The following is a 288,358-nucleotide window of genomic DNA, read 5'->3' on the forward strand; positions in this document are numbered from 1 at the left end:
CAAAGTTGTTATTAGTACAAATAATAAACATGACACCATCAGAGCTAAAATATTAATAATAATGGTAATACTAATAACCATGATAATAATAGTAATATTAATCATAATATTAATACTAATAGTAATAATAATAATATAAATAAGTAACACTAATAATAATGATAATACTAGTGATACTAAAATATACATCTTTAAATCTCAGTGTTTGTTTGTTTGTCTGTCATTTGTGTGACACGTTATAACGAGAAGGTCAAGGTCAAGCATGGTGGCGGACTTAAATTTATAGCTCCGATATAGATTCTGATAAAATAATTACGTTTTTCTATGAATGCCAGCTGCGGGCATCAAAATGATTGATGGACAATCTAGAGGTGAATGACACTAAAAAAGCTAAAGAAAAATCTACGAGTACTAAGTTCTGTGCAGAGGCCAATGGTCGCAAGCCTGATATATATGACAACTAGATGAATGTACAGCGTTGTCCGAGTAATAAGTCTTCGCACAGAAAATTAATTTTATTTAACAAATAACAGCTGTTACCATTCCAACTTTCAAACTTCATACCATTAGAAAAGTGTTCTGTGCAGCTTAAATAAATCAAGAGAAAAAATAAAACATCTATAAATGTTTTCTAACTTTGTCAAACAACTGTAACTTGCAAATTTCATATTATGAAAAAAATATTTTGTGCAGGTCAAATAAATTAAGAAACAAATAAAACGATTATAAAAGGGTTTAGATGTAAATGTGAAATAATTAGCAAGTAATAGCTAAATTAAGTCTGTTTTGCTACGATTACAATAAAGGATGATTTGGTAATGATACAATTAATACGAACTAGGAAAACAAAATCCTGAATATGTTGAATTAATAATAACATTTCATGCATAGAAATGTGTGTGTATAAAAACGGTTACTGTTCCATCAGAAGCTATTCATCAAAACAATATTGGTACCTCTCAATACTGGTACAAATGTAAAAATGAGATATCGGACTGTCTTTGTCTGACCAAACGAAGAGAGAATTCAGAGGCTATTCCTACTCAAGATCATACAATTGTCTGCGTAAAAATCCTTGACCAGGATTTAGCCATTGAACCTTACGAAAAACCGGAAATAAAAGTTCACGAAAACATGAAAATGCATCGCATTTTATAGATTTAATAGAGTTTTAATGGATACTTCATTTAGCGCGTGAAATCGGGAAAAGCGTGTATACAGTATATAGTTAGAGCTATTAATTGTGAGAGCCTTCATAGGCTCGTGGTAAAACCTGCGGTCGCAATCTTCTTGAGGTAAAATACAGCAGGATGAGAGATTGTAATTCAAAGATTTTAATAGCTATAGCCGGACATACCGAAGGACATACACACACACACAAACTTTAAGATTAATATATAGATAGACTAGCGGAATGGCTGGTGTTGCACGGGTATTAAACATCAGCTTATAAACAATGAAAAGTAATGTAGTTGCCTGCCATTTGCCATTAGCCTGGCACAATGCAAATGGCTAATTTGAGTGAGCCTACTAATAAGAGCTAACTACTTGCTCTCATGGTTGAGCATGCATAAAATTATGCTACCCCACTCTGTCGCGAAGTTGCGCCCTAATGGAGAGAGGTAGCCTATTTGCGCCCACATGGTGATATATATCGCCTAGCGTACCTATCAGGCTTGTGTGGCTTAATTGGTAAGGAATTGGCCAGGCGAATGGGAGCGTCTAAGATCAATTATTTTGTGACACGGACTTTTCATTTTGATAGCTATAGCTGGACAAACCGAACTACAGACATACCCATTATAGCGGTTTACGCTAGGTTCATAGCTTGCAAGTGTATTAAGCTGGAATTGATTCTCTGATGTGAAGATGACTCGTTGCTGTTATATTCAGTCAACACCGAAACTGTCAAATCTACTATTGAACATATTTACAAGTTCTTTCACAATGATACAAAAAATAACAATGTTATCAAAAATAGAAAATCATCGACACAAACTTTTGGTCGTCTTTTAAAAACACTTACAGAGCTAAATCAAGTGGTCCAACGAAACCAATTAACACTAAATGCCAAAAGGTTCTGAACAGGAAAATTGTCTATTAAATCATCAGTTGCGTGTTACTCTTTGAAATTCTAAAATCATAATGCCAAGCTTGGATGGAGGATAATTACGGCAGTGAAAGCGTGTCGAGACACAGGGCTGGCCACCGAAGACAATCCGACTCTACTGCCAAACCAACAGCACAGTTGACCAAACACACAACACGACAAAAACAACTCTTGTGGCTCCATAGACTCGAACACAACAATATTTTAATTAACAATTAATAAAATTGGTGAATTAGTAATAGACAGGAAATGCTACTAGGGTTTTCTTACACCCATTTTGAGATTTATTTGTATAGATTGAAACTTAGCTTGGACAATAGAAAATACTCGTACTCTAGAGTCTAGACAATAGACTTCAATTGAACAATAGAAATACTCATACCAATAGAAAACCTATAATAAAATCTACAACTGCCTATCCTACTACTACACCTCACCTCCAGCCAACAGAAGCAATTCTACTCAACTCAAATCAAGTAAAAAATCTACTACAGTATATAAATCTGAAAATTGTATAGTCAGAGGTAGCAGTGATGAAAACGTCGACAAAAATTTATTTAAACACACTGCGGACATGGTGTACGCTGGGTGTTAACAATGGTCCTCTCATAATAGGCATGGTTAAACACACTACGGATACGGTGTCCGTTATGAGTTAACAATGATCCTTTCATAATAGGCATAGTTAAACACACTACGGATACGGCGTCCGTTGTGTGTTAACAATGGCCCTCTCATAACAGGCACGGTTAAACACACTACGGATACGGTGTTCGTTAAGTGTTAATAATGGTCCTCTCATAATAGGTATGGTTAAACACACTACGGATACGGCGTCTGTTATGTGTTAACAATAGTCCTCTCATAATAGGTATGGTTAAACACACTACGGATACGGTGTCCGTTATGAATTAACAATGATCCTCTCATAATAGGCATGGTTAAACACACTACGGATACGGCGTCCATTATGAGTTAACAATGGTCCTCTCATAATAGGCATGGCTAAACACACTACGGATACGGTGTCCGTTATGAGTTAACAATGATCCTTTCATAATAGGCATGGTTAAACACTACGGATATGGTCTCCATTATGTGTTAACAATGGTCCTCTTATAATAAGTATGGTTAAACACACTACGGATACGGCGTCCGTTATGTGTTAACAATGGTCCTCTCATAACAGGCATGGTTAAACACACTACGGATACGGTGTTTGTTAAGTGTTAACAATGGTCCTCTCATAATAGGTATGGTTAAACGCACTACGGATACAGCGTCTGTTATTTGTTAACAATGGTCTTCTCATAATAGGCAGGGTTAAACACACTTCAGATACGGTGTTTGTTAAGTGTTAACAATGGTCCTCTCATAATAGGTATGGTTAAACACACTATGGATACGGCGTCTGTTATGTGTTAACAATGGTCCTCTCATAATAGGTATGGTTAAACACACTATGGATACGGCGTCTGTTATGTGTTAACAATGGTCCTCTCATAATAGGTATGGTTAAACACACTACGGATACGGTGTCCATTATGCGTTAACAATGGTCTTCTCATAATAGGTACGGTTAAACACACTATGGACACGGCATCCGTTATGTGTTAACAATGGTCCTCTCATAATAGTCAACAGACAACAGATACCAATTTCGCTCAACAAATCCGAGAACAGCTCGAATCTGCGGAGACAGAAGCTAGGATCGCTAGAGACTGGAAAGTCGATAGTTTTGGTGGCCCTACTATTAGGATGACAATCAACCTCAAAGACTCATTGGAACATATTGGTATGGTAAAATGAGTTCCTAGAGATATACCTGACTCAAGGATATTTGATGCCATATGAGGGAAATATTCTGATGCCTCCTTTAGTAAGCTTGTCAAAGACCAACAACCACTGAAAAACTAACAACACTGAAAATAACATTCAAAGATGAATTCCAGCTAAAACAAACAGGGAAAAATAGCCTATTACTTTTAGAGTAGACTATGATCTTCAGAGTAGAACATCTCTATGCCAACACAAATCTTAATAGACATAACATTGTTGATTAAATTATTAAATTAGTCGGATTACCCATTGCTCACGTAAACATACCCATTGCTCACGTAAACATACCCATTGCTCACGTAAACATACCCATTGCTCACGTAAACATACCCATTGCTCACGTAAACATACCCATTGCTCACGTAAACATACCCATTGCTCACGTAAACATACCCATTGCTCACGTAAACATACCCATTGCTCACGTAAACATACCCATTGCTCACATAAACATACCCATTGCTCACGTAAACATACCCATTGCTCACGTAAACATACCCATTGCTCACGTAAACATACCCATTGCTCACGTAAACATACGAGACCTTTTAATAAAATAGATGATGTAAAATATCTTATCAATAAACACAATTTTCAAATTTTTCATATTTTTAAAACACTGTTAAATAGTTCAATAGATAGTAATTTGTTATATGTTCTTAATTATGTAATACAGCATAATGATAGAATAGGTAGGCAAGATGGTTGTATTTAAACATATGTTCACTCTTCTATTGACTTCATCTCGCTACCTGATCTTGATAACATTCCACCTGAATCCATTACTATAAAAATCTACCCAAATCTGTTATTATGAAAATCTCGAAACCATTTCACACCTCAGTTGTTTAACGGCCTCCCGGATCTCCTGTTATGTTATGTGGTCAAACACATTTGAAAATTATATTACAAATTGCAATAACATCTGTCATGATCTTATTATCTTAGGTGACTTTAACATAAATCTAAATGCTCCCATAAATAGACCAATAGTCTAAAACAACCGGATCTGGTTCAGTTAGTCAAACAAAACACGCGAGACCAGAAAAAATCTTAATCACTTATTGACTGCGTATATACAACAAAATAACATAACATTCATCAATCAGGTGTACTAAAACTGGTATGAGTGATTATTATCTAATATTTGCATCTTTTTAAGTTAGGCACCTCGACTATAAGACCTAAAATATATCAAAAACTAACATATTTTGACTGGAAAAGCTTTTCAATTCAAGTTTTTCAAGAAGAATTAAAAGGAGCTGACTGGCTAACTCTTTACCAATCACCTTCCGTTGAGACTACGCTTAACTCATTTACTTCTAAACTAAACTCGATTATCTTGCATCACTTAAAAACCTAGACCAGATTTGTCAAGTCCTCAACTCTTCTTCACTGGTTGGACAGCAAAATTCTGAAAAGTATGAGAAAGAAAGATAAACTTAAAAGTCAGCAATTATGGAATGAATAAAAATGCGGAGAAATTACATGACAAATCTGGTACGTAAAAAGAAAAAACTTCATATTTCTAACTTAATTTCAGAGTCAAAAGCAAACCAAGAAGCTGTGGCAAGTTATGCGCAACACAAACAAAAACAACAGTAATCCAGATATGTCATCAGAAACTGATACCCCAAACCGATCATCGGGTAATGCGCTTAACAAACATTTTGTCAACATTTCTGGAAGTTGAAATCTCGAACTCGAACGTGGCTTGTCTCCTATTCCACAAATTTATTCACACGCTTCAGATACTATCTCACCTATACATACAACCGATGTAGTAAACATACTGCATCGCATTCGTTCGGAAAGGTTCCGGTATTGACAATATCTCAATTCGAATTCTTCGCGTATCACTGCCATTCATAATCATTCCGCTCACAGATATTTCATTAACGAGCAACTTTCCCTCAGCAATGGAAAACTGCTATATTTATCCTACTCAACACTACACCAGGGTGTTGATGAAATAATTTAACTAGTTATAGACTCATATCTGTACTTCATACGCTTTTTAAATGTACAAAAGACATATACTTACTACACTTGAAATGCACTTAGATAGCAACAAAACTATAAGCTGCTTACAGTCAGGATTTAAAAAAACCACTCTTGCATCACCACCATTCATCATCTCTACTCCACTTGGTTAAACTTGGTCAAAAATAGAAATACTTAGTCAATATCTTTCTTGACTTTCAAAAAGCTTTTAACATGTTATTCACAATATTTTTATTTTAAAACTTGCAAGCATAGAAGTAACTGGTAAATTTCTTGACACCATCAGGTCATACCTGAATAGACGGCACCAACGCGTAAAAATAAAAAATATATGCTTAGATGCTCTTCCTATAGATACTGGCATTCCACAAGGTTCAATTCTTGCACCCACACCGTTTCAAATTTTTATAAATGATTTACTAAAATTATCACTCCACAGCATACCTCATGCTTATGCTGACGATACCTCATACTCTATATTCAAAACTGACCCTTCAGGCCTCCAATCTTAAATAAATTCAGACCTAACCCTTATCCAACAATGGTGCGTGACAAATCAAATGTCTCTTAACATCTTAAAATCTCACTATACCTTAGTAAATCCACCATTGGATTTCCCTCTGACAATTTCTATATTCGACACCCTAACAAGACAATCTACTTTTGAACTACTTGGCTTTATCATCAATGACTCTTTATCATGGCTAGACCACATCTCATTCATTTCAAATAAAATATCATCTAACCTAAGTTTATTTTATAACATTCGTCATCTTATGAACTTTGATACTGCCAGACTATATTATTATAATTTTATCCATTCCTATCTTATATATGGTCTACATGTGTTCTACCCTACAACACCTGTAAAATATACCAACACACTATTTATGTTACAAAAAAAGTTTTACGACTTATTTGCAAAGACCTAAACATACCCCATAAAAACCATCGCTTACCACCTACCAACTCAATAACAACACTACTGGTATTCTTCCCTTACCTAAGCTATTACAGTAATTTACCTGCCTCACTGCTCATTCAATACTCCACGATAACTGCCCTAAATATCTCAGCTACAGCTTTCAAACCATAAACCATGATCAAAAAACCAGGACCAGACTTAAATTACCTAGTTCCATAAACCACAACAGACTCAACAGTAACCAGCTGAACTCATTGAATAGCCTCTGCACTCATTTAAGAACTCTTCCTCTGCAATCTTTTAAAACAAAATTCAAACTACACCTACTATCCTTTGCCTAACACTATTCATCATATAGCGTTACCTATTTTAACATTTCTGCATTATACATTGTTTTCATAACTAGAAATCTGTTGTGATAGATATGCATAACTACAATGTATTTTCACAGAGCTTATACTTGTCCCATTTTAAATAGTATATAATTATGAGTTTTATACTCATATAAATCCTCAAACTTGATTTTTGCATTTTTATGCTTTTAGTTTCTACATTATAATATTAGTTAAACAACTCCACTTATTACTTTTTTAAAATGGGTATACTGCTTTTTAGTTAGTTTACTTGCTGTGGTACCTTGTAGAAAACATATTGTAAAATATGCCTATTGATTACCACAATAAAGATTGCTCATAGTAAAAATAGGAACAAAAATTCATCTTGCAGCGGAGTTAAACTCAAAAACTGCTACTCCGCAGGCTGATGTTCTATCCTCTAAGCCACACAGCCTACTTACAGTACCATGGATTAATTGTGCACATAGTCATTACAGCTGGCAAACTTTAATGGCGATTGGTTACAATATCTATGCTTCACGCTTGTACTAGTTTACTAAAAGAAAACATTCTTAAAAGAAAACCTCATGGCCAGACATCCCAAAATATTATAAATACATATACCATACATATTATTAAAAATACGTATACTAGTCGAAGAGCCAGACATTGCCGAGTAATAAAATAATTAAGCTGGTAAGCTAGTAAAGATAAGGTTACCTTTACTACAACAATTGCTGTGTGTTGCAGACAGATTAATAATAGTTTCGTTACGTGTAACTGCTTAAGGTGCTAGTTATTGACCTTAAGCACATTAAGCGTGAGTATTTTCTCAATTTAATGAAGGTCGTAACAATTATTCATTGCTTGGGTAATGTAGTGGTGAGTGGCTATGCTCGCAGCCTCTAGATCAGGAGATTCTGAGATTAAATCCAGAGCTATTTTAATCGCTATAGTTGGACATACACACAGACTTGGAAATTTACATATATACATATAGAACAAACAAATAAAACTTACAGCACACACCCAGAAATAAACAAGTACCTTAATTTAAAAGTTGGATTGTAAATAAGCGTTGATTATCCGTGCGAAGCTTTTTCTATTACCCAATCAACGCTGGGCATTCAGCTAATAAAGATATACGCAATAGTTAGCCTTTTTAGTATCTTGCCTCTAAGGCTTGGTGAATTTCAATTAATGAATATATATGTAGATAATTGCTTAAATTAAACATGCCAAATATTAACAATTGTAGAGTAGTAAATTTTTAATAGTTTTGCAGAATACATGTAACAACTGGCAAGTTGTAGAGGGTGCTTGTGACAACTGGCAGGTTGTAGAGGATGCTTGTGACAACTAGCAGGTTGTAGAGGGTGCTTGTGACTACTGGCAGGTTGTAGAGGATGCTTGTGACAACTAGCAGGTTGTAGAGGGTGCTTGTGACTACTGGCAGGTTGTAGAAGGTGCTTGTGACAACTGGCAAGTTGTAGAGGGTGCTTGTGACAACTGGCAGGTTGTAGAGGGTGCTTATGACAACTGGCTCGTTGTAGAGAGTGCTTGTAACGTCTAAAAGGCTGTAGAAAGTGCTTGTGAAAGCAAAGAATCTGAGATAAACGGCCATAGATGGACACAAAAACCAAATAAAAGGTAAAAAGGCTTATAATACAAAGCCACATTGAGATAATGAAACCCTTGAAATTGAAATTTGTCACAATTGGCATTAGACCTCCAATGGAAGATTAACCATTCACAAGTCTCTAAAGCTGACAACAGGTGCAGGTGCTCAAAGGTTGATGGATTGGTACTTAAATTGAAATGTTCTGCGGTTTATTTATAATTTCAGTGAAATATTTTCATGTGAAATGATGTTTTTTGCTTTTCTAGAATTTAAAAACAAATTTATATTTCACAATATTGTCATGATACATCCATTTGTGCAAATACTAATGAAGTGTATCCTGATCAGTCATTGGTTGTCAGTGTCAACATTGACCTTTGATGAGCACGCATTTTAATGCTGCAAAGAGGCTTACCTATAGATTACCTGCACTCAAATGCGATCATAGTTTCAACATCGAGTCATTATTATTATTATTGTTGTGACTTCTGGAAGGTCACAGAGTTCTATGTCAGGATTAAGGTAGAAGGAGAGTCAATTAGAGGTCAACCTTGTTTTGAAGATTTGAACAAAAGTTTTAAAAAGTCAGCTCTTGCTGTGTGCGTTGTGATGAGAGCTTACTAAACCCACAATGTGGTCTTCAACCCACATCTACTTTAGTTCTTTTTGAAATTTAAAACAAGGCTAGCTGTGAGGAAAAACACAGGCTAGCTGTGAGGAAAGGACATAGGTTAGCTGTGAGGAAAGGACATAGGCTAGCTGTGAGGAAAGGACATAGGCTAGCTGTGAGGAAAGGACATAGGCTAGCTGTGAGGAAAGGACATAGGCTAGCTGTGAGGAAAGGACATAGGCTAGCTGTGAGGAAAGAACATAAGCTAGCTGTGAGGAAAGAATATAGGCTAGCTGTGAGGAAAGAAGAATAGAATTCTTAGAAATAGAAACCATTGCTTTTTATATTGTTTATACTTCGGTGTTAACACTGATCAAGTGAAAACACCATTCAATCAGAAAAGGTGATTATGTAGACCTAACTGTATAAATTAACACTTTAAGTTTTAATCAAGGCCCATCAGGCTCTTCAATTCATTCGCATTACTATTATTATTATTATTAGTATTACTATTATCATTATTATTGTTGTAAAAGTTTTTCTTCACAGTCATGTGTTGGTAGGTGACTGGTTTTAGTCAGTGTTGAGTCCGGGTCTTAACATAAGGCCAAAGGATCCAACATCTTCCTCAGTTCCACTAAGAGAGGACCTTCCTCAATATGTGAGCTGTTCCTAAGATGGCTGTCTTCTGTATAGTCTCAAAAGACATGTTCACTCCCACCTCGGCCAGGTATGATATATGCCTCATTGATATTGTTCCGAGTGCACCAATTACTATTGGTATCACTTCGGTCTTCACCTTCCACAGTCTGTTTATCTCGAACCCAAGCTCTTTGTATTTATTATTATTATTACTATTTAAAGATATTTTATCTTAATTTGATTCCTTTTCTGAAGAGTTAATCATAATTTATCATAATTGAAGACTTGTTAGATCAAAGTTCAGTTATCAAGAGACAAAAGAAAACATGACGACTTTGCTCTCTAATCAATCTTATCTAGAACCAGAAGAGTTAGAGAAGGTTTGTCTATATTTCTTGTTGATACATATCTATCTCTAGTTGATACATATCTATTTCTAGTTTATACATATCTATTTCTAGTTGATACATATCTATCTCTAGTTGATACATATCTATCTCTAGTTTATACATATATATTTCTAGTTTATACATATCTATTTCTAGTTTATACATATATATTTCTATTTGATACATATCTATTTCTAGTTTATACATATATATTTCTATTTGATACATATCTATTTCTAGTTTATACATATCTATTTCTAGTTGATACATATCTATTTCTAGTTTATACATATCTATTTCTAGTTTATACATATCTATTTCTAGTTGATACATATCTATTTCTAGTTTATACATATCTATTTCTAGTTTATACATATCTATTTCTAGTTGATACATATCTATTTCTAGTTGACACATATCTATTTCTAGTTTATACATATCTATTTCTAGTTGATACATATCTATTTCTAGTTTATACATATCTATTTCTAGTTGATACATATCTATTTCTAGTTGATACATATCTATTTATAGTTGATGCATATCTATTTCTAGTTTATACATATCTATTTATAGTTGATGCATATCTATTTCTAGTTTATACATATCTATTTATAGTTTATACATATCTATTTCTAGTTGACACATACCTATTTCTAGTTTATACATATATATTTCTAGTTTATACATATCTATTTCTAGTTTATACATATCTATTTCTAGTTGACACATATCTATTTCTAGTTTATACATATCTATTTCTATTTGATACATATCTGTTTTTAGTTGATACATATCTATTTCTATTTGATACATATCTGTTTTTAGTTGATATATATCTATGTCTAGTTGATATATATCTATTTCTAGTTGATATATATATATATTTCTAGTTGGAAACCTGGCCTCATGTGGCTCAAGAAACTGAATTAATTGACTTCCAAACAGCTGGCCTATCTCAAACACTCTCACCTCCCAAAAACCATGAGTTAGACTTTTTAAAAATCTAACACCAAATCCGTTTTTGTTCAGTTATGTGTTCTATTTTCTTTGTCTTTTTTATATAATTTTCATTGTTATTTCTAATATACTTTTTCCTTGACTTCTTTTGCCATTTATCCATATCCATTTGAAAGTGTTTCCACGAATGAGTAGAAATGAAAATAAATGCATATATAATACGAATCATAAATATTATTGATGATTTATTTACTACTCTGATCCTATTTAACCTGACATTATGTTGCGTAGTTCATATCATAAAATAACCGCACACTTTACCATAATCCAGTTTGACCTGGCGCCTGCCAAAAGCTCCATTCACATGTTCTCACATCAACCACAATGGCTATGACACTCCATGATTCATCATTTCCTATATCCGACAGACTTGAATAATAATCATTATAGTGAGGTTAATTCTGATTTGTGCCTCAATCAGTCAAAAAAATCTCTGACTAAAATCTATAAGTTCATTTCAAATATATTGAAGGTTTAGTTCCTGATGTTGGCGTTTTATATATAGCCAAACAGCTACATGCAAAAGCATTTTGTTCTGAGCATTACTTCAATTGTTGGAGAAAATTGTTTTGCAAAAATATCTTAAACGTTTATTTTCTGATAGTTATACTTGTTACTTGCTAACAACTTCTATATACGTACAAGTGTAATTCATTTCGAGTTGTATTCCAAATGTTGGAGCAAATAGTCCTAGCAGAATAAAACATAATTCCGTTAATTCACTTCATAGTCTATTTGTATATTGAGGTGATCACAGGTAGAGGTTGATGAGGGATAGATGAGTGGTACTAATGACTGGTACTAATGACTCGTACTAATGACTGGTCCTAATGACTGGTCCTAATGACTGGTGCTAATGACTGGTACTAATGACTGGTACTAATGACTGGTACTAATGACTGGTACTAATGACTGGTTCTAATGACCGGTCCTAATGTCTGGTACTAATGACTGGTCCTAATGACTGGTCCTAATGACTGGGGCTAATGAGTAGTTATAGTAGGTGGTACTAATGTCTGGTGCTAATGAGTAGTACTAATAGGCGGTACTAATGACTGGTACTAATGAAACGTATGTACAAACATATATTTACCTTTTTATATGTTTTGGTGGCAGGGAAGGCTAAAATGATTGGTGGAGAACTTGTTCAAACAACTATTGTTTCTATTTAGATAACCTTTCTACAAATGTAAAGACAATCTTTAGAACCTGGTTCACACTTTCACTTTCCTGTCTGCGGCACCTGAGAGGTATGCTCCCATATACTCACACTGCAGCACACGACAGCACATGGTTCTACCACTGCTACGCAATAAGCCAGATTCAACATTAACTTTGTGGAAACCAAGATGATCATAACGACTCAACTTTTCAGAATTAAACATTTCTACCCACAGCGAGAAGTTTAATCTGGATTGCAGAGATTAAGGTGGTCAAAATAAAGTGGGCAAAGTTGACAGCTTACAGAAATGTTTCACATCTGGTTTGTATATTTGGTTGCATTTTGATATAGCATAAAATATACAAAGTTTCAGACTGCTAAAATACCATTAGCTCAGTATATGTTCACCATTCACATCGGTTAGCACATAAGATGCAGCCTGGCAACCGGCACTTTCGTGGATGACGTTAATGTTAGCCTGGATGATGGTAAAGTTTGGCCAAGCCAATAACTCCAGTATAGTAAAATTAACTTTCTAGCAGTTTGATCCAACCTACATGAATTTACCCGCTAAAACTTAATCAGAGTGAAGCAAAAATGCAAAAAAACCAAGTAGCTAGATATGAACTTTATTATCAAAAGCTGTTCAAAACAAATTAAACCATGAGGGTATAGAATAGTGAAGTAAAGTTATGAGTACACTTTACTTTTGAATTACTAGTACACTTTGCAGTCTGGTGAGAGATCGTAACGAGTAATAAATATGTACATAATTAATTCATGAGTTAGTAAGGTGGTTGAGTAGTGTAGTGGTTAGTGTGCAGGTTTGTGAATCAGAATGTTTGGGTTCAATCCTGTGTGAGGCAATGCTTTTACCAACTCTCCCAGCATGGCTTGGAGCAAGCAGACGAATAGATCCCGCTCTTATTATAGTGAAGATTGGAAGAAAAGTCCTTTTTGTATAACTCTTTTCTTTAATGTAGATTGGCAGTGTTGGTGTCTCGTATAAAATGTAGGGAATATTATGTTAAATCCACAGTAAGAATGTAATAGATTGTTGGGCAGATTGGAAAAGCGATCTGAGTGGTTTAAATAGCAAATACTTTATAATGCACTTACACTGTAGCTCATCAGTGTTTATTTCATACAAATACTGTACTCTGTTGCTCGATGGTCTAGTATCTCAGTGGCCATAGTTGACAACCTGATGTTGAGAATATTTATGTGTTCGTAATTGAGAGACAAGCAGAGAACAAGAGGAGGACAAGCGGAGGACAAGAGGAGGACAAGAGGAGGACAAGAAGAGGACACAAGAGGAGGACAAGAGGAGGACGAGAAGAGGACAAGAAGAGGACGAGAAGAGGACAAGAAGAGGACAAGAGGAGGACAAGAGGAGGACAAGAGGAGGACAAGAGGAAGACAAGAAGAGGACAAGAGGAAGACAAGAAGAGGACAAGAAGAGGACAAGCGGAGGACAAGCAGCTTTGATTTATGTGTCTAATCAACTTTACGGTCAATAATTTATTTAAATAAATTAAGCAAACAAACTATTTTCTGTCTCAGTTAAATTAAATATTAGTAATAAAGTTTTCGGTAGTTTGTGCCATCAATTGATTGTTAGTTATTATCCTATGCCCGTTAACTTTTCTGAGATTAACGGAACGGATAAATATTTCACACTCGCACATATTACTGGACAATCTAATGATAATGTTGGAAGACTCTGGGCAAAATAATTTATGGTCATGACTGGAAATGGAAGAATATTATTTCTTTGTGTAAGAATCGGGCTGATATGGCTATCAAATGGCAGACTTGGTCGAGTAGGTATTTTGACTGTGGAAGTTTAACTGTTAGAGTCTAAGTTAAAGCAAGTAGGAGAAATATCTGAATGGAGAGTCAGCGAGGCAGATACTAACTCTGAACCTGGTCATTTCAGTGTGTGAGAGGCTTGATATGTAGGTCATATGCTTTCTCATAATTGATTGGCAAACTTTTAGCGAGTCTGCTTTAAAATGGAATTGGAAATAAAGCGAATGAAGTTGAATATATAATAAAAAACCAAACGCTTCAAAATAGTATAAAAAAGTAAAAATTAAATAACGCTTTGAAAATTATTAACAAATATAAATTTAAATATATTTAGTTGCTGTTAAAGTAATTAGAGGTAAACTTGTTCACTAACAAAGTTTTGAACAATGGATTCACCAATAACCATAGCCTTTGTACCAGTAGTCGTAGCCTTTGTACCAGTAGTCGTAGCCTTTGTACCAGTAGTCGTAGCCTTTGTACCAGTAGTCGTAGCCTTTGTACCAGTAGTCGTAGCCTTTGTACCAGTAGTCGTAGCCTTTGTACCAGTAGTCGTAGCCTTTGTACCAGTAGTCGTAGCCTTTGTACCAGTAGTCGTAGCCTTTGTACCAGTAGTCGTAGCCTTTGTACCAATAACCTTAGCTTTTGTACCAATAACCATAGCTTTTGTACCATTAACCATAGCCATTGCAGCAATAACCATAGCCCTTGTACCTTGCTAAAGTTGTAATGCGTCTCTAGTTCAGCCCTAAAGATAGAGTCACTTTAGGCTTTGTCAAGAGACAAGCTGTTCCAATGTAGAAGATTAAATATGTGTATGTATGTGAATGTAAATAATACAAAAATAGAACTCAACTAAAGAACTTTCTCTACTGTAAATGTAACTTACCTCTTTAATTAGCTAATCTTTTTTACTAAAACAGTTGTCGTGTTTCGAGTCAGGGGGATATGTGTCCCGTCCCTTAAAATAATGAACAACCGTGCTAATTAATAACCCCAAGTGCTTCAAGCATGAGCATTTTCACTTTTATTCTAGTCTAATGGTTAGGTTTGCTGCCTTGAGACCTGGAGGTTTTGAGATCAAATCCAATGCAATATAGATTTTTCATTACCAAATTTTAATTGCTAAGTGACTACAAAAAATACCATCATTTGTTGATGTGTGCTTTACATGATACTCGAGGCATCAGTCAGCTGGGCATATAACGTTATTTATCACTCAGCAAGCAAAGGACCTGTGTTAAGAAACTCAGGGTTAGAAGAAGAAATTTTTATTGCATCAAATATACTTTGAAAAGATAGGCAAGTATTAACTTTATTATCAGCGGTCAATCTTGTTTAGAGTAAATTATAATTAGTAAATTAGACCGTGAGACAAAAAACAACAACAAAAAATAGTGAAGTGTATTGAAAGAAAAAACTCATTTTGCATAACAATGTTCTATAAGGTAAATTGACAAGGTGTTGGTGTTTGATATGACACCAAGAGTATGAGCAATGATATAAAACCCCTATGTGGGGGGGGGTTTGATATCATCGGTATGAGAGACTGTTGCTGTTACAATACTGAGGCTAATTAACTCAGACAGGTCAAATACAAGGAGGTACTTGCTATAAGCTGTCAACTATCATCAATTAGCTGGCGGTAAACATTGCTGTTGCTTGGCAACATCTTAACAAGATGTATGTTTAACCGTAACATTGACCGAAGGTCTCAGATGTTTGCGGGTGAGTGTTATCAGCATTTTATTTATTTTATTAATAGCAAAATAGCAGATGTCAGTAGTTTTATGATTGACGCCAGATTCGATGGCTATTCAGAAAATAATTGTCAAAAACTGAACTTATGGCACCTATTTAGAGCTGCACCTCATTGCTGCTAAACTCTTCAGATATTTCCTGCGTTCTTTCTAGCACGACAGAATTTAAAGCGGATCATAGATTGGGATTAGAGCTCAGTGTAACTTGTAACTCTTTGTAATCAAAGGACAAAATCTATTTATTTAATTGATGAGAAAAATACGCCGAGATGAAATATGAAATGAAAAGATCTTTCAACCAACAATGACCACAGGATGAGGAAGGAGGATGGGGCTGCCATAATTTTGCGTATTTAGATACTTTTAGATTTTTAGATACTATTTACATTTAGATATTAACAATTATTGACTGCTTTAGCAGGTTTTTTGTTTTGGATTTTGCAGAGCTCTTAAAATAAAACTTCTAGAATGATTTTGTTTGCACATTTTCAACGGTGTCAGTAAAAAATAATCTTTCCCCTAATTTTGCTTTTTTGACAGCTGGATACAATTTTATGTAAAACTTGGTCGAGCTTGTCAGTTTTACATGAATGCATATGATTATGTTAATGTAAATTGCTCTGTTTACAACTATTACAAAATTAACATTCCATATTTAGCCACAACCAAGTCTGCCTTGACCTCGGGGTCATTATACTGAGGTTATTCATAGTGCCAGATATTTACGGCCTTCAGTCATGGCTGCTCCAGTCGGTTCATGTTAATAGCCTGATACTATGAGTGATTTTTGAAGACTCGTCTGCTCTTGCAACAGCTGGTTAATGTTTTAGAAAAAACTGATTATTTTGATGGTTTCTTTTGTTATTATTATTATTATCGCTTTAATTCAGACACAAAACTTGATGACAAGATGAATTTTTGCTTTACTTTATTTTAGACATATCCAACGTTTTCTTTGCAGCACAGACTTTGCTGTCTAAAAAAAGGTGAAAGAATTGATTTAAATTGACATTGAAGGTGTGCGCTCTGTGAACTTAAAGTAAAAGTATCACAATCATTCGATGTAACATAATAAGAACAAAGAGAGAAGTTGTTAATAACAACTAATAATACTACAGTTACTGTACAGTTGTTAAATTAAAAAGTAAAGTTTAGTTTTTCATTTTTGATAGTCCAAAGGGGTGCATTTCAGAAAATCTTGAAAGAGATTAGACAATTTACGTGTATTTTACTGTTTGTATAATGTAAAATCTTTTATAACGTAAACATTCTTGGAAATGGGAGCAACTAGGAGGTAGGAGCAACTACAAGGTACAACTACCTACAAAGTATATATACTAGCATGGTACATACATTTACAAGGTACATACACTGACAAGGTACATACACCTATAAATTGTATACATCAGTGTGTGTACATACACCAACAACGTACATACACCAACAAGATACATACACCAACAAGGTGCATACACCAACAAGGTACATACACCAACAAGGTACAAACACCAACAAGGTACATACAACAACGAGGTACATACACCAACGAGGTACATACAACAACGAGGTACAAACACCGACGAGGTACATACACCGACGAAGTACATACACCGATGAGGTACATACACCAACGAGGTACATACACCAATGAGGTAAATACACCAACGAGGTACATACGCCAACGAGGTACATACGCCAACGAGGTACATACACCAACCAAGTACATACAACAACGAGGTACATACACCAACGAGGTACATACGCCAACGAGGTACATACGCCAACGAGGTACATACGCCAACGAGGTACATACGCCAACGAGGTACATACGCCAACGAGGTACATACGCCAACGAGGTACATACGCCAACGAGGTACATACGCCAACGAGGTACATACGCCAACGAGGTACATACGCCAACGAGGTACATACGCCAACGAGGTACATACGCCAACGAGGTACATACGCCAACGAGGTACATACGCCAACGAGGTACATACGCCAACGAGGTACATACGCCAACGAGGTTCATACGCCAACGAGGTACATACGCCAACGAGGTACATACGCCAACGAGGTACATACACCAATGAGGTACATGCACCAACGAGGTACATACAACAACGAGGTACATACACCAACGAGGTACATACAACAACGAGGTACATACACCAATGAGGTACATACAACAAAAAGGTACATACACCAACGAGGTACATACATCGACGAGGTACATACACCGATGAGGTACATACACCAACGAGGTACATACGCCAACGAGGTACATACGCCAACGAGGTACATACGCCAACGAGGTACATACGCCAACGAGGTACATACGCCAACGAGGTACATACGCCAACGAGGTACATACGCCAATGAGGTTCATACGCCAACGAGGTACATACGCCAACGAGGTACATACGCCAACGAGGTACATACACCAACGAGGTACATGCACCAACGAGGTACATACAACAACGAGGTACATACACCAACGAGGTACATACAACAACGAGGTACATACACCAATGAGGTACATACAACAAAAAGGTACATACACCAACGAGGTACATACATCGACGAGGTACATACACCGATGAGGTACATACACCAACGAGGTACATACGCCAACGAGGTACATACGCCAACGAGGTACATACGCCAACGAGATACATACGCCAACGAGGTACATACGCCAACGAGGTACATACGCCAACGAGGTACATACGCCAACGAGGTACATACGCCAACGACATACATACGCCAACGAGGTACATACGCCAACGAGGTACATACGCCAACGAGGTTCATACGCCAACGAGGTACATACGCCAACGAGGTACATACGCCAACGAGGTACATACACCAACGAGGTACATGCACCAACGAAGTACATACAACAACGAGGTACATACACCAACGAGGTACATACAACAACGAGGTACATACACCAATGAGGTACATACAACAAAAAGGTACATACACCAACGAGGTACATACATCGACGAGGTACATACACCGATGAGGTACATACACCAACGAGGTACATACGCCAACGAGGTACATACGCCAACAAGGTACATACGCCAACGAGGTACATACGCCAACGAGGTACATACGCCAACGAGGTACATACGCCAACGAGGTACATACGCCAACGAGGTTCATACGCCAACGAGGTACATACGCCAACGAGGTACATACGCCAACGAGGTACATACACCAACGAGGTACATGCACCAACGAGGTACATACAACAACGAGGTACATACACCAACGAGGTACATACAACAACGAGGTACATACACCAATGAGGTACATACAACAAAAAGGTACATACACCAACGAGGTACATACATCGACGAGGTACATACACCGATGAGGTACATACACCAATGAGGTACATACGCCAACGAGGTACATACGCCAACGAGGTACATACGCCAACGAGATACATACGCCAACGAGGTACATACGCCAACGAGGTACATACGCCAACGAGGTACATACGCCAACGAGGTACATACGCCAACGACATACATACGCCAACGAGGTACATACGCCAACGAGGTACATACGCCAACGAGGTTCATACGCCAACGAGGTACATACGCCAACGAGGTACATACGCCAACGAGGTACATACGCCAACGAGGTACATACGCCAACGAGGTACATACGCCAACGAGGTACATACGCCAACGAGGTACATACGCCAATGAGGTACATACGCCAACGAGGTACATACACCAATGAGGTACATACATCAACAAGGTACATACACCAACAAGGTACATACAATGTATGATCAAATCTGTACAGGTTGTTATCTTGAACCATTAAAATGAAATGTTCAGAATTTAGCCAACATAATCACTCACTAACATAATTTTGCAGCTGTTTGGTTACATGTTTGAAATCAGGACAAGATGAAGATTAATTTAATATACAACTAGTACTCTGGCAGTCCCAGGTAAGATCATGATTGTGTGAAATGGTTATGCGCACAATTACTCCGTGATGCTGCAAGATGGTGCAGTTGGTAGTGTACTTGTTTGAAATACATGGTTTGTTGAAGTTCAATTCTGGTGCAATGCATATTTTTTCGTAGTCTTTGGATGGGCGGACAAACAAAGCACTGATTATAGCAAATACTAGCAGAATCTCTGGCATTGTATGTTTAATTAAATAATCTGATGAACTTGAGCAAGTTACGCCTTAGGATAGTAGTCTAAATCTTTACTAAAACAATAGCCATGTTTGGAGTCAGCTTAATAATTGTTACGTTATGCGTAACGATCAAACCTGCTAGTAATAAACTAAAGTGCTGTAAGTGTGAGGGTTTGAATGATACAATTGTTCAAATTCTTCATCGTTACAGTCAGTTAGACATCATATTGTAACGATATAGATCACTGGTCTTCAGAACTGGAGATTTAGAGTTTGAGCCCTCCACCATACAGATTTGTCATTACTAAAACTTTATCGCTTTAACTAAACACACGGATGACAGACCAACAAACATTGAGACTTATATATGAATCTAATGAATGTCCGGCACAAGAAATAAAAACGGTTTTCGCGCAGAAATCACTGGTACACAAGCATGACTCTGCTCAATCTATAGATATCTACTTTTGCTAAGAAGAGATCTTTGCAACTGCTGATATAAAGGTTTTGACTTCTATAAAAGTTTTAAGCACAAAGACACTTGACTTTTAGGAGACGCAATAAATCATTGTGAATTGTTTTTTTGATCAAATAGAAAAGAAAGAGAAGTGATTAAAAGCTCGAGCAAGAGATGGCGATTACTACAACTATGGCTGTAAAAGCCATAGTTGTAGTAATCGCGAGTTAAACATCGAGAGAGGCAACAGAAAATACTGCTCTTAGATAAGTCTAACTATAATATAAAAAGATTACAAGCATTTTGAACAATAGTGTCGTTACTGCTACAGTGACAAAAAGAATATTCTAGAAAGATTGTATAAGTTAATGAAGTGCCGTAACTAAATCATTTGGTACGGCCAGTTCCTGAACATTTGACTGAGCAGCTGGTACAGCCAGTTCCTGAACCTTTGACTGAGCAGCTGGTACGGCCAGTTCCTGAACATTTGACTGAGCAGCTGGTACGGCCAGTTCCTGAACATTTGACAGCGTAGCTGGTATAGAGATCTTGACAAAGGCAGTTGGTTGGTTCATTTGATCCAGAACAGGCTTGTAGTACTGCGCTCGTTTCTCTTTCTTCACCTTAGTGTAAAATCCAGAGCATGTTTACAAGATGCAAGGGAAATAATTTCTAATACAACATTTGGCTGTAGAAACATTGTTTATAGGACTGGTGAATTACAAACTACAAGAAAATGTTCTAAATCACTTGTGTGAAACTACGTATATACTTACAATAAACTACGTATATACTTACAATAAACAAAAATATTAGTATGGTTAGATTTATCACAGAGATATTGAAAAGAATGCTCTGTACACATGACTTGTTATTATTGGTACTGCAACATGAGGTTGGATTATTTGCATGACATCTGTTATCTACTTTCATTATAAAGACTTAATTACGAACCTAAAATAGAGGTAGTCACTCCACGGATAACTTTCTCAAAATTACACTAAGAGCAAAGTAGATGTTATTTTTCTGGGGATAATACGTTTTGTTAGAATTAAAGATGCTCACTAACACTAGGTGTTAATATTTATGTATATTAATGCTGTTCATAAGTATACTAAACACCTATATTTTATATATTTTATATATTTACTAATTTTTAATATGTACAGTACAATATAAAATTTTGATAGTTTTAACACACGATTTGCATTAGACAAGTACTATAGGTTCCTATACCCTTCCATATGACAATTTTGCCTTACGATCCCAACAACAAAACGAATTAATGTTGTCAGGCGGGCATCCACTGTACTCTGCAGCTTCATACAGTACAAAAGGGTAAAAAGTGAAATTGATGAAACACATCTACAGGCCCAATGATAAGTTTGACAACTACTTTCATATATTAAAACTTAATCAATTTTAGCCTCTACATAATCTAAAAAAATTGTTTAAAATAATTCACATCATTAACAATGAAATACATTTTTGCAATTTTTACAGTGCATAAAAACTGTTAAATTTAGTTTGAAGCTGTCCTAGTTTTGTAGCACCTGTATATAATATCAAAAAGGAATGTTAACAGGCTGAATCAGTGTTTGTAATACTAGCTGACATGCTGAATCAGTGTCTGTAATACTAGTTGGCAGGCTGAATCAGTGTTTGTAATACTAGCTGACATGCTGAATCAGTGTCTGTAATACTAGTTGACAGGCTGAATCAGTGTTTGTAATACTGGTTGACAAGCTGAATCAGTGTTTGTAATACTAGTTGACATGCTGAATCAGTGTCAGTAATACTAATTGACAAGCTGAATCAGTGTTTGTAATACTAGTTGACAAGCTGAATCAGTGTCTGTAATACTAGTTGACAGGCTGAATCAGTGTCTGTAATACTAGTTGACAAGCTGAATCAGTGTCTGTAATACATCAATCTCACCTTTTGTCGATGTTCAGAAGCGATAGCAATAAGTTTGTTGGTATTCAAGGCAGTCAGGAGCAGGTTCTTACAGGTAAAGAAAAAAATGGTGTAGCTGAACACCTGAAATACAACACAAAAAAGTGATAGTCCCCAAATATGTATGATGATTTAACGTTTGAACCTCCTGGAGTTGCTATATTTTTATCAATCAATGCAATAATTGTACATAAACATGAGTTGCTGTGGCCAAGTTTTGCTAAAAACCTGGTAGTTGATAAGGATACATATATATTTTAAAATGATATTAAAAAGAAAGTGTGAGCACGCATATTTGAAATGAAAGATATATACAAACAAGTTGGTAATGGAGTTAACGATAAGGCGTGTATCAGAATGAACGTTTTGACAATATTCTGTCAGATACGTGTAATTTAGCAGGGCAACATTAGTTCAATTTCTACACGTAAATTCTAGCCATCTATCAACTATTGCTAACAACTATGTCACAAAAGTTTTTGCTAAAAAACTTTTGTGACATAATTGTTACGAAAGTGGAGAAAGATGTATATTTTTGTTAGAATATAGTTAGGATAAATATTATATTTTAATGATGAAAAAGCTTTAAAGGTTGACTGGCAACAAAATTCACATTACAGTTATTTGGTATCAAAAGGTTCACCATGTGTGACTCTGTTGTGTTGTAAGTGCAAAATATGTGGAAATGTGATTACAAGCTCTTAAAAGCTCAAAAACAAACAGTTAATCACAGCCATCACGAAAACGACGTAGTTGGGAATCTTTTTATTTCGATGACGTACTCAAACATTGTGGTTATTGTTTTGACACGGGATGCTATCACCTAAAATAAAAGGCCAATAGAAAGCTCAATATAAAACTTATCGTAGCACTAGTTTATGACAAACACTTAGGGTACTACCGAACACCCCGTATCAAATATAGATGCTCACTACTTTACAGTTTTGTTTCAGCTTGATCAAATCATCTAGTCGTAATCTGATCATGTGACCCCTACTTCTTGCCAAATGGCGCGAACAATTTCTGCAGCAATTTTTGACCATCACAGGTGACCAACAGGCTTGACATGTTTATCTGAGGATGATATTCACTCCTTCGAGCTAAGGTTAAAAAATTGAACAAATTTTTACAGTAGGTTTTGAGATATCAGTGCTCAAAGTGACAGCATTACAATGATGATGAAATAGATGTGTAAAGACAATAGACATGGTTTTATTGAATGCGTGAAGTTTATTTGTGAAAATATTTCGACGAATGAGATTGCATGAAAGTGTAAACAGAAGCCATCATGTTCTGCGACGTCCCATTTGAGCCATTTTGGAAAAGGATTCCATAATACGACATTTTTGCGATGGCTGCGATTAACTGTGCGTGTTTGAGCTTTTAAGAGCTTTTAATCACATTTCCACATACTTTGCACCTAAAACACAGCAGAGTAAGACATGGTGAATATTTTGATACCAAATAACCGTAATGTAAATTTTGCTGCAACTCAACCTTCAAGTATATTGGTTAAATTTTTCTCAATATCAAAAAATTCAAGCCAGAAGATGTTCTAACGGACTTGAGTTTAAAAAATAAATGTTTTAGGATCAAGTGCATACTTAATTTCTATTCTGGCCTCATTATTGAAAAGGATAGTTAAGGAAGATAATAGATGAGAAAGGACCTAACTGCTAACCTCATGCTAGATCAAGAGGACATAATTGCTAAAGCTATACTAAATAAAGAGGACATACATGTAGTTACTAACTTTATAGTAAATAAAAAGGACCTAACTGCTAACCTCATGCTAGAACAAGAGGACATAACTACTAGAATTATAGTAGATAAAGAAGACATAACTACTACCATTGTAGTAGATAAAGAGAACATAACTAATAAGTCTATAGTGGATAAAGGGATCACGACTCCTAATATTGTGGTAGCTAAAGAGGATATAATTACCAACATTATAGTGGATAAAGAGGACATAACTACTAACCTCATAGTGGATAATGAGTACAAATCGGAAAACAAGAAAAGGAATATCATCAAGCAGTAAAACTGCTAAAATCGCCCAGACTCCGTTCTCTAGACAAGAGCCACAAATTGTGGATCCTGTAAACCGAATAAAGAGGTTTTCCTCAAGCTTTAACCTGCCTACATAAGGCACCTAATCAATGTTCAGGTAAAAGCTAAACACTCCTACAGAGTATAACTACATTTGTAGTATGTAATGTATACACAGTGTCAACTAGTATGTAATGTATACACAGTGTCAACTAGTATGTAATGTTTACACAGTGTCAACTAGTATGTAATGTATACACAGTGTCAACTAGTATGTATTGTTTACACAGTGTCAACTAGTATGTAATGTATACACAGTGCCAACTAGTATGTAATGTATACACAGTGTCAACTAGTATGTAATGTATTCACAGTGTCAACTAGTATGTAATGTATACACAGCGTCAACTAGTATGTAATGTATACACAGTGTCAACTAGTATTTAATGTTTACACAGTGTCAACTAGTATGTAATGTATACACAGTGTCAACTAGTATGTAATGTATACACAGTGTCAACTAGTATGTAATGTATACACAGTGTCAACTAGTATGTTATGTATACACAGTGTCAACTAGTATGTTATGTATTCACAGTGTCAACTAGTGCTTGTATAATGTCTGACAATTATCGTAGATTTTTAGCCTTTAAAAAAAGGAAAAATACATGTTTGCAATCTGAGAGAGCCTCAACAGACAATCCTGACAGTCAAATTCCTCAGCTATAAATCTATTATCAAAGCCAAAGAACACACAAACTATTGAGAAGGTTAAATAAACTTTCAATGCTCTAGAAGTAGACTAACCCTTTTTTCTCTCCGTCACCACAATGCCAATTTGGATGATTCCACTCGTCCATAGACATAGAGTAACAGTGACAAGCATAGCATTTGTGCCTACCTATAACATACAACCTTTCATAACTGATATAACTACAAAATTTTTATCATATTGTTGTAAAGTTATAAACAAGAAACAATGAATTCATTTTAATAGTACGATATTAATTCTTATCATAATACTGCATATTTAAGACCTGCACCCACAACCATGGCACCTCTCGCATGCTTAAATGTTAGCAATAACAGGAATAGCATGGTTGGCTATATCGATAGATATAGCACACGATGCTATATCACGTGTGCTATATCAAATCAACCATAAATGAATTAGTATGATCGTAACCAATACTTTATCATTCATAGATAATATTGATTGTGTTAGATATTACTTCAAATGAAATACAGAAAAACATACTTGAAGACAGCTGTATTTGAGCATTCTTCAAACACCTAAAAGTCTTGTCACATCTGCTATTATAATATTAGCAGCATAGTTGCCTCTTGCTGCCGTAGCAAAGTAGCTTTTACTCAGATAATTAGTACCAAATGTTTAGGCTGGAGTTGAATTCTCTCTCAGAAAGTGAAGCTAACCGTGAGCATTTTTAGAGTTGGTCATTCCTGCATTCAGTTAATCTTTGATACGCAATTTTCTTTACTATAACAAGAGAGATGTTTGTTTGTCCGTCTGTCCGTCTGTCGAAAGCAGCGGTTGGTAAAAAGACGGCATTGTAAAAAATCTGAACTCACAAAATTCAGCAGACAAACACTTTAACACCTGCACCAATCGATTGCTTTGCAGCATTTCAGAATAATTGTGCAGCTAGTTATTATCTTTGCTTCATCAGTACACCAGACTGCCAGAGTACTAGTCTTTTATCAGCACACCAGACTACCAGAGTACTAGTCTTTCATCAGCACACCAGACTACCAGAGTACTAGTCTTTTATCAGTACACCAGACTACCAGAGTACTAGTCTTTTATCAGTACACCAGACTACCAGAGTACTAGTCTTTCATCAGTACACCAGACTACCAGAGTACTAGTCTTTCATTAGCACATCAGACTGCCAGAATACTAGTCTTTCATCAGCACACCAGACTACCAGAGTACTAGTCTTTCATTAGCACACCAGACTACCAGAGTACTAGTCTTTCATTAGCACATCAGACTGCCAGAATACTAGTCTTTCATCAGCACACCAGACTACCAGAGTACTAGTCTTTCATTAGCACACCAGACTACCAGAGTACTAGTCTTTCATTAGCACACCAGACTGCCAGAGTACTAGTCTTTCATCAGCACACCAGACTACCAGAGTACTAGTCTTTTATCAGCACACCAGACTGCCAGAGTACTAGTCTTTCATCAGCACACCAGACTGCCAGAGTACTAGTCTTTCATCAGCACACCAGACTACCAGAGTACTAGTCTTTCATCAGCACACCAGACTGCCAGAGTACTAGTCTTTCATCAGCACACCAGACTACCAGAGTACTAGTCTTTCATCAGCACACCAGACTGCCAGAGTACTAGTCTTTCATCAGCACACCAGACTACCAGAGTACTAGTCTTTTATCAGTACACCAGACTACCAGAGTACTAGTCTTTCATTAGCACACCAGACTACCAGAGTACTTGTCTTTCATTAGCACACCAGACTGCCAGAGTACTCATGCTATGTTACACAGTTGTCTACAGAGTATGCAGATATTTAATTAAAGATACATAAGTCTGTCCTAGTTTTATCATTCAACTAATGCTGGTGAAGGATTACTTAAACCAGATTGCAAAAATTCCGACTACAAAACATAGAGAATGCATAAAGAATACAACATCAGCAAGGAAAGTTTAGAGATTTTAGTAGTGCCAAAGATTAGTGCGGTTGTATACACTCTCAGTTATATAATCATGAGAAATTTATGGTATAGAGGTCTATGGCAATGAACGAGAACGCAAAGAAGAGCTGAGAGCTACGTTATATTGTGATTATCTCCCTACATCTCTAAAGGCTGCAACAACAATCCAAGGCTTGCCTAGTAATCAGCTGTAACAACCAGCCAGCCAATGAACTTGCAGCAGCTAGTTGTTTTCATTCAAGGTAAGAGGGGTTGTCCTCAGAGCTCACTTGCCAGCAGCTGGTAAAATCACCCTTTTGAGTCAATATAATGAGGTATGGTAGAAGCCTTTGTCAAAATGTGCAATTTTTGTGCATTTAAAAGTGCCCTAGCTTTATAAACTAAAATTGGTGATCTAGGAATTGTCTACTCAATTAAGTAAACTTAGTGAGCTAGGAATTGTCTGCTCTATAAACTAAAACTGGGAAACTCGAACTGTCTAATTTAATTTCATAGAGGAGCAAAAGACCATACCTTGTCTTCATTCAAAAGTCTGAATAAATCCAAAATGTCTGATGTAACAGCAAAGTTATGAAACAACATGACAGCCTTCTGTGCCATAGTTACAGTACCAGATCGCGGACAGAGCCATCTACCTAAAAGGGAAAGTTAATAGTTACTCTTGAAATAAACTGTCAGGCTGATAACAAAGTAATGTTCTTTACAAGTCAGCTGACACAATGCTACAAGCATGCATAAAGACAAACTTGGGCTCCAGTTGTGTCATATATTGTGTTAATCATTGAATTTTTAATTATGATAAAATAAATTATGTATTATCTATGACTGAAGCATATTTAAAAGACAACTTCTTGATGGTTAATTCAAAAGCTATGCTTTTACAATGAGAAATATGCACGACATGACTGTGAACTCCAGTGACAGTTGTAGGAGTAAAACATAAAAAACATTGATAATCTATATATGTATATAAAGTGCTTGTTAGTAAGTTTTTGTTTGTTGGTCTGCCACCCATATGTCCAGTTGTAGCAATAAAAATAGGAACAGTAAAATCCATTCACACTTGAATTGGACACCGAGGGACCAGTTTTGCAGACAGGCACACTAACCACTAGACCACGCAGCTACTTTGCCACACTATGGAATGGTTATTTATTCTAGCACGCTTGAAGATCATGATTGCATGAGAGATCATGACGAGTAACGATTATAAGTACAATTATTCCTCGTTGTGGCAAGCTGGCTGCATGGCTTAGTGGAAGTGATCTTGACTTTGCATCCATGCATCTCAGAGTGTATGGGTTTGACTTCTGTACAGCGCAATGTATTTTCTTAATGTCCAGATGAAAGGATATACATGAATCTTATCATAGTAAAGATTTGGACTAGCTCAAGTTACTTAAATTTATACAATTCATATTAATAAATTCATACAAATTCATAAGTTACTCAAAAACCTTTTATTATCCTTTATCCGAAAGCCCACAAACAGATGAGCTTAATGCTGTGGACCATGAACTACAGACTATAGTCTACAAATATGAATTATAGAATATAGGCTATAGACTATAGCATATTGACTATAGACAAAAGGTAATAGGCTATAAGCTACGTATAAAAATTGATAGAGCAGTTGCATGGTGTTGAGTTAATCAAGAAAAGTGTGATATTAGTTTTTTGTACGAGATTTCTTCATCAATGTTTCAAACAGAAATATCACAAGAATAAAGATAATATAAACGAGATTATACTAATACAAGCAACCAGATGTGGCTCAAGCCACTATTTATTGATATATATGTAGAAAAGGCAGAAATTTAAAACTTTTTAATTTAAAAAACAAAATATTAGAGTGTCTGCACTCTAGTAGTTTCCTCCTGCTACAAGATAGCGAGCACAAAGTAGCAGTAGATTCACAATAAATAACAGTGAGGTAGGTTATGGAAATAGAAAGGAGTTATATTGTGTGTCTCCTCCTCTTCCAATAATTCTGTCGCGTGTGAAATAAACTGGATCCTTTTGTTGGAAACTAACATTCTCATTTACTACATTGTTACTCATTGTAAATTTAATTAATAGTCATTAATTATATATTAAATTAATCCTCAATTTTTCCTGATTTTAAATATATAAACCAAACAGCTGTAAAATTAAGTTTTTGAATGATTAGGTAGACTGAATTCTGAACATTTCATTTTTTAATGGTTGAAGATAATAATCTATACAGATAGAATCACACCATACATTCTTATTTGCTTATTATTCTTATTTCATATTTAAATTCATACTTATTCCAGTTTTATATTTAAAATCAGAACAAAATGAGAATTAATCTACTACATAATTTATGGCTATTAAATAAATTCACAATTATTAACAATATTGTAAATAGGAATTTTGGTTTTCCAATGAAAGGAGTCTAGTTTATTTCGCACACCACTATACGTTCAGTAATTTACTTACACCTTTGGCAAATAATGAAAAGACACATAGTGGTAAAAACACAGTGAGTTGTCTGAACTTTTCCTAATAAACGTTCGACCAATAGAAAAGAAGGTACTTAATTTTTTGCTCTATAATTAATGATGTACAGTTGCTGTGATATATTCGCGACTGATACACAGAACCTTCAGCATCATGTCAGGGTATTTGAATAGTACTAACTACCAACTTGCTAAAATGTAGATTTACTTGGTTATGAGTGAAGAACTAGTAGTATACTAACCTATAACTAGCAGCAGGAGAAGGAGCTGGACCATGATCTGTATGCAGTTCCCACAAGCACAGAATTCATCCACCATATACTCTGACTGAATAAAATTATCTATTTATAGTTTATATTAATATCCTCTCACGAGAATAAACAAATTATTTTTAACCATCCCATTATTTTATCAAAAAACTTAGATTTTCCTCCATTTTCTAATGGCATCAAGATTATCTCCTCGTTAATAAACCTGTTAAACTATTAAAATGTTATGTGTTAGTGTAAAGAAAACCGCTGGTTCCTTCTGCTGGTTCCCTCTGCTGGTTCCCTCTGCTGGTACACAAGAATCAAAGCCACTGAGTGCAAGGCAGTAAAACAGATATATGTTTTATAAATATATGTGAATACATGTGATTCAGTGTGCGCGCTTACAACAAAACAACATGCAAGAGACTGCCAGAAATCTCTGATCTCGTCGTTCTTCTAGCCTCCTTATATATGCATTTCTCTAACTGGCTCTGTTCCATTGGCCCTTCCAGTCCTCCGACAGTCTCAGTTGTTTTCTTTTTGCCAACCGAATCTTGTTTGTCAGGCTGATCTCCTGCTGGGTTGAGACTCAGTCTGGTTGTGGCGGCAGCCTTGGGATCAACTAGGCAGCCGACCCTGGTATCGGCGTTCTGCCTTCACACTCTCTTCTTAGTAGTGGCCGTGAGGGCTGTCCACTCAGCATCAGGAGGCAAGAACAGTTAAGACCACAGCTGGTGCTGTCATGCTCAAAACTCCAGGCGCTGAACCTCCATTTTTTCAAATGCCTGGTTTTCCCCAGAGAGCCTCCAGGCCCATATTAGAGTAGCAGTGCGGAGAGCCTCCAGGCCCATATTAAAGTAGCAGTAAGGAGAGCCTCCAGGCCCATATTAGAGTAGCAGTGTGGAGAGCCTCCAGGCCCATATTAGAGCAGCAGTATGGAGAGCCTCCAGGCCCATATTAGAGTAGCAGTGCGGAAAGCCTCCAGGCCCATATTAGAGTAACAGTATGGAGAGCCTCCAGGCCCATATTAGAGTAACAGTATGGAGAGCCTCCAGGCCCATATTAGAGTAGCAGTGCGGAGAGCCTCCAGGCCTATATTAGAGTAGCAGTATAGAGAGCCTCCAGGCCCATATTAATATAGCAGTATAGAGAGCCTCCAGGCCCATATTAAAGTAGCAGTATGGAGAGCCTCCAGGCCCATATTAGAGTAGCAGTGCAGAGAGCCTCCAGGCCCATATTAGAGTAGCAGTATAGAGAGCCTCAAGGCCCATATTAGAGTAGCAGTATGGAGAGCCTCCAGGCCCATATTAGAGTAGCAGTATGGAAAGCCTCCAAGCCCATATTAGAGTAGCAGTATAGAGAGCCTCCAGGCCCATATTAAAGTAGCAGTATGGAGAGCCTCCAGGCCCATATTAGAGTAGCAGTGCAGAGAGCCTCCAGGCCCATATTAGAGTAGCAGTATGGAGAGCCTCCAGGCTCATATTAGAGTAGCAGTGCGGAGAGCCTCCGGGTCGATATTAGAGTAGCAGTGCGGAGAGCCTCCAGGCCCATATTAGAGTAGCAGTATGGAGAGCCTCCAGGCCCATATTAGAGTAGCAGTGCGGAGAGCCTCCAGGCCCATATTAGAGTAGCAGTATACAGAGCCTCAAGGCCCATATTAGAGTAGCAGTATGGAGAGCCTCCAGGCCCATATTAGAGTAGCAGTATGGAGAGCCTCCAGGCCCATATTAGAGTAACAGTATGGAGAGCCTTCGGGCCCATATTAGAGTAACAGTGCAGAGAGCCTCCAGGCCCATATTAGAGTAGCAGTATGGAGAGACTCCAGGCCCATATTAAAGTAGCAGTATGGAGAGCCTCCAGGCCCATATTAGAGTAGCAGTGCAGAGAGCCTCCAGGCCCATATTAGAGTAGCAGTATGGAGAGCCTCCAAGCCCATATTAGAGTAGCAGTATAGAGAGCCTCCAGGCCCATATTAAAGTAGCAGTATGGAGAGCCTCCAGGCCCATATTAGAGTAACAGTATGGAGAGCCTCCAGGCCCATATTAGAGTAGCAGTGCGGAGAGCCTCCGGGTCGATATTAGAGTAGCAGTGCGGAGAGCCTCCAGGCCCATATTAGAGTAGCAGTATGGAGAGCCTCCAGGCCCATATTAGAGTAGCAGTGCGGAGAGCCTCCAGGCCCATATTAGAGTAGCAGTATAGAGAGCCTCAAGGCCCATATTAGAGTAGCAGTATGGAGAGCCTCCAGGCCCATATTAGAGTAGCAGTATGGAGAGCCTCCAGGCCCATATTAGAGTAACAGTATGGAGAGCCTTCGGGCCCATATTAGAGTAACAGTGCAGAGAGCCTCCAGGCCCATATTAGAGTAGCAGTATGGAGAGACTCCAGGCCCATATTAAAGTAGCAGTATGGAGAGCCTCCAGGCCCATATTAGAGTAGCAGTATAGAGAGCCTTCGGGCCCATATTAGAGTAACAGTGCAGAGAGCCTCCAGGCCCATATTAGAGTAGCAGTATGGAGAGCCTCCAGGCCCATATTAGAGTAGCAGTATGGAGAGCCTCCAGGCCCATATTAGAGTAACAGTATGGAGAGCCTTCGGGCCCATATTAGAGTAACAGTGCAGAGAGCCTCCAGGCCCATATTAGAGTAGCAGTATGGAGAGACTCCAGGCCCATATTAAAGTAGCAGTATGGAGAGCCTCCAGGCCCATATTAGAGTAGCAGTGCAGAGAGCCTCCAGGCCCATATTAGAGTAGCAGTATAGAGAGCCTCAAGGCCCATATTAGAGTAGCAGTATGGAGAGCCTCCAGGCCCATATTAGAGTAGCAGTATGGAAAGCCTCCAAGCCCATATTAGAGTAGCAGTATAGAGAGCCTCCAGGCCCATATTAAAGTAGCAGTATGGAGAGCCTCCAGGCCCATATTAGAGTAGCAGTGCAGAGAGCCTCCAGGCCCATATTAGAGTAGCAGTATGGAGAGCCTCCAGGCTCATATTAAAGTAGCAGTGCGGAGAGCCTCCGGGTCGATATTAGAGTAGCAGTGCGGAGAGCCTCCAGGCCCATATTAGAGTAGCAGTATAGAGAGCCTTCGGGCCCATATTAGAGTAACAGTGCAGAGAGCCTCCAGGCCCATATTAGAGTAGCAGTATGGAGAGCCTCCACGGCCATATTAGAATAGCAGTATGGAGAGCTTCCAGGCCCATATTAGAGTAGCAGTATGGAGAGCCTCCAGGCCCATATTAGAGTCGCAGTATGGAGAGCCTCCAGGGCCATATTAGAGTAGCAGTATGGAGATCCTCCAGGCCCATATTAGAGTAGCAGTGCGGAGAGCCTCCAGGCCCATATTAGAGTAGCAGTATGGAAAGCCTCCAGGCCCATATTAGAATAGCAGTATGGAGAGCTTCCAGGCCCATATTAGAGTAGCAGTATGGAGAGCTAGCTTCTGCCAGCAGCAACTGTCTTCAAGCAGTTGGCAGACTCACTCCTCCTGCCGGCGATAGAGACTTGTCGGCTGTTGGTCCTCCCAGCAAGCGAGTCAATCTCTCAGTGCGGGACTCAGTCTGTGTACTAGCCTCTTCTTCTTGGTCCCTAGATTGAGTAGGTAGATTAGTGAGCTGTTTTTGTATTGTCCTCTTCTTTGGAGGTGAGCTAGCAGCATATGGCTCTGGCTACCCAGATTGGATCAGCCGTGTAGAGGCAACCTGGTGATCACCAAATTAGCTTGGGCTCCAGTGACTTGGCTTTTTTTTTTTGTTGGCCTTTCATAAGCATGTTTCTGTTCACACTGGCGGACTTGACCGCCCTTTAGGGGTTCTTCAGCCACTGTCAGTGGTGGGGTACCCAGCTTTATTGGAAAGTCGTTCAGCCATCCTTTGGCCTGCAGAAAAAAACTACTTGGTTTCATCCATTAACTAAACAGCGCTCCCACATTCGGCATCTTTGCATGCCCTCCAATGTGACATCTCTTGGTCACGTGATACATGCTGTCAGTGGCTGAGGCACATGCACATGTGAATGGCAAAGTGTTGGAGGACGTGTTGTCTATTCTGACTCAACGCAAGCCACAAGTACCGGACTCACGCCCCGCCTCAGTCACTCTAGTCCATGTTTCACCACTGATGTATTGCTACATCAAAACTACTTCTTTTCTTGACTCAACAGGTACCTTTGCTAGCTATGCTCGTAGCCTCTGAGTTGGTGTCTTGGTTAATGCTGGTGTCCTAACAAGTTTGGCCCCTAACAAACAAGAGATCCAGGCCGGCTCAGACAACTCAGCTCTCCCCACCTTTTCTACCCAATAAAGGCGCTTGTGTATCTTCCTAGAGAGGAAGTAACTGGTAGTTTAGAGCCAGTCTAGAGCTTGAGCCCTAATCAATTTCATACCACCTTGCCTTGTGAGGCAAGTTTCTTGGGCAAGGACACTTCTGAATCTACCAGAGCAGCTTTCTGGAAGGTTTTCTGAGTTTGACAAGGAGACGTACAATGAGTCAGCTCGGCCGCCTTTAAAGCAAGCTTCTGACTATGTGCAGGTTGGTTTCCTTTAGACTTGGATATGAGGATAATTTCCAGTGTCGCACACTCCTGGAGCAGGTTTCTGGGGTGTCAGATAAAACTGGAAGGGGGGCGTAAGGCATGTAGGGCCAGATAGCAAAGCGGTTTTCCGACAATGCGCAGGCTAGAGTCTTGCAAGCTGATCCACAAGCCTACTTCTGGCAACACAGCCTGGTTTGGCTTGATTTGGTTTGGAGCATGTCACCATGTCCAGACTTGTCTCCAGGCACTTGCGTTCCAAGTCCTTCAGAGCCTTATAGTGATTCTAAAAAACTACAGCCGTAGTCTCCTTCACCACCATCTCGGCCAGTGTGGTAGAGTTTGGGCAGAAAGGCTGAAAATCATGGGTTTACGGCCAGCGCAGAGTACACATTTATAAAGCACTTCAACTCAAGTGCAGTTGTTTGAAGAATAGAAGATCAGAGTTTAACAATATATAACATATATGTAAAGTCAATTTAGTAAAAAATGTAGCAGCAGTTTGCACTCAAAAAAGATTCTTCTTACGGTTGCCAGATAAAGAATATGATATTTACAAATACATCGACAATTGAAGGCAGCATATTTATGCAATTACCCATTCAGAAACGCTGCTGTAGACAGTATTTTTTCCCAAAATAACGGGGTCAATGGCAGTGCATGCATATGTTACATTGTTGAGCTTGGATTCCAGCTTCTTTTCCACCTCTGTCAGCACTAGCACCCATATGGCAGGTGCTGCCGCCGTAATGTGGAACAAGATACATGGTGTCACCCTGAAAGTGCAGAAGAGAGAGTAGAGGTAGTGTGTAGAGGCAATGTAGTGTGTAGAGGTAATGTAGTGTGTGGAGGTAATGTATTGTGTAGAGGTAATGTACTGTGTAGAGGTGATGTGGTATGTAGAGGTAATATAGTGTGTGGAGGTAATGTAGTATGTAGAGGTAATGTAGTGTGTAGAGGTAATGTAGTCTGTAGAGGTAATGTATTGTGTAAAGGTAATGTACTGTGTAGAGGTGATGTGGTGTGTAGAGGTAATATAGTGTGTGGAGGTAATGTAGTATGTAGAGGTAATGTACTGTGTAGATGTAATGTAGTGTGTGGAGGTAATGCAGTGTGTAGAGGTAATGTAGTGTGTAGAGGTAATATAGTGTGTGGAGGTCATGTAGTATGTAGAGGTAATGTACTGTGTAGAGGTAATGTAGTGTGTAGAGGCAATGTATTATGTAGAGGTAATGTAGTGTGTGGAGGTAATGTAGTGTGTAGAGGTAATGTAGTGTGTAGAGGTTATGTACTGTGTAGAAGTAATGCACTGTGTAGAGGTAATGCAGTGTGTAAAGGTAATATAGTGTGTAGAGGTAATGTAGTGTGTAGAGGTAATGCAGTGAATAGAGGTAATGTAGTGTGTAGAGGTGATGTAGTGTGTAGAGGTAATATAGTGTGTGGAAATCATGTAGTATGTAGAAGTAATGTACTGTGTAGAGGTAATGTAGTGTGTAGAGGTAATATAGTGTGTGGAGGTCATGTAGTATGTAGAGGTAATGTACTGTGTAGAGGTAATGTAGTGTGTAGAGGCAATGTAGTATGTAGAGGTAATGTAGTGTGTGGAGGTAATGTAGTGTGTAGAGGTAATGTAGTGTGTAGAGGTTATGTACTGTGTAGAAGTAATGCACTGTGTAGAGGTAATGTAGTGTGTAGAGGTAATGTAGTGTGTAGAGGTAATGTAGTGTGTAGAGGTAATGTAGTGTGTAGAGGTAATATAGTGTGTAGAGGTAATATAGTGTGTAGAGGTAATATAGTGTGTAAAGGTAATGTAGTGTGTAGAGGTAATGTGGTGTGGCGAAAATCTTAAGTCGTTAGAATTATCATCTAAAAATATTGGTTCATGTTCTCCTTACTAAACCTCTGCGCTATACTGACCATTTCCATTCTCTGCCTCTTCGAAGAACAAGAGTAATGAATGCTTCAATAATTTGTGGTGGTATGGTGACCACCATGAAATATTTATATACACCCGCTAGTCCTCCCATCCCTAAAATAAGGAGTTGTCTTTAACAGGTAACACAACTCATATATTATAGTTGATTCAAATATCCCAGAATATTGCCATTGAACAGACAGACTGGAACCAGCCAATATAATTACATCAACATAGGAAATGGCTGCAATAGTAAGAATTTAAGTAACACAGGCTAGAATGACTGCAACTGTAGGATCAGTTGTGCAAATATAAAATTTGCTTTCCCAGGCGAATAATATTCATAATATGAAATCAACAGAGAACATTACACAAAGATAGTCTGAAAGAAGTATAGTGGGAAAGTCCCTGATAACTGGAAATAAAGTTAGTTTCAGTGGTTCGATAACAACAGTTAACAGTGCAACTTAATTAACAGACTTGTAACAGTTAACAGTGCAACTTAACTGACTTACAATAGTTAACAGTGCAACTTAATTAACAGACTTATAATAGTTAACAGTGCAACTTAACTGACTTACAATAGTTAACAGTGCAACCTAACTGACTTATAATAGTTAACAGTGCAACCTAACTGACTTATAATAGTTAACAGTGCAACCTAACTGACTTATAATAGTTAACAGTGCAACCTAACTGACTTATAATAGTTAACAGTGCAACCTAACTGACTTATAATAGTTAACAGTGCAACCTAACTGACTTATAATAGTTAACAGTGCAACCTAACTGACTTATAATAGTTAACAGTGCAACTTAACTCACTTATAACATTACAGCAGTGGTTACACTCACCAACGACGAGCCAGGTTCCCATACAAGAATGACAGAGGAACAGAAACCTTGCCAGAGCCCCCTGAATTATATCTGACACTCTTTGAGCCGTAGACTGAACCTTCTTTGTTGACGATGCCTTCTGCACAATAGACGACGATTTTTCTAGTTTCTTCACCAGAGAGCTACGTCGCTAGGGAAACCAAAGTGGTGAAGGGTCTACTAGCTATGTTTTTCTTCCATTAGATAAAAAGATTTATCAGTGTTGCTTGTAAAGCAAATAGGCATTATTTTTGTTAAGTACCTGCACTAACATACAAATATTTCATAATTTTGTAGCACTATATAAAATTTGTATAACTCCTTACGCTATCATGTTTTCTTTGCAGAAAATTTGAGTTTTTGTAAAAATGCTAAACGATATCACTTTAAAAAACTACTTACAAAAATCGTTGTATTTTTCTAACAAGTAAAAACTATATAAATAAAGTTTTTTTGTGATGCTTCCAACTTGTGGATGTTCTATGTAAGGATATTTCTCTTACAGAAATCCATACTAAGATTTATACTAATTATGGATTCTAGCTTACCACACTTCCACCAATCACATCACAAAATCTTTGAATATATTGCCTCATCACAAACTTGTTCATTTCTGCATTTGTGTTACAGGTTTTAAAATATTGCGTAAATTATGCCCAGAATATTTGTATTTATCCTTTTATGCGTATGACGAACATCAGTTTCTATTCTGTGACACCAACATACGACATCCATCATTGCATATTTCAGCTCATGAACTTTCTGTTACTACAAACTTCAACTCACTATTCCGATTCCTCTGAAATACTATGAGATACCAACTTTTAACACACTTTCGTTCGACTCACTCAATAATTCTTGATGTCTGTCTTCTGATTTTTGTTTTGGTAACAAAAGAGATCCTTCTCTTGATAACTACCAATGCAATAAGAATTTATGCTTTCAACAGGTGAGCAAGCCAATCAGGAACAAGCAGTTCATAAGTTGAAATAGAAATATCGTATGTAGACTGAGTATGCCTTTGAATATAGCGTGAAGCATACATGTCCCTGAGCAGCTAACAGGGGTGCAACCAACTGTTTACAGAGAATCTCATGATTTCATGCTGCGTGGTAACATATTATAGAGAAGAGTTAATTGCAACAGAGAATGGCCCAAGACGCTGAGAACAGTTGCTTGATGGAATAGATAGTGACAACTTATATCATGTGTGCTTTTATACTATATCTTGCAAATACATGTAATACTCTATGCTATAAAAGCGGTACAACAGCTTTTCCAGTTTAGCTAACGCTAGTCGACAAACTGGTCAGCTTCTTGTGGGGTTGAGTTGGAGATTGGAATATAGTTTACCCAAAGTTCAATCGCTTATTTATAGAGAGTGCAAGTTGTGTGTTGACAGCTGCCTTCCTATGCCGCAGCACATAATAAATATCTAGTAAAAACTGGAAAATGGTTGTTTTTTCTAGTTATAAAACCGAAACTCAGATTTCAAATAGTTGCTTGCGTATAAATTAATTAAACATTCACAATTGCGCAAAGGAAACAGTAGATGGTGATTTTGAAAAGGTTATAGTATAGCCTGGCTTACAGCCCTATCAACAAGAACAACAGACACCAATATGAAAGAATTGATCCGGAATATATCTATGATTTTATGCATCAGTTAGTCTGCAATAGCAACAAATAAATTCAATGTTTAATATGTTTACCATTTCGGAAGAAGCTGGAAAGGAAGATTGGCAAAAGGCATTTCTGCGACAATTTGACAGAAGAGGATTTCTCCTAGATACATGAAGAGGAGGTGGGTTAGATTTGCAAGCAGTATTACTGACAGCTGATTTGCTTTGCTTTGGAGGCACCCTCATGTACTGGTTCTACAAATAGGGATTAGTGTAGGAACTCGATGTGCCAGTGCTCTGCAACCCATCACCTAGGAGTTGGAGTTTTCACGCCGTAAATGTGGATGAGTATGAGTGTGGAAATATATGTTACTGAACATGATTTTCAAGTTTTACCTTTCAACTGGCATGTTATATCTTCTAACTGGCATATTATACTTTTTAACTGGTATGTTTTACCTTCTACCCGGCATGTTATACCTTCTAACTTTGTACCTTTTATGATCTGAGTTGCAGTTTTACCTTTTACCTTTGGAGCTGCATGTTTCATTTTCTGATTAGTATGCTGTATCTTCCGTTGTGTACTTTTCAACTTCTAAATGTCACATATTACATATTGGGTCGCGTGCTGTACCTTTTGACTTGTATGCTATACTTAATAAGTTGCATGATATACTTAATGGGTCTTGTAATTTATCAGGTGGACAAACTTGAAAACCTGGGAAACTCTATTTTGAAATCCAAAAACTAAATACTTTGTCTATTTTTACAACTTGCTCTTAGCATAGAGTTATAACAACACATAGAGTTATAACAACACATAGAGTTATAACAACACATAGAGTTACAACAACACATAAAGTTATAACAACACATAGAGTTATAACAACACATAGAGTTATAACAACACATAGAGTTATAACAACACATAGAGTTATAACAACACATAGAGTTATAACAACACATAGAGTTATAACAACACATAGAGTTATAACAACACATAAAGTTATAACAACACATAGAGTTAAAACAACACATAGAGTTATAACAACACATAAAGTTATAACAACACATAAAGTTATAACAACACATAGAGTTATAACAACACATAGAGTTATAACAACACATAGAGTTATAACAACACATAGAGTTATAACAACACATAGAGTTATAACAACACATAGAGTTATAACAACACATAGAGTTATAACAATGCATAGAGTTAGAACAAAGCATAGAGTTATAACAATGCATAGAGTTATAACAACGCATAAAGTTATAACAACACATCAGCGAGTCCCAACTTGCTACAGCTAGTCTATATAGAATCAATGAGAGATTTGTATTATTATTTTGGGTCATGTAAAGGAACAAATTGTGTAATCATTTTAAAGATGGTTGATTTTTACAATGAGAAACATCCTACTACTGCCGAAGGTTGTAGAAGTTAGACTCAAGATGGCAGCATTCTTTATCCATAGCACTCTAATCATGATATATTGACATTATTCTTGTTTCAAGGCATCTCCTTGATGTAACCACATGTGCTGGTGTTACCATAGCTGGAGTTACCATAGCTAGTGTTATCATAGCTAGAGTTACTATAGCTAGAGTTACCAAAGCTAGAGTTACCGTAGCTAGTGTTACCGTAGCTAGAGTTACAGTAGCTGGTGTTACCGTAGCTAGAGTTGCCGTAGCTAGTGTTACCCAAGCTAGAGTTACCGTAGCTAGAGTTACCGTAGCTAGAGTTGCCGTAGCTAGTGTTACCCAAGCTAGAGTTACCGTAGCTAGAGTTACCGTAGCTAGAGTTACCGTAGCTAGAGTTACCGTAGCTAGAGTTACCGTAGCTAAAGTTTTATAACTCACCTTCATGCTAGAAGACTTCAAATAGGGTCGAAGTGCTACAGCGAAACTCATTGTTATGCTTTTATTTGGTCAGTCGACAGATACGCAGTGCGACCTTGCAAGCTGACAGTATCCAATTGAAACACGCCTCTATTGTAAGAAATGAGCGAGCTGGTCTACCGCTGATGTATTGACCTAAACTGGTATTAAAAAACGCATGCGCCTGGTTTCTTCTAATAACTGCTGTCTGTACCACTATCAACCTTCTACATGTATAAGATTTTTTGCTTCTTTGTTGAGCTCCCAAAGCAATAATTTAATCATATATATATATTGTAGTCTTCTAAACATAACTAAAGCCTCCGGCCAACTCCTGTTGAGCTCACTAGATGTTTCTTGGAACACAGGCTTGCTAGCAGAAATGATTGACCTTTTAAAGAAGCTTATATGCAATTAGAAGTGACTGAACATAATAAATATCAACCTCAATTGACTGAACATATAATTAATATATGATATAATTGGTACTGACTGAGACAACTTAATAAAAAATCAATTCTCAATTGAAGTAATGATGGAGTTACTATACGCAAAAATGCTGTCTAAAATTGTGTAGCAAAATCAACATACCCAAGCCAAAAATAATATGAAACAAACATATAGAAAGACATGAGTGGGTGCAAATGAACTACATCAATGAGATATTGCCAAAATGGACTATACGAGAGTAGAAATGATAAAGGGGAAAACTGGCAAGAAGAGACGTATGCTCCCGGTGAATGTCACTGACTAAGAGAAAAGCACCTAATAAAAAAGGTTATCTCTACAAAAGTCTTCAAAATGCACACCTTGCAAATAAAGTATATTAATAACAATTGCAAGCAGCAACTGAGTTGTCATTCCTTGATAGCGGATAAGTCCAATTATCATCATTTCATGATTGAAGAATTCATTAGTAAATTATCAGCTGCGGGTTTGTTTTGGAATATACAAATGCAATGACCTTACATTTTAGTAATAGTAATAGTTCAAGGGCGGCTAAGACCATTCTCAGAAAGTCATAAAGAGAAATCAGGCTAAATATAGCAAAGATAGGAACACGCTAAATGGCTACAAATGCTAAAAGATTACTCAATGTCTATGAGCAGGTCCCCGGCTGACAACTTCTGGCTGAGGTTGACATGCAGCCCCTTGATAAGACCAGAGGTTGGTGCTGATACAACCATTTCCATTTTCATGGCGGAGAGGATAATGAGGGGATCACCTTTCTCTACACGGTCACCTTCTTTCACATTTATTGCTATCACATGACCTAAGCGGTGAAAATATAATCATAGAGGAGGAGGTAAAACAGGAAGGGTAAAACGAAACAAAAGCGAGAGAAAAACCAGCAGGTAAAACAACCTGCTTAATTGAAGAAGACAAACTAGATGAACTTTTAATATCAAATCACATAATAAAATTTTTGCTTTTGTAAAAACCTTTATATAACCCATAGCTATATTATCCCTAATTATCCCATTGTCATATGAACCAATAAGTTCAATATTACATGTAGACATAGCATACACCTCTATTGGATGTATAAGGTATTGTCCATATAACAACTAGTTCTGCTATAAGTGTGTGTAGTAGGTATTGTCCATATGACAACTAGTCCTGCTATAAGTGTGTGTAGTAGGTATTGTCTATATAACAACTAGTCTTGCTATAAGTGTGTGTAGTAGGTATTGTCCATATGACAACTAGTCCTGCTATAAGTGTGTGTAGTAGGTATTGTCCAGATGACAACTAGTCCTGCTATAAGTGTGTGTAGTAGGTATTGTCCATATGACAACTAGTCCTGCTATAAGTGTGTGTAGTAGGTATTGTCCTGTATGTGATGACAGGTGAGGAGACAAACAGAGAGCCTTATAGTGACTGCAACCAGTTAATAAGAGTAGCATTAGTAAAACTGCCATAAAATTAGCACACACACATGCACGCACACACACATATATATCAGTGGAGTGTCCACACAGCGTTACGTCTCTGTGTGGGTATTTTATTATAACACACACTAGTTTACTATAACCAGAGAGACTGACTGTACTTGTTGCTCACTTGAAACTACAAACACAGCTGTTTATGCAGAGATAAACACATCACAATATGAGTCTGTTTTTCAAAAGCAACATGATGTCAAAGGCAATTTGGTGTCAAAGGGATGAATAAAAAGATTAGACGTGAAAACGAATACCCACCAGGCATGGGAGCGCCAACAGAGCCTTTGACTCCTCTTAGAGCCTTAGGATGGAAAGATAGTGTCTGCAAGAGATAGCAGCAATGCGTGGTAAACTCAAGAGATATCACTGGGAGGTGAAGTAATAACACATCACTGTATATAATATATTTGTATATATTAGTGTATAATATAATATACACATGTATATAATAAATAATATTATTGTAAACACAAGTACTGGTTTCACAGAATTTGCAGCTTTATCGCCATCTCACAAAAATACATGATCCAAATTTGAGTTGTCTGCTCTTGCGCAGTGTTCACGCGCTACAACCAACTGTACGTAATGAATAAATAATTTTGTTTTAAACAGAGTTATTGCATTTTGTGTCAAATAAATAAAAATAAAGTGTATAGATACAGTCTAACACTGACTTACATCAACATATGACATCAAATTCTGACACTGTTTGAACCGAAACTCAAGGTAATTACAATTACACCTGAGCATTCTAGTGGCTCCACATACGAGTGCCTCCACATACGAGTGCCTCAACAAACGAGTGCATCAACAAACAAGTGCTTCAACGTACGAGTGCCTCAACATTACAGTCACCCTCAACATACGAGTGCCTCAACATACGAGTGCCTTAACATAAGAGAAAATCGAGATACGAGCAAAATTTCGAGCGAGTTCCAACTACTTACCGAGTTGACGCTTTCTGCCTCGCCTTCACTGTACCTTTTAGCCAACCTTATTAAAACTTTTGTGGCCATTAAATGGCCAAGTATGCGAGAGGCCATTTTTGAGACAAGCGTCGATCAGTCTTTTTCGTCTAGTCAGTTTGAAAAAGTTTTAATAAAGTCGGCTAAAAGTTATAGTGAAGGCAAAAGGCCTCAAGCAGGAAATACAATAAACTAAGATGAGGACAAAATTAAAGTCAAGTTTAGCAAAAAATTAAACTCAGCTTAAAGCGTGTACTAAAGCTAAGTTGCAGTGAGCTAAATTCATTTAAATTAAATTTAAAGTTTAAATTATATTACATAACAAAAAGTCTGTACTGAACATGTTGCTGTAAAGTCTCATTCAGAATGCCATTAGTCGCTACGGCTATCATGAAGGTAAGAACTCCATACAGTACTCTACATAGTAATGTTACATTTGCAGATGATAACCACTAAATAAGTGATTGTTACCCTTGGTGAGGGTAGGTGCTGGATTACAACAATTAAAAACCAGTTTTTTGCATCATAACATCCTGCTTGTAGGTGGTATTTTCATAGTACAGAAACGGATTAATTTGTATTTCATTACTGTATATACATGTAGGATATATTGCATTGACATACGAGCATATTCACATGCGAAATCAGTCTCAGAATGCATCAAGTTTGTACGTCGAAGCATGACTATATTAATATTAGGGGTCAAAGGTTTCTCTTAACAGATGAAAATGAACAGGTAAAGTTACAATAAAATCTTTTTTGATTTCAAACGAGTCCCTTGATAGTCTCAAGGGCCGTAAGAGATCGTCAGAAGTACTGATAAAACACCAAGAACATCTATGCTCCCAGCTAGCGCAGCAGAGGTGTTAAAGTAACCGTGTAGCAGGCTGAATGCCACGTGTTTGAACCCACTGCAACACAATATTTTTTCTCAACCTTTCGCAGTGCCTTCGGACAGGAGAATGGACGAACACGGCACTTATTATAGTAAAGGTTACTTCATTAATTGTGATTTGTGGACAATTTAGTTACATCCGACAATAGTTAAGTTATTGTCGGATATAATACAGTACAGAGTTAAAAGGTACATATTTTAGGCTTTTGAGTTGTGGAACGAATTAAACGAATTACAGTGTATTCTTATGAAAATGTTTGCTCCAACATTCGAAGTGCATCTCAGAATGAGCTAACATCCTAAGCAGAAGGTTTGATTGAATGAACACCTTTGGCCAAAGGAAAGCTTTGCCATTCAACCATGAGTAGCGTCTCTCTATACAAACCCCTTACAAGCTCAGAAAAGAATTGGCTAGATTGTAGCGATTTAGCGATGACAAACTTATTGCAAGTAAATATTGACATTCAACTCAGACACTCCCCTCACCCAACGAGATCGTAGAAGACTCTTCGTTATTACAAAACAGATTCTACTCAAAAGTACCCAAAGCTAGTTGAAAGTAAGTAGACATAACAGGCCAAACAGTTTCAGAACTTGACCATACCCTAAAGAACTTTCTAAAAAAAATTAGTGTTTAACATCGCATCATGGTTAAATTCGTCCACAAACACAAGCGGAATTCATTCATGAAAGCTTTAAAAAAACCCTCAATCAACTTCATTCCTCAGTTTCAAACATCCACACATTCAACAGATTTATATCAAGGATTACCTGACCCTTGCCCAAGCCAAGTTATTCTACAGAACCAGGAAATTCAAGAAAGAACATAACTACAAGTTTGCCTGGACTGCCAACCTGAATATATATACTTAAGAAAGACTAGTGATTCTCCCCTGATTCACATCAAATGTGAAGCCGATCTAAAGCATATAGAGTATACCATGCCCTGTAAGTAATTGATTAGATAATTTTCTGGATATTATGAATCCGAGTATCACATGTGCAAACTACATGATTGATCAATTGGACCCTATTATGTTGGACTTAATTTGCATCCTTAATGCTAATGTACAAAGTCTATGGAAGAAATTTCAGAAATTAGACACTACGAATTCTTTTCGAGCTGGAGGAGTTGGAGCCTACATACGCAGTATCGTAGCTGACAACATCGAAAGCCGCAAAATAAAATTTACAGTCTCGGAAGCCTTACTTTAAATGGTGGTATGTTCGAGCAACTTGAAACTGGCCTCACTTTCTTAATCATCTATCGACAACCATCCTCAAACAAATTCTCAGATGAGCTGGATAAATTTCTTGAAAATGAAAGTGGAATAAAACAGATCGTACTAGGAGATACCAATATTGACATTTTAAAATCTTGGAAGAATTTTCGCTACAGACAATTGTCCTGTCTTGACTAGATTATCATAAACTGAAGAATTATCCATACAGAGTGGTACCATTCATACTGACATAAGCGACCATTTGCCAACTTTTATTGCTCTGCACCCACCAACTTCAGACCACAATTCTCAGACAATCATTTGAATCATCGCTCTTTCAAAACCTTTGACAAGCTTTTACTCCTGATCTTTTTAACACCAACTGGCACTCAATATATGAAACAAACTCTACTGAAACAAAGTATAACACTTTCTTAGACATCTCCGGAACAATTTGCAACAAGCATGCTCCTTTCATTAATACCCCTTCATCACCCAATCACACAACTAACAGAAAACCTTCGATTTCAGCTGGTATATACAAGCTTATTTTAAAGCGAGACTACCTCTACTCTCAAACACTCAACTCATCACTCAACTCAATGTTAACAATTCGATATAAAAAGTTAAGGAATCGAATAACCATGAAACTCCGCAATGCCAAATCAAACTATTTTGAATCCCTAATAAAAGGTGCTTCTGGGCCTCTGGCAAGTTTTAATTATTGGGATTGGCAAAACTAAATCACTATCATCAGCCCCAAAATCTATAATACATGATGAAAAAGAACTAACTACAGAGATTGATATAGCCAACACCTTTAAAGAATAGAGAAAGCATAATATTATTATGCTTTATTAGTTATCTTGAGGTGTTGACTGATGTTCTAAAAAAAGAATCAAGGAGATTGACCCACTAGAAGCTGAGATATAGCCAGCCAAACACAGGTCTACCTAATAAAGAATCAGAGGAAAACCCTTCAAAAATCCCGAAAACTGTGACGTATGAAATCGACTTAATGTTCATGTGCCGGAGTTGCCGCACCCTTACCGCCATTACGTATAATGATTGTTTTGGCTACGAGATGTGAAACGCTTCTCGCGATAGTAAATAATTTACAGACTAGCTCTGGTTTCTCAGGAAAATCAAGCAAACATTGTGTGGTAAAGGCATTTGCCCACAACCCCTCGCCGTGATTTTTCAAACCAGAAGAGCAGATTTTGACTATTGTGCTTCAAATTTTAACTCGATCTCCACGGATATGCTCCAGAGATCATCTGTTCAACGAACGGCGCGTGTATAGTCTATATGCGACATCCGCGATTGCAGTTCGTTTAGAATAAGAAATGGGAATGTGAATTTGTGTTCAATCATCATTTTTCTACTGTGTATCTACTGCAGCATTCAGTTGATTTTCATGATTATCGTCACTATTAACAGACTGTAAGTTCACTACAGCCATAATCTTAAAAAGAATAACTTGACCGTGCTGCTCTTGCTGTAAGAAAAGTAAACGATAACTTTTTATTTGATTTTTCTATTGATCTGTTATCTTATCTATGATTATTTTTTATGATTAATATAATAATCATAATGCATATTATACAAAATAATAATATAACTGCGTATAGAATAAATGATGTAACTAATATAATTTGTAGAAAGTGATAGCAGAATGTTGCGAAATAATAGATGCGTGTAATTATTTTATTCTAAAACTAATCTACACGTCAGAGGGACTGGTTCGGAATTCAGAGCAATGATTGTTAGGCCCAATTTGATTGTTCTATACTTCCAGGGATTAAACCAATTAAAACGCCGTGATTGTTATAAGAGAGCGCATTAGTTGGCTTAATTGACCAATGGCACACAAGTCGATTTCATACGTCATATATTGATGAATACCAAAACACTTATGTTTTTTGGTAGACCTGTGTTTGGCTGGCTATATCTCAGCTTCTGGTTGGTCAATCTCCTTGATTCCTTTTTAGAACATCAGTCAACACCTCAAGATGAATAATAAAGCATAATAATATTATGCTTTCTCTATTCTTTAACAACTATTTTACTTCCATTGGTTCATTCCTGGCACAAAATTCTGACAAGTCTAATCATAACCCAGAAGAGCTAATCATAACCCAGTAGAGCTAATCATAACCCAGAAGAGCTAATCATAACCCAGTAGAGCTAATCATAACCCAGAAGAGCTAATCATAACCCAGAAGAGCTAATCATAACCCAGTAGAGCTAATCATAACCCAGAAGAGCTAATCATAACCCAGTAGAGCTAATCATAACCCAGAAGAGCTAATCATAACCCAGTAGAGCTAATCATGACCCAGAAGAGCTAATCATAACCCAGAAGAGCTAATCATAACCCAGAAGAGCTAATCATAACCCAGAAGAGCTAATCATAACCCAGAAGAGCTAATCATAACCCAGTAGAGCTAATCATAACCCAGTAGAGCTAATCATGACCCAGAAGAGCTAATCATAACCCAGAAGAGCTAATCATAACCCAGAAGAGCTAATCATAACCCAGAAGAGCTAATCATAACCCAGAAGAGCTAATCATAACCCAGAAGAGCTAATCATAACCCAGTAGAGCTAATCATAACCCAGAAGAGCTAATCATAACCCAGTAGAGCTAATCATAACCCAGAAGAGCTAATCATAACCCAGTAGAGCTAATCATAACCCAGAAGAGCTAATCATAACCCAGTAGAGCTAATCATAACCCAGAAGAGCTAATCATAACCCAGTAGAGCTAATCATAACCCAGAAGAGCTAATCATGACCCAGAAGAGCTAATCATAACCCAGAAGAGCTAATCATAACCCAGAAGAGCTAATCATGACCCAGAAGAGCTAATCATAACCCAGTAGAGCTAATCATAACCCAGAAGAGCTAATCATAACCCAGAAGAGCTAATCATAACCCAGTAGAGCTAATCATAACCCAGAAGAGCTAATCATAACCCAGTAGAGCTAATCATAACCCAGAAGAGCTAATCATAACCCAGTAGAGCTAATCATGACCCAGAAGAGCTAATCATAACCCAGAAGAGCTAATCATAACCCAGAAGAGCTAATCATAACCCAGAAGAGCTAATCATAACCCAGTAGAGCTAATCATAACCCAGAAGAGCTAATCATAACCCAGTAGAGCTAATCATGACCCAGAAGAGCTAATCATAACCCAGAAGAGCTAATCATAACCCAGAAGAGCTAATCATAACCCAGAAGAGCTAATCATAACCCAGAAGAGCTAATCATAACCCAGAAGAGCTAATCATAACCCAGAAGAGCTAATCATAACCCAGTAGAGCTAATCATAACCCAGAAAAGCTAATCATAACCCAGTAGAGCTAATCATAACCCAGAAGAGCTAATCATAACCCAGTAGAGCTAATCATAACCCAGAAGAGCTAATCATAACCCAGTAGAGCTAATCATAACCCAGAAGAGCTAATCATAACCCAGTAGAGCTAATCATAACCCAGAAGAGCTAATCATGACCCAGAAGAGCTAATCATAACCCAGAAGAGCTAATCATAACCCAGAAGAGCTAATCATGACCCAGAAGAGCTAATCATAACCCAGAAGAGCTAATCATAACCCAGAAGAGCTAATCATAACCCAGAAGAGCTAATCATAACCCAGTAGAGCTAATCATGACCCAGAAGAGCTAATCATAACCCAGAAGAGCTAATCATAACCCAGAAGAGCTAATCATAACCCAGAAGAGCTAATCATAACCCAGAAGAGCTAATCATAACCCAGAAGAGCTAATCATAACCCAGTAGAGCTAATCATGACCCAGAAGAGCTAATCATAACCCAGAAGAGCTAATCATAACCCAGAAGAGCTAATCATAACCCAGTAGAGCTAATCATAACCCAGAAGAGCTAATCATAACCCAGAAGAGCTAATCATGACCCAGAAGAGCTAATCATAACCCAGAAGAGCTAATCATAACCCAGAAGAGCTAATTATAACCCAGTAGAGCTAATCATGACCCAGAAGAGCTAATCATAACCCAGTAGAGCTAATCATAACCCAGAAGAGCTAATCATAACCCAGAAGAGCTAATCATAACCCAGAAGAGCTAATCATGACCCAGAAGAGCTAATCATAACCCAGAAGAGCTAATCATAACCCAGAAGAGCTAATTATAACCCAGTAGAGCTAATCATGACCCAGAAGAGCTAATCATAACCCAGTAGAGCTAATCATAACCCAGTAGAGCTAATCATAACCCAGAAGAGCTAATCATAACCCAGAAGAGCTAATCATGACCCAGAAGAGCTAATCATAACCCAGAAGAGCTAATCATAACCCAGAAGAGCTAATTATAACCCAGTAGAGCTAATCATAACCCAGAAGAGCTAATCATAACCCAGAAGAGCTAATCATGACCCAGAAGAGCTAATCATAACCCAGAAGAGCTAATCATAACCCAGAAGAGCTAATCATAACCCAGTAGAGCTAATCATGACCCAGAAGAGCTAATCATAACCCAGAAGAGCTAATCATAACCCAGAAGAGCTAATCATAACCCAGAAGAGCTAATCATAACCCAGTAGAGCTAATCATGACCCAGAAGAGCTAATCATAACCCAGAAGAGCTAATCATAACCCAGAAGAGCTAATCATAACCCAGAAGAGCTAATCATAACCCAGAAGAGCTAATCATAACCCAGAAGAGCTAATCATAACCCAGAAGAGCTAATTATAACCCAGTAGAGCTAATCATGACCCAGAAGAGCTAATCATAACCCAGTAGAGCTAATCATAACCCAGAAGAGCTAATCATAACCCAGAAGAGCTAATCATAACCCAGAAGAGCTAATCATAACCCAGAAGAGCTAATCATAACCCAGAAGAGCTAATCATAACCCAGTAGAGCTAATTATAACCCAGAAGAGCTAATCATAACCCAGAAGAGCTAATCATGACCCAGAAGAGCTAATCATAACCCAGAAGAGCTAATCATAACCCAGAAGAGCTAATCATAACCCAGAAGAGCTAATCATGACCCAGAAGAGCTAATCATAACCCAGAAGAGCTAATCATAACCCAGAAGAGCTAATCATAACCCAGAAGAGCTAATCATAACCCAGTAGAGCTAATCATAACCCAGAAGAGCTAATCATAACCCAGAAGAGCTAATCATAACCCAGAAGAGCTAATCATAACCCAGAAGAGCTAATCATAACCCAGAAGAGCTAATCATAACCCAGAAGAGCTAATCATAACCCAGAAGAGCTAATCATGACCCAGAAGAGCTAATCATAACCCAGAAGAGCTAATCATAACCCAGAAGAGCTAATCATAACCCAGAAGAGCTAATCATAACCCAGAAGAGCTAATCATAACCCAGTAGAGCTAATCATGACCCAGTAGAGCTAATCATAACCCAGAAGAGCTAATCATAACCCAGAAGAGCTAATCATAACCCAGAAGAGCTAATCATAACCCAGAAGAGCTAATCATAACCCAGAAGAGCTAATCATGACCCAGAAGAGCTAATCATAACCCAGAAGAGCTAATCATAACCCAGTAGAGCTAATCATAACCCAGAAGAGCTAATCATAACCCAGTAGAGCTAATCATAACCCAGTAGAGCTAATCATAACCCAGAAGAGCTAATCATAACCCAGAAGAGCTAATCATAACCCAGAAGAGCTAATCATAACCCAGAAGAGCTAATCATGACCCAGAAGAGCTAATCATAACCCAGAAGAGCTAATCATAACCCAGAAGAGCTAATCATAACCCAGAAGAGCTAATCATAACCCAGAAGAGCTAATCATAACCCAGAAAAGCTAATCATAACCCAGAAGAGCTAATCATAACCCAGAAGAGCTAATCATGACCCAGAAGAGCTAATCATAACCCAGAAGAGCTAATCATAACCCAGAAGAGCTAATCATAACCCAGAAGAGCTAATCATGACCCAGAAGAGCTAATCATAACCCAGAAGAGCTAATCATAACCCAGAAGAGCTAATCATAACCCAGAAGAGCTAATCATGACCCAGAAGAGCTAATCATAACCCAGAAGAGCTAATCATAACCCAGAAGAGCTAATCATAACCCAGAAGAGCTAATCATAACCCAGAAGAGCTAATCATAACCCAGAAAAGCTAATCATAACCCAGAAGAGCTAATCATAACCCAGAAGAGCTAATCATGACCCAGAAGAGCTAATCATAACCCAGAAGAGCTAATCATAACCCAGAAGAGCTAATCATAACCCAGAAAAGCTAATCATAACCCAGAAGAGCTAATCATAACCCAGAAGAGCTAATCATGACCCAGAAGAGCTAATCATAACCCAGAAGAGCTAATCATAACCCAGAAGAGCTAATCATGACCCAGAAGAGCTAATCATAACCCAGAAGAGCTAATCATAACCCAGTAGAGCTAATCATAACCCAGTAGAGCTAATCATAACCCAGAAGAGCTAATCATGACCCAGAAGAGCTAATCATAACCCAGAAGAGCTAATCATAACCCAGAAGAGCTAATCATAACCCAGAAGAGCTAATCATAACCCAGAAGAGCTAATCATAACCCAGAAGAGCTAATCATAACCCAGAAGAGCTAATCATAACCCAGAAGAGCTAATCATGACCCAGAAGAGCTAATCATGACCCAGAAGAGCTAATCATAACCCAGAAGAGCTAATCATAACCCAGTAGAGCTAATCATAACCCAGAAGAGCTAATCATGACCCAGAAGAGCTAATCATAACCCAGAAGAGCTAATCATAACCCAGAAGAGCTAATCATGACCCAGAAGAGCTAATCATGACCCAGAAGAGCTAATCATAACCCAGAAGAGCTAATCATAACCCAGTAGAGCTAATCATAACCCAGAAGAGCTAATCATGACCCAGAAGAGCTAATCATAACCCAGAAGAGCTAATCATAACCCAGAAGAGCTAATCATAACCCAGAAAAGCTAATCATAACCCAGAAGAGCTAATCATAACCCAGAAGAGCTAATCATGACCCAGAAGAGCTAATCATAACCCAGAAGAGCTAATCATAACCCAGAAGAGCTAATCATGACCCAGAAGAGCTAATCATAACCCAGAAGAGCTAATCATAACCCAGTAGAGCTAATCATAACCCAGTAGAGCTAATCATAACCCAGAAGAGCTAATCATGACCCAGAAGAGCTAATCATAACCCAGAAGAGCTAATCATAACCCAGAAGAGCTAATCATAACCCAGAAGAGCTAATCATAACCCAGAAGAGCTAATCATAACCCAGAAGAGCTAATCATAACCCAGAAGAGCTAATCATAACCCAGAAGAGCTAATCATGACCCAGAAGAGCTAATCATGACCCAGAAGAGCTAATCATAACCCAGAAGAGCTAATCATAACCCAGTAGAGCTAATCATAACCCAGAAGAGCTAATCATGACCCAGAAGAGCTAATCATGACCCAGAAGAGCTAATCATAACCCAGAAGAGCTAATCATAACCCAGAAGAGCTAATCATAACCCAGAAGAGCTAATCATAACCCAGAAGAGCTAATCATGACCCAGAAGAGCTAATCATGACCCAGAAGAGCTAATCATAGAGCTAACAAACACAAAGGATATCAACTGAAAGTTTAACTTTTAAATTATCACAAGTCGGCGACAATGATGTAATCAAGTTTCTGAAAAAGGTTAATCCAGCCAACGCAACTGGATTTGACAACATTCCATCAAAATTAGTTAATGATGCCCCATAAACTATTGCTCCTGTAATAACTGACATTTTAAACTCCAGCTTAACAACTTCTAAAGTACTAAGTAAAATGAAAATAGCTAAAGTAAAACCCTTGTTTAAAAAAGGCTAAAATAAAATTTGCTCTAATTATAGACCCAGTAGTTTGCTACCAGTGCTAAGTGAGATAATTGAAAAAGCTGTAAATATACAGATTATGGAATACCGTGACAGTAATTTACTGCTTAACAATGGGCAATATGGTTTTACGAGAAAGCGCAGCGCCAAGGATGCACTAATTAAATTGATTAACAATGTTTTAAATTCCTTAAACGATGGCAAATGTGTTCTTGGCATCTTTCTAGATTTTAATAAAGCCTTTGACACAATTGATTATAATATATTGTACACAAAACTCCACAATCTTAATTTTGACATTACCGCAGTTAACTGGATCAAAAGCTATCTAACCGAACGTAAACAACACACTATTATTGGTAACACTTTATCTTCCATACTAGATCTAACATGTGGTATACCCAAGGTTCCATCTTTGGTCCAACTCTTTTTTAATTTACATAAATGATTTAACGCATGCCACCAACCTTTTCACACCTTTGCTCTATGAAGATGACACTAATTTCCTTTTCGAATCCTCTAACATCAACGAGCACATAGATTGTTCAAATAACAAACTTCTCGCTATTCAAAACTGGTGCATTTCTAAGAAACTCACCTTAAATGTTGATAAGACTAATTTCATGTTACTAAAAAACCTTCAAAATAAATATCACCTAAATAAAACTCATCCCTTTTTCATTTTTAACAAACCAACTTGTCAGACAGGTCACACAAAATTCTTAGGAATTTTCATTGATTCTAATCTCACTTGGAAAAAACACATGAATATTTACTAAAACAACTGAGACCCTAATCAGGCTTACTCTACCGCACATCTGAACATTTACCCCACAAACTTCTGCTTTTATTATACGATTCTATGGTTAATTCCAAACTTTCATATTGCATTGAGGCATGGGGCAACGCATCTCCCACCCATCTTACAAATTTAACAACACTTCAAACCTGCATGATAAGGACTATTTACAAAAAACCCCGCCTCACCCACACCAAACCTCTTTTCAAATCATCATCCATACTACCTACCAGTTCACTATATATTCATACCGCATTATACTTTTAGCCCATCATGAATTTTATTGTAATTAATTCCCTCGCACAATATATCAAACTTGATTCTCAAATTTTTGTCTAAATCTCCCACAATCTTTTTCCAGTGCAGGCCATCGCAGGGTGGAGTACCAACGAGCCAATTTTTTGATCCAACTCACTAATATTATAAAAAACATAGCGAAAGTGGCCAGTTAAAAAAAAATTTAAACTGCATCTTTTAACATGTGAATAAAACCTAATTACTCATAAATATTGATATTGATTACGTGACGACGACAAGCCTGACGCCACGACTAGCTATGTTAATGTGTATTATGGGCTTCATCACTTTTCCAACTTTTTTCTTTGTGTAATTACTATTGTTGATGAAAATAAAGCAAAAATCAAATCAAAACCAAACATGCCATGCCAAGCATTACAAATTACAAACAGAAGATAAACGTATTTTGACAGGTATGAACAGGTATGAACAGGTATGAACAGGTATTGACAGGTATGAACAGGTATTATGACAGGTATTATGACATATTATGAACACAACTTGCAGAGGAAGTGTCAATCCCTTATAGCCAAGATAATTTGCTATAACCAGGATATCTATCTATCATATAGTCAAGATATCTATCTAGCATATAGCCATGATAACTTGCCAGTTTTACATTGTTCTGTTCTTCTATAAACAATCCCAGCTTGACACGTGACAACTAAAACTTACCGCTGTTTGCGCCTTGTCCTCTACGTAAATAGTCCTCATAAAGCCATTGACCTCAAAGAAGACCTCTCTTTTTCCTGTGGCATCATCCAAGTCTCCCACGGCTAGAGTCTTAATACTGATAGTTTTACCCTTTTCTAGTTCTACCTAAAATCAAAAGTGAGACAACAACTCCAAGGAACTAAGGTTTAAACCGGTTGCCTGATAATCCAAGCTAATATCGAAAAGGGCCACCGCAAATACTGTCATATAGTACATTTACCTCTTTGATATTTCCTCTGTTCACTACTGAGTGAACTTTTGAAACAAGAATAAATTCACCAATAAAAGATAATTAAGCCAGAAAGGTGATGACTGTGTGAGGAAATAACTATTATAGTAGGAATATAAGTAGGTCAACAGAAATATAACTAGGTCAATGGAGAGACTATTAATACTTATACTTCCACCTGTAACATTCACTATGTGATAATAAACTGCCATTACAGAAGGAGCAAACACCTGCTCACCTCTGTCTCCTCAGCAATATGTGGTCCAACAAAAAAAAGTCGGGTACCGAGTTTTTCAACCGGGCCATACGTCTGTTCAAAAACTACAAAGTCGTCAAAAACTTTAGGATAAAGTGCCGCACTCATCACGTCCTCATCGGTCATCTGCGTGTTGTGTTTCTCCTCCAGAGATGTCTTCAGTGCATCAAAATCGAGCGGTGGGAGAGATTCTCCTGGCCGGCCTTCTATAGTCTCCGCCCCCTTAAGTATCTATCAACAAATAAGATGATATGGGAATATAACCATATGACAAGCAAATGACGGTTGCTACATAGTTTAATTGAGTTTAACAAAAACATATGGTCACATGACCAATATCATGTCACCATATGGTGACATTACCAATATCATGCCACCATATGATGATGTTACCAATATCATGCCACCATATGGTGACATTACCAACATCATGTCACCATCTGGTCACATGACCAATATCGTGTCACCATATGGTCACATGAAAAATATCATGCCATCGTATGGTCACATGACCAATATCATGTCACCATATAGACTCTGTTTGAACAGTATTAATTTTAAGAAGTGTTGTTCAAGACTGCATCGGGGTCATGACCTCATCCTTATAAGCATACCATTGATTATTAGATGAAGCCCAACAGCATGCAGTTCAAGTCACTGGACGTACAATATACCTCATAACACAACTAAATTAATTCTACTCAAGTGAGTAGATTGTCTTATTAATGGTTCTAAGTGTATGATGAAATTGAGGCTTTTGGATGGAGACAGAAAATCCATGTCATACAGAGTATGATTAGACACAACCCACTACATGACAACATCTGATGTAGTATTTCCTGTTGCTAGTTAGCCAAGCACTTCAACTGTCAGATAAGTTCTTTAGCGGGTGAACATTAATTCAGCACCATCATATAAATGATGCCAATGATGGACATTTTCGGGAATTGTGTGCACATATGCATTTATCATAAAGCTCCCAAACACTCGCTTCGCTCGTGTTTGGTCGTGGAAAAATGATGCCAATCTGCATACTCGACCAGCTCAAGTAGAAACATGTAATGATACTTGAACCATAAGCTAAGGTCAACCTTGTAAACATACTTTTCTATGTAATGAACAGTTATAGCGACAGTAAGCATGCCTAACAATACTAGGAACACTAGCTGAGGCCAGTTTGCTGAAATAAACATTCAATCCATTATGTCGCTCAGAGGCTGAGATCAGATTGGTGCTAAACACAGTAAATCAAACATACCTGGTCACGCAGGGGTTGAGGGAAACCTCCGTGTGGCACGCCGATATACCCTTGCATGAATTCAACGACGGAGCTTGGAAAGGACAACTCCGAAGCCTGGTCCATCACTTGCTTCTTGTTAAGTTTATTCTGCACCATGAACTGGGCGAGATCTCCCACGACTTTAGAGGAGGGAGTCACCTTGAGTAATCATTAACACATTCTGTTTAATACTGCTCACACATCTGATGCTTGCTGTCTCACATGAACAATGAACTCTACAATGGCTGTATAGACTGTTCACGCATCTGATGTTTGCTGTCTCACACTAACAATGACCTCCACAATGGCTATATAAACTGCTCACACATCAGATGCTTGCTGTCTCACACTAACAATGACCTCTATAATGACTCGCAACTTAATCTACGGCTATAAACTAATATCCCACAAATGAAGATGTTACCCATAAATAGCTCAAAACAATGCCGCCATTCTCATCACCACACGGCTATGAGTACCTTCCGTTGGTTGAAAGAAAATGCTCGGCATGAAAATCCACAGCCAAAGACATAAACAACTAAAAGCTAGTTTTTTTCAGTCCAAACATCAGACAGACAAACATCAGACAGACAAATTATTGTAAATAGACGATGATGAATGGAGAAGAGTGACAGAAGAGTGACTGCTGCTCTATCAAATTTCTGCCCTCATCTGAGCTACATGAACCGAGCGAAATTAAATTAAGAGCCAGATTAAATCAATTGAATAAAATTCATAGTAAATCCAACTACAGCCGAATGGCTGACCAATAGTTAACTTGCTTTTTAAATTAGCTTAATTAACAACATTTATTATAAAAACTTAAGGCTAAATTTTATGATAAAAATAGATTTAAATGAGTCCAAGACGTCTGTTAAAGCTAAAAAACCAAACCTAGATGCGAAGACAATTATTTTATTATTTTCGTCGTTCCATTCCCTTTGCCAGATGCTAAGGCTGCCGACACTTCACCAGATGCAACGGCTGCAGACACTTCGCCAGATGCAACGGCTGCCGACACTTCACCAGATGCAACGGCTGCCGACACTTCACCAGATGCAACGGCAGCCGACACTTCGCTAGATGCAACGGCTGCCGACACTTCACCAGATGCAACGGCTGCAGACACTTCGCCAGATGCAACGGCTGCCAACACTTCACCAGATGCAACGGCTGCCGACACTTCGCCAGATGCAACGGCTGCCGACACTTTAAATAGTTTTTAAATACAAAGAAATAAAGCGATTAAAGATGAGCAACTACAAATTTTTAAATTTTATCAGAAAGTATCGCTATTTCTCTATCATCTGTGATTGTTTCTGATGTTTGAGGTGATCTGACTGCAAGGATGTTTTAAGATTAAAACCGACAGAACTTGATCACAATTGAAACACACACAAAAAATATGTGACAATGGTGTGACTAGATGTGAGGCTACGTGACAATGGCATGACTAGATGTGAGGCTATGTGACCATGGCATGACCAGTTGTGAGGCTATGTGACAATGGTGTGACTAGATGTGAGGCTATGTGACAATGGTGTGACTAGATGTGAGGTTATGTGACAATGGTGTGACTCGCTGTGAGGCTATGTGACAATGGTGTGACTAGATGTGAGGCTACATGACAATGGCATGACTAGATGTGAGGCTATGTGACCATGGCATGACCAGTTGTGAGGCTATGTGACAATGGTGTGACCAGTTGTGAGGCTATGTGACAATGGCGTGACTAGATGTGAGGCTACGTGACAATGGCATGACTAGATGTGAGGCTATGTGACCATGGCATGACCAGTTGTGAGGCTATGTGACAATGGTGTGACTAGTTGTGAGGCTATGTGACAATGGTGTGACTAGATGTGAGGCTATGTGACAATGGTATGACTTGATGTGAGGCTATGTGACAATGGTGTGACTAGTTGTGAGGCTATGTGACCATGGCATGACTAGTTGTGAGGCTATGTGACCATGGCATGACCAGTTGTGAGGCTATGTAACAATGGTGTGACTAGATGTGAGGCTATGTGACAATGGTGTGACTCACTGTGAGGCTATGTGACAATGGTGTGACTAGTTGTGAGGCTATGTGACAATGGTGTGACTAGTTGTGAGGTTATGTGATAATGGAATGACCAGTTGTGAGGCTATGTGACAATGGTGCGACTAGTTGTGAGGCTGCCTGTCTCTGTCTGTCAATTTGAACGCAACAGCCGATAGGCTGTTGCATTCAAATTGCATCAATTCTCGTTTCTACTTTGTTGGTCTTCTTGCAGAACTGACATCATAATCACACTTTCGCTTAAATCTAAGCGCTTTAGCCAAGATCAAGTTTTTGTCAATTTTAATCTTGAAACATACTGGCAGTTGGATCACCTCAAATATTAAAAACAATCTCAAATGATAAAACATTGATAATTTCTGATAAAATTTACTAAAATTTTATGAAAATTCATCTTCAAGTACTGCAAGAGTGCTAAAAGCATAGCAGGAGTTATCAGCCCCTAAAGAGAAAAAAACTGAAAATCTGTTAGGTTTAGGTTCTTATTGTTGAGTTTGAAAGCAAAATAAAATTGAAAGCAAAAGAAATGTCTTAGTAAAAATATTTTTTATCAAGTCCAAGAGCTATCCGGTTAGTCATTTTTTCCCATCAACAATTGTAATGATTTCAATCTTCCCTCAGTGACCAGCTCACGAGTAATGTCTTTGTGATTTGTATCAACATTTTGTTAGGAAGTTTATGCTTGACAACAACATAATCTTGACAGGCTTTAAGTTTTCAGCCCAACTATATAACTAGAAGTCAGATACAGACACAGTAGGCACACTTACAACGTTAATAATCCATTTCAGGAATGTTTACATTACAGGGATTTTATGTTATACAAACAGTAAAATACATATAAATTGCCGAATCTGTTTCTTAGATCTTTTGAATCCATTCCAAGATTTTTCCAAACTCACCCCTTTGGCCATACAAAAAGGAAAAACTAGACTTCATTATTTAATTTGTGGTCTGTACTGTAGCCGCAGTATTATTAACTTGCATTGATAACTCTTCTGATTTTTCCGATTAAATTTACTGGTCTTATAGACTATGATTGCAGTAATTTTACAATAAGTTTAAGGGAAATGCAAATCTTCGACATCAATATACAACGAGTTATTTATTTTCTCTAGAAAGCAAAATCTATTCTGCAAAATAAAACTAAAAACAAATATTTTATATGTCTACGATGAAACTAAAAAATTTTTTTTACTATAATAAGAGCCATGTCTATCTATCCATCTATCTATCTGTATCCAGAAGTCAGGGTTAGGATAAAAGATGACTTTCAACACTCCTACTCATTACATTCAGATTGGAAGACCTGCGCCAATCGATCACCTTTAAAGGTTGACTTGCAACAAAATTCACATTACAGTTATTTGGTATTAAAAGATTCACCATGTCTTACTCTGCTGTGTTGCAGGTGCAAAAGATGTGGAAATTTGATTATACGCTCTTAAAAACTCAACAATAAACAGTAAAAAAACGGCCATATGTTAAAATGCCTTTATTTTGATGATGTTATCAATTGAGAGGCCAATAAAAGGCTCAATATAAAATGTCTTGTAGCACTAGTTTATGACAAACACTTCGCGTTTTACCGAAGACCCCGTATCAAATATAGATGCTTGCTACTTTACAGTTTTGTTTCAGCTTGGTATAATCGTCTAGTCGTAATCTGATCATGTGACCCATACTTCCTGCGAAATGCCACAAACAATTTTTGCAACATTTTTGACCATCACAGGTGACCAACAGGCTCCTCAAAGTTATCAGAGGACCCCTTGCGCTAAGGTTAAAAAATTACACTGATTTTTAGGCTAGGTTTTGAGATGTCATTGCTCAAAGTGACAGCATTACAATGATAATGAAATAAATGTGTAAGGACAATAGACATGGTTTCATTGAATGTGTGATGTATATTTGTGAAAATATTTCGATGAATGAGATTGCATGAAAGTGTAAACAGAACTACATTGTGTTCAACTACGCCACATTTGAGCCGTTTTGTGAGGAATTCCAACCTACGGCGTTTTCGTGATGGCTGCAATTAACTGCTCGTTTTTGAGCTTGTAATCTCATTTCCACCTATTTTAAACCTACAACACAGCAGAGTAAGACAGGGTGAACCTTTTGATACCAAATAACTGTAATGTGAATTTTGTTACAAGTCAACCATAAAGTATCTATGAGCAATTGCGCAGCTGCCTTATTCTCTGTTTTGTCGACACATCTGACGATCTATCACGACAAGCTAAAACGTCATGGAAATTGCATATATAATAGATATAACGCTCGTATATACATACGTCGGTTTTTCCCTCAAAAGTGTGATGAGATGTGTGACTATTTAAATCAAATTTGAGAACTTGTTCCGACTTGACACTTTCTGTTATATGGAATTTTTTACGTAGTATGAAGCAAAAACATGTCATAAATTGTGTACGTCACCTGGAATTTACATTATAAGAGGTATACGTTATAGGAGCGCCTACAGTAACATGTTATATTTTAATAAATTATAATATAATAAAATAGAACATAATTTATGTATATAAATATCAGTGTTTTTTTTGTCTCTCATCTGTTCAAACATGGCGGTTAAGTTTTAGCAATGAAAAAATAAAAAATCACCATCGTACTGGATTTTAATTCGCGGCATCGAAACCTGAAGTCTACTAACAAGCGGCTTAACCACAAGGCTATTCTTATTATTTCCATCGCCCTTTCCGTATACTATACATCCTTTTACTATATCCCTAGAGGTATATTAAATTACTGTCCATTAGACTATTATACACAGACAAAGGTGTCCTATTACTGTCCACTAGACTATTATACACAGACAAAGGTGTCCTGTTACCTTAACAATGTCTCCCAGAAGCTGATTGGCCTCGGCATACACAGCCTTGACTTCTTCAAACTGGTCTCCGAGCCCGAGGCTGTATGACTGGAACTGTAGGTTAGTGTATTGTCCACCTGCATGACAAGCTTGACATGAAACTAAATTTCTGACTAATATTTTTTCACAAAACTGAAAACAAAAACATTAAATTTAGAATAGAAAATTAACGTTTCAGTCGGCGCTCACGGCTTTATAAAGACCTCAACCACATATAAATGGATGACCAGAGACGACCTTGACATAAGATGTATGCACACAAAAAAGCTCATTGATATATTTGAATTTTTACTACAAAGTTATAGGGATTGTCTGCTCTTGGAAAATAATGTTTTTGACATGACACATAATAAACCTGCAAGGCACTTCTTCAACTCATTGACAACATTTCAAAAAAGAGCACATCGATAGACGTAATCCTTGAGGTTAGCGAATAGACTTTTTAATTTTGATCTATTGTCAAAGTTCACTTCCATCACCTACTCCAGTACACTTGAATGCTTTCATGGTTTCCCGTACGATAAAATATTCATCCACTGCCTCAACCACATCCATAACTAGCTTTCAATTCTAGAAAACTTCGAGAACACCATTCTAAAAGCTTCTAGAATTCAAGAATATCATTCTAAAAACTTCTAAAATATTGAACTTGGTGAGTTGGCGTAATAATATCCGCGACAATTTTGACATTCCATAAAATTCTGTCAGCAGTTTTACCCCGGCAGATTTTAACCAGAAACTGCAAAGTTGAACTCTGAACACATCGCAACACCTTTTAAAATAATTATTTCTGTATGAATCTTCATAAGAATTTCTGCAGATTTGTCTATTCAATATGTAATCGGACGAACATACTACAGGCTTGTCTAGAGTGTAAGGAAAATAGAATGGACCGAACAGTTGCACAAGATATCTTAATATTTTTCTACCTATAACAATTACATACCCATTTATTTCTATTTATATATATAAATCTCAGTGTTTTTGCCCGTGTGTCCATCTGTGTGTCCAGTTATAGCAATTAAAACCTAGGAAAGAAAACCAGTCTCGCACTAGAAATAAACTGGGAAACACCCGTTATGCAGCCAGGCGTACTATCCAAAACCCTTGCAATTTCTGCCGTCGCCCCAACCCTGCTAATGGGTGGTGACCAAATATGGCAAGATTTCAGTTTGAACAACCTACCATGACAGACAGCTCGAAGGAATAAGAGCCCTATTAGCAGTCGGTTAAAGAACCGATAAGAATTTTTTTGTAAACATTAACAATTCACTTTCCTTTTTACTTTTGAAAATATATTTTCCTATAAACTGGTCAGATGGAACAAAATTTGGTTCTAAAATAGCTGTTAACATAATAGTTGTTAAATGTTAAATAATTGTTAACATTTGTTAAAACCATAACAAATAAACAGTTGAAACGCAAAAAACCAGCTTATCTAATGTACTGAGATGGACATATTTACTCGGCCATTTTTAGCTCCCTGTCATCTCCAATGTTGAAATGCTCAGTAGCCATTTTTTCACTCAATTTTTTACTCAGTACGCTTAGTAACTCCTCGATCATGACTGTGTGTTGTTTATCTTTGTGCAGTGTAAAACAGGTCTTAATCTAATCTTACTGTTATTACACAACCAGTAGATGTTTGAACAATCTTGCATTGTGATGTATGGTTGAATTTTGAACTTTCAATTAAATATAAATGTTATACAGAAGAATAAACAAACTATAATATTCTGAACAAATAATATCAACTTATCCATCATAATCCTGTTCATGTTTCAATCGAACATAAATTCCTACTAAAATATTCATGAACATTAATCACCATAAAGAGTAATTTACGGTATAGACAGCCTTTCAACTATGTATTTATATAGATAAGTAAGTATATAGGTGTATAATAAATGTGTATATACGGCATAACTACGCATACTAAAGGCTATTACTAGTTGCAACATGTGTTTCAAGGACAAGGGAACATAACTACGCATACTAAAGGCTATTACTAGTTGCAAAATATGCGTTTCAAGGACAAGGGAACATAACTACGCATACTAAAGGCTATTACTAGTTGCAAAATATGCGTTTCAAGGACAAGGGAACATAACTACGCATACTAAAGGCTATTACTAGTTGCAACATATGTGTTTCAAGGACAAGGGAACATAACTACGCATACTAAAGGCTATTACTACATGTAGTTGCAACATATGCATTTCAAGGACAAGGGAACATAACTACGCATACTAAAGGCTATTACTAGTTGCAACATATGCGTTTCAAGGACAGGATTCAAACATACAGAAGAGAAACTATGATAAAACAGACATAGCAAGTCTATGAAAAGAATGTGAAGCTTTTGAATACCCAGTCGGTTCTGGAAGAATCTTGATAGCAACATATTTTGTTATGCTCAAATCATGATAACTTCTACAATGGAATTCATAGCCATTTACCCTCAAATAATTTTTTGTAGTCTTACGATAAACTACTAAAGCATGCAACTCTCGGTGAGCTTCATGTGAGCTCTATGCCAGCTCCATGTGAGCTCCATGCCAGCTGAGCCACAAACATATAGAGAATCATATAAAACACTTTTTGAAGAGTAGTTTCACCAGTAAAAGACCTGCTCGTGATGTCTTTGCTATCGTACCTGGTATTTCATTTATATAGACATCAGCATTCCCACTTCTCATAGTGGTTGTTGTCTCGAATGGTCCGTAGAGATTCCTTGCCTGTTCCCAGTATGCAGAATACTTTGACACGTCCTTCATCTTCAGCCCTGAGGTAAGGAAAGAAAGAATTATCTACACCACACTAGTTCAGTTGGTAGTAGCATGTATATGACTTAAACCATAACTGTCACGAACAACTTTTATCATATTTGCTAGGTAAATCAGACACGCTGATTCCGATTTTGTACTCAAAATAAAGATTAGTCCACTTACTTTCAGAGTGATGAAGGCTTTTTTATAGCGTTTTAATTTCGGTCTTGAAAACAACACGATCGGCATAACAAGCTCGCCCATAAATACGTGACGTAACCTAGCTTTTTAGGAACAGAAGTTACGTAGGGATGTTTAGACCGATTTAGAATAATAGAGATGGTTGTTTTAAAATCCATTAATATCTAAATTCAGCCTTAAAAATAATATCAGTCTTTTCTGAAAGGTAGATAAGCTATTTAGCATTGCATATTTAAAAAAGCGCGATAACAACGCTAGCTTGCGATAAAACCGCGCTTTTTAAGCTCATTTTCTCGGCGTTCAGCCTATTTAAACGTCATGTAACAAGCTACGAGCAAATTTAAATCGTTTATATACCTTTCATAAAAAACTGAAATTATTTTACAGGCTGGATTTAGATAACAATGGGTTTTAAGACACCAACCTCTATTATTCTAAATCGGACTAAACATTCCTAACTTCCGTTCCTGAAAAAGCTAGGTTTCATAACATTTATGGGCGAAGCTTGTGATGCCGATTGTGTTGTTTTCGAAACGGATATTGAAACGCTTTAAAAAAGCCTAAATGACTTTGAAGGTTAGTGGACTAATCTTTATTTTGAGTACAAAATCGGAATCAGCGTGTCTGATTTACCTAATAAATACGATAAAAGTTGTTCGTGACAGTTATGGTTTAAAATAAGCAAGTAAAAATGTATGTGGTGTGAACATCCCTGTACAGATTGTATCTTCAACCATTACAAAAATAAAATGTTTAAAATTGAGCCAACATAATCATTCAAAAAGATGAATGATTTGCACAGCTGTTTGGTTTGCACATTTAAAATCAGGGAAAAATGAGGATTATCTGAATATATATTTTTTTGGCTATTGATTCAATTCACAATGAGTAAGAATGCTGATGAGTAAGAATGCTGATGAGTAAGAATGCTGATGAGTAAGAATGCTGATGAGTAAGAATGCTGATGAGTAAGAATGCTGTTAATGAAAATCTTATTTTTCCAACAAAGGGATCCAGTTTATTTCGTACACCATGGAAAATTGTGTGCAGAGGTTTGTTTGTAACAACTAGTTTTCATGCAGCAGACGATGCCATGCGAACGAGAGAAGGTTCTAGAAAAGGCACAGGTCATTGAGTTAACTCATCTTTTTGCAATAGATGAGAAAGTGCAACTCAAACAATAGTTACAAGTAACAAAAAAACTGCAGACATATGAAAGGTAGCAGGGGTTCATTAACCTAATGTCGAGGCAATCTATTTGAGCCTTCCTTGACAATCATAACAACTATAATAATAACAGCTATAACAATAACAACTATAATAATAACAACTATAAGCTGTACCCAGATGGTAAGTAGCTATGCATCGACACCATGCAGCTGTACGCAGATGGTAAGTGGCTATACATTGACACCATGCAGCTGCATGCAGATGGTAAGTGGCTATGCATCGACACCATGCAGCTGTACGCAGATGGTAAGTGGGTATATATTGACACCATGCAGCTGTACGCAGATTGTAAGTGGCTAAGCATTGACACCATGCAGCTGTACGCAGATGGTAAGTGGGTATATATTGACACCATGCAGCTGTACGCAGATAGTAAAAGGTCAGCTTTGCGGTGCTCTGCTCTTTCTACGCTTTTAAACCACACAATCACGCAACGCTATTCTCTTTAGAAATGATAAATATTAATGAGAAATGTATAGAAATAACAAGAGCCTTCAAAATAAATACGTTTCATTGCAGCTTTGTTTATAATTAGTTCAGGAAACTGAGAAACTAAACAGGATGCTTAGGAACAAATAAGAACACCTCACTGATCGTGCCGCTATAAGATAACTATTTGTTAGAGCGAACACAGTGAATGTGCAGCGTGACAGTAAAGGTGTGTTTACACTCAAAAGCGTATTGCAAATTGTAAATGGGTGAGAAACCATTTCAACTCTCTCGTCGGAAACACAACTCCAACAAATTATCCTAGTGTATACGCACCTTAATCTTCCTGAGCTTATATAAGTATAGAAAGAACAGGCATAGAGCGACTGCAGGCATAGAGCGACTGCAGGCATAGAGCGACTGCAGGCATAGAGCGACTGCAGGCATAGAGCGACTGCAGGCATAGAGCGACTGCAGGCATAGAGCGACTGCAGGCATAGAGCGACTGCAGGCATAGAGCGACTGCAGGCATAGAGCGACTGCAGGCATAGAGCGACTGCAGGCATAGAGCGACTGCAGGCATAGAGCGACTGCAGGCATAGAGCGACTGCAGGCATAGAGCGACTGCAGGCATAGAGCGACTGCAGGCATAGAGCGACTGCAGGCATAGAGCGACTGCAGGCATAGAGCGATTGCAGGCATAGAGCGACTGCAGGCATAGAGCGACTGCAGGCATAGAGCGAGTGGCACATTTGTACAAGCAAAGTTGTAGAAAGTGTCGGTCTTCAAGTTTTTAGGTGGCTTTCCTGATTTTATGTCATTATCTAGGCAGTTTTAGGCTAGCCATACACATCATCTGTTCTCTTAGCCACACACATCACCTGTTCTCTTAGCCATACACATCACCTGTTCTCTTAGCTACACACATCACCTGTTCTCTTAGCCATACACATCACCTGTTCTCTTAGCCACACACATCACTTGCTCTCTTACAACCTGAATAAAAGCACCAATTTCTTCCCTGCTGCCATTATTTTCATAAACATCCTAAAGAAATGCCCTAGCTAATGAATGATAATGTTGATAACATTACAGTAGAAAATACCAACCGGTATCATGTGGTGTATTCTGGGTAGAGGCGACGAGGGCTCCCATACTCGGCTGAGAAGTGAGCCCAGACATGGAATCAACAGCGCAGTCCACAATGTCAGCACCTGCGGCGGCAGCGGCAAGCATAGCAGCTACTCCAGCACCTGCTGTGTCATGAGTATGAATATGCACTGGCATGTCAGGGAATTTTGTCTTCAGTGCATCGACTAGAATCCTTGCAGCTTCGGGTTTGAGAAGGCCAGCCATATCCTGCCGTTAAAGAATGTGTAATAGACCCGAGGCCGCTGAATGTACCAATAGCATGAGGCTGTACAACCAACAAAGACATTTCAAAGTGGAACGAAATTTATTATGATTTCTCAAATTACTATCGCTGACCAATTTACCAGCTGCTGCCAATGCTGTCACAGAAGCATTCATGTGATGCTATCCACATACAACACCAAGTTAAGTATCAGCCAATTGAAAACTGGATGACAAACATGGATGGGGTTGAAGCAGGATTTTACAAGATTTTATCAGAAAGTATATACATTTTTCTATCATTTGAAATTCTGTTTGTTGTTTTAGGTAATCTGACCCCCAGAATGTTTCAAGATTAAAATCGGTAAAACTCGATCTGTTAAAATGCTCAGAAAAAAAGACTTTTCCAAAAATGATGTCAGTAGTCGCACTTCCTGTTGGTCCCTTTTCGTTAAAATGTCTTTTTCTTCTGAGCGTTTTAACTACGACCAAGTTTTACCGATTTTAATCTTGATATGCCCTAGCATTCAGATCACCTAAAACAACAAATAAAATTTCAAATGATTAAAAAATATCTGTACTTTTTGGTAATATGTTTTCAGATTTGATGAGTGACAAAGTAAACCTTTTGCAATCAATAAACCTTGGTTTAAACGAGATGTTCAAACTATGCTGCCGCCTATGGTTATTTACAGCTATATACAGACATGCATGCAGGTCTCAGCATTAATATATACTTTTCCTGCAGCAGCATGTTTAATGTAGGAACTGCGTTGAACAAGTTCATCCCAGCGGCTCGTTTTTTGAATAAAAGAGTTTGATATGAAACCAAACTTACATTTACACTATGTTAAAATATACAGCTTGTTGTGGTTATTACAGACAATAAGCAATTTTGTCCTGCGACTGATTTAAAACGGTCGTTATGATAGTAAAAATGTTTTTCAACCAAATAGTTTGCTTTCCATAAAAGCAGATTAGTAGACATACATATTGACTAGTAGACATACACGATGACTAGTAGACTAGTAGACATACACGTTGACTAGTAGACATACACGTTGACTAGTAGACTAGTAGACATACATGTTGACTAGTAGACATACATGTTGACTAGTAGACATACATATTGACTAGTAGACATACATATTGACTAGTAGACATACATGTTGACTAGTAAATTACTAGTCATACATGTTGCAACATGATGTTGAATCTTTAGCACATGTAATATTCAAAATATTCAAGTGCCGCCAATACTTGGTAAATTTTATGCAGAGTGCTCAGCAGTAAGGTGATGCCTCCGCCAATCTGGTCTGAAGCAATGGTAGCTCGACCCTCCAATCTAGTCATCTACCATATGAAAATGATGATGGATCTGTGATTGGGCTCTGCCGATGCCAATTAAATAGGCATCAGCAGAGCCAGCCAGCTAGCCCGGCAACAGGAGGTAAAGTGCTGCCAGACCAACATTACCTTAATGCAGAGGATATGGGTGCCAGCTCGAACCAATTCCGATGCTAAGTCAACATAGTACTTCAAGTCGTACTTGGATTTGCTAGGGTCAGCGACGTCTCCTGTGTAGGACATGGCTGCCTCGACCACGCCTCCTACACAACAAAGACATGGAATACTTTACAAAGATTGACAACACGATGTCAAAACTATTCCTTAACAACGGCAAGCTAATCTTTTACGACTTACACTTGATTGGCCCAAATTTTCCAAAACTTACAGACTAATAAGCCAAAACTAAAAATATGACAAGATGTGATAACTTCGGAGATGATAGAATTACTGCTGTGAACTTGCTTTAAAATTTACCCAAACTACACGTAGTTCTCAAACAAATATGCTAATCATGTTTAGGTAAAAGAATCTGTTAACACAATGTTGTTAAGCACCAAGTCTGTTAGCACAATGTTGTTAAGCATCAAGTCTGTTAACACAATGCTGTTAAGCACCAAGTCTGTTAGCACAATGTTGTTAAGCATGAAGTCTGTTAACACAATGTTGTTAAGCATCAAGTCTGTTAACACAATGTTGTTAAGCATCAAGTCTGTTAACACAATGTTGGTAAGCATCAAGTCTGTTAAAACAATGTTGTTAAGCACCAAATCTGTTAACACAATGTTGTCAAGCACCAAGTCTGTTAATACAATGTTGTTAAGCACCAAATCTGTTAACACAATGTTGTTAAGCATCAAGTCTGTTAACACAATGTTGTTAAGCATCAAGTCTGTTAACGCAATGTTGTTACGCACCAAGTCTGTTAGCACAATGTTGTTAAGTATCAAGTCTGTTAACACAATGTTGTTAAGCATCAAGTCTGTTAACACAATGTTGTCAAGCACCAAGTCTGTTAGCACAATGTTGTTAAGCATCAAGTCTGTTAGCACAATGTTGTTAAGCATCAAGTCTGTTAACACAATGTTGCTAAGCATCAAGTCTGTTAACACAATGTTGTCAAGCACCAAGTCTGTTAGCACAATGTTGTCAAGCACCTAGTCTGTTAGCACAGTGTTGTTAAGCATCAAGTCTGTTAACACAATGTTGTCAAGCACCAAGTCTGTTAGCACAATGTTGTTAAGCATCAAGTCTGTTTACACAATGTTGTCAAGCACCAAGTCTGTTAGCACAATGTTGTCAAGCACCTAGTCTGTTAGCACAATGTTGTTAAGCATCAAGTCTGTTAACACAATGTTGTCAAGCACCAAGTCTGTTAACACAATGTTGTCAAGCACCAAGTCTGTTAACACAATGTTGTCAAGCACCAAGTATTAGGAAAATTGAAACATTGATTTTATTGTAACTGGCTAAAATGTACATGGATATTTGCCTATGGCTCTAAAGACAGCTACACTCTTCACTGCCATTCAATGCTGCCTGAAGAGCAATATTATAATTGTTCATTATCATTATTGTTGTTAAGCTGACCAACGAACTTATTAACAGCATTTAAACCTTACATATAGACCGACCACAAAATTTTTCAGTTATTCCATCGACTAAAGCTAGCGTATAGCTAGAGTGAATCTAAAGTAAAACTAGCGTATAGCTAGCATGAATCTAAAGTAAAGCTAGTGTATACCTAGAGTAAAGCTAGCGCATAGCCCGACAGATAAAGGACTACATTCACTTGCATATAGCTAATGTATAGCTAGAGTGAATCTAAAGTAAAGCTAGCGTATACCTAGAGTAAAGCTAGCGCATAGCCCGACAGATAAAGAACTACATTCACTTGCATCTTCTCTAATCATTTCAGTTAATCATAATCAGCAGTTATCATCTAAATTTACCTTGTGGTTGCTTCAATCTTAATTAGCCTCGGATTAATAACTCAAGACTATTTACAGGGCTAGACAGAAACCAGCCTTGCTAACAACCACTGTAGCCTCAAGTTCCAGTGGATGACTAGCTGAACACAAGCATAATCAGCTGCTGACCTGCTTGACCGACAGCTTCGATGCCGAGCAGCAAATTAGGGAGGTAATTCAGGCAATCAAAGATCCTAAAGATGTCCATACCATTCTTCACCGCCAGATCACAGAACCTAAAAATAAAACTGCAGCATTAGGGGACTGATAACTCCAAATTATTCTACTAGTACCCAGACAGCCTCATGCGCTGTAAAATACCATCGGGTGTAATAACTATATTTACAATTATTCTTCAATTCAGAGAAGTGGTCAAATGGTGCAGTTGGTAGTGCGTCTGGCTGGTAAACCAAATGTTTAGGTTTGATTCCTGTCTTGACATAATCTAGCAGTGCTGATATCCATAGATATATAAACCTTATATATCTATGCTGATATCTAACATTGCTGATATCTAACATTGCTGATATCTAACATTGTGGAGATCTAACACTGCTGATATCTAACATTGCTGATATCTAGCATTGTGAATATCTAACGTTGCTGATATCTAACATTGCTGATATCTAATGTTGCTGATATCTAGCATTGCTGATATCTAACATCGTGGATATCTAAACTTGCTGACATACTGACCATTCATGGGAACTGTTAGAATTTTAAGGCAGGCAGCAATGTGCAGCATTAACCAGGTTCACATCGAGTTGGCAGCTAACCAATAATGGAATTGATATGAACTGCCACCTCTGATAGACCAAGTGTATTACTGCATAGCCTCTATATTTAGAGGTTTCTATGTTTCATTTGATGAGTCTGCATCGCAACAGGTCATCACTTGCAATTACCATAAAACCTTAAATTGAATGCCATGGTGCTCTCACGGAGTCGGCGTTCAAATAGAGGCTGGCGGTGTATTTTTCAAATGGCTTATCAGAATTTTGGGAAGATAAATTTAGCCCTATTACGGCGATGCAAATGTTGTCTATATTTTGCTCTCTTTTTTCTGGTGAAGCGACATTCAAACTTTTGCATGCAATAAATCTGCTAATTTACCTCCAATTGTTAAAGATCTATTAATAAATGTACATTGAGAAACCGAGAAATATCTCTACTAGTTGATATCTATTGCTTGCAATTGACCTGCAATAATATTATAATCTGTGTCTTTCTTTACAATTTGACATTTTCAATTTTCATTTCATTCTAAATTTGAAGACATATTTTTATTTTATATCTATATTTAAAAATGTTGCATAAAAGCTCATTGCACTCATTGATATGGTTGCTACAGTTTGCAGCCAAAACTAGCTTTTTATGGGCAATAGAAGCGGAGTTATGAGCATCGATCCATTGTAAGCCATGTTAAGATAGCCATTCTATTAAATAACATGCTATAAATCTGCATATTTATGAGTTAGATAATGATAATCTATTAAATGATACAAATATATATTCATGAACAAGTGACATAAATGATTCATACTTGTATTACATGCAAAAACAAAAATTAATGTATTTAAAACAAAAATATTCCCATCATTTGCTCGGATAGCTGCATTCTGATTGTTGCTTTCGATGGAACAAACAAATTCTAGTTGTCCAATACCTTCCACAATATCTTCTGGCCTCAAACTTTCTGCATTGCTGAACTAGTCGATCTTAGCGTCCAAACAGTTTTTGGATAAAGCAGAACTTTTACGCGCTGCATTTAACACAAATGCAATGTGGAAAGATTTGTTCGCTAAACGTAACCTTTGGCCCAAAACTTGCAAATCGTTTTAATATACACGTCCAAAGTATCAAGACCGCGTTAAACAAGGAACTTCTATTAGCCTGAGACAGTTGGTAATTATTTCTATGGCGTTGCTTCGAATGTTCGTCGACCATCGTAAATTTGAACCGTTTTTTATATATAGGTAGATGTACTTCGAAATATCAAGACCGTGTTAAACAAGGAACTACTATTAGCCTGACGCTGTTATTGATTATTTCTATAGAGTTGCTTTCAAAATTTGAATGAAAAAGAAAAAAGCTTTGGAGTTGGACAACGAGAGAATTGATTGTTTATTAATGTAAACAATTCATTATTAATATCACTTATTAATATCAATTAAAGGTTTTACGGTAAACTAACTACTTTTATCTACTAAAATGGCTGCAAGAAGAACTTCTAGTGAATAATTTATGCATACTGAATGGGCATATAGAGTATGAAAGCGGGTATGAGATATGTATATGTATACGATATATATGTGTATACGAGAAATGGTATGATTGAAAGTCCTATGAATTGTGAACGAACAGAAGTAGAACAACTGCAATATCTATGTATTATTACCTATGTATGACATTGTCAGGGTAAGACGTGTATCCGACAGCATTAGCCCCTCTCAACAACATCTGGAATGGTATGTTTGGTATCTCTGCCCTCAGAGCACGCAGTCTTTCCCACGGACACTCATAGAGGAAACGCAGAGCCACATCATACGTGGCTCCTGCATAGTAGATGATAAGAATAGGAACATTACAGATGGTGGGGCCTCTAGCTTAACTCGAGGGTAGCGCAAGATATGATGTACGAAGAAATATATGTCATCCAAAAAAGATTTTGCAAAAATCGGCTGTAATGCCCACCATGCAACACAATTACACACACACAAAAAGTTATTGCTAGTTTCAACACATATGTTTCAGAGTTTCACAGAAACTATGATATAACAGACATGAAAATTAAGGTGAAGTTATAGAATACCGAGTTGATTAAAAAAAAACCTTGACAGCCAAACATTATTGTTATGCTCAAACTATGCGATCTTTTACTATACATTTCATAACCATTTGCTGTCAAATATTTTTTATAGCCTGAACTTAAAATATAAAATTAAATACAATACTCAAAAATAAAAAGTTACTTTTCTGCATATATATATATAGTACATATGTGTGTATATATACATATATATGGCTATATATACATATATATACATATATATATATATACACACACTTATAAATACGTATATCACTGCTATACTACCACATATGTACGTAATCACTGATAGTTGGCCGACACATTCGATGACATGGACACTGCATCAACCCTTAGATTCTGTTCTCAAACATTTCAAACTGTTTTGGCATACCTCGTTTAGAAATTTACTGCAATAAGAGTGTCACTCCCTTAAAGTAAATTTATAATCACCAAATAAAAACAAAAAATAAACCCTTAACATCCTCGGCATAACTAAAAGCAGACAATTGCAGACTTCACCCACCTCCCCAGAGCTCTAGCGAAAAAAGGTCTGTGAAATTATTGGCTACATAAGGAGAGATCCGTTTAAGGTCGTAGGTTCTAACTCGGGTAGCGAGGAGGGACTGGTGAGCATCTCGCATTGTTGTGTCAGTGAGGAAGAGCCCTTCATGGGCATTGATGACCTTTACAAGACCTTTGGGGCCTTCTCGCTGTAGCAGGTCTCTGAGACCAGGCGGTGGTGGTCCTAGAAGGTGTAGTAATTAAACTTTCAACACGTGAGGTCAACAAACTAATACAGTCAAACCTTGACTACAGTCAAATCTTGATCACAGTCAAACCTTGACTACAGTCAAACCTTGATCACAGTCAAACCTTGACCTACGATCACTTCCATACAGTGCACCCTCAGAATACAACTACTTTGATATACAATTTTTTCACCTTTCTAAGTAGAACAAGATACATAACATAAATACATACTAAAACTTCCTTCAAGTAGGTGTTTAGTAAGCTAAGTTCATTCAAGTTAGATTCAGCGTTTATGTTACATGACTGTTTCGAAGGTAAGAACTCTGCACCTAGTACATTGCCGCATAACCACAAAACACACTAAAGTTATTGTAGGTAACTATAGTTACTAAGATTAACATATTATTTAGTTAATATGTTTAATGATGATGATTTTTACCAGGATTTTTACCATGATTTTCACATCTATACGATATTTTCGCCTTATCATGCCAACACTGAAACAAACTAAAATCATATAATTGTATACCAAATAAATTTTCATTGTAATCATAGCAAAACAGACTATATTTAGCCATCACTTGCTAATAATTGTACATTTACATTTGAACACCTTTACAGCTGTATCTTTTTTCTCCTAATTTATTTCAACAAAAAACTTCTTTCATGATATAAAATCTAAGTTACAGTTGTTTGAAAAAGTTTTAAAACCTTTACAGTTGTTTTATTTTTTCTCTTAATTCATTTGAACTGCACAAAAAACACTTTTCTCATGATACGAAGTTTAAAATTAAGAATGGTAAAGGTTGTACACGCTGAATAAAAATAAAATTTTTGTCGAAAGACTTTTTTATTACACGGCCAACGCCAGGCATTCACCATACATGAACAGAAAATAGGAAACAAATAGTGTAATAACATTAGGGTTGAGAAATGGTTCTACCATAGTGAGATATCAAAAATATCACAAACACAAAAATCCTTCAAACCTTCCAATTCCTTCTAATCCTTTTCATAGCAATGAAAGCTGGTTAAGTAACCCTGCGGATACAGTTTAGACTGGAGCAAATATACAGCTTATTGAGAACGGCTAACATATAATCTATAATCTATACAAAACATGCAACACTTTAATTGACTTGATATGATGAAAATACTCATAGCCATTCTAATATATATATATGAAAGCGAGATATAGTTTTCCTATTTCTAAAGACAGCCTAAACTAACACTGGAAACTGTAAACAAAATGATAAAGGTATTCAGTGTTCAAAAACTCCTTTGATTACAGTTTTGGCCAACTTGAAGGCAGTCAAGAACTTCCTAAAATGAATGACAACGAGTTTTTTTTATCAATAATCAAACTTTCATCAAATAAAATTGGAATAGTGCTCTAGAGGATTACAGTGTATCTGCCTGATTTGCTACCATTTACTACCATTCACGATTCTAGTCACACATACTATCTAATTATTTTATAAGACAAATTGGGGAAAGAACAAATCTTTTCTTATGTGTAAGACGGTTGTTTAAGCAGCAAAAGCACTAAAAACAACACAAGAATTGTCATACATCAACACATACAATACATCAGTACTGATGGTTTAGGAACGAGTAAAGGGTGTAAACAAGGAAGTCTATTGGCCTACCAAGAGGAGTCAAAGGAACGCTCGGTGTAATGTCGGCTGGCTTCAGTACAGTTGCTAGAGGGGTTACTGGTCCATTCACCATCACATGACCTGTAGACATTACATGTACCAATAGACATCACATGACCTATAGACATCACATGACCCATAGACATCCCATGACCCATAGACATCCCATGACCTATAGACATCACATGACCTATAGACATCACATGACCTATAGACAGATTTTATTGACACGATCGCAAGCATGTAGCAAACATTACATACAAGAAGAATTTTGCTACAGAAATATGGTTAGGCCACTGTTTACAATTTTTCTTTTCATCATTCTAAACCGAAAATAAACAAACTTGGAAACTGCGATACTATGATCAACATTCTCTGATTTACATACTAAGTGAATACTACGGGTACCTTCTCTAACTTCCATACTAAGTGAATACTACGGGTACCTTCTCTGACTTACATACTAAGTGAATACTACGGGTACCTTCTCTGACTTACATACTAAGTGTATTTTACGGGTACCTTCTCTGACTTACATACTAAGTGAATACTATGGGTACCTTCTCTAACTTCCATACTAAGTTAATACTACGGGTACCTTCTCTGACTTACATACTAAGTTAATACTACGGGTACCTTCTCTAACTTACATACTAAGTGAATACTACGGGTACCTTCTCTAACTTCCATACTAAGTGAATATTATGGGTACCTCCTCTGACTTACATACTAAGTGAATACTACGGGTACCTTCTCTGACTTACATACTAAGTGAATATTATGGGTACCTCCTCTGACTTACATACTAAGTGAATACTACGGGTACCTTCTCCAACTTACATACTAAGCCTGACACTAGAAGTCACAAGTTGGCAGATGCAAGTAGAGTTTTCAAGAGAAATAAAAAGAACAGTACCGAGGTAGTGAATAAGCTTCTGGGCTCGATTTCTGGATGGTTTGAACTGGGTGAGAGATGGGTTGTTGTCGATGAATGAGGTATCCACATAGCCTTTAGAGAATGCCTCATTGTGCATGACATTCAAAAGAAATGGAATGTTAGTCTACAATCATCAAAATCAGAGAGAAATCAATAGAAATAATCGAACTTCTCACAAAATTTTAGGGTATTCATAAGATATACAGTAAATGTACCTATAACGTAAACTTTCTATAATGTAAATTATATAACGTAAAAGATTTATGTACAGTTTTTGCTTTGTATAATGTAAGAAATTCCATATAACGTAAAACAACCAGTGGGTGCAAGTTCTCAAATTCGATTTAAAAATGAGTGTCCCATAGTTAGCCTTACAAATACAGTTTTCTCTCTTGCTGCACTTAGGGGAGAGAGAATGACGTGTAGGAGTATCTCTATTGTATATACCAATAGAGATACCAGTACCCTCAATACTAGTGTATATAATAGAGATACTCAATCAAATACCTAGTACCATAAATATAGTCATCAGGTGAATCTGTCAAAGAATCACATATGCATTCTACCTGATAAGGTGCAAGATGAGAATCAGATTATAAGGACACAGCGACTAGCGGAGGAGACAAACACTGACAACAATACCTACAAATGTACTTTGCGTCAACTGATAGCCACTTCCAATCAGTCCTGTAAGAAATCAGAGATTCTCTGGAGGGCTTACTATACTCTGGGTACATCGTGTAAACAAAGTAATTATAGTGACTCACCTATAGGTTTAATTCTGGTGTCAGCATTTAAAAAGCTCTCGTTACAGCTGACAAAGTAAACAGTTTGATCCCAAGTTTTACTATAATAGCGAATGTGACTATATACTATTATAGCTAATGTGTTGACTTAATATTTCACCAAAATACAAAATTGTAGATAGCATATTTTTGACTTGGAATTCACATTGTCAATTTGTCATTTCTGGTTAAGGTAGATGAAAAGAAAAAAATCTGTGCTGTGATATGAACGTACAATGTATTTTTACAATACAAGGAGTGAAAGTCGTTCTGATAACAAAATTTTTTGATTCTGAATCTACCAAAAACTCTTCAGACGCAGAATATTTGATTAGTTTGAAACAAGCACTAGCAAAGTCTTATTCTGATTTCCAAACTTTAATTTAAAGCTTTCGATAACAAAACTAAGCATATTTTCGTGAAAATTTTTTATGGCAAAAATCAATTTGGGCAGAATAAGCAAAAAAATTCATAGTAAAAGAGAATGGAAGGTCTCAGCTAGTCAACAGATAGTTGAGGCTACATGTCAAGTAACACCTGATCAAGCTTGCTAGATAGTCCCAGAGATTGTTTATTATATATTTAATCTACAAAATACTGGTTGAAAATAGCAAACATGTTTTGTTACCTGCAATATTTGACACAAGCAATTTACGCTTTGTTATTGCAACGCCTTTTCATGATTGCAAAATTATTACTAGCAGAGATCGTACATATTTTTTAATATACAGTTATATTATATATATTATATTGCACATTTAAATTTTTAATCCCAGTAGTGGTTTTAAAAACTAGGTAGATTAGTCACTACGACTATAAAAGTTAGTCACTAAGGCTAGATAGCAAAGAGACTATGTCTATATTTGTAGTAGAAGGCACGAACCTTGACACCTCTAATTCTAAATTCCGTAAGAGCCCGAGCCATCTTATTCACAGCAGACGTATGCGAGTCAGCGTGGGAAATAACTTTAGCCAATAGTGAGTCGTAGTAGGGAGAGATCTGAGCACCTGCGTGTGCGTTGGCAGCGTCTATTCTAATGCCCATTCCTTCCCCACTCCTAAACACCTGCATGTATGACAACAATAGATCATGCCTAATTCTAATGACAATTCCTTCCCCACTCCTAAACACCTGCACGTATGACAACAATAGGTCATGCCTAGTTCTAATGCCCACTCTTTAACACCTGCACGCATGACAACAATAGATCATGCCTAATTCTAAGGCTCATTCCTTCCCCACTCCTAAACACCTGCACGTACGACAATGATAGATCATGCCTAATTCTAATGCCCATTTCTTCCACACTCCTAAACACCTGCACACATGACAACGATAGATCATGCCTAGAATACCAGAGGCACTGGCAACATCTATTCATGCACAAAACATACACTCTTACGACCAAAGCACTGCACTTTACGGAGATGTCAATAGTGCTGGTGATAAAGCGAACACAGCATGAGAAAACAACTCTCCTTACACATAGCTCTCATACAACCTTAGGCTCTGCTGCAACCAGATACTGCGGGGGCAAGCCTGGAGTAACCAGGGCAACTCATCAATGATATTCAGCTGGAGCCACAGCCTCTACATGCTCAGACTGCCCTGAGTGCTAAAGCGATCTACAGTACTATCCTATCCTTCTTGTAAGTAACGAGGAAGCATTTGCCAGTAGCTGTCGGCTCACCTCAATCCTGCCCGTATCAGGTTGGAATCCTCTTGCCGGATCTTCAGTGGTAACTCGACATTGAATGGCAGCACCGTGACAGCCTAGTTTCTCCTGAGTTAGCCCTAGATCATCCAGAGTCTTACCCTCAGCTATTCGTATCTGACTCTGTACTAGATCTACCCTACAGGAAAACCAACAGATGTAAAGATGGCTGCAATACAACAATTGCGAAAGACTTGGTCTTATAACCTAATGAACACTTATAGAATGGACACCAGTGGTACGCCATACTGATGTGGGCCAGCTGACTAGTGGCATACAGTACTGATGTAGGTCAGATGACTAGTGGTACTCCAGACTGATGTGGGCCAGATGACTAGTGGCATACAGTACTGATGTAGGTCAGATGACTAGTGGTACTCCAGACTGATGTGGGCCAGATGACTAGTGGTACTCTAGACTGATGTGGGCCAGATGACCAGTGGTACTTCATACTGATGTAGGTCAGATGACTGGTGGTACTCCATACTGATGTGGGCCAGATGACTAGTGGTACTCAGTAGTGATGTGGGTCAGATGACTAGTGGTACTCCATACTGATGTAGGCCAGATGACCAGTGGTATTCCATACCGATTTGGGTCAGATGACTAGTGATAATCTATACTGATTTGGGCCAGATGACTAGTGGTACTCAGTAGTGATGTGGACCAGATGATCAGTGGGCCGGATGCCAGGAGCATTAAATAAATTAATTCTCCTTACATGGCACAGTCAGGTAACTAAATAATATAACAACATTTCAGCCTTTGAGAATATTTAAAAGTGATGAATTTATGCTACCAGATTTACCTCAGTGTCAGCGTGTCAGCTCCAGATATTCTTTCACTTGTGATTATATATCATCAGAACAGGTTATTATACTGTACAAGTATAGCAGTTTATATTGAAACAATAACCTTTATATGCTTTGCTATCTGGACAGAAATGGACCCTTCAGTACTGAATATGTTATTTTAAATGAAAAGTTCATCTTAAATCCTGCCAAAATCAATAGCCAAACCTTTAGTTGTCACTCACCTTGGCATACAAATGTTCAACTCTACACTAGAAGTGATTACTAGAATACGGCGGTAAAACTTCTCATAGCATTGTAGCTTCTTAAGCATAAGTGAATTAGCTTGTTTAAGTTGAAAATAAAGAAGCAAAAGACAGGAATGTCTTTGCAAAATGGTAGTAAAAGGCAGCGTGTCATTGGCAAATGGCAGCAAGTGACAAATGGCAACCAGAAACAAAGCATAATAGGTAAATGGCAGCCAAAGGCATCATGTCATTAGCAAATGTATGCAAGTACGTTTAACAAAGAAATTCTTACATAGGAATCGTAGACTAAAGTACTTGTGACAGTGGCCTAGCCTCTTTGTTTCTTGAAGATGGTCATGGGCAGACAACTTTACTCAAACTTACTTTTAGCAAACAAATACCGTACAGGATGAAAATATTCGTTGGTTATAAAAATTCGCGATTTCGCGAACAGGCAACTTCGGGAATTATAAAATTCCATGAATAATTAGTTCTATTTTTAATCACAAGGGAGAATAACTACTGCATCAAATTAAAAACTAGCCGCTAGGCTGGTCTTTAATATAAATACTAAACATAGTTGAATTTCAAAACATTTTTAAAATCATTGCCTGGGCTTTGAGCTAACACCATTGCCAATGCATCACATTTCTTTACAAAATTATTCAAGGTTGTCACAAGATATGCAGAATGGCGTCATCGCAAAAATAGCTGCTAGGCAGAAGTACTAAACGTAGCCGAGTTCCAAAACTTCTTTAAAATCATCGCCGGGCTTCGAGTTTTATTGCCATTGCATCAAACTTTACAAAATTATTCAAGGTTTTCACAAGTTATTGGCTTCGTCATCGCAAAAAATCTCTCCTAGTCTTTTTACATTGAAATCAACTCCATCAATCTCTAATACCGAAGTTGAGGACAACCATGATTCTGATCTGGACATTATGGTATGTATTTGATTTGCAGTGAAGATACGTTTTTCCATATTTAACTGCATTAGTTAATTCTTTTGTTTAAAAGCTGATCACTTTCATCAAATACTTCAGCTATTGTTTTTGTACTTCCTTAACACTTATTAATATTTTTTCTTTTTTGTGTTTACTGCAGATTGAGAATGAAACAACCTACTCCGATTACGAAAACTAGAGACAAGTAGTAATATTCATCAAGGCAGGAATATTGGCAGAGAAGCAACCAGTCAACCTAGACACCTTTATTGACAACAACTCCTTGATATCGCTGCAGCAAACATGGCCAAATTATATATTTTATCTCATGTATAAATATATTGTAATTTATTACAAACTTGAGTGTGCAAATAAAATATTTCAAATACAAATAAAATTTTACAAACAATGAATGGAGTAAATATAAACAGTTTAGTCCATATGACGGTTGTCTAGCAATAAAATTAAACTGGTACTCTTGATAAGAGAATACTAGCGTGTAATGGTGCGCTCTGATTAGTTATTTTGGTAATAGCAGCTCTGTCACTGTCTTGGGTAGATGTTAAAGGCGATTCTCTCACTAATACATGACTGGTAAGGAAGTTATCATCAGAACTCTCCTCGTGGCTTACTATTGCAAAGTTCTGCCGGTTGGCCAAAGATTTGTGCTCGTAAAGGCGTTTTTGTTCCTTTTTTAAAACATATATATTCTCCTCGTAAGTAGCTGCGGTCACTTCTACCTCATTTTCAAGATCTCCCTGAATGATTGGTGATCTTCTAAGAATGACATCTACCATCCTTGCAGTCATTTTGGTTCCGTGTATGATGAAAGATCTCTCTCTCTCACTAAAACAAATAATGAAGCGGTAGGGATGGAAAAAATAAATATTGCGTTTTACCGAAGAACCAAAGTAAAATTCAACTAATTTAGTAAATGGTTTTGAAAAACTCATTACTTACCACAAATTGTTGGTTCATCAAAGGCCTCAAAATCGATGAGTATTCGTGAAAACTTCTGAACGCAGCAAAAAAATTATAGCTTAGCACGATCGACCCGTAGTTGTAAGCTAAATAGAAACCGAAACACGCAATGTGCGCATGCGTATGGTTAACTCTATTGCTATCCGCAATAGAGTTAACTTTTCCTAGATAGTGACCGTTTTTAGCCGCGAATAAATTAATCCGCGAATATGCATGAAATTTCAATTTTCGCGAAATATAACTCCGCGAATAAATTCATCCTGTACGGTATTTAGTTTGCTAAAAATGTTCAATTCTCAAGCAACGAATTATTACCATGTGATTAGCTGTTGTTAGAGGTTTCTGATGAGCGCTGTTTAACTTGTCCTAGCATTTGTAGCAAAAACAACTTTGAACACTAATATCAAAAAGGACAAATTGCCATGAAACGTAATTCTTGAGGTATGTAATACTAAGGAATTACGTACAACTGTCTGTCAATCTGAGAAACATATCGCTATATAACAAATATCGCTATATAACAAATATTGCTAGATAGCGAATATCGCTACATAGCAAAGTTTAATTTAAGTTGAATCTTTCTTTTGTTTCTATTATACATACTGAAATAATAAAAGAACAGCACATGCAAAAAACTCATATTTCTAGCTGCACAAAAGAATAAGGAAAAATGCAATTTTTCACGTTTTGCTACATAGCTTGTATGGAGTAGTGAGTACTCAGAAAAGGGCAGACCCAGAGAGGCAGATCTACAACGGGTTTATAAAGCCAGATACAGATAAGTTATTACTGTATAAGCATGCTAATAAGACTTCCTTTAATATGATGGATAAGCTCGCATGACCTTATCTTCAAATGTCACTACTGACTATAACTTACCCGGTGATCTCTTCAGTGACGGTGTGTTCGACCTGCAGCCTAGCATTGACCTCTATAAACCACGGGTGGTTCTGGGAATCCACAAGGAACTCTACGGTACCAGCATTCTACAGTTGGTAAACACAGCGACATATTGAAATATTGCATGTGAGTGGAATGGGTAAGTACAATTGACTATCATACAACTACCATGCGACTACCATACGACTACCATACGACTACCATACGACTACCATACGACTACCATACGACTATCATACGACTACCACACGACTACCATACGACTACCGCACGACTACCATACAACTACCACATGGCTACCATACAACTACCATACAACTACCATACGATTAGCGTACAACTACCATACATGTGTATAAAAGTCTTATCTGAAATAACAATCATCACATCTGGCCGACTAAATTCAGCAGTTGGCAGAATGATTTTAGTAGTTGACATAACATTGTCAACCTCTCCCATATGACAACCTATAATACTATAATAGATGTCAGTCTCTCAGGCACCCTAGTGAAGGACAACCACAATATGCACCTGAACTCCTTTGGCTGTTGCATAGGTAGCATTAAGTCAGAACCACATTGGAACATATCAAACAAATGGAAGAGTAAGCGTTAAAGTAAGTGCCATACAAAGGTAAGTGTAAAGGTAAGTGCTGTCAAAACGTAAGTGTAAAAGTAAGCCCTGTAAAAAGGATTCCCTTATTATTTTTCCATTCAGTGTGCTTCGTGGAGAAGTCAATGCAAGCCGGAAGGTCATTCGAGCAACTAACAATACACATCAGCATTAGGACAACATGAAACCAAAAAGGACATAATTTATTAAGCAGTTTGCACAGCCACTGCAGCTATTTAAGACTGACAACTATTAACTATGTGACTACAGAAATGCCAAATCTGAAGTACTTCTTGTCAGACATGATTACTTCATTAGTTTGGAATATCATAGAGAGGATTGCCTTCGGTATTCGATATTCGTGCAGAGTTTAATCAGCACACTGGGAACTGGTTTGTGTATTCATGCAAATCACTACTTGTGTCAACAGTACTTGACCTGCAGCCACATTTTTACCTTTTATTTAACATATAGACAATGTAACATATAGACAATGTAACATATAGACAATGTAATATATAGACAATGTAACATATAAACAATGTAACATATAGACAATGTAATATATAGACAATGTAACATATAGACAATGTAACATATAGACAATGTAACATATAGACAATGTAACATATAGACAATGTAACATATAGACAATGTAACATATAGACAATGTAACATATATACAATGTAACATATAGACAATGTAACATATAGACAATGTAACATATAGACAATGTAACATATAGACAATGTAACATATAGACAATGTAACATATAGACAATGTAACATATAGACAATGTAACATATAGACAATGTAACATATAGACAATGTAATATATAGACAATGTAACATATAGACAATGTAACATATAGACAATGTAATATATAGACAATGTAACATATAGACAATGTAACATATAGACAATGTAACATATAGACAATGTAACATATAGACAATGTAACATATAGACAATGTAACATATAGACAATGTAACATATAGACAATGTAACATATAGACAATGTAACATATAGACAATGTAACATATAGACAATGTAATATATAGACAATGTAATATATAGACAATGTAATACAATGTAATCTTTACTATAATAAAAGCCGTGTCACTCTATCGATGTGCTCAGAACATTAGAAAAACAACACATCACACAGGAATTGAACTCAGACATTCATCTAGCTGGTCCACCACACTAACCGCTGCACCACTCAACCACCTTGCAGCATCACGAATAACTGTGCACATTATGTGATTACACATGATGATCCCATACGGCGCACTGGACTGTCAGTGTACTAGCCTAATATAATGTATGTTATAATATGATAGAAAATACAATAACATGTCATATTATGCTACATTATAATATAAAACAATACATACAATATAATTCTAGAATTTATCGAAACTTGAGAAATAACGTTCAAAGACAAATTTTGGTTGAAGCAATCGAACACATGTGGACAATACACAGCATGTTTTAGGAGAACATAACTTTTTGAATGTACACGTTGTACTAATTGCGACCAGTAGCTAGATGGTAGTCACAATTTCTACTCAATACAAACCTAAACCTCAAACCTTTTTTTAAATATTATTCTTTATAACATTATATCAAGAGATTAGGAGCAGAATTTTATTTATTGTCATTGCTGAAGTTATAGTCAAAGAATCACCTGATAGCCGACAGACTTTGTAAGCTTAACGGCATCACTGAGAATGCGTTCCCGAACGGAAGGATCCAAGTGAGCAGCTGGGGCTATTTCCACCACTTTCTGATACCTCCTCTGCACTGAGCAGTCTCTCTCAAACAGATGTGACACCTCCCCGGTGTGGTCCCCTATGAAACAAGCATGCGATTTTTTCAATCTAATGCTACAATCACATTGGCAGGTTGAAAGGTCGCATCTCAAGAAGGATGAAGTTTGATAACAAGATAACCTTTTGCTAACCGCTTGTCCCAACCAAATGACAGTCTCTTAAATTGATTTCAGAACTTATAGTGAAAGACGTTAACTTTAAGTGATGTTTGTTCCAATCAGCCCGTAATTTACTGACCAAAAATAATTTTCAACCAACTTTCTCTCCAACTACATTGCCAAGTATTGTAAATGAAATTTCAGTGTAAATGAAGACAGATAATTATGACAGCTTATCATCGCACTAGTAGTAGTTATATTACTATTGATGAATCAGTACAACCTAGTACTAGTAGTAGTTATATTACTATTGATAAATCAGTACAACCTAGTACTAGTAGTAGTTATATTACTATTGATGAATCAGTACAACCTAGTACTAGTAGTAGTTATATTACTATTGATGAATCAGTACAACCTAGTACTAGCAGTAGTTATATTACTATTGATGAATCAGTACAACCTAGTACTAGTAGTAGTTATATTACTATCGATGAATCAGTACATCCTAGTATTAGTAGTAGTTATATTACTATTGATGAATCAGTACATTATAGTACTAGTAGTAGTTATATTACTATTGATGAATCAGTACAACCTAGTACTAGTAGTAGTTATATTACTATTGATGAATCAGTACAACCTAGTACTAGTAGTAGTTATATTACAATTGATGAATCAGTACAACCTAGTACTAGTAGTAGTTATATAGCTATAGATGAATTTGAGGTACTCCAATGGTAAGTTCTAGAGTTATCTGCTCTTGATGACGCCTTGTGCGTTGCAAAGGGCTTAAAACTCGTTCAAGGAGAACTCAAGTCTTCTGTATAATTATAGCAGTACTCATTCAAAAATTAGGCTTCAGCTACAAAGACAATCACTAAAATTTCTGATAACGTTTTTTCTGGTACGTTTAACTCAGATCTTGTAGAAAACTCTAAGCGGCAAGAAAAGAGTCTGTATGATTTAGTTATCTCCAACAAATATTGCAGCTATGTGAGACTGGAAAATAATGGCAGAGATGCCGTATGACCTAGATAAAAAAAGTATATATGAGAGAGCCACTCACCAAGAATTTGTACTTCAATATGTCGTGGATTCTTTATGTATTTTTCTATAAAAAGAGCTCCATTACCGAATGCTGACAAAGCTTCTGAATGGGCTCGTTCGAACTGGTCTCTTAGTTCCTACCAACAAACACAGAAATGTAAATAATAAGCACTGCAAAAGGTCTTATAGCATAAACATATGAGTTTGTAATGGCGAGTGGCATAAAATTATGAAATTATTATTCATATCTAACCACCCGCATTAAAGCCAGGCATTTGCAGCTACCTCCTTATTGTTGACTATCCTCATTCCTCTGCCACCACCACCATAGGCCGCTTTCATTATAGCTGGGTATCCGTATGTCTCACAGAAAAGCTGAGCTTCTTCCCATTCCGTGATGGGGCCATCACTACCTGGTACCACTTCAACTCCTACAGTAAAACACTGATTTCTTGTAGGCCCACAAATGAAGTCACAAAATATAGTGCAAGGAAATAGCCTTAAGTGTTAGAATATTAGTAATAGTTCCTCTGATCCTCTAGCTCATCCTATACTTACAACAGACTTATATAACAATAATTTATTTTTTACATATTTATTGTTCCACACAGCCTGATTGTTTTTACCATCATTGGCTGGTAACATAAAATTAAGATGAAACCATAAAAACATTAAGAGTGCACACAACATATTTTGTAACATTTGTACTAGTAGTAGTAACAACTAAAAGTAGGATTAATAATAGTAGCAGTAACAACTAGAAGTAGGAGTAGTAATAGTAGCAGTAAAACTAGAAGTAGAAGTAGTAATAGTAGCGGTAATAACTAGAAGTAGGAGTAGTAATAGTAGCAGTAATAACTAGAAGTAGGAGTAGGAGTAGTAATAGTAGTAGATTTATCACCATGAGCTTCATCTATACATTTGCAATGTATAGATATAGGTAGTATAGTATAGATGTATAGATGAAGCTCATGGTGATAAAAATGTGAGAATATTACCACATGGCAAATTCTACATATTACCAAAACATAACTTACCTATACACTAACATCATAACTTACCATCATACTAACCCCACAACTTACCATCACACTAGCCCCATAACTTACGATTACACTAACATCATAACTTACCTTTACATACTTACAAAGGACATGAATGCCTCTCATATGGCAAAACTAAATAGCCAACTAACAACAATTATTCACTCCACAAGGTTTTAGTAAATATTATCTGAATACATAAAATGAAGTATTGCTAAGAAAGTGAAGTTGCTGACAACCAGTCACAGGCACATGACAGTTGCTGACAACCAGCCACAAGTCCATAACGTTTGTTGACAATCAGTTTCAGGTACATGACAGATGCTGACAGCCAGTCTCCGGTATATGATAGTTGCTCACAATCAGTTCACAGTTCTGAACATTCATCAATAGAATGGGACCAGAGGGTGTGAGACAGATGGCAAAAATGTATGAGCAGCAACGACCAACTCCCTAATTGATTAAGCCCTAATATCCATCTTCATCATAACAAGTAATGAGTATTTCTACGTAGCTTATTAGCATCTTAGAGAGTTAATCAATATGATATACAAAAACTGATGCACTGTTAATTGACGTCTCATGGAGCTTTCCGAAAAGTACTAGTTAGATGTAAGAACTATTACTGGAATTAAACAAATAACCCGTGCAGGCGATTTTCAAGCGAGTCACCAATGTCAAGGTTACCCTACTAGAGATTAGATTTCTGTTCTACAAGAATAGTGAGATACGAGCTTCTTCAACTATAGACTAAGAAGGTTTTCACATTTCCTAGGCAGGCATCAGAAGACAACAGAAGAAACATGGCCTAGCATTGGGCCTGCAACTATATTTCAAATTAAGAGCTAGACGGAGGTCACAGACAAAGCATGCTGGACTAGCTTTTTGTTTCTTAAAGGCTGGATGGGTGAAGGTCATTCACAAAAGCTATTTTGGCTGTTCCCTTACAGATAAAAGAATAAACAAGTCAGTTTAGGCTGTTGCTTTCAGGTAAAGTACGATGATTCTAATGATAAGTTATATTTGAAATAAGTTCCCTACTTATGTAGGGAACTATATGCTATTATAGTTGATCTAATGCATGTAAATGTATGGGTTGACACTACTTTGGAGTTGTCTACTTTGTGCGGTCAATGTTGGTGCACGGTATCATCGACAAGTGAGAAAACACTATGTTACTATTGACTGCTTTACAATGAATTCTGCTGGCTAATGCCATATATAAACCAAATCCACCTAACTGGGCAGTGTTAGAAATAGGTAAGTCGGACACCAACTTGCTCTGAAGTTTTCTCAGTAGATGTAAATATCTAAGTTGTGTGTTGCCATCATCTAGCAATTGCTCTTTCATGAAGTCACCATATACTATACTATAAGTTACTATACTATAGTATACTATACTATAAGTTCTATATACCAAATCAACTCCCACTATACAAAATGTGTCACCACTTTTAGCCAAGGAAATACAATATCGATAGCCATTCAATTTGACCGCTTATCAGCATAAACACAAAAGAGAGTCACTCCATTGCTACCTACCATGTACATGTGTGTTTAATAATTATAGTAAATAGTAATTACTATAATTAGTCATTAGTATTGATTTTAAATCATCTTAGCGCAAATGCGCCTAATGCTATTAATGCTATTTTAACAGATTCTTTGAGAGAAGAGAATATACATGTACATTCATTGTACTACATATATAAAGAATATATATGTACCTTCATTGTACTATATATATATACAGAATATATATGTACCTTCATTGTACTATATATATACAGAATATACATGTACATTCATTGTGCTACATATATACAGAATATATATGTACATTCATTGTACTATATATATACACAAAATCTACATGTACCTTCATTGTACTATATATATACACAAAATATACATGTACATTCATTGTACTATATATATACAGAATATATATGTACCTTCATTGTACTATATATGTATATACACAGAATATACATGTACACTCATTGTACTATATACATATATACACAGAATATACATGTACATTCATTGTACTATATATATATATATACAGAATATACATGTACCTTCATTGTACTACATATATACACAAAATATACATGTACATTCATTATATTTCCGGTGCAATTATGAGATATGATTGATCAAATCCTGTATTCCATCAATGAAGCTGTCAAAATCGATAAACTTAGTATGCAAAATTTCACCAATCTGGAGTCGGAGACTGAGATAGAGCCGTTTTACAACTATTTTTCGTTTTACACTAATCTGACTTTATCGGAGTGGAAGAAACTCTGATAAATCGTACTGGTGTAGACGCATCTTCACAAATAACTCCACCGATATATTGCTGACCATAAATTTAGCGACGAATAGATTTTAATTTTTCTAAAACTAATTCTCTCAACATTAGCCTTGACTGGCAGGAGGTACAAACAGCCCCAAATGGCGAATATGATGGTAGAGACTTCTCTAGCGTATATGGCAGCAGAACCATATATCACACTATCCAAACTGATTAATGCATATTCTACACACATAAACACATCTCACTATCGAATCCAAGTGTCAGACATTGTACATAGACAATACCAACTTATACAGACCAGATTAACTTAGGAAAGTACACTGAGAGAACACACTCTAAAACAACACTATTTAAAATATCAATGTGGAATCACAAACAAAAAACTCCATATCTTGATTTGCCATGGCGCATTTTCAAAATAGAAGTCGGGTGTTGGGCCCAAGTCATTTCCCTCCACTTGCAATGCTTAAAAAAGACAGTTATCATGCTCAGGTAGTTGAGGAGTTGTTTGCTTGCAGCACTGGCTAATGAATCCAACATGGAGCTCCCATGTGGTCAAGAATTAACACTGGCTGTTTCCACTATACCGTTGATAATAAATAAGCTGAACTAATCACAAACTGTCATGGTGACAACTGAGGAATGTGTGATGAGTGATAAACCAACATGATGCATTATTTATCGCTGACACATGAAGAGGTCATTGAATGAAGGAATATTCATGATGTTTCCATGATGTGGTTACTAAGTTTGCATCGGTTGGTCACAAGCTTGAAACGAGTTAGTCAACCGTTCTGTGTGACTAACTCGCAGGACAAACGAGTTCTGTTACTAGCAAAATTTAATTGAATGTTGCATGCTTTCATACTCTACTCAGATTGAAACTGTACTTAGGAGTGATGTGCAAAATATATTCCGCAAGCTATTCCATTTTAAACATTTTCCACATTCCAGTCATTCCTATTTCGAAAGCACGCTGCTAAATGAGACAGGAGTGCACCACTATAACCTCTAGAATAGAGTTCCATATACGCTTAACGAAACGTCCACATTATTCTGCAAAATGCGAATGTCCGTTGAAACACTTAGCACGCGGTCAATCAACGGGCGCACAACTCCAAATGCACATCATCCGCACAATAGAGACAGCAATTGGCTGGGCCATTAAAACTGTTGTCACACAGCAGTTGCTAAGAGACAGACTCAATGGGCAAGAGCCACTGAACATCTTATGTGAAAGATATCTTTTCTGGAGCGTTCCTGTAGTGAACTCCCATCTGGCTCATCCCTGAACATTGATAGTGGGCCTGTTAACGTCTGGATACACAAAACGATGAAATGAAACCCCTTGCCTACTCAACACATTGGCGATACGTTGAACAACATGTTGCTCTAAATCGGTAGATATGAAACCAACGCATTTGTAATTGGCTAAAATGTTTATGTTATCGGGTATAATCTCGATTCTATCATACTGACTTCTAACAGAAACTAGTTTCGTCTAACATTAACTTTCAAATGACAATGACAACGGCTTCACACATACAACTGCTTATACATGAACATAAATATTCGCACTTGTAAAGGCTATTAGTACAAATTGGAACTTCTATGAGACTTCAAAAAATGACTAAATTCATTAAAAACAGTTGTTTAGTTTGATTTGCATTGTGAACACAAACTATTTTTGTAACTTGTTAATTTTAAGTATAATGTTCGGTTTATCATTGAGCGAAAATACCACAGTGCGGAAGGATTCATGAAAAATACCTCTATGAATAATACCTCTATGAATAACACCTCTATAAATAATACCTCTATGAATAATACCTCTATGAATAACACCTCTATGAATAACACCTCTATAAATAATACCGCTATTACGAATTGTCGATGATCATGAATGTTAAACAATAAATATCGTGATGATACTTAAAAAACGGCAATCGAAAATCAAACAAGGTCATTACACAACTTAGGTCAATTAGAAGTTACCCTGTACATATGAAAAACTAGATTTAAAGTCATATATATGGTTAAACATTCATGGAGGTGTTTATGCCACCACCCTTCCTCCGCATACTAGTCGGGATGATTACAAGGCTAAAATGAATAAACACGCCGTAGCAAAAGAAACACACCTGCAGCGATAGCCGTTTCCCTAGCAATGACCTTATCACCCATTTTTCGCACCGTCTCTGGCTTGGGACCAATGAAACGGATACCGGCATCAATGACTGCTTGAGAGAAGTCAGCATTCTCTGACATGAAGCCATAGCCTGGGTGAATAGCATCCACATCATGTTCCTGGCAACCAAAGACATGATATTCAGTAGAGTAAAATATATGATAGTGGGTGGAGTATAAGATATGATAGTGAGTAGAGTATAAGATATGATAGTGAGTAGAGTATAAGCTATGATAGTGAGTAGAGTATAAGATATGATAGTGAGTAGAGTATAAGATATGATAGTGAGTAGAGTTTAAGATATGATAGTGAGTAGAGTATAAGATATGATAGTGAGTAGAGTATAAGATATGATAGTGAGTAGAGTATAAGATATGATAGTGAGTAGAGTATAAGATATGATAGTGAGTAGAGTATAAGATATGATAGTGAGTAGAGTATAAGATATGATAGTGAGTAGAGTATAAGATACGATAGTGAGTAGAGTATAAGATATGATAGTGAGTAGAGTATAAGATATGATAGTGAGTAGAGTATAAGATATGATAGTGAGTAGAGTATAAGATATGATAGTGAGTAGAGTATAAGATATGATAGTGAGTAGAGTATAAGATATGATAGTGAGTAGAGTATAAGATATGATAGTGAGTAGAGTATAAGATATGATAGTGAGTGGAGTATAAGATATGATAGTGAGTAGAGTATAAGATATGATAGTGAGTAGAGTATAAGATATGATAGTGAGTAGAGTATAAGATATGATAGTGAGTAGAGTATAAGATATGATAGTGAGTGGAGTATAAGATATGATAGTGAGTAGAGTATAAGATATGATAGTGAGTAGAGTATAAGATATGATAGTGAGTGGAGTATAAGATATGATAGTGAGTGGAGTATAAGATAAAAGATATGATAGTGAGTTAAAAGTCAACTGACACTACAAATAAACTGAAACATGAAGACTGTATGTAAAAGACTGCTGCTCAATGCGCTGTATAACAGGTCACCTCCTATCACTGTAGTTCTACAATATATCCTTGGAGAGGCTATGCAAGTCAATATTATAATTATATTACAATTATTATATTATAAAATATTATAATATTATAATTATTATTAATATCATAATTATTATATTAATATTATAATATTATTATGAGGTAACAATGCTTCAGTGTCTACCAATATATGCATTGCCACGACACGCCAGCAAGCTTTCATCAACTAAGGAAGTTGAGCATTAAGGTGATAACAAACTGAAAGCACTAGAAAAATTAAACTATCCATTTTTGCACCTTCTCATCAAAACTACCCAAGTTCAATCCATTCAGGTTTGCACCAATAAAACAGTTCTTGATGACGGATCTATACATTTAGGGTGCTTCTGGATTCCCTCCTCATCCCTTCGAGGTGTGAGGGTAATATATTGAAAAACAAGAATGTAATGGACGCGTGGTCAGGTTGTGCCTAGTTTTACACATTTCAGCGTGGAATATGTTTTTACCCTTTTCAGTGACTGACATGTAATTGCCTAGTCGATGACCTGTGAAAACGTTAGTTATGAGATGAGCAATCGCTTATCATAAAATATAAAAACTATAAAACATTACCTATAAATTTTATATAAAATTACCTAAATACATTTACGTTATCAATAAAACATTCAACTATGAAGTTCTCAGTCTATAGCTTTTACTCTTGTATTGACAAGCCCTTATTCATTGAATACGTTTTCATTGTGCAAATTTAAAATTGTACAGCCTTTGAGTTACTGTATGATATGTGTTTCAGAAAACATTCCTATCTTGCAGACTAATACGGGCAGAGGTCAGAGGGCAGAGAGGTCAGAGGGCAGAGAGGTCAGAGGGCAGAGAGGTCAGAGTGGCAGAGAAGTCAGAGTGGCAGAGGGGCAGAGGTCAGAGTGGCGTATTCGGAACTGCTCAAATCAAAACAAGAACAAATGGAGTGTGAAAATGTTTGAAGTCCTGTTTCAATTTTTTGCAAACATGAAACATTCAATAAAAATTTGCGAGTAACGAAACTCACTTGAGGTTTTTGTCATTTCTATCTTGAGGATGCAAACTTGCAGAGGAACTGCGTCATGTGAGCATAAGTCATGTGAGCATAAGTCATGTGAGCATAAGTCATATGACCATACCCTACAGGATGAAAACATTCGTTGGTTGAAAAAATTCGCGATTTCGCGAACAGTCATTTCCGCGAATTATTAAATTCCGTGAATAATTAGTTCTATTTTTAATCACAAGGAAGAATAACTACTGCATCAAATTAAAAACTAGTCGCTAGGCTGGTTTTTAATATAAATACTAAACGTAGTTGAGTTCCAAAACATTTTAAAATCATTGCCTGGGCTTTGAGCTAACATCATTGCCAATGCATCACATTTATTTACAAAATTATTCAAGGTTGTCACAGGATATGCAGAATGGCGTCATCGCAAAAATAGCCGCTAGGCAGAAGTACTAAATGTAGCCGAGTTCCAAAACTTCTTTAAAATCATCGCCGGGCTTCGAGTTTTATTGCCATTGCGTCAAACTTTACAAAATTATTCAAGATTTTTACAAGTTATTCGGCATGGCTTCGTCATCGCAAAAAATCTCTCCTAGTCTTTTTACATTGAAATCAACTCCATCAATCTCTAATACCGAAGTTGAGGACGATCATGATTCTGATCTGGACATTATGGTACTGTATGTATTTGATTTGCAGTGCAGATGCATTTTTCAATAATTAACTGCATTAGTTGATTCTTTTGTTTAAAAACTGATTGCTTTCATCAAATACTTCAGCTATTGTTTTTGTACTTCCTTAACACTTATTAATATTTTTTTCTTTTTTTGTGTTTACTGCAGATTGAGAATGAAACAACCTACTCCGATTACGAAAACTAGAGACGAGTAGTAATATTCATCAAGGCAGGAATATTGGCAGAGAAGCAACCAGTCAACCTAGACCCCCTTCATCGACAACAACTCCTTGATATCGCTGCAGCAAACATGATTAAATTATATATTTTATTTCATGTATATATTATAATTTATTACAAACTTGAGTGTACAATTAAAATATTTCTAATACAAATAAAATTTTACAAACAATGAATGGAGTAAATATAAACAGTTTAGTCCATATGGCGGTTGTCTAGCAATAAAATTAAACTGGCACTCTTGATAAGTGAATACTAGCGTGTAATGGTGCTCTCTGACTAGTTATTTTGGTAATAGCAGCTCTGTCGCTGTCACTGTCTTGGGTAGATGTAAAAAGCGATTCTTTCACTACTACATGACTGGTAAGGAATTTATCATCAGAACTCTCCTCGTGGCTTACTATTGCAAAGTTCTGCAGGTTGGCCAAAGATTTGTGCTCGTAAAGGCGTTTTTTTTTCTCTTTTAAAACAGATATATATTCTCCTCATTAGCAGCTGCGGTCATTTCTACTGCAATTTCAAGACCTCCCCGAATGATTGGTGATCTTCTTTGAATGATATCTACCACCCTTGCAATCATAGTGCTTCTGTGTATGATGAAAAATCTCTCTCGCACACTAAAACAAATAATGAAGCGGTAGGGATGGAAAAAATAAATATTGCGTTTTACCAAAGAAAAATTCAACTAATTTAGTAAATATGAAAAACTCATTACTTACCACAAATTGTTGGTTCATCAAAGGCCTCCAAATCTAAGAATATTCGCGAAAACCTCTGAACGCAGCAAAAAATTTATAGCTTAGCACGATCGACCCATACGTGTAGTTGTAAGCTAAATAGAAAACGAAACACGCAATGTGCGCATGCGTAGGGTTAACTCTATTGCTAGACGTAATAGAGTTAACTCTTCATAGAGAGTGACAGTTTTCAGCCGCGAATAAATTAGTCCGCGAATATGCATGAAATGGCAATTTCCGCGAAATATAACTCCGCGAATAAATTCATCCTGTAGGGTAAGTCATGTGAGCATAAGTCATGTGAGCATAAGTCATGTGAGCATAAGTCATGTGAGCATAAGTCATGTGAGCATAAGTCATTTGACACAGTGACTATCAACAGGCCCCAGTTCCGTTATCACATAGCTTGTATACCCAGAAAAGGTAAAAACCCCCGAAGTTCTCCTAAATTGGGGAGGGGTCGAATTCTAAACACCCCAATGATACCCAAACCATACTACTCTTGAGAAATCCAAGTACACCTTTAAATTTGCACAACAAGAAATTAATGCTTGTTATGAAAATTCTCACGCAGGAATATACTAGCGTGCAAAACACGCTAGTATAAACGTGTCAAAAAGCAAAGCCATCACGCACGCACGCATCCCAGGGATGGTCTCCTAGGCCATACCAAAACAAGGTGAATGCACATAACACGGACAGTGCCATTGGTAAGACACGCGTATGAATGTTGTTTACGAGGTTGACAAGCCTAACCAAACACAAACAAATCAATCAATGTTGAGCTAAGCTATCCCTCGCCAATGAATGCACTAAGAGAAAATATGTGAACCAAGAAGCTTCATGTTCATTATTCAGCAGAACATAAGCAAGGACTAAGGCTTCTTAGGTTTGAGTATGAAGGTCCGTATTACACGCCTAGAGGTTCCCCGTTGTAAGAGAGGCCCGAGCGTATCAACAGTAGATTTGAGGTCTGATAGTTTATACTTGGTTGTGCTTATGAATAGAGCAGAAGGATCCCAGACACGTGTCTGTACAGATTATTCTGCTAGTATTACCAAACCAGAGGTTTTATAGCTCTTCCATCACATTCACTTAAAGTTAAGGAATGGAATAACTAGGATTAGCATGAGGATGGAGGCTATCAGAGTTCTACAACCTGGTACAATAGGTACAGCAACCTGGTACAATAGGTACAGCAACCTGGTACAATAGGTACAGCAACCTGGTACAATAGGTACAGCAACCTGGTACAATAAGTATAGCAACTTGGTACAATTAGTACAGCAACCTGGTACAATAGGTACAGCAACTTGGTACAATTGGTACAGCAACCTGGTACAATAGGTATAGCAACTTTTGCAGTCTTTTTGCAGTTTGCATCACTAAACTAAATAAAATATCGAAAATGGTTTTGTTTGTCAAATGCATTAATTCTTGAGAACTATCTACCGATTCCAAAAACTTATGATGGAAACGAGCTTTTACAGCAAAAATACAGAGTGTATGTCAACAAAGATTTTTTGGCATGAATTAATTCCGACTGACGAGCATCAAATTCCGTAGTGAAGAGCAAGTCTTATGCTAAGGAGTCTTTTTGATATAGGCCTAAGTATGTTAGCCTGTTTGAGTTTGTTACCCCTAACTCGTAGCTCGACTCGACAGAACAATGTCATGTGATGCCATGATAAAAATGTAATGTGATGCCATGAGAAAAATGTAATGTGATGCCATGTTAACAATGTCATGTGATGCCATGTTAACAATGTCATGTGATGCCATGTTAACAATGTCATGTGATGCCATGTTAACAATGTCATGTGATGCCATGTTAACAATGTCATGTGATGCCATGTTAACAATGTCATGTGATGCCATGTTAACAATGTCATGTGATGCCATGTTAACAATGTCATGTGATGCCATGTTAACAATGTCATGTCGCCAATTCTCATATATTGATGATAAATTACATTTTACCTTCTCATCTTAGGGTTCAGCAGCATAAAGATTTTACCTATATCGTTGTAATGATAGAGATTCCTTGATAACAATGTTAAACTGCATGTTTTCAAAAGATGGAGGGGTGCTTCATGTTTCAGATAATTGCGTATTTAGCGGATTTTGATAATTTTTGTGTCAAAAGTAAAACTAAACAAAAAGATATCAGGATTGTCAAACTCCTGATGCTATAGAAGAAAAATCTACTTCAAAGAGAAAAGTATGTCGCATTGTTGTGAAAACTCACCTTAGCAACTCGAACTATTTCTGGAATGTTGAGGTAGGCAGCGACAGGTGGGAGTCCATGCCCTATCAAATATGATTCATCAGCCTTTAGCCTGTGAGTTGCCAGTTTGTCCTCCTTTGAGTAGACGGCTACAGTGCGTATGCCCATCTCAGAAGCACCTCTGAAGACCCTAATGGCTATTTCTCCTGGTGAGAAAAACAGAGAGAAAATCATGAGCTTAACAGCTATTGTTCAAGACGAAATTACTTGTTTCTGAGGTTCAAAAATAGTACTATCAAATTTGATTCTACTGACTGACCATGCATGGAATTCTTGCAAACATATTTCAAGAAATTCTAACCACTTTAACTTGCTTGGAGTGAAAGCAATCGTGTTGTAGATTGATGAACACTCAACAGCTAGAAGAAAATAGCTAAAATGTTAATAATTGAATGGTTGTGTTTTACTTTGCACAAGCATTTATTTAGGCCAATAAGTATCCATACACTTGGAGTCTATATGCTGCTTTCAACAATATGACACAGACGAGGTAATTGCTCTATCAGTTAAATGATGCTCACGAGCAAATCTAATAAAAGTATTTTCGCATACACCAAAAGCATTTTGATACAGGAATTCAGTAATAATAGTCGCAATCACTTTATAAAGTTACAATTTATAGATTTATAGATCAATTTATAAAGATACCATACTAAATTTTTTAAATACATGTACATCAGCATAAATGGGTTTATCCAGTATCAACTAACCGGATACCACTCGACTCTTTGAAAATCTAATGCATTTTTGACAATGGTGCGGGAGATACAACAGTGATCAGAACACCATACATGCACCCAATATGTACAGAAAAACAGAAAGCACCCCTAGTCTATTAAAACTAAGATAGACCACAGACTTATAGCAGATGCTTGAACCACAAGAAGTCTCCATGAAGCCATTTACAACAAGTGATATCCCTATACAAGATTAGCTTCCATGACATTCTGACACGTCTGATATGGGATTAGCTTTGAAGGAAAAACCCTGGTGGTTGGTTGAGGTTAAACAGCGCTATTCCTTGAATAATATAAAAAGATATCTCTGCCATTTACCCCACCAACTGTTTGTAACTGCTAAGCATTGTAATCTATCTTCACCTCTATTGGCAACCATCAGCTTCTTTATAGGCTTCTCTACTGTCTGTTTAGGCTGGAGCTCTTGATAGTAGCGGCGGGTCGTTGTGTAGGGACGTCTGTAAAGAGTCCCTACACAACTCACCAACCTTTCACCGGCTAGTCTCATGTTTCTTGTCTATGGCGAACCGGCTCTGGTTTTATTAGCCAATAAGAGCCACACTAAAATTAAAAACCTTTACATAATATAGGAATGACCTTGAAACAAGTTCAGTAATTATTAAAAACCTCAACACAATATTCGGAGTCTAACCAAAGAGTCTCAAATAATCTCTAAGTTTTACTAATGTCTCTTTTAGTAACGAGGCCCAGAACTGGAAAAGTACATTTCAAGGCATTTAGTTTCAACTTAAAAATGGATTAACCTAAAATACATACTGCACTTGTTGACACTAATTTCTTGCGTTGTGGTAAACTCGGTGGGACATTACTTGCAGCATGAAAAGTTGACATGATGTATTTGTAACAAAAAAACAGAACAACTCTTTAGTAATTTAGTTGCAAGTAATTTTGTTGCTGCAAAAGACATTCATTCTTTAAAAAACCTTCTACAACAACATTAAAATTTTTTTATAACTTTCAGCTGTTTCAACCTTGACCTGATGACAGTTTGAAGAGCAGGAGCCGTGACAATGTAGAATATAAGGACACCAGTGCTCCACACTATTAGTAAAAGCATGCTACAAATGAAGGGTGACCAAGGACTTTTCTTATGTAGTTGGCCATAGACCATTAGAGAAATGGTCAACAAAAAACCATTGATTATAAAGAAATTAAATTTTCACGACATATTCATACTAAACATGAAAGGCTACTATTCTGCTTGTTTGTCAAATTCAACTTGTGTGACATTGTCTAGCGACAGATGTTAACAGACCATGTCAAGTGATTAACCAGCTTTGAGAATTGAAAGTTAGGTTATTGCAAAAACATGGAATTCTGGAATAAAGCTAAGACATATCAGAAACGTGTCCATAAGACTATTACGTCTGCTATAAAAATCAGGGAAGAGAAAACATGCAAAACTAAATAATATCTGATAACATGTCAGGGAATCACTAAGCTAAATATATAGCCATAATAATACGCAAACTGATCAATTCGATTAGTGAAATTCTGTAGCATACATAGACAGAGTGGGACATGGGAGAAAAATACAACTCAGCCAATAAAATATGGTAATTACATTTGGTTTAAAAATAGTTATATCAAAGTAAAAGCACTAGGTGCAAGCCAATTTCTTCCCCTATGCTCCCACAAATAGTTTATTTATTGCGATGAACATTGCAGCTAATGAGCTGTACCTACACCCTTGCTACATATTGCTACCCTTGCTATGACTACCTTGATTCTTGGGCATACCATTGACTTTATGATCAGAATCATCTAGATCAGGGATTCCCAAACATTTTTGGCCTAGGTACCCCTTGGGAGTCATATTGCAAAAAATGTACCCCTTTGGAAAACACAGTTCAATCAAGGGTATTATTGGTCTAACTTCATTAATATGACATGTGTGCATTATTGAAATGTGTCACTTAAACAGGTAAAGAAATGTGGTATGGTATGAAATTGCTATTTATTAAAATAATGATAACTATGCAGTACAATTTTTATACATCGCAGTGTTTTGTTACATTCCCACTTTATTTTGGGAAGGCTGTGCCTGGTTTACATCAGTGATCTGTTTGATGTTCAGTTCAATAACAGATAATGAAACTCTGAGGTCATCATCAACATTTAGTCGTGAGCGATATTTGCTTTTCATGTACAAAAGTGAGAAAAACTCTTGCCCACACTTATAACTACTAGGAAATATGAGCAACACTTTTAAAGCTCTGAAAGCTTTGGGTAGGATGTTATCAATGAGCACCAGAACTTGCTAAGAACACAATCTTCAGATCTATCATGTGCACCAGAGTCATTGAGGTCAATCAACTCTTCTTGCATGTCACTATCAATATCAGCTACATTTAACTTAAATGGGTTTCTAGCCAACTTCAAATCTGTGTCATTTAAGTCTGGAAAATATTGTTGAAACTAGCAAGCCAGCTGAGAGAGGTGGTCTGCAACCAGATCTTTTATGAATGAAATTGAATCATGTGAAGACAATATTTCTGACAAGCTATCAAACATATCAAATGATCCAGCATTGACTTTCTCCACATCTCTAGTTTGATGATAAATGCTCTAAGCTCGTCTGTAAAATCAATTGTAGTGGTAGAGTTCCCTTGAAGGGATGTGTTGACAGTGTTTAATCTTAAGAAGATATGAAGATATGCAGATCTCTCAGATATACAGCTTTCCATTTCCATTCTGAAGTCTTTATCTGAATCTTGCAGCTTACTCAGAAGTCTGTGTAGCAAAGAAAGCTGCAAACTCATCAATCAGTCACACAAATCCATTCAGGACATTACCTTTAGAAAGCCATCTCACTTCTGTGTAGTAAAGAAGGTTTTCATGGTCTGCATCGCAATCTTGACATAATTGACCAAACAACCTTGTGTTTAGGCCTGATGCTTCCCTAAGTTTTTCTGAATGGCAAAACTAATTGGCTTTAAAATGATACCAATAATAGCTCTATAGCAGTGGTTTCAGCAAAGTTATTAATAATTGGAGTTTTATACCAAAAATTTATTAAGCTTATAACTTGTATTGTACCCCCTAGATTTCTAAAATGTACCCCTAGGGGTACTTGTACCCCAGGTTGGGAACCCCTGTGTTATATACAGGTACAAAGTTGTTATAAGTTGTTACAAAGTTGTTATATACAAGTACAAAGTCTTAGATGCACTTATTGGTGACTTGATATTCTCTCAATAATCTAATCTTGTTGGGTCTGTGACAATTTTACTGCAACCTTATAACTGTTCTAAAAGCAATCACAGTGGCAAGCTGTTTGAACACTTTGCTTATTGCATTAAATGCATGAGATATAAACAAAAATGTGATCACTCACCAGTAAATCTAACATCAGTAATTCAGTAAATACAAAACAAGCTGTGACTAACTTTTACACCAAAATTAGTTTTTATTTACGAAGTGCTTTTTGCTAATAAAGTAATTTTGATTAAAATTAATCCCACGACCAAACAGAGCGAAGCGATTGGTTGGGAGATTTATGATAAATGCACATGTGCAAACAACTCCCGAAAATTATTCATCAACAATGAGACGAAACCTTGTATCAAAATTTCATCAACAAATTTAACCATCGTTTTGTAGAGTCGTTAAAGTATAATAACGATACAAAACACATACAAACCTATTTAAATATGTTACCAAGTCTTTGTAAACCTTCGTTATTATCTTAAAACTTACCCATCTGATCAGATTATACAAAAATAGACAGATTTATTTGGACGAAAATCGTTATCAAACTTGCTAAGCCTCACTTTTATAAAAGTTAAGACTGGAAATTGAAACGCCGAGCGACAAAGAATAGAACGATTAAGTCGTGCGCATTTCACGAAAAAATAACGTGCACTTTTCACCCGTCTATAGCATTGTCGAATTGCCGAAGGTTTCGGTAATTAACGTAGGAGTACTGAAATCATTTCATTTTTGCCAATTTCAAATTAACTGACATTTCAGACACATTTGAGTACTTTGGTATTCTAACTGATGTCCAACGCAGTGTAAGTAAAGAAAATTACAATGATATTTTTTTCTAACGATTTTTATGAGATTACGATATTTAATTATAAGTTTAGATATTCTTCTTGATACTTCTCAATATTGTTAGCTATGACGTTTTGAAATGTAAACAAAATTGTTCATTGGTTTTCTATTATCACTGCATTACTATATTAATAATATTGGTTATTCTAATAATATCAGTGCATTTTACTTCTAATATTGCATTTCTCCTATTGCAACGGGAGAGATATAAACATATAATCTTTTCCTTTCATTATTGCTGTTTGTCATGACCAAACACTTTTTTAAATAGATTTTCTAAAAATCTATATAAATATCACTTCTTGATATTGTTAGCTATGACATTTTGAAATGTAAACAAAATTTTGCATTGGTTTTATATTATTACAATATTAATAATATTGGTTATTTTAATAATATCAGTGCATTTTACTTTTAATATTGGCCAATATTGCATTTCTCCTATTGCAGGGGGAGAGATATAAACATACCTTTTTTTTTATTATTTCTGTTTGTTGTATATAATAACACCCACACCCAGTACATTACAGCTACCATTGCAGTTATTCTATTGCACTGTAGTGCCATTTGACTGCTAATATTGCATTTCTCAACCATCAGAACCCTTTCTTTTTTCCAATATCACTTAGGTCGTGGGCTGTATAACAGTGGAATTTCAATTGAAGAATCTTAAATTAAATTGTTAGCCATGACCTGGCTATGTGAGCAATCGTCCTAAAGATCGCGTGTATGACGCCCTGTTACCTCATAGATTTCTTTGTGTTGAACCATAACTGTCACATACAACTTTTAATGTATTTTCTGGGTAAATCAGACACGCTGATTCCGATTTTGTACCCATAATATATATGGGTCCACTAACCTTCAAAGTCATGAAGGCTTTTTAAAGCGTTTCAATATCCGTCTCGTAAACAACACAATCGGCACAACAAGCTCCACCCATAAATGTGTGACGTAGCCTAGCTTTTTAGGAGCGGAAGTTAGGGATGTTTAGTCCAATTTAAAATGATAGAGATAGGTGTCTTAAAACCCATTATTATCTAAATTCAGCCTATAAAATAATCTCATTCTTTTCATGAATGGTAGATTCATAAACTATTTTAAATTGCTACTTTTATGCTAAAATCTTAGACCTCTAAGGCGCCCAGTGAAGCGCACTCTTGATCATGCCTAGCAACCTCTTTACTGATGCAATTTATACTGTATATGCTTATTAAATTGTATATTATTATTGTATTGTTTATATGCTATTATCTTGTAGCGTCACTCCTAGGTACCAACTTTCTACCATTTCCTCCGGTTCTTTGACATTCACCTTGTATACTGGCATAAAACTATGGTGAGGCTGTTGAACACTAAGATTTTGCTTTTGCTGCTCTTGTATACCTCATTGTGATTGGCCATGCAGAAAGATGTGAATCCACTCTAATAAGTAATCATATTTTTTTCCAATCTTCAGAAGCTTCTCCGTCAGTAGATTCATGTGGCACTTTGTCTGTTTAGCTGATCTGTGGTCTTGGCATATCTGAGCCCGATTGCGAAGAAACCTCAATGACCGGAGACATATTCATTTGCATGGAGCAATTTAAGGTCGAATGGAAGAGCCCAGTGACAGAAATGTCACTCTTGTCGCCGTCAGTGACAGGAATGCTTTTTTCGGAAGTTGAACTCCAACCTGCTGTTTGCAGGTCAAGCGCTCTATACCACTAAGCCACGGCTGCTCTGGCTAACACCATAATAGAATTTAGATTTAATAGAAGCACCATTAAATATCTCCCCAGATCTCACTAGAGTCTTGTAAGCAACAAGCTTAGTGTTAGTATCTGCTACTTTTACTGTTACTACAGTCTGCAACAATTAACACTTAGTAACTGTGACATTTCTATGGCCCCTTACAGTGCCCCGAGTTAGCAACCTGAGTTGATAAACCGAGTTATAATTACTAACTCAAGTTTGTAAAAAATAAGGTGCAATATACTGGTAGTACGGTAGCATAACCGTAGATCTGGTTTCAACAATGGTACACCGACAGGCACCCGTTAGCTAATAGAAATTAAACTATGTATGTACTGTAAAACTAAAACTTAGTGCTTTTGCCAGGAACTCAAGTTTACAACGCACTAGTTATAAACCAATTTTGGAGAACTCGGCTTCTGCAAACAGGGAAGATCTGCTCGAAAGCAAGTTGAAAGTCCCGAGTTAGTGTTTCCGAGTTGGCAATGATCCATCTCGAGTTTTTAAATGTAACTCGGTTTATCAACTCGGGTTGCAAACCCAAGACACTCTAATTCGCCATAAATTCTAGTTTTACAGTAAACACATAAATAGTTTAATTTCTATTAGCTAACGGGTGCCTGTCGGTGTACCATTGTTAATATAACCAGATCCACGGTTATGCTACCGTAATACCAGTATATTGCACCTTATTTTTACAAACTCGAGTTTGTAAATATAACTCGAGTTGTGAACACAACTCAAGTTCATCAAAAAACCAGTTTGAGTTCTTTGATCAGCAACCCGAGTTCAACAACTCGGTTTGAGAACATGGAACGCGAGGCACTGTAAGCCTCCATAACTGTAAGACTCCATACATTTCTACATAAGTCTTTAAATTAGCATAAAAACAACATCACATATCAGAACCGGTTAACAAGCAATTCAGTATAGGCCTATATATCCTTGCGATCAGCTTAGCTTTACTGAACGCAAAAAACATGAGATATTTTATAACGTCAACGAAGCAAAAATGAATTTGCAAATAAACGAAAATGTGACATACACTTGTATTCAACCTTACCAATTTGTCTACAATGTTGAAAAATGCGATGAGAAGCGTTACTTGCGATCACACCATTAGTAGGCGCATCTAATGTGCAAGCAAAACAACAATGTTTTAATACATTGTTTGCGTAAGCTAATATCCAAAAGTTCTTAGGTTGCGAGCGACACTACCACCCATTCACTCGTACCGATACTCGTAGAACCTTAGCGTGACCTTTACTCATAATGCGAACGCATGTCTGTTCACGTAGCGAAGCATTGTTTTTGACCGGTGAAGACTAGACAAACAAGCTAAAGCACTGTCATACTGACAGATATGCCATATTTGACAAAATAATTAGAAGTTAACTTATCATTCTATTAGTGTGACATACGCTACTAAAATATCATGCACATATTTAGGCCTAAAAATATTCGATAAAACGAAACAGGCATAACAAACATTTAGCTTAGAAGTTATCTTCCTTTGTTTTTAAATTTGTGAAAGTAGTACGCAACTCCTGCCAAGTTACTTATACGCTACTCCCAGAAAGATTGTGCACCAAACAGATACGGTGGTGCGTAAAAGTCTTGCCTTTTATGGACTAAGCATTGTTGCAGCAAGCAATTCGTGTGAACTGTAGTTCACACAAAATGTAAACAAAAAAAGGTTGTAATAAAGAAGCAGCTGTTACCAAGGTCACATGCGAACAAGTATTTCCAAAGATAGTGAAGTCAAAACATATAATCCTAACAAAGGTATAATAACAACCCTCATAAGTTTTGGTAAAGTTAATTCTGGCCAAACCAGGAGCCAGCTAAATTAGACCAAAGACTGGCCCGTCGGTGTAGAACCAAAAACTTGCCCAGCTGAATTAAACTGAAAGCTTGAAAGCTGGCCTGGTAGAGTTGGGCCAAAAACTGGCGTGGCTGAATTCTCCCTGTGTTGTCCTGTTACTTTAGCACGCAGCTGGCTTGCTGATACAGTATGTAGGGTAATTTAAACCAGATATCCTATTCCTCTGAATTGTTTAGGTGTCATCTATTTGAATTTTTTTAACAGTTGGCAATAGCTGGTACTTCACTACAGAACACTAGTCCGGCTAGGTTAGTACGCTAAAGTGGATTCAACTATGGTTTGCAGTCTTATACTTGAATGTATTTTACTCAGCGTCATGGACTCATCATGCCACTAGTTGTCTCCTGAAACCGCGGGTGACTGCAGCTCTGAGGCGCTGACCTATGCCATGGTTTATACAAAGAGAATAGGGTAGATTCAAGTAGTGCTCTACTAGCAAGTTTACTAAATATACAAATATTGAAACTTTGTTGTAAAGAAATTCTGAAGTTGATTAGCAATACAGCAAGTTCACAACAAAAGCAGACTCCGGCATAAGAGCAATTCAGCCATACAGACTCATTCAACAAAACAACAAATGATTGATTAAAAGTAACTTAGGTTGAGCCTATTGGCCATGATTGGCCCACGCACAAAACGATTCACCAATCACATATTGGGGAGTTACACTAGTCGCAGTTTTATTGACTTTTACGATCACTCAATAAGGGATGTATTTAATACAACTGCTTATCCCCTATAAATATAAAGCATTTTGCCAGAACTTTTTAATGGCTATCGCCAGTTTATTTCAATAGTATTTCTAAACAAAGAAGGTAGAAAGTCTGTAGGTTTATGAAGTTGATCTTATAACAACAATGACCTGATGGCGAGCAATTTTATGTCTCAGAATCCACTGAAGCAATAATGTAGCAGATCTACAGATAAGTAATAAAACTATGTAAGGAGAATGACTAAGAAGGTAGGACTGCTTCTGCGTGTCAAAAGTTTTTCATTTTGGAATATTTATGTATATATACTAATACTATAATATATAAGTACTAAAATATATATACCATAGAAGTATAAAATAAAATATGAAGAGCGCTTATAAGTATACACATAAGTATATTTATTTATATAATTTATATAGTGTAATAAAGTAATATAAAATATAAGAAGCACTTGGATGTTAGTCAATAACTACAAATTTGTTTCAAGCAGATATATGTTTGCTCTCATCATGTAATAACTTCATACATACACTAACTGCATGCTCTGCATTGCACGGCTAATAAAAAAGTTTTTGCACAAAAAATTTATTTTCAATCAACAAATACAACATTTACCATTCCAACTTTTAAATGGAATGTTTATTTATTTTTGTGTGTCTGGCCAATGCATAATATTTGAAAAAAATACTGCATAAATATTTAAAACCTCAAAGCATAGCTAAAACAGAACGTTGACAAACATTTCTTACTTCTTATGCTACACATTCATTCAAGATTTAAAACAACTTATAAACAGTGGCAGGTATTGTAGTTGCCATTGGCTAAGTTTCTTTATCCAATAAGTCTGAGTGGCTTAAGCTAGTAACTTAAGCTAGTAACTTAAGCTAGTAACTTAAGCTGGTAACTTAAGCTAGTAACTTAAGCTAGTAACTTAAGCTAGTAACTTAAGCTAGTAACTTAAGCTAGTAACTTAAGCTAGTAACTTAAGCTAGTAACTTAAGCTAGTAACTCCAGCTAGTAATTCAAGCTAGTAACTTAAGCTAGTAACTTAAGCTAGTAACTTAAGCTAGTAACTCCAGCTAGTAACTCAAGCTAGTAACTTAAGCTAGTAACTTAAGCTAGTAACTTAAGCTAGTAACTCCAGCTAGTAACGCAAGCTGGTAACTTAAGCTAGTAACTTAAGCTAGTAACTTAAGCTGGTAACTTAAGCTGGTAACTTAAGCTAGTAACTTAAGCTAGTAACTCCAGCTAGTAACGCAAGCTACTATTTTAATCTTTACTATAATAAAAGCCGTATCTGTCCAAAACCAGCTAAGAGCGACATAAAAAAAATTGCACCTGACAGGAATCAAACCTGTCCATTCGAATGCACAGATGTTAAGGCAAGCACACTACCACCTTGCCACACCTTGGAATAATTGTGCGTATAATCATTACACATTATGATCTCTCACTGCACACTGGACAGCAGAAGCTTGTAAGTGTGCGTATTTCAATAAATTGCTATTAACTGGACATACGACGACAGACAAACTGTTGAATATGTACTAGTTGTTGACATTGACCACAGTCATTATCTTGTATTTGTAACTTTGTATCTTGTAACTTTCAAATGACAGTACATGTATTTTATATTTCTGTGTGTGTCCAACCAATGCATAATATTGAAAGCTCAAGGAATCGCTAAAATAGGTAATTGGCAAACATTTCTTACATATGCTAAACACTCGTTGAAGATTTAAAAGTTTATAAACAGTGGCAGGTGTAGTTGCTGTTGGCTTAAGTTTCTTTACCCAAAGAATTTGAGTAACTTAGGCTAGTTTAAACAAGAGCAGCCATAATAACTTAAGCTAATATTAGGAAAATAGACTGCGTCACGATCTCTCACGTAATCATTATCTTCAAGCCTGCTAGATGAAGTGTGAATCCATTAAAGATCCGCAGGAAGATTGCACAATTGTAGGTGTACAATTACTCATTACTATGGTCAGTTATACGCGTAGTGTTATGGTGAGAATGCCTTGATGCAAAACAGCAATGATAAGTTAAATTCCTGTGCTAGGCAGATTTTCATTTCTATAAATTTATCGCTATCACGGGACATACTGATGACAGACCAACAAACTCTGAGATTAATATATATAGACACTGCAACATATAAAAATGTATACTGTAATATATATATCTATAATTTTTTTCATTGACAAGTGCTAACGATTACAATCTGTAGCTGTATACTTGATAGCGAAGTTGCTTGCAGTCACTAAATCACTTATATATGTACTTGACTTGTCAGAGGTAGTGTTAGCAAATAACCTTAAAGATAGTAATTAACATTTGGGACAGGATTAAAAAAAGTCAGAGATCACTGTATTTATTACATATACAAAAATTGAGTAGTAGCAGTAGTAATATTGACTAGTGACAGATGAGAAGAGTTGAGGCCAACAATCTATAGTTATCAACTACAGCTGATAGCTGTAAATATTCTATATATACAATATATTTTTAAGGATCATTTTCTATCATTTTACGTATAATTCTGATTAATCAATTCGGTCGATCAACAGATACATGAATTCTCCTTTTGAGATGTTCAAACTTGTTGGAAAAAATAATTTACATGATAATGCAGAAATACAGAAAAGTAAATTAAAGCGGGGCAATGAGAAATGCGATATGTTAAAACAGCATCAGCAGACAGACTCTAAACAGGCTGTCTGCAGACCAGCGAGACTAGGTGAACTTTAAATTCACACTCCGGAAGCTATTTGCTTGTTAACACGATCGAGGACCTTCTGGTCTAGCGCACTTCTACGAAAATGCACAAATAGGTAGGAGAATATGCCAACGACCAGCCACACTCCTTCGTGCACCAAGAAGCTTCTTCGACGAACATAAGATGGCTCCTCACAGCTACAAGAATATAAAAAGCGAATATGATCATGTAAAGCATAGCATATCACTCAAATAGCTGTAATTTATCAGATCTGTTTTTAAACTACTTGTGGTGAAAAGTAAAACACAGGAAAGGTGTTTTGGGTAAAAACAGAGATATCGTGCTGTTTTAAACAGCATTCTAAAACAGAAAGCAAAAAGAAGCAACGCTACTCTATGGTTCTACCTCTATGGGCAGAACCATCCAATACAAATTTACTCTTCAAGGTAAGACTGACAACTCTATTAATTGCCTTCATAAGTAGAGCAAGACTCGTAAAGGGAATTGATAGAGTTGTCAGTGTGATATATATGTACTTGTATTGGCAACTTGTATTGAAAACTGTACTTGTTGCTCTCGAGGTTAAAGCTGGCAACCTTGTTCTTTTCAAGCCAGAAGAGAGTAGACAATTCCACTCACTCTGTATACACGTAAAGCAGGACTAAAATATTTACTCTTTTTCAGAAAAAGTAGAAACAACAACCTTTTTCTTCAAACATTAGAGTTTGGCAACTCTACACTTTATCTTCGAAGACAATATGGATACATGGATGTAAGCTAGAAAAGCTGGCCAAGAAGACTTGATCCTTCCTTCACATACATGAGAGCATCTTATGCCAATTGTGGCTAGTCTTACCCCCATGGGAGCTAGCATGACATATAAACAAGCACTAAATAGCAGACGGTCAAAAAAATTAGTAATCAATTACATGGGGCACCCCATGTAATTGACAGAAGTTTAAGTCATTTAGTCATCTACAACGAGCAATGAGAGGAGTTGTCCATACAACTAGCAATGAATGAGAGGAGTTGTCCATACAACTAGCAATGAATGAGAGGAGTTGTCCATACAACTAGCAATGAATGACAGGAGTTGTCCATACAACTAGCAATGAATGACAGGAGTTGTTCATACAACTAGCAATGAATGAGAGGAGTTGTCCATACAACTAGCAATGAATGACAGGAGTTGTGCATACAACTAGCAATGAATGACAGGAGTTGTCCATACAACTAGCAATGAATGGCAGGAGTTGTCCATACAACTATCAATAAGAGGAGTTGTCCGTCCAACTAGCAATAATGCAGTATGATGTGGGCTAGTATACTTTAGACTAATTTCCATATGCAAATAAAGTATAGGTAAGAATTCCTATCCTTAGCATTTGTGTGACACACGCACACACGCGCACACAAACACACAGACAAGGGTGTCTCTAACAAAAGGAATGTTCATGTATCTTCTGATTGGTCAGTTTTACATCCATTTCATTGGCTGTCTGTTTGTTTAAAAACAAGTGCCGTGTCAATATTTATCCCAATGCATAGCTTTGTACATTACCAGTTACCACATGACTACATGATTATAGCGTAGATACTATTATTATACAGCGCACCCTCGGGTGATGACGTCCCTGTTTTATGGGTTTTTCGCATTACGATACGCGATGTTCTTTTGTCCCTCCATACAAAAATTTTTTCGCCAAACGATATCAACAAAAATGTCTCTCAAAAATCAAATTTGGCAGTCGGTGTGCTGCACACTTCTTGATAATAATAATAATAATAGTAATGATGTTAATACGCTATCTGTCGAAATCCCTCCCACAACTCTGAAGGAGATACGATGGTTGCGCTATCTCAGTTCAACATTATTCATTATAAAGTATAGCGAAAATGAAACCTGAAACAGGTAATAAAGATTAGGATGATGAAAACATTAAAATGTAGTTCACTAAAATACATACTAGAACCTGTGTGTTCAGTACGCTAAATTCGTTCAAGTTAAATTCAAAGTTTATGCTATATGTCTGTCTCGAAGGGAAGAGCTCCATATGATACGTACTGTACATAGTAATATTACATTACTAAATACACAAAACTTACTTTAGGTAACTATAGTTACTAAAGTTAATATACTATTTTTTAATTAATTTTTAATATGTACAGTACGTATATGTAAATAAAACTTTGATGTTTTTTTCCAGGCGATGCTCGCATTAAGTAATTACTATGGGTTTCTATACCCCTCTATACAACATTTTTGCCTTATGATGTCTACACTGGAACGAATTAATGCCGTATGGCAGAGGTGCACTGCTGGAAAGCTTTTGCAAAAGAATCAGTTCACTAAATTCAAAAATTAAGTCCAGAAGTTTCATCATAATTTCATCAATACAATACATCCGTATGTTACACTTTGGTGACAACATATTCCGTATGTTACACGTCGGTGACATGTTCCGTATGTTACACTTTGGTGACAACATGTTCCGTATGTTAGACTTTGGTGACAACATGTTCCGTATGTTACACTTTGGTGATAACATGTTCCGTATGTTACACTTTGGTGATAACATGTTTCGTATGTTACACTTTGGTGATAACATGTTTCGTGGTATCAGGTCACTTACCCCCTGGTCACATACCACCCTAGGCTATATACCCCCCAGGTCAATTACCCCCAGGCCAATTGCCCAATTCCCATGATATCTTTGAAGAGTTTCCACTAAGCACTAATTATAAGTGCAATACCATTGATCATAAATTAGGTATTTTGAAATTGAACTTGTAAGATATTTAGACAATTAATTGTTTTTTTGATTCCATAAGTAGAGATGTCAACCAATGGGTTGCATAATAGAGCTGCTCAAAGTACATATCAAAGGTGCTCAATACCCTTGATCCTGGGTTGGATAGATTCTTTGAAGCAGAACTTGTAAAGAACTAAGACAGTTAATGCATGCATATATAAGTTGAAAAATGTGTTGTACCAGTATCATAAAATTTATCATGGAGTTCATTACTAGTACTAAAGGTGGTTCGAAGTTAGTGTATGAAAGATTCGTACATATATGTAAATATTCGTTTGTAATTTAATAATTACAATTAATTAATTTAATTAATAATTCGTTTGTAAATAAATGCATTTATTTTTAAGTGTCTTTTTAATTATTAATTATTAACTACTAATTAAACCTTGACAAATTAGCAAGTCGTTCATGTGATTTAAACCCAAACTTAACTGATTTAAGTTAAACTGTATTGTGTGTTATGGGGGGGGTAATTGACCTGGGAGGTATATAGCCTAAGGAGGTAAGTGACCAGGGGGTAAGTGACCTAAAATCATGTTTCGTATGTTACACTTTGGTGACAACATGTTCCGTATGTTAACCTTTGGTGACAACATGTTCCGTATGTTAACCTTTGGTGACAACATGTTCCGTATGCTAACCTTTGGTGACAACATGTTCCGTATGCTAACCTTTGGTGACAACATGTTCCGTATGTTACACTTTGGTGACAACATGTCCCGTATGTTACACTTTGGTGATAACATGTTCCTTATGTTAACCTTTAGTGACAACATGTTCCTTATGTTACACTTAGCATACTTAAAACCCTCACTTAAAAATCAGTTTTAATTTTATGTTACACTAGAGTTAATTCTGATTTCGCTTTCATTTTTTACTCTTCTTTTTCCGGCTTGGCCCTTTTTGCCTCGCTTTGACCTTCCCTTTTAGCCAGCCCTATTAAAACTTGTTCACATTGATTCGACTGAGAAAGACCGAGCGATGCTGTTCCCATAAACATCCTCTCGCCTACTCGGCCACTTGGCAGTAGCGACGAGATCCATTTCTTACCTCAAACTACTTGTATCTTAGATTACTCAAATCTTAGATTACTCGCATCTTAGATTGATTGAACAATTCGCATCTCGAACAATTTGCATCTCGAAATAATTTGCATCTCGAAATAATTCGCATCTCGAAATAATTCGCATCTGGAATAATTCGTATCTCGAATAATTTGTCTCGAATAATTCGTATCTCGAATAATTCGTAACTCGAATAATCCGTAACTCGAATAATTCATAACTCGAATAATTCATAACTCGAATAATTCGTATCTCGAATAATTCGTATTTTAAATAATTCGTATCTTAAATAATTCGAATCTCAAATAGTTTGTATCTCAAACAATTCGTATCTCACGTTATTCGTAGCTCAAATTACTTTATCTCAAATTACTCGTATCTCAAATTGCTCGTATTTCAAATTACTCGCATTTTAAATTACTCGTATCTCAAATTACTCATGTCTCAAATCGCTCGTATCTCGAGTCACTAATATCTCGAATTACTCGTATCTCAAATCACTCGTATCTCAAATCACTCGCATTCCAAGGTATTACTGTATATCTATCAAACCCACCCTCTGCATACCATCATACCATATCAATGATCAGTACCATTGTTATAACATTCATATTACTCATTATTATACTTATTCATGTTACTCTTTATTATACTGCTATCAATGACTCACCTCATATATTTAACTTTATTGTCCAGACATTTCACTTCCTTCAGGTAACCTGTCTCACAGCCTTCTTCATCCTAAAACATCATCACTAGAGTATAACAGCTATTTTATCCTTCAACCTATCAAATGATATCAAGAAACGAACTGTGACCTAAAATGTGAATTCCAAAATGACTCACTAGATAGAAAAAAACAGTTTCTGTACAACTGAAAATTTGTACATCCATAACAAATAAAAGCAAAAATGTTCACTACAATCAAGGTTGCAGTGATTGGTGGCCACAACCATTTATGATGTTCTAATTGGTCAGTATTATGCCCTGAGAGTTATTATTAGTGATGTCATTAGTTGTTGGTAGCGATGTCATTAGTTATTGTTAGTGATGTCATTAATTATTATTAGTGATGTCATTGGCTCTCTAGCATATAAAAATTGTTCTAAATCAGCTTGAAGTATTTTGAAGGGCCTCAAACAACGCCAGAGGAGCTCAAAGAAAGGAGAACAAAGCTACGTATAGTGGCAGTCTTCAACACCGCCATACGTTCAGACTTCCTCTCCCAGACTAGTCAGAATATTCATTCTATCACTCATGCAAACAATACTTCAAAAGCTATGGCATGTTCAGAAGCATTCGAGGCGCCAATGACAACAGCGCTTGTTAGTTCCCCGACTTCTCCGTATCAATATACTCATCATCTCTTTGTTTTGAGTATGCTTTTAGCCTAAGTTCTGGTTCCTTCGAAGCAATAATAGCAGGTAATTATCCATGCGGTCAGAGAATATGTAACCAAACATTAAATATTTAGCTGAATGTTGCCCCTAAAGTAGGCTCTCAAACTAACAAACTGCGAAGTATATGTTACATGGTTGTTAGCCTACTACAGTTATTTACCGCTGTCCATGTATGACAACAAACTCATTTTTGAGGTTATTTATGTCAAAAATTTCGTAGCAATCAGTTTTAACGGCTTTGATTCCAAAATTAGGTCAAATAAATGTTTTTATCGTAACCAACAAATCGATTACCACAGTAAAAATTACAGCATGGCATACAAAGCAGATATCACAAAGGGCAATTGAAATCTTTAAACGTTACAGTTTCGATTAGTTGAAGGATAATCTTTAAAAGGAGTCTTAACACGATAGAATAAGCCTCCTTCAACTCGTAAAACCTTTTTAGTTTAGCACTGTCGACGCATCGAACCACCAATCGTTGACACATGACAAAGAAGTGATTCGTCCAGATGACCAACATTTAGAAGTAAGCAAAATCGTTTTATAGATTGCCACTTTTTAGTTGTAGCACTTGCCATGGCACGGTGCCAACTTGCGCACGGTTTGCAAACAGTTGTTACCATCTCATCAGGGCAGTCAAAGCTTTCATTTTCAGCAACTTCTTCCGTTAGGACTACAATTAACAAGAATTAACCAGAATTGCTAGCATAAGATTACTCTGTGATTTAAAAACATTCTCAGAGTGAATCGTAAGTATTCACTGTAACTTATGGCAAAACTTGCAGCGAGTGGCAATAGAGCTATATAGATCAAACACTTATAGCACGTGGCAATAGAGCTATATAGATCAAACAATTATAGCACGTGGCAATAGAGCTATGTAGATCAAACAATTATAGCACGTGGCAATAGAGCTATATAGATCAAACACTTATAGCACGTGGCAATAGAGCTATATAGATCAAACAATTATAGCACGTGGCAATAGAGCTATATAGATCAAACACTTATAGCACGTGGCAATAGAGCTATATAGATCAAACAATTATAGCACGTGGCAATAGAGCTATATAGATCAAACAATTATAGCACGTGGCAATAGAGCTATATATATGAAATACATAGCAAGTGACGGTAGAGCTATATAGAGCGAACATTTATAGCAAGTGACAATATAGCTATATAGACGTATATTATAACATATATGCAACTGATTAAGAATGTCATAGTGCAATCAGATAATACATCTATAGCCTATATATATATATATATATATATATATATATATATATATATATATATACTTCTCAGTGTTGGTATGTGTGTCGTTCCGGCTATAGCGCACGCTGATTATTTTACCAATGCGGCCACGCATTACGATGCCTCTGTTAAAGGTTGACTTGCAACAAAATTCACATTACAGTTATTTGATATGACAAGATTCACCATGTCTTACTCTGCTGTGTTGTAGGTGCAAAATATGTGGGAATGTGATTACAAGCTCTTAAAAGCTCAAAAACGAACAGTTAATCGCAGCCACACGAGACCGCCGTAGTTTGGATTCTCTTTTCAAAACGGCTCAAATGTGATGCAGTTGTGGGAGATGGTTTCTGTTTACACTTTCATGCAACCTTATTCGTCGAAATATTTCACAAATATACTTCACGCATTCAATAAAACCATGTCTATTGTTCTTACGCGTCTGTTTTATCGTCATTTTAATGCTGTCACTTTTAGCAGTGATATCTTATAACTTACCGTAAAAATTCATTTAATTTTTTAACCTTAGCTTGAAGGAGTACATATCATTGTCTGATAATCATGACAATCATGGTAATTTGCGATAATCAAAAGGTGCTGCAGAAATTATTTGCGAAGTATTGGGTGACATGATCAGATTACGACTCACCGATTAGACCAAACCGAAACCAAACTGTAAAGTAGCGAGCTTCTATATTTGATACGGGGTCTTCGGTAAAAGCCAAAGTGTTTGTCATAAACTAGTGCTACGATAAGTTTAATATTGAGCTTTTTATTGCCCTTTCAATTCGCGGGAGAACATCACGTGACAAGATGATAACCAAATTTCATGACTATGTCAGAGAAATAAAGAGATTCCAATCTACGGCGGCTTTTCGTTTTTGAGCTTTTAAGAGCTGGTAATCACATTTCTACAAATGTGGCACCTAGGTTGCGTCAAAAAATTAGATTTAATAAAATTAAGACCAATGAAAGGCTAAAACATCAGCTACAATTTGATGTCATTTTTGTCTTTGTAGACCAATCCTGTCCAGAGATATATGCGTTTGAATGAGGCCATCTTTTAAAAAGCTCACATTCCAAGGGGGTGCTTCGTTCATGACGTAACTAGTGATACATCTGAAAAGTCCTCGAGCAATAAATATAAGGTCGCTTCATTAGCCAATCAGCACGAAATTTTTACATAGGTCGTAATAAATGTTATCACTCGTAAAACGCGTTGTCTATGATCTCAAATTTAGGGATTTTGCTCTATTACTAAATCACATGGACATCGATATTCACTAAATTAATTAACATCGTTACTTTAATGAATTACTCGATCGACACGTTTTATTGGTGTAAAAATTGCTGTGAAGTTACTGCGAAGGTGACTTCGAGTTTTCTGGGGTATCAGGTGGTTAAAGTGCTACGGAGGAAGATAGGAGAATGGAGGTAAATTTATCTTTTACTCTGACTCTCCTATAGATATACTGTTGAGTTTACATTCAGATTATATTTCCCTGTTTGAGGCTAAAATGTAATTTCCTGCGCGTGTGAGATACGTTTGTACAGTGAGTTCTTGACGGCTTCTTTTTAATCCATAGCATCTAGCAATACAATGGCTTAGATTGATGAATATACTAAAGGTAATATTTTAGTACTCAATAATACATGTACTAATTAATAAAATTATAACTTTTTGCTATCACTAACCATCGTTTTATAATTTTTTATCGGTTCACCTAGCTACTTTTGCTTCAAATTTTCTGTGGCAGTTTTATCTAGTAAATTAGATTTATGATTTGATTTTAGATGTTCACTTCTCACTTGTAGAAAGTGAAGAAAATCGATTGATCAATGCAAACCTTTAACTTCCAGAACCAAAGCTTCGAATCGTTGGCTTGACGTACTTATGCCTTTGTTAAACATTTATTCGTTTTTAAAATTACACTCGCAATCTATCTAACTTCCAATTTGAAAGCTTTCAGTAGATCGCGTTAGAATGACATATCTATGAATGACATATATTTATTGCATTTGTTTTGCTGATTACAGAATGTTTATGTGGTCCCGCCAGCCGAAGCAGCTTTGTCAGTGTGGAAACTGCCATAAATGGGAAAGAGAGACTTGAATGTGTGCTGCATAAACCATGTTTTGTTTGAGTTTGCTGCAGTAGATGAATTTGTTTTATTGTATCAGCTAAAACTATGTCAGGGGCCACGACTTGATGAATATTTTTAATAAAAGCTTTATGCCGAGATGATCTTTTATTTCTTTTGCTTGTAAAAATTATATAATAAAATAATATTGCTGAAGATAATGCAAAACATGATTTGCAGAATATTGTAGTGAATTGGATACGTTATATGGAGGTCCGAAGAACTGGAGAATGTGAGTTCAAATCCAGTTTGCAGCAGATTTCTCATCCTTAAAACTCTATCCCTATGTATATTCTTTTCAAAGATGCAGCTTGCTTTTTTTACTTATGGTAGTAAGAAACTAGTTTTCGGCGTGGGCAATGATATACATCCCCACCCCCAGGATAGGCAACGGGCATAATGTGGGCGGGGCTTTTGGGAGGCTGTATATCGTTAGTGTGGGTAGCGACGGAACTGTGCCGATACAAAGACCTTATTCTACATAGTTTGCTTGACAGAATTACCGTAGACCAGTAGAATTGGTAGTCGGTACTAAGATGTTTACACAGCATTTAGATGAAGCTAATATGACAAGTTTTTAATTTTCCTTGTTTGAAGCATTTGAGACATTGGTAATGATGTATCTGTAGCTGGATTTAAAATTTTATTTTAGCCAACATGAGCAAATACAAAATAAAATATATGCCAATAGAGTCGTGTAGGACTGGACTTTCATCACAAATAGCCGATGTGAATATGAGATATATTGACAGATATATCACGCGTGACATCATTTTGGGCAATTCTGGGCATGTTTTTTTGGCCTGAGCGTTTTTACCGCGATCAGATTGTTTCGATTTTAATCTTCAAATACCTTGGCAATGAGATCGCCTAACACGACAAACAACATATCAACTGATAGAGAAAAAAAATCCTTTATTTTAAGATCAACTCCAATTTGACGCAACCACATCTTTAAGGAATATTTTTCATAAAGTTCAATTACTATATCTGGGGTCAAGGCCAATTCTTTTCACGAGGACAACTATATTGTCTCCGTGGGAAAAGCCTCGACATTATCTCTCCGTTCGGTCAGACAAAGACAGTACGATATCTCATTTTTACATTTGTACCATTATTGAGAGGTACCGGTATCGTTGTATTCAAAGTTTTGGTAGATAGCTTCTGTTGGAACAGTAACCTTTTTTATACACACACACACTTCTATGCAAGAATTGTTATTATTAATTCTACATATTCAGGATTTCTATTTTGTTTTCTCAGTTCGTATTAATTGTATCATTACCGAATCATCTTTCATTGTAATCGCAGCAAAACCGCCTTAATTTAGCTATTACTTGCTAATTATCTCACATCTAAACATTTTTATAGTCGTTTTATTTTTATTTTAATTTATTTGACCTGCATAAAACATTTTCCTCACGATATGAAGTTTGAAAATTACAGTTGTTTGACAAAATTTAAAAACCGTTATAGTTGTTTTATTTTCTTTTAAGTTATTTCAACTACACAAAACACCTTTCTCATGATATCTAGTTAGAAAAGTTAGAATGGCAAATGTCATTATACGTTAAATACAACTGAACTTTCCGAGCATAGACTTTTTATTACCCGGGCAACGCCGGGTAGCACAGCTAGTAACATCATATAACGCAGATCCCAACAATGTTACTAGTCCACCACATATTACATCAATAGATTATTTTTTTTACAACTTCAAGCTTAAAATACAATATATATTTTCTACAAAAACAGACTAAATATGGAGTATTCACTGCGCTTCCATGCTTCGAATGGGTTTGGAGTTGCTTTCACCTCGAATCATAGAAACGATAAAAACCGAACACACTCGAACACTGTTTTGCTTCGCTAAACTTGTGCCAACACAGTCGATGTAAGAATATTTTGACATCATAGAAACAGTCGCTGCTGATGGATCCAAATCGATACTCGGCTAAGTTCTCTCAAGTGAAGGAAAAAAGATTTGAGCGCACAACCGGGCGGGTCTCTGTTACGATATGCTCTATTGCCACACACAACCAAGCGAGTCTCTGTTACGATATGCTCTATTGCCACACACAACCAAGCGAGTCTCTGTTACGATATGCTCTATTGCCACACACAACCAGGCGGGTCTCTGTTACGATATGCTCTATTGCCACTCACAACCAGGCGGGTCTCTGTTACGATGTGCTCTATTGCCACACACAACCAGGCGGGTCTCTGTTACGATATGCTCTATTTCCACTCACTACGGTTTCTGCTTGACTTTTCACCTTACATTAACCTGCCAGAGACGAGTTGCTCGCATGAAAAAGATGAAATAATACCTTCGTTAGTCAAACTAGTTGACTACGCACGAGTTAAAAAGTGACTGTGATCCGAAAGCGAGTCTACTTTAACAAGTTCTGTTTTGAGGGATTCATCACGAATGTTGGATAGATCTATAGTGAAACTCCGAATCGTTGAATTGGTAAGGTACAAATTCATCGGCAGCGGGCAACTCTGAACCTATTCAAATCATGGAAACACGTAAATAGATAAAGGTTAGCCTTAGAGTCAATTGGCAAGTAGCGTCACTTACCCTTCTGCGAGGTTTGAGTCCGAGAGTTGGTGATGCTCTTATTATTTGGTTCATACTTGGTCTCTATCATAACACTGATGATGGTAACACTAAAAACAGAGAGGAAATAAGTCTATCAACACTAAAAACAGAGAGGAGATAAGTCTATCAACACTAAAAACAGAGAGGAGATAAGGCTATCAACCACCAAACATAATGTACTGGTAAGAAGGGAGGAAGGATATCTGTCGGAATAAATTTAAAATGGTATTATGGTGTTGTTTGCTCGGTATAATTACAGTTAACTGACAAGTGTTGAAGGCTCATACATGTACTGACATCATGTGACATTGCGTGACAGGGATGTATGACATGACACTTCATTTTGCACTGAAATGGAGTCTCATGATGCAAAACATTGTGCTATGGCATGATGCAACATATTGAGCTTCCTTACCAATGTATGATAACATATGATACAGTGTAATATGATTACAATATAGTAAGATGCAACACAAAAATTATGACACGATTATCCAAGGATATGCCGGTGGTGTTTAGATACTATCAACAGAATGCGGTGTAACGTGACAAAATCTTGTATAAAATAGCAATACATGTTATAAAATGGTAAGATTTCAATACAAGATGGTGAAAGGCAACATATACTGGTAAGATCACGATAAATTCTGGTAAGATCATGAAGAATGTAGTAAAATATGTTGCACAGTGGTGAGATTTAATACACTTCAAAATTATTGCGTGATGCAATCAAGGAAGATGAAGCGATACGTAAAAAGGCAGAAATCAAGAAAGAATGAGATGATGAAGAAATATACTGCACTGAAATTGATGTCCGTTGTATCATTGTTCGCACAAAATAAAACCTGACATCGTGATCTGATTTTTATATACAACAAAAGGATACAGTATTCCCCTCACCTCCCAGTTTCTCTGTATCACAGGTTTTTCAATGACCTTAATTTGTAAATGTATGTGTAAAGTGTGATACACTTTCAGTCCCGATTCTAAAAATGTCTGGTTCTTATATATGCCGCAAGCACCAGCGACAGCACCGCAGGCTATCAGCGATGAAATGTGAACCTACACGTCGAGTACCGCGGGTAGTTGCCGGCGGTCAAGGCAAAAGTTCAGGGTTGTTCAACTTTTGCAAAAAAACACAGGCAAAGCCTTCTCAAAATGCACTGTACAGGTGAAGGTCAGCACTTTTGAGACGGCATCGCTAGCGGCCATATTTACACGATCACCAGCGACACAGCCTCATGTGAACATTAGCCGCCGAGCCTTGCGCCGCAAGTGTTTTATTTCGCGCGATTACTGCCGGGGTCTCACATTCGATACGGGAAACAGGCTTAAGGGAGAGCAGAGTTCATGGACAGGAAACTGAGGAAAGTCCGCTTAGCAAAGAGCTGGTTGATGTCAGCAACTTTGGTCTCTCCTCCTTCATTTACGAAGAATCGCCACTATGCGCCACTGGCTAGACTACTAGAGTATGCAGCACTGACTTTGCCTCTTAGATGCTCGCCCAGTCATGCTTTGCAGTAACAATTCTCATTAATTTACTACTATATCTACTAATCTATACTACTATCACTATACAGTACTGATAGTAGTATAACACTATGCATATAACAGTATGTATATTATTAGTAGTTATTATTATTACTATCATATCATTACTATAGCAGTACACTACAATAGTACTATAGTACTATCACAGCATGCTATACAAGGAATCACACATAGACATACATGTACTCACATGTCAAGTAATTGTGAGAGTTTAGAAAGCGGATTGAGTGTTATCAAAGGTTAAAATTACTTACAAACAATAAAATAAAATCGCACAAACCCACATTTGAAAAAAAATTTCCATTATGCGGAACCTTTCATTACACAGTTGGATATGGAATGTAACCCCTGTGAGAAGGATCTGGAATGTAACTCCTGTGAGAAGGATCTGGAATGTAACCCCTGTGAGAAGGATCTGGAATGTAACCCCTGTGAGAAGGATCTGGAATGTAACCCCTGTGAGAAGGATCTGGAATGTAACCCCTGTGAGAAGGATCTGGAATGTAACCCCTGTGAGAAGGATCTGGAATGTAACCCCTGTGAGAAGGATCTGGAATATAACCTCTGTGAGAAGGATCTGGAATGTAACCCCTGTGAGAAGGATCTGGAATGTAACCCCTGTGAGAAGGATCTGGAATGTAACCCCTGTGAGAAGGATCTGGATTATAACCCCTGTGAGAAGGATCTGGAATGTAACCCCTGTGAGAAGGATCTGGAATGTAACCCCTGTGAGAAGGATCTGGAATGTAACCCCTGTGAAGTAGGAAGGATTACCGTAATATGTCAAAGCGAAGAAATGAAGCATAGTTCTTACATTCCGAGAAACAAGATGGTGACCACCATTCTTCTAACAGTACACAACTCAATCATGGTGGCTCAAGACTCCAGTAAAACTCTCCCACCAGGAATAAATAGTTCTGAAATCAGAAAGCATCAGAACATGCAGATGCATTACAGGCACAAAAATTACTAATCATAGTACATTTTGTGATCAAAGCTGATTTATAATAGTCATGAAATGCCAGAGATAACTTTTCAAGTTAATAAAAAATTTTCTATTAGCTTTCAATATTTGATGTCCAATATTGTAATCGATTAAGATCAAACCCTTAATATGGTAGGGCACTAGTTTTGCATTCCTTAATGAAGATCCTTTCAGATAACTGTAATGTGAATTTTGTTTCAAGTCAACCTTTAATGAAGACCTTTTCAGACAATTTGGGAGTGCCAACTAATAAAGTAATATTTGGCTCCTTGCTGAGCTAATCAATTAGCAGTCCTGTTTCAGATATAATCACTTGTTTAAAAAGCATTGAACGATATAAAGTAAGTTAAGTAAGTCTCTATCTATCGATCTATCCATTGATCTATCTATCTGCCTATCTATTTATATACGTGTATATATATATATACCATAAAACCTGAATTTGAACGCCACCTTTATTAGAAGACCACCTGTACTTGAAAGCCACTATAGAATGGTTAAAAATATAATGCCACCCTTTATTTGAAGGCCACCTCCATTTGAAGGCCTCATATATTTGAGCAGCTCTGACATTCGACTAAATAGTGATCAAAGGTGCCCAACTAGGCACATTGTACTAAGAGGCCAGTGCGAATTTCGCATCACAGTAGGCTCCTACAACGTTCCAGGCGCTCCTAATTTGTTCCAGGAACGTTTACGTTATAGGGAATTTACGTTATACAAACATTATAATACATGTAAATTGCCTAATCTGTTCCAAGAGCTTTCCAAACTCACCCCTTTAGCCATGCAAAAAGGAAAAAAACTTGACTTAACTCTTTTAATTTGTGGGCTGTACCATAACTGCAGTATTACTGGTTTGCATGGACAACTTTTCTCCTTTTTATGATCAATCTCACTGGTTTTATAGACCATGATTGTGGTAATTTTGCAACAAGTTGATGGGGACTGCACATTTTTGACGTTCATTTACAATGATTTGCTTATTTTTCTAAACAGCAGTCTATTCTGCAAAATAGAACTATTAACAAATATTTTGTATGTCTACAATAAGGCAAAGCAACAAAATCTTTTCACTATAAAAAGCGGATCTACCTGGTCATCTATCCTGTACCTAGGGATCAAGGTTAGGATAAATGATAACTTCCACGATACTCCAACTCGTGACATTTAGATTGGTAGATCGACGGTGTAACATCTGCACCAATCGATTGCCTTTGTTTTATGAACAATTGTGCAGCTATCGTATTCTCCTTTTTGACGATACATTTAATGATCTATTACGACGAACTGGAATATCGCAAAAGTTATATATAAGTTATACATAACACGAGACAGAAGGCGCTTTTCTTTGCAAGTGCGGTAAGATAAACTACCAATCAAACCGAATTTGAAAATTTGCCCGACTTCACACTTTACGTTATAAAGAAATTTTTATGTTGTACGAAGCAAAAACTTGACAGAAAGTTTTTACGTTATCTGGAATTTACGTTATAGGAGCGTCTACTGTATCGGTCACGCATCAATCGCGTAAATAAACACACCTGGCTGATGCGTATTACTAGTTTGAGCCTACTACATTTAGGCATTGGCATTCAATTAAAGTGCTCCTACTGCATAGTTGTGTGCAAAACCTGCTCAGAACTCTATGAGAGCATACCTACAAACTTTAGCAGACAAGTCAAGCACGCACGAACCCGTAGACGCTAATCGTAAAGTCGTTTAAGGGGTGTAGGCGGACCAACGCTCTAGACTGCTCTGCAAATAACAAGATTCCCTCTTTTCAGGTCAGACGGCCCAATTAAGACTGGACCAGAATGTCTCTAGCAAGCGCCGACCAATGCTGGCTTAACAAATGAAAATGACATTCGACGCTGATGAGCAAGTTCTAGAGAGTGACGAGGACTGTTGCAAAGGTGATGTATCATTTGATTTTCAACATTAAATATTTTATTACTTACCAGTTATCACCATGTTATTTGTTTCATATATCTTGTATCATATTTCTTGTATAATAACTGTATGTTGGTTGTTATTTTAACTTCGTTATTGATTAAACTATTTTGTGTTGAAGAATTTTATGATGGATGTTTTTATGATGGATGTTTTGTTATCTTTCGTTGTTCCTTAAATGAAATTTAACTTTCAACAAAATCCTGAGAAGCTTGTTGAAAAATTGAACACAACCGTTTTATTGAAGGCCATTTCAAATTAAACGCCATCATAAAAGAAAGGTTGAAAATAAGGTTTTCCGGTATCTATCTATTGTAGTGAAGGGCACTCAAATAACAATTCAACCTTCAGGTTAATTTCTCTTAAGGCTGAATGAATAACTGGAAAAATTATGCCTGAATCAAGCAGTGCTTGGTCAATCTGCAGTTTTTGCAGTAGTACTGCAACTCACACAGTTAAATCTGTTGGAGAGGTGTAAGCAACTTAATGGTTTAGCCATTCATTTTCTTTAAGTTTACTGCTACAGATTGAAGTTATTTTTAATTAGTATCACAAGTTTAGTTTGAGCTAATCATTTGAAAACGTTCCATTTCAATATCAAACGTTACACATGGAATTAATTGAGCATTACCAAATACATTTGAGTGCCATGATAATGTTAGAATATCTTTTACAGACGGCAGCTGCTACAATAATTCCACATGACGTTGGTTTCGATGTGAAGTAATTTCATGCATAACCCACTTGACTTGCTAGCCCTCTTCACTGTTGCCACCTGTTGTTCCCTATCATCCCTGACCGGTACAAAAGTAGCTTGACACGACCTTCTTTAAAGTTTCGTTGACGCACGGATGAGTCAGTTAACGGACTGGTTAAATAAAACCCTTACGTTGCACAGTACCACCAATACTGCTGGCAACGTAACGCCCAAAACTACACATATACTCAACTGAAGTATTTTGCAAAGTCCTGCTCATCTACTGCATGTCAAATTTTGACCTATTGCCGTAACAGACAGGAGCAACCAGCTGTTCGTTGACTACAGCAAGTTGATCCTTTGGTATGCAACTGGTAAGCATCTGCAGAATGAGTCTATTTTTATCGTTGTTTGAAACCTTCTCAGTGGCTCACTCACTCCAGTTTCAATTTTGTACTCAAACCATGTCTTCATGTAAAAGTGCAGTGACCTTGTACATAATTGTTATGTATCATAGTAGTCATGTCAAGGAGACATGAACTGTCTATATTACTAATTATTTGTCCGCATAAACTGTGTACTAATGTGATTAACAGCTATTACAGTAACTGGCAGCTCTTTCTGTGTAACATAGTTGACAGTTTTATCGACTAGAATATATTTGAGTAATACGCAATTAGTTATTTTAACACATTATTTTTTGGCGTGAGACAAGACTATACCAGCACCTACTAGGATACAGGAATAATCTAGTAGAGTCAGAATTGTAAATAGGGTTGGGCACTTTTGAAGAATGTAGAAAGCATGTTAGCACGCTACCATGCAACGCCAAGTTTGTGTAGTTTAAAAACTGTTGGCTCAAAAGTTTAGAAAAACTACTGTTGCCCTACATCGCAAAACACTTGCACACACTTATCTGCGCACTAGCTTCCACCTTCTCACTTTGGTCAGTTACTGTAATTACATGTCCTAAATATTTTACTTGCTACATTTCATTTTTAATCTTGACCTTGCTATTAAAAACTTCTGCTAGACACTTCAAATAGGTTTTGAATGCCTCAAAAAAATGGTGCAACATAGGCAAAAAAGAACTTTGCAATGTAGATCTTTTAGAACAATCTCGATGAGACACCCAAAAACGAAAAATGCCAAGATCAAAAAGAGACATAAAGCGCGTAAAGTGGGAGAAGGATAAGCCACGGCAAAACCTTTTATAGGAAGCTGTTGTTTTCATGATGCTCAACTTGCTAGGAGTTAATAACTACATTCAAAAGGACAAGCTGCCTGCTTTTTTGTAGAGCATCTTCATTGTCATTAACGCATGCCAAGAGGGTAATCATTTAGCTGTTGTATTACCAAACAACAGCTTCATGACCGATTTTATTTAATCATCTGTGATGTGCAATATTAATAATTTTGTAATTAACAAACTTGAAAACTAATCAGCAAATAAAAATGTGTATGTAAATCTTAGAAAATGGTGGAAAAGGAATGATATGACACAAATGAGCTATGCAAAGATTACAGGCTAAGCAGATGAACTTTATGTCCTCTATGTAACAAGCAGGCAACATACAGTAAGGCCAAATACAAAAGAGCGTCACTGCTAATTTTTGCAAACAACTTACTGATATGCTCACTGAGAGACTCCATAGTCTAATAATGAGAACGCCCAGTTAAATAAATGCACACACCCCAAACTAGAGTTGCCTCTACTCCAAACTAGAGTTGCCTCTACCCCAAACTAGAGTTGCCTCTACCCCAAACTAGAGTTGCCTCTACCCCAAACTAGAGTTGCCTCTACCCCAAACTAGAGTTGCCTCTACCCCAAACTACTATTTAAAGCTACTACTTAAAACAAGATTATCTAATATTCCCCACTCACTTGATCTACTAAAACTCAACAACAAGCAATCATTACATATAGATGACAGAGCTCAACATGTGTGGCTCTCATGAGCTCATTTAAATATTGATAATATGTTAGCATTTGTTCAGCTTCTAGATGACCAATATGGTTGTGTAATGATAATCAGTGTTAGTTGGTTGGTTAATTAGAATCTCTGGGACTGTCACTCAGTGTTATTAACAACTGCGTTTTAGTATAACTTCGACTACCAAGCGTAACACATCTGACATACAAGAACAATCAAGGAACTTTACATTGTACAAATACTACAAGATGACACTATTTCATAATCTCTGTACGCCCTACATGTGGAACTTGAGATGTATTGGTGCATGCTTTTACGAAAATCATGTTATCAACTCTTTTGCACCCGGAAAAATAAGTGATAAACGTGCTTTATCATTTTATTCTATGTTTAGTTTGGGTGCTCAGTAGAGCCTCTTTGCTTTTACTGCCGGCCAAAACTCTCTATCTATGAACTGTCACGACTTTCATTTGACTGTCGAGACTCACAGCTATATGGGACTGAGCAAATGAACATGGAGGACCTCTGGAGTAAGGGTGTAACATTCATTGGCTATTTTAACCTTTGGTCATTAATATTATAGTTTTATAATTTTGTTAGCTGTGCAGTTTAGTTGTTGGATTTATAGAATAAAGAATACCTATAAAATGAAGCAGTAACTTTTACTGGTAAATATTAGTATTGCTTATAATAGCTTACCGCCTTCATTAGTACCTGAACCAGTAATAATCAAATTAGTTCCCATAAGCTAAGCAAAACTGCACAAACTAAACATAGTCAAAATAAAATAAGATGAGCAAGCAAATTCAGCGCTGATGTTGAATGTGAGTTCAAACTAGTTATGCATACATAATTTCTCCCATAACCACTCATAACAGCATTTATAAAACTTAACGTATAACATAGGTCATACAACAGTGACAAAATACAAGGTAATATTCCTTTACATAACTATGAACTCTTACTAAAGCAACATTCAATTACATTCGTAGTAGTTTTTTCATAACAAGTATTACGCAAGTTTGATGTAAAAGCAACAATAATGAAACAGCTTATAAAAGGCTGAAAGCTGTTGATAATGGATTTACCGTTGGATTTTTTACGTGACTGCTAAATCACATCAGCTTACATTAGTAATACTTCATTTGTTTTAGACACGTTTTGTAAGCGTACAATGATACCGCGTTAAACTGATAGGTCTAAAAACTACTTCACATCATCAAAAATGAGTCACGACAAGATTAATCATGGCTTGTAATTTGTCCTTGACGCAGTTATTGCCTAAGTTCTACGTTCAATGAACTCGCAGCTTCCTTGCAACAGACAAACAAGAAACGAAATTATAGTATTCCTTGCACAATGCGATTTATAACCCTAGTATAGTACTTACGTTACTAATGACGTTCTACCTGGTCAAGGTTAAGTCAACAGTAATTTTAGTAAGTTGAGCTAAGGCTTTCGACCTTGACATGCATTGAATATAACGCGCGTGCGTAGTGCTTGCTTGTTGCCACAGTGATTAGCTGATGTGTAGTTCGTTTTCCTCCGAGTAGCCTTCTTTGCGCGTTATTGTGCTTAACTTGGGACCAGATGTTGTATTAAATTTGAAGAACTTTAGCAGAATTGTTTTTACGTTGCAGAATTTATCCAAATTTACTAAGAATTATGCCTAGAAAAGCTCAAAAGTTATATGTCGAATTAACGGTCAGCAGGGTAAGTACACATCGCCAAACGTTATCGTTAGTTTAACATATCTCTTAAATTTTGTATTTAAAGACGTATTGCTGGATTTTTAGTTTCAAGTAAATCAAATTTAAGCTAGTATTTTACGTGATTGTCTTTTATTATAGCTTTTTCGTTTTAACTGATCCTAGTGCAGGGCACTAACATCATCTGGTAACAATTAATTAGGTCACCTGTGCTCCGCTACGACCAATGAAGGAATCGCCAAGATGCATTGTGAGATCTTTGATAAACGTCGTTGCTTTTTTATTTATTGTTTTAATATGGCCACTAATAATGATACACATATCTGATAGGAAAATGATGTAATAGGAAATCCGCAGTTTGAGTGTTTTTCTTCACCCTTTCCATATGAACCCTGCCCAGTGTGTTTTGAATGTCTGTAGGTGTCCTGCCCTGGAGTTTGGCTCAGAAATACCAACGAGCTTTATCTAAGCATTTGCTTGTTTGGAAAGTACCAGCGTACATCGCTTGTGGAGCCTGTTTTTCCTGCTATTATTATGGAGAAGTTCAAGTTCGATAAAGTTTTCTACACAGCAGTTGATCCTGCAGAAGTATCTGACTTATTGGAAGGTAATCAACAAAATAATATTAAAACAGGTTGTTGAGCCACCATGAAAAAATTGTGGCATTGCTAAAAAAATTCAGCTAACCGCTAAAATAGTTAATAACTATGTGAAGCATAACTCTATTGCTAGCTATTAGCATGTTTTTGAAACTGTATGATATAAGTATTTGTGTTCTACATATGTAGAACACAAATGTACCATGTAGAGGTTTTAAGTAAGTTTTGCATGTAATCAATTTTCAGCGGTGCATGAGTTCACGCTCCAAAATGATTAAACAGTATAATTTATACTACTTGCACATTACTTAAGAGTTGCCCACCCCTGTAGGAGAAACTACAGGGGTTACAGAAACTGCAGGAAACTGTTACAGAAACTACAGAAACCACATATTGCTTCTTGATTCTTCTTCTTCTTAATTTGCTTACAATTATGTCAGGCTGAGTTAGTTGGGTTGCAACTTTTTTCTTTCCTGATGCAAAACTTTAGCAAGGCCTGTTTTAAACAAAGGTTCCTTTTAAGGTTCCCTCAAATGTTTCCTTTAAGCCAGTCATGCCTTTCAGCCTGCCTTAACATTGAATCGTTTATTGAGGAGGCTCGGTGTAGTGTTTCTGTACAAGTTTTCCTGGTAATATAATATTGAGAAAAACTAGTGCACTCCTTTAACATGTGTGGGACACGGCCCCTAGCCTCCATAAATTTTTATCTAACTCAGTTTAGCCATTTTGTAAGGATTTTAATAGCTCATTTGATCATCAGCCGTTCGTAACTGAAAAAACCAACAAATTAGAAAATTTACATTTTGAATGTTTGGCTGCAGTTGGATCTTTACCATTGGTAATGCTATTATAAAGTAATAATAATGCTCAATATTAATAGTAAGTCGTTATAATGCTTGGTATTTGGTTATTAGATCTTATAAGTTAACTAGTTGAAGGCCCGGCGTTGCTCGGGTAATAAAAATCTTTGCACAGAAGATTTATTTTTATTTAACGACAGTTACCATTCTAACTTTCCAACTTCATATTATGAGCAAAGTGTTTTGTGCAGCTTAATTAAATTTTTAAAAAATAATTCAAATATAAAAAGGTTTAGATGTAAATGTGAAATAATTAGCAAGTAATAGTTAATTTAAGTCTGTTTTGCTACGATTACAATACAAGATGATTTGGTAATGATACAATTAATATGAACTGCGAAAACGAAATAAAAATCCTGAATACGTAGAATTAATAATAACAATTCGTGCATAGAAGCGTGTGTATAAAAAAGGTAATTGTTTCAGCAGAAGCTATTCATCAAAACTTTGAAAACGACGATACTGGTACCTCTCGACGCTGGTACAAATGTAAAAATGAGATAGTGGACTGTCTTTGTCTGACCAAATGAAGAAAGAATGTAGAGGTTATTCCTACCCGAGATAATACCATTGTCCACATGAAAAGTATTGACCTTGACCGCGATGTAACAATTGACCCTTTTGAAAAACCGAAAATAGAAGTTCATGAAAACTCGAAAAAGCATTGCATTTCATAGAATTAACAGGATTTCAATTAATACATCATTTAGCGCGTGCAATCAAGAAAAGAGTGTATAGGGTATATAGTAAAAACTATGAATCGTAAGAGCTCTTGTAATCTCGTGGATAGAAAATTAGATTGCAAACCTGCGGTTCGGTTGCAATCTTCGTGAGTTCGAATCTAGCAGAATGCGAAATTTCAATATCTAACTTTTTAATAGCTATAGCCGGTCAGACAAACAGATATCCAAACAGATGAGGACAGACAGACGACAAACCTTGAGAAATATATATATATATATAGATAATCAAATCTTCGTTACTTATGCTGCTTTGTAATTGTCATCTCATGTACAGTTGTAATTAGCATTTCATTTACAGTTGTAATTGTCATCTCATGAACAGCTGTAATTGTCCTCTCATGAGCAGTTGTAATTGTAATCTCATGTACAGATTTTTAAGATGATCAAGGGATTTGCGTAGTCAGTTTAGATGAGCAGATAAATCTTACGGCAGGATTTTAGCAAGACAAGCTGTTCATTCCATCTGTTAAACTGGCGTCGAAGTCGAGTTGATTTTGGATGTCTCTCTCTACAGGGTGAATAAGATGTATCATTCTACCTTCACATATTACGAGACTGAAAGTTAAACTCTTGGAGTCTTAAGTAGCGAGAATTTTAATTTTTAAATTTGATAGCCATCTGACAATTTATACCAGTTTACCTGCTGGTTGATGTCAAGCTCAGAGACTTTTGAGGGTGACTCGGTGACATATTTGCAAGTCTTTCCAAGGCCTGTTTATAACTATAGGTAGGAGTAGTCTTTCCAAGGCCTGTTTATAACTATAGATAGGAGTAGTCTTTCCAAGGCCTGTTTAGAACTATAGATAGGAGTAGTCTTTCCAAGGCCTGTTTATAATTATAGATAGGAGTAGTCTTTCCAAGGCCTGTTTATAACTATAGATAGGAGTAGTCTTTCCAATGCCTGTTTATAACTATAGATAGGAGTAGTCTTTCCATCATTTGTCACTGACAAAGGAGCTTGGTCAGAGCATTGCTCTATAGCAGAAAGTCAATTACACAAATGGCATAAGCTGTCGGAGTAGTCTGCCCACTCGGTGACATCACTTTACTTGCTCAGAGATATATTCAGAGCAGCCCTGGCCTAGAGCTATAGAATGTCTTACTCGCAAACAACAGCTTGGAGGTTAAATTCTTGAAAAAAGTGTATTTCTTAAACATACGGTTTTGATTTTCAGATGAGGATGTGATATTCGAACTGGTACAGCTGTCACCTGACTCACCGGAAGGAGCAGTTCTTTTGGCATCCTTCCAGCGAAACGTTAGGGATTTCTTGTATCCGTACCCCCAGCTGTTGCCTTCATACGGATCTGCTGATCGAGAGGTTCTCATGGAGAAAAGCTGGGATTTTCCAGTAAGTGCTAAGTGTGTGAGCTGCAAACTTTGAAAGAAATAAGAGTAAGAACTATATACAAGCAGCATTTTTGTTGATTTTTTGTTGTTTGTGAACATGTTTATCATTGTTGACAATATGGAAATTACTAGCAAGGATGACAACCACTTGCTCGCCCATGTCATCGGATACTTGACACTGAAAAGCATGGTGTTATGCATTCAGGTTCAATCTGTGTAGTGTCATCATGAACATATATGACAACCACTTTCTCTTCGGTGTTATAGGAAAATGAGCACTTGACACTGAACAGCATGACTTATTCCATGCAACTTTTTTGTGACGTTTTTAATAGCATACACGGTGACCAACTGATTTCCCATGCCATAGATTATACAGCATTTTGTAATATTTCAAGAGTGTAACATATAAAATTGCTCCGGTTTTAAATTTTGACTTTGAAATATGTTTTGTTGTCGGCTCCAAAACAAGACTGCTATTATAGTTGGCGCATATCTTGTTTTAACTCAGCGGTAAAAACACTTGTATCTGTTTAGGGCATTGCACCGAGGTTAGAATTTGGATCTCATGCTAAGATCAAGGAAGTGAAAATACCCAAGTATATGCAATCCTCGCTGAACACTGACTTTTTGGTAAGAACAGATGTCCCAATGCTTATATAATTTATTTATATTATTTTGTGTGTCTATAGATATAAATATCAGTCTTCGTCCAGTTATAGCGATAAAGTTTTCACAATGGAAAATCTGCTTCGCATTGGATTTGAACTTAGAGCTTCCAGTTCTTCAGATGGGCGATCTAACCCAATATATTGTGCTATTCCTGCCATACTATGAATTAATTAGGCACATATTTATGCATCGCTTGCGAAAACACTAGCACGCTTTAAGTTCATGGTTGCGTTATAGATCATTACGCGTAACGTGACAAGCTGGCTTCAGATGTAGGACCATAGGCTCTGATCATAGTAAGTTACTCTAGCCTAAGCTACTCAAGCTCATAGAGTAACTATTTCATGACTCTATGAGTAACTATCTCATGACTCTATGAGTAACTATTTTATTACCTGTACGATCACCTAGTCTACCTATATGATTTTATATAAAAATGTTGCGGAAAAAGGTTTTAAGTAAATAAACTTGGATTGGCTTCACCTGAATATGTTTCTAGCCAAAGCTGTGCATATTAAACATTGCCATTCAGAAGACATGACTATACTGCTATAAACCGGAATTCACCACAGGGGATACAAGTATCGATAACTCCAAAAATATTTGTTTACGTTGTGGCGGAGTAGTATAGCCTGTTTTAGTTATGCGCAATTTTTTTCTGCATATGAAACGAAACTCATCAATGGTGGTGGTCTTCTCTTACCCTTGGTAAGTTAACCGTTCAACTAATATTTCAAATACATGTACATGTTAATAGCCAAATTACTGAGTACTATTGTCAGTCCTTGTTTTTGGTTTGCATCGAACCACTAAAGAAAACTTTGTTAAATCTTAATCTTGGATGGAATAATTGGAATATGATTGGTCAACATAATATCTGAAGTTGTCTTTTCTTGGTCAACATAATATCTTGAGTTGCTTTTTCGTGAAGCAAGTTGTTTGATCAACATTTTAAAGGCAAGTTTTCTTTGTATGATAGTTATTACAAAGTTTAATGCTGGTATCCGAGTATCTAATTTGTGATAGAAACAGTTATGGGTTGTGACGTGAGGAGACAATCCTCTGTCTGCTATATATCAGCTCCGCATAATAGAGTTTCACTGATGTAATGCTGTTTTCCATTACATGCAAAAAACAATGAAAAGATAAATCCAGAATTATTAAGTACATTAAGTTGAATAGATTTGTTTTAAAAGTTGGTAATCTATTATTATTGCTGAGGAATCGGGATAATAAATTGAAGGTTGTGGTGACAGAAAGTTCATAAAGTGAAATATATAATGGTGGGTGTAGTATGTTGGCGTGTGTATGATTACTATATGTATAGTATGATTATATGTACTATACGGTAATTGCTGCCTCAAAGTATGTACATGTTTCATTGAGGTAAGTGTTTGTTACCGTTATTCCCATAGCCAGTTGGACGTTCAGTCAGGGCTAGAGCGAGGAGCCCCTCTCCAAGAACATATATGTATCCAGACTCAGAGGAAGAAGGAAAAGGCTACCAAGATCCAACTGTGGCTTCTATAACGAGGTCACAATCTCTCTCCCCCAGTAGGAAAACTCGTTACAAATCTCTGGCTAATAGACCTCCATTTCTAATACAGCGGGTATGCATGTCTGTTTATCAATTGTGTGTTTTTCTAGAGATAGCCGAGCTAGCCACTAGTCGCTAGCCGTACTAGTCGCTAGCCGTACTAGTCACTAGCCGTACAAGTCGCTAGCCGTACAAGTCGCTAGCCGTACAAGTCGCTAGCCGTACTAGTCACTAGCCTTACTAGTCGCTAACCGTACTAGTCACTAGCCGTACTAGTCACTAGTCGCTAGCCGTACTAGTCACTAGCCGTACTAGTCGCTAGCCGTACTAGTCACTAGCCGTACTAGTCACTAGCCGTACTAGTCACTAGCTGTACTAGTCACTAGCCGTACTAGTCACTAGCCGCTAGCCGTACTAGTCGCTAGCCGTACTAGTCACTAGCCGTACAAGTCGCTAGCCGTACAATTCGCTAGCCGTACTAGTCGCTAGCTGTACTAGTCGCTAGCCGTACTAGGCGCTAGCCGTACTAGTCACTAGCCGTACTAGTCACTAGCTGTACTAGTCACTAGCCGTACTAGTCACTAGCCGCTAGCCGTACTAGTCGCTAGCCGTACTAGTCACTAGCCGTACAAGTCGCTAGCCGTACAATTCGCTAGCCGTACTAGTCGCTAGCCGTACTATTCGCTAGCCGTACTAGTCGCTAGCCGTACTAGTCGCTAGCCGAACTAGTCGCTAGCCGAACTAGTCGCTAGCCGAACTAGTCACTAGCCGTACTAGTCGCTAGCCGTACTAGTCGCTAGCCGTACTAGTCGCTAGCCGTACTAGTCGCTAGCTGTACTAGTCGCTAGCCGTACTAGTCACTAGCCTTACTAGTCACTAGCTGTACTAGTCGCTAGCCGTACTAGTCACTAGCTGTACTAGTCGCTAGCCGTACTATTCACTAGATGTATTAGTCTGAACCCAAGGGCATGCTCAGTGAATGAACAGGTAATGAAACTTGCATTCACTACATTTACATTAAAAAAATAAATCGTCCAATCAAACTCACTAAAATGTGTCGCCATCTCAACAGTGTAATGTCATTCCTGAAACTTCTGTTCAATCTTTGTGTGATGCCAATGTAGAGAATGAAATGGTTGGAAAGACTAAAGTGATAGCATTAAACCGTCCAATCCTATGCGAGCTTTGGATAGGCATGAACATCTTTGTGGCTGCCAAGTTTTTGGCTTCGATTGTTTCATCGACTTTCTTCTATCGTGGTTTCTGATGTCAAAAGTAAAATGAGAATTGCTAATACTCCTAGTGCCAGTGTCAGCCTTTCTATGAGTCTTTTGCAGAGCACTCTGCATGTTGAAATTGCAAGCAAAATATTTTGTCTAACATCTACCCTGTAATCTTTTTTATATATGTTTTTGTATAAATTTTACATAATTTTATTTTAAAGCCTCAAGACTGTTACAGCGTTTGGGCTAAGGCTCATGTCAAATTTAGGTTAATTTACAAAAACTTACAAAGGGGTGTAAAAGACCACCTACGAAACACCCGCAGTAAAAGCATGAAATTTTAGCTATTTAGTCGGATGTCCTTAAATTATCTGCAGCCTAACCTTGACTACCATCCCGACAACAAGGGTTTTAAGAAACTTAGGCTGGTGTTTATATAGCAAATAGGCTAATTTCTAGCAGGGTAGGACAGGGCAACCAGGGGCAATTGGTGACGCCGTCGATCCTTAGGTTCTCTCACCAATCGACCCTCTTCCTTATGCTACAATTTGAAGGTCTATGTCGTTTCTAGAGGCCCTAGATCTATGATAGATCATACGCTTACTTCAACAAGACTTATTTTTTCAACTGTCTGCAGTTAGACGATTCGGTAATCCACAGAAAACCAGGCTCACCGAGTCCTCGGAGCAAGAAAGGAATGCGTACTCAATCGGCACAGACAAGTCTTCGCAGACCATGTAGCAGGGTAAGTAGAAGAGATCATTTATATGTAGGTCGTGTGAGTAGGTATATAGGTCATGGGAGTTTATATGTAGGTCATGCGACTACATTTGTAAATTATCTGGTGAGGTACATGACATCTGACTAGATGAACCGTTTTTAAGATTGAATGCATACATTGTATGACTTAGTGCATAGATGATATGACAAGGTACACAGAACATATGACGAGATGCACAGATCATATGACAGGATATCGTGAGCCAAAGTATATAGAGGATGAACTAACATGCTTTAGCAGGGGTGTATCTACAAGCATGCTTTCGGGTGCATGCTTGTAGATGCACCCTATCAAACAATACATGTAAATTAGACATGCTCATGTTGAGGCTAGTTTCTCTCTGCTGCCTCATTGCAATCTTTGGCAGCATGAAGCAATCATGAGCATTTATTTTAGATGCCATCTTAAAATTAATAAAACCTATCACCTAAAACTCCACCCCTACCTTTTACTAGAACAGTTTTATCCCAACTGAAGTTATAGCGAATCGTCATACAAGATGGACAAAATTGTTTCGATAAAGATTTTAGTAGAACTTTTATTTATTGAGGCTGTCTGTTCGCTTAGAACTCTATTACAACAGGATGTGAGCTGGTAGTGAGTTGGTAAGTTAGCAAGCTTTTAAAATAATACTACCATGGTTCTATTTATAGGTGCAAGACTCCGCTGCAGCACCTCCGTACTACTCTGATGAAGGTCAGGTATAGGTCATGCATTTTGTCCTGACTTGTCAGTAGAGTAGTATTAGGCCTTATTAATACTGATTAGTACTGGTGCAGTTGATGGTTTGCTCCATGAGCAATTATGGAGATCATGGAGACCTTAGTCACTTGGTTTGGACAAACATTCTCAAAAGTATTACAACTCTATATATATATATACATATACTAGCTGTGCTACTTGGCGTTGCTCGGGCAATAGAAAAGTCTTTTGACAGAAAAATGATTTGTGTTTAACATATAACATTTGCCATTCTAACTATTAAACTACATATCATGAGAAAGGCGTCTTGTCTTATAAACAATGAGAAGTAGTGGGAGTTGCTCGCTATTAGCCAGTTTAATAACGTGAGCGAACAGCTTGTCGTGACGTTACGCTATGACCCGCGTCATATACAAAGCAGTTAGGTATTTGCTCTCATATAATGACTTATATTCTGTAGTCTAGTGGGTAAGGCGTCAGACTGGTGGATGGCAGGGTCCGAGATCGAATCTTCTTCAGTACGGAATATTTATTCCAAGATTTTAAGATCTATCAATTGATCAATCAATCCTACAAACAACAAACTTTGAAAAATATATATATCAATTGAAGTGTTCGTCATATGTCTAGTTAATAGTGATTATTTGAAATACTCGCAGTCAAGTGCGCTGTGAGAGATCATCATGTGTAATGATTATATGTACAATTATTCCGAACTGGTGCATTCGGAATAATTATTCCGAATTGGTGGTTTAGTGGTAGTTCGCTTGGCTTCACATATGTGCATCCGAATGTACAGGTTCGATTCTTGTGAGGTGCAATGTTTTTTCTAATTCTCGTTGCCAGCTTGAAACAACAGACATAGCTCTTATTATAGTAAAAGTTAACATATTAGCGTAAGTTACTAGCTTAAGTTACTAGCTTAAGTTACTAGTTTAAGTTAATAGCTTAAGTTACTAGCTTAAGTTACTAGCTTAAGTTACTAGTTTAGGTTACTAGTTTAAGTTACTAGCTTAAGTTACTAGCTTGAGTTACTAGCGTAAGTTACTAGCTTAAGTTACTAGTTTAGGCTACTAGCTCAAGTTACTAGCTTAAGTTACTAGCTTAAGTTACTAGCTTAAGTTAATAGTTTAGGTTACTAGCTTAAGTTAATAGCTTAAGTTACTAGCTTAAGTTACTAATTTAGGTTACTAGCTTAAGTTACTAGTTTAAGTTACTAGCTCAAGTTACTAGCTTAAGTTACTAGCTTAAGTTACTAGTTTAAGTTACTAGCTTAAGTTACTAGTTTAGGTTACTAAAAAATTCTTTGGGTAAAGAAACTTAAGCCAACAGCAACTACACCTGCCACTGTTTATAAACTATTTTAAATCTTCAACGAGTGTTTAGCATATGTAAGAAATGTTTGCCAATTACCTATTTTAGCGATTCCTTGAGCTTTCAATATTATGCATTGGTTGGACACACACAGAAATATAAAATACATGTACTGTCATTTGAAAGTTACAACGGTATATGTTGTATGTGTTGATTAAAAATAAATTTTCTATGCAAAACCTTTTTTAGTGTCCGTACAACGCCGCCCATTCATCTAGTTACAATAAAATATGGCATTAGTAGTTTTCTGGCCTGTTTCTAATGATAGGTAAAAGAGATTCCTTCAATTTTATTCTTTGCCACTGGAAAAGAGGAGTTTTAAGTTACATACTTGTAAGGACCATCCAATAATAATATACTTGTTTTGCATGTCATTTGACTCTAAACGATGAATGGCCAGCCGCCAAATTATTTGAATGTTAAATTGCAGATCTTACAAAGTATCTCCTATGCTCATCGGTCTTCTTTGCAAAGGGTTTATTAAGTTTGTAATCTTTACAGAGTCCGATGTGGAATATACCGGAAGCTATCGTAGACGTCAGACCCGATCAGTACCTGAAATAACTCTTCCTCCTAGAAGAAGTGTCAGTCCTGTTACATATCGTCGTTCATTACGAGAGAGGTATGGCTCATTTCTCAGCAAATCGATCGTTGACAATTACTTTCTAGAAGGTGCTCAGAAATTATTGTAACCACCTATTAGCTAAAGACTATTGTTGTCAGCAGTAGCACTGGGCCATAAGCTAAGGCAGTTTATCTTGCATTTCCGTTGGCACCTCTTTTCAGTGGCAATTTTTTGCACTTAGTAAATAGATTTGATGGTGTAGAATTTATATGCAATGAGTTGCCATGCTTACCATTCCCACTAGTGGGAGAATTTTCCCATTTTAGGTTTGATAGATTTTAAGGAGCTGTCTCTTTTCACACTGAGTTGTAATTGACTCTTTACGGAGTGAGTCACAGTTTATCCATTTATTACAAAGGTCAAGGTCAAAGCAACGCCCACTGTAATTTGTTTTCTTGTCGTGCATTCATTGTTTGAGCTTTGCTATGGCTTGTGTAGCCCACATAGATGGCTCTCATAAAATTAATTTGATAATATCGCCTGAGCCCGCGTGTCAAACACTTAGTCATTGTCTAAAAAGCTGAAAAAATACTTTTTAAAAAGCCTGAAAGGTCTGTTTCAAATGGTGCATGTCTTCAACTTGTCTGGAAGGCTCTCAAATTCACAGAGCATGCTATCAGAGGCTGACTAACAACAGCAAGATTGAGCTTGCTAGGAAAAAACACAGTGAGGTGAGTGCGTATTTTTTTTAGATTTGTGATACTTTTAAAAAAGTGATACTTTTTGAGTGATACCACCCAAAAATTTAAGGTGAGATAATGCGACTTTAAATTATTCTATAAAATAATGATTGTGGTGGCCAACCAAGATGCTTGTATTCATTTTGAAAAATAAGTAAATTTTAATCCAGCCAGACGTTAACTATTAGCCTTGCCCTTGTTTATCAAATAGACAAATCATGCATGTATTCACTCTGGTCTATTGGTCTAAGCTGACTAAATGATAATGATTTCCCCAGTCAATATTGTCCTGGCATTCATTTAGCCACATAAAAAGAGTTGGAAACCCGCTACTTATGATACAACTTATCAAGATGAAGATGAGCCACCAAAGAAAATAACAAGATCTAAGTCTGCTGTCTACTTCTACGCATCAAGGCCAACACTTGAATGTGAATATGTGATTTGTGAAAAGAAAATGCGGTACTACTCACACAAATCAACTACTCGCAAAGTTGTCCTTCAAGTAGCCAAAACTGTGTGTGCTGGTGTGTCCATATATCCTATAAATTAACGTGAGGCATGATTGCTTCAGTTGTTTCGACTATGATAAGTAATTTATATATTGTTTTGTATTGTTTTGCAGTCCAGCTTGTACTGGTATGGTACCAATGATTGGCATCACATCACGTTGCAAGCAGCTATGACCTCCACAGCTGATTTAAACTTATATCGACATGTTCAAGCATGGTTGTGCGTAAAAATCTTGTTAATTTTGCGAGCGGTGCACCTGCCTACATATTCAGGTGGATTGAATAATGCTGCTACCATCAAACAGGAAGAACATATACTTTCTAGAACTTTCATCAAGATACGGTTGCTTTAGAAATGGCCCTCATAGCAAGTGTTATGATGAGTATATCTGCGTCATACTCGATACACAACTGCATAAGTGGCGAAAATATTGATCAATCTTGAATCGACAGAATCAATTAAGAAGATTGTTCAACACTTACCTATGGTACCTTGGAACTTTTTATGTAAAGGGATAGCAGAGAGCTGTGTCTTTAACTGTAGTTTGTGGATATTTTGGCTCACGTTCCCTGAAGTAAACTGAGTTAGAAACCTTATCAGAAGACTAGTTCATATCTATAGCAGATATGATCAAATTACTATAAATGCAGTGACTCCAAGCTATTGAGGATGTGGGGCCATTTCTTGTAGATGCCATGGTGCCTATCCAAGCTCTGCCTACTATATTGCTATTCTTTCCACATTCCATCAACTTGCTGATACCATTCTTGATGTGCTTGTTGCTCATGCTAAGAAGTACAAGGTTGCTTGTGTGGATTTTGTGATTGAAAACTATTACAAGAAGAGAGTCAAGAGGAGTAATGCAAAAGGGGATAAGAAACTACAAAGCAATTTTCATGTTAGTAATTAAGCTGTGAAGATATCAAACTGAAAAGCTTCTGTAAAGTCTGATATGAAAGCTGATGTTGGCATTCATTGTTTCACGCTGGAAGACTGCAGTCAAGCAGGATCCCCTGATACTCTACACAACAACAACAAGATCATGCTACTGGCTTAATATCAACCATTATGCTCAAACCACCACTATAGGAGGCGACTACTTTGGCTTGCGATTACAAGGAGGCAGACACGCGTCTCGTGCCGCATGCATGTCACATTGCTGATGACTATTCACAGGCGGTGATTGAATCTTTTAACATAGACGTCACCATCATGGCACTTGTCTATGGTAGGAATATTAATTGCTTACTCTGTTTTTCTTATTGGACAGAGGGATGAGAAGTGGCTATTAGATGTCAGTGCAATGGCTACTAATAATTTACCAATGTGAAAGTCTCATAGGTTTGCATGGTTTCTCTGGCTGTGGTTCAGTTTCGTCCTTTGCATGCGAAGGAAAAAATAATCATAGGAAACTCATCAAAACAGACGTATACTGTCAGCAGGCAATAGAAGGACTTAGAGAATCATTTAAGTTTCGAGGCAACTTTATTCTCTCTGTGAGACTTACCCACACAGACTCTATGGCCAAGAAAATAGCACCTAAGAATGACACAGACTTCAACTGACTAAAGTACAGGCTATTTGTGTCCAGATCTGGAAAAAGTCAGTCCCACCCTCCCAGCCATCAATCGCTGAAAGAACACGCGCATTTTGCCAATTATGTAGCAGCTACCTACATGTATATAAAAAGAGGCAAGAACACAACTTGCCAATGCCCATTTTCTTCTTTACATGGGTGGATACTGGATATGAGTACGCAGTGAAGTGTCATACCAGAATCATCACCCCACCTGATATTCTACAAGCAGTTCTATGGAAGTGTCAAACATGCAGGTGCCGAGGGAACTGATGTGCCAGTATCATGGCAAAGCTGATTTTCGTGCACTTGTGTGCAATAAAAAAAAACTGAAGCAGCAGTAGCAGAGAATGCTGATAGTGAGGACAATGACTAAGAACTCAACATATTGAACAAATAGATAGGATATGCGATATTATGAAGTGACCCAGCTCATGTTGTAAGACTGTTGATATTAGTATTACTACTACCGTATTAATCACCATGTTCACAGTGCTTGCAGCATTCTGGTTATTTTCTATGATTCATCAGTGACAGGTTATAAACATAATTATAGTGTTTTTAATTTCGTTGTAAAATAAAGCTATTGAACCATATACAGTATATATATACATGTATATATATGTGTGTATATAGTTTACATTTACGTGTAACAATTGTAGGATATGGAATGTTAGACAATAGATAGAAGATGAATTTTGACTTCATCACTGACATCCTCAATTACTGCAAAATAATTATATAATAATCTGCAAATCTTATGCTTCTATGGAAGGAATTCTATTGACAGTCTTAAAAAATAATTTTTATCAAGCTTCTCACAGAAGCGAAAATAACAACTACGGCAACTTTTCAGTTTTCAATTCTCCATACCCAAATTAGTCTAAATCACTGCAGAAATTGTCACTGAAAGGGGTTGCCAAAGAGACTTCATTTCTAGAGCTGTTTCGTCTGTTCGGCCCTCAGCTTACAGATAACTTTTATGATCACTTCAAGGTTATTGCTAACCACTATCAATACAAAGATCCTTAGTTGGGAGTATTCAGGCTTTGATTTTGGTCATTAAGTTGTGAACTGGTAAGACATGAAACTAAACTTTTTAAAACCAGCCTATTGAGTCACCAATCTTTCTGTTACTGCAACCTACAATTCTCTATACTGACTCCTCCGCAATTCTGTTAGGTTACTAACTTTTAAATCACATTTGTTCAACTTAATCAATAATTCCTGATTTCCGTCTTATTATTATTGTTGTTGCTGTAATGAAAAATGTCATTTTCGTTGAAGATTTGTCAATAAAAAGTTTTACAAACCAAAACTGCTTACACCAAACTGTTTAGCTATTCATAACAACTAAACGCGCGCCAACTTTAGTTTTCTTCCATTTATGAAGATCACTCGTGTTGCAGATACCTCGACAATGAGACTGTAGATGAAGAGTGGAGAAGACGTCGCGTTGAGAGAGCCGAGAGAGCCTTAGCGGAGTCTCTCGCCAGCTCGTATCGTGCTGTACGTTAAGTACAGTCCAGCCAGATATAGAATTGACAGGCTTTTTGTAGATTCTAGATTTAACTGAATGGTGAATGCTTATTGAATCATGTGTACCATAGTATGCTAATCACTGACTTGGTATTCATAGAAAAAAACTGTATTGGTGATGTTGGCATGTCTGCTATTTGTAGAGGTCATTGGTTAGCTATGACGACTCGTTGGAAGACTTGGCCGATGACTTCGACCGATCCCGTCTCTTTGGCTATTAGTAGACAGGAAAGGAGATCATCTCTATTTCACGAGTTCCACTAGTTCTAATTGGCTAGTTGTAACGCTAGAGAATTTTGTCTGCAAAGTAGGGATTTATTTATTGTCTTCACTTTATTTATTCCTAAACCCGCACACTATGCATACTTTCTCACAAGGCACGTAGATTTCTAGATTTTTGGTTGATATGAACCATTTGTGTTCATCACAGCTTTTGTGTATAAGCCTCCTGCTCTCCATTACTTCATATTGCCGAGTGTTTTTACTGTTTTTGAGTCTCCGCTTTCATTCCTCTATTTTCGCACAACGATGTCTTTATGGCTTTTCCTCTTGAGCATTAAAATTGAAACCAGTTGTTATTCTACGCAAATAGGTTCTGGCGTGTATATCTGTTTGTCATAATTATATTCAGAAGAGTAAATTAAGTGTGAATTGCTCCTATTATTATAGGAAGACAGAGAGGGCTCTTATTTTAATGGAAGTTGAATTATGATCAAGAAATAACTTTTTAAACCAAATAAACTCAATTTTTTAAACAAAATTGAAAAAGAAAGTATTTTTGAACGGCTTTAGTAAAGAACTAGTGAAATGGAAGAAGTACGAAGGCAATGAGATGATGACCTGAGAACTTGGGAAGGTTTCATCACAAAGGTGAGACTAATGGGTAAAAATAGTAAACAATACCAAAGTAAAACTAGTAAATAGAAATCTAGAGAAAATTTTATGTTTTTTAGATATTTTCAGTCATTTTATTGCTTTGTCATGGAGCATATGCATTCTGTTTGTATTCATGATCTTGATGTACAGAAATATTCTCTCAATGAGTTTGCATATTGTATATATTAGGCATCGACACAATTGGTCATGTTTGTCACTTACATTTTTATTAGTTTTATGCAATCCTCCTGATTAAGTGAGTAATGGTTTACAGGGAGCAGACAAGCAACACATCTGTTGTAACAAGTGAGTCATGGTTTACAGGGAGCAGACAACCAACACATCTGTTGTAACAAGTGAGTAATGGTTTACAGGGAGCAGACAACCAACACATCTGTTGTAACAAGTGAGTCATGGTTTACAGGGAGCAGACAACCAACACATCTGTTGGAACAAGTGAGTCATGGTGTACAGGGAGCAGACAACCAACACATCTGTTGTAACAATTGAGTAATGGTTTACAGAGAACAGACAACCAACACACCTGTTGTAACAAGTGAGTCATGGTTTACAGAGAGCAGACAACCAACACACCTGTTGCAACAGGTGACTAATGGTTTACAGGGAATAGACAACTAACACACGTTTTTTAACCTATTGTAACAAGTCAAACAATGTTTAAGATATATTTAAACCAACAACATCCTCAGTTGATGGCTGATGGTCAAGTTGGTAACATTCTAGGTCAATGAGGCATATCTGTCCTTATGTTTTACAAAATTCTTCAACCTAATTTGTCATAAACAATGACAATCATAAAGTAACATAAATTACATCAAAAGCTCAAGTCACAAATAAAACTTATGAAAATAGCTTAAAAAACTAAAATTCTATAGCCAGATGACTTCTTTCCATAAAAATAACAACTCTTCGAATTCTGTAGATATTATTATGGTTTCAAATGATCTTTTGCGACTCCAATATTTTAATCAAGGAGAGTTTTTTGGAAAGTGAGGAACTGATGTGTGGCTGTTGTTTGCTCAGAGATGGTTTCTGAATTGTCTCTATCATTGTATCTAAGACATTTTCTATTCTTGCCTTCTCATCTTCTGTCAAGCTCTCAATTTGTAGTTTCTTGATGCGCGTGAAAGCTTGCACATTGTGCCATAGGTACATCAGCATGGGCCATGGATGAGCTAGGCTTGTTTGGATAACAACATGTTTATTACTTTTTGGAAGATTAAGGCGATCAAGAGCGTGTGTTAAGCTATTAATCAGCCGATGTTTTAGAAGCTCTGGGTTTTTTTTATAATCGCGCTCGAGGCATTCAGATGAATTTCTAATTATCCTACCAATACCTGTTTTGTCATTGATAATGACCCCACATAATAACAAATAATTAGCGACTAAAGAGGTGGTTCTTTGGCAGACATTCATAATCCAGCCTCCCATCAACTCTTCTTGTAGGCGAGTCATTTCTTTAATAACTTGCGCATCAACACCTGCTTGTTGTTGTAGCTTGGTTACAAGTTCCCGATGACTTCTAGAGTTCCTTACCAGCTCGGTAATTGATTTACAAAAGCTTTGTATGAGTATCGACCCTTTACACCATAATGAAGCTGTACTTGTTTTGTTTTTACACAATTTTTTAACAGCATATGATACGTATCCTTCCACTGATGCCCAAAAGATAAACACATCATGTCTGTTCGGTAAAAACAATTCAGTCGAAGATGTAGCGGGCTGCAAAGAATGACCTTGTCCTTCAACCCCTTTAAGGTTACCTCGACAACATTGAAAAACAAATATTTTTGGAATTTCAGCCTCCGGAAAGCTTCCACATATCTTATCAACAATATCCGTGACGATGTTGCGAGCAAAGCATTTTTTTGTTAGCCGATGTCGGGAATGTTTTGCACAGCATCCTTTTTTAGAAACATATTCTGTTTTCTTTTTCCGACTAAGTACCTTGTTTCCATGTTCAGCCAAAAGAAAGTCACCATTCTCAAAACCATGGGTCATAAGAAAGAACATGATGAATGCAGGTTTATTCTCCGCGTCTTTGCCATAGCCGCATACATCTTCATGCATGAACTTGTCAAAAGAATCATTGCCCTTGGTGTTAGTCAAGTTTTCTTTGCGGAGTAAATTTCTGGGTTTGCCAAGTAAATTAAATGTTTCTCGGATCGTGGTCTCGTCTGACCCATAATCTAGAGTGTGTCGTTTGCTCCAGTCAGTCTTTTGGTTTCTACACAAACTGGGATCAAAATGCAGCCTATGTATCGTCTGTCTTACTATGACAAACAGTCCTTGTTGTTTCTTTTCCCACTCATACTGCATCTTCAGCTCTGCAACAGATATCTTCGTGCATGTAGGAATGTACTTCTTGTTATGGTGTATTGGCTATAAGTATGTCCAAAATAGCTTTACTAGTCACAAGAGTTCAGAATTAACCTTGTAGTAGTTATCAGTGTTTTAAAATATCCATAACTTTGTAAGGATAGAACATTTTAGAACTCCAAGCTTATCTGAAAATATTAAATTTACTCGCTAAGGTTTACTAATTAGAAACTCCTGATGTCTCTATTGGTTTAATAAACTGTATTCTAACAGTTAATTTACACGCTTGGACTATGGTACCATTTCAAGTAACTTCAATCTCTAACCAATTATCTCTAGTAGTTTTTGTTATACTATATGTGTACTGCTGAATGCGCGGCGTTGCACAGGTATTAAAACAGCTTATAAACAGTTGCAGGTAATGTAGTTGCCTGCCACTTAGAATTAGCCTGGCACATTACCAATGGCTAATTTGAGTGAGCTAGTAACCTATTGCTAAAGTTACTAATAAGAGCCGTGAGAGCAAGCTTTAGTCACACTGCGTGACACAGAATGCTATGCCTATTTTAACCGACATGATGGTTCATGTCACTTCAAAATTCAATGCATCTCGTGTAGCTTAATTGGTAAGATATTGCCTGGCAAACCTGAGTTTCCGAGATGAAATCCAGCATCAAGCGGAAATTCCATTCTTAAATTTTAATAACTACAGCTGGACAAACCGACACACACACACAACCTTTGAAATCTATATACATGTACACAAATTCTCGGTGTCCTCAGTACATTTGACCCATTCGATTTAATTCATATGAATCAATGCCAGTTTCCTACAGAATCTAAGTTGGTAAATGATTTTAATAGTCAGTACTGCTCCTTTGTGGTCTGGTTAGGCAATGCCTATGTAAAACAATCTGTCAAGACTCTGTTAAGGTGGGTCTTTTATGTGGAATGACCAAATATCGGATCATTTAAAGCCTTAGTTTTTCGTAACTGGCTAAAATGTTCCACATATTTGGTTATGGCTCCAAAAGCACCTATGGTGTTCAACCTTGACTTGACGTCATACAAAATAACTATTAATAGATATTGCTATGGGAAAGAAACAAAGCTATGTTAAAAATTTGGTTCTGCCACAACAAGTATAAATCAAGTGATGGAAATTGGTTAAAAACATTCAGACTAACTGTTATTTTAAGCTTCAAAGCTCTCTATGGCTGACTAACCAAAGGGATTCGCTCATCTGCTATTACAGAACAAGTCACATGACCGCACAGAAACTTCAATCAATTACCTGCTACTACTTGTCACCCTGACTAATCAAAGGGATTCGCTCACCTGCTATTAGAAACTAGGTCGCATAACCACATCGAAACTTCAAACAATTACCTACTACTTGTCACCCTGACATTCCAGAGAGATTCTTTCACCTTCTATAGCCAGAGTGAACAGTCTGAGTAACTTTATACAAAACTTACCGTCCAGTATCTATAGTAAAATTACTGCTTTATGCACGCAGAGACGGCTTACAGCTGCTTTGCTAGTACTGTCTCTATTGTTTGCATATATAATTATTGATTTACGCAACTGAGCCATGCAAAGTGACGCAGTCAAGCTTAACCTCCTGCTCATTTCATTATGGTAGAACCAGTTTGTGAACAGTCGCATTAGCCTGTGAGTCTATTAGCTATTCAAACAATCCTTGTGCAAACAAATCATATCTCTGATGATTCTAGGTCAAGCTAAATCATAGACTAGGAACTTTAAAAACAGTTACAGCATCTGTGGGAGGGCAGCAATAACGGCCCTATCTGCTGGCACCTGTGTTCGCATTATGCCATAGCCTTGTTTTTTTCTATAACATACTTCCTAGTTCAAGGTTCTGTTCCTTGTGGGAGGAGACTAGTTAGCCCGTTTTGTCTATCTGTTGCACTAATTGACCAGTCTACTGAGTGATTGATTATTAGTTATCTATCTGTCATACACAATTCTTTATGTCTAGTCTAGTGATACTATTTAGTTATAGTTCAGTTAAGTCAGCTGACCTGTTATGCTTCACTCTCTACAAGAGAGCTCACTCTGTGAAACATACGGTTTACATCTGGTGGATTAGCAGAAATGTCAGCTTATTCTGTCCTTTATTTGATATCAGAGACTTAACAATGAAGCTTGAAACCTATACAAAGCTATATATGGTCGTGAGCACTAGCCTACCTTAGATAGTTAATCTCTACTAAACATTTGATTTAATCTTAATTTTATTCATCCCAATCCCAGTAAAGCAAATCAGGTTGTATGAAAAAAATAACATGAAAAATCGGTAGTATTTAAAATAGAAATTATTGTGATATAAAGAGGTCCTATATGTAGATATGTATTCAGGCAAGATGTTTATATGTGGCGAGTTCAAAGGTTTATATTCGCTGAATGTAGCTATGAAACGGTTGGTGGGATATATTCATGTAGGATAGTCTATTGGAGTAACATAGACAGCAGAGATTCAGATATACTAGAATTTCCTAAAGCCAAGGGCTTCCGGTCATTGGTCATAATTATTTACACAAGCTGTTGCAGTTTTTCTAAAACCTTTAAATCGCTACCTGACAAATATGCAAATCAGCTAAGAGCCGTTATATTACCAATACTACCAATATGGCAGGCATATCGGTACTCATAGTGGTCTAGTTGGAGAGTAGCATTTATGTTTATCATTCTGATTTTGTGATCAAACATGATCAGAGATCTGTGTTATAAACTCTACTATAGATGTGCTATGTTCAGCCTTCGCTAAGTGAAAGATGCCTGCATAGATTGTTGTTAAACATAAGTATGAAATGCTCTAACTAGACAATATTTCTCTGTCTCACTTCTTTACTGAAGCTTCGTTTTTAAAACAATCATGATGAAGTTCTACCAGAAGACAATTTTTTGTATCTCCACTAAAGATATTGGCAGACACAATGCTGAGCGAGATGTGCCATTTTTATGGCACTTGTAGAAACATGTCAAACATGTCAGTCATGTCAGCTGATCTATCTCCTTAGTCACAACTGTGTTGACATGCTGCCTGTATCTTATGGATGACCTTATTAATATACATTGAATATCTATGTGCCTTTCAACCTATGTTAAGCATCTATGAGATGTTTTGTCTGCGTGAAAAAACATTCAAGGGTTACCGAGAGTGTGTGAGCTAACTCTATTGCTCATTATTGCGTCTGATAGAGCCAATGTGAATAGAAAAGGCTGGCTCTGCAGAGGCATCGCTGCCTCTGCAGAGCCAGCGATGCCTCTGCCTTTTCTGCAGAGGCATCGCTGCCTCTGCAGAGGCTGGCAGAGCATCTAGTTTAGAGTCTGATTTGAGTCAAGCAAATCTCACACTGGTGTTTATACTCCAGAATAAGAGACAAACATATGCATGTATCTCACATATTCAGAAACACTTTGTCTTGATACAAACATATGTATGTATCTCACATATTCAGAAACACTTTGTCTTGATACAAACATATGTATGTATCTCACATATTCACAAACACTTAGTCTTGGTACAAACATATGTATGTATCTCACATTTTCAGAAACCATTCAAGGTGCCTTACTTTTACCCTTACCCATACTCTTCAAGGTGCCTCAGTACTGGGGATCTAGGAATGTAGATTACCTTATCAGCCGGTTCCAAAAAGTAGCCGAGGCCAATGCTTGGACAGAAGGTGCCGTGTTGCTCACCTCCGAAAGGACTTGAAAGTGACAAAAAACTGCAAGCAAGCCAACTGCAAAGAGGCTGTCTTTGAGGCACTATGAGTGCAGTTCGGTCTCTCCTCTAAGCAGGTAAGCTAAGCACCCTTAAAGCCGGGCTCCCATATCGATCGCGAGACTGTGGCGGTAACTTGCGCAGCAAAACGTTTGCGACGCTTGACTCAGCCGCATGTGTTCACATATAAGCTGCATCGCTAAACATAATCGCGTAATCAAATAAAATGTTAGTTCGCCATGTCGTTTCTATAATGGTGACCTTCATCTGTATAGTGCATTTCAGGAAGGTTTAGCCTGCGGTCTTTTGCGAAATTTGATCAGCGCTAAACTATTGCGTTGCCGCCGGCAACTACCGGCGGTACTCAGCACGTAGGTTCCCATTTCACTGCTAATTGCCTGTGGTGCTGTCGCCGGAACTTTGCGACGTATATGGGAACCAGGCTTAAGCGAGCCACAGCCACAACCCTCCAGGGGCACGCTTGTTAAGTGGAACAATTGTTCTGGTTAGCCTACAGTGACTTGCCAGTCCATACAAAGCCGACTTGTCAAGGGAGCTATTCTGTGGCTCCGTAAACATCACCAGCTTGCAGCAGCACTTCTTGGCCATGCTCATGACTAAGCTGATAAAGGCTGTTTAGGCAAGAACCGAGTTCCTCAAGGTCAAGCCGGAGGGCAACGGAGTAGCAGACATTCGAGCGGTAAAAGGGGCTTCTGAGGAATGGATCACTGTGATCCAAGAACACATCACCGGCTAGTTGGCCTTAGTCGTGCAGCGATTGACACAACAACAGGTTGAAACACTTGGTCGACACTCAACTACCATCGGCCAGACAATGCCTGCTTACAAAGTGCCGTTTAAAACTATGCCAAGCAGACTGGCAGCCGAGACGGCATTAGAGATTCATGAGCATCTTAACTGGGTAGAGAAAGTAAAGAAGGCTGAGTTGGTCAAGCCGGCTCAGGTCTTCTCTTGCGTGTCAGAAATCGAGTCTATTTGGTCGCTAGCCTTTGCACAGCCATCTCTGAGGAAACTACGGATAAAATTGGCCAAGCTTACTAGCTGAGCCGAGGAAGGAAATTGTCCTCACGGATTGATATATTATTGGTTCAACCTGAGAACAGATATGTGAGACCTTAAAGCAGTGGTTCCCAACCTGGGGGGAATTCCCCCCTAGGGGGGAATTTGGCATTTTAAAGGGGGGAATTTTAGTTTTTATAATTTTACATTTTACGAACGGCTTTTAAGCCTTAACAAAATCCTAGATGTGTTTTCTGTTCTCATTCCTCTTCTATTACATGTATATTCTGGCTGGGGTAGTAGACCAAGTACCTTTTACTGTACATTCATTGTAATACAGTCTGCATGTAGCTACTGTAAATGTAATAATCTTTGCCAACAATTTGGAAAAATTCCAATAAGCCAGCTTGACCTTAATTAATGACCTTAGTAACTAAGGTCAAACTAAGGCTTGGTTTGACATTGTGCTGCTCACAGTGCACATGTATTTGACACAAGGACACACTCACTTGTCAGCTAATGCATCAAATGTAAAAGAAAAAATCTGTAAGATTCTTTGTACAAGTATAATTACATATATGCTCACATTATTGTTTCTTATTATCACTTATGTTGTCTTACTTGCTTTTCTGCAAATAAGTCACATAATCATGTATCTATTATAGTAGTAGATTAAATAAAAAAGTTTAATACAGTCCAGATGATTATTATTGTACAAACAGATACTAGATCGTTTATAATAATTTTTAGCGACCGCTTTATTTTTGCAACTACTAATTAGTGCAAGATGTCAAAACAAAGGCAAAGAAACAAACCTACACTGAGAGTTACTTAGATTATGGGTTTTCGTATCTGATGAAAAACGGTCGTCGGCCTCCGCAATGTGTGATATGCCTGAAAACTTTCTCAAATGACTCCATGAAACCCTTTCAGTTGAGGCAACACTCGCAAAAAATTTACCCCACACTAGCTGAGAACGACCGGAATTACTTTTAGTCCAAAAAGCTGCAAGTAAAGAGAAGTCGACTTGATGCAAGTGGAGATCTCTATGCTCATAGTAATGCATTTCTACAGCTTCATACTTTGAAAACTAGCTGGGCAAAAATTTCAAGACATTCCACCATCCAACAACACTGTGAAGCGATGCATTGATGATTGCAGCAAGTATTGAAGAGAAATTAGTTGCTAAGATTAAAGCAGCCCTATTTTGAGCCAAACAACTTGATGAGTCAACTGATGTTGCCAGTCTTTCCCAGCTACTGGTGGATGGTAGATATTTGCATGACACATCCATTGAAGAGGAGTTTCTGTTTTGTCAGCCCTTGCTTCGAACAACTTCACCAAGAGATGTGTTAAAAATAGTTGAAAATTTCCTTTAAAAGGCCAAGTTAGGTTGGGAGAACTTAATAAGTGTATGCACTGATGGATCACCTGCTATATTAGGATGTAGATCAGGCTTTGTAAAACAAATCAAGCAGAAGAACCCTGATATAGAAGGAGTGCATTGCTTCATTCACCGTGAAGCATTGGCATCAAAAACTCTTCCACAAGCATTGAAATCAAACTTGGATGTGAACATAACAGTTGTGAATTACATCAAAGCATCAGCACTAAATACCAGATTGTTCTCAGCACTATGTTCTGAAAGTGATGTCATGTTTACAACTTTGTTATTTCATACTGAAGTGAGGTGGTTGTCCAAGGGAAACATGTTAGGCAGGCTCTTTGAGCTGCATACGGTATGTCCGAGGTTATGAAATTTCTTGAAAATAAAAGCCAGCATGAACTTTTAGCAGCCATGAAAGCTGATAACTATGTATTTGAGACTGCATACCTGGTTGATACATTTGCCTAGCTAAACAAGTTGAACTTGAAGTTACAAGGGAGCAATCATCATTTCTTTGCCTTTCATGACAGCATTGATGCTTTCAAAGCAAAGCTGGTACTGTGGCATAAACGAACCTGCACTGGGAACACGGTATCCTATCCCACACTCACTGAACTATTGGAACACAAAACCTGCTCCGGGTAGTCTAGTGGCAACCATTACTAGAGGTGGAACGAGACACGAGACGTCTCGAGTATCGACCTGTCTCGTATCGATCTCGACTTAACTATTGCCAAACTCGAGACAGGAAATAGAACTAAAGCGCCTGCGCACGGTTGTTAAAACATGGCTTCTCGCGGTAGCAACAACTCTATATATTGTAATAGATTGCGGACAACTGCCTTATACCCGGTCCGTTACTATTTGTTGCTATTGATTATGTTGGCCACCGGGTCTAATCATGTAGTCCGGACAACGGCCCTGTTAATATATTGTAGTTCGGTTCTGTGTCCTTAAAACAGATATCGGGTCGTATCTAATCACCCTTCGGATAATCCAATTTAATAAATAAGACTTGCGGGTAAAATGTCTGTATTTTATCATATCGTGTCTAAACACTAATCTGTGTATCGTGTCTAAACAACTGCCCTTGATAAAATTCGGGCCTTTTTTATATACTAGCAATCGCGGGTAAAAGTTGCCCGGACACTGAGAAACGAACGAAAGGCCGTGTCGACCATAGTCCGTGTTCGGCTAACAATGACGTTTTGTTAGTTCAATATAAGAATATACGTGTACATGTATACAATAATTAATATAATTTCCTGAGTACAATTTAAATAAAATTCACACACTACAGTTAATACACAAACAAAACTTAACATTAATGAAACGATAAGAATGAAAGTGTTATCGTGTGTTCTTTTAGTTGCGGTATTTCTTTGTAGAGCGACGGCTATCGGTTTCATTACACATTACATTAAAAAGTAAGACCTATTCAATAGATGGTAAAAATATACATGTACAAAGCAATATGTTTATAATAATTATTATTAATCAAGCTCAAAATTCTTAGAAATATATAACTTCGGTATTTTAGAGCTGTTTGTGTCACTTTTGTTTACAAAAACTACATGCATATCACTATTAAAATGTTGTATTTAAATCGTTTACACCAGGTGAAAATTCAATTTAAAAAGAAGTTGTCAATTTTATATATACCAAGTAGCTAGCACTTGTGTAGTGAAATCACCACCAAATGCTCATTATTTTACTGTCTCGTGTCCCGAGTCTCGAATTTTTACAAGACAGTGTCTCGAGTCTCGTCTCGAACTTAAAAAACCTGTCTCGTTCCACCTCTAACCATTACTGAACATCTGTTCGATCTCATAACAGAATTTAGATGCTACTTCCCTGAGCTACCTTCGGAAAAAAAGAAGATGCTCAACATCACACGAAATCCATTTCAACGCACTGTTGAAGAAATTCTAGTGGAGCTACAATAGGAGTTTGTTGAGTTGGTTAACATTTCTGCACTGAAAGATGATCTCAGATCAATGTCTATTGACCAGTTTTGGCTCTCAGCGAGAAAAAATTCTCTACTCATTGCTAAAAAGGCAATAATGATTCTGATGCCATTTAGCTGCACGTAAAAATCCTTCAGCATTGATGAAAATCCTACACGTAGTAGGATTTTCATCAATGCTGCACCTTAAAAATGAGAAAAGAAATCGACTTGACCTTGAGAGCGACTTGAGATGTGCATTATAAAAACAAAGCCTGATTTGTGAAAACTTGCACAGAGGCATCAGCAGGAGCGGTCTTGTTAAAACTCATAATCTCACCCCAAACCCGTTGAGTGTACCGGAATAACAATAATGTTGACGTGATTTATTACTATATGTGCTACTCTCAGTTATTTAACAAATAAATATATGTATATATGCTGCTGACCTACATATATGTACCTGTGTAGCCCTTTCAGTGAATACAATATATAGTAGGCCTATAAGTTCACACTTCACTTTTTCCAGGGGGGAATTTGTATTTGAAAATTTTGCAAAGGGGTAAAAGCAAAAAAAAGGTTGGGAACCACTGCCTTAAAGGAACCTGGCAAATGCGGCCTGTGATGTGTGGCTACCAGTGTTCGTAGGAACCAGCAGCCTGTGTTGCAGCATTTTGCTATTTATGTCTGCCTCTGCAGGTACTAGCACAGCTTGCGGGGCTAGCTTATGGCACATAGGAAGACATGCCGAGACGCCGATGTGGCGATGTAGTGTACTTGATCAACAGGGCCCGCTGAAAGTACCTCTTGTGCGCCAGAGGATAGCCAGCCGACCATGAGGTGCGATCTGACCCTCCAACACTGACTATGGCATACTACTCTAAAGAGAGCCAGCGGCCTAGCCAGCTGCTGTGAGTAAGACAGTCCAGAAGAAGAAACAACCAGCTAAGAAGGTGCCGGAACATAAGTTGACTCAGAGACCCAAGCTGCTGTGACACAACTGAGACTGTCTGGACCTCCCGAGCCTAAAGCCACCAGCCCGCCACCCAAGGAGAGGCCTGCTCCTGCTCATCAAAGGTCACCCTCACCGCAGCCGAGGATGAACCATAAAAATGGTACATCTCGTTCAGCATTGCAAGTGTCAATATTATTAGAGCAGCTCTAAATTATTGCTTGCTGGTAGAACCTCAACATGGTTGTTTTAGAAACAAAGCTTCAGTGAAGAAGTGAGAGAGAGAAATATTGTCTACCCTAGGACACTTATTTCGCTAGTATTTAGTTTCGTGAGTAGCACACAGAGTAAAATTTCGCTGCAACTTAATTTAGCGGCTTTGATGAGTGCGAAAATATAGTGATGTGAAAATAAATGCAATGGAACAAACAGATTAGATTCCTCGGGTCCAGTTTGCTAGTAAGAAAATTTTTGTAATTTGCGACTAGTTTGTATTTGTAAACCGCAGGTAGAAATGTGTGTGAGAGATCAATAATTCAATTTGATCGCTTGATGCCATTTGTTTCTTGGACTATCAATGACTTCTAAATCCCTCTATATGACGATTTTATTGTGGATATCAATGAACAAAGCTATTTAATTTCATGTTTTCGCTCATTTGTTATGATAGTTTAGTTTCGCTCATGAAATTTTCGCGAGAGGATGACTCCGCGAAAACGCGAAAGTTAGATGACGCAAATGCATAAGTGTCCTTGGGTAGTTAGAGCATTTCATACTTATGTTTAACAACAATCTGTGCAGGCATCTTTCACTTAGCGAAGGCTGATCATAGCACATCTATAGTAGAGTTTATAACACAGATCTCTGATCATGTTTGATCACAAAATCAGAATGATAAACATAAATGCTCCTCTCCAACTGGATCACTATAAGTACCGATATGGCTGCCATATTGGTAGTATTGGTAATATAACGACTCTTAGCTGATTTGCATATTTGTCAGGTAGTGATTTAGTGGCGCTAGAAAATCTACAACAGCTTGTGCAAATAATGACTAATGACCCCTTGGCTTTAGAAAATTCTAGTTTATCTGAATCCCTGCTGTCTAAATTACTCTAATAGACTATCCTATATGTCCCACCAACCGTCTCATAGCTACATTCAACGAATATAAACCTCAGAACTCGCCACATTCACACATCTTGCCTGAATATATACATGTATCTAGAACATCTTTATATCACCGTAATGTCTATTTTAAATGCTATCCATTTTCAGCGTTATTATTTTTTCACTGCATTATTGGGATTAATAAAACTACAATCAAATCTGACTCAAATGTTGATTAGTGCCTAGTCTCTGATATCAAATAAAGGACAGAATAAGCTGACATTTCTGCTAATCCACCAGATGTAAACCGTATGTTTTACGGAGTAAGCTACCTTTTGAAGAGTAAGGCGTAACAGGCCAGCTGACCTTGACATAACTGAACTATAACTAAATAGTATCACTAGCCTAGACATAAAGAATTGTGTATGACAGATAGATAACTAATAATCAATCACTCAGTAGACTGGTCAATTAGTGCAACAGATAAACAAAAAGGGGTAACTAGTCCCCTCCCACAAGGAACAGAACCTTGAACTAGGAAACATGTTATAGAAAAAAACAAGGCTATGGCATAATCCGAACACAGGTGCCAGCAGATAGGGCCGTTATTGCTGCCCTCTCACAGATGCTGTAACTGTTTTTAAAGTTCCCAGTCTATGATTTAGTTTGACCTAGAATCATCATAGATATGATTTGTTTGCACACGGATTGTTTGAGTAGCTAATAGACTCACAGGCTAATGCGACTGTTCACAAACTGGTTCTACCATAATGAAATGAACAGGAGGTTACGCTTGACTGCGTCACTTTGCATGGCTCATCTGCGTAAATCCAAAATGATATATGCAAACAATAGAGACTGTACTAGCAAAGCAGCTGTAAGGCGGCAGTCTCTGCTTGCATAAAACAGTAATTTTACTATAGATTCTGGACTGTAAGTCTTGTATAAAGTTACGCAGACTGTTCACTCTGGTTATAGCAGGTGAAAGAATCTCTCTGGAATCTCAGGGTGACAAGTAGTAGCAGGTAGTTGTTTGAAGTTTCGATGTGGTTATGCGACTTAGTTTGTAATAGCAGGTGAGTGAATCCCTTCGGTTAGTCAGGGTGACAAGTAGTAGCAGGTAATTGTTTGAAGTGTCATGTAATTATTTGATTTAGTTTGTAATAGATTGATAAATTCTGGAATGCTACCTGATTTGTAGGCAATTTAGAAACTGCACATAATTAAAGATTTGTGGCCTCTACACTGGAAGCTCAATCTTATAAAACATGGCAGGTATGTTTGTTTCTGTTACTACTGGTATCTAAGCATATAAATTCAACTCTCTAGAACTTTCTTCAATACTGTATTTTGTACGGAAGAGATAATTCTCTTGACCAAGAGTAAATGCCTTTCAGATGAGTTAGTAAAAATCTACTGAAGAAAAACTATTAACTTGTTTAGAATTCTTTTTCAAGCTCATATATGTTGTTATCATCAACCATTTGTTATTTAAGATTTATAGCGATTGCTGCTGAACCAAATCAAAATGCATATTTTGCCCTAATTTGGCAAAACCTATTATCAGATCAATTTTTCTCTGTTTTTACAGCCTATTAACATTAATTATAATTTTGTCGCCTATTGATAAAGATTCTAGCTTGCTGACAATTACCCGGACAAAGTTTGACTGGCTTAATCTCATTGTCCTGCCTGCAAATCCATTGTGAGTTGTTATGCCTGCTAATATTTCCACACCATTGTTAGATAATACTCTGGCAAAAGGCATTATCAGCTAGTAATATGTTTTACCTGCACATTTTGAAGACAATTAGCAGTGCTTTGTACAAGGTAATGTAGCGGAAGCTACTGCGATTTGTCTGGCTAATAACAGAGTAAGACATGGTGAATCTTTTCATATCAAATAGCGGTAATGTGAATTTTGTAGCAAGTCAACCTTTAAACTTCGCTGTTTATCAATGATAGATGATATGAAATTTCTGTTTCTGGAAAGAGAGAGATATATATTTAATTTTAACAAGTTTTAATATCCTTCCACCGATTAAGATTAGAATAAAAGAAGAAAAATAGAGTAATTTTGACACAAGGACATCATATAAAAGAATACTACAGTTCTACATCATGCTCAGGCAAAATTAATCAATTAAATCCGAGGCATTGCTCGTGGGGATGGTCTTCCAGAAAGTTTGGCGAGAACTTGGCATATATTTACAGAGATTAGTTACGATGTCATTCTTTTTAGAGTGAGATATCTCTAGGAATCAGGTTGCTATCCACGGTGGCTGATATATTGTACTTTGACTTCAGGTAGTCAAATTTAGACCATTCGTTGTCTGTATGCAGCTTCTTGTAGTACAAAATTTTGCTACCCCGGCGAATCTGTAGTTGTCGAATCTCAGCTACCATGGGGCGGTTTTGCTGCCGGAGTTCGACGATGCTTTGATGTCCCTGGTGCTTTTTGAAATCAGTAGCTGCCATTCCAATTACTTTGCACCCAGCGGCTTCCACGCATTTCACAAAAGCATCCATATAGCAAAGATTAACCATTTTTTTCATTTAGCGTTCTACTCGAGCGTGGCAACTGTCAGCAGAGATAAATGTATGGCCAGCTCCTAGATATTTTAGAGTTATTGTCTGTGCAGAAACATCCTGACTGTTCACCAGCTTGATCAATGACGTGAACAGCGTGTAGTTTTTATTTTGGACGCAGCAATTGTCCATAAAGTAGATCAATTCTTGCTGATCACGGTTTTGGTGCACAGTAGATATTACAGCGAATGCGATATCCTCGCACTTCCGTCCGGATATAGCCTCGTGCCACAGAGATGCCCCTCGTGCCACAGAGATGGGCTTCATAGTCTTGGTGTATTTGCCCATCGGTGCGAAAGTATGATGGAAGGTGACCAGACGTCTAGTGAGGCATACTGACTTGAATCCCGTCAGCCGAGGAAACATTATAACTGTCTGCAAGTCAATTGATCGAACAACTTTTGTAGATTCTACTGCGCTGCCATCATTTTCGTATTCTTGTTTCGCTTCCTGAGCAGGAGCAAGATGATCCTCCTTCTTGCGGCACGTGGTACAAGAGTCAACACAAAGATCATTTTATTTCTCTTGTGGCGTATTGTCTAGTTCAGCACACTGCTCGCACTGCTCCTCTCCCAGTTTGCTGAAGCTGATGATAAGAGCTTGCATTTGCCACTAATATGTCGAATAATAAATAGATGGGCCGGTCTTGGTGCTTTGAGTGATAATCTGAGTGTATATCTCTAATAGAAATTTTGTGTGGAAGATAGAGCTGATGTGGGGCATGTTTCCTCCTGTAGTGAGATATGCAAGGGTTGTAGCGTTTGATGTGATTGTCGATCACTTGATGTAGTTCTTCGTCAGCTCCATGTCGCTCTCCTCAAGAATCTGGGAGAGGTGAAACGCTGGATGTTGCTCCGGCTTTAGCATGCAACACTACACTAGAAGTATTGCTGTATCTAGTCGTTGCAAGATAGAACTCTTTACAGTCAATTTGCTGACATCCCCTTTCATCAGCGAGACGGTAGATGTAATATTCCTGACAACAAAACAAACCGTCAAAAGAAAAACTATCACCAAAAGACAGCATATCATGTCACAGTTGAACAATCGTTAGTTAAGTAAAACACTAGGATTCACAGCAAGATGTTGAAGACTGTTACATGTTTCCTTTTCACAATTTTTCACTGCTTTCACACTGAACACAAGCCTGTGCAGTTTGCGTTGCATAATATAGAATATTAACACTACTAATACTATCTTTTGAAAAGTGAAAAGTTTCTGAACTCGCCGATCGGTTCCTTGATGATAATGTCTTAGTATTAGCCTCCAGTCTTTCTACACTATAATGTAGGAAGTTTTTTCTCTCTAAGTAGCCGAGCTTCCAAAAACCTGTATAGATTTTCACTTTTGATCTAGAATCTACTCTTTCGATACAGCGTTGAGGGCAACATCATAGAAATCTCATTTTGTGCTTCTCCACTTCATGCTTTAGTTTGTCCTTTAGAGAGCGCCTACGTTTGGACTTAGGGGGTAGCGCAAGGTGAAGACATGACGCTTCGACCTCAGATCAAGATGTCATGACAAACTGAGTGTAAATAGCTTAACTTATATCTGCAGCTGGCACAAGCTAAAAAATTCAATCGATAATTTCATTGGAAAGATTGTAACAATTGAAGATATTGTCCGGCACAAAGAAATGCTCATTGTCTTCAAAATGTGCAGGCAGAACCTATTAGCAGCCGATAATGCCTTTTGCCAGAGTATTATATAACAATGGTGTGGGAATATTAGCAGGCATAACAACTCACAATGGATCAGAAAACAGGACAATGGGATTAACTCAGTGAAACTTGGTCTGGGTAATTGTCAACAAGGTAGCAACAGATACCTTAGCAGTAGGTGGTAAAATTATAATAACTCTCAGTAGGCAATAAAAACAAAGATATTTTAGTGAGATAATAGGTTTTGCCAAAATAGAGTAGTATTGGATTGGGCATTTTGCCAAAGTTGCAGTAATTTTGGAAATGGCAGATTCACTATGGACATGATTTTCTGTTTGCGATAAATAGGTAGATAGTCATTCAAAGCTTTACATGATAAGAAAAATAGAAAAAGGCTTGTTTTGGCACCAATGCTCTTTCTCTATATATATATATACCTTTCAGTATTGTTACAGGCAGCATTTAGGCATTCCTGTTTGTATCTAGGTTACACATAATACAAATCTGTTTGATGGAACTCACTATAAAAATAGAGAAAAAATATCAATATTTTAATAATTAAAAATGCTGTTTTTGGCTTATAGTACATAGTACATAGTATGTATGTACTACATACATTAACAAGAGATTATCTCAAAGCTATTTGACAGACCCTGAACCAGAGAGTATCTCAAGGCTTGTTGACAGACCCTGAACCAGAGAATATCTCAAGGCTTGTTGACAGACTATGAAATAGAAAATATCTCAAGGCTTATTGACAGACTATGAAATATAGAATATCATTTTATATTGTAACAAAACACTTATATAATCTAAGAACTTTGTAGATCTCAAGAGTATCTCTCTGGCAAAGCTGCACTAGATAGTGAACTCAGTTTTTATATGAAAAAGTACAGTGCGGCAAGTTGACAGAAAAATAGATAAATAGAGAAGACAAAATCACAATAAGAACAACTATAGAAGATCAGCTCTGTCACCTATGGCGGAAACACTCCGTGAGAGAAACAAAAAAGAATACATAAGCTCATAAAATTTTTAAGGACAATTTTTTTAAACTTTTATTCCAGTTTTTGAAGAATTGGATCTCTCAAGCTTCGGTTATAAATGCACTAGAGAAAACATAAGCAGCAAAGCATCAGACCAGAAACTTGGCAAACAGTAGCTCCGAGTTACAAACAGTAGCTTCGAGTTACAAACAGTAGCTTCGAGTTACAAACAGTAGCTCCGAGTTACAAACAGTAGCTCCGAGTTACAAACAGTAGCTCCGAGTTACAAACAGTGACTCCGAGTTACAAACAGTGACTCCGAGTTACAAACAGTAGCTCCGAGTTACAAACAGTAGCTCCGAGTTACAAACAGCGGCTCCGAGTTACAAACAGCGGCTCCGAGTTACAAGCAGTAGCTCCGAGTTACAAACAGTGACTCCGAGTTACAAACAGTAGCTCCGAGTTACAAACAGTAGCTCCGAGTTACAAACAGTAGCTCCGAGTTACAAACAGTAGCTCCGAGTTACAAACAGTAGCTCCGAGTTACAAACAGTAGCTCCGAGTTACAAACAGTAGCTCCGAGTTACAAACAGTGACTCCGAGTTACAAACAGTAGCTCCGAGTTACAAACAGTAGCTCCGAGTTACAAACAGTAGCTCCGAGTTACAAACAGTAGCTCCGAGTTACAAATAGTAGCTCCGAGTTACAAACAGTGACTCCGAGTTACAAACAGTAGCTCCGAGTTACAAACAGTAGCTCCGAGTTACAAACAGTAGCTCCGAGTTACAAACAGTAGCTCCGAGTTACAAACAGTGACTCCGAGTTACAAACAGTAGCTCCGAGTTATAAACTGTGGCTCCGAGTTACAAACAGTAGCTCCGAGTTACAAACAGTGACTCCGAGTTACAAACAGTAGCTCCGAGTTACAAACAGTAGCTCCGAGTTACAAACAGTAGCTCCGAGTTACAAACAGTAGCTCCGAGTTACAAACAGTAGCTCCGAGTTACAAACAGTAGCTCCGAGTTACAAACAGTAGCTCCGAGTTACAAACAGTAGCTCCGAGTTACAAACAGTAGCTCCGAGTTACAAACAGTAGCTCCGAGTTACAAACAGTAGCTCCGAATTACAAATAGTGGCTCCGGAGTTAGCAAGTCTGGAGAGCTTAGTTCTGAAGACCATGATCCAATGGAACTGTCTTCACCAACCCAATGAACTGCATATGATGATGATATTAATTATTGTAACATTCTTTCATGCGCAACATGAGTATAAAATGCCTTTTAAAGGTTTCAGCTGCTGTGAGCAAGATCTTGTGCGTATTTGAGATAGCTTGTTGCAATTTCCCCTTCGCCCATTCATATAAATTTCCTAAAACATTATATTATACTATAGCATTTACAATCTTCAATTCAGCAAGGTGGTCAAATGACTGGCTGCAAAATGCAATATGTAAGTTCGATTCCCATTCAAAGCAATCGCTTTGCCTAAATCTTTTAACGTGGCTACGCACAGACAGACAAACGAACACAAATCTTACTATAGCAAAGATTTTTATCTTCAAACTCTTTTCTAATTAGGTCACCGCACGGATAGAAAAATTGACAAAGAGTGTTTTTTATACTATGATTATATACTATGGTATCGCTATGATCTAGAGCTGACGTTTGTTGTTCATCTCTATTAAACCAAAAGCTTTTTAGAAAACGCGATAGAATGCTAAAGCATTTTCACACTTTACTGTAATATCTTATACTTTAATACTTTAATATCATATAATACTTTGTTATAATGCAATGTACTATGTTTATATACATTTATTAGATTATGATCTTCCCTTCCGCAGTCGGTTATTTCGACAATGAGTGTCTTTTGGTTTAGGCTCTATCAGTGACTTCCATGCAGCTCTGCTTTCCACCTTCTCTTGTCATCTGTTTGTTTTATAATACCATATAATGCATTAATTATAATAGATAATAACATATTCTGTTATATCATACTATGTCATGTTATTATATTGTAATGTGCTATATAACAATTTATAATATGCCATGTTATATTGCATTATATTTATATATTATGTTTCTTATATCATATTATTTATATGTCATCAGAGTAAACAAAATAAACTAAAGCAATGTTAGTTCAGCATGTTAAGGAAGCGTTGGGCTTTGGGAGAGTATGTCAGAAATGTGAAAACACTAGCGCCTAGACTGGAAGGCAAAGGGTCTACTTTATGGTCCCAGTTTGTGGACTGTAGGAAAAAATAAAGAGTCATGCGATCATGCGGCAGGTCTGATTAGACAATTTTAATGCTCCTGGGTGGAATAAGACCTTTAAAAAAATAAAAGGTAGAACATTGGTGAGGAGAGCTCTCCCTTTTAACACAATGTCTTAGAGATTATGGCCATTATAAGCTACCCGCAATACCAGAGGAATGCCTGGCGTTGCACGGGTATTAAAAATCAGTTTATAAACTATGAGAGGTGATGTAGTGGCCTGCCACTTGCTACTAGCCTGGTACATTGCTAATAGGTAATTTGAGTAAGCTTACTAATAAGAGCTACAGTAACTACTTGCACTAATGATTGATCATGCATAAAACTATTCAGCCGCTCTCCATGGTGTTGCGCATCACGTTGCACCATAACAGAGAGCGGTAGCGTATTTGCACCTATATAACAACATACATCGCCTAGTGAATCCATCAAGCTTGTTTGGCTTAATTAGTAAGCGATTGGACTGGTGAATGGGAGGGTCCGAGGTCAAATCTTCTGTGACACGGATTCTTTATTCCAAGATTTTAATTGCTATAGCTAGACAAACACAAACGCCAATGCCCAAAAAAGCACAGACAAACTTTGAGAAATATATATACATCTATGAGATACATATACAATATACATCTATGAGATACATATACGATATACATCTATTAGATCCATATACGATATACATCTATGAGATACATATACGATATGCATCTATGATATGCATCTATGATATGCATCTATGATATGCATCTATGATATGCATCTATGATATGCATCTATGATATACGTACATCTATGATAACGTAGATTAGACACTCACTACATTTAAAGGACTCTTATTCAATAACCAGATAAAACATCCTGTTTATCAGTATCGACATTTAATTGTTTTCACGAGATTTAAATGAGAGATGTTTATTTGCGTGCTTTTTGGCGCTCAATATTTCATTTTTTTTTTACTATTTTGGCTCTACAGTTTCTATATTTCTATATCGATTGTAAACTTTTGTTTTATATTGCTAAAGAATGGTATTATTATTGTTCAATAGAGCTTGGCAGATATTCATACTCTCCGTTATTACGAGCTCTCTGCTTCATTTACATGTACTGTATATTGCTTACTCCAAGTTGCCTCTTATTATATAAAGTAACACAGCTTCCTTTTATTATATTATAGTATGCTATCTTATGGTATATTATATCAAATGATACATATATACTTTATATACATTATATATATTGTATATAATATACATAGTATTTATTATATGTCTTAAATAATATAAAATATGTAATAAATTTCATATAATATAAAATATGGAAGTACCCTGGTATTCCGGTGTGCCTTGAGAGATCATCAGATGTAATAACTATGTGTACAATTATTCCAGAATGCTGCAAAATAGTCAATTACACAAAGGGTTAGCATGTCGGTCTACCAAAAGAGTCAATTACACAAAGGGTTAGCATGTCGGTCTACCAAAAGAGTCAATTACACAAAGGGTTAGCATGTCGGTCTACCAAAATGAATGTTGCAGATTTGAATCGTTTATGATGCAGTCTTTTTTTCAATTTGCAGCCCAGCACTTATTATAGTAAATGTCGTGGCATATAATTTTGATTTTAGTCTAAATTAATTTGTCTTCCCTTTGTTTATTTATAGTGGCTTCTGCCAAAGGATCTGAAGACAGAATGAAATACCCCATAACCGAACCAGGTCTATTTGTAATTATTCATGAGAAGGAGCACAACATTATTTATGAAGGAGAAGATTTTCAAGGAAGAGAGCTCAACTATGGCAGCGATGAGAGACGCATTCTCAAGCTGATTCACCCGAAAGCTGAAAAAAAGGGAATAAGGAAGCTTATCGATTACCTGAAACATGAAGAAAAACCGCACAATATCAAGGTTGGAGTGAATTTGACTAAAGGTGATGGTAAAGATAGCTTTAACTATTTTATGACAAAAGAGGTTCTAGAATACGCAAAGAAACACTCACCATCATTCGTCATGTTCTTTCTTTTGACCCACGGGTTTGAAAATGGCCGGTTCTTGTTGGCAACGAAGAACACCAAGGGAGCTTCAAGCTCTGAAGGGAATTGCTGCAATGCCATGGCTCCTGGCGATCCGCATCAAAAGAACTCCAACTGTCATGCTAGACATATCGTTCATGACATAATAGCGAAAGTAGCGACGGAATACCCAAACATTCCAAAAATCTTTGTGATTCAAAGCTGTAGAGGAAGCATGTCTGGTATTGAGGAAAAACACAAAACTAAACCAGAGTCAGAACAAGATACTGCAAGTTTGTCAGATGGTTTGATTGAGCTTTTCATACCAGACATAGAAGATACCCTCGTGCTGCGGGCGTGTGTAGAGAGGTGTGGAGCTTGGGTTTTTTATAGAGAAGATCTACCAGAAGATTTTCCTGAAGGAGGCTCCCTTCTCATTCAAACCTTTTGTGATGCCGCTGAAGAGCTCATAAAAACTGAAAAAAACTACGAAAAGCTTCTAGATGGCTTGAGTAAAAAGGCATCAAATGAAAAAAGCGACATTGTTGAACAGCTAGAAAAGTGTCGAGAAGATGTTACTGGAGGATGGATTATGAACATCTGCCAGCACACCAGTAATAGAGCTACCAACTACATGCCTGGTGAAATTATTTCATTACCTGGTACTCTCGGACGCATGCTTCAGCAAAGTAAGGAAAAGTTATTTAGTAACTCTAATAGCATTAACCAGAGCAAGTTGTTAAAAGGACTGAAAGGTTGGAAAACCCACGCTGAAGATCCAAAAGAAATTCAAGAACTGATAGACTTATGTGAACACCAGAAAAAAGGAAAAAAACGTGCACTCATAATGCTTGAATATTTATGGAAAAATGTGATAGAGGCCAACCCAGTAAATCCTCTTCAGATGTCAGCGAAACAAGCAAGAAATGCAGATACTCAAGCAGCCCTCAATAGAATAATTGCAAATATGAGAGCACATGCTAAAAAAAGAATTGACAAGCAACAACCTCACATTAGCAGCTCCCTTTCTCGAAAACTATCCTTTTTAGAAATATTGGATTCACAAAGACGCTTAGGCAACTCTATTAACTGAAAGGATAAGGCAACTCTATTAACTGAAAGGATAAGGCAACTCTATTAACTGAAAGGGTAAGGCAACTCTATTAACTGAAAGGGTAAGCCAACTTCAGATAACTGCAACATAGTCGAGCGAGTCATGCTGAAATACATTACTAATATATGTATAACTTCTTTCAACAACTATGTGTTTTCCGTTGAGTATCGTAACGCTAGCAGGAGCTGTAGAGATGACACCAGTTACAAAACTGTCTGTTATTTTTAAATAACTAGCTGGGCTACCCGGCATTGCCTGGGTAGTAAACAAGTCTTTGGAGAAAAATTGATTTGTATTTAACATATAACAACATTTGCCATTCGAACTTTCAAACTACATATCATAGAGAGAAGTGTAGTTGAAATAAATTAAGAAAAAAAATAAAAACCACTGTAGAAGGTTGTCCAACTTTGTCAAACAACTAACTTTCAAACTCCATATCATGAGAAAAAGTTTTGTGCTAGGCAACTAAATTATAAATAAATAAAACAACTGTAAAGGTTTTTAAATAACTGTAAGTTTAAAATTTTATAACTTGAAAGAAGTGTTTCGTTGAAATAAATTAGAAATAAAAATGTAAAAACATTTAATTGTAAAATCATTAGCAAATAATGGCTAAATAGTCTATTTCGCTACAATTACAATGAAAAATTATTTGGTATACAATTATGATTTCAGTTCGTTTCAGTGTTGGCATGCGAAAATATCATAGGCTATAGACTTGCATAGAGTGGTAGAAAAACCCATAGTCTTTATCTATGGGTTTTTAAATGCAATCACCTCCTGGGAAAAATCATCATCATTAAAAATAGTACCAAAATACTATGGTAACCTTAGTAACTATAGTTACCTACAATGACTTTAGTGCATTTTGTGGTTATGATTCGCAAGATAGTGTAACATTACAATGCACTATGTGAAGAGTTCTTACCTTCTGACCTGTGTAGCCAGCAAAACTTTAAAAATACTGCTGTTCAGTAGGACCTTGATCAATGCCCTTGATCATATGTGTACACATATCCATCAAGGTCAAGATTAATAGTGTAGGTAGTAGTGTTATTATTCCAAAATACTGTGCCCTGTAATATTGAATGATGTTAGTATTAGACTTTGTACAAAGATATATCTGTATAACACTAACAGGGAAAAATTATCAAAAATACAATATCACAGAAGTAAGCAGATTAGCATCAAGTTCCACATACAAAAGCAATGTTGCGTATTAAGTCAAATAAAACCACATAATATAGTACACACTTACAATTATTAACCTGTATCAGTAAAAGAATGCTCTACATTATTGATTGCACATGTGTGGGAATCAGGGCTCTACAAATGTATCCATACATCATTTAATTAGAAGAAAATTACTCTCAACAAGAAAACTTACAGAACATAAATAAGAACAGTTTTACAGACTCATTTAATAAAAAATAGTAGTATTCCGCAAGTGGCATATCAAATTTAAGTTTTGCATAAAGTCCATACAAAATTGTCAACACATAAACTTTACTTTACATTAATAAACTTTTAGAACTTAGCATCTGAAACGACTTACATTAGCAGTAGTCTATAGTAGTCACGTATAGCAGATATGAAGCTAGACCACTTCATCAACCATCTTCCAACAACAAGATGTGGTATAATCCATACACAAAGCTTTATAATATCTCAGCTATTTGAACCGAACAGCTGAGATATTATCAAAAAGCATAAGCCTTAGCTTGTTTCCAAATACAATAATTATCAAGAGAACATTTTGCCAATGTAATCCTATTCATACTTTAACAGGTAACAGTTACGATATAAGCTTGTCTTTTATTTGTAATACTATAGTACCTATGCTATAGTACCTATGCTATAGTACCTATACTATAGTACCTATGCTATAGTACCTATGCTATAGTACCTATACTATAGCACCTATACTATAGTACCTATGCTATAGTACCTATACTAATAATAGTACCTATGCTATAGTACCTATGCTATAGTACCTATACTATATAGTACCTATGCTATGGTACCTACGCTATGGTACCTACGCTATAGTACCTACGCTATAGTACCTACGCTATAGTACCTACGCTATAGTACCTACGCTATAGTACCTACGCTATAGTACCTACGCTATAGTACCTACGCTATAGTACCTATACTATAATACCTATGCTATAGTACCTATGCTATAATACCTATGCTATAGTACCTATGCTATAATACCTATGCTATAGTACCTATGCTATAGTACCTATGCTATAGTACCTACGCTATAGTACCTACGCTATAGTACATACTCTATAGTACCTATACTATAATACCTATGCTATAGTACCTATGCTATAATACCTATGCTATAGTACCTATACTATAATACCTATGCTATAGTACCTATGCTATAATACCTATGCTATAGTACCTATGCTATAGTACCTATGCTATAGTACCTACGCTATAGTACCTACGCTATAGTACATACTCTATAGTACCTATACTATAATACCTATGCTATAGTACCTATGCTATAATACCTATGCTATAGTACCTATACTATAGTACCTATGCTATAGTACCTATGCTATAGTACCTATGCTATAGGAACTATTACTACTAAGAGATGCACACCAAATGGATAAATTATGTTTTGAGTTGCCCAGGTTAACTGAAATGTCCTACAGCAAGGTGTTCAGCACTAAGCAATCCAGCAACAATTCATGGTTTAAAGTGGTCTTTTGAACGTCAGCAGACCTAGGATGGCAGCGAATGTACTCCAGTAATCGTGCTGGTATGTTAGAGGGAATCTGTACTCCAGTAATAGTTCTGGTATGTTAGAGGGAATGTGTACTCCAGTAATCGTGCTGGTATGTTAGAGGGAATGTGTACTCCAGTAATCGTGCTGGTATGTTAGAGGGAATGTGTACTCCAGTAATAGTGCTGGTATGTTAGAGGGAATGTGTACTCCAGTAATCGTGCTGGTATGTTAGAGGGAATGTGTGTACTCCAGTAATAGTGCTGGTATGTTAGAGGGAATGTGTACTCCAGTAATAGTGCTGGTATGTTAGAGGGAATGTGTACTCCAGTAATCGTGCTGGTATGTTAGAGGGAATGTGTACTCCAGTAATCGTGCTGGTATGTTAGAGGGAATGTGTACTCCAGTAATCGTGCTGGTATGTTAGAGGGAATGTGTACTCCAGTAATAGTGCTGGTATGTTAGAGGGAATGTGTACTCCAGTAATAGTGCTGGTATGTTAGAGGGAATGTGTACTCCAGTAATAGTGCTGGTATGTTAAAGGGAATGTGTACTCCAGTCATAGTGCTGGTTTGTTAGAGGGAATGTGTACTCCAGTAATAGTGCTGGTATGTTAGAGGAAATGTGTACTCCGGTAATAGTGCTGGTATGTTAGAGGGAATGTGTACTCCGGTAATAGTGCTGGTATGTTAGAGGGAATGTGTACTCCGGTAATAGTGCTGGTATGTTAGAGGGAATGTGTACTCCGGTAATAGTGCTGGTATGTTAGAGGGAATTTGTACCCCAGTAATAGTAGCCTACTAGTATGCTGCAATGTGTGCCATAATAATAGAACTATACCTTGAGTGTTAGGAGTGTTAGTGTCCTTTCATTCATTGTTGTAGGTAGAGCACCAGAGGTGTTGGTATGATGTACAAAGTTGTGTACTAAAGCATTAGCGTTGGTATGATGTACAGAGTTGTGTACCAAAGCATTGCCTCTGGTATTTATGGTGAATTGTGTGCCATAGAATGGCATATGCTACAGTGGAGTGTGTTGCTACAGGCATGCCGGGATGTAATGTGATGACTAGTGCTGCACGATAAAACGATATAATTCGATGTGACGATATATTTCAGCGGTCGATTTTATACTTGGTCAGTTTTTAAATCAATATGAAAATCGAAGCCTCAAAATATCGAATATTAAAATATAGGCTTATTTTATTTTGCAAAACTGGAGTTGTCCATTCTTCTAATTGTAAAGAGGGCACAACTCCTTATTTCAACCGATGTTAACCAAAATCCTCTCATATCGTTCGTGTTAAAGCCTATCACTATATATCGAAAGAAGACAACTCCAATGTTTGATATTTTTCAATATATTTCTAGAGACCAAATAATCAAATGTACATGCAAAGATATTGTGCAGCACTAGTGATGACCGTGTACTGGAAACATAAGATTGGGGTAATCATACATAACATCCCACAATCTTGTAAACATTCACATACTTTCATTTTAAAAAGTTACAAAGGTACGTTAGTGGTAAACAAAAGCTTTCACTAAGCAACGTAGAGAACAGTTTCTATCCACAATAAGCAATGTAGAGAAGAGCAGTTATCCACAATAAAGTGAGATCAAATCTAAGATGCTGCCCCTTACTGGTTATGGCTGCTACACATGCTTTTGCTCCTGTCTGGCTCACTTCAAAGATGGCACAAGACAATCCAGCTCTGCAAGATTAGATGTAGTTTGACATACCAACATTTCTACTCTCAAACATATTTATCAAAGTTCAAGTAGTTTATTTTAAAATAGACAAAATTGGTAAATATATGAATGATCACATCATGCTTCATATTATGACAAGCTCAAGCAGGTTGTTGATTTGTCAGGTATGTAAAGCTTTAATCGCTACTGCGTGATCTATCAGCAATTGATTGCCATGAATAGGAAATTGACAGAGGCTGCTTGTACCATTGGGTCAATGTACAAATCTCATGTATGCTTGAATCTTGGAGTTATTCTTTGCACCACTTTTTGCCATAGCATTCAATATGGTAACTCCTCTTTCGATTAGAGAATAAACCATAAACAACATAATAACAGGTTTTTAGCCGTCGAAGGTCTGCTTAGCCCACCACAAGCAGAGGCCATGAACATTTTAATGAGCATTGTGGGAGCAATGTGTCTGGAGCACGGCATTGTGGGAGCGATGTGTCTGGGGCACGGCATTGTGGGAGCGATGTGTCTGGGGCACGGCATTGTGAGAGCGATGTGTCTGTGGCACGGCATTGTGGGAGCGATGTGTCTGGGGTGCGGCATTGTGGGAGCGATGTGTTTGGGGCACGGCATTGTGGGAGCGATGTGTCTGGGGCACGGCATTCTGGTAGCGATGTGTTTGGGACACGGCATTGTGGGAGCGATGTGTCTGGGGCGTGGCATTGTGGGAGCAATGTGTCTGGGGCACGGCATTGTGGGAGCGATGTGTCTGGGGCACGGCATTGTGGGAGCGATGTGTCTGGGACATGGCATTGTGGGAGCGATGTGTCTGGGGCACGGCATTGTGGGAGCAATGTGTCGGGGGCACGGCATTGTGGGAGCGATGTGTCGGGGGCACGGCATTGTGGGAGCGATGTGTCGGGGGCACAGCGTTGTGGGAGCAATGGCTTCATTTTTATGACACATAATCCACAAGCTTGCGTCATTCAAAAAATCCACCTGAACTCTGACTTTCTGTTCAAAGGTCAAGAGCTATAGACCACTGAGCCCTGGCTGCAGTTTAAATTATTCCTTTTTATTAATCAACCAAAGACGATCATAAATAAATTAAAGATGCAGAAACTGTTATCGACACGCCATGTTTAGGTTTTTGGGTTTTTACTGTCTTTGTCAATGAGCATTAGTCTTATTCCTTAGACATGCTACAGATGATGAAATGTCGGGCCAGATAACTTTAAATAAGCTTCATAGGGTACGATGGAGGAGGTAATGTTTTCCTGAAACTAACTGCAATCTGCATCTTTTTGAGTGAGTGAATTATTATTTTTTTAATACATTATTTATTGTGATACTCGACATTCATAACAAAAAAGCATGTTTTTCAAGACGTACCACACACTAATCTAGATATGAAGCTAAAATATAATATGAAGGATAGAACATAAGCAATTGAATGTGAAAAATATATTGTGCTGATTCCGTGACTAGTAACAAAAAACGAACATAAAACAAATACGACATTTGATGAGCATTTACAGGCGGTTACAGTATTAGCAGGTATAGTAGTAATATCATATGATTTGTCCAAAAGAGCATGGTATTGGTGTTGTTGTTGGATGGCATACAGAGAGTTAGGGTTATGCAAATTGGCAAAAAAGATAAAGTTTAAGGTTAGTTTTAAAAGAGTTAAGGGCCATGGCTCATAATTTTTTGGGAAGAGAGTTGAAGTTTCTCAAAATGTTTAGGTTTAATTGGTTATGATGTGAGAAGCTATTGAGTAGGGTGTGGAGTGGGCCATTATGTCTAGTTTATAAGAACATGAATGTATTACACTCAACTTCTCATAAATGCATCCGGTAAACAATACGGTGGAAGTCAGCCGGCCCTGTGTCCAAACAAGCCACAGGGAGTTGTCTGAACAATGTGAGGGCAACTCCCTAATCATTACTCTATCTGTTAGTACCAGTCTGAGCAAACAGTCATTCATCATTCATCAACCAGTTTCAACTATCAAAGTCGGTTCATAAAACCAACTTGTCACAAGTTGCGATCAGATACCACATGATTGAGCCTACTGTGTGATTCAAGCATTGAAGGTTAAATACCTAGCGATACAAGGTACCTACTATTGATACTGAAAATGACATGGAGAATGGAGCTCTTTTTGTAAATAAACCATTGCATGGAGTATGGGGAAAAGTTCTCCTAATAAACAAGCATTTAAACAAAGAATAGCCACATCCATACACTAAACCACGATTATGTAATTGTGCAATCAGCATGCATTGAGTAAATAAACACAAACATTGTCTGGCATAAACGAACAGATTGAAATATCACAATGAATAAAATAATGAAATGCTACTAGCTGAAAGTAATAGAATGAAACTGAATAAAATACAATAATATGTCATATAAAAGATTTATGTTCAACTATCACTGCACCTTCTCCCACTACAGTATTTATTCCATATGTAAATACATATATAATATTCTTGACTACTGTACAGTTGATAGATTAGTGTGGTGATCCATAAAAGAGTCTTTCAGGCTTCCCTTACAACAGGAGACTTGCTGAAACGTGCTAGAACCTGCTGAAGATAAACTATTCTGAGCTTACTCCTACTTTTCAAAGCTTCCTGCTACAGTGACTTAAACCTCAGTGTATAATGCAGGTTGATTGTCTCAATACTCAACAATTTACCTGCAGTCATCGTCGCAGGACTCCACATCTTTCTTACAGTAATATGATTGGAGGTACTCCGAGAGCTTTTTGTCATCTCTGATAGACTCGGCCACCTACCATTACAAAATACTACAGGTTTGAAGGGCAGCAGTGGTCTAGTGGTCTAACACTCCTGACCTACAAACAACGGGCCGGGGTTCAATCCCCAACACGGCTACTGGTAGTGATAGAAATCACATCTAACCTTAAATTGCTCTTGGTGGGTGGGTATGTCTCCAGTCACCCGTTCTTTTGTGGCTGAACATGTTTGTTTGTACAACAAAGCTCTTAAAAACGCGTGAACGTGAATCATTTGCTAAGCAGATATTCTGGGGGATCTTTGAGGGAGTCACACATACTATGTGTTGTGACAACAAACACAAGCAAATACAAAACTAGAGCAGACGGTAGCAGCCATTCAACGAACTCTTGTCAACTACAGCAGTTTCCTTTAGTCTCTTGTTGCAATTGACATCGCAAATGATTCGCTCTCAAAAACCTTGTGCACTAGAGATAGTGATTCTCTCTTTTGTCGTGCGCTTTTACTCAAATAGAATGTTACTGAGTTGAAAAAAGAAGTGAACTTGTTTGAAACTGCCAGACATTAGTTACATCTCAACAGCTACTTCAGAGATGCAAAATTCAACAAGGTCAATATTTGTCACAAAACTAGCCATATTTTATTGGTGAGACAGATTAGTCAAAGGTTATAGGTCAAAGGTTATAGGTCACAGTTTATAGATCATAGGTTAATTTTGGGAAAAAGATTTTGGCAAAAATTTATGTAAATAATATTTATCAAATGTTAATGCTGAATGCTTTACAACTTTAGAAAGGCACCTATATGCCTTTTAAGTGTTTTTAAAATTTTTAAAATGTAAGTTACAAATGTTTAATATTCAAAATTTTTAGATCAAAGAAGTTAGTTCCATAGCCATCATGTATTTAAAAGCAAGTTGAGTTTTTATTTTGAAGAAGTATTTCGCCAGTTTAGTTAATCTCTAGCAGTCATTATTTTTAAACAAAGTGCGTCTATTTTAAACACTGAATACCTGAGTATGACAATAAAAACTTTGACAATGAGAGTGGTGAGAATCAGAAAGAGTGTGGTGGTTGATTGCTGAGGCCAGGGCTGAGAGCGAGAGGCACATCGATGCCAAGTCCGGGCGAAGCCTAGCCAAGCCAGAAAGCCACATAAGATGCCGCAAAAGCGATAGAAAGCAGAGCACCTGAAAGTCTCACACTATGCAGTTATTTATGTTTATTGTATATTTGACTTATATAGAGATCGTCAGGAGTGCCGTTAGAGATCGTCAGGAGTGCCGTTAGAGATTGTCAGGAGTGCCATTAGAGATCGTCAGGAGTGCCGTTAAAGATCGTCAGGAGTGCCGATACAGATCGTCAGGAGTGCCGTTAGAGATCATCAGGAGTGCCAATAGAGATCGTCAGGAGTGCCGTTAGAGATCATCAGGAGTGCTGCTAAAGATCGTCAGGAGTGCCATAAGAGATCGTCAAGAGTGCTGATAGAGATCATCAGGAGTGCCAATAGAGATCGTCAGAAGCGCTGTTAGAGATCGTCAAGAGTGCCGCTAGAGATCGTCAAGAGTGCTGATAGAGATCATCAGGAGTGCCGCTAGAGATCGTCAGAAGTACCTTTAGAGATCGTCAAGAGCGTCATTAGAGATCGTCAGGAGTGCCGATAGAGATGGTCAGGAGTGCCGTTAGAGATCATCAGGAGTGCCGATAGAGATCGTCAGGAGTGCCGATAGAGATCGTCAAGATTGCCGTTAGAGATCATCAGGAGTGCCGATAGAGATCGTCAGGAGTGTCGTTAAAGATCATCAGGAGTGCCAATAGAGATCATCAAGAGTGCCTTTAGAGATCGTCAAGAGTGCCGTTAGAGATCATCAGGAGTGCCGATAGAGATCGTCAGGAGTGCCGTTAGAGATCATCAGGAGTGCCGCTAGAGATCGTCAGGAGTGCCGTTAGAGATCGTTAAGGGTGCCGTTAGAGATCGTCAAGAGTGCCGTTAGAGAGCGGCTCTCAGAGTGTCAAACTAGCAAGGTGAATGTTGTGATTTCGAAGCCTGGTTAGAGTCTTTTATTTCACTCAACCTCTAACCATCAATTTGGATAAAAGGATGGATACATCTCTTATTAAAGCAAAGATTTCACAAAAAGATAATAGCCATAGAGTTATGCTTAACACTAACAATATTGCAACTTATGATGTTAACTTTGCAGCTAGCTCAACATAATTAAAAAGAATACTGGTAACTCTATATGAGATGTTAGTAAAAACATAGATGGTTGAATAATGCCATTACAAATGCTTTGTATATAAATACCTTTTGCATTGACGGAGGACTGGCATCACGGACTCCGAAAGCTTCAGTTAGCCTGAGCAGATAACTCCAGGTTACATTCTTTTTCCCTGCAACAACAGAATGTAAGCCATTATAGTCATGATTTTCAATATTTAAAACTCATTGTATCACATCTCTGTTTGATTCAACAGAAAAAAAGGTGCACTACAGAGAAAGAAGTTGGTTTATTTGCGGCAATTAATAAAAGAAATTTAACATTTTAAATTTTACTTTACAGATTTTGTTGTGGAATATTTTGTGAATATTCAAGGCTTTCCTATGATTAGCCAGTAATAAAAAAGCTAGTTTTCACTAAAATCTAGGAGACTGTTAGCAAAACCCGCTATATATAAGCAGCAAATCAACCTAGAGGGGAGCCTCAATGAGGAAAGCAAATTGTGTGAACTGAGTTAGTGAGTTGCCACGCCTTTCTTTTTTGTCTGACAGGAAACTGTCAGCGTGTGGTGTAGACAGATAGCGGCGGAGGCTGGTGAGTTGGTATTAGCTTGTGCGCAAGTGTCCGCAGTACAAACTACCGTGAGGTTAGTTATAGCCATTGTGCTACGGGTGTGTAACGCCATGGTGGCAAAGGCTGGTGGTGAAGAAGAGGCTGGTCTGCCATCGTTGCTGGGGGGCCGCGTAACAACTTTTTGTTGTTTTGCTCACAGTTGTTGGAGAAATAGCAGAGTGAGACAAAGGAGTAATATCACAGGGAAACTAGCAGAGTCAGACAGAGGAGTAACATCACATGGAAACTAACAGAGTGAGACAGAGGAGTACCATCACATGGAAACTAGCAGTCAGACAGAGGAGTAACATCACATGGAAACTAGCAGAGTCAGACAGAGGAGTACCATCACATGGAAACTAGCAGAGTCAGACAGAGGAGTAACATCACATGGAAACTAACAGAGTGAGACAGAGGAGTACCATCACATGGAAACTAGCAGTCAGACAGAGGAGTAACATCACATGGAAACTAGCAGAGTCAGACAGAGGAGTACCATCACATGGAAACTAGCAGAGTCAGACAGAGGAGTACCATCACATGGAAACTAACAGAGTGAGACAGAGGAGTACCATCACATGGAAACTAGCAGAGTCAGGCAGAGGAGTAACATCACATGGAAACTAACAGAGTGAGACAGAGGAGTACCATCACATGGAAACTAGCAGTCAGACAGAGGAGTAACATCACATGGAAACTAGCAGAGTCAGACAGAGGAGTACCATCACATAGAAACTAGCAGAGTCAGACAGAGGAGTAACATCACATGGAAACTAGCAGAGTGAGACAGAGGAGTACTATCACATGGAACTAGCAAATTGCATCACTGAGTTTGAATAGGCACTAAACCAGAGATCAAGAGACTTCCATGTTGGGAATTAAAAATTATTCACAAACACTCAAATTTTTTTCAATCTAGTGCAACCTGCGTTGGCCTCTCTCAGGTCGAAGTAATACTGTGTGTAGTCCATAATTTGATTTCCGTCATATTCATAGAGTAGAACGGATGGGTTGTGGTAAGGTGACTCAACTCCATCGGGTGCTATGTACCTCCATGGAGTTATCGAGGGACAAAGATAAGCCACTGATACCACTTCTTTATCATCTGTAACAATAAATATTACGACCTTTCATTAAAACCAAAACAGTAAGCTACTAAGAAGTTGTATACTCTTGAAGAGTTTAACGAATGATAGAATGCATGCGCACAGGTCAATACAGACAATTGCCAACTTAAAACATACATGTATGCTGCCCATGAATGATAGTATGCATGCACACAAGTCAATACAGATAGTCACCAACTTACAACATACATGTATGCTGCCCATGAATGATAGAATGCATGCACACAAGTCAATACAGATAGTCACCAACTTACAAAATACCTATATGCTGCCCATGAATGATAGTATGCATGCACACAAGTCAATACAGATAGTCACCAACTTACAACATACATGTATGCTGCCCATGAATGATAGTATGCATGCACACAAGTCAATACAGATAGTCACCAACTTACAACATACATGTATGCTGCCCATGAATAATAGTATGCGTGCACACAAGTCAATACAGATAGTCACCACTTTACAACATACCTGTATGCTGCCCATGAATGATAGTATGCATGCACACAAGTCAATACAGATAGTCACCAACTTACAACATACATGTATGCTGCCCATGAATGATAGTATGCATGCACACAAGTCAATACAGATAGTAACCACCTTACAACATATAGATATGCTGCCTATGAATGGTAGTATGCATGCACACAAGTCAATACAGATAGTCACCAACTTACAACATATAGATATGCTGCCCATGAATGACAGTATGCATGCACACAAGTCAATACAGATAGTCACCAACTTAAAACATACATGTATGCTGCCCATCAATAATAGTATGCATGCGCACAAGTCAATACAGATAGTCACCACCTTACAACATACATGTATGCTGCCCATGAATGATAGTATGCATGCACACAAGTCAATACAGATAGTCACCAACTTACAACATACATGTATGCTGCCCATGAATGATAGTATGCATGCACACAAGTCAATACAGATAGTCACCAACTTACAACATACATGTATGCTGCCCATGCATAATAGTATGCATGCACACAAGTCAATACAGATAGTCACCATCTTACAACATACATGTCTGCTGCCCATAAATGGCTTACTTCAAAATTGCTCAAGACCTAATTAATTTTTTAAATTGACCTTATCACGTTTTGGACAGCTGACCTTTTGGACAGTTGACCTTTTGAACAGCTGACCTTTTGGACAACTGACCTTTTGTACAGCTGACCTATTGGACAACTGACCTTTTGGACAGCTGAATTTTTGGACAACTGACCTTTTGGGCAGCTGACCTTTTGAACAGCTGACCTTTTGGACAGCTGACCTTTTGGACAGCTGACCTTTTGTGCAGCTGACCTTTTTGGCAGCTGAACTTTTGAGCAGCTGCATTTTTGGGCAGCTGACCTTTTGGCAGCTGACCTTTTAGGCAGTTGAACCTTTGGGCAGTTGACTTTTTGGGTAGCTAGCAAAAATGCCAAAGTGAGACTGTTTTGCAACCACTTTTACAACCAGTGACAGCAATCCAGAAAGTCGCTCAAATTTAAGTCATGGTTTGCCAAAGACCAGTGATGAAGACATTTATTACTGTTGTATGTTGATATAAATACATGTGGGTGATAAAAAAATGTTTTTTATGCCCAAACAAATTTTTTTCTCCGTTCAATATTTCACATGTTTTGAACAAGATAAACACTGTATACTGCGGTATGCCAAGTTTGATTTTAACATATCATTATCGTTAAATAATTATAATTATCATATTTAATTATATTATTATACAATTTTTATCATTATAAGAAGCAGCACTAAATGCAAATAAATTTTATGATCTTCTATAAAACGTAAAATAATTGATGAAGAGTCAAAATACCGTTCAAACAGGCAAATGAAGTAATAAACAAAAAATGTTGGTAATATATAAATATATAATAATTATAAAAACATTCAACAGCACAACATGTGATTATTTAACAAACCTTTACAACTGAATCGCTATTGGTTGACGTACGAGCAATCTGTTTACAACTAATGAAGTCGTAAGTCGACTGCTACCTGTAGACCGTTTCTAACCAAAATTATCAGTCAGGAATTCTATTACACATTGACTCAAAGGTGAATAACCAGTTTGAGGAAGACACAAATTTTGAAACTAAATTAAATTTTCTAGTTATAAACAATAAACAATATTATAATTACAATATATATACTTATATACATGTAATGTATATAATTATATATAATATGTTATAATGATTAGTACCCTAATGGTCTAGTGTGCTGTGAACTATCATCAGCTGTGCTGAGAAAGCGTGAAGAATAAATATATGCATTATTACTTGAAAACATTGCAAGCTGTTTGATTAGTCTGGGTGGTAGGGTGATGCACTCTAAAGCTGTTTGATTAGTCTGGGTGGTAGGGTGATACACTCTAAAGCTGTTTGATTAGTCTGGGTGGTAGGGTGATGCACCCTAAAGCTGTTTGATTAGTCTGGGTGGTAGGGTGATGCACCCTAAAGCTGTTTGATTAGTGTGGGTGGTAGGGTGAGGCACCCTAAAGCTGTTCGATTAGTCTGGGTAGTAGGGTGATGCACCCTAAAGCAGTCTTATTAGTCTGGGTGGTAGGGTGATGCACCCTAAAGCTGTTTGATTAGTGTGGGTGGTAGGGTGAGGCACCCTAAAGCTGTTTGATTAGTCTGGGTAGTAGGGTGATGCACCCTAAAGCTGTCTTATTAGTCTGGGTGGTAGGGTGATGCACCCTAAAGCTGTTTGATTAGTCTGGGTGGTAGGGTGATACACCCTAAAGCTGTCTGATTAGTCTGGGTGGTCGGGTGATACACCCTAAGGCTGTTTGATTAGTCTGGGTGGTAGGGTGATACACTCTAAAGCTGTTTGATTAGTCTGGGTGGTAGGGTGATGCACCCTAAAGCTGTTCGATTAGCCTGGGTGGCAGGGTGATGCACCCTAAAGCTGTTTGATTAGTCTGGGTAGTAGGGTGATGCACCCTAAAGCTGTTTGATTAGTCTGGGTGGTAGGGTGATGCACCCTAAAGCTGTTCGATTAGTCTGGGTAGTAGGGTGATGCACCCTAAAGCAGTCTTATTAGTCTGGGTGGTAGGGTGATGCACCCTAAAGCTGTTTGATTAGTCTGGGTGGTAGGGTGATACACTCTAAAGCTGTTTGATTAGTCTGGGTGGTAGGGTGATGCACCCTAAAGCTGTTTGATTAGTCTGGGTGGTAGGGTGATGCACCCTAAAGCTGTTCGATTAGTCTGGGTAGTAGGGTGATACACTCTAAAGCTGTTTGATTAGTCTGGGTGGTAGGGTGATGCACCCTAAAGCTGTTTGATTAGTCTGGGTGGTAGGGTGATGCACCCTAAAGCTGTTTGATTAGTGTGGGTGGTAGGGTGAGGCACCCTAAAGCTGTTCGATTAGTCTGGGTAGTAGGGTGATGCACCCTAAAGCAGTCTTATTAGTCTGGGTGGTAGGGTGATGCACCCTAAAGCTGTTTGATTAGTGTGGGTGGTAGGGTGAGGCACCCTAAAGCTGTTTGATTAGTCTGGGTAGTAGGGTGATGCACCCTAAAGCTGTCTTATTAGTCTGGGTGGTAGGGTGATGCACCCTAAAGCTGTTTGATTAGTCTGGGTGGTAGGGTGATACACCCTAAAGCTGTCTGATTAGTCTGGGTGGTCGGGTGATACACCCTAAGGCTGTCTGATTAGTCTGGGTGGTAGGGTGATGCACTCTAAAGCTGTTTGATTAGTCTGGGTGGTAGGGTGACACACCCTAAAGCTGTTCGATTAGTCTGGGTGGTAGGGTGACACACCCTAAAGCTGTTTGATTAGTCTGGGTAGTAGGGTGATGCACCCTAAAGCTGTTTGATTAGTCTGGTAGTAGGGTGATACACCCTAAGGCTGTCTTATTAGTCTGGGTGGTAGGGTGATGCACCCTAAAGCTGTTTGATTAGTCTGGGTGGTAGGGTGATACACCCTAAGGCTGTCTGATTAGTCTGGGTGGTAGGGTGATACACCCTAAAGCTGTCTGATTAGTCTGGGTGGTCGGGTGATACACCCTAAGGCTGTCTGATTAGTCTGGGTGGTAGGGTGATGCACTCTAAAGCTGAATGCCTTGAGATAGAATTCTGCATGATGCAATCCTATATTCTTTCTTCAAACTTCTAACTATGGCTTTGGTTGGATGAACAGAGGGACACAACTTTCATTAAGTGAACAGTTGGATACAGCTGTTATTATAGTGAAGGTTTTACTACATGTTATTATATTTAAAGTAAAAATTATAAACTAAAAGGATGTGATGACTTAACGTACATTAAAACTTCAGTCCGAAGCAAAGCTTATTGGTGCGTCCAATCAACATTAGAGAGACCTGAGCTGAACTTGTAAGTTACTTTAGATGTTTCCAGCTAGGTACAACTCTTCCACCGTTTACTCTTTATCAAAATCTATGGTGCCGTTTACTCACACCTACCTTCGTCAAACAACACTTTGACGGCAGCGTTGTGCTCATGCCCAAAGAACAGTCCGATAATGACATCATGGTACTCCCTGACAAGGCTCACAAACTGCTCATTGTATTTCTTGTACATGTGAATATAGTCTCCCTTCGCTCCGACACCAAATGGCACATGAGCGCTGATCAGCACCTGCATTTAAATATCTATTGTTATGATGGCTGGGCGTCTGCACCGCCGCCCTCCAAATGCTCACAAATTAATTTTTAGAGTTTTTACTTAGTCTGGTAATATTTATACTAGCACCCTAGAAGTCTGGTAAGCTGTGAGAGATTACCAGGAGTGTCAATAAACTGCAGAGAATAAGTATGTACACAATCATTCCGCAAAGTTGGGAGGCATACATTTAGCCCAGACGCTTGAGTGTCAGGCTGGTAAGCTTAATAGCATGAGTACCAATTTAGTATGATGCAATTGCTTTTCCTAGCCTCTAATCATATCTTTAAACAGACCTAAGGTGAAGATTTCTCAGCCAATTTGTAACACATTTCTGTACTTGTGGTTTATTAAACGAATTAGTCAATGCTGTCTAACAAATCTATCTTTCAATTAAAATATATTTTCATGAGGTCCTTTGCAACTTCACTTGCTAGAACCATTTTTTAATATCAGTTTCGTATATAATTGACGGCTTTGATTTTTTCCCCCATAAAGGTTGCAATTAGAATCTTGAATTTCATAGATTTCACAAAGGTACAGTTTGCATATTTGCAGAGGCGATAGCAAAACATATTGTTTTAATCATAAATAAGAAAAGACCAACATCATGCTTTCTGGTTACTAAACGCCATACACTGTTTATACAGAAGAAAATATAGCTCCCACTGTACCAGCTCAGAATTCTCTAGTTGCAGTATCTTATTGCCATAGATTATGTAGCAGATGAGCACATGAACACTTTTTTGTGCTGCAGTCAATTGCTGGTACAAGAAACAACAGTTAACAGGTGCTGGAATGAGAGACAGTGGTTAACAGGTGCTGGTATGGGAGACAATAGTTAACGGGTGCTGGTATGAGATACAATAGTTAATAGGTGCTGGTATGGGACATAAAAAGTCTAAATGTGCTGGTATGGGAGACAATAGTTAACAGGTGCTGGTATGAGATACAATAGTTAATAGGTGCTGGTATGGGAGATAAAAATTCTAAAGGTGCTGTTATGAGAGACAATCGTTAACAGGGGCTGGTATGAGAGACAACAGTTAACAGGTGCTGGTATGAGAGACAACAGTTAACAGGTGCTGGTATCAGAGACAATAGTTAACAGGTGCTGGTATGAGAGACAACAGTTAACAGGTGCTGGTATGAGAAACAACAATTAATAGGTGCTGATTAAATTGTTGAGAGATTCATGTACAATCTATCTCAAGAGTAAAATATACACATGTTCTGAGTTTAGTACTTCATTTCTCTTTGCATCTCTATGCTTTGGTGCATCACTCTATGCTTTGGAACATCACTCTATGTTTTGGTACTTCACTCTATGTTTGGTGCATCACTCTATGCTTTGATGTATCACTCTATGTTTGGTGCACATACTCACCACTTTGTGAATCAATTTTATTGCTGTTATCAAGTAATTATCAAATAATCTTGGCTTAGAATTAAAAACACATATAACTATAAATTGATTATTACTGCTACTGCTATTATTGTTACTACTAGAAATTTCCCTGTCATACAGCCCCTGACCAAAATTATAATGGAAAAAGAAAGGGTACTGCCGGTTGAGAAATGCAGTATTAGCAGTCACATGGCACTGCAGTGCAATGGTAGCTGCAATGGTAGCTGTAATGTACTGGGTGTAATGTACTGGGTGTTATTATGTACAACAAACAGCAATAATGGAAGGAGAAGATTGTATGTTTATATCTCTCCCCTGCAATAGGAGAAATACAATATTAGAAGTAAGATGGCAAGCTGCTGTGTAATATACACAGGCGAGGGAGGGGGCTGTATATCATTGGTCATAGCAACCAATATCAAGAAGTTGTGATATTTATTTAGATTTCTGTATTTATATCTAAAAAACTATGCTGAATTTAAAAATCTAAACAGATTTTAGCTGGTTGTCATAGAAATAGATTTATATCTATAAAAAAATGTAGGCCTATTTCTTGATTTTGCATATATTAAAAATGGCTTGACAGTACCACGATATTGGGCACAGCTGCAGTATCATCAACAAATTTTTAGAAAAATAATAACAGTAACATATTGCACACCATCGGTCACTGTATACTTTGATCTTGTAAATTCGAATGATTATTCTTATAACTAAATCTTATAATAGCCATAATAATCTTATAAAATTGAATAATTATTCTTACATTTGAATATTGTAATAATCTTATAAGAATCGTTAGAAAAATATCATCGTCATTTCCTTTACTTTCACTGTTTTGGACATCAGTTGGAATACCAAAGTACTCATTATAAGTGTCCGAAAACGTCAGAGTCCCGTAAAATCGGCAAAAAAGAAACGATTACTTTTCAGTACTTCTACGTTAATTACAGAAACCTTCGGCAATTGGACAATGCCATAGACTGGTGAAATGTGCACGTTTTTCTCGTGAAATGCGCACGACTTGATGGTTCTACTCTCGGTCGCACGACTTTATCGGCGTTTTGTTGGCCGGTCTTAATTTTGAATAAAATAGGCTTATCAGGTTTTAATAGCAATTTTAGGCCAAATTAATCTGTCTAGTTATGTATTATCCGATCAGATGGGTAAGGTTCAGGATTTTGTCTACAAATTGCAAAAACTTGGTAACATATGTAAATAGGTTTATATGTGTTTTGTATCATTACTATACTTAAACGACTCCATTGAAAAATGGTTAAATTTTTTGATGGGATTTTGGTACAAGGGTTTGGTAACGGCCGTTGACGGATAATTTTTCGGGAGTTGTGTGCGCATATGCATTTATCATAAAGTTTCCAAACAATCGCTTCGTTCGTGTTTGGTCGTGGACTACTATTACTACTACTATTATTACTACTATTATTACTACTATTACTACTACTATTACTACTATTATTACTACTATTATTACTACTATTATTACTACTACTATTACTACAACTCTATTTTACCAGCCTATTTATTCACTATTGAATATAAGTCGAACCTTTTTTGTTCTTCTAGATTTATGTCCGTTAGTAATTAAGTTCAGTATAAGAAACTATTCAAATCCTTGCATTTTACTATAAATTAGCTATGCAGCCTTTAGCTCATAAAAATACAGCTAAAAAATTGCTAGCAACATTTTACACTGTCTTTAAAAATAGGGTTATTTAGTTCAGACAAAAAGAGACAACCGTGACACTACTAATGGTTGCTGCCAAGACAACCTTGACACTAATAATGGTTGCTGACAAGACAACCTTGACACTAATAATGGTTGCTGATGATTGGAGTAGATATTTTTCGCTAATCTTTCTTGTGTTATGGAACACCATAGTTGAATCTAAACAAAGTACATATTTATACAAATAGTAAAAGTGTTTTTTAGCTTTAGTGGATGTAGTTGAAGCAGATTTGGAGTTGTATGATAAGCCTTACTAATTTATTAACTGCATCATTCTATAAATTTATCATATGCATCATTCTATTATCTTATCATACGCATCATTCTATTAATATATCATACGCATCATTCTATTAATTTATCATACACATCATTCTATTAATATATCATACACATCATTCTATTAATATATCATATACATCATTCTATTAATATATCATACACATCATTCTATTAATATATCATATACATCATTCTATTAATATATCATACACATCATTCTATTAATATATCATACACATCATTCTATTAATATATCATACACATCATTCTATTAATATATCATACACATTATTCTATTAATATATCATACGCATCATTCTATTAATTTATCATACACATCATTCTATTAATATATCATACACATCGTTCTATTAATATATCATGCACATCATTCTATTAATATATCATACACATCATTCTATTAATATATCATACACATCATTCTATTAATATATCACACGCATCATTCTATTAATATATCATACGCATCATTCTATTAATTTATCATACACATCATTCTATTAATATATTATACACATCATTCTATTAATATATCATACACATCATTCTATTAATATATCATACGCATCATTCTATTGCTATATCATACACATCATTCTATTAATATATCATACACATCATTCTATTAATATATCATACGCATCATTCTATTGCTATATCATACACATCATTCTATTAATATATCATACACATCATTCTATTAATATATCATACACATCATTCTATTAATATATCATATCATACACATCATTCTATTAATATATCATACACATCATTCTATTAATATATCATACGCATCATTCTATTGCTATATCATACACATCATTCTATTAATATATCATACACATCATTCTATTAATTTATCATACACATCATTCTATTAATATATCATACGCATCATTCTATTATCTTATCATACACATCGTTCTATTAATATATCATACACATCATTCTATTAATATATCATACGCATCATTCTATTGCTATATCATACACATCATTCTATTAATATATCATACGCATCATTCTATTAATTTATCATACACATCGTTCTATTAATATATCATGCACATCATTCTATTAATATATCATACACATCATTCTATTAATATATCATACGCATCATTCTATTGCTATATCATACACATCATTCTATTAATATATCATACACATCATTCTATTAATATATCACACACATCATATCAGGCACTACTAACCACAACCAAGATATTGAAAAGTTCAAAAGTAAGACAACTCTTAAGTACTAAAAACCAACTCTCATACACTTTCAACCTAAACAAGAGTTCAGTGAATATATATATATATATATATACACATATATATACATATATATATATACATATATATATATATATATATATATATATATATATACATATATATGTATATATATGTATATATATACATGTATATGTATATATACAATATCAAGGACTTACCTTAGTAGAATTGGTCCTCGCAAATTGTAGCAGGTCTTCAAGCATTGCAAATTGCTGGCCTGGATCATCAGGAAGGCTTTCATAGACTTTGTTTCCAAGATAGTAGAAGTTAGTATTGAGGGCAGTAGCAACAAGCCCAGACGAGAGTCTCACAGTGTAATATCCATCTGGAACCAAGTGGTATGAGTATTGTACTAGTATATTAGAATAATGAGTAGGCCTACTATACTAGTATATAAAAGTAATGAGTTCTGTACTAGTATATTAGATTATTGGGTACTGTACTAGTATATTAGAGTAACGAGTACTGTACTAGTATATTACTAGTAGATTACAGTCATATTTACTTTACACAATATAAAGTACGTAAATCCAGAACCATCGTTCCACCTTTAGGAAACTAATAGGTAGTATTCTTTTCTTGCTCGTTGCTGTACTATATTCATTGTACCAGAACTCACATTGCCTAAATGACTCTCTCTTGCTTATTTCTCCATCAAACCATCCTAGCCGATTCCAAACATTTGATATATTTGTATAGATTTCGTTGACTGCTGCTGGGAGCTGGTTGTCTGGCACATAATCATGATTTCCTGGAAATAGTATGGAAAATTTAATTGGAAATGTTTAGCTAGCGCATCATTTTAACACACCCAAATAAAAAAATTAATTTGGCATTTCAAACAATGCAATCGACTTGATCTTAAGAATAATAGGTATAACATGAACCCAAACCATGAAACCAACATATACGACATATCTTATGTATATATACGTGTATCTTATGTATATCAGCACAGGTCTGATGTACAGGAAAGGACAAAACTCTCATAATAACTCTGAATAACTAGAGATGAAGTTTAAAGGGGTTCTTGTCAAATACTTTGGCAGCATGTAGAGTACATGTTGTACGTAGTAATCTGGGTATGTCTGGGTAGAATTCTGGGTACTCTTGTACTGATGTTACATATTGACTTTTAGTATGTTACTGATTGACTTTTAGCACCATTACTCTGATATACAAGTCCTAGGAGGAGCTTAATATGATTGCTCTAATATACAAATCCTAGGAGTTTAACATGATTGCTCTAATATGCAAGTCCTAGGAAGAGCTTAACATGATTGCTCTGATATACAAGTCTTAGGAGGAGCTTAACATGATTGCTTTAATAACCATAACTTGGTCTTCTCTGTCATCACTGTTAGAAAGTAGAGGTGTATATATTCCCCCAGCAGCATTATTTTGCTGATAGTACCTACTGATGAAGTAATAGATGATTGCATCCACTCTTAGTAAACTCTTCTTGATTGAAATGAGTTTGTAAATTGCTGTTTATTTGGTCTCCAATCCAATAGTCTGTTTTTTATGTCATGTAGTGAGTTTTAAAGTATTTGTTATGTAGTTATTTTGTGTTAACACTTTGAAGGCTTGTTTTATACATATAAACAAGTCTCCCTGATCCTAAAACATATTAACAACTTGTATATACAAACAGGTCTCCCTGATCCTAGACTATATTAACAACTTGTATATACAAACAGATCTCCCTGATCCTAGACTATATTAACAACTTGTATATACAAACAGGTCTCCCTGATCCTAGACTATATTAACAACTTGTATATACAAACAGGTCTCCCTGATCCTAGACTATATTAACAACTTGTATATACAAACAGGTCTCCCTGATCCTAAACCATATTAACAATTTGTATATACAAACAGGTCTCCCTGATCCCAGACTATATTAACAACTTGTATATACAAACAGGTCTCCCTGATCCTAGACCATATTAACAACTTGTATATACAAACAGGTCTCCCTGATCCTAGACTATATTAACAACTTGTATATACAAACAGGTCTCCCTGATCCCAGACTATATTAACAACTTGTATATACAAACAGGTTCTCCCTGATCCCAGACTATATTAACAACTTGTATATACAAACAGGTCTCCCTGATCCTAGACCATATTAACAATTTGTATATACAAACAGGTCTCCCTGATCCTAGACTATATTAACAACTTGTATATACAAACAGGTCTCCCTGATCCTAGACTATATTAACAACTTGTATATAGAAACAGGTCTCCTTGATCCCAGACTATATTAACAACTTGTATATACAAACAGGTCTCCCTGATCCTAAACCATATTAACAATTTGTATATACAAACAGGTCTCCCTGATCCCAGACTATATTAACAACTTGTATATACAAACAGGTCTCCCTGATCCTAGACCATATTAACAATTTGTATATACAAACAGGTCTCCCTGATCCTAGACTATATTAACAACTTGTATATAGAAACAGGTCTCCTTGATCCCAGACTATATTAACAACTTGTATATACAAACAGGTCTCCCTGATCCTAGACTATATTAACAACTTGTATATACAAACAGGTCTCCCTGATCCTAGACTATATTAACAACTTGTATATACAAACAGGTCTCCCTGATCCTAAACCATATTAACAATTTGTATATACAAACAGGTTCTCCCTGATCCTAGACCATATTAACAACTTGTATATACAAACAGGTCTCCCTGATCCTAGACTATATTAACAACTTGTATATACAAACAGGTCTCCCTGATCCTAAACCATATTAACAATTTGTATATACAAACAGGTTCTCCCTGATCCTAGACTATATTAACAACTTGTATATACAAACAGGTCTCCCTGATCCTAGACTATATTAACAACTTGTATATACAAACAGGTCTCCCTGATCCTAAACCATATTAACAATTTGTATATACAAACAGGTCTCCCTGATCCCAGACTATATTAACAACTTGTATATACAAACAGGTCTCCCTGATCCTAAACCATATTAACAATTTGTATATACAAACAGGTCTCCCTGATCCCAGACTATATTAACAACTTGTATATACAAACAGGTTCTCCCTGATCCCAGACTATATTAACAACTTGTATATACAAACAGGTCTCCCTGATCCCAGACTATATTAACAACTTGTATATACAAACAGGTTCTCCCTGATCCCAGACTATATTAACAACTTGTATATACAAACAGGTCTCCCTGATCCCAGACTATATTAACAACTTGTATATATAAACAGGTCTCCCTGATCCTAGACTATATTAACAACTTGTATATAGAAACAGGTCTCCTTGATCCTAGACTATATTAACAACTTGTATATAGAAACAGGTCTCCTTGATCCCAGACTATATTAACAACTTGTATATACAAACAGGTCTCCCTGATCCTAAACCATATTAACAATTTGTATATACAAACAGGTCTCCCTGATCCCAGACTATATTAACAACTTGTATATATAAACAGGTCTCCCTGATCCTAGACTATATTAACAACTTGTATATAGAAACAGGTCTCCTTGATCCTAGACTATATTAACAACTTGTATATAGAAACAGGTCTCCTTGATCCCAGACTATATTAACAACTTGTATATACAAACAGGTCTCCCTGATCCTAAACCATATTAACAATTTGTATATACAAACAGGTTCTCCCTGATCCTAGACTATATTAACAACTTGTATATACAAACAGGTCTCCCTGATCCTAGACTATATTAACAACTTGTATATACAAACAGGTCTCCCTGATCCTAGACTATATTAACAACTTGTATATACAAACAGGTCTCCCTGATCCTAGACTATATTAACAACTTGTATATATAAACAGGTTCTCCCTGATCCTAGACTATATTAACAACTTGTATATACAAACAGGTCTCCCTGATCCTAGACTATATTAACAACTTGTATATACAAACAGGTCTCCCTGATCCTAGACTATATTAACAACTTGTATATACAAACAGGTTCTCCCTGATCCTAGACTATATTAACAACTTGTATATACAAACAGGTCTCCCTGATCCTAGACTATATTAACAACTTGTATATACAAACAGGTCTCCCTGATCCTAAACCATATTAACAATTTGTATATACAAACAGGTCTCCCTGATCCTAGACCATATTAACAACTTGTATATACAAACAGGTCTCCCTGATCCTAGACTATATTAACAACTTGTATATACAAACAGGTCTCCCTGATCCCAGACTATATTAACAACTTGTATATACAAACAGGTTCTCCCTGATCCCAGACTATATTAACAACTTGTATATACAAACAGGTCTCCCTGATCCTAGACCATATTAACAATTTGTATATACAAACAGGTCTCCCTGATCCTAGACTATATTAACAACTTGTATATACAAACAGGTCTCCCTGATCCTAGACCATATTAACAATTTGTATATACAAACAGATCTCCCTGATCCTAGACTATATTAACAACTTGTATATACAAACAGGTCTCCCTGATCCTAGACTATATTAACAACTTGTATATAGAAACAGGTCTCCTTGATCCCAGACTATATTAACAACTTGTATATACAAACAGGTCTCCCTGATCCTAAACCATATTAACAATTTGTATATACAAACAGGTCTCCCTGATCCCAGACTATATTAACAACTTGTATATACAAACAGGTCTCCCTGATCCTAGACCATATTAACAATTTGTATATACAAACAGGTCTCCCTGATCCTAGACTATATTAACAACTTGTATATAGAAACAGGTCTCCTTGATCCCAGACTATATTAACAACTTGTATATACAAACAGGTCTCCCTGATCCTAGACTATATTAACAACTTGTATATACAAACAGGTCTCCCTGATCCTAGACTATATTAACAACTTGTATATACAAACAGGTCTCCCTGATCCTAAACCATATTAACAATTTGTATATACAAACAGGTTCTCCCTGATCCTAGACCATATTAACAACTTGTATATACAAACAGGTCTCCCTGATCCTAGACTATATTAACAACTTGTATATACAAACAGGTCTCCCTGATCCTAAACCATATTAACAATTTGTATATACAAACAGGTTCTCCCTGATCCTAGACTATATTAACAACTTGTATATACAAACAGGTCTCCCTGATCCTAGACTATATTAACAACTTGTATATACAAACAGGTCTCCCTGATCCTAAACCATATTAACAATTTGTATATACAAACAGGTCTCCCTGATCCCAGACTATATTAACAACTTGTATATACAAACAGGTCTCCCTGATCCTAAACCATATTAACAATTTGTATATACAAACAGGTCTCCCTGATCCCAGACTATATTAACAACTTGTATATACAAACAGGTTCTCCCTGATCCCAGACTATATTAACAACTTGTATATACAAACAGGTCTCCCTGATCCCAGACTATATTAACAACTTGTATATACAAACAGGTTCTCCCTGATCCCAGACTATATTAACAACTTGTATATACAAACAGGTCTCCCTGATCCCAGACTATATTAACAACTTGTATATATAAACAGGTCTCCCTGATCCTAGACTATATTAACAACTTGTATATAGAAACAGGTCTCCTTGATCCTAGACTATATTAACAACTTGTATATAGAAACAGGTCTCCTTGATCCCAGACTATATTAACAACTTGTATATACAAACAGGTCTCCCTGATCCTAAACCATATTAACAATTTGTATATACAAACAGGTCTCCCTGATCCTAAACCATATTAACAACTTGTATATACAAACAGGTCTCCCTGATCCCAGACTATATTAACAACTTGTATATATAAACAGGTCTCCCTGATCCCAGACTATATTAACAATTTGTATATACAAACAGGTCTCCCTGATCCCAGACTATATTAACAACTTGTATATACAAACAGGTTCTCCCTGATCCCAGACTATATTAACAACTTGTATATACAAACAGGTCTCCCTGATCCTAGACTATATTAACAACTTGTATATACAAACAGGTTCTCCCTGATCCTAGACTATATTAACAACTTGTATATACAAACAGGTCTCCCTGATCCTAAACCATATTAACAATTTGTATATACAAACAGGTCTCCCTGATCCTAGACCATATTAACAACTTGTATATACAAACAGGTCTCCCTGATCCTAGACTATATTAACAACTTGTATATACAAACAGGTCTCCCTGATCCTAGACTATATTAACAACTTGTATATATAAACAGGTTCTCCCTGATCCTAGACTATATTAACAACTTGTATATACAAACAGGTCTCCCTGATCCTAGACTATATTAACAACTTGTATATACAAACAGGTCTCCCTGATCCTAGACTATATTAACAACTTGTATATACAAACAGGTCTCCCTGATCCTAGACCATATTAACAACTTGTATATACAAACAGGTCTCCCTGATCCTAGACTATATTAACAACTTGTATATACAAACAGGTCTCCCTGATCCTAGACTATATTAACAACTTGTATATACAAACAGGTCTCCCTGATCCTAAACCATATTAACAATTTGTATATACAAACAGGTCTCCCTGATCCTAGACTATATTAACAACTTGTATATACAAACAGGTCTCCCTGATCCTAGACTATATTAACAACTTGTATATACAAACAGGTCTCCCTGATCCTAAACCATATTAACAATTTGTATATACAAACAGGTCTCCCTGATCCTAGACTATATTAACAACTTGTATATACAAACAGGTCTCCCTGATCCTAGACCATATTAACAACTTGTATATACAAACAGGTCTCCCTGATCCTAAACCATATTAACAATTTGTATATACAAACAGGTCTCCCTGATCCTAGACTATATTAACAACTTGTATATACAAACAGATCTCCCTGATCCTAGACTATATTAACAACTTGTATATACAAACAGGTCTCCCTGATCCTAAACCATATTAACAACTTGTATATACAAACAGGTCTCCCTGATCCTAAACCATATTAACAACTTGTATATACAAACAGGTCTCCCTGATCCTAAACCATATTAACAATTTGTATATACAAACAGGTCTCCCTGATCCCAGACTATATTAACAACTTGTATATACAAACAGGTCTCCCTGATCCTAGACCATATTAACAACTTGTATATACAAACAGGTCTCCCTGATCCTAGACTATATTAACAACTTGTATATACAAACAGGTCTCCCTGATCCCAGACCATATTAACAACTTGTATATACAAACAGGTCTCCTTGATCCCAGACTATATTAACAACTTGTATATACAAACAGGTCTCCCTGATCCTAGACTATATTAACAACTTGTATATACAAACAGGTCTCCCTGATCCTAAACCATATTAACAATTTGTATATACAAACAGGTCTCCCTGATCCCAGACTATATTAACAACTTGTATATACAAACAGGTCTCCCTGATCCTAGACCATATTAACAACTTGTATATACAAACAGGTCTCCCTGATCCTAGACTATATTAACAACTTGTATATATAAACAGGTCTCCCTGATCCTAGACTATATTAACAACTTGTATATACAAACAGGTCTCCCTGATCCTAGACTATATTAACAACTTGTATATACAAACAGATCTCCCTGATCCTAGACTATATTAACAACTTGTATATACAAACAGGTCTCCCTGATCCTAGACTATATTAACAACTTGTATATACAAACAGATCTCCCTGATCCTAGACTATATTAACAACTTGTATATACAAACAGGTCTCCCTGATCCTAGACTATATTAACAACTTGTATATACAAACAGGTCTCCCTGATCCCAGACTATATTAACAACTTGTATATACAAACAGATCTCCCTGATCCTAAACCATATTAACAATTTGTATATACAAACAGGTCTCCCTGATCCTAGACTATATTAACAACTTGTATATACAAACAGGTCTCCCTGATCCCAGACTATATTAACAACTTGTATATACAAACAGGTCTCCCTGATCCTAGACCATATTAACAACTTGTATATACAAACAGGTCTCCCTGATCCTAGACTATATTAACAACTTGTATATACAAACAGATCTCCCTGATCCTAGACTATATTAACAACTTGTATATACAAACAGGTCTCCCTGATCCTAGACTATATTAACAACTTGTATATACAAACAGATCTCCCTGATCCTAGACTATATTAACAACTTGTATATACAAACAGGTCTCCCTGATCCTAGACCATATTAACAACTTGTATATACAAACAGGTCTCCCTGATCCTAGACTATATTAACAACTTGTATATATAAACAGGTCTCCCTGATCCTAGACTATATTAACAACTTGTATATACAAACAGGTCTCCCTGATCCTAGACTATATTAACAACTTGTATATACAAACAGGTCTCCCTGATCCCAGACTATATTAACAACTTGTATATACAAACAGGTCTCCTTGATCCCAGACTATATTAACAACTTGTATATACAAACAGGTCTCCCTGATCCTAGACTATATTAACAACTTGTATATACAAACAGGTCTCCCTGATCCTAGACTATATTAACAACTTGTATATACAAACAGGTCTCCCTGATCCCAGACCATATTAACAACTTGTATATACAAACAGGTCTCCCTGATCCTAGACTATATTAACAACTTGTATATACAAACAGGTCTCCCTGATCCTAGACTATATTAACAACTTGTATATATAAACAGGTCTCCCTGATCCTAGACTATATTAACAACTTGTATATACAAACAGGTCTCCCTGATCCTAGACCATATTAACAATTTGTATATACAAACAGGTCTCCCTGATCCTAGACTATATTAACAACTTGTATATACAAACAGGTCTCCCTGATCCTAGACCATATTAACAACTTGTATATACAAACAGGTCTCCCTGATCCCAGACTATATTAACAACTTGTATATACAAACAGGTCTCCCTGATCCCAGACTATATTAACAACTTGTATATACAAACAGGTCTCCTTGATCTGGTCTCCCTGATCCGGAAGCTCTGGCGGCTTACTCTTATAACTCATCCATTATTTCTCTCAAATAGCCAAAATCAAAAGGAGTCCATAGTAAAAGGTCTATTAGTTTTTATCATAAAAGATTGTCATTAAAAAGAAACCTCTTTATTGTTCCTTAAAAATTCGTCTTATGCGGTTGTATACTGAACTCAATTTTACATTACATGTAGTTGAGTATTTGTCCAGGCTACACTAGTTTCATCGTACCATAGTAAACTCGCTGTTCTGCTGCTTGCAAAATAAGGAAAAATGCTCCAAATGAAATAGTGTGTGTAATTCAACATTATGGTGAAATTCTTATAAAACAATCCAGCTAGAAAAGAATAGTGAACTAGAACCATAAATGTTAGCAGTGTTTGTACAATTCAGCTGTATGCAAGAATAAAGTTTGCTCTATTTGTATATAATTCTACCAAGTGAGCTATTTATTCAGGCTCTACTGCCCGCACCCGCACAAATCAAACAAACTAAAAAGCCTAGGCGTTAACTTCTTACGAATGATTTAGCTCATGAAGTTACATAGACTTAGGTAAATTCACCTAAAGAGCTGATTACCGGTACGTCAGGGAAGGCCTCATTCATCATCTCACTGAGAACAGTCACTATATCTACTATCTCTTCCTTAGTCCCGACTGATCCTTCCTTCCAGTAGTGTAATGCAGTGTCTCTAGAAACACAATTATATATGGTGAAACTAGAAATAGGTAAACGATATTACTATTTTTTATATAAAATCTTAAATTTGTGATACTAGATGTCTAGTGTAATCATCGGTCAGCAATTAATTATATAGAGCATCCAATTGTAATCATATCTAGCTATTCATATCTCATTTATTATATAGTGCTAGTACTCTGGGAGTCTCGAGTAATCTAATTGTCAAGATGCCAAAAAATCGCAGAGAGTAACTATATGAACAATAATTCTTAAAATAAATGATTGTGGCGAGTGATGGCAAGTGATAGCAGGTGATAGCAGGTGATAGCAGGTGATGGCTGCTAGTATTACTACCCTGCCAGTATTGGTAGAGATCATCAGTTGTAATTAGCAACTGTACTATTATTCAAAATGAGGCAATATAGTTAATTGGTGCAGGTGGAAGTGTTGGTTTGTCACATTGTAAGTTACAAGTTCAAATCTTGTTGAAAACAATTCTTTTTTATCCTTCAGACATAGCTGTCAGACGGACAGACAGACAGGGCATTTATTATGTCAAAGAATTGCAGTAACCAATTAGATTGCAGTAGGTTTGCAGTAACCAATTAGGTTGCAGTAAACAAGTTAAAGAAGCTGTAGTGGCAGAACGCTGAGACCAGGGGCGGCTGCTCTGGCCTACGAGTCAAGTCAACAAAGAGTCGAGTGGAACCAACAAAGAGCTGACACAGCGATACGGTAATGGGCAGAGCTTAACGATAATGCGCGCTTTTCAAAAGTGAAGAAATGAATAGGAAGACAGAGATAGCAGCAGTGTTTCTGCATTACTTTTACTGTATGTGCACACAATTCCCATGTACTAAAATATATCATCATCATCATAGCAGTCTGTCGATACAACAATGACTGTCCTCATTTTGGTCTGATCAAATATTTCCAACCATCTTGATTCTTAGCTCTTTCTTGTTAACCATTCCTGTCCATATCCAGCTTCTTCCTGTTTTGCGTCACGGTGTCTTTGAATCGCAACCTGGGCCTTCCTTGGTTATGCTTTCCTCCCTAAAGCCGAGAACAGAGAAGTTGTCAAGGCAAGCGCTTTGATCCATTCCCTCGGCATGTCCAAGCCATCTAAAATTCAGCTGTATTAGAATGGACTTAGGTGGTGTTATGACTGCTCTTCTCGATACTTCACCACTGACGATCTTGTCTCTCCATGAGATACCCACGGTTGCATGATACCAAGATGTCGCATCACATGTGCCTGCAGCCTGTCAGGCTGCACGCCATATGCAGTTCATGTCTCAGCACTATATACAGGAAGACAGCCAGCTTAGTAGAGTAGCTCGATTAACCTGGAACTTAACTTTGATTGGTACATGGTGGTTGTTCCAGAGTCTGGATCTCAAGTTCTCATATACTGCACACACATTTCCCAATCTCAATGAGATTTCATTATCCAGCCTAGCATTGTCAGCTGCAGTGCTTCCGGGGTGCTTGAAAGATTTACACTGTACCAAAGATCCGTCGTTCATGGTAACTGAGCCATGTTTGATTACTCCGCTAAGAAACTTTGGTGGCTTAAAAAGACATTCTGCCTTCTTAATATTGATTTTTAGGTTACACTTTCTTGCAGTCACCTAAATCTGTTGACTAGGAATTGTATCACATCAAGTTGGTGAGCTACCAGAACACTATCGTCTGCAAAAAGCAGATCTCTCACTAGTCTTGTTGTTCTTTTGGTTTTTGATTTGAAGTGGGCAATATTAAACAGATCTGCTTCTTTTCTGGACTGCATACAGACCCTCTCCGAGCTGTCCTTGAAAGCAACTTCAAGCATTGCAGACAGGTAAAAAGAGAAGAATGTCGATGTAAGCACACACCCTTGCTATGCTCCATTGCTGACTTCAAAGTAACTAGAGATAGAATCGCTCATAGCTACATCTGCCTGCATGCCTGTGTGGAGAGCCTCAATGATGCTAACAAATTTATCTATGCAGCCAAACCTTTGAACTCGCCAAAGACCAACTCTAGACACAGTGTCAAAAGCCTTACTGAAGTCAACAAATACAACATATAGGGGCATGGTTATATTAAAATATATACTTGTGAAATCTATATTGATATTGTTGCTCGGTGTATTTATACTTGTGAAACAGTAAAGGGAACGACAGTTTCCTTTACAAAGCTACACAGTCAAAGGTCAAAAAAGCTACAGTAATTATTACTTGCGATTTATATATTAAAAGTCTGATAAAATGGATAAATCCTAAATTTCTAACTCTGGGCTGCTCTAATGAATTGAGGAGAATGTTTTATCTAGTAACATGACGCGATACTGAGAAAGCACAAATATTCTGCATTAGCTCGCAAACTTTTTGTATTACATATGCTAGTATGGATATTGGTGCTCAATATTCATATAAATTGTTGACAAAAATGGTACTCACAAGTTTAAGGCTACTTGGCATTCAAGGTTACTAATTTGAGATTGGATGCTATATATATCGGCTGATAAATTGTATCTGTTATTTGTAGCTACTCAATAATTTTTTATTTCATTTATATGTGCTATATAACTATGTACATGTATATGGTACAGCAACATCACTGGTTCATTACTCAATCATGTACACGCAGTGCTTACAATACTTGGTTATTTGGGGAGGGAGAGAGAAAGGGAAAGAGAGGGAGAGAGAAAAAGAGAAGAGGGAAAAGAAGAGAGAGAAGGAGGGGAGAGAAAGAGGGGAGAGAGGGAGGGGGAGAGAGAGGGGGGAGAGAAAGGGGAGAGAGAGAGAGAGAGAGGAAAAGAGAGAGGGAAAGAGAGAGCGAGAGAAAAAGAGAGAGAGAGAGAGGGAGAAAGAGAGAGAGGGAAAGAGAGAGCGAGAGAAAGAGAGAGGGAAAGAGAGAGTGAGAGAAAGAGAGAGAAGGAGAGAGAGAGGGGGGAGAGAAAGGGGGAGAGAAGGAGGGGAGAGAGAGGGAGGGGGGAGAGAGAGGGGAATGGAGAAAGGAAGAGAGAGAGGGCAATGGAGAAAGGGGGGAGAGAGGGATGTGGGGGCGAGAGAGAGAGAGGGAGGGGGGGGGGAAGAGGGAGAGAGAGAAAGAGGGGAATGGAGAGAGGGAGAGAAAGAGGGGGAGAGAAAGAGGGGAATGGAGAGAGGGAGAGAAAGAGGGGGAGAGAAAGAGGGGAATGGAGAGAGGGAGAGAGAGAAACTTATAACCAGGCAAGTGCATTTTCGATTACTGAAGAAGATTTATTATTTCATGTAACTTCTTAAAAAGAATAGAAAATGAGTGTGGCAACAGCAGAGTGAGCCGATAACACAATAAATTTTATCTCGATGCTTGTTTTATACAAGCATCATCCCAATAGGATCGGGCTGATGCTTGTTTAGTGCCAATTGGCATCAGTGGAAATTTGTGTAACTCATGTTTTAGCCACAGGTCCTTGAAAACAATGTTGCAAACAGAGCAGTACTTACCCAGTCCATAGAATGAAGTCTGGTTGACTTTTGTAACACGGGCTTTTGCCATAGGTCCTGGAAAACAATGTTGCAAACGGAGTACTACTTACCCAGTCCATAGAATGAAATCTGGTTGACTTTCTATACGTTTCATTGCATCAAGTGCTGACTTGACCAGCTGGAGATTAGAATCACAGTACTCAGAGCCCCATGGCAGAATTGACTTAACATCAAGTACGCATGACCTTTTCTCCACCTTCAGCAACGGGTCATAATGAAAGTCCGAAATGTGCCAAAACTTTCCTAAAGTGTTGGTATATCAAAATCATACATTGTAATTAAAGAAATGAAAATCAAATTTCAAAGAGTTTGGTTTGACGCATTAAATAGAGAATGCCTAGTTTCGATAGTCCTGGCTCCTTTCTCCTAGCACTCCAAATTACATTTATAGCTAATTTGTTACGCTGATTGATATATGCTGATTGTGTTGTAAGTGTTGCTGTGTCATCTTTATGCATCCCGATCATAACATAATCAGGATAAGCCAACATATTTCCAGCTTTAATTCAAGTCATAATCCTTACAAGCTTGTAGTTTCACTCTACCTAAAATCACTAGTCATGTAAACACAATCATAAGCAAAACGTAATATATAAGAAGCCGCATACTTATGTACGCATATATCTTCTAGCTGTAGACGTTATTTTTGTCTAAATAAACTTATATCATACATGTGTTGTCCACATTGCAGTTTTAGTAAACCCATATTTTCTACTTCCACCATTTCCTACTTGCTATACTCATCGTTCAGATAACCACTTTGTCTTCTACTGAAGCTCTTGGCTTTATTTTAGTCCCCATCAGCCGTGGTCTAGTGGTCTAAAAGGCTTGAAATACCAAGATCACAGAGACATTGTTTGTGTAATACTGGCTCTTAAAAACATGCACCACCTCTGCTCGCAATCACCTAAGCAGACATCACACTCAATTTTGAAGGAATTGCTCACGTTCTACATGTACATGTTGTCACATGCAATATCTACATGTACATGTTGTCACAAGCCACATGTACATGTTGTCACATGCCATATCTACATGTACATATTGTCACATGCTACATGTACATGTTGTCACTTGCCTCAGCGCACAGACATAAGGCGAGCCACTGATTTGAAGTCTGTTCTAGAATGTGCCAGAATGTGTAACAACAAGTGGCTCATCTTATTGCTCATAAGCATTATGGACTGATGAAAATGAAGAACCTTCAGTCTATAGACTGAATTTCATTGACTGGGTATTAATCTTGGATATTAATCTTGGATATAAATCTTGGATATTAATCTTGGATATTATTCTTGTATATGTCTTGGAGCACCCAAGATTAATACAATCATCAGCAAATCAGTTAAATTTCTCACGCAGCCATCAAAGCTTTAGCTACATAGCATAATTTCTCACATAGCCATGAAAGCTTTCTGCTATATAGCATAATAGTACACAATTATTAATGGTGCTTCTAGTCAAATCAGTCTTGCAAAAGTGTTGACTGGTTTTACTGGGTTGTTTACTGCGTTACAATGTCTTACTCGTTAACCAAGATACCAATTCGTTGAATATGGAGGCATTATCAAAAGTCTAATACATTATTCAAATATTTCAGCACAGATCTTTTATGTTGCATCTGCTGCTGCATTACCAATATTTCAACCAAGAGTCAGGAAACAGCTTGGTACAGAGGCTGAGGAGAAGCAGTTTAAACAAAGCAGCTGTTTTACTTTAATATAAGCTATTTTAAACTAACAAGTCGACTTGTAAAAGTAGTAATTACTAGTGACTCAATGCTACACGCCCCTTCCTTATGTCTTATTAAATTGGAAGGGCTTCAGGCTAAATGAGGTTCTAGAGTTACAATTCTAGAGTACACCTATATGAGTCGTGAGGCTAGTTTAGTATATGCTGCTTACCCCCTTGATTAGCGCTAACCAATACAAAAGTAGTTAAACTCAGATAGAAAGATGCCCGCATTGTCTTGCCGATGCGTTTAATCAATCAACACAAACTATGAGAAGCCTAGTTGTGAGAGGCAACTTACTAGATAACGCGGTTGCTAGAGAGTTCTTATCTATAGACAGGAGGTTATGATATGCATGAATCATCCCTGATAGGAAACTTCATTCAACGGACATCGACTACGCTTCATATAATGAGTAGTAGCGCTAAAAAACTTGGCATGATTATGCAGCAGTCAAACATGAACACAGCCATTTGGACAAATATGTCTGTGTGATAAGCACAGTTGAGTGCAAATAATTTTTGTTACGCTCTTAATTTTTGATGCAATAAGTAACTGTAGTAATTAAGGATGCTGTAGTAACTGAGGAAACTGTAGTAACTAAGGAAGCTATAGTAACTAAGGAAGCTTTAGTAACTAAGGAAGCTATAGTAACTAAGGAAGCTATAGTAATTAAGTAAGCTATAGTAATTAAGTAAGCTATAGTAATTAAGGATGCTGCGGTAACTAAGGAAGCTGTAGTAACTAAAGCAGCTGTAGAAACTAAGGAAGCTTTAGTAACTAGGGAAGCTATAGTAATTAGGGATGCTGTGGTAACTAAGGAAGCTGTAGTAACTAAGGAAGCTGTAGTAACAAAGGAGGCTGTAGAAACTAAGGATGCTGTAGTAACTAAGGATGCTGTAGTAACTAAGGATGCTGTAGTAACTAAGGATGTTGTAGTAACTAAGGAAGCTGTAGTAACTAAGGAAGCTGTAGTAACTAAGGAAACTATAGTAACTAAGGAAGCTACAGTAACTAAGAAAGCTATAGTAACTAAGGAAGCTATAGTAATTAAGGAAGCTATAGTAATTGAAGAAGCTGTAGTGACTGAGGAAGCTGTGGTAACTGAGGAAGCTGTAGTAACTGAGGAAGCTGTAATAACTAACGAAGCTAGAGTAACTAAAGAAGCTTTAATAACTAGGGAAGCTGTAGTAACTAACAAAGCTGTAGTAACAAAGGAAGTTGTAATAGCTAACCCATTCAGGACTAATTAGTTATTGGTTGACTGCTCCCCCAGCCCAATTAATTTTTCACTAGCCTTACAATTAAAATAGAGCTACACAAAATTGAGTATAACTAGAGTTCTTTTCAAAATAATCTTGATTTGTTTTTTGCAGCATAACAAAGACATTCCAGGCTACAATGTGATATAAATTTTTGTGCACCTTTACAAATTCTACTGACCACAATTTCTAATAATTTTGTGAACTTTTTTTTATCAAAATTGTTTTTCATGTTTCGTAGCAGCTCACAAGCAGTTTTTTGATACTGACATTGTTGGACCTATGTTAGATTGATAGCAAACTTTATCAGCAGCAAATAAAAAAAAAGATTTCACAATTCCGAGCAATAGAACAGGTGTTACTAGCTTTTAACCAACACTACGTCACTGACAGTTTTATCAATTATATAATCAAACAATTTGTTAATTTATATTGAAATGCATTGCAGAGGTTATTATGAATATATTATGCATAAAAAATACTCAAGTTACCAGCTAACAGACAATCAATTACTAGCAAAAAAAATAGGTGTAAAAATACAGTAAAAAATATTGTAAAAAATACAGTAAAAATGAATATGCATGAAAACGAAACAATATATACATGTATAATAAGGGTGTGTTCATTAAAAAATTATGACACGGTGAGAGTTATTTGATGCCAACTACACATGCATATTTGCTGCCATTATAAGTTAGTTGATGCAGTATTCATCAAATATTGGTGTTGAAGCCCTAGGCTCATCAACAATGGCATCATCACTCACAAGCCCTTGACTGTCTTCACCTACATGTAGCAAATATGATCGGTAGTAAGCAACCTATTTGCCTTCAAACTTCTTGTACAGCCTAGAAAAAATTGTGCTTTAGTAGTTTTTCAGGGTAAATACCTAATAAAAAATTGAAAATAAGTAGTCTACTGCAGCTAACAATTGGTAATACAAATTGCAAATATTTTTTGATACTGTAAATATAAACACAAAAAGTCATGAAGATGATTACTGTGGTAAGTGTCCCCTATCGACCAATATTAGAGTTTAGTGGTTGAGGCTAGTTTATAGTAGATGTTGAGGTTGAGAAGTATATGCTTGACTAATTGTGGGTTGAACAATTGGATATAAATGAAATAAGAAATTTTTATTATCTTGTAGTTCTACAAGGAAATCATAAAACTATTGTTTATTATGGGGTAATAGAGTGATGAGTTCATGCTGCAAAAAGATCTAAATTTTATTGGATTGAAAATGTTATAATCATGTGTATCATGAAAAAAATCCATATCTTACACTGTTAGAATAAAGTTTGTTAGAAATTCACAAGAAAAATTTCGGCTTTTATCGTTTTTTTTTCGGTAAAATTCTATAAATAGCCACATAAAACTTACCTTCTTCCATCAGAAAATTCTCATTTTCTTCTTGAACATTACTTTTGTTGCTATTTTCTTCCCCTGAGCTGATTACTGCATCTAATTCACTTAAAAATTTTGCCATCGTTCGGATAAACCTTTTCCAATATGGCGATCATCAAATTTCCAAAACAGTTGATATCTATCACATAATTTGTTAGTTAAAACTTTCTTGTCCAATCACATATTTGGTATCAAAATGATGCCCAGACTCTTAAACTTCGTTTGTTGAATGAATAAAACCGATGTACCTAAACAGCTAAGCAATAGAGCAAATCAAAGTTTAACCCGAGTACTTCGGGAATGGGCCCTGGAGAGCACAACTCTTCCCGAGGTATTCGGGAACAGTCCTGAGTGGGAAGCTATAGTAATTAGGGATGCTGTGGTAACTAAGGAAGCTGTAGTAACTAAGGAAGCTGTAGTAACAAAGGAGGCTGTAGAAACTAAGGATGCTGTAGTAACTAAGGATGCTGTAGTAACTAAGGATGCTGTAGTAACTAAGGATGTTGTAGTAACTAAGGAAGCTGTAGTAACTAAGGAAGCTGTAGTAACTAAGGAAACTATAGTAACTAAGGAAGCTACAGTAACTAAGAAAGCTATAGTAACTAAGGAAGCTATAGTAATTAAGGAAGCTATAGTAATTGAAGAAGCTGTAGTGACTGAGGAAGCTGTGGTAACTGAGGAAGCTGTAGTAACTGAGGAAGCTGTAATAACTAACGAAGCTAGAGTAACTAAAGAAGCTTTAATAACTAGGGAAGCTGTAGTAACTAACAAAGCTGTAGTAACAAAGGAAGTTGTAATAGCTAAGGAAGCTGTAGTAATTGAGGATGCTGTAGTAACTAAGGATGCTGTAGTAACTAAGGATGTTGTAGTAACGGAGGAAGCTGTAGTAAGTGAGGAAGCTATAGTAACTAAGGAAGCTATAGTAACTAAGGAAGCTATAACAACTAAGGAAGCTATAGTAACTAAGGAAGCTGTAGAAACTAATGAAGCTATAGTAACTGAGGAAGCTATAGTAACTGAAGAAGCTATAGTAACTAAGGAAGCTGTAGTAACAAAGGAAGCTGTAGTAATTAAGGAAGCTCTAGTAACTAAGAAAGCTGTATTAACTAAGGAAGCTATAGTGACTAAAAAAGCTATAATAACTAAGGAAGCTTTAGTAACTAAGGAAGCTATAGTAATTGAGAAAGCTGTAGTAACTGAGAGAGTTGTAGTAACTGAGGAAGTTGTGGTAACTAAGGAAGTTGTGATAACTGAGGAATCTGTAGTAACCAAACAAGCTGTAGTAACCAAGGAAGCTATAGTAACTAGTGAAGCTTTAGTAACTAGGAAAGCTGTAATAACTAGGGAAGCTATAGTAACTAAGGAAGCTATAGCAACTAAGGAAGCTATAGAAACTAAGGAAGCTATAGAAACTAAGGAAAGGCTGTTCTTGCTTAGATTACTGATGAGAAACTATTTTGGACAAGTCAGCTCCAAATAAAAATATGAAAAGGAATACGCAGAATGTGAAAAACTGCGCGTCTGCTCGTCTGTGCATCTGCGCGTTTGTGTGTCTGCACATCTGCACTAGTAAACGTTGTACATTGCCGCATTTTCTGTCTCATTTAATCTAATCTTTAGACCCATATGCTTCGGTGCCTCTTACGAAATCACTACAAAATTTGGTCTCAATGCAACATCTGGTTTCTGAAGACCAGCCTCTTAAACATAAGCGTTTTGGTGGAAAACGAAAGATATCCCAGGATATGCCGGGCTTACGCTAGTACCTATTATTAACATAAGTAATAAATCTATATTTATAAACCTCAATGTTTGTGTGTCTGTTATTCTGTAATTCTATGAATCGGTATGTCCAGCTATGGCTATTAATTACTTACCAATAGACCTCTCGGGCTAGTGGTAAATAATGCTCAACAGCTCCCATAAACATTAGTTTGTCGGCTGATTTTCTACTAATAAAACTTATCGGCGTATTAAGATGTAGCGATTTATCGTAATGACTTATGCAATTGGTGAAAGCGAGTTGTGGAAATCAACGTAAGTTGACATATTACCATACCTGCCAACTCTCACGCATGGTCGTTAGACTCACGCAATCACCTCAAAGAAAAAATGAGAATGCGTGAGACATGCGTGAGATTTTTGCCCCAATTTCCACAATTTTATACATACTGTCATTGATACCTCAATTGCCCCAAAACCAAATCTCACGCATTGCCCCACTCTTGGGTTGGCAGGTCTGCATATTACATTTTCATGTCGACTAATGTTGACGGCAGTTTCAGCGCAAGTGATACAGGAAACAGCCCAAGTACCTAATTTCTATCGATACGATTCAACAGCCGCCGTATTAAGAAAAGTCTATGTATTAGTTAATAGAGTTTATTGGTGGTTATTTGGCTAAATACTCATGGCGTAAGTCAAAAGTATTTGTGTATTCCTACTCACTTTTAAAAAGCTAGTTATTGCTGCTTGACAATGATATTATTGGTAAATTAAAAAAAAACTGTTTGGTCTCTTTGTTACATCAAAAAGCTGTTTAACCCTATTACTCTGTTTTTTATGACAGAAATAAAGGACCTAAAAGATTTGTCCTAGAACCTGTTAAAACATACACGGAAGTGTCGACTGACCTAAAAGTGCTTCTGATTTCAACTTTACAAATTCCAGTTACAGATAGAGAAGATTCATCTGCGCTATATATACTACGTTCAGGTTTACTCAAATCCAGACAAAGCATTTTACTAGTTTCTTCTGTTACCGTAGAAACTTCTGCTCCTGTATCGAGTGTAAACTCAACATTTTTCCCATTTACTTTTAAAACTTGTTTAATGTCACTACTACATAGCCCATCTTTATTGCTTTTGGTGAATCTCACTCTAAGTGGACTTTTTCTAAAACTCCTACTTTGTCTATTAGACTTGTACCTATCCCCTGATGGGCTTCAACTACTACCACTGCTGCTATATCTCTTACAATCACGTCTAGACTCTTGTCTTTCAATACACTTGTTGCGAGGACAATTCTTAGAAATGTGACCTCTCTTTGAGCAAACATAGCACCTAGCACTCGAACAATCCCTAACATGATGTCCTTCCCTGTTACAAGCAAAGCAAATGATACTTCTAGCAGGGGAATTATATCGTCTAGGTGATGACCTTTTATAACTTTGCCTACCTCTCCACCCAGGTGAAAAGGTGTCAGATCTAACACTACCTGAACTATCTCTCCTAGGCAGCCTATAACTAGAACGCTCATCAGGAGATTTCTCAGTTTTTCTAGAAACGCGGCAAACAGGTGCAAGAAAACTACTGTCACTAGATTCCACCTTGATATCTCTCTTAGCACCACTGATAATAGATTCTGATTCTCTAGCTAAATGTCTAGCTTTCAATCTATTAGATAACTGCTCCCAAGTTAAGTCAGTCTCTTGCATTAGCCCTTTTCTGGCACCGGAATCACGCAAACCATTCACTGCGAAAGCTACACAAAAGCGCTGCCTTAAATCATCATTACCATCACCGAAATTCATATCTTTACTCAACTTTTCTACTCTCACCAAGTATTCTCTCTCTTCTTCCCCTAAAGTCTGTGGGACAGTAACAAACTTCATCGTTCTCACAAACACACTCTCCTCCTTCTCATAATGACCTCTCAAAAGATTTAAAGCCGTTTGATAAGCATCAGCTGCTTGGCTCGCAATATCAAACCCTAAGCTTCTCAGTAACTCCATTCCTCTACTACCAATAGCGCCCAGTAAAACTAACAGCTTAGTCCTCCCCGCAAAGAGTGGGACCCCACCTTCAGTATTATCCATACGGAACGAAGTAAGCTCACACGCAACCTCAAACTCACTAAGCCAAGACTTAAAAGAACTAGAGACGTTTCCACTATCTAGCCTCCACTTAGGGAAAACACCAACATCTAGCTGTCTAGCAGCCATAATCGCACACAACTATGACAACCACTTTTGACACACCTAACAATTAACACCTCGAGGAATCACTATAGCACTACTACGATAATGCTACTCCACTACCTATACAATGTGGCAACCCAAATCTATAAATAACAATCACCTACCCGAACAACGCTACGACACAATAGCGTTACCAATTAATATTACCAACCCTCAACGATATATTAGAACAACACAGTATAATAACACCCCTCAAGTAATTAATGTAACAACACAGTATCCTGCCTATGACGCCATGTTAAATAACATGCAGGTACATACCTTGATACGACACTGTAGAATAAGCTGATCCGTGAGTTGCCGTATAGCTTATATGTCATAGCACCGAGAAGCCAATCAAGCTGTTAATCTGATAGCTTTAATACCATGGCAAAAGCATCACTTACCTTGACTTGTCTCACCATTGCCTTAAACATCATTAGGCTACATAATTCCTCAAAACACGATTACACACCAGTAATGACCAGTGGCACCTAGGCTATTAATTGCAAGCAAGCCTATTCCGAAAAAGAAACATATTTTTGAATCAATTATTGACACTGGTAGACCAGCAACATGTATTGCTTGTTAATAATGTACGGTAATAGTCATTTTATATATAAAAAAGGTAATATGGTGTGCGCATATTGTCTCGGTTACTGTAACACCATTTGTTTAGAGCCCGCAGACGACGATATTTCGAAAAATGCGTGGTTTGAAAATATATCTGCAGTACTTTATTGGCAATAATTTCATTTCACAAACAGAAATGTTTTTTTCAAATTATACATACACAAATAGTCAAACAAAAAAAGAAAAAAATCAACAGCCATTAAGATTGAATAAAAAGTTTGATAAATAGTTTTAAAATGCCTTTCTCTACTAAGAAAACGGATATTAGGTAGAAGATTGTTAAATCGGCTGGCAATATTTTCAAAATAAGTGTTAGTGATTGTATGCAATTTGTTCCTATCACGTAAGTTGAAATGAGTTGAGAACCTGTAACTGTTATGTAAAAAATGAGGGCACAAACTATAAAAACTTTTGATACTTCGAATTGAAGTAAACTAAACATTTAACATAGGCAGAGTAAGAAGATGTAAATATTTGGAAAGATCATTCGTTGGAATAATATATGCAGGAATATGATGTAGATTTGCATGAGTCGAAATGCTCTTTTTTGCAACAAAAATAAATCCTTAGTGACATACTGTATGTTGGAACTAGATTATAATGAATGTGGATACCATAAATAATATGGCAAAATATAATTTAATAATAAAATGCAATAGCAGATTTCGAGTTCATGTATGGCCTGCAAAACTGGAGCAGATTCAATGACTTCGTGACCTTACTACAAAATTAAAATAAAATCAAATTTTATTAAATGAAATGACAATGACTTATTATATACATACATACATGTTTTTTATGTTTCTGTTCCATCAATGAAATTTGCATATTATAAACCAGGACAAAGTTTTTTATGAGGATTTCAGTTTTTGATGTTGTAATCCATTTTAAGCTAAAGCAACATTTTTATCATGGTAGAACAGACATGAGTTGTGGATGCGTTAAGTTATAAATTATAGTTTTTACTACACGTTTTAGAAGTTAATCTAATTTGTTTATATTTGGAGATTCTTTTTAGGCCTCATTTCAAGCTACTTATTTTGTTTCAAAGGCATATTATTTGACTAATTATTCTGTTTACATGCACAATTTCAATTTTGGTGTGGATTAAATATTTGCTAGTAATATTTCGTTAACAGAGGCTTAACGAAATATTGCTTTATTAAGACAATATTTCTTGATGGAATATTGTCTTTTAACTAAAAAGGTTTTAATAAATGCTTCAATAACAAAAATTAGAGGCTTGAATAAAAAATTAATAAATCGTTATACGCTTGGTCCAAATTATCATTCACGAACCTGACGGTTTTGGAGTGATTTATAATACACAAATAAAATCTGCCAAATATTGAATAGGTAAATAAAATTAGTCACAAACTAGGTTGAAATATGTATTTGTTATCCTAATGCTTGATGGAACCAGGCATTTATGCTGGTCACGGTTAAACAGTGTTTTCTCTAAAAGTCCACCAAAAGACCTATTGGATATTTTAGACGGTTGATATCTTATTAAAAGCCAACGAAAGAACCAATTTCACGGTAGTTTTACTGTGAAAGTCATCGGGTAAATATCTGATATCTTAATGCGTAGGGTGCGGCTACAACATACAGAGGGGTGTCGGCGGTGTAGAGCTCTCCAACATGTGCATAACATTAATACCCTTCTCCTTATTTATAAACAGTCTCTTGCGCGATTACCATGTAAGTAATAATTAAAATAATAATATACAAGATATAATTGATATGAAATCAACTTGCCATGATTTTTGACACCCAGAAACTGTGTAGCAGGGTGGCGGACACGTATTCGCAACCACCAGATATAGCAGTAAGTTGTTCAGCCAAACACAGAATGTAATTTCACAGTTCCCATTGCCTTTTAAGCTTTTAATTTAGAATATTCTGCTTTTAAGGAGCGAAATGTCGAGGTGATCTCATGAGAGTTTCGGAAAGCTTATCATCTATCACGACCGGTGCCGGGGATTTACGCTTGCATCAATCAAGAGCAAACAAACCTGGAGTTGAACCACAGTTTGACACATTAGCAACTGCAGAAGAGGCAGCTGAGGTAGTTTTACTTACAATACCTTACAATAATGCAGTGTCTAGATTACTCTAATCTATTTGGTAGAAATATATTGCAGCTTGCCATTGTGTACCTTTCATATATTCTAAAGTCAACAAGGAAGTACTGACAAAGTTTAGAATCCTTTTCTGATTGTAAACTATTACTCATTACCAACTTATATCAGTAAACTCATGATACTAACATTGTCTTGTTTAATATCCAAGTTTATTATTGTAAATAGATGTTGTAAACACCACTCAAAGAAGGCCTTAAATTCTGTTTGAGGTTTTAAAACCTAAAACTTGACAAGTAACAGTGAATATGATTCAGAACTGGTGAGGTATGTTTTTGAGGAAGCAGTAGTAAAGCCTTCAGGAGGAATACTAACTCTTGCTAGTTAAACGTGTGACCAAATCAAGATGGATAACTACATGTCTGTAGCAGTTGGTAGTTATGGTTTAACAAGTAATTCTTTTAAAGAAATAAATATTTATTAATTACGCAACAACGAAAATAACATTTAAGTTATTTGGAAACAGAACAAAAAGTAAGTAAAAGAATTCTACAGCACTTTTTATTCAGTTCTGACTTCACAGCGGAATGAGTAGCCGAAGTATCAATAAAGCCACTCTCAGAGTCAGCGATATGATTAAAGCTGGCAGCGCTGCCAAACAGTGTCAATTATTATGCGTTCGAGTCAACTTTTTGATAATTAAGATGTTCATGTGTTTTGACTCTCCTCAGTTGATGTCCATTAAGCATCTCTTTTTTAAGCAGAATTTTATTACTTATTTCATTTCTTTCCTCGGAGTTGTCTTCTTCCAGAAAGTATATGTTATCAGCAACACAGGCCGCTGTAATGCAAAAGTAACTTAGTATCATAGTAGTAACATCATGTAATTAGTAGTAAAATCTAGCTTATCATTTTACTAACACTAGTACAGTTCAAGATATTATTTAATGAAAGATTCAAATGCATGAAAGCTGTTTTTATTACCCGGCAATGCCCGGGTAATAAAAAACTCTGGACAAAAAATGGATTTGTATTTAACATATAACAATATTTGCCATTCTAACTTTCAAACTACATATCATGAAAGAAGTGTTCTGTGTGGTTGAAATAAATCAAAAGAGAAAATAAAAACAACTGTAAAGCTTTTCAAACTTTGTCAAACAACTGTAACTAAAAGTCTTGTGCAGGACAACTAAATTAAAAATAAACAAAACAAATATAAAGGTTTTCAAATCACTGTAAAATTGAGATTTCATAACTTTCAGCGATACATATATTTTAATAACGTACAGTGGAACCCCGGTTTTTGAACATAATCCGTTCCAGAATGTTTTTTGCAATCTGAAACAATTTTTCCTATTAGAATGAATGTAAGTAAATTTTAATCCATTCCAAGGCGAGAAAACAACTTTGGTAAACTATTTTGCATTTCACAACATTAACTGTAGTGTATACTGCATATTATGAATAAAAATGAGTAGATATAGATCGTGTTTAATTTTAATGAAAGGTTTTCTATTTATGATGATAGAAAAAGAAAACAAAAGTAAACGTTTCGTATTTTTTGCTTTTGAATCATCATAAACATTGAAGGTTAAGATACAACGACAAAAGTTGCCCAAATTGATAATGAAACAGCAAAGAAATGCAACGGATTGGTTACATCAAAAATCGTAGAAAAAAGAAAATCTAAACAGCAATGGCACGTTTACTTTACATCTTTGAAGGAGAATCCTCTTTCAAAACAATTTAGGGTAACTCGACTGGAGGGGTTATCTCCCTAGCACAGGGGTCAGCAACCCGCGGCTCCGGAGCGGCAAACGGCTCTTTCATCCCCTCACTCCGGCTCCCTCTGACTTTGAATTTTTTTCCTGTTTTTACCATATGCTGAGTAATTAGTAAAAATATAGAAGTTTTGTCACTAGGTTTTGTAATATAATTTAGAATTTTTTAATTATGGTGATAAATAAAACATTTTTGCTTAATGTTCGTCATTAACTATGCGCCAATAAAATTTCCAAAACTACACCAGCCGACATTACACTTCTTGATTTTTTTACCCCAGGTAGGCAAACTATGGCAAATACTAAGGAAAGAAAAGTGGGAGAGAAAAATAGAACATTTAATCCTACATGGGCTAATTCGTTTGCTTTCACTGCTGATGAGACTGATTCACCAGTTTGCTGAATATGTAGTGAAAATGGGCAAACAAAAGGTCAAATGCCGCATTACACTTTCAGAATGAACATGCAGCCTCTGCTCAAAAATATCCAGAGTGAGATGAGAGAAAAAAGGCCATTTCGAAACTGATGCCTACGGCTAATTAGAGCAACTATCGCTGCATGAATGATATTTGCTGCAAATAAAATTTCAGTTCGGCGTTTTGTTAAAAGAAGGACTGAATTAAACATGAAGTTTCAATTTTTCTTGAAAGTAACCTTATCAACAAAGTAATGTTTTCATGTTACGGTCAAGTTATTATTAGCTATTTTATTGTTCTTTGCAAAAGTAAAATTTTTTTCTCAGCAGGTAAATCATTATACATGCTACACCTTTTTATTTTATGTTGTAAACATGGTACAAAAGCATTAACAGCTAAACAAAAATGCTACATGTACTATTTATGTATTTTTTAATTTACAATATCGAAGAAGATTTGTGGCTCCCACTGCGTTTTTTTCTGCAGAAAATGGGTCGAACTGGCTCTTTGAGTGGAAAAGGTTGCAGACCCCTGCCTTAGCAAGAAAGGAAAAGGATTCAGCCTTGTACACTAATACTACTACAAAAGGTCTGTATAACGAAAGAGGTTCACTACTACCATTCCTATAAAAATCAATACTGTTGCATAAGCTGAGCTCAGGATATTTTGTGAGCTGTATCGAGCGAATTTTAATATTTTAAGACTATGACAAGTGTGATCTAAAGTCTTGGTTGAATACAAAATATATTATGTTTATTTACCTGCGTTTTATCCAGCAAATCATTGCCTTTGTACATTTGTTGTAAGTATGTAGGTGCTAGCGCGAATATATTTAAAGAGTACTGTATCAAAAAGGATACATTTCAAGACAAAAAACAAGTAACTTTCTCAGAAAGAATCTTCTTATAAAAGTTCATTTGCTTACCAAAACCCTATGTTACATACTATTCTACGCAGCCAATAGAGTCCCAAAACTGTTATACCATCATAAAAGGTTATTTAGTTAAAACATTAATTCTTGGATAGGCCGCAAAACGCAAGGATGCCAAGTGTATACGAATGATACTACATGTACTTGCAAGGTAAAGTCAATGTGTTAAGATAGCTTTAGTAATGGTCATGATGAGAAGATCAACCTTACTCCAGACATCTTTCTGAAAAAGGTATATAAGCAAAAAAGTGGCATGTCCTGTTTAACATTGCACGAGCCAAAGGTTTGTTGTAGATACATATTATTTTCAAATAGCATGATTGTTTTTTTTTTTGAACGAATGACATCAATGAAGTAAGATAGAAAAAAAGCTTACCAAAAGTCTCAAGCTCTTACATTGACAGCAATGATCATTGGCATAGTGAAAATGTAGTGGGTAGCCGTGGCTGCGCCTAGACACCACGGTTAGAATATCATACGAGTCTAATTGCTTAACTATCATTTTGTGTGTGCCATTTAACTCCCATTTACTTTTTGGCATCAGCTGGTTTGCTTCTGAGTCTTTCAATTACAGACATTTACTTGATCACAAAGTCTTTTCTATGTAAGCTTTCTCTATAACAGGTTTGCCATACACTATGTGAAGGTTCTGATATTTTGGCTCAGAATTAAATATCAACCAGCATTCACTGCCATTCAGTACGGTATTTACATGAGACAAGCAGTGCGAATAAATATGGCTTTACTTACCAATAGACCTCTCGAGCTAGTGGTAAATAATGCTCAACAGCTCACATAAACATTAGCTTGACGGCTGATTTTCTACTAATATAACTTATTGTAACATTCTATGTATATTCTATGCATCCGCGCCTTCTAACTCTACTAATCACGTGGCTCTAATTATAATATTATGAGTTAGCTTTATCAGCTTTGTATTATACTGTGTGTTAGCTTTATCAGCTTTGCTTTATCAGCTTTGTTTATAACTACGTGTCTTGTACTGAAACTTTCTCTTCTGGTCTAGACCTGCGAACAATAAACTGCGTTTCAATTCTCCAAGCAATATTCCTTACTTGAGCAACTTAGAACCAACATATTACACTTATCAGCGTATTAAGATGTAGTGATTCATCGCAATGACTTATGCAATCGGTGATAGCGAGTTGCGGAAATCAACGTAAGCTGACATGTTACATTTTCATGCCGACTAATGTTGACAGCACTTTCAGCTCCATGTATACATGAAACAGCCCAAGTACCTAATTGCTATCGATACGATCCAACAGTCGCCGTATTAAGAAAAGTCTATGTATCAGTTGTTAAGTATCAATCAGGACCGATGTCACGTAACTAAATTAGTAATTAACTATATTCTATCTCATACATTGTTATATGCATGTATTATTCTTACATTACATTTTACTTGCTAATAGTTTCTGCTTCAGCCAATTATATTAATTGTTACAATCATCATTATGATCAACTTCCTGTTTTTCTGTTTCAATTCGATATACAGCCAATACATGTAGATTCAAACACCGAATATTATCTCGCTGAACCTGCATATTTTATTGACATCTAACTATAAGAATTTACAGATGGCAACACCAAAGTATAACTCAACAGGTTATGGACCCAGGAATCGCCTACATTTCGATGGAGAGACACAATCATACGATATATGGGAGACAAGATTTTTAAACTATCTCTACTCTTGTGACACTGACATGCACGAAGCAATTCTTCCACGGGATGTAAACAAGACTGATTCAGAAAATTTTGCTGATAAGAACAGAAAGGCATACGCAGAGCTAGTACAAGTGTTAGATGACAGATCTCTGCAACTTATCATGAATGACGCTCGAAACGATGGCCGGAAAGCTCTCGAAACTTTACGACAACATTACGCGAGCACCGAAAAACCGAGAATTATGACATTATACGAAGAACTTACGACCATAGTCATGCGCGAAACTGAGGATGTAACGGATTATTTAATACGAGCTGAAAAGGCTGCCACTGGAGTGCGATCGGCAGGTGAGATTATATCAGACAATCTCATAATCGCTATGTTATTAAAAGGGCTACCCGAGACGTTCCATTCATTTGTTGTAGTACATATTCAAACCTCTGCAGTAAAAACACTCACCGAATTTAAGGCTGCACTAAATAATCATGCTAACACAGAGGCGGTGCGTGCCCCTACACATGCCACAGCAATGGCTTCAAGAAATTATACTCCTTAAAAACAATCGCATCAATCTGCGAATGTTAGAAACAAGCAGCAATGTTTGTCCTGCGGAGGTACTGATGGGCACAAATCTAGGGAGTGTAGATTCAAATCAAAACTACACTGTACATACTGTAACAAACCAGGGCACGTAGAAGACGTTTGTTTTTCTAAAAGGAAAGAGGATTCATGGTCACCATCACAAAGAACGACAGCCAATGCGCTGGCCGACTACTCATTTACCACTAGCGTCACAAATGCAAGCACCACTTCTGATAGCAAACAAGTACACGACCAACTGCTAGTAGACTGTGGAGCTACATGTCACATCATTAATTATGCTGACCACTTCATATCTTTCGACCACAGGTTCAATCCTAAACAGCACTACATTCAATTAGCAGATGGCCGCTGAAGCAATAATCTAGCCACAGCTAGAGGTGTGGCTGAATTTCACATCACCGATTCAGATGGCAGAATATGCAGAATAAAGCTGACCAACGCCTTACTCGCACCCGAGTTTCCAACCAGTCTATTCTCTGTGCGTGCAGCCACTGACACTGGGGCTCATGTTACATTCACCCAAGGTACAGCATACTTAACATCACATAATACTAAATTCAACATAACCAGACACGGGCAACTTTATTTCCTACCGACATGCCACACCGACTCGGCATGCCACACCACCGACTCGACATGCCACACCACCAACCCAACATGCCACACCACCGACCCGACATGCTACACCGACACGACATTCTCTGTACGAACAATAGATGAAGGGCATGAAACACTAGGCCATATGAATTACGACGACATCGTTCAACTACAATCTGCGACTCGCGGCATGACGGTCATCAACAGCAAATCAGGACGCACTTGTTCAACTTGCAAAGAAAGCAAAATGTCCCGACAACCAGCTTCATGCGACGAGCAACCAATACGAGCTACGAAGCCCTTAGAGCGAGTACACAGTGACGTATGTGGACCTATAGATCCATCATCACGGGAAGGTCACAAGTACGTCATTAATTTCATAGATGAGTTTTCTAGCATGCACTTCATATACAATCTACGAACCAAGGACGAGGCTGCCACAGCCCTCAAACAATTCATAGCCGACGTCGCTCCCATTGGCAAAGTAACCGAGTTACACAGTGACAATGGTGGAGAGTATGTGGGCAGTACATTCAAGTCAATTTTACAAGACAGAGGAATCAAACACACAACCACTGCTCCATACTCGCCATACCAGAATGGGAAATCAGAGCACTCATGGCGCAGCCTTCTGGACATGGCCCGATGCCTTTTGTCTGACTCCGAATTACCTAAATCGTTTTGGTCATACGCTGTACGATACGCACAATACCTTCGCAATCGATCTTATCAACGCCGAACTAAAGCAACCGCCTATGAATTATTCACCGACATAAAACCAAACATGAAGAACATTCACAAATTTGGTTCACCCTGCACAATCTACGTTGAAACTAATAAGCAAAAACTTGATTCACGTGGACAACCCGGCACCTTTTTAGGCATAAACCCATTAAATCAAGGCTATTTCGTTCTCAGTAGTAAGAACAACAGTATTCTAACATCGCGCAATGTACATTTTCATAGCGGGCCATCGCAGATAAAAGAACCAAACGCATGGACTGATGACATCGAAGACGCAGTTCCTATCCTGCCTCATAGTCAAAACACAAATCCTGTACAACCACAGAATCAAGAACATACAACACCTACACAAAATACTGACGCAACACAACCACCAAGACCCCAGAGGGATACCAGACGACCTAAATACCTTGATGATTATCAGATGCTTACACACGTCGATTATGCTTGCGCTGTTTTGCCGTTTTTACCCACTTCATATGAAGAAGCAACCAGATCAGAAGATGCAGGTAAATGGCAGGCAGCCATGGACAAGGAAATGAAAGCGCTTTCCGACAACGACACCTGGCAAATCACAACACTACCTGATAAATGAAGTGAAATCAAAGGTCGGTGGGTCTACACGATCAAACAGGGCAAAAATGCTGGAGAAGTACAGTACAAAGCGCGATACGTAGCACGTGGATATTCTCAGATACAGGGCATCGACTACGACGACACGTATTCGCCTACAACACGATTTACCTCGATACGCGCACTCTTGCAGATCGCTGCAAATGAGCAATTACACCTTCATCAGCTAGACGTCAAGGGGGCGTACCTCAACGCTCCAATCGACAAAGAGATTTATGTCCAACAACCTCCGCGTTACGAACAGACATCACCTGATGGAAGCTACCAAACCTGCCTGCTACAAAAGTCACTATATGGATTAAAACAAAGCGGTCGAAATTGGCACACATCCTTGACCGACTTTCTCAAGTCACAAAAATTTACACCGAACGATAATGACGCATGCGTTTACTCCAAGATTGTCAACAGCACAAAAGTAATGATACTCTTCTGGGTAGATGACATAGTTATTGCTAGCAGCGATTTGCAACAGATCGCCGAAGTGAAGCAAGCCCTACACAACCGATTTCGCATGGATGATCGGGGAGAGTTGAAGTGGTTCCTCGGTATTGACTTTAAACACACTCGGAACGGATACCAAATGAGTCAAGAACGCTACGTCAACGGCATACTCACACGCTTCAACATGACTGAGTGCAATCCAGTAAGCACACCAGCATACAAAGATACACAACTCCATAAAGCAACAGACGAGGAGTACCAAGCGTTTTTAGCTTCCAAGTTCCCGTACAGGCAAGCTATCGGTAGTCTCATCTATCTTATGACCGCAACTAGACCAGACATCAGCTGGGTAACATCTAAATTATCTCAGTACCTCGATAAACCTAGTCTATCACACGTTGCAGCCGTAAAACATCTATTTCGCTATTTAAAATCTACCAAGTCCTACTGCATCATGTTTACACCTTCAAATGGAACCCTCACGATGTACACCGACTCCGACTGGGCAGGCGATACAACCGATCGTCGATCAACTAGTGGTTTTATCGCTACACTAGGAGGAGCACCAATTAGTTGAAAGACTCGCAAACAACCTACAGTGGCTCTATCTTCCTGCGAGGCGGAGTATATGTCCCTTGCAGAAGGCACTAAGGAAGCATTGTATCTGAGAAGCTTCTGCATATCGCTAGGCATTCAGATTTCAGAAACTACGCCGCTCTACTGTGACAATCAAGGCGCTCTGGCTCTCGCAAGCAACACTTGCAGTCAGCACAACCGTACAAAACACATTGATGTGCGTTATCATTTTGTTAAAGAACAGGTCAATGTTAACTATCGTCATGTACCATCCGCCGACAACCTCACCGATATACTTACCAAGCCACTCAGTGCCGCAGCACATCGTGAAGCGACACGCATGCTCCAGATTGAGAGGGCGTGTTAAGTATCAATCAGGACCGATGTCATGTAACTAAATTAGTAATTAACTATATTCTATCTCATACATTGTTATATGCATGTATTATTCTTACATTACATTTTACTTGCTAATAGTTTCTGCTTCAGCCAATTATATTAATTGTTACAATCATCATTATGATCAACTTCCTGTTTTTCTGTTTCAACTCGATATACAGCCAATACATGTAGATTCAAACACCGAATATTATCTTGCTGAACCTGCATATTTTATTGACATCTAACTATAAGAATTTACAGATGGCAACACCAAAGTATAACTCAACATCAGTTAATAGAGCTAGGTGGTTATTTGGCTAGTTCCTCATGGCGTAAGACAAAAGTATTTGTGCATTCCTACTCACTTTTAAATAGCTAGTTATTGCTGCTTGACAATGATATTATTTGTAAAATAAATAAAAAATAAAAAATATTTGGTCTTTTTGTTAAATCAAAAATATGTTTAACCCTATTACTCCGCTTTTTATGACACAATAATGACCAGTGCCAGCTATGTTGTATTATGGGATTTGTTAGGCTCAGGCTATATTGGTGTCTGAGCTCAAGGCAGCACAGGTGGTCTTGGTAATGACGGTGTGTGCATAAAGCTGGATAAAACTAGTGGGTAAAGCTAGTAGATTAGCTAGTGTAAGGCAGTATCGGGGAGGATATAAGGAAGTTCAAAAGACAGAGGCTCTTCTTCATCTTCACATCAGTACATGTGAGTACATTGATTTATACAACATGGCGCAGTTGACGAAGCTCTGATTTTTTTTCTTGTGCGTTATCATTAGCGAACATTTTTCTGGTTACGGATTAAGTTTAACGGTTGATTAGACCCTTTCACGAGCGTGCAGGTGAGGTGACGTGAGGTAGGGTGGTGTTGTGAGGCGTTGTAGCTGTAAAGCATCGGCATAAATTTAGATATTTATTAAGTGTTTGGAGGTAAGAATTACATTAAATTTATACGAGTGAGGTAGAGTAAATTTGTGGCGAGAGGTATATTGTGTTGTGCAGGGATGGATAGTGGTTTTCCGAAGCTGGTGTTCGATGAGCACGGTGATGGCTCGAGGGAACGATTTATAGATGAGCTGAATTTGTGCATTGAGACTGCTGTTGAGAGAAGAGGTTATGAAGGTGAAGGTGGCAATGGATGCCCTCTTATGAGAGGTAGAGCTAGGTTAGTGCCACTATTGTGAGCTATTGGACACAGTGGTAGAGAAGTATCGAGGAGTGCAGGGTTTAACATAGATAGTGCAAATTCTACTTATGAAGAGGCAGTGGAGGTTTTGCAGGATTATTATGGTAGACAAGAGAGTACGTTTGTAAAAGGGCATAAGTTTCTTACGGCTGGGCAGGCACTTGGCAAAAGTGATAGAGAATACTCACAACGGGTAGAGAGTTTGAGCAGATATGCTGAGGTGGCTAATAACAACGATAGAGTAAGGTTCGCCGTTATAGTGGCGGTAAACGGGTTGAGAGATAAAGAAGTAAGTAGAGATTTGATGAAGAACGCCAATCTGACTTGGGAGTTGTTACATGAGGCATTGAGGGCTTGTGAGATGGCAAATCATTCAGACAGGTTCGTGAGAGCAGATAGTAGAGGTAGGGATTTAAAAAGTGAGATTAAAAAAGAGGTAGCAAGGGTATCAGAGTGCGGCAGTCGTGCACAGTATCGAAGTAATGGTAGAGATAGAAGCTACGATTCACCGGGTAGATCTTCCCCTAGAGGTAGCCTTAGGAGTAGTAGAAGGTATTGTGGTAATAGTAGTGAGGAGCATGATACTAGTAGGTATGGGACAAGAGGCCGGGAGTATAACAAGGACAGTGACAGTAGGAAGTATAGAGACAATAGCAGAGAGAGGCATGTCTCTAGACATAGAGCAAACAGTAGAGTGAAGATAGAGTGTGCTACAATTGCAAGCGTAGTGACCATGAGATGCAGAGTTGTCCCTCCATTAAATGTTTTTGTTGTGGGCAACGAGGACACTTATCCCGACATTGCGGAGATAAGAGTTGAAAAGTAGGGTATGGCAGTCGAGATAGCAGTAGAGAGATGTATTGGGGCAGAGAAAGTCTTCATGACGTAAGGGATAAGTGGAATAGACCCAGAGATTACAGCATGAACAGGTATGAGAGAGACAGTTGGTTTGAGAAGCGAGAGACAGATAGGTATGATGAAAGGTGCAGTGACAGTAGAAAGGGTAAAAGTGCAAGATTTGCTGGCTATAGAGATAAATATGGTGAAGATCAATGACTAGGCCAGAAAATTGTGCAGTATTTAAAAGTTAATGAAGTAAATGTGGAGTTTACGTTTAATACTGGGGCTGAGGTGTCAATAGTAACCGAGGCAACAGCCAATAAATTGAACCTACGGTTAAAGAAACCGTCGACAGTTTTAAAAACTGCTGATGGTAGTGAGTTAAGAGATGTGCAAGTGTCTATGGGGTATGATAGAGAACACAGTCATGATGAGGTAAGGGAAGGTGCCAAAAAAGTAGCTGAACCAGTGTCTGTAATGGAAAAGGTTTGCTCTTTTTTAGCTGAGGTATCCAGCAATGGAATGTTAGACAGAGAAGGTCATGAGAAAAAGGTAGCAGAGATTGAAAGAGAGGAAAGGGAGGTGCGGAGGAAGTCGAAGGAGAAGTTGGCTAAGCTGAAAGCCAAACGGGAGGCAGCAGTCATGGAGTTGGAAAATGTCAAGGCATTCAGGGTAGTGGTGCAGGAGTTAGCCGAGGTTCAGAGGAGAATTGCTGGTAGCCGACCTGCACGGGTTGCAGGTGAGGTCGAGCTAGATAGGTCTGGGCCTATGCCAACTCCCAGCTCTGTGGTGCCATCCCCCGTGCAGCCCCGGTGGAGACCTCCCACAGGAAGCCTGTCGAGTCTGCCTCTTATTGGGGAGAGCGAGGTAAAGACGGAAGCGACAGAGATGAGGTTGAGGAGTCATTACTGACCCAACCAAAAGACTCCGGGCTCGTCAGGGTTGGTGGAAGTAGTGTTGGAGATGTTGGTGGAAGTAGTGTTGCTAGTGACAGTGGTCACGGTAAAAGTATTGGTAGCGGCGGAGGTCAGAGGGATGGAAAAGCCAGTGCAGACTGGCAATGGAGCTGGCAGTAGCGAGAAGAGTAATTTAGATGGTGGCACAGGGTCAGACAAGCCAGAGGCATAGCCTATGGAGACTGCCCTAACGGAGTCAGGTAACGAGGAACACAAGTAAGGTAAGTTACTACGTCTGCTTGTTAGTAGTGATGGAGTGGCCCAAAACAAAAAGAAAAAAGAGAGGGCATGTTGTATTATGGGATTTGTTAGGCTCAGGCTATATTGGTGTCTGAGCTCAAGGCAGTACAGGTGGTCTCGGTAATTACGGTGAGTGCATAAAGCTGGATAAAGCTAGTGGGTAGTAGATCTGTGTGCTAGTGTGCAAGTAGATTAGCTAGTGTGAGGCAGTGTGGGGGAGGATATAAGGAAGTGTAAAGACAGAGGCTCTTCTTCATCTTCACATCAGTACATGTGAGTACATTGACTTATACAACAAGCTAGGCTATTAGTTGCAAGCAAGCCTATTTCAAAAAAAGAAACATATTTCCGAATCAATTATGGACGCTGCTAGACCAGCAACATGTATTGCATAGTGTAACTAGCTGCATTGCCCGTCTACAGAAACAGATTCAGGTGCAGCATAAGGTTTATTGAAAGTTGTCTTTCATACTGTAAAACAACTCCAAATATGCGGTCTACTGAAATTGTTGTCCTAATCAGAGAATGCATGCACATATACATGTCAATGCTGGCGAGAACAATGGAAATCTGCAATGCGTCTTACAGCTAGATGCGTGTAAAATCTAGTAAATATTCTAGATTCATGTGTCTAGATTCATGCATCCGTTCACCCTCGTCTATATTTGCAGTTGACAATCGCGCACTTCTGCCGCTAAGCCCCCGCCTCGGCTGACCAGTCTTTACCCGCCGAGCAGTTGACAATCGCGTTCTTGCACTCGCCTCGCAATCAATCGCTTCGCACTCGCAATCAATCGCCTTGCAATCAATCGGCCCACACCCGCCTCGCAATCAATCGCCTTGCACTCTCCTCGCAATCAATCACCTCGCACTTGCCTTGCAATCACCTCCCACTCGCCTCGCAATCAATTGCCTCGCACTCGCTTTGCAATCAATCACCTTGCACTCTCAACTAATCGTAACCAAAACGCAACCGAATGTTCTTTCTATGTTTTTTTTAGATTGAGGCTCGAGAAAAATTAACTGCACAAAAGTGTGTTTCGGATTCACCCAAAGTTAGCCTGCATTTTAGTGTAAAACTATTAGAGTACCCAAAAGTTGTATTACATCTTTCTCTTTAATAGTATTGTTTGTACTTGATATCACCAAAATGGTGCCCTTCTTGCAACTTATCAAGACAAAACACGCAAGTTATATTTATTATTGTCATGTTATTGAAGTTAAAACCAAATTTTTATTGAATCATTAAGCAAAAAACACGCGAATGTATTTTTGAAGTTGTTACTCTTATACATACAGACCCATGTCAATAACTGAGTATTTCTATGTTATCAGCAGCCCATCTCAAAAAGTGATCAATGGTTGTTGGTCAATATATCATGGCATAACTTTGGAGTTGTTTTTTTTATCTCCTATTGCATACCATTATGTTTTACTTTTACATGGAGCCTCCCTCACAGCCGGTTGAGATCACCCTTGAGTACATATGCATATATAGAGAGTAAATTACTAATACAAGTTATATGATTTACAATAGTGTCATCCATCATAAATGAGCAAAAGAAGGCTCTCATAAAAATCTGATTTTTCTGCATATAATCTGTTATTTCAATTTGATACAAAATAAATTATTTACTAAACAATATTGCTTTAGCAAGAAAAAATATTACATATAACCGAGCCAACTCTAAATTAACAAAATGACCACAAAACAATTAAGCACATTTGATAACATTATGCTAAAGTGGTCATAGCTTCAACCTCTTTGTGATGCTGTAATAAATATCTTTGAAATGAAGTAAAAACCCATTTCTCAATCTCCTTGCATGGCTACTATAACTGCTCTTTCTCTTTAGGTTTGCTATATAACAAGTATAGATTAAAAGACTATTTCGAATAGAATATTATTTAGACTTATACAAAATTACTCACTTTTTGTATAATTTGGAGGAATTGTGTGTACTTTTGTACACACAACAGTTCATATGCTAAGTACACATCCTTGTAGTATTTTTACTTGCTGAAGTTTTCCTATTTCATCAATTGAATCAATAGATATATTATAAGTTTAGGATTTATTCTGCAAAAAAATACAAACATCCAGTTACAGATTTGTTTGCTTCATTTTCTCATTCATCACATATAAGCACCATCATGTCAGTGATACATCTTGAAATGGTAGTATCTGTACTTTTACTAGTATTTGTTTAATAACGTATGTATCGTCATATCACCCTATCTTCTGACTGTCATCATTCATTCTCAATCGACTTTCAATGTTCTACAAAGTAAAGCAGAAGGACATGAAAAAGCAATATGTTTTTTGAGAATATTAAAAAGTATGATCATGCAATTTACGTTCTCTAGCTCGATACATCAGGAACCCAATATTGAGCGGATGAGAAAATTTGCACAGAATGACGAGGAGAAAAATGGCAGCAATTATAAACAAGTATTGTAAGTGTTTTGGCTCACCATAAATTAATGAGTTAGCTTTATACGAGATACAAAAACAATTTGTAAAATTGGTTTCTTTGTAAATACAAATTTAGTAAAAATCACTCAAAAGAACCTTAACCGTAGAGTACTAAATACTAGAGTACGGGTTGTTCATCTGTGACTGGTTGTCTACAAATTGGTTGTGTAATATGTTTAAGGTGAAAGCACTGCAAAAACAACAAAAATTGTCAATGGGATTTACAGCTTGATTGATAGTGAGTGATAATACTAAATCATGATGATCATGAAATCATAGGCATAATCAAAGTATATACCAAGTAAGTTAAATACACCTTGATAAGGAATTTGGAACACTAATGATTAGATTTTTCAAACTGGTGTTAATACAGTATGCTTGTATGTGATTCAATTCTTTCGTAATTGCATAAAAAAATTAAGCATTCAAATGAAAGCCTGTTGTATTTTTTCGAAATTGGCTATTGACATTTCATCTACGGAAATGGTTTGACGATATTTTATGAATTGGATGTAAAAACTTGACAATCAATGGAGCCAGCAGTGTATTTAAAAAAAATCATGTGATGAAGTTTATTATTTGCAACCGCAATCCAAGGATGTGTGGATGACGCAGTTTAGATGAAGATGACATGCAATGAAGATTGATGAATAAAAAAAGAGCAGATGACTTCTGTTGATTTCGCATAACAGAGAAGGGCAGGCCCACAGTTGTCACTATTTTTCTCCAAGTTGTGTAATGCTCTAATAATACTAGTAGCTCTAGACCAACGTTAAAGAGATAAAATTACCAAGCACTCATACACCAGCACTGTCATGGGTGATGCCTGTTTAGAGTAGCGGTTTTATGTTGTTGAGAATCCCATGGTTTAGATCATTAAAAATGTTTGAGTTTATACATTTTTGAATTTAGATATAAATTAATTTTATTTATAGGTAATATTTACTATTATAAAATCAGATATCTTTATACTTTTTAAAAATTAAAATAAAATATTATATAAAATTAAACATAAATATATTTATATTTGCTATAAACCTTTGAATTTATAACAAATATTTATGGCACCGTAATGATAACGCTCTACTTTTTGATTCATATGCCAATCACCCGCATTAATAATATTATTTTATACTACAGAAAGAAAGATTGTATACCCATACTTCTGGCAGAGTCACTTGTTACTGAAATGATTGCCACAGCTGCACCTCTCATTGACAACGTACTATCTCAGATGGAGCAAGATAGAGCACGTAGCAGCCATCAAGATATTTCTGAGAGGTATGAAAACAGTAACATAGCAGTTTAATCAGTAAATTTTAGATCAAATTTTTGGAGTAGAATTATGTAGGAATTTTTACTAACACCAGACTTGACAAAATAACTGCAAGTATCTACAAACTAGGAATTCACTGATTTAGATTATCAATTAGGTTTGATGCTGTAAAAATTGTCCTAATGTACATTACATAAAATTAATGGTTAAATGCACATAATTTTTGCAAGATACAGAACAAATCAACCTAAGCTAGGTTATAGGTATAATTTTCTAAAATGCTTAAAAAATAACATAATGATTAAACTTTTGCTTCATATTTTGTGAGCGAAAAACCCTGCTAATCATTGTATGAGCTAGTTTAGCCTGTTTTGACTAGCTTTAAGAAAGGAGTCGTGTGTTCAACAACAGCAAAACTCTAACAGACAACTCCCAAACCACTTGTTGAGAGAGTCTAGAGCTATTTTTGTGTCTGCTACATATTGCATAAAATGATGCTTGGTAGGCTAAGAAACGAGGTATTAAGGGACTCCATTCTAGTGTCAAGAATGTGGCCAAAAATGAACTGACAACTTAGCTGATAACACAGAGCCTCAACAGCTGCACAAGACAAAGCCACCATGCTGCAACAAGACTTATGCTCTCTTGAATCTTGAGCCAAAATTTGGCGTATGAAATTTAATCCACAAAAGTATTACCATTTCTCTATTGGCAAGTCCTCTTTGCCGATGGATACAAATAGGTTTGTCATCTTATGTGATCACCATCTTCAAAGTGTGACTTCTAATCCTTATTTTGTGGTAGAGTTGCAGAATGATCTGAAATTTAATCAAAATATTTTTAAAATTGAATCCGAGGAAGAGCAATTAATCGGCATGCTTACAATGGTTTTGAAAGATGCAGATCAAAAGACAAGAAAGATAGCTGCTACTTCACGAGTTTGACCTGGGCCTGAGTATGGCTGCATGGTTTGGGACCCTTACCTTACAAAGGATATTAGTTTACTAAAGTGAATTCGAAACGCTGCACTGAGATTTTGTATAGACTAAAAGGCAGAGTTAGTTTTCTTCAACTAGGAGAAATTAATTATTTTGAAACCTTGAAAGACAGATGAGTTAAACTTTGTCATAACGTTTTTAGTAAAATTCTGGGTGGTGATATTGACTTATTGGTGAGAACAAAATATAAATATACCAATACTGACATTGGTCCCATTCGCTACCTGGGACTTGTAATTTAGATGTTGCGTACAAAGCTACATACATGGAAAATGGTAGCGTACAGCCTGCTACACGGTGTTGGCTTTTCATAATTTACAGTTTTAGACTAATTGTCCTGCTCAAAGGTTGAAATTTTAAATGTAATGTTACTTATCACAACTAGCCATCCCAAGACAAACAGTTTTAACTCATGACTCAACCTTTCGATCAATCAACCTTGCCTGCAACACAAAATAATAAAACCACTACATAATTATATGTAATATATATTATGTATATGGTATATCATACCAATGATATAATATTACTACTACTATGTATATATTAGCAATGCATAAGACATTGCTAAAACAATGTTTTACAAAGCAAGCTAAAACAAAGCAATGTGTAAGACATTAAAATTGACCATAAGAATGGAACAATTTAGTTATAAAACAACTATTTATTTCGTTGTTATTTATTCGCAAATAATCATATTATTTTGTCTCATTCATTCACCCACACTCGTTTGACTATTAAATTACTATAAGCAGACAGACCAATGTCCAATATATCGAATTATTAATACTAGTTCACCATTAGTTGCAGACTATTAATTACAAACTATCAATAAATAATAATTCGTAGTACAACGAATGGTACTATCACCCTAAGGTGGTGATGATTTTATCAGACTCAAAGCATCTACCAAAACTTTGAGATTTTAAGCACACATCTTAGCATTCTGGTGGCTCCGAACAGCCACCAGTAGTAATAGTAGCAGTGGTAGTAATCGTTAAGAAAGCCAAGCAAGGAAAGGAGATAATAAATTGTTTTTATTTTACACTTCCACGATTTTCGTTCTGATCGATAGATGACTTTAATTGGTAGTATATTTTTCAATCAATGTTAAGTGAAAACACGATTATTGCATTATTTTTAACCATTTTTCTTACATTTTCTCTTCAACAATCAATGGTAGGCACCATCTCCATAACTGTAGACGTAATCTCCAGGAAGTGTAGACGTAACCTCCAGAAAGTGTAAACGTAACCTCCAAGAAGTGTAGACATAACCTCTAGGAAGTGTAGACATAACCTCCAGCGTTGTAGGCGAAACCTCTTGTAGCCGAATCCTCTTGTAGGCGTAATCTCTGTAACTTACAGGACTCCAGAGATCTACGCAAGTATCTTAGCAAGGATTAGGGTTCTTTTCTGTTCACTTTTATAGCTCTTTTCTGACAGGGCGATGGCGGAAACAGACTAAGGACACAAATATTATGGGTGAAAGCAAATACGCCCCATATTAAAGAATTGCATAGATTTATGTTTAGCTGATTGGCTGGTCTGGCTAATTGTGCATGGTGCAAAGAAAACCTTATATTTGTATTTCTACTCACCTTTCAATGGCAAGTAATTATTGCTAGTGAGAAATATTGAAGTGATATCTGGTTATACTGATGCTATGTCTGACATCTATGCTGAAAATTTAAACTTTGCAAATGGAGACGCAGTAGGAATACTATCCATAGGAAGATAATGCATTCTATTCTCAAGATGGTCTCGGGGCAACGGATGGTCATATTTGCATTAAGATGGTTGGCATATGCTAGCACATACTTTCTAAGGAAGCCTCTTGGGCTGGTAAGGATTTGACACTAGGAGCATGTTATCCAGGTTCAACTTGTATACAATTGATGGTATGACAGTTCTCGCCAATTTTGGTTTTGATGGGAGCTTTCAGCCACATGCTGTAAATTGCTGCATACCAAAGATTCTATGTCTTAATGATTCTACCAGTTATGATGGGCATAAAGTTTAACAGTAATATGTACAGTGCTGCACGAGCTGTGAAAGAAACTAGATAGCAACACGCTTGGTAGGCTCGGCACTTTTGTGATGCTAACATAACCTAAATATTAAATGTAGTTAATATTAGTTTAGCTCACTAAGCACACACTTTAAATACATTGTAATCTTACACTAAATTTAATCCTAATTTTGTCTTCGTTGTAATTTTTTATTCTTCCGACTTGGCGCTTTTCCATTCGCATTCGCTATAACTTTGAGATGACCTTTTTAAAACTTCAAACAGATATAATGAGAAAGACCGAGCGATTCTGTTCTCAAAAGCGGCCTTTTTGTGATTTAGCGTCGACATCGAGAACCGTCTTAGCCGTCTCATACGCTTGTATCTCATATTTTTGAGATATCCAACCGGTCATCTGGAGAGGGGCGGTGCTTTCCCGCGGCTCCTCCTGAAATGTTGCTACGCTTTAGCAGTTGTAAGTTAGTAGAAAATTAACTGACCAATCAAAAGATACATGAAATTTATTTCGACAGAACTGCTCTTTAGTATTTGGTAAAATGATGCGCAGTATTTGGCTGTAATGACAATGAACCTGAATTACTTGCAGATTGAATACTTTATAGGTGTGTGCTCGGAAACTCAATAGATATTTTATGGGTGTGGATATGCTATAATATGATTATAAATTCTTGGTAACAACTGTTGGATAAAATCGTGTAGATAAGGGTTCTTGCCATTACTAAGTCGAGCTCAATGTGCAAATACTGTTTCTTAGTACTTGAATTTGTTTTAGATTTCCTCTCACAAACAAGTCTTGTCTCAATAAATGGCTCAAGGCTGTGTCCAGAAAAGAATGACTTCCACACACCGCAAAGTCTGTTATAAACATTTTCGATCCGAGCACTGACCAGTACACTGCGTCAGGCGGTAAATGGATGCCTAGTCAGAAAGGTGATGGTCGAAACCACGGTTGCCGACAGACTACAAGTTGAATTTATGGACTTAGTCACAATTGAAGACTATTATGTATACACTTTGCGAGAAACATTCTGCTGATATAAACTACCAATCTCGTCTTACCATTCATATCACTGGTGATCTGTTTAGCTCATGTCCTTTGAAATTTTGTTTATTTTTAGATCGTGACAATTACAAAGCGTAATGTTCATATGCTATACTAAATTTTGTGTGAATATTCTGTGTATTTATAACCGAATGTATATGATTATGAAATTGTAATATTGTTACGAAATTTTAAGTTGTCAGTCCAAACTCTGGTGAAATTCTAATTGGCATTTTTTCATTCATACATGTTATAGGTATTATTATTAAAATATAAATGAGTCAGCTTTATATAAAGGAAAATAATACATAGGGCTAAAAGACTGTAAATGATATGTGAATAGCTTTACACAATCGGCTATTAAACCTTTTTTATTTTTTTGTCAGAGACATCACCATCCCTACATACTAGTTTCCTTATTTACCGCAAACAATGTAAAAGCTCAATTATGTTCAAAGTATTCACGTGAGTTGTTATACATTTTTAGGTCTCTTTTAACTTTCATTTTTAATTTTATGCTGAGACGGTTTTTTAAAATAAGAAATATAAAAGTAACGTTGGTGTGAGTGTACTCTATACCGAATGTTGGTGTGAGTGTACTCTATACCGAATGTTGGTGTGAGTGTACTCTATACCGAATGTTGGTGTGAGTGTACTCTATACCGAGCGTTGGTGTGAGTGTACTCTATACCGAATGTTGGTGTGAGTGTACTCTATACCGAATGTTGGTGTGAGTGTACTCTGTACCGAATGTTGGTGTGAGTGTACTCTATACCGAATGTTGGTGTGAGTGTACTCTGTACCGAATGTTGGTGTGAGTGTACTCTGTACCGAATGTTGGTGTGAGTGTACTCTATACCGAATGTTGGTGTGAGTGTACTCTGTACCGAATGTTGGTGTGAGTGTACTCTATACCGAATGTTGGTGTGAGTGTACTCTATACCGAACGTTGGTGTGAGTGTACTCTATACCGAATGTTGGTGTGAGTGTACTCTATACCGAATGTTGGTGTGAGTGTACTCTGTACCGAATGTTGGTGTGAGTGTACTCTATACCGAATGTTGGTGTGAGTGTACTCTGTACCGAATGTTGGTGTGAGTGTACTCTGTACCGAATGTTGGTGTGAGTGTACTCTATACCGAATGTTGGTGTGAGTGTACTCTGTACCGAATGTTGGTGTGAGTGTACTCTGTACCGAATGTTGGTGTGAGTGTACTCTGTACCGAATGTTGGTGTGAGTGTACTCTGTACCGAATGTTGGTGTGAGTGTACTCTGTACCGAATGTTGGTGTGAGTGTACTCTATACCGAATGTTAGTGTGAGTGTACTCTGTACCGAATGTTGGTGTGAGTGTACTCTATACCGAATGTTGGTGTGAGTGTACTCTATACCGAATGTTGGTGTGAGTGTACTCTATACCGAATGTTGGTGTGAGTATACTCTATACCGAATGTTGGTGTGAGTGTACTCTATACCGAATGTTGGTGTGAGTGTACTCTATACCGAATGTTGGTGTGAGTGTACTCTGTACCGAATGTTGGTGTGAGTGTACTCTGTACCGAATGTTGGTGTGAGTGTACTCTATACCGAATGTTGGTGTGAGTGTACTCTGTACCGAATGTTGGTGTGAGTGTACTCTGTACCGAATGTTGGTGTGAGTGTACTCTGTACCGAATGTTGGTGTGAGTGTACTCTGTACCGAATGTTGGTGTGAGTGTACTCTGTACCGAATGTTGGTGTGAGTGTACTCTGTACCGAATGTTGGTGTGAGTGTACTCTGTACCGAATGTTGGTGTGAGTGTACTCTGTACCGAATGTTGGTGTGAGTGTACTCTGTACCGAATGTTGGTGTGAGTGTACTCTGTACCGAATGTTGGTGTGAGTGTACTCTATACCGAATGCCTATGGGTCTTTTTAGTGAAGTGTTTTGAACTTCAAAATAAAGATAGCATCTAGAATACAAACGTATGTAGTAAATGAATGTCTATATGGTACTAGTGAAAGCACAAAGATCCTGATATTGTATATGTGAGATATGATTTATAAATGATCAGCATCAACAGTTGCTAACAGTAATAATACAATAATTTTTCAATGGAAAGCCAGAACAGATTTTCCTAAAAGTTGTCTTCTCTTTTAGATAAACAACCCTTTAAAAAGATGACAGCTATTATTTATGGAGGAGAAATAACTCTGTAAAAGTTTGTGCAGCAAATAGAGGTTGTATGCCTTTGATTTTTCTGCTTATCTTGTAGTAGAATCATAGCTTTAGCTACGGAAACCGCTAAATTAATCTTCCTCTCAACTTGAAGTACATGTAGTTGCTACAACGTTCTTATTATCAATGCTCACGTATATTTATTATTTAACGTTCCCGCCTGACAACGTCAGCTGCGAAAAAGGCTTTCGATAAAAACAGCCCTATGATTGGCCGGCAAACAGTAACACTAATAATATAAAATTTCCCGCCTGAAACGTCAGCTGGGAAATAGACTTTCGATAGAAAGTCCCCAAGTTTTGAGCCACTGCCATTATACCTTACCTCTGACAGGGGTCAGATCTAAAAAGATAACGATCTGTGAGTTTCTAGCCCGCAGTTCCTAACTCGGTTGCAAAATGTACATAGAAATAAATTTTGGCGCCTACAATATAATTGCACGTTGACAAGGTCAGTTCTATGGAACTACAAAACTGCTAATGCTAGTTGTACTGCGTAGTTGTAGCTGTAAATTTTTTTTAGTGTACTCTTGAGTAGAGCTTGCACATCGATACTATTATTATTATTACAAACTATTATGTATGTACTAAATTACAAAACAATTATTTTATATGACTACAACAGGTTTTAGCTTGCCTTCCAAAAAGTTATACTTTTTCTTCTAATTACAATACAAATTAGTACCTGACTTGGCAGCAAGTGTCAGCCTGGCTAAAAAGTAATTACATTTTTAACAAATACATATTACACCCTAACTCGGTGGCAATTATCAGCCTTGCGACAAAACAGTTACATTTTTATTTAACTCCACATTAGAACCTGACTTTTCAGCAAGTATTATCCTGGCTACAAAGCAGTTATACTTCTATTAAATACATGTTACACCCTGACTTGCCAACAAGTGTCAGCCTGGCTACAAAAACAGTTATCTTACTTGAACTTCATGGACTTGAATAGCAGGTATTAGCCTGGCTACATAAAAGTTTTATGATTTCATACAAACTAAAGCTTAGAGTTATGAGAAGGTATTATCATTGTATGTTGTGTGTAAAAGTAATATATTATTTAGATTTACATAGCATCTCTCAACGAAACATAATATGCAGTAAATAGAAAAAACGTTTAAAACGTTAAATACACCAAGTTGCAAAATTGTATAAAGAAAAAGTACACACTGAGTACAGCTGAGTACACACTGAGTACAGCTGAGTACACACTGCCTTGATGCGTATTCCACTAACGCAAACAAACTAACTAGAAATACAGGATGGCTAAACTATATAAATGTATGCAACATAAAAGTTAATAAAACGGTAGTTACTACTGGATCAGGGCATCAAATAGTTATTAACGTGACAGGTAATACACTATAATAGTCCGGTGTGAACAAACAATAAAATTGTGTTTTACAACATATTATATATATTAATATTATATTATATATATTATACATATTATATATATGGACCCTGTCATTTTGTGTGTGCAGGCAGTTACTCTCAAATGTACTTTTATCAGTTTGATAGCTGCTATCAATTCACTTCAATCTGATTCAGTTTGAACACATTATGCGCTGCATGTTTACCGATTGCGTCTTGCCAATGAAGTTTGTAGAATAGCCCATCCCACTTCTACAAAATAGCATTTCTGTACTTATATTGTAATCACGTAAAACTATTTTTGTCGCTTTTTCGAAAGCCTCTATCCTGATAATCCTAATATCCTCACTATCCTGATAAAATTCTAGCACACTGGCGGGTAACCACAGTACCTAATGTTATCACACTCAAGCAAGATATTTCTTTCTTGTGACGATTAATCTAGTTTTATTTGTAGAAAGCAATACAACAGCAGAATCCATGACACCGTCATTGATATTAACACAATCACTGAATTCTCCATCCGCAAGAGATGAAGAGTAAGTATTATATAAAACAATATTATAATTGAATTTAGGATGCTTGACTTACTAAATCTACACTCCGCAGTTTTGTACTCTTATGACGTCAAAATTGTAAAAGCTGATTCCCATGCAGACCACATCTTGATATCAAGTCATTTGTTAAAACATCTTTTATAATATTCTACATGTATATGCTCTGAGACAAGATCATCTAATTTATATTTTACTTGCTATCACAAAGTTTGTTGTCTTTCAATTCTCCTACCGCACAATTTTAGTCCATGTTGACCATAATGACAATTTATTAAAGATCCTTAAGACAGCATACGTCGTTATCACTAGCCAACAAAACACAGGATGACCACTTGAATTTAATAGATAGCAACCGGTCACAACCACATCCTCGATCAGAGAGAAAAAGGTGAGATTGAGAAGTTAATTAACTAAAACATTCTGCAAATGTTTTTTATTTTTATAATTAATTAATAATTTTGGGTTATCATCGTGGTGCTTACTAAAATTCGCATGATCAATTTATTCAAAATTAATTACTATTTGAAATAAAAAGGAAGTTATGTATGATGTGCAGACAATAATATAATACACTTTGCAAAAAAATTAAATCATAATGATGACTCATTTACATGTACATGTACTTCATGGTAGAGCAAGTGCCAGATGGTAACTTAAACTATTGTATGACGGTTAATTGTCATCTGCACTTCATACAGGTCATATACAGTTTTAAATACCCGCTATAAACACGGTGAACACTATAAACCTAGAAGCAGATTTAGGACAGATCAACATGAGAGATCAAGGAGCAGAACTAGGTCTGGTGAACGCTATAAATCTAGGAGAAGATTTACGATAGACCAACGTGAGAGATCCAGAAGCAGAACCAGGGCAACTAAACTTTATAGATCAGGGAGCAGATCGAGGGCAGACCAGCGCTATAGATCTTGGAGTGGAAGTAGCCCACCTAGAAGGTATACTTTCTCTTACGACATATGGCATAAACATAGACCTTCAGCTCAAGTTACACATTAATTTTCAACTTGAAGACAAAAATTTATTAATAAAATTATTAAGCGTGCCTCTTTCATAATTATTAATACATGTTTTAATAGCGCAGCATACAATATAATAACATTATTTGTTTATAGCGGGTCAATTCCCTCATCATCAATTATGCGTCTTGATCCAGGAACTAATGACTTTAACAACAGTGACATTGATGATACGTAAGTCTAAATAAATATAATTATTATTAGCACTAACCATAAAATAAATATGACAGAAAAATCTATTGCTTCTTTAATAAATCATCAATACGACAATGAGTGGTTTTCATATACTAACTACACAATAATATATGTGGGATTCACTTATCAAGTATATATGAAAGAAAAACGTTTAAAGGCACAAAATTTTTATATCGATTCAAACTATGGAATTATTGTCCAGCATCGATTGAGTTGAACACCTACGTAGTCGTGCTATTAGGTGGTACCAAAAACATCCGAGAAATCAACGAAGAGCAGAACTGAAACAGAAATAAAAACACCATGTACCATTCACATGTGTTATATTATATGTTCATGGCGGTAATGCAATGCAGTTATCTCGTCTCACATGTTTGCGATTCTGGTGTTGGTTTATAGAAAGATAAAAAGATTAAAAGTACGGTACTCTATAAAGCGGACAGACAGATAGACAGATAGACAGATAGATAGACAGACAACGATTGCCGTTTATATAGTAGATAACCAACCATAACTAGCAATTATTTCTCTAGTGTGGTGAAGTATGAGATTTATTCAGCCGGGAGCAAGCAGCAAGGAGATATACTTGTCTCATCAAATGGGTACAGTTATGCCATCAATAAAATTGACAAAAAATGGATGGTAGAAAGACAGTCTATTGGATTTGTAGCAAACGAAAAGAATGCAGAGACAAAGTTACCCAGAGTGACAGTTTGAATCCGCATACAATGCATCCGGTTTACACAAGTGTCTATCACAAGAATACCTACAAGAGCAAACTGCTTTAATAACTAAGGTAAGAGAAATAATGTTAGAAGCACTCAATTCCATTAATAATCCTCAAAACTTATTTAATGTAATGTTTGGCTGAAGCTTGTCATACTAAAGATTAGCCTATAAAAAAGCTGTACATGACTCTGACTGATATTATATATTAAAGAAGAAGCAAAACTGGAACCTTTCTCAAGTGCTACCTCGATAGTAGACAACAACTTGAAAGAATTTATGACAAAATGTGCAACCAGCAGTAGTCTTTCAAGACAAAGATTAATTAGGATGGCCAATAGGGTGTGCCAAGGGAGGGCCAATAAGGAGGGCCAATTCGAGGTGAGTCAGCCTAGAATTTTATCATACATGTATAATTTTAAATTATGTATTTAAATGTAATATTGAATTAAGATAACCGGCGTTAATTAAAAAAATTGATTATAATCTTATTGAGTGTACTGCTGCTTGGAAAACCTAACTTCACTTGTGCTTTAACTTTGCAATAGAGGTAATCTAAACATCTGATACGGTAATCCAACTGTGACACAAATATCAAAACAGTATCTAAAATATTTTTTAGCTTATACTTGATGCCAAACCAAAAAGCTTCTTGCGGGCAGACATTCAAACTGATGGCAAAAGGCCTTTTGAGCAGCTGCTAACAATCAATGCCTTATGATAAGACAGGGATGCTTCAGCAAACAAGTGCCACTTTTATACGTATTAATGTCAAAAAGAAGAAAATTAGATTATGTTCAGGTACAAATCTTTATAGAATATTTGTATTACAAGAGCCAATTTTCACTCAACACTTCCTCTTTAAATGCTATCTCATTGTGCTTTCAGCGCCATAATTTCTTTTCAGGTATTGAAAGACATTAAAGAATGGCTAGCACCTGGTTTGAATGCAAAATATGCAATGGCTGACTATGAATTGGGTAAGTAAGTATTTGGTAACACTAATATCTTGAATGAACATTTAAATACACAGGCGTTCACATTGAAATGTTTCATGATGTAAAATAGGTTTGCTATGTCCATTCCAAGTTAAATATGTCACAAAACAAGCGGTTATATGTCCCGCCAGAAAATATTATGGACATATTTTCAAACATTAAACAAATTTGTTAATTTTGTAAAACATTAAGCTGCCTCAGTATCAGTTTAGTCAATGGTAACAATGGTGATTCTCAATACAATGCCAATGAATATAAATAGAATATTTTTCTCTATTTTAGCTCTGTGGAAAGCAGTCCATGAAGTGTTTGGGAAAGAGCTAGAGATGAGAGGTTGTCATTTTCACTTTTGCCAATCGATCCACCGGAATATGAAAAACTACGGACTACCAAAGAGCGATCGCAATAAGAATGATAAAGTGAGAGAACTGGTCACTATGTTGTATGCCTTAGCGCTGGTACCAGCCAACAGTATAAAAGAGGTGTTTAATTATATATGGAATAGAGCATAAAGAGACATAGAGGAACAGGACTACAGAATGTTTAGCTTATTGGACTACTTTGAAAGATCTGGTTGAGTGACAATAATCAAGGGTGGAGCCCAAAAGACTGGTGTGTTTTTGGTTTAGAAATTAGAACCAACAACGACTTAGAAGGATGGCACAGAAAACTAAATGAGCTGCTACCGCATCCACACCCTAATATGTACATGTATTTACTTTTGTCCATCCTACATAGTGAGGCAAAAAATTTATTTTTTGCTTTATACATTTATTGATTTATATTTATTTTTAAATGCTGTTATTACAACTTTAATCTAAAATTTTGAGAGTTGAATCTCAACAATTATATGAACAAATATTCCAGTAGCTCTTACAAAAGATCCCAAAACGCTACTCTGTAAAAATTGCAACATTACCTTTTTGGAGAAATAGCTACAATGAATCAATGCACTTTTATGAATATTAATTATGCAGTTACAAGCATACTTGTACTGTATATATATGGGCATATCTTATACACATGCATGTATGCAATTGATTGGGGTGGTTGCACAGCTATACTGATGAATAAATCCACAAGCTTAGAAAGTATACAGGATTATAACACAGTTGCACATAAAAAGACTTGTATTATACCACAAGGAGCTTTTAAGGAACTATAAAAGTGAACAGATTACAAATTACACAAAAACAGACCCTAATCCTTGCTAAGGTACTTTTAGTTATCTACCCTCAATAAAACCTTCAAAACAAAATGTTTTAGCATTTATAGTATTTCACACTGAACTATTTATTGTATTCTATCATTTAGGTATAAAAAATATATTTATTAGTGAAAAATGTGTATAAAGGTAGGTCTTCTTGTATAAATAAACGTAAATATGAAGCCTTTGTTCTACAAATATTTTCCTATGTAGTGGAGAAACGGCCCAGTATTTATTGCTTACCAATCACGGCTACGTTTTAATGATTTATATGTTCTCATTTCCTTTTTTTTTCAAAGTTAAATCGTCAATCAAATCAAACAGATTTGTTATTTGTTTACTATAATGCCACTCCAACAAATATGATTCTTTGTCCCGACCTGCCAACTCGTACTCATTTGGAGTTAAAATCACTCGTTTACCACACATATCAAGCTCTCACTCGAGTCTCATTCAATTGCCCTCATTTACTACGTAGTACTACTATTACTAGCAAACATTTAAAAAAGATGATTGGCATCATATCCCCCCTACAAGCAACTATGGCCCTCACAACGGATTTAAACTCCTATTGCCATCTTCAAGCATCATTTCACGTAAACAACTTGCTAATTTTGTGAGCGGTGCAACTGTCTACATATGCAGATGGATTGAAGAATGCTGCTACCATCAAACAGGAAGAACGTGTACTTTGTATAACTTTGATCAAGATGTGGTTGCTGTAGAGATGGCTCTCATAACAAGTGTTATGACGAGAATATCTGCGTAATGCTCGATACACAACTGCTTAAGTGGTGAAAATGTTGATCAATCTTGCCTCAACAGAATCAATTAAGATTGTTCACCACTTACCTATGGTATCTTAGAACTTTTTATGTAAGGGAAAAAGCGGTGAGCTGTGCCTCTAACTGCAGTTTGTGGATGTTACAGCCTAGGTTCCCAGAGGGCAACTGAGTTAGAAACCTTCTCAGAAGACTAGTTTATATCTATGGCAGACATGATCGAACTACTATAAATGCAGTGACTCCAAGCTATTGAGGATGTCGGGCCATCCTTATGAATGCCATGGGGCTTATCCAAGCCCTGCCTGCCATTGCCATTCCTTCAACGTTGTCAACTTGCTGATACCATTCTCGATGTGCTTATTGCTCATGCTAAGAACTACAATGCTGCTTGTGTGGATTTTGTGATTGAAAACTATTGCAAGAATAGAGCTACTAAGCTTGGAGATGAACTTCCAATGTGAAAATATCATGGTTTTTTGCATGGTTTCTCTGGCTGTGATGCAGGGCAACTTTATTCTCTCTCGGGGAAATTTCTGGGCAACTGGGATACTTTCTGTGAGACGTAAACATGCCGACTCTATGGCCAAGAAGATAGCACCCAAGAAAATGGCACAGACCTAAACTGACTAAGGGACAGGCTTTTTGTGTTTAGGTCCATGCCAGTCAGTCCCTCCCTTCAATTGCTGAAAAACCATGTGCATTGTGTCAATTATATAGCAGCTCTACCTACATGTATATGGAAAGAGTCAACAACACAACTGATGCACCATTTCCTTCTTTACATCGGTGGATACTGGGTATGGAAAATGATGAGTATGCAGTAAAGTGTCATACCAGAATCATCGCCCCACCTGATATTTTACAAGCAGTTTTATGAAAGTGTCAAAAATCTCGGTGCAGAGGGAACTGATGTGCCCGTATCATGGCAGAGTTGCTTTACACACAGCTTTGCACATGCGTGCACTGAAACAAAACTGTAGCAGGAGTAGGAGAAAAAATGACTAAGAACTCAACATATTGAACAAATAGTTAGGATATGCGATATTTTGAAATATCCCAGCTCGTTTTGTAAGACTGTTGACATTAGCTACTAATTATACTGCTACTAATAATAATGCTAATAATAATCACCAATTATTCTTTTCCATGATTAATCAGTGTCAGGTTATAAAACATAATTATAGTGTTTTGAATTTTTTTTGTAAAGCTATTAAACCATTCAATTATAAACATATTTACATGCATGTATGTAGTTTACATGTGGGTGTAACAATCGTAGGATATGGAATGTTCGAAAATAGATAGAAGATAAATTTTGAACTTACCAATGACATCCTAAATCCCAGCAAAACAATTATGATGAAAAGTTGCAAATCTGATGCTTCTATGAAAAGAACACTATTTACAGAGGAGATAATTCCTAAAATAACATTTTTATCAAATTTCTCATAGAAGTGGGAATGGCAGTTGCGGCAACTCTTCAGTTTTAAATTCTTCATACCAAAATTTGTCTGAATCACTGCAGAAATTGCCACTGAAAAGGGGTGCCAACAGAAATGCAAGATAAACTGCCTTGGCCCACAGCCTATATTTCAAAGCGACTGATCTTGCATATTGTGCGTGTGCACAAACAAAAAAAGACAATGCTAAATTGTAGACACTGTACAGTAAAAACATTTAGCTGTTGATAATAATATCGTAGGTCCCTGGTGCTCACTAAACCTATTGTTTGGCTACGGGCCACAATGACTCCTCTGTAACTTTTGAGGAGCACAATTCTGACTTATTGTCAATCTGTCAGTGCAATTATCTTTATCGCATCCTGAACCAGATTTCGCCGTTTCCTCGCTGATGGATGATCGGAATTAATCTCTTTCTACAACACAATTGGATAGATATTTTATATGACCCAACTAAGCATGAACTCACTGAGTAAAGCAAATACAAAGATTACGCTGAAACAACAAATTATAATTTGGGTAAGTAAAAAGCAGACGAGTCTGATACATGTAGGAAAGTATCATTGCTATTGACATCTACCATGAGTGCAGTACGTCAGCCCTATACACAAAGATACCGCTGTCACTCACTTGCACTTTGTCTTTGTATTGCTGTTTCTTCCTTCTGTTGATATCTCGGCCATGTTTGCATAGCATTATCTTCGAACCAACAATCGTACTCCGAATCTTTCCGGCAAAACGTCTCAATTCTTTGCAAGACTTTCTAAAGATTGATGAAATAGAAAAAATGTAGCACACCAATCAGAAGCAAAGTTTATATATGTGTATATACGTATATATGTATATATATACATACATATATATATAGTTTGAAATTGAAATAGTTTAAGAAATTGAAAAATGCTGGAATATAAGAACAACTGTAATCCCAGTAGTCATTGGGGCACTGGGGGCAATAACACCGGCGCATAAAATGTGGCTTGCCCAAATACCAACAACAATCAACTCAGGTGAGTTGCAGAAAAGTGGGCTATTGGGCACAGCTAAGATCTTGAGGCGAGTGCTCAAACTCCCAGGTCTCTGATAGGAGACCCGAGTTAGAGCAGAATTTACCACCCATACGGGGTATCCGGGGTGAGGAAACAATTTATATATATATATACATTGCGTAATCTTTCAATGATTCATACGCTATTAGTAACTAAACCGAAAAACCTAGTGTAATATCACTAAACGAAAACAGAAAGCTCGTTATACATGCAATAAAATCTGTCACTCCAGACTCCCTGCTAGCCCAGGCAGACCTAATTGAACATTGTATATATTTATATATAATATAAATATATTTATATATATATATATATACGCATTTAAGCCTGTAAGTAACCAGTTTCAGAACGTTAAAAGCGTACCGGCATTGGGTGGAACGGTGAAGCTCTTGTCTTGTTTTGCGACCACATACTTCATCGTGTGTCTCAGCTCATATTCTTCTATGTATGCTTGAAGACCATCTAAAGTACTGAGCGCATGTATTGTGTACATGGTAATGGAGTAGCTACCGTCTTCAAACTATAAACAAACAGAATGGGTACTGTAACAGTAGTTTAGGAAATAATACCAGTATTCGGCTCAGACTACTACTAACAACCATCAAAGCCTATTGCACATCTACTGACCAATGCAATCTTGTTCTAAAGAGTGATGCTGACAAGTGAAAAAGGTACAGCTGCAGTCATTTAAAGTAAGTGGGTAATGTCGTGCAGAGTATAATTACTGTTACATTGCACTCACTTTTGCCTGGGCCCGTACTGATTATTGATTGACTGAGATTTATGTTGACCTTTACTTCTAATAAGTCAACACAGTTACGATCAAAAGTTTGTCACCGCAATCAGTCTGCCACACAACAAGTGATAATATTAACAAGGAAAAAGAGGGTGTTCGGGATGTCGACGTAAAGGTTTAGTAATCCCATGACCAAACGAGCGGAGCGAAGTGAGGGAGTTTTTATGATAAATGCATGTGCACACAACTTACGAAAATTATTCATCAACAATGAGACGAACCCTCGTCAAGAAATTTCATCAACAAATTTGAGCATCGTTATGTAAAATTGTTAAAGTATAATAACGATACAAAACACATTTAAACCTATTTAAATATGTTACCAAGTCTTTGTAAACTGTCGGTATTATCTTAAAACTTACTGTATGACAGTGGAATTTCTAGTATAATAATTTTTAAGATGAATAAGCCTAGTAAACAATAAGACCACTCAGGAGGAACGAGCTATCACAGAAGGAGAGCATCAAGCACAATAACAATTGTTGCTGAACTTTGTGCTCTCCCTCTGTAGATGGTCTAGCCTGTATGCAAGCCAGACTCGGAGTAAATTTATTATTTTACAACAAGGCTCCACTCACTAACTACTTATCTCACCTCGGGCTAGTAGCAAAATGAAGGTGAAAAACTATTCCGAATAAATTACGGTTATTCATTATTTTCTATATCAATTGCACGCATGATTGGAGTGAGAGTGATTAAGCGTGTGATTGACCCTGGACAGGGCGATAGCGGAGACAAACTAAGGACCTACGACTCCGTATTAAATATATTTATATTTAATAGACTTATATTTACAGAATTAATTGAGTGATTCGGCTAAATGCAAAATGCGTAAAGAAAATCTTATTTGTGTATTTTTACTCACCTTTTAATGGCAAGTAATCACTGCTTGACCACAATATCTCTGGTAGGGATGGTAAATAAAGTATGGGATGTTTTAATCTATTTATCAATTTTAAGACTCATTATACTCCATTATCATGAATCTTTGCAAAAATTGACACAAAAATGCCCTGTGATCCCAGATTACTGCAATTTGCAGCTACAAACCACCCGCATGAGTTGCTGATTCAAGCCACTCGTAGCTACCCTGTTCACTAACAGTTATTATAAAACCAACAAATCAATTTATAAACTTAACACCAACAAATCAATTTATAAACTTAACACCAAAAAATCAATTTATAAACTTAACACCGACAAATCAATTTATAAACTTAACACCAACAAATCAATTTATAAATTTAACACCAACAAATGAATTTATAATCCTAACACCAACAGATCAATTTACAAACTTAACACCAACAAATCAATTTATAAACTTAACACCAACAAATCAATTTATAAACCTAACACCAACAAATCAATTTATAAACGTAACACCAACAAATCAATTTATAAGCCTAACACTAACAAATCAATTTATAAACTTAACACCAACAAATCAATTTATAAACTTAACACCAACAAACCAATTTATAAACTTAACACCAACAAATCAGTTTATAAACCTAATACTAACAAATCAGTTTATAAACCTAATACTAACAAATCAATTTATAAACTTAACACCAACAAATCAATTTATAAATTTAACACCAACAAATGAATTTATAATCCTAACACCAACAAATCAATTTATAAACTTAACACCAACAAATCAATTTATAAACCTAACACCAACAAATCAATTTATAAACGTAACACCAACAAATCAATTTATAAGCCTAACACTAACAAATCAATTTATAAACTTAACACCAACAAATCAATTTATAAACTTAACACCAATAAATCAATTTATAAACCTAACACTAACAAATCAATTTATAAACTTAACACCAACAAATCAATTTATAAACTTAACACAAACAAATCAATCTATAAACTTAACACCAACAAATCAATTTATAAACTTAACACCAATAAATCAATTTATAAACCTAACACTAACAAATCAATTTATAAACTTAACACCAACAAATCAATTTATAAACTTAACACAAACAAATCAATTTATAAACTTAACACCAACAAATCAATTTATAAACTTAACACCAACAAATCAATTTATAAACTTAACACCAACAAATCAATTTATAAACTTAACACCAATAAATCAATTTATAAACTTAACACTAACAAATCAGTTTATAAACCTAACACCTACAAATCAATCTATAAACTTAACACCAACAAATCAATTTATAAACTTAACACCAATAAATCAATTTATAAACCTAACACTAACAAATCAATTTATAAACTTAACACCAACAAATCAATTTATAAACTTAACACTAACAAATCAAACTATAAACTTAACACCAACAAATCAATTTATAAACTTAACACCAACAAATCAATTTATAAACTTAACACCAATAAATCAATTTATAAACCTAACACTAACAAATCAATTTATAAACTTAACACCAACAAATCAATTTATAAACTTAACACCAACAAATCAATTTATAAACTTAACACCAACAAATCAATTTATAAACCTAACACTAACAAATCAAACTATAAACTTAACACCAACAAATCAATTTATAAACTTAACACTAACAAATCAAACTATAAACTTAACACCAACAAATCAGTCTATAAACTTAACACCAACAAATCAATTTATAAACTTAACACCAACAAATCAATTTATAAACTTAACACCAACAAATCAATTTATAAACTTAACATCAACAAATCAATTTATAAACTTAATACCAACAAATCAATTTATAAACTTAACACCAACAAATCAATTTATAAACTTAACACCAACAAATCAATTTATAAACTTAACACAAACAAATCAATTTATAAACTTAACACCAACAAATCAATTTATAAACTTAACATCAACAAATCAATTTATAAACTTAACACCAACAAATCAATTTATAAACTTAACACTAACAAATCAATTTATAAACTTAACACCAACAAATCAATTTATAAACTTAACACTAACAAATCAATTTATAAACTTAATACCAACAAATCAATTTATAAACTTAACACCAACAAATCAATTTATAAACTTAACACTAACAAATCAATTTATAAACTTAACACCAACAAATCAATTTATAAACTTAACACTAACAAATCAATTTATAAACTTAATACCAACAAATCAATTTATAAACTTAATACCAACAAATCAATTTATAAACTTAACACCAACAAATTTGAACTTACCGTGCCTCTTGTTGGGTGCAACAAAAGGTACTTCTTCAGGCCACCATGGTGGTCGACTGTCTAAAAAGCTCATGTGCTTCTTGAGTTTGTAGATCCTACGAACAAAGGTAAGTGGCCGTAATATACGAGCTCAAAAACAAATGCTAATTTTGGCGTATAGATTACACAGGACTTCTGCCCTGACCAGAAAGCAATGAGGTGAAATTTGTTTGAGATATAGACAGCCTTTAGTTGTCTCTGAAAGTGCATAATCTCCATAACCATGGTACCAGTTCTCACACTGGACCTGTAGAAAGACTGTAGCTCAACCAAGACTCAGGAACCAAGCTTCAGACAATATTACAAAATCCTTGAATCATTATTACATGATGTACAAAAACGATTAGTAATTCCATGTTAATTATAGATTAATTAATAAAACGCTTCATAGTTCATGTCCTTTATATTATTTATTGCTGAAATATAACCTAGCTGGGTATAAGAATGAATCAAAATGTTTTGTGTGCAGCCTTATATGTGGAGTCTAATGCTTCGCCTCCTAAGGTTATGACCTTTACTCAGAAAAATAGGAGGACAACATATAATAAATGGGATAACTCTCTATAACAGAAGAACTCAACAATATCCAATAAAATTTCCCCCTTTATAAAATGCTTTCCACCCAGCAATTTTTAAGATGAGTAATATAATATTATTGAAATTTGTTCCTTAAAAAATCTAGCAGTATTCTAAGAGACAGACGTAACTCCATGATTTACTATTTTTATTCACAAACGAGCTCACGAGAGCTCGTTTATTGTCTAGTGTCATAACATCAATGTCACAGGGGCTCAACTTCTCAATGTTTTGAGACTGAATGCTGCTCAGCTGGTCGCTGCCACTAGTTTGGCACTCTGCCACAAGATCTGGAGTACCTGTTAATAAAGGAGATTAAAAAAGATGACATCCATTTTATATTTTGTTATTGATTATAGGGCGCCTGCATTAACGACCGGCAAAATTGTTTTTTTTTAGTTCACCGGAGAATGCATGCCCAAAAGGTGTTAACCAATATGTACCATCTTATCAAGTATATCAAACAGTGTACAGTTTGACTACTTTGTTGTTTTGTTTTCTAGAAATAAAGACATTCTAAATATTTACAAATAAACATACTGACTTTCACTAACTTGTTTCCGCGACGGACCACAACAAGACACTCTAGTCCTTTTTCTGCCAACATCTCACCCTTGATGAGAAAAAATCATATTATCAGATTATTTATCTTATCTTGTTATTTATATGCAACCTATTATTTTTACAAACTCATGTACACAAGCTCTCCTGTTCTTTTTTTTAGAATATTTGTTAACATGATCTTAGTGGCATATTGTGCATTGAGTAAGACCTTGTACCTAAGCAATGTCACTTATATGGCAAATTACCCAGCTAAGAATTTGCTGCATGCTATGTTGGAGAGACCAGTCGCCAGTTAAGAATGACAACAGAAAATCATATACAATTAAATGGAAAATCAAACAGCAAATATTAAATTAAATAGTTAAATAACACCATACATACGCACTTCTAAAGACTGTTCAAACTTCTTCTATGGGACCTTGCGATTGCTTTGGCCTTTCGTTGGGATTGTTTCTGTAACAAATATGAAGTACACATGTATATGGGCTATGTTTTTGTGCAATAAAAAAATACACGTATATAAGAATAATGCGGTGAACTCATGCAATTATGTACAGGTACATGAAGACTACACTGTTAACCAAAACAAGTAAAGGAAAATTATATGTGTTCATTCGCACTGTTACCTACCGTAAATTAAGTAGTGACCTGTTTTACATAGACATTTCGTGAAGCGCTCTTCATATTGAATGTTTCAACTAAAACATACAGATATCGTGTTATTAGGTTTAGAAGCCTGTACTTGTACCCTAATCTTGCACATTACAGGTACCAGATATGACCCTAATTCTACACAGTATAGCCATAACAAAGGCAAGGATTAGAAGTTTGTCCAGGCACCAGATATGACCCTAATCCTGTACAGTACATGTATAACATATGCAAGGATTAGAGGCTTGTACAAGTACCAGATATGACCCTAATCCTGCACAGTATAGCCATACCATAGGCAAGGATTAGAGGTTTCTACAGGTACCAGATATGACCCTAATCCTGTACAGTATAGCCATACCATATGCAAGGATTAGATGTTTCTACAGGTACCAAATATGACTCTAATCCTGTACAGTATAGCCATACCATATGCAAGGATTAGATGTTTCTACAGCTACCAGATATGACCCTAATCCTGCACAGTACAGGTATAACATATGCAAGGATTAGAGGCTTGCACATGTACCAGATATGACCCTAATCCTGCACAGTGTAGCCATACCATAAGCAAGAATTAGAGGTTTCTACAGGTAGCAGATATGACCCTAATCCTGTACAGTATAGCCATACCATATGCAAGGATTAGAGGTTTGTACAGGGACCAGATATGAGCCTAACCCTGCACATTATAGCCCTACTATATGCAAGAATTAGAGGTTTCTACAGGTACCAAATATGACCCTATTCTTGCACAGCATAGCCATACCATATGCAAGGATGAGAGCAGGGATCAGGAACCTTTTGAACTGAGAGAGCCATAAAAACCGTATATTTTGAAATATAATATTGTGAGAGCTTTACAATATGTTTACAACTAAAATCACAAACAAATTGTGCATTTTAATTAATTTCAACACATAAAGTACAATATGTCACTGGATTCTGTTTAATAATATTGCTATACTGTTGCCAATGAGTATTTCTCAACATTAATGCGATTTCTGGTGCTGCATGGGTTTGCTGATGGCTTTGTAGTTTGGTTTATACATGTATGTAGTGAGGTTAAGCTTCATGCAGGCATTGAGACTTCCATCCCTTAAACGGGATCGTAGGTTGGTCTTAATGTTCTTTAGATGTGAGAAAGACTGCTCACATGCATACGTAGAGCCAAACATTGTCAGTACAGCAATACTCACACTATGCAGTGTGTGGTATTTGACCAGAAGTGTGTTGCATGTTTTGACAATCAGCTGGTCTGCGGGTTGAAGTTTTTCATTTCTGCCCACTTGTGCTGGCTCGCCAACTCTGCTTGATGTCGTGCAAGTCTTTCCAAAACTTCATTCAGTGACTTGAACTTATTTACCCACACGTCTGAGGCCCTCAGGTCAGTCGCTTGTAGCTCGAAATCTCTGACGGAGACCCCAGGAATGAAACTCAGATCAGCGCGGTCCACTGCACAATCGTGTGGATGGGTGATGAACTTAAAAAGACGATTGCACTCGCGAAATTCTCTAAAGCGCCCTTTGAATGACTGCAGAAGATTAGATGTGAAACCAGCTAGCTGCTGAAGATCAAGATGTTGAGCAGGATCACTTGCTGTGCACACATCTCTAAATTCTCCTAATTTTTCAAAGTGTAGTAGACAACCTGTGTCGATGTCCCTGATGAAAACTTCCAGCTTGTTTTCAAATGCAAACACTGCTTGTTGCAGGGATAAGATTGGATTTCCAACGCCTTGCATTTTCACATTGAGCTGGTTTAGATGTTCAGTCATGTCCATGATATAGTAAAACTTCAGGAGCCACTCAGTGTCCGCTAACTCAGAATGCTCAACATTTTCCATTGCAAGAAAAGCCTGGATTCCGCTCAGACAAGTCGCAAAACGACTAAGAACCTTTCCTCTTGACAACCAACGCACGTTGCTGTGCAGAAGCAAACCAGGATAATTATTCCCAACTTCGTCCAGCAGTGTTTTAAACTGGCGATCATTTAAAGCTCGGGCAACAATAAAGTTGACCACCTGAATGACGAGCGACATCACCTCACCAAGCGGCCCACTACGCATCTGAGCACAAAGCGCCTCCTGGTGTAGGATGCAGTGAAAACTTAAAATGCGTCTCTTTTCATGTTCACGAAGAAGCGCCACAAATCCTCTATTTTTCCCCACCATGCACTGAGCACCGTCAGTGCACACAGAAACAAGTTTATTCATCAGTAAATATTTTTCTTTAGAGAACTCAATGAAGGACCTGAATAAATCCTCCTCTCTTGTTGTCCCTTTCATAGGTAAAACAGCAAAAATTTCCTCATGCAGCGTGTCACCGACAACATACCTTGCAATCACGCTGAACTGGGATAAATTGCTTACATCTGTTGACTCATCTACAGCAAGAGAAAAAAATTGTGCCGCATTTATGTCTTTTACTTGTGTTGCTTCAATCTGATTTGACAGCATGATGGTATGATCGTAAACAGTTCTTGCTGACAGAGGCATGTCTTTTATCCGTTTAATTATCCTATCTTTTTCTGAAAAGTCGTCAAAAAGTTCATTTGCGACATCAAGCATGAATTCTTTGGCATACTCTCCATCTCTGAAATGCTTTTCGTTTGGCACTATTGCTAAAGCGCCAGCAAAGCTAGCCGAGTTACAGTCACCTTGTTGGGTCCAAACACGGAGTTGCTGCTAACTAGCTTGCACTCTTGATAATAGGTCTTGACATGCTTTCTTCCTGCTGCCCCCATCAGGATATTTCGATGCAAATGTAGTATGATGCGTGTCAATGTGTTGCTTTATATTAGAACGTTTCATAGATGCAATTTTATCATTGCATACTAGACATACTGCAGAGCCTGCTCTCTCCACAAAGGCAAATTGCTCTGTCCATTTCTACTGAAAAGTACGATACTACTCGCCTGTTTTTCTTTTAGCCATTCTCTCAAAAGGGCTTCAAAGTTATTAATTAGCTGACAACGCCAGAAAACGTGGCAGGTTTAAGTCTTGACCTCACAACAAGCCGTAATGCGAACCCTTTTGCACAAGCGCAAAGGAGTCTAACGTCACTTTCTTCATAATTTATTTTTATTATGATATATTTGCAGAAAGATTTTCAATATTATTTTTTTGCCCAAAATTAATCTATTATTATTATTTTTATATCATAAATAATACATATAAATTGACATGTAAAATGTTGTTCACACAAAGGTAAGACAATGATTGTAAACTTAGATCTGAACCCATATGCCAAGTCTGCGAAAACAATTAGCAAATCTCTGATTCAAATCGTGCTTTCCTAGTTGTGACAGGATTATGCTTCGCCCAGTCAATGAAATAACATTGACCTTTTATCAAGTAGGTAGAGCTAAGAGTAACTAGCTTATTGTCCCGGTTTTGCCTACGAATAAAAACTATTTAGATATATAACGCAATGGGAGCACGGGGTGGAGGGTGGGGGTAGCACATTCACTGCTTTTAAGGACTAAGTTTATAACTAGCTATGCATTGAAGTAAAGGCCTTCGTGAGCATGGCTGTGGCTGAGAGTGCAAGTAAAACTAAAAGTCTACTAGATTTGTTTTGATTGGCTAATTTCACTGCTTGCTTATTTGACTGAGAGAACCATATGCAGCCATCAAAAGAGCCACATATGGCTTGCGAGCCATAGGTTCCTGACACCTGGATTAGAAGTTTCTACAGGTACCAAATATGACCCTATTCTTGCACAGTGTTATAGCTGAAAATCATGTTTTTGAAATAGCAGTATACATGTATTAGCGATGCTCCCACACATGTAAATGTCAAGAGATTAGTTGATAGGTAGGAAACTTAGCAATTACAATACATTCCTACAGCATATTTTATCTCTCACTACAAAAACAAGTATGCATTAACAACCATTGCTTACGTGCTGCATACGTGTACAATATTCTTATCATTTGATTGTGGAGTTAGGATTATCTACTCAATCCATAGCAACACTATTAGTAGGAGCACAACTCATATTCAGTCCCTCCATTTATATAGAAGTAGCTTAATAGTTAGATTCATTTTATGTCTAGCAACTAAAGAAGCAACATCATTTAATTGTATGCTAATAGTTGATCGATCAACATGTATATTGTATCATAATTGTATCATATATTGTATCATGCAATCGGATAGGCACCAATAAGCATGCAAACTAGATTTAATTTTCTATTATAACATTTGAAAAAATGTGTAGGAATCATTTTAAATCAGACAGAAAACAAAAACATGTCATTATAGCATAAATTGGGTACCGTAAATTGTTTGGAGACAGCTTTATAATTTGAGATTCTTCATATATTCAATTTTTATTTCCTCTTACACTAAAGAACATTATGGGCGGAGCTAACTTGAATGGGGCGTTGCGCAAGCGCCCGTTGATAATATACATGCAGTAGGATCTACGCAAGTATCTTAGCGCAGTGTCGTATAAGGACGGGTCCCTATACGACACTGTCTTAGCTAGGATTAGGGTTCTTTACTGTTCACTTTCATAGCTCAATTTCACCACAGGCGTAATCTCTGGCTCCCGTTCTTTATCGCTAGCTCCGTTTCCTGTTTGCAAGCGATGGCAAGCTGTATTATCATGGCTTTGTTCTACACGGTCCAACTATCTTAAAATTCAGCTATTTTAATGATATATCCTACATACTGATTTAATCGTTAGTACATTAGTTATTTCTTTGTTAAAAGTATATTTTGAAAATTAAAAATGGAATTATTGTGCAAAATGTAAGTTTCAAAACATCTAAAAAATTAAAAAAACCGTTTTTAATGTGTGTAAAAAACTCAGTTTTGATTTCGATCAGCCTGCATATCAATATCCCTTTCACTCACAAAAAGAGGTGAGTTGTGCACACAAAAATTACGTTTTTTGCAAACTCTAAAGAGGTGTGCACAGCAAGACCTTTTAATATAACTTACTCTGATCTCCGACTGTCTAAGTAAGTTTGAGTTCAGATGACATAAACATAATTGAGTTTCGGTAATCATATGCCAAGGAAATACTTATAAACATAATTATGCAAGAAGGTATATTTATACTTTAATTATACCAACTCCGGTGACTCTGTCAATAGCTAATTTTAATCGTTCTATTTCTGTTCCAATTCCAAAAAAAAAGTTACTCTCGCAAAACTATTAAATGCATGACAAAATACTGAAAAATTAGTCACTAATAATAAGAAGAGTTGATCTCTATTCAATTTGGATGTTGTGAGTATACATGTGTGTGTTTACTCTACCCTTCAACATTATCACTTATTTTTAAGTGCTATATTTTCATCTCCTCAGGTTCTATTCTATGGTCATCGTCAGCTTTGCAGCTGTGCATCATTTTCTTTTCACTGCCCTATATCTTCATTGTTAAAATACTCCTTTTTAGTCCTTTATGTGTAACAATTGCTTGATTCTTTTTTATAGATGAATTGTTTTCGTTTTTATGCTTCACATGGCTGTGCAAGCTACTGTAACTTCATATGGCTGTGCAAGCTACTGTACCTTCACATGGCTGTGCAAGCTACTGTACCTTCACATGGCTGTGTAAGCTACTATAACTTCACATGGCTGTGCAAGCTACTGTAACTTCATATGGCTGTGTAAGCTACTGTACCTTCACATGGCTGTGTAAGCTACTGTAACTTCACATGGCTGCGCAAGCTACTGTAACTTCATATGGCTGTGCAAGCTACTGTAACTTCATATGACTGTGTAAGCTACTGTAACTTCACATGACTGTGCAAGCTACTGTAACTTCATATGGCTGTGCAAGCTACTGTAACTTCACATGACTGTGCAAGCTACTGTAACTTCATATGGCTGTGCAAGCTACTGTAACTTCACATGGCTGTGCAAGCTACTGTAACTTCACATGGCTGTGTAAGCTACTGTAACTTCACATGGCTTCGCAAGCTACTGTAACTTCACATGGCTGCGCAAGCTACTGTAACTTCACATGGCTGTGCAAGCTACTGTACCTTCACATGGCTGTGTAAGCTACTGTAACTTCACATGGCTGTGCAAGCTACTGTAACTTCATTTGGCTGTGCAAGCTACTGTAACTTCACATGACTGTGCAAGCTACTGTAACTTCATATGGCTGTGCAAGCTACTGTAACTTCACATGGCTGCGCAAGCTACTGTAACTTCACATGGCTGTGCAAGCTACTGTACCTTCACATGGCTGTGTAAGCTACTGTAACTTCACATGGCTGTGCAAGCTACTGTAACTTCACATGGCTGTGCAAGCTACTGTAACTTCATATGGCTGTGCAAGCTACTGTAACTTCACATGGCTGCGCAAGCTACTGTAACTTCACATGGCTGTGCAAGCTACTGTAACATTTTGCTGCCAAGACATTGTTTTCACAAATGCATGCTCATCTCGAGAGCATAAACAGGCATCATATCTACTGCATATATCTATTATGTAGATGTAGGAAAGTAGTGCTATCAAAATGGCTCTTCAGGCTGCAAGTTGTTAATGCAGCTTAATCATTATTAACAAAGGTCTTAGCAGAAAACAGAATTTCTCCCAATAATAACACAAATATATCACAACTGACATTTGGTTTCAAGTCCTATTCTTATGGATTTATAATATGTCTATTTTGGTCTTAGACAGGCCAGACCAAGTTGTTCTTGCATTGACAATGTCTGCTTTGTTTGTTAAAACCAGCACATATTTTTCTAAGAACACTCTAGTTTGCTTAATTCATTTCATAGCTCGCATAGTAATATAGCATACTCATTGTATAAGACTATGGAAGTAGGGAGATTTAAACCAAATTAAATTATATATATTAAAACCTATAGTAATGAAATAATAATCAAAGGAAACCTTCTTTATCTGAGACACGTGTGAGCAAAGGTGCAGCCTTGGTGATGCGTAGGTCTGGAGGTAGACGCAGGGATAGCATTTGCACAGACCAACGGACAGACTTACAGACAGCTCAAAAAAGCGCGATAACAACACTAGCTTGTGATAGAATCGCGCTTTTTTGAGCTCATTTTTAAATATTCAATGTTAAATAGCTTATTTACCTTTCAGAAAAGACTGAGATTATTTTGAAGGCTGAATTTAAATAATAATGAGTTTTAAGATACCCATCTCTATCATTCTAAATCGGAGTAAACATCCCTAACTTCTGTTCCTATAAAGCTAGGCTATGTCAAATATTTATGGGCGGAGCTTGTTGTGCCGATTTTGTTGTTTTCGGGGCCGATATTAAAACACTGTAAAAAAGCCTTCATTACTTTAAAGGTTAGTGGATCAATCTTTATTTTGAGTACAAAATTGGAATCAGGGTGTCTGATTTACCTAGAAAATACAATAAAAGTTGTACGTGGTCGTTATGTTTTAATATGAAATTGAAGCTCAAGGTGTCTAGATTAATATCATTCACACTGCGTCATGATCAGACTAATACAATAGGATTAGCGACAGACATTATTATCTGCTAATTACTATATAACACTAGCTAGACTTTGTTGAAATTAAAATGGCAATCGAATCAGTTTGAAGACACAGGGATCTTCTGTGAAAGGCACGGTTAAGTCCATATTGTCAACAATCATTTATTGGATTTATCAAAGAAAATTATTAAAGGTTTATTTGCAACAAAATTCACATTACAGTTATTTGGGATCAAAAGATTCACCATGTCTTACTTTGCTGTGTTTTAGGTGCAAAATATGTGAAAATGTGATTACAAACTTTTAAAAGCTAAAAAAAACACAGTTAATCGCAGCGATCTAGAGTAGAGCAAAACCTTAACGCATTGCTATTTGAAAAGCTTTTCGTAAAAATAACATAATCGAATAAAATGAATAACCAATTTTAGTCGCATGCGCGACAAGCACAAGTTATTCTGAGAATAATAGTACAGACTTCATCGCAATTACATCATTAAACAAAGACTACTATTAGCCTGATACAGCTATTAATTATTTTTATGACGTTGCTTTCAAAGTTTTAAAGAAAAAACTGTTAGCTTTGGAGTTAAAAATGAACTTTGAACATGAAACTGAAATGAAAAATGAATAGCAACAAAAAATATTTGTCAATGATGCAACCGAGTCATTATGAGCAACATTATAGTCATCATTTTGTAGACATTTTTCTACTGATCACCTGCTATAATGGGTTCGTAAAAATCAAAGAATGTCAAAGTGGCCGTCAATAGAGGTGGCATTCAAATCGAGGTTTTATGGTGAATGCTCCAATTTGTTCTGGTGCCCCACAAAACTTGGACATGATTGTTGGATATATTCACTAGGCTATGTTTATACCTGATACATTAGCTAGGCAGAAAGCTATACACAAACATAAATGTACATATTACTATAATTGATGATGAACCATTATTACTGAACTGACCAGTTTTTAAAGACCAGAATGCATCAGTTTTATTCTTGTTTTGTTTGCAGCTGGCAGTTTTGCTATGCCTGGTGATTTAGAGAGCCTGAGAAGGGAACTGTGGTTAGGGGAAGTGCCAGCCTGTTTTTCTCTGCACCCAAATGATTTGGCATCACTTGCATGCGAGCCTGAACCATGCTGTATGATGCTGCCCAGGTAGGTATATTGTACATACATGCGTATTAAACTATTAGCCCCAACCCTGACTTCGTCTCTTCTCTTGCCTATCAACTCATCTTCATTGGCGATTCATTGTTGACATTACAAAATTATTGAACTTGGATCATGTTTAACTGAATGAGCATGGCAATGACCTAGAGCTAATAGACCTAGAGCTAATAGATCTGTAACATGGCATAAGGCTTGCAACGCCTTGTTCCCATATACAGTGGAACCCTGGATCTCAAAGGGTTCGGTTCTTGACAACTCGGTTTTCGACTAAAGATTTTGAGATTTGTTCGTATCAGAGCTCGAACATAAATTCGATTCTCGACCAAACCAGAGCATGCGCATTGAAATTGGAACAGCTCCAAAAAAAGCATGGAAACATTCGTTAACAAACGGAGAAGCAATTTACGCTTCATTTATTCTTTACAAAAAGGGAGGAACCATCTGGGACGACGTCTCCTCTGCCAAAGAGATTTGCTAGGGAGATAACCCCTTCAGTCGAGTTACCCTAAATTGTTTTGGAGGAGGATTCTCCTTCAAAGATGTGAAGTAAATGTGCCATTGCTGTTTATATTTTTTCCTACGATTGTTGATGTAACTGATCTGTTGCATTTTTTGCTGTTTCAATTTATCAATTTCTGCAATTTTTGGTATTGTATCTTAACCGTTAATGTTTTTGATGTTTTTTGAGCAAAACATACGAAATGTTTACTTTTGTTTTCCTTTTCCATCATCATAAATAGAAAACCTTTTATTAAAATTAAACACAACCTATATCTACCCACTTTTATTTATAGTATGCAGTATACAGTACAGTTTATGGTGTAAAATGTTGAAAAATACTTTACCAAAGTTTTTTTTCTCGCCTTGGAACGGATTAAAAGTTACATACATTTATTCTAATGGGAAAGATTGTTTCGGATCGTGAACAACTTTGTTTTCAAACATCCGTCTGGAACGGATTATGTTCGAAAACCTAAATTCCGCTGTATGTCGCAAGAAACACTGGCAGGATCACAGGGCTAATGGCAGTGAACTGGTAACTTCCACGCCAAGTACTCTCGGTAGTTGCCGGCGGTCAACGTAAGAGTTCTGCGCTGTTCAACATTCACAAGGAGCTGCAGGCAAAACCTTCCCGGAATGCACTGTACAGGTGAAGTCAGCATTTTCAACGCAACATGGCGAGTCACCACTTTTATGCAATCATTAGCGACGCAGTTTTATCTGAACATAAGCTGCTGACCCTAGCGCCGCAAGTGTTCTGCTGCGTGAGATTACTGCTCGGGTCTCGTAGAGTGCGGGGAACCAGGCTTGACGCGCGGCGCTATTACATCATCAATGTCCAAAATTCCTTGTTTGCCTGACCAATGAAAAACTTTCTGTATTTCCTTTGATGAGACAAAAATGTTTAGGTGATATCAAATATAAAACTTACTTGTTTCAAAGTTCATTGTTGAGGGGTTGATGAAAGTATCTTTATAGTAAAAGCAACATATGTGTAACATATCGCTGACAGACGACTAGATCATTGGTGCAGCTTTTCAAATGTCTCTATAGTCATTGTTGTACCTCTGGTCATGTTCGTTTAACAATCAAATATTCAAATTTTGCTTTTAGACAAAAATCTGAATTATTTCATTTGAATGAAGACTTCATATACATATGGAAAAAGTTAATTTCCTGCATAGTAAAAGTTGTCAAATGCTTCACTCGTACACCATTTGCGTTTTGAGTCATAAATTTGAGTTGTCTTACTTCGATTAGCACAGTTGAACTATTGGATAATGAAACCTTATACAAATTAGAAAAGACAATTTTTTTATATGAACATAAAAGCATAATGGAATTCTTAGATAGTTACTGCAAGTCTGATCTGTAATATTGAACACGTATGTCACTAACACCACTGCTATTGCTTCAAGGTGTTTCCTTCACAAACAATCGAATATGGGACAGGAAAGTTGGTAGATGTATACATTGAGTGGAAAAAATGAGAAGTTTAACAGGACCATCGTTTCCAACACCCAGCCATACCTCTTGTGCTTTTGTTTAGGTAACGGTTTATTGAATTAGTTGGGGAGATATCAGTAACAACCGATTGAAACTTTTATTTTTAATATTAAGAAAAGAGGAGACAACTTGTTATGTTGTTACTACGTGTCAGTGTTTTGTTACTTAGCTAGTAGTATCACTACTAGCAACTCACTACTTACTAGTAGTATACTACTTACTAGTAGTATCATAGGATTATTATAAGCCGCTTGCTCCGCAATGATGAGTAGTTGACTAAACTACTCTGAGTAGTGACTGCCATCTCTTTCTGCCATCTCTGCTAATTTATCTTATTTATTCATGGTTGGTGAGGTTCCAGCTTAGGTCATTGCAGTTGTTGGTGTTTACGCTTGATTCATGATAGTTCAACAGACGGAGCCATAGACGTAACAACATACATAAACAGTGAACCAAATAAGGCCTATGCACGTGAGCAAAGAGTTATCTGTTATTATGTTGTCTACTGTGTTTTAGAGTCAGCTATCTTCCGCTGCATTTAGAAGAGATCCGACAATATTTCTCACAATATATCAAATCTGATCTTCTGGAGAATGAAATTTGGTGTGAAACGAGCTCAGGAGATAAAGTTAAATGGCACCTGCCCATCGGCGTCACATATGACATGTTACACGGCTTACAGGAGTCTACCAGCATTTGGCATTTGACTGTCCACTTCAGTGACTATCCAGAGCAATTACTTCTTAGATGCCCATCTTTGGATAGCGTCCGAGCCCATTTTCTCTCCACAATAAAGGAAGCAGATGCTCTTAAACATGCCTCAGTGAGTTTATCTATGTATATGTTATTGCCCAATATGTCTGTACATACAGACAACCCTTAGTGGTTTGGACCGATACGAACTGGACCATGTGCGGACATTGAAAAATTCCGGACATTGTTAATTGCTTACTGTACAGCACAGTACATTAAACCGCCTATATTGTCTCGTACACAAACTCCTAGGCTGCAATATGCATATAGAGTGAACATGAGAGTGTAAAATACGGTTATACCTGCAACAGGTATAACATTAACAGCAGGAATAATAAAAAGAGAACTGACGAAAAAACTCATGCTCACATGTCGCTTCAGTGATCATTTTTCAGACAGACATGGCCGCATTAACTCTATCAACCAGTCTTTGGACAATCGTTTAGACCTCGGACAATTGTTCAGACCTCGGCCAATTGTCTAGACCGCGGGACAATCGTCCAGAGCTCAGACAATCGTTCAGACCTCGTACCATCGTCCAGGCCTTGGACGATCGTCCAGACCTCGAACATTTTTTGGACAATGAAAAGTTCTCGAAAGTCAAGCTCAAAAATGTGTATGCTCATTATTGTATACATGTATGTACACATTATTGTATATTTGACAGTATTGTATATGTACACATTATTGTATATTTGACACTATTGTATATGTACACACTTTTGTACATAAACACACTATTGTATTTGTAGACACTATTGTATATGTAGACACTATTGTACATGTATATGTACACACTATTGTATATGTACACACTATTGTACATATATGTAGACACTATTGTATATGTAGACACTATTGTATATGTACACGCTATTGTATATGTACACTCTATTGTATATGTACACTCTATTGTATATGTACACAACCATTAGAGTTGATAGAGCTATATGTATGTACTATACTTTTACCCCCACTCATTCCATTTATATTACAGGGTGTCATGAATAACATGCTAGAAGCTGAGAATTCACTGCTTTGGACTGGCATGCTCGACAGGAAGTATGAAGATTTTTGGTCTGTGAATAATCGCCTCATGGACTGCAACACAACCAATCAAACACTTGGTTACAAATATCTTCCGATAAGAGTATATAAAAGGGACCAAACATACAGTCAACCCCTAGTATTAGCTGATGGGGAGTCACCCTGTACAGTTAAAGACTTATTGATTAGCTGTTACTTTGACATAAATGATGATATTGCTGTGGTCAGTCAAGGCATAGATATACCTTTGGATTCTAATGTTTATGAGCTTGCCCAGTCTTTAAGTTATTCTGACAATTTCCTTTATTTATGTATTGCATTAAAAACATCAACACTCCAAGGCCAGACGATCACATAGAAGAGATAAAAAAGCTATGGTTTTTGAGGCCGAGTTTGTGAATATATTTTGTTTAAATTTTTATAAAAATATTTCCAAATAGTTTTATTCATTCAGGATATGCCCCTTTGGATAACTTGACCTTTACTTGCCCTCATCTGTTCCATAAAGCAGAATTTATGTGTGTTTACAAGTGTTCTAATTTTAGATACACTTCTATATATATATATATCTAAGTGTTCGTTTGTTGATCTGTCATTCAGCCAATCATGGTGATGAAATACGCTAATGAAAAAACTGCAGGGAGAGGGGGAGCGAGAAAGAGAGGGGGAACGGGAGAGGGAGGGAGAGAGAGATAGAGGGGGTAGAAGGAAGAAAGGGTAGGAGAGAGGGAAAAGGGGTGGGATATAGAGAGAGGGTAGGTATAGAGTGAGAAAAAAGTGGGGTAAAGAGAGCAAGGATAGGAGGTAGGACAGAGAGAAAGGAAAGAGAGAGGGAGGGGGATGTATTGGAAGCTCCATAAGTCTCAAGCTCAATAGATGGTCTGATTAATGTTGTTGTCTTTTATTAATCACACATCATGAAAAATTACTGGTCTTTTTTAGAGTTGGTTTGTGCAAATTTAATATAGAAAAACTGGCGTACAGCTGCTTACAAAGTCTTGATTATTTCAAGCTGAACAATGTTTGTACGTTTGTTTGTACGTTTGTTTATACGTTTGTTTGTACGTTGTCTCTACGTCTTAGCATCATGTTGCTTTGATATAGATTCCCCCGGCGAGCGGAACGAGCTGTAAACATGTCGAGCAAACTGTTGTTTTGCTCGACATGTGACAGCTCCTCAAAAACAACAGTTTGTCAGGACAGGCCAAGTTCGCATCCAATCAGAAGCTCACTAGCCTCCAAATTAATCGTGTTGTTAGGTGATGAGAATTCCGTCGGTTGTAGATATTGCTCATGATAGATGTAGTGATGATCATTGTGTCAGGGTTTGAAACAGTAGATGACCGATAAGTCAAAAGAAATAATAAATTGTAGGATCACGGAACACCACAACTGTTGCAAAACATTGCACTAAGCACTGCGATACAACAAGCAAACATGAAAATCTAGGGCAATTGCTATGCTGATAGAAACAAGCAGCATGGGAGTTGCCCAACCATCACAGCTGATGCAATGTGAATAAAGGGACATCAGTTGGATTGGGAGTTGTCTGATCATTATAATGAAGTGCTTACGAATGAAAAACAGCACAAGCTGCTACTAAATCATTATTATTGACCAATACCACCTAATATGAAAGAGACTAACTGGCTACAATAATTACTAATGGCTATTCAGTGAAGCAAACAACTCTACAGAGTGTCAAGCACAAGGAGAGGTACATCACCAATATTACAGGAGCCAGCTAGATTTACGACTTGTTGGAGCGAAGTAACAGTCAGCATACACCAGATCAGCAACCAGTCATCAGCGAGACAATTATTTACAACACTTTCTTTAGTATATTTAGATAATGCTTATAACATCATTTTGTTCTAGAAAATGTTGTACTGTATAGCAGTAGAAAAATATAGCATAATTTTTTCATCAACTAAGATATTGTATTTTATGCAAAAAGATTAATGAAATGCCTGTGAAAAGAATGGCATAAAATGATAATATTTTTCTATCTTCATATAAATTAGCTAGCTAGCAGCGTCTTGGAATGAGAATCACTGCAAAAATAATTTCACAATGCTACTTCTATTAGTTTTTGAGTTATGGCCAGTTTTGTACAATTTGTTGCCGGACTTAAAATATTTTTCGCTTGTCGTCATGGGATTCCAAGAACAGTAAGGAATTTTAGCTCACCGCAGAGAATCTGAAACAGAAATTATGCAAGAAATGATGCAAAATCCACAAGCAAAACACAACCTACCAATAACCTTTGGCAATGACTCAAGGACAAGTATAAAAGTATAAAAAAGGGGCCAATTCGACGAGAAAGCAGCGACAAGCTGGCAGCGAGCCAGGCAGCAGAGCAAGAAGCCGGCAGCGAGCCAGGCAGCAGCGAAGAACTGGCAGCAAGCCAGGCAGCAGAGGGGAGGCACAAGAAAGGAGCCAAGACAGGAGAAGACTAACGGAAGCCCAAGATAGCCAAGGAGCCGGCAGAACACAGCTTGCCGAGGAAACACACAGCAGATACGATTCACCCAAAGAGGTGGCAATCCAGGAAGCCATAAAGCCCTGAGAAGAGAGCTTATTCAGCTCCCTGCCATCAGAAAGAGCTACCGCTGCACACCTAATAAATAAATCCTCATTGAAGCTACGGCCATAACAAATAGGGCTAAGTATACTAGCATACTGTAATTTTTGCTTGAGAATCTTGACAGAATAATTGTTAGTTTGACTTTTGAAAAAAATAGAGTTCACAGACACTGCGAAACAAACCACCTGTGTGTTGTTGTCGATTATAAGATAATTACTTGCAGGCAGTTACAGTATGGCGCCTTACAGTGCCTCGCGTTGCGTGTTTGCAACTCGAGTTGTACAACTCGAGTTGCCGAGTTGTACAACTCGGGCTGGGTTTTTGATAAACTCAAGTTGTGTTACGCAAAACTAACACGGGTTTGTAAAGAAAGCAAAGTGAGTAATTGGGGTGTCTCATTTACAGAACATTTACAGAAATTTGATAACAATAATTTAAATATATATATATACATTTTAATTATATATATTGGCGATATTTGCGCATATTTATTTCTATAAATATAATGAGACAAAAACAATTGTAGAATGTAAAAAGCAAACTAAAAAACAATCTATGTGGGAGACGGGCTACTTCTTTTTCAAATGAAAGGAGAGTTATCTCTCTAGAACCTGACAAGAAACTGAATGAACACCGAAAATGAACATACAAATTATTTCAACGGCGTTTAATGATGCACCAAAATAAGTTCCATATATGAAATATAGCTAGAGAAAATGAAATGATGAGATGTTCTCAAGCCGAGTTGTTGAACTCGAGTTGCTGTTAAAAGAACTCGGCCTGGATTTTTGATGAACTCGAGTTGTGTAACTCGAGTTATATTTACAAACTCGAGTTGGTAAATATAACTCGAGTTGTACAACTCGAGTTGCAAACTCGGCACAGTATAATTCGCCATTAGCTCTAGTTTTACAGTACATACATAGTTTAATTTCTATTAGCTAACGGGTGCCTATTGATGTACCATTGTTAATATAATCAGATCTACAGTTATGCTACCGTAATACCAATATATTGCACCTTACTTTTACAAAGTCGCGTTGCATGTTCACAACTCGAGTTGTGCAACTCGAGTTGTACAACTCGAGTTGTGAACATACAACGTGAGGCACTGTAAGGCGCCATAGTTACAGACCTCACAACTCTAACACTACTTGTTGTGAGCATTGATACTTGGGCTCATAATTGGCAACAGTGCGATACTGTCCAAAACAATTTCAAAGAAAATTATATTTGTGCCCATCTCCATCGACTGATTTGTTGGCTGAGTTTTGCTTTATAGCAACTGTTTGATTTTTGTAGGGCAGATGTGCCACTTTGTTTGCGATCAAAATTTGTCTTGGGAGAACTTGAACTCGAAAGTCCAGAGGCTAACCATTGCACATAAAATCATAGAACCATTGTAGTATTTACTCAAATTGGAAACACACAAAAACAATACATTTTATATTATTATTCAAGTATCAAATAATTATTACAATAATTATTATAAAAAAAAACATTTCAGATAATAATTAGTATCAGTTTAAATTGATCCCTTGACAATAGCTTCATAATGGGTTACCATGTGGTTTGCTAAATGTTTGCTAATGTGAAAAACAGAGGGCAACAAGTAAGAACAACAAGAAAAACAAATAAGTGGTCTAACAACTAATGTGGTCAACAAGCAAAGCATATCTAGCAAAGCAGTCCAGTTCAATTTTTGCGTGCTAAAACCTATTTTACTACCTGTGCAACACCTGGCATTCACCTTAATTATGTATATGTTGTTATATCATGGTTAAGATTGATTGAGATTTTGTTTGCATATAAGCAGGCGAACTCTTTGTAGACAATCTGTCTTTATTGTATTAGTCACGGAACTGCCATTATATTGCGAGTCAAACTCTTTTGTGTAAAAACACGTAAAGCATAATATTACAACATCTCCCTTTTCAGGAATAAAACTTTCACCCTTGAACATCCTGGGTTAGCATATACATAAGTAAAATTTCAACAGATTACATACAACCTAACAAAAGAATATTAACCCATACATGAATAACCGTCCAGCACATTATGTAAGACCTAACTAAAAATGTGTATAACATAGTATTTACACAACTGGACAGACTTCATGAAACAGGATGCCAAGGCGTTCAAAGATTTAAAACTTGTCGCTGTTTTATAACAAGCTTAAAACTGGACTTCTTAGGAGTAGAAACAGGTGAACTGTCAGCATTTTGCCTGGGACAACCTAGGGCTGTAGTTTAAGAGGAGTTTGGCAGGACAGCAAACTCCTGAGTGCTCCTTCTAAGACAGGTACTTTTAGTATCTTGAACTACATACGAACGAGGAGTGGTAGCGTTACTGACCCCCTCAGCTTCACACCGTAAGTCTCTCACAAAAACTCTGTCACCAGGCTGTAGGGGAGGCTTCTCAACTACCTTATGACTTTGATCATAATTTACTTTACTTTGGTACCTCGACTGCGCTTCCTTCTCTACCACCCTAGTAATGTCTGGGACCTTGAGACTAAGCACTTTTGGTAGCACTGGAACTGTAGTTCTCAATCTACATCCCATAAGGAGTCCTGATGGTGGCGCGCTGTTCTCTAGTGGAGATGTTCGATATGCCAGCATTGCTAGATAAGGGTCTCCAGACTTTTTCAACAAGGACTTTACAGTTTGTACAGCCCGCTCTGCTGCACCATTTGACTGAGGGTGCTTAGGAGAGCTAGTAATGTGATGAAACGCATACTGATGAGCAACCTCATTGAACTCTTGCGATGCATATTGCGGACCATTATCGGAGGTTAGGAGCTCTGTGATCCCATGTCTAGCAAAAATGCTCTTCATGTTTTCAACAACTGCTCTGCTTGACAACTCGTTAAGGACAGCATCTTCAATAAACCTTAAATGATAATCTACTAGCAAGAGGTACCACCTGCCATCATAAAAGAACAAGTCGCTACCTACTCTCTCCCAGGGACGCTCAGGAAATTCTGACCTTACTAGAGGTTCATGAACTAGATTCATGTTCTTTCGACATTCCACACAATTTCTTACCATGTCTGCAATCTGCTGCGACATGCCAGACCACCAAATGGCTTGTCGAGCTCTCTCCCTACACTTGGTTATCCCCAAGTGACCTTGGTGGACCAACTTCAGTACCTTAAACCTCTCTACTGCTGGGATAATAATCCTGCCTTCAAACACCAGAATCCCATCAACGACTGAAATCTTATTTCTATTCTCAAAATATGAACGTAAAAGCACCTCATCAGCTGGTAAATAAGCTGGCCAACCTCCTCTCACATATAGAAACAACTGAGACAAGACAGCATCTTCTTCCTGCAATTTCCTTATCCTACTCAACCTAGCACCTGAAGCACATCGACCCAACGCCAACATAGCAAACTCTTCAGCATCTTCAACCATGCCTACGTCAATCTTTGAAGGGATCTCATCAGACGATCTTGACAAAGCATCAGCTAATAAGTTTTTAGTACCTACAATATGTTCCATGCTGTAAGAGAAGCGCATCAGGTGCATTCTGAAGCACTGTATCCTAACAGGCAGCTTGTCCAGCTCAATGGTACTTAGCAGTGGAACCAAAGGCTTGTGATCTGTTTGGATTTTCACAGTCAACCCTATGATGTAGTTTCTAAGCTTCTCACAGCCCCACACGACACCCAAAGTCTCTTCCTCTATAGTAGCATAGCGTTTTTCTGTGTCACTAAGAGTCCTGGAGGCTGCTGCGACCATTCTCAATTGACCATCGGGTTTTACTTGCAACAAGGCTGCTCCTAAACCACTACGACATGCATCAGTCTGGAGTACCGTGGGATACTGGGGGTTGTATGCAGTGAGCCGAACAACTCTTGAAAGCTCTTGTTTTACCCCTTCAAACGCCTTGTCCTGCGCATCACCCCAGTACCAGTGTACATCTTTATGCAGCAGCTCTCTCAGTGGAGAGCAGAGATCTCCAAGACGAACTGAAAACTTACTCATTTGATTCACCATGCCGAGGAAACTACGAACTTCACTTACATTTTTAGGCCTCACAAAACTTACAATACCTTGGACAGTTTTTGGACAAGCACGGATGCCTTCTGCAGAAATAAGCTGACCTAAAAACTTGATAGAACTGCGTGAAAACTCCCATTTTGAAAGATTGAGCATCATGCCTGCTTTTAGCATTCGCTCAAGAACTGCTCTGACTCGACTATCATGTTCTTCAGCATTTGCTCCAAAGACACACGCATCATCCATGTGTATAACTACCCCTTCTAGTCCACACAAAACCTGCGAGATAATCTTTGAAAATATTTCTGGGCTAGACAACAGGCCAAAAGGCAAACGGTTATATGCAAACCTGCCAAATGGTGTCAAGAAAGTAGTTAGCAAACGAGCTTCATTTGTCAGAGGAATCTGGTAAAACCCGGAATTGGCATCCAATTTGAAAGACTGTTCCCCCACTCAATTGAGCTAAACTGGACTCAACGTGAGCCATAGGATAGACTTCCCACTTGACCAACTTATTCAATTCGGTGTAATCAACACAAATACGGACCTTGTCATTTATTTTAGGAACCACAACCATAGGAGCACACCAGTCGGTAGGTTTGCTAACGGAAAAATAACTCCGCTGTCTACCATGCCATTTAGTTCATCTTTGACACGGTCTAGCAAAGGGTAAGGCACAGAGCGCGGGGTACATATAGCGAATGGTTTACTGTCTGGTTTCAGAACCACTTTAGCTTCCTGTTCCAATTTTCCAAGCCCACTAAAAAGCGCTAGGAACTCAGCCATGAACTTGCTGTCACAATTTAAAACTTTGTCAATATCTCCACTACGGCTAACCAACCCTAAATCTACACAGGCTTTTCTACTAAGTAAAGCTCGATTTTGCTCTACATATAAATATTCTGAGCAGACAGCATTATTCACAGAGAGTTGAGCCTGGAAGTAGCCCAGCACGAGTATATGTGTGTTACCAGGACCTGATAAAATATTGTTGGGTGGCTGGAGTTTGATGTCTCCACATAGTTTTCTTGACATTACTGACACGTCCGCACCTGTGTCTGGTTTAAAAAATACGAGCTCAGGTAGGCCACCAACTCGCACCAGCTTACTCCAAGCATTATCATTAAATTCATCACAATTGTCAACACAACCTAGAAAGTATGGGTCCACGACCCAAGACAGGGAGTCAACATTCTCCGAACGTTAACTAAGGGAATTTTCACTTTTGGCTAGATAATTTACTTGCCCTTGTCTTGGTGTGGTAGACTTACACACTCTAGCAAAATGATTTCATTTATTACAACTTCGACATAAAACTCCAACTGCTGGGCAACTCCCTTTTGTGTGAACGGAATACCCACACTTTGTGCAATTGTCTTTTGAAGGTTTACTACCACCGCTAGGTTTGTTTCGCAACTGTTTTACATAGTCTACTAAACTAGGTTTAGACACAACAGTCTTAGAAACAGCATTACTAAATTCTCGAACGTTTTTGTCTACTTGTTCAGCTTGCTGGGCCATAGTAATGACCATTTTCTCTGTAAGTGTGTCAGTATCCATTTTTTGCATCTCGCAGCTAGTAGCTTTGTCTAAAATACTGACCACTATCCTATCTCGCATCTGCTCTGAACGCATTGCTCCAAATTCACATCTACCAATAATGTCATTCAGAGCTTTAATATACTGTTCGACTATTTCCCCTACCATCTGATCTCTTCTAAAAAAACTTAGCACGCTCAAAAATAATATACTTCTTTGGAGAAAAGTATTTGTCAAGCCCACTTTTCACTTTTGAATAATCTTTTGAGTCTGTATCAGACAAACCTAGACTTTGAAATGTGCTACTGCTACTCGGGCCCATAGTATAAAGTAGGCTGTGTATCTGGACAGCAGCATCTTCTTTGTTCAGTTTTGAGATTGTCCTAAACATCTCCCATCTCTTACTCCACTCCTCCCACCGCTCTGGGACAAAGTCGAACTCCGCAGGCGGATTAAACTTGGCCATTGTTGTTGCAGTGACAAAATAATAGTATTAAAACCAAAAGAAATACCCAAACCAACAGTAAACACACAACCCTCCACAAACAGTAAACACACAACCCTCCACAAGCAGTAATTCAACAACAACAGTAATATTACAGTTACAATAATGACACTATAGTTAGCAGCAGTAGTCACTCAGCATGGAGAGATGGGAGTAACAAACGACCAGAGACACGAGCTAAAAAAAAATCGCTGTCCTGTAGTATAGGAGTAGTATGGCTTATTGTTGCGGCACTATAACGTATGACACTAGACCCGTAGTTAGCGGCAATGACAATACATCGGACATCAGGCAGCAGATATGGACCACAGTAGCTGGTATTAGTATATCCACACGCTCTTCTAGAAAAATCCAATTGCTATTATTAATTATAAGCAGCAACAGAAGAATAATAAGGTACTTAGCTTCGGACTTCCAGGGTCACATCGAGGTCCGCCGATGTGACCCAATGCCTGTGGCAAGCAGTGGAGTTCCGTTTATTTCTGACTGGCCACCATGTCATATCATGGTTAAGATTGATTGAGATTTTGTTTGCATATAAGCAGGCGAACTCTTTGTAAACAACCTGTCTTTATTGTATTAGTCATGGAACTGCCGTTATATTGCGAGACAAACTCTCTTGTGTAAAAACACGTAAAGCATAATATTACAACATATATAGGCCTATATATAAACATACTAGCTGTGCCACCCGGCATTGCCCGTGTAATAGAAGAGTATTTGGACAGAAAATTGATTTGTATTTAACATATTACAACACTTGCCATTCTAACTTTCAAACTACATATCACGAGAAAGGTTTTTTGTCTTATAAACAATGAGAAGTAATGAGAGTTTAATAATGTGAGTGAACAGCTTCTCGTGACGTTATGCTATGACCCGCGTCATACGCAAAGCAGTTAGGTATTGCTCTCATGTAATGCTTTATATTGGCGGAATAGCTATTCGACTTTTATAGTCCAATGGGCTAGGCGTAAGACTTATGAACGGCTTGGTCCGAGATCGAATCCTCTTCAGTACGGAATATTTAATTCAAGAGTTTAAGATCTATAGCCGGATTTCCGACATGTATACGACATACAATGACATACTTTGAGAAATACATATATAGACTAGCGGTACCACCCGGCGTTGCCTTGGTAATAAAAAGTCTTTGGACAGAAAATTGATTTGTCCTTAACATATAACAACATTTACCGTTATAACTTTCAAACTACATATCATGAGAGAAGTGTTTTCTGTAATTGAAATAAATTAGGAGAGCAAATAAAAACAACTGTAAAAGTTTTTAAACTTTGCCACACTGTAACTTTCAAACTTTATATCATGAGGGAATGATTTTGTGCAGAACAGGTTCTTTTCTTTGGAGGTATCAGACAATGTGTAACTTCTCAGAATACATGTATTTAACAGATCAATAAAAAAATATGACAGAATATGGTAGTATTTTGTGGTTGAAATTTTATTAGAACATTGTATGCCAAAAATGGTTGAATGAAAAATTAATATTAATAATAAAAGTTGGAAACTAACTAAGTAATAATAGGTAACAGGGATAGGGCAATGAATAATGGTTAAACTTCAAACTGATATTAAACTCAAATTATGCTAAAAAATGCAAGTTGCAATAAAAACGATAACGTAACAAACTGTAAAAACTTATATTATGAACTTCAAAAGTTGTACAAAGTTTATAAATGTAATAAGAGAATGAGAAATATATATCAAAGTATTTAAATGTATGTAAATATAAAAGAGTGAGGAATAACTGATACTAACGATAAATCTTACAGATAATCTTACATTAATCTTACAAATGATTGTTGTAAAATGTGAAAATAATTATGAATTACTAATTGGTTAGGTTTAGAAGGAAAGATGTGTAAGCTAATACACAAAGCGAGTACTGATAGAAAAATTTTTGAAACACGCATTTAACTAACGAAACATTCGGCTATTGATAAAAGGAAATAGCACTTGTTACTATGCTATATCGCTATTAGAATAAACGCTAATTAGCAGAATGAATAACATTTAACAAAATAAAAACAACTGTAAAAGTTTTCAAATTTTTTTAAACAACTGAAACTTTCAAACTTCATATCATGAGGAAGAGGTTTTCAAACCAATGTAAATTTAAAAGTTCATAACTTTCAGCGACGTATAGCTTTTAATAACGTACAGTTCCACCTATTCTACTGGAACTGTTCTAGCGTTGCTAACCAAGGTTTCGAGATCCGAGACAATTTTCCACATTAAAATAAAATTATGTAGATTTTAATCCATTCCAAGATGAGGAAAAACTTGGGTAAATTTGGAGATATACTTCGGTAAAGTATGTTTTCAACAATTTACACCATAAGATGTACTGTATACTGCATATTATAAGTAGAAACAGGTATATATAGATCTTGTTTAATTTTCATAAAATGTTATATATTCATGATAATAGAAAAAGAAAGCAAAAGTAAACATTTCGTACGTTTGGCTTTTAAAACATCCAAAGCATTAAAAGTTAAAATACAATACTAAAAAAATATGCAACAGATACAATACAATTTAGGGTAACTTGACAGAAAGGGTTAATTCCCTAGCAAATTTTTTCGGTAGAGGAGGCGTCATCCCACATGGTTTTTCCCCTTTTGTAAAGAATTTACGAAGCGTAAAATGCTTATCAGTTTCCAAGTGTTTCCGGAGCTTTGCTAATTGCAATGTGCATGCTCCAGTGTAGTCAAGAACCGCATTTATGTTCATTTATGTTAAAAAAAATCATATATACGACATATGAAATACTTTGAGAAATATATATATAGATATAAGATATATATATAATTCTCAAAGTTTGTGTCTGTACGTGTGTATGTGTGTATGTGTGTATGTGTGTATGTGTGTATGTCCTTAAGTATAGCTATTAAAATTTTGGAATGAAAATTTTGCATTCCGCTGAGTTTCAACTTACGAAAATTGCAACCACAGGTTTGCTATCCAATTATCTGATCACAAAACTACGAAAGCTCTACAATTCATAGCTTGCACTAATATAGTGTAGTGAGAGCTATGAACCTGCCTTAGCCTGTTTTCACACCCAAAATGACGTATTAATTGAAAATCTATGAACGTTTTCAGCTCTATGAAGCATTATGCTTTTTCATAAATTTCCACTTTCGGTTTTTCGTAAGGTTCAATTGCTAAATCGTGGTCAATTGTATTATCTCGATTAGGAATAGCTTCTATATTTTCTCTCCGTTTGGTCAGACAAAGACAGTACGATATCTCATTGTTACATTTGTACTAGTATTGAGAGGTACCAGTATTGAGAGGTACCAGTATTGTCGTGTTCAAAGTTTTGATGGATAGCTTCTGCTACAACAGTAACCTTTTTTATACACACACTTCAATGCACGAATTGTTATTATTAATTCAACCTATTCAGGATTTTATTTTGTTTTCTTAGTTCGTATTAATTGTGTCATTACCAAATCATCTTTTATTGTAATCGTAGGAAAACAGACTTAATTTATCTATTACTTGCTAATTATTTTACATTTACATCTAAACCCTTTTTTAGCTGTTTTATTTATTTATTTTTTTGACCTGCACAAAACATTTTTTTCCTAAAATGAAGTTTGAAAATTACAGTTGTTTGACAAAGTTTAAAAACATTTAGTTTTTTTTATTTTCTTTTAAATGATTTCAAGTACACAAAACATTATCTCATGATATGAAGTTTGACAGTTAGAGTGGCAAATATTGTTGTATGTTAAATACAAATCAATTTTCTGTCCAAAGGCTTGTTTATTACCCGGGCAACGCTGGGTAGTACAGCCATATAGTTTGTATATAGTATATGCTACATAGTATGCATATATACATACTGTATACCTATGTATATATGCATACTAGGTATATATGATTGTATATTCATTCGAGAAAAGAGTGTATACAGTATTCACTAAAAGCTGCAAGTCGTAACAGCCATCATAAATTGGTGGGTAGGCAATTGGATGACTAACCTGCGGTTGCAATCTTTGTGAGTTCCAATCCGGCAAGGTGTGAAATTTAAACTCTAAGATTTGAATAGCTATAGCTGGACATACGCAGTCACACAAACTCTAAGAAATATAGATATGCAGGTATATAGGTACATACATTGCACATATAAATATATACCCGTCTATATGTACACATATAGATGTGTAAATACATATAAATACTTATATACCTGTATTTATATACACCTGAAGTCCATTTACTATTAGGTACTAATAAACTAATATATCATCTTTAATGAAGATCATATCTGATAGTTGTTCCTATGGTTGCTAGGGAAACTTGAAGTGTTTGCGTTCAATAAAACCATGTTACAATTTTTTAAGTTGTTTTAATTATTTTTTGCACCCTCTTTGGAGACATTTTACTGCAACTATTAATAACACAGCGCTCAGCACTTTTTTGCTTATAATATTTTGAACTGATTCATGGTTTTAAAAAATTCAAAACCTTTTTGACAATAAAATGTACTGTCATTAGCTTTTGGCAATGAATGCAGTAATCCATGCAACTATAGCAGCTTTCTTGTATCACAGGTTTTTGGTAGCCTTTTTTGCGTACTTACAAGAATATACTGTCAGTCTCGCTGATAAGGCATGATAGGGAGCACCATAGATATAGTAAACCCTAGATTGGCGAATAGCTATCATTACAATGGAGCAAAAGTGAGGCCTATAATTGGCCTTTGCTTTCACGGCGTTACGTCGTAGTGATGTGCACCACAGCATCAAAGCCTTCAATTGAGCAATAAGTTTAGTAGTAGAAGCACGCTTGGCATGCTAGTTTTTAAGTCATAAACGTAACAATAAGACCAAATTCTTAATGAAATGTCATCAGAAGAGACCACAACACCCCAGGTATATCCTGAATTGCCCATAACAAGACAGAACTTCAACTCAAAACAAGAAGTTCTAAACAATATCATAAGCTATCTATGCCGATTAAAGACACCAAGCTGAAAGCTGCTAGTGGAAAATAATAAGAAAATCATCATCATTTCGTCATTGGTTTTGAGTCAGCAGCCAAATCTGTATACATGGCATTGCTCAGTATCTTTTCAGCAACTACCCTTACATCAACTACTTCCTAACCTTTAAGATCAACCAGGATCACATTGAGATTCTGTTTTCCACAATACGATCTAAGGGTGGCTATAACAATAACCCGGATGTGCAGTGCTTTAGATCTGCAATTCGAGCACTGTTCACATAAAGCAGATATCACACCACATCCCAATGTTAACTGTATTGATCTGGATGTGAGCAGGGCTGAAAAAACTGGCCAACTCCTGCTACATTATCAGGCTAGAAAGAAAAAGAAAGAAGAGACAAAAGCTGAGGAAGGTGAAGATGAGGAGTTCGGTGATGAGGATTGTTTTTTAACTCAAATGTGATGAGTGTATCAAGTTCTTGACCGATGTAGAAGTAGTGGGAAGTAGAAATAGTGATGACATAACCCTAATCTCAGTTAAAAACAGAGGAGGATTGGTGACCAGATTGATAGGCCAAATATGTATTGCTGCAGAAAAGTGCCTACGTTCACACATGGAAGCTATGGTATCACACAGAGAGCTTTTAAACAAGTAACACCACAGACAATAACATATATGTCTTATTACATAACCTCAATCAAGGTTTTACATGTACAGTGCATGCCAACAGTCTACTCAAAACTATAGTAAATCGATATACTAAAATCAGAATACACTATGCCGCTTCAAAGCAGGAATCTAGTTCAACCAACCTTAGACAAAAAACTATCTCGTCTAGGTATTTAATACAGTGGTCCAGCGTAACTGCTTCTAAATCTCATTTGACTCATTTGTTTGTTATTAGTTTAATTTCTATTTGGTCACTCTTTGTATTATCAATGATATAGAAGCTTCTAAATCATTGGTATTATTCATTACCATGTGTGTAAGATTCTTGCCTCTCTCATCCAAAGTCATTACAGTCATACTTCGACTTACGAGCTTAATGCGTTCAGAGACTGAGCTCATATGTCAATTTACTCGCATGTTGGTGCAATTTAATTATATATAGAACAATTAAATATATATTGATTGGTTTCCATACTCTAAAAATGCAAATAAAACACTCAAAACAATATATTGTAATAGAAAGAACATGTTGGTTATTGTTCTAACTTACCACATGCTTTCAAAAAGCAACAAATAAAAAATAATGCAAGGAAATGTGATTAATTAAAATGTAAAATTAAATACATACATTAGCAGCTAACGCTAGCAATTGCCAGAAAGGGAGAGATAAGTTATCCTTCATTACAACAGCTGACTTTGATAAATTTGGATTTTATCCAAGTCTTAAAAGACAAGCTTAAAAGCAAACCTAAAAGCAAACTTTAATCTTTAACTTAACGTAATTAAAATTTCTTCGGCGTTCATAGTTTTAAGTTTCTCGCTGGTTAGCTAATTTTGTTTTGCTCTCTCGACCAGCCGGCCTTTTTAAGAAAAACCTATCTAAGGACGTTTGCCTTTGTCGCCCTTTCAACATGTTGCGATCAGGACGAACACAGGTGTCGTCACCAAAGGTTAATGCACGACTACTAGCCAACTTGTCCGTATGTCTATTTTTAATAGTCTTGATAGATAGCACCGGCCTTTTTACGTAGCATTGTTTCAGTTACGCCGTCACCGGCCAATTGTTTGTCTTTTATCTAAAGCCTGAGCAGTCTCTCCATCAGTGGACATGAAGATCGCTGCGTCGTTTAGAAACTATGGTTACTCCTTTTGCGAACTAAATGCCCTGAATATAATCCTTGTGTTTGATAATTTTGGATGTATTTCTGTCATATTGCTAAGCTAGCTCAATCACGCATACATATTTTGCATATTTTTCAATAATTTTCCATTTAATATCAATTGTTATCATTCGCTTTTTCTTTGCATTATCTATCCTTTTACTGGAAAACTTTCGGTCTACGCACGGTACTTTTAAGTCACATAATTCAGCACTGAAAAACGCGCACAAAAAACATGGTAAAAAAGTATAATCTGAGCAGTTGAAAAATACAGAGTGATGCTGTTCCCATAAAACACCTCCGACATACTTGGCAACTGACTCATGTGCTCGTATCTCAAACATGGCTCGTATGTTAGTGCTAAAACTTGCTTGAACGCTGGCTCGTATCTCAAGTTTCTCATATGTTAGGACACTCATAAGTTGAAGTATTACTCTATATAAGTTTTACATATTTTCAATAAAATATGCAGTCTCAGATGCACAAACTATGGAAAAATTGAGCAGTTTTTAGTGCTAAGTCAATAGAGGTTAGTGGATCAGCTGATTCGCTTTGCACATCACCATGACGTTGCGTCATGCTAATTATAGGCCTCACTTGTTTTGATTATTCGCATATCTAGGGTTTACTATATCTATGGGGAGCTTAGTCTGTTAAGGTAAAATACCAACAACAAACTGATTGATATCATCAATAAAATAGAATCTCTCATAAGAATAGCTCGAGATCAATTTTTAACTATTGAATGGGTTGTTGCTTTCCCTTCTCCTTCATCAATGAGTGCTTTCTATCATTTTGCTATCCTGATGCTGAATGACTCAAAATATTTAGCATTGACTTAGCATCGATTCTTGTTCAGATCATTCTTCCGAATGACGATATTCAATATACACACATATACACACACATATTATATATATACGCACTACACAAGTATGTCACATGTAGAAGGACATGAACAAGCATATTAACTGCAAAAGGTAAGAAAGCAGTTTAGATGCATATGTCTCTGACATCATGTAATATTCCCCTTATATTTAAATACTCTATAACCAATATATAGATAAACCAATAAAGCTATGTAGGAAACTAAATACAGAGCTATGTAGGAAACTAAATACAGAGCTATGTAGGAAACTAAATACAGAGCTATGTAGGAAACTAAATACAGAGCTATGTAGGAAACTAAATACAGAGCTATGTAGGAAACTAAATACAGAGCTATGTAGGAAACTAAATACAGAGCTATGTAGGAAACTAAATACAGAGCTATGTAGGAAACTAAATACAGAGCTATGTAGGAAACTAAATACAGAGCTATGTAGGAAACTAAATACAGAGCTATGTAGGAAACTAAATACAGAGCTATGTAGGAAACTAAATACAGAGCTATGTAGGAAACTAAATACAGAGCTATGTAGGAAACTAAATACAGAGCTATGTAGGAAACTAAATACAGAGCTATGTAGGAAACTAAATACAGAGCTATGTAGGAAACTAAATACAGAGCTATGTAGGAAACTAAATACAGAGCTATGTAGGAAACTAAATACAGAGCTATGTAGGAAACTAAATACAGAGCTATGTAGGAAACTAAATACAGAGCTATGTAGGAAACTAAATACAGAGCTATGTAGGAAACTAAATACAGAGCTATGTAGGAAACTAAATACAGAGCTATGTAGGAAACTAAATACAGAGCTATGTAGGAAACTAAATACAGAGCTATGTAGGAAACTAAATACAGAGCTATGTAGGAAACTAAATACAGAGCTATGTAGGAAACTAAATACAGAGCTATGTAGGAAACTAAATACAGAGCTATGTAGGAAACTAAATACAGAGCTATGTAGGAAACTAAATACAGAGCTATGTAGGAAACTAAATACAGAGCTATGTAGGAAACTAAATACAGAGCTATGTAGGAAACTAAATACAGAGCTATGTAGGAAACTAAATACAGAGCTATGTAGGAAACTAAATACAGAGCTATGTAGGAAACTAAATACAGAGCTATGTAGGAAACTAAATACAGAGCTATGTAGGAAACTAAATACAGAGCTATGTAGGAAACTAAATACAGAGCTATGTAGGAAACTAAATACAGAGCTATGTAGGAAACTAAATACAGAGCTATGTAGGAAACTAAATACAGAGCTATGTAGGAAACTAAATACAGAGCTATGTAGGAAACTAAATACAGAGCTATGTAGGAAACTAAATACAGAGCTATGTAGGAAACTAAATACAGAGCTATGTAGGAAACTAAATACAGAGCTATGTAGGAAACTAAATACAGAGCTATGTAGGAAACTAAATACAGAGCTATGTAGGAAACTAAATACAGAGCTATGTAGGAAACTAAATACAGAGCTATGTAGGAAACTAAATACAGAGCTATGTAGGAAACTAAATACAGAGCTATGTAGGAAACTAAATACAGAGCTATGTAGGAAACTAAATACAGAGCTATGTAGGAAACTAAATACAGAGCTATGTAGGAAACTAAATACAGAGCTATGTAGGAAACTAAATACAGAGCTATGTAGGAAACTAAATACAGAGCTATGTAGGAAACTAAATACAGAGCTATGTAGGAAACTAAATACAGAGCTATGTAGGAAACTAAATACAGAGCTATGTAGGAAACTAAATACAGAGCTATGTAGGAAACTAAATACAGAGCTATGTAGGAAACTAAATACAGAGCTATGTAGGAAACTAAATACAGAGCTATGTAGGAAACTAAATACAGAGCTATGTAGGAAACTAAATACAGAGCTATGTAGGAAACTAAATACAGAGCTATGTAGGAAACTAAATACAGAGCTATGTAGGAAACTAAATACAGAGCTATGTAGGAAACTAAATACAGAGCTATGTAGGAAACTAAATACAGAGCTATGTAGGAAACTAAATACAGAGCTATGTAGGAAACTAAATACAGAGCTATGTAGGAAACTAAATACAGAGCTATGTAGGAAACTAAATACAGAGCTATGTAGGAAACTAAATACAGAGCTATGTAGGAAACTAAATACAGAGCTATGTAGGAAACTAAATACAGAGCTATGTAGGAAACTAAATACAGAGCTATGTAGGAAACTAAATACAGAGCTATGTAGGAAACTAAATACAGAGCTATGTAGGAAACTAAATACAGAGCTATGTAGGAAACTAAATACAGAGCTATGTAGGAAACTAAATACAGAGCTATGTAGGAAACTAAATACAGAGCTATGTAGGAAACTAAATACAGAGCTATGTAGGAAACTAAATACAGAGCTATGTAGGAAACTAAATACAGAGCTATGTAGGAAACTAAATACAGAGCTATGTAGGAAACTAAATACAGAGCTATGTAGGAAACTAAATACAGAGCTATGTAGGAAACTAAATACAGAGCTATGTAGGAAACTAAATACAGAGCTATGTAGGAAACTAAATACAGAGCTATGTAGGAAACTAAATACAGAGCTATGTAGGAAACTAAATACAGAGCTATGTAGGAAACTAAATACAGAGCTATGTAGGAAACTAAATACAGAGCTATGTAGGAAACTAAATACAGAGCTATGTAGGAAACTAAATACAGAGCTATGTAGGAAACTAAATACAGAGCTATGTAGGAAACTAAATACAGAGCTATGTAGGAAACTAAATACAGAGCTATGTAGGAAACTAAATACAGAGCTATGTAGGAAACTAAATACAGAGCTATGTAGGAAACTAAATACAGAGCTATGTAGGAAACTAAATACAGAGCTATGTAGGAAACTAAATACAGAGCTATGTAGGAAACTAAATACAGAGCTATGTAGGAAACTAAATACAGAGCTATGTAGGAAACTAAATACAGAGCTATGTAGGAAACTAAATACAGAGCTATGTAGGAAACTAAATACAGAGCTATGTAGGAAACTAAATACAGAGCTATGTAGGAAACTAAATACAGAGCTATGTAGGAAACTAAATACAGAGCTATGTAGGAAACTAAATACAGAGCTATGTAGGAAACTAAATACAGAGCTATGTAGGAAACTAAATACAGAGCTATGTAGGAAACTAAATACAGAGCTATGTAGGAAACTAAATACAGAGCTATGTAGGAAACTAAATACAGAGCTATGTAGGAAACTAAATACAGAGCTATGTAGGAAACTAAATACAGAGCTATGTAGGAAACTAAATACAGAGCTATGTAGGAAACTAAATACAGAGCTATGTAGGAAACTAAATACAGAGCTATGTAGGAAACTAAATACAGAGCTATGTAGGAAACTAAATACAGAGCTATGTAGGAAACTAAATACAGAGCTATGTAGGAAACTAAATACAGAGCTATGTAGGAAACTAAATACAGAGCTATGTAGGAAACTAAATACAGAGCTATATAGGAAACTAAATACAGAGCTATGTAGATTAACTGGTCATAGAGCAATGTCAGTAAACTTAATACAAAGCCAGACTAATAAACATAGAGCTATGCAGCCAAAGTAACCGTAAAACGATGTGAAACGTAAGCTATGTTCAACATGAACCTAAATTTAATCTTCTCTACTTCGCTCTTCAACCAGTAAGCTAACAGTTGAAAAAATGGAGCTTCAAGCATGAAGATATGGAATGTATTTTATAGGCAAAAGAAATGTTCAGAATCAGCGAAAGCAGAATAGTCATAATTTACATGTAAGTAATGTAAGTAATGTAAATAAGTAAGAGACGCTAACTTCCCGTCATGAACAAAAGTATTGAGCAATACAACAAAAATAAAGTTTATATAACTCGACTGTTTATTTATTCTGTATTTAATCATGTAACATGATAAGCTTTAGATTTGGTTACTAGACGTTTTAGTTAGAAAGCTGAATAAACTGGACTGAGTACTAAATTAGCCTCGTGATTGGAGAACTGTATGTTTTCATGGATGTGTAAAAACATCAAACACATCTATATAGATATCTATTTATTGTTATAATACTGATCTGCCATCTGTTTCTGGGTGTCAAAGTCATCTCTCCTCGCCATTAGTTCACTCTGATACCTGCAATCAAAGATTAAAACATTATATGACTCCCAGAATACAAACGAATCTCTTACAACCCTCAGAGACTTGAGGATTTTGCATGTTACACATGTTCTACATAAAACCTAACGCAATTTTTCAAGTGAGTAATGCTGTTTGTACGCGCATGGACTGTCTTATGAGTAATGCAGTTTGAACAAACCTTGAAATGAACTTAGTTGATCAAATAATAAATGCTGTAGAAGTTTTTATGAAACGCTGAATAGCGCATAGACAGCTCGGGAAAATGCCCAAAAAATGCATAATCTTAGATGTAATAGACAAATTCTAGAACAAGTTGAAAACCTGAATGAGTAGATGATATGTAAGTAAAGATTTAGATAGAGAAAATATGGACAAACCAGATTTCCATTCAGCTTTTCCTAATGCCTCACCTTCTACTAATATAATTGACTATGAAGTAGGCTTCAGTACTGATGTGAGTGCTGACGATGTTGTGAAGACTGGCAAAAATCATATTGAGAAATCCAATAATGAGACTAGTGTAGAGTCTGACAATTACGATAGTACAGGTAGTGATGAACATAATCTTGGAGGTGCTAGTGATAATATTGTTGGGGCTAGTTCATCATGACCTATAAAAGGGCGCAAATTCCCTACTTGGTTAGCTGATTTTCTTGTTTAGTAATAATAAAGATCCAAGGGAGTGTAGTTATGTGTATCCATTATTGAGTATATGTGTCATATTATAATTGTGATTTTTGTCTTATTGTTGTTGTCTTAGTCTTGTCTGAAATCCTCTGTCTGAAATCCTTGGGTTATTTTCATTTGCGCTTGAGATAAGCTAACAGTATATGTTTTATGTAGGTCTTTTAGTGGTTTCAGTGCATTGTTATTGTTCCTTTGCTTAGCTAGATAATTTGAGTATCTGTGATGTAATACCTTTCCTCTGAGGCCTTTTTGTGCGATTGCATAACCTCCTTTTCCACTCTCTTATATACCCAGTATTTGTGCTGTACGAGTTCAGTAGGTGATTCTAATACAAATGCTCAGTCATGCAAGGTGTGTTGCTCATTTACTGGAAATTGTGACCCCACTCCATACTACATCATGTGCAACCATAATTGATAAATCTTTCAGCTTAGCAGCTGTTTAAGGTAAACATAATTCAATTTTGTCTCCAAGTGATTGAATCTCATAGACAATACTGGTGTGTTGATTGAGTACTAACGCTCCCAAACAGCATAGTTGTCTAGGAATGCTAGTAGTAGACAACTATTCTCCTAAACAGCATAGTTGTCTAGGAGCGCAAGTACTAGAAAACTGTCCTCCTAAACAGCATAGTTGTCTAGGAAAGCTAGTACTAGACAACTGTTCTCCTAAACAGCATAGTTGTCTAGGAACGCTAGTACTACACAACTGTTCTCCTAAACAGCATAGTTGTCTAAGAGCGCAAGTACTAGAAAACTGTTCTCCTAAACAGCATAGTTGTCTAGGAAAGCTAGTACTAGACAACTGTTCTCCTAAACAGCATAGTTGTCTAGGAACGCTAGTACTAGACAACTGTTCTCTTAAACAGCATAGTTGTTTAGGAACGCTAGTAATAGACAACTGTTCTCCTAAACAGCATAGTTGTCTAAGAACGCTAGTAATAAACAACTGTTCTCCTAAACAGCATAGTTGTCTAGGAACGCTAGTAATAGACAACTGTTCTCCTAAACAGCATAGTTGTCTAGGAACGCTAGTACTAGACAACTGTTCCCCTAAACAGCATAGTTGTCTAGGGGCGCTAGCAATAGACAACTGTTTTCCTAAACAGCATAGTTGTCTAGGAGAACAGCATTTTACTCAACAAAGTGTTGTTTACCATCATAGGACTTAGATGTACCTGGATGTAGGATGATAAAAGTCTGGGCGCAGAAGACGACTTCTCGGTGGCATCTGATACTTGGCTTCAATCCGCGCTCTATCTTCCACGTTGTAGTGCATTTGCTCTCTTTTCTCCAGAAACAGTGCATCATCATGCTCATAGTGCGGGATATTGCCTAGCTTGGCATTCTGTAGCATTAGTTGAACTTTTATTAATAATGAAGTCATCGACAGGCGAATTAAGAATGGTGGATTATTGCGCAGAAAGCTTAAATACAATATGTGGAGTCGTTTGTGAATTCGTAGTTAGCGTTGCTAAGAGCACATGATGCTCATAGTATATTGTTACTCACATTTTACTATAATTCTAAACATAATAATATAATGTTTCTACTAATACCTTATAAAAGCTTATGTATGTCACTCAGCATACAACATAGACCGTATGACATATACCACACAAGCCAACAAACATGATTTTAATGAATTACAATCATATAACTTTCCATACGATAATTCTATTAATATACTCATTTGAAATGATACCGTGTAATATTGTATTATGCTTATGTTCTAATATATTATAATACATTAAATGCATTGATCCACTTCAAGTTGTTTTAAGTCAATTTTATGAATCATTTTCTCATCTTTGAGCAGAATAGGATATCTAAACTATAAAACTTTAAAAAATATTTGTTATACCTCTATCAGGTGAGATCTGTTTTTCATATCTTGTCGCCACTCCATTGTATAAAGACGTGGAATCATAGGATGCAGCCTGGAGTGCCGAGGAACTCTGTCAAAACAACTCAAAAACTTTAAAACTTGTGAATCAGCACAAATTTCTCAGGGTTCTGGTGAGCATACTGACATTTTTTAGACAGTGTGCAGTTTTTAATATCTGCTGAAATTAAAAGACTAAAGAAACTAAAGGCTGAAAAGTAGCAGTTTTTTACTCCTTTACTGCAATAATTGCTAAATGTTGTTGATGACAAAGATCAACTATTATAAAGTGATAAGTCCGTTTAAGCAGATTTATATGCCTGCTATACCACTACCCGATCACAACAAAAATAATAATTCTTATTTTTTATTGCA

At 36.8% G+C, this 288,358-nt stretch overlaps 13 protein-coding genes and 2 long non-coding RNA genes across 23 annotated transcripts in view; 6 read left to right on the forward strand and 9 right to left on the reverse strand.

Annotated features, from left to right (window-relative positions):
- Positions 1-14,818: 14,818 nt before the first annotated feature.
- Positions 14,819-15,169, reverse strand: LOC137397272 (autotransporter adhesin BpaC-like). The gene has a single exon (XM_068083561.1). The coding sequence runs from the start codon at positions 15,167-15,169 to the stop codon at positions 14,819-14,821; it is 351 nt and encodes a 116-aa protein (XP_067939662.1).
- A 6,052-nt stretch (positions 15,170-21,221) lies between these two features.
- On the reverse strand, positions 21,222-30,365 carry LOC137397273 (transmembrane protein 26-like). Its single transcript, XM_068083562.1, has 6 exons — positions 30,290-30,365; positions 28,078-28,199; positions 25,672-25,765; positions 24,797-24,954; positions 22,795-22,896; positions 21,222-21,479 (listed from the first exon to the last, which is right to left on the reverse strand). The coding sequence occupies exons 1-6, from the start codon at positions 30,363-30,365 to the stop codon at positions 21,222-21,224; spliced, it is 810 nt and encodes a 269-aa protein (XP_067939663.1).
- An 11,198-nt stretch (positions 30,366-41,563) lies between these two features.
- Positions 41,564-107,179, reverse strand: LOC137396677 (pyruvate carboxylase, mitochondrial-like). The gene is made up of 24 exons (XM_068082993.1): positions 107,101-107,179; positions 100,587-100,784; positions 99,448-99,632; positions 93,469-93,634; positions 88,244-88,389; positions 87,978-88,095; positions 86,666-86,829; positions 84,338-84,444; positions 80,471-80,633; positions 79,663-79,845; positions 77,974-78,118; positions 77,049-77,138; positions 75,173-75,394; positions 74,236-74,392; positions 71,967-72,073; positions 69,997-70,130; positions 68,277-68,526; positions 65,196-65,324; positions 62,501-62,616; positions 57,567-57,746; positions 56,291-56,539; positions 55,785-55,928; positions 43,323-43,386; positions 41,564-42,391 (listed from the first exon to the last, which is right to left on the reverse strand). Exons 2-24 carry the CDS (start codon positions 100,729-100,731, stop codon positions 42,207-42,209), a joined length of 3,549 nt encoding a protein of 1,182 aa, XP_067939094.1. The 5' UTR covers positions 100,732-100,784; positions 107,101-107,179; the 3' UTR covers positions 41,564-42,206.
- A 3,822-nt stretch (positions 107,180-111,001) lies between these two features.
- Positions 111,002-131,019, reverse strand: LOC137396614 (protein JTB-like). Of its 4 annotated transcripts, none has more exons than XM_068082933.1 (6): positions 130,890-131,019; positions 125,006-125,108; positions 122,620-122,708; positions 117,210-117,307; positions 115,902-115,972; positions 111,002-111,551 (listed from the first exon to the last, which is right to left on the reverse strand). In XM_068082933.1, the coding sequence occupies exons 2-6, from the start codon at positions 125,059-125,061 to the stop codon at positions 111,389-111,391; spliced, it is 477 nt and encodes a 158-aa protein (XP_067939034.1). In that variant the 5' UTR covers positions 125,062-125,108; positions 130,890-131,019; the 3' UTR covers positions 111,002-111,388. The 4 variants fall into 4 exon arrangements, with proteins under 4 accessions (XP_067939034.1, XP_067939035.1, XP_067939032.1 ...); XM_068082934.1 differs by having other exon boundaries at positions 117,255-117,307; positions 130,849-131,009; XM_068082931.1 differs by having other exon boundaries at positions 130,849-131,009.
- Positions 131,020-131,292: 273 nt separating this feature from the next.
- Positions 131,293-146,971, forward strand: LOC137396722 (spermatogenesis-associated protein 6-like). Its single transcript, XM_068083032.1, has 10 exons — positions 131,293-131,473; positions 131,890-132,076; positions 134,847-135,022; positions 135,559-135,654; positions 137,109-137,303; positions 139,091-139,198; positions 139,888-139,930; positions 141,812-141,932; positions 146,114-146,213; positions 146,387-146,971. The coding sequence occupies exons 1-10, from the start codon at positions 131,426-131,428 to the stop codon at positions 146,462-146,464; spliced, it is 1,152 nt and encodes a 383-aa protein (XP_067939133.1). The 5' UTR covers positions 131,293-131,425; the 3' UTR covers positions 146,465-146,971.
- Positions 146,972-147,423: 452 nt separating this feature from the next.
- On the reverse strand, positions 147,424-151,078 carry LOC137396609 (uncharacterized). Its single transcript, XM_068082923.1, has 2 exons — positions 150,938-151,078; positions 147,424-149,467 (listed from the first exon to the last, which is right to left on the reverse strand). The coding sequence occupies exon 2, from the start codon at positions 149,457-149,459 to the stop codon at positions 148,077-148,079; it is 1,383 nt and encodes a 460-aa protein (XP_067939024.1). The 5' UTR covers positions 149,460-149,467; positions 150,938-151,078; the 3' UTR covers positions 147,424-148,076.
- Positions 151,079-160,446: 9,368 nt separating this feature from the next.
- On the forward strand, positions 160,447-170,592 carry LOC137396527 (uncharacterized). 2 transcript variants are annotated; one of them, XM_068082836.1, is made up of 3 exons: positions 160,447-160,703; positions 160,829-160,902; positions 168,797-170,592. In XM_068082836.1, exons 2-3 carry the CDS (start codon positions 160,896-160,898, stop codon positions 170,236-170,238), a joined length of 1,449 nt encoding a protein of 482 aa, XP_067938937.1. In that variant the 5' UTR covers positions 160,447-160,703; positions 160,829-160,895; the 3' UTR covers positions 170,239-170,592. The 2 variants fall into 2 exon arrangements, with proteins under 2 accessions (XP_067938937.1, XP_067938938.1); XM_068082837.1 differs by having other exon boundaries at positions 160,447-160,652.
- Positions 170,593-174,362: 3,770 nt separating this feature from the next.
- LOC137396538 (acid sphingomyelinase-like phosphodiesterase 3b) lies at positions 174,363-208,536 on the reverse strand. Of its 2 annotated transcripts, none has more exons than XM_068082850.1 (10): positions 208,490-208,536; positions 204,163-204,355; positions 200,477-200,604; positions 191,477-191,608; positions 191,016-191,182; positions 185,899-186,073; positions 181,235-181,414; positions 179,784-179,869; positions 177,416-177,510; positions 174,363-174,722 (listed from the first exon to the last, which is right to left on the reverse strand). In XM_068082850.1, the coding sequence occupies exons 1-10, from the start codon at positions 208,497-208,499 to the stop codon at positions 174,575-174,577; spliced, it is 1,314 nt and encodes a 437-aa protein (XP_067938951.1). In that variant the 5' UTR covers positions 208,500-208,536; the 3' UTR covers positions 174,363-174,574. The 2 variants fall into 2 exon arrangements, with proteins under 2 accessions (XP_067938951.1, XP_067938950.1); XM_068082849.1 differs by lacking the exon at positions 208,490-208,536 and adding an exon at positions 206,017-206,131.
- Positions 208,537-208,813: 277 nt separating this feature from the next.
- On the forward strand, positions 208,814-209,993 carry LOC137397274 (serine-aspartate repeat-containing protein I-like). Its single transcript, XM_068083563.1, has 2 exons — positions 208,814-208,844; positions 208,987-209,993. Exons 1-2 carry the CDS (start codon positions 208,814-208,816, stop codon positions 209,991-209,993), a joined length of 1,038 nt encoding a protein of 345 aa, XP_067939664.1.
- A 29,015-nt stretch (positions 209,994-239,008) lies between these two features.
- Positions 239,009-243,087, forward strand: LOC137396762 (uncharacterized). Its single transcript, XR_010978605.1, has 7 exons — positions 239,009-240,154; positions 240,332-240,409; positions 241,101-241,226; positions 241,371-241,537; positions 241,779-241,957; positions 242,064-242,136; positions 242,437-243,087. It is a non-coding gene; the product is annotated as an uncharacterized lncRNA (long non-coding RNA).
- A 2,623-nt stretch (positions 243,088-245,710) lies between these two features.
- On the reverse strand, positions 245,711-252,543 carry LOC137396485 (uncharacterized). 4 transcript variants are annotated; one of them, XR_010978561.1, is made up of 8 exons: positions 252,474-252,543; positions 252,229-252,296; positions 251,824-251,892; positions 251,423-251,578; positions 250,665-250,759; positions 247,019-247,175; positions 246,237-246,369; positions 245,711-246,022 (listed from the first exon to the last, which is right to left on the reverse strand). It is a non-coding gene; the product is annotated as an uncharacterized lncRNA (long non-coding RNA). The 4 variants fall into 4 exon arrangements; XR_010978560.1 differs by having other exon boundaries at positions 251,820-251,892; XR_010978559.1 differs by having other exon boundaries at positions 252,225-252,296.
- Positions 252,544-253,743: 1,200 nt separating this feature from the next.
- Positions 253,744-255,063, reverse strand: LOC137397276 (protein FAM200C-like). Its single transcript, XM_068083564.1, has one exon. It carries the CDS (start codon positions 255,061-255,063, stop codon positions 253,744-253,746), a length of 1,320 nt encoding a protein of 439 aa, XP_067939665.1.
- A 2,013-nt stretch (positions 255,064-257,076) lies between these two features.
- Positions 257,077-265,535, forward strand: LOC137396468 (autophagy protein 5-like). Its single transcript, XM_068082756.1, has 4 exons — positions 257,077-257,184; positions 260,951-261,095; positions 263,634-263,940; positions 264,868-265,535. The coding sequence occupies exons 2-4, from the start codon at positions 260,965-260,967 to the stop codon at positions 265,273-265,275; spliced, it is 846 nt and encodes a 281-aa protein (XP_067938857.1). The 5' UTR covers positions 257,077-257,184; positions 260,951-260,964; the 3' UTR covers positions 265,276-265,535.
- A 7-nt stretch (positions 265,536-265,542) lies between these two features.
- LOC137397277 (octapeptide-repeat protein T2-like) lies at positions 265,543-267,486 on the forward strand. Its single transcript, XM_068083565.1, has 2 exons — positions 265,543-265,634; positions 267,240-267,486. The coding sequence occupies exons 1-2, from the start codon at positions 265,543-265,545 to the stop codon at positions 267,484-267,486; spliced, it is 339 nt and encodes a 112-aa protein (XP_067939666.1).
- A 17,501-nt stretch (positions 267,487-284,987) lies between these two features.
- LOC137396724 (sperm-associated microtubule inner protein 10-like) overlaps positions 284,988-288,358 on the reverse strand; it is a 4,132-nt gene continuing 761 nt past the window's right edge. Inside the window, exons 2-4 of the mRNA XM_068083034.1 lie at positions 287,963-288,056; positions 287,277-287,446; positions 284,988-285,406 (exon numbers count right to left, since the gene is read on the reverse strand). Coding sequence (XP_067939135.1) covers positions 285,325-285,406; positions 287,277-287,446; positions 287,963-288,056 — 346 coding nt within the window. The 3' untranslated portion in view covers positions 284,988-285,324. The remainder of the gene's footprint in view (positions 285,407-287,276; positions 287,447-287,962; positions 288,057-288,358) is intronic.

Source organism: Watersipora subatra, chromosome 5, assembly GCF_963576615.1.
Source record: "Watersipora subatra chromosome 5, tzWatSuba1.1, whole genome shotgun sequence".
Classification (NCBI taxonomy): Eukaryota; Metazoa; Bryozoa; class Gymnolaemata; order Cheilostomatida; family Watersiporidae; genus Watersipora; species Watersipora subatra.

Excerpts from the sequence above, each read along its gene's own strand:
- LOC137396538 (XM_068082849.1), bottom strand. The coding sequence starts at position 206,077 with ATGCGGGCATCTTTCTATCTGAGTTTAACTACTTTTGTATTGGTTAGC. Across the intron at positions 200,605-204,162 it reads GATTTCATTCTATGGACTGG|AGACACTGCATTACACTACT; the intron begins GTAAGTAGTACT and ends TTGTGTTTCTAG. Across the intron at positions 179,870-181,234 it reads CCTGAGAGAGGCCAACGCAG|GGAAAAAGAATGTAACCTGG; the intron begins GTTGCACTAGAT and ends CTGTTGTTGCAG.
- LOC137396609 (XM_068082923.1), bottom strand. The coding sequence starts at position 149,459 with ATGCAGTATGAGTGGGAAAAGAAACAACAAGGACTGTTTGTCATAGTA.
- LOC137397272 (XM_068083561.1), bottom strand. The coding sequence starts at position 15,169 with ATGGTTATTGCTGCAATGGCTATGGTTAATGGTACAAAAGCTATGGTT.
- LOC137396614 (XM_068082933.1), bottom strand. The coding sequence starts at position 125,061 with ATGATTGAGTTGTGTACTGTTAGAAGAATGGTGGTCACCATCTTGTTT. Across the intron at positions 117,308-122,619 it reads GACTCAAACCTCGCAGAAGG|TCCTAACGGAAGAAGTTGCT; the intron begins GTAAGTGACGCT and ends TGTTAATTGTAG. Across the intron at positions 111,552-115,901 it reads AATAAAGTTAAATATATGAG|CTGTGAGGAGCCATCTTATG; the intron begins GTGAGTCATTGA and ends ATATTCTTGTAG.
- LOC137397273 (XM_068083562.1), bottom strand. The coding sequence starts at position 30,365 with ATGGTGGATGAATTCTGTGCTTGTGGGAACTGCATACAGATCATGGTC. Across the intron at positions 28,200-30,289 it reads TCTCCTGCTGCTAGTTATAG|GTAGATGGCTCTGTCCGCGA; the intron begins GTTAGTATACTA and ends TTTCCCTTTTAG. Across the intron at positions 25,766-28,077 it reads GACTTTTGAATGAAGACAAG|GTAGGCACAAATGCTATGCT; the intron begins GTATGGTCTTTT and ends TGTATGTTATAG.
- LOC137396677 (XM_068082993.1), bottom strand. The coding sequence starts at position 100,731 with ATGAGACTAGCCGGTGAAAGGTTGGTGAGTTGTGTAGGGACTCTTTAC. Across the intron at positions 88,096-88,243 it reads GGATAGTCAACAATAAGGAG|GAACTAAGAGACCAGTTCGA; the intron begins GTAGCTGCAAAT and ends GTTTGTTGGTAG. Across the intron at positions 57,747-62,500 it reads TTCTGGGAGACATTGTTAAG|GTGACTCCCTCCTCTAAAGT; the intron begins GTAACAGGACAC and ends TGATTACTCAAG.
- LOC137396722 (XM_068083032.1), top strand. The coding sequence starts at position 131,426 with ATGCCTAGAAAAGCTCAAAAGTTATATGTCGAATTAACGGTCAGCAGG. Across the intron at positions 137,304-139,090 it reads CTCCATTTCTAATACAGCGG|TTAGACGATTCGGTAATCCA; the intron begins GTATGCATGTCT and ends AACTGTCTGCAG. Across the intron at positions 139,931-141,811 it reads TCCGTACTACTCTGATGAAG|AGTCCGATGTGGAATATACC; the intron begins GTCAGGTATAGG and ends TAATCTTTACAG.
- LOC137397277 (XM_068083565.1), top strand. The coding sequence starts at position 265,543 with ATGAAAAAACTGCAGGGAGAGGGGGAGCGAGAAAGAGAGGGGGAACGG. Across the intron at positions 265,635-267,239 it reads GGGGGTAGAAGGAAGAAAGG|AAAGCAGCGACAAGCTGGCA; the intron begins GTAGGAGAGAGG and ends CAATTCGACGAG.
- LOC137396468 (XM_068082756.1), top strand. The coding sequence starts at position 260,965 with ATGCCTGGTGATTTAGAGAGCCTGAGAAGGGAACTGTGGTTAGGGGAA. Across the intron at positions 261,096-263,633 it reads TGCTGTATGATGCTGCCCAG|AGTCAGCTATCTTCCGCTGC; the intron begins GTAGGTATATTG and ends ACTGTGTTTTAG. Across the intron at positions 263,941-264,867 it reads ATGCTCTTAAACATGCCTCA|GGTGTCATGAATAACATGCT; the intron begins GTGAGTTTATCT and ends TTTATATTACAG.
- LOC137397274 (XM_068083563.1), top strand. The coding sequence starts at position 208,814 with ATGGGCCCTGGAGAGCACAACTCTTCCCGAG. Across the intron at positions 208,845-208,986 it reads AGAGCACAACTCTTCCCGAG|TAACTAAGGATGCTGTAGTA; the intron begins GTATTCGGGAAC and ends AGGATGCTGTAG.
- LOC137397276 (XM_068083564.1), bottom strand. The coding sequence starts at position 255,063 with ATGCTTGATGTCGCAAATGAACTTTTTGACGACTTTTCAGAAAAAGAT.